This window comes from Colletotrichum karsti (assembly GCF_011947395.1).
Source record: "Colletotrichum karsti strain CkLH20 chromosome Unknown Scaffold6, whole genome shotgun sequence".
In the NCBI taxonomy this organism is placed as follows: domain Eukaryota; kingdom Fungi; phylum Ascomycota; class Sordariomycetes; order Glomerellales; family Glomerellaceae; genus Colletotrichum; species Colletotrichum karsti.
This window is the reverse complement of record NW_024065906.1, coordinates 941614-1208448: the sequence shown is the minus strand read 5'-3', so window position 1 is coordinate 1208448 and position 266835 is coordinate 941614. Positions and strand designations below refer to the sequence as shown.

The following is a 266835-nucleotide window of genomic DNA, read 5'->3' as shown; positions in this document are numbered from 1 at the left end:
CCGCGGGTCTTGAACGCGAACTTGCAGGCGGGACTCACAAATTCACGCGTCAGACCTCTCCTGTTACGACTTTGCCGAATTGCACTCTTCCCATCGCAAAATGTACGGCGATCTAGGCAACAAATTAGTACGAACGATTCAGCTCGAAACCACGATATCCAATGGGAAACTGACGCGTCTTGCAGGTACAACATGCTAAACGGACGCAAAATCTCACACATCTGCCGCCGTACCAAGCCGAGATGGTACGAGCCGTAACGCGCGAAGTCAGAGATCTCGATAAAGACGTGAACGAACTGCTGGAGCCTTTTCAGGGTTCCTTCGACCCATCCGCGGACCAGGCGACCGCGTGCACGCTACTCGTCAACCACCTCTCGATGCGCAGAAACAAGCGATGCCTTCTCGCCTACCACCGAACTCGAACAGATAAACTCGAAGAGCTGGCTTGGAAGGGAGTCGACGTACTCGACCTGTCCGGACAGCAAGTTCGTCACGCAGGATCGGCCGGCGGGGCGAATGGCAGTGCAGACGGGCCAACAAGCAGTCTCAGCCCGCAAGAGGAGGAGTACGTGAGACAGTATGGCGACCTGCTGGCCGCCTACAAGGGACAGTGGACTGATATTGACTTGACGGGGAGCTTGGAGCCGCCTCGTGACCTGTTCATCGACGTGAGGGTTCTGAAGGACGCAGGAGAGATACAAACCGAATATGGGTGAGTTTGGCTGCCTCAATCACACGGAAGTTCTGCATCTGACGCCGGGGATACAGCGCCATCAACCTGACAAAGAACAGCCAGTTCTTCGTGAGGCAGGGAGACGTTGAGCGGCTCATAGCGCAAGGTTACCTCCAAAAACTCAGCTGATGAGCGAGCTCCAGCTTGATAACGCGTTATCAACATTTGGGGAAGTCGATACTAAAAGAAATGTGTCTACGAACCTCTGCATGGGGAACATTGGGGCAGGAGGGGTACGGACGATGCAAGGTCGCCCTGCCCGGACCCTTGCACGGGCAAAAATCAAAATAGATGTACAGCGGCATGGACGCCACGCAGTGCGCCAATCGCGGCGGAATATCGCAACACGCTGCGTCAAGATGATGCGAGAAAGTCAACATCTGAGCATGCCTTGCTGGCGTCTCGCGGAATGCGCGGGGCTTGCATGCAGTTTCAAGGGGCTTGGGGGAACGGGAACGGGATTCGTGACGGAGGACCATAAAGGGTCCGGGAGGGGATTTTGGTCCTGCATCGGATCTGGATGACGGGACCACAACCAGCAAAACATGGCCCGGAGCAGAATGGGGCCAAGATCAGCGGGCGGATGGGTTCCGGATGAGTTCCGGAGCGGCCGACACAGGAAAATAGTGGCTAACACGGCAACCTTCTCGACGGCACGCGGGAGGCTCTGGTGGAGGGCGCAATGAACTGGATCCAGACCGCGGACATGGCACGTAAGAATGTCTGGGTTGCCGGGCTCTTCAATGGGCCATTGCTTTTTGTCTGCTCAGCGAGATTAGCGAATAATCGGAGAAACATGCCTCGCATGTGGCAGCAGACGCGCGCACGTTCAAAAAGCCGGAATTGCAACACCAATTGATAACGGGCGCAGGTCGCATAGCTCGGACGTGTAGTGGCTGCGCGGAGAATGGACATCAGATGTCGCGATATCGGCGAAGGATGAGCAAAAGACAAACCGATAGCGATTTTCGACAACCGACCTGCATTGAAACCTCAGACACGTCCACGACTCTACATGTCTCTTCAGCAGATTCCAAGCGGGCCGTCATCAGCGTACCGGCCATCCACTACGACCGTTGGTCGTGGAGCACAGCACGGCGCGGCACACAGGCATTTGCAGGGCACGGCAGAGCAACAGACAGGGCATGGGCTGGCCTGGTGCGCTGCATTGCATCATGCTCTGCATGAAGGCGTTGGCACACCTGGTTCGGCCTCCTGATCGTCAGCCCAGTGGAGGGCCGGAGCAGGAGACGGAAGGACGGGTAGCGATCTTGGTGGTGTCTGGTGATTGTTGGACGGGCAGCTTTGCCATGCTGCAGATATATCGGGCCATTGTCGGCGAGGATGACGACCAATTGACAGGATTTCTCCAAATGACAAACCGTTACCCCACGGGAGAAGTGAGGAGATGAAACTTTGAGCATTGCGTTGGCCCTCTTCAGACGTGAGCTTGGGCTGGAACAGGGCCGGTAAGTCGGAGAGTGAGCAGCGAGAAGGACCCGCAGGCTCCTCCACCACCTCCAGCTCCATCTGGTGTCTGTCAGCTCCAGCTTGGAGGAGTTGGAGGTGCCCGGTGCAGTGTGGCCATGGCTACGGCTTCCGAAGAGCGAAAAGGCAAATCCTGGATCCGAAGTGGGACGCCGACCACGACGTGAGGTGAGAGGTGACACTGAGTGACTGATTGTGCCCGCCGGACTGGAGCGCGAAGGCTCGTCCACGGAGACTGCCACGCAGCGGCTGTAAGTGGTTCGCCGTCCAAGCCAGAACTAGTGAACTACGTACTTCAACATGGGTAGGATGGATGGATGTAGGTACCTAAAATGTTTTGGTGATCCCGTTACGTAGTGCGACGTGAGCACGCAGCTTGGCAGCCCTGGAGAGTGGTCTGCAGCGTCTTTCTGGTCTACGGAATGTCCGCTAGAAACATCGAGGGTGTGCGCTAGCCTTCCTTTGTGTGGCCCAGGTACAGCGGCACCATGTCTCTTATGCCGTGGGCGTGGGAGGTGCGCTAGTGAGGGGCGAAGAGCCACATGCAAAATGCAAATTTGACTTGGTTCAAGGTTCGTCTAATTCTCTGCAGTGCTGCGCTGCTCTGCTGCGTGCGCGCGCCATGTTGACGACAACCTCGACCAGACCACAGACTGATGACTGTCGCTCTTCCGTCCGTCCTTTTCTCTCCTCTTCCTCCTACTCTATCTCCGTTGCGTTTCCCCTCTTCTAGGTTGTCATCTGCCACCCACACGTTTCGTCGCGCGGGTACAATTCCTTACTAACCTAGTCTTTTGTTTTAGCCTCTGGCACTTCAATTTGCAGTACATAGCACCACTCAGACCAACATCACCAAAAAAAACTAGACGGGCCATCCTTGCCTTAACTTGTAGATCCAGTCCCGCCCACAGGCCGTTCGTGTAATACACTTTCCCATCTCTTATCAGCGCCGACGCTGCCCACCCTTCTTACTCTCTCTCCATCTCTCACGCTCACCCCTTGCCCAACGAGCTCGAGCTTCCCAGTTGCCCATGATTTCCAGGTAAAACTCGCAACAACCCGCCGCCTCAACCATTGGCCTGGTCCCCCGACAACTGGCACCCTTTGAAAGGTGCTCCGGCGAACCTTCGGTGCCCTCCGCTCGCGCTCCCGCCCGCCGCCGTCAACAGCAAACCTAACCAGCTAGCCATGTCCTCCCCAAACTTTGGCTTCTCTCCGTGGAGGAGGAGAGCTTCATCCTTGAGCTCCCAGAGAACCGGCGAAAACAACTCCGAGAACCCGCTCCTCAGCCCTGGCCGAACTTCTCATCTCGCTGGCGCAGATGCCAGAAACCTGTCGTCTTCCTTGAGCTCGAGTCACCGAGAACCGATCCGTTCCTTCATCCATGGCACCGTCAGAGATCACTTAGGCAAGCAGTCAATACTCGGCGCAAGCGCCATTCCACGCACCCCAAGCTAACTGTTGGTCGGCAGCTCCCCAGGATAGCGCCCAGTATGCTCGCAGCGTGCGCGAAGATACCGCAGAGCTCGCCTCGTACCTCCTGTCGGACAAGAAGACCGGCCAGAGCCCGTCATTTCTTTCGCGTCAACGATCACAGAATTCGCAACTTGCTCGGGAGACGGCAGTTTCAGACACCGAGGAGGACGAGGCAGGAAGCGCGCATATCAACAGCTCCGACACAATTCAAGAAGTCTCTGAGCCTTCATCACCGGAGGAGGATTTGGAAGGACTACCGGAGGACGGTCCCTCAATCTTGACGAGCTTGCTGAAGAGGTCACCACCCCAATCGCACCGAGAGCCCTCACCCGACCCTCAACCCCGCCCCGAACAATCCGAACCAGACACCGTCGAATCGAAGCCGAAGCGATCGCCGTCCAGAGAAAGGCACGAACCAGAACCGCAGCCGTCAAACGGCGCCGCTGCGGAGGAACCGACCGAGCGCACGCCCCTCATACCCAGACTTTCGTCTGACAGCTATGAGACAAACGGAAGCACCAACGGTGTCGACGTGGAAGGGCAGAAGCAGATGCCCAAGAAGCAATGGTTCCGCGGTTTGAAGGATTTGACGGTTAATGTTGAGGATCACATTGTCCACGGCGTCCAGGTCGTAACAAGCCCCAAAATTTGGGACCGGAAAGTTATTTGGCAGAATGCTATCGTAGCTCCGGTGTCGTGTTTGCCTGCCGTAATAGTTGGATTGTTGCTCAATGTTCTTGATGCTTTGTCTTACGGTAAGTTTCGGTGTAAGTCAAAAGCTTTGGACGACATATCTGACAAGTCCAGGCATGATTTTGTTCCCCCTTGGCAAGCCCATTTTCGCTGGTCTTGGCTCGGCTGGAATATCCATTTTCTATGTCAGCACCATCGTCTCGCAATTGACGTTTTCCTTTGGTAGTATCTTCAAGGGTGGCGTCGGCTCAGAGCTTGTAAGCAAGATCCGACTCCAAATCAGCCGCCAAGATTTGACTAACAAGTTGTAGATCGAAGTCGTGCCCTTCTTCCATAACATGGCCCAGACGATCACTGATCACATTGGTGAAGACAAGCCTGATGCCGTGATTGCGACGACGATTGTTTCCTATGCAATCAGCTCGATGATGACAGGAACGGTTTTCTATCTTATGGGCAAGTTCAACTTCGGTTACATGGTCGGCTTCATCCCGAGGCACATCTTGATTGGCTGCATCGGAGGTGTTGGTTGGTTCCTGGTAGCCACAGGATTCGAGGTCTCAGCCCGCATGGACGGTAGCCTCGAGTACGACCTCGATACCCTGCATAAGCTGTTCCAGACCGATACAATCCCTCTGTGGGTTACACCACTGATTCTTGCCATCATCCTCTTTTACAGCCAAGCCAAAGGAGCCTCGAAATACTTCTTGCCGCTGTACATCATCTCAATTCCCATTGTCTTCTACTTCTTTGTATTTTCTTTGGATGCGCTAGAGCCCGATTCTCTGCGCGACCATGGCTGGATCTTCGAGGGGCCTCCCGCGGACGAGCCATGGTGGTACTTTTACACGTTGTACAGTAAGTTAATCTCGATGCGTCACGGTGCGCAAACTCTTACTAACGTCCATCACAGAATTCAACCTCGTCGAGTGGGACGCCGTGCTCGAGACCATTCCGGCCATGCTTGCCCTGACCTTCTTCGGCATCCTCCACGTTCCTATCAACGTCCCCGCTCTAGCTTTGCAGACTGGCGAGGACAATGCCGATCTCGACCGCGAGCTGAAGCTTCACGGCTGCTCCAACTTTATCTCGGGACTTGCTGGCAGTATTCAGAACTACCTGGTCTACGCCAACACTGTTTTCTTCATGCGGTCTGGCGGAGACAGCAGGCTTGCTGGAATCATGCTGGCAGCCTTGACTTTCGGTGTGATGATCATCGGACCCAAGATTATTGGCTTTATCCCCATTATGATGGTCGGCACTCTCATCTTCGACCTTGGCTTTGAACTTCTCCTTGAAGCTGTTTGGCTGCCGAGGAAGAAGCTCAAGCTGGCGGAATACCTGACGGTACGTCACTGTCTCACATATCAGATCAGTCGGTGCTAATTGTCTTCAGGTTATCGTGATTGTACTTGTTATGGGCATTTACGACTTTGTCATCGGTATTGGCGTGGGCATTCTGCTCGCCTTCATTTCACTCATCATTCAAACCTCGAGAGTTCCTGCCGTCCGAGCGAGCTACACGGGCGAGATTGTTGGTTCTACCGTGCGCAGGAACCCCTCGCAGCACCACTACCTTCAGGAAGTCCGTCGGCAGATCTACATTGTCAAGCTCACGGGCTTCCTCTTTTTCGGAACTGTCGTCAGCGTCGAGGAAAAGATCCGAGCGTTGATCGACGACAGGGCTTTCGCACAACGGCCCATCAAATATCTCATCCTTGATCTGTACCACGTCACAGGCTTGGATTACTCTGCTGGTGAAGCTTTCAATACCATCAGCAGACTTCTGGATAACAAGGGCATTATTCTTGTTATCAGTGGAAAGGACGCAGAGAGCGAGGTTGGTCGGAACCTGAGGCAAGTGGGACTAGGCGACGACGATATCGAAGTCACATTGCTTCCAGACCTCAACTCAGCTCTCGAAAGTTGCGAAAACGAATTATTGAAGACTCTATACGCGAGCCAGGACGAACTTCGCAGAGATAACCGCCACGCACCGACGGCAAACCTCGAAATACCGGCGAAATCAGACGGGCCGTCCTTTGATGTCGTGATCAACTCTCCGAGACGTAGCCACCTCTACGAAGCCGCCAGAAACGCGCTGGCGAACACCGAACCCCTGGGAACGACGAAATGGCAGAGCTTTAAGGAGCCTCTGCGGTTGATGTTGCAGATCTTCCAAGGGCTCAGCGAGAAGAACGAAGACTTTTGGTTCAGGGCCGTCGGGTACTTCGTCAGGAAGGAGTACCCGGCAGGCACTGTCCTCTTCACGAGAGGAGACGTCGCGAAGGGCTTTTACCTCGTCGAGAAGGGCATCCTCCGCTGCGACTACGACCTGCCACAGGGCTCTCTCACGGAGAGCATCGTGGCGGGCACGACGTGCGGCGAGCTGCCCTTCTTCTCGGAGACGGACCGCACGGCCACCGTGACGGTGGACAGAGACTGCGTCGTGTGGAGGTTGGACAAGCAGGGCTGGGAGCGGCTGCAGAAGGACCAGCCGGACGTCGCGCAGGAGCTGTTGAGGATGTCGCTGAAGCTGACGAGCGAGAGGATGACCTCTATCACGTCCTACATTCTGACCATGGCTGGATGATGGGCAATTTATCTATCTACTGGTTTGTCATTTTTCTGGAGTTCATATGGATACTAAAAAAAAGGATGTCAAAAAGGGTGGGCTTTTTTTCTATGTTTGGCGGTTCTTATCATAAGCGGGATGCTCATGTCTCTTTCGAGTAGTAGCTGAGAATACCTAGATTGGGAGGCGGAGAGTAAGTAAGTCCTCTCTGGGCGAGCGAAGTAGTTTGAATATGAGATCTGTGTGAGTCTCACTGTCCGGCTCGTCAAGTCAAACCGGTGAATCATTTGTGTCGTGATCTGGCCACGGGTCCACGCATTGGAGATATGGTAGAAGTAAAGGGTAAATTAGTTGCAGTCCGCGCATGCCCTTTTCTCTTACTGTTGTGCTGTAAAACGCCAGACAGGCGACAAAGACGACGACAGTAGCAACGACGATGACAAAGAAAGGGAATAGAGATGAGCCTGAGATACTCTATACTAAAAGGAAGACATTTGTGTTGCTGGGGGTCTCCAGGGTCTGAAGCCGATGAGCAGCTGCGGTGCTTAGACAGGCAGCGAAAGATGATGATGGCTGGTGGGATGGAAGCCACCGGGTAGGCTGCCGCAGGAGTTGTTCCACTAGAAACACTTTCCTTCGGCTTATAAGAGCACAGTACGACGGGTACGAGAACAACAGCATCATGTCGTTGCATACCAGGGAGATGAAAACCGTTGCGATGTCTAGCTGTCAAGTTCAACTGATAGGTCAGGTTGGCACGTTGACGAGTAAGATGATATACCATGTAAACGACATCTCGCTGTTTCTTTTCTGCTCTTTCTGGGAATTATACTGGGCGCAATACACCAGTAGTGGGATACGGAACAGGAGATCCTCCATGACAGCCCCCAGACGTTGCTAACGAGTATGATCGGTATAGGGTCCCCTCGATTGTAACTCCGATACGGCCAAGACGTCGCTGTCTCCGGCAGAAAAAACCGCGGTGGCTTTGTCCGGTCCCCGAGGGATGTACAAACCCCTGTCCCCTTTTAAGCAGTGATGGTAGTTTGAACTGCATTATTGGCTTTCCTGTTGCATAGTTCACAATGGCTGTGGACGAAATGTTGTGGTTCTTCAGGGTTATGCTGGGGGACGGATGGGTATTCTGCCGATTTTGACATTTCCGGGAGGGATCTAATTCTTTCAATTGCGAAGTCCTCGCCCTGTAGGTATATTATAACCTCTGGGTGTGATCTTAGCTCGGATCAAAGTCGCAGTGAACGGTGTCGTTGGCGATATATTTTGCCTTGTGGCCATAGATGAGTAAACCGTTACAACTCATAACCGACCGGCATGGTCATTCTTGTCCTTGAATCACTTAAAAGGGAAATAACCAAGCAAATGACTGAGCATTCGTTGCCTGGTAACTCTTCACAAACACCAGAGTGACTTCATCGGTCGGCAGCGCCATATGTCCGTCATAATGGCTGTCGTCTGGTGCGTCGGTTTTTTTCTCGTTTTGATTGGGTATTAACTTTTTATCAAACCAGAACATCTCATCGAGGGGCTGAGGAAACAAACAACCATAGAGTTGTGCCACTAATCTTGAACTATCTGTCTGGGGCAGCAGGGTCATCGGTATTCACGCTCTTTTCTATAGAGAACTGAATTGACGTAAACCATGCGTCCGGGGTTCCTCTGACACTTCGTTTTATAGTATAAACGCTATGTTGCTGGTTGCTTCATGCTCAAACATGTCACCTCTCTGAAAGGCGTTTCTAGAGTAGCCCGATGACACGTACAGAGCGCTCAAATACCAGCTGCTTAATGGCGCATTCTGGGGGCTGCAGGTTCATGCATTGATCCAGGGCACAACTAATTCCTCCGTCTTTCAACGCCGTCCGACATCCCGCGAGTTAACAGTGTAATGAGCAGGAGTCCGGGTCTTCGTTGGTGTCTGGACATGCACTATATACAGCTATAATGACGCCCTTATCAAAGATCTTTATGTTTCATTACGTGGTCATAACAATCTCCTCAAGGCTACCTGAAAGAAGCACCAGCAATAAGGCCTCATGCGATGGAGGTACACACGGCTTTATACGACTTTGGATGATATTGGACTTCTGCAGGGATATGCAAGGTCTGTTTTCAGCCCCCTCGCAAAATCAGTTCTGAATTCAATCTCTCTGAGAGGTTATATGAAAAGCTGCAGAGTCGTTCAACACTGTTGAAAATCTCCAACGCCAGCACCCCAGTGTTCCACGCAGGTGTTCTCGGCGCATTTTTTGTGGAATACGATCACATTACTTTATGGTAATACGTAAGGAGGTGCTTCTTTAGCTTGTAGTCCGAATCCAACTTCTATTTGACTCATCTTCACTATTCCTCAAAACCATCCAGCATCTGGCGAGTATTCTCGTCGTTGTGTAATGAATCGGCAAAGAGGTCAAATGAAAGAAGAATACCGTACCTATACACGTTCCGCAATCCTATCTGGATCTTTGCACACCTTCCTCGCGATTGGGTTTAAGTGATACTTGAGCAAGTCGTCGGAATTACCACTTTGAGGTCTGAACGAGCTTACACGAGCAATAGGCACTTCAAGACGTCTTTCACTTCTTCTATGTCAGTGAGATACGATACTTACATCACCAACGTTCGAATCACAGACTTTGTACTCCAAACTATAGTTAGAGATAATCCGAAGACTAACCATACACCATCACGCTCAAGGGGTTATGTGCTATGTCTAGGGTTCAACACTGTGGACACCGGATACACGAGAAAGAATAGAGTCAGCCGAGAGTCATTAGGCTTGGTCTTCTCGGATCAGGGGTCACATCATCTTCACTTCGCACTCGCATCAAAAGGCATCCGAGTCACAGACTCTCATATCCTCCGAAATTCGTTCGAGCGGCTTCGCATACGTGAAGACCGTTTTGCCATCTTCCGGAATCTTTCCAACACCGTCGAAGTGACCATTCTGGTCACATCTCCGTTCATATCCTTCACATAGGCGCCAGGGTTTTCCGGCCTGCCAAAGATGGTATTGCCGAGAACGGCTCCGTGTCGCTCACACCCACGACCGCAAGTGTCAAGAGACGCCACTCGTTCTCCGCCGCCGCACCTTATATTCATCGCATGCTTGTCCTTGCTCACGTATTCCCTGTCTCCTACGTATTTCTCAGAAGTTTTAACGAAGGAAGCTGCAGGCTTTCTTTGACCCGGCCGAAAGTATGAATTAGTTTCCGTCTGAGAGTCGAAGCAGCAATCTCCACATAGACACAACAAGAAATGTTCTCAAATTCTTGCTCGAAACGAATTTCGTCATCTTTCCTTTAAATCTATTATGTTCTAGTATAGCCACTTTCTGTGGGATTATCATCTATTTCTCTTATAGCCATTGTCTGGATATCTCATTGCCATCATTCATCATTCGTCGTCCGTCGTTCCATCACCGGCCAAATTCGTCTTTCTTACCAAATAGAACCGTACTAGCGATGCTATATCGACTGATCTATTCGCACAAGGTTGCTTCCAAACCGCACGCTTTCATATCCTCCAAGATCCATTCCATTGGTGTGATATACGTCACATCCGTCACGTCCCTCTCAGGATCAGAACCGGAGCCCGCCGTGACGATTCCAGCAACGCGGCCTTTGAAATCCCACACGCACGCTCCAGAGTCTCCGGTTCTGCAGAAACTCGTGGCACAAGGGGGACACGACATTGATCTATGTTCGTATCCAGTAACGCCGATCGCGAGGGAAAACAAATCTCGCGCGCCGGGATGTTTGTGTCGGATGACGGAGAAGGCCTGGTTCGCCAGACCGAAGGTCAGATCCGAGCTGTGCCCGTATTTCCCGAGTACGAGCGTAGACGGGCACTGGCATACGCCAAACGAGTCTATGGCGTCCTCCAGGTAATCGAAGTCGGGCAACTGGAATTCGGCGAGGGGTACCGGGCCCGCCAAGGTGACGATGTCGTCTTCGTCAGGTTTGGCGTCATCCCAGAATAGGGATTGCCATTTGAGGGCCTTGAACTTATGCGATTCGCTTGCGACCGAAACCTGATTCCTCAAACTGGCCAAGGGTTGTTCATGCTTGTCGCCATCGAGCCGTATCAAGGCCCAGTCGCTCTTGAAGTGCCTGCCATCTCCGATGTGACAGACGTGGCCAAAGGTCCTGGCTTCGATATCCCCGAGCGCGGTGTACGACGCCCAAAGCCGGTTTATCTCTGCCAGAGTCTCCCGTTCCCGGCGTAAGTTATTCTCCTGCGCAGTAGTGAGAACACAGCCCCCGCTGGAAGATCTTTCTTCATATTTGTCGATCCTCTCTTTGGAGGAGCTTTTGTCGCTCTCGATACGTGCCAGCATGCGGTCATAATCACCCGGTTGGACGACGGCTTGTGAAAGGCTAGGGGCCTTCTCGTTCCCGAAGAGAGAGTGCCGACACGTCAGGGCACAAATCGACGTCTCTGTCTTGTCTCCGTCCGTCATCTTGACACGGAGGTAAGGGCCTTTGGTGCCTATACTTGCTGGATTGTTGGCGGCGGAAATTGTGGTCCCCAACAGGTTGGTCAGCTGGTGTTGATACTCCCTAGACCCCCACCAGAAACGGGGAGTCCGTTGGTGACTCGGCGATTTCTGCAGACGGAACACCTCAGAAGCCCTGAGCTCGCAGGAGACATCGGTGAGTCCGTGAAGGCCTAGGACGTGCTCGCATCGAGCCGCGGCGTCGCGTGCCTGGGCCGGCGAGATGCTGCCGGGTTGGACAGAGACCATGAGGACCACCGGGAGGTCCTTGTCGTCTTCGTAGCCGCATCTGAATATGTCCACCGAGTTCCAGTCGACCGCCTCGAGGCTGCGTAGGATTTCGAACCTCAGGGAACCGATCTCGCCGGTGTTGTTCCACTTCTCGACGATCGGATGGCGACATACGGGCCTCAGAGTCTTCTTTACCGGATCGCCTTGATAGTCGTAGTACCCCATATCGTCCACGATTTTGGGGTCCCAAGGGGGATTTGGTGCTCTTGCTAAGAACGTGGGACCGGTTGGGAGTCCACGATAGTACCAGCGATCCTGATTCTGTATCATCTTCTCCCGGAGGGCTGAGAAACGAGTGTCCATGATGTCAGATTTTGGGACTGAGTATTGCCGATTTGCTAAAAGACAATTTTGCAGTATTTCTGGCTTATGATTACCATTTCAAAAGCAGCTCTTTGAAAACGCGTGGGGGTAGCTTCTTTAATAGTTCGACGTCTTGTTACCGGCTGTGGCGCATCAGTAAAAAAGCTGCGGCCAAAAGTTTAATCGCCGTGGTACTGCCAATCACATCTACCTTAGATCAAAAAACCAACTCAGACCGGAGAAATCAAGAAGGCTGTGGGTTTTTTCCAGTCATAATCTACCATCAAGGTGGTATAAGCCTTGATACCGTGAAGGACAAGTTAATGTTGCCGGATTGGGCCTGCGTCAAGTTCTATTACGTGCCCTTCGTTTTTCCCTAAGCCAGCAACGAGACGAGGAGGTTTGAATTGGTAAAGATCCATGGCAGTTCAGTATTGACTTCAAGTTCACAAGGTGGTTGGTACGACCCAGTTCGAGGAAAGAACGCTTGTGTTAGTTTATTTTCTTAGGATATCATAACTCGTGAGGCGATTCTAGGTGAGCAAGGTAGTTCAAAGTACGTAACATAGAGTAGCACGAAATATTCGCAGAGAACGTTTGCGACCAGAACATCCACGCAGCTCGGACTCTCAAATTTCGAGCCTACCCAAAGACCATCAGCCGCCTGTCGCAAGGCAATAAATATATCGCAACCTACCTAGAGAAAGCCCTCAAAAGTCAATTCCTATCAGCAGCTACCGTCCACGTACAGCCAGGGGGGAGGAAGACGACGTGCCAAGGTTTCGTTTGATGTTCGTCCCAACGCGAATCCTGCAGGCGCCCGTTGCCCTCTTTTGTTTTCGTCCCAACTCTGCTCATGATTCCAAGAATAAACCAATCCCGACGTGACAGTTGATGAAAACTTTAATCCGGTCACAGAAGATGACAACACACCGCAGAACCGCATCTTTTTCCTCACACCAAGTCTGTCGGACAACATGCGGCGTCAGCTACACATCCAAATTCAACGTCCTTGTTCCTCTCGTCGACCTTGAAATACCGCGGTATGCTGATTAAGGGAAGGTGGCCGTCCACTTAGATCTCACGCCCGGACCCAAAAAGGCCGTGTCGTTGGATTTGCCACCCACGAGGTCCCACCCAAAATTGTCATCCGGAAAGGGCGTGCGGCGTCAACCCATTAAAAACGGGAGTGGGCCCCGCGCCGCCGGACTTCCTTTCCGGATGCCCTCACTTCATCCCACCTTACCATCTTCCCAAACCTTTTCTTTTTATTGTCCCCTTTGTCTAACCCCTTTCTTCCCACCCACCTGCAAGAACGCGCATACGCCCGGAGAGATGAGCCTACGATCAATACTCGGTGGCGGCCGAGTCAAAAAGTCAAAACCTACCAAATCTCCGGCTGCATCCCCACGCAAGAACAACGGAACCAGCAGTCCGCGGACAGGCGGGGGTGCCAAGAAGAAGAAGGTCGAACCAGATTCAGACGGCGATGATGATTACTTCAACGACAGGCTCGACGATGCCGGGCTGGTCGCGGCACTGGCGACGGACATGTCTCTCCGGGATGTCGTGCAGGCCATCAGGTACACCCGCAACCACATGTTCGGCCCGGTCCCCACGGAGGCGGCGGGCATGAAGTCCACGCGCATCGCCGAGGTGCTAAACTACCGTAAAGCAATGCCGGGGCTCGTGACGGTCTCGCACCTGCACGCGCTGCTGGCCTCTCCAACGGCGGTGGAACGGGAGGTCGCAGAGTTGGAGCGCGGCGGAGCGGTTCGAAAGATCTACGTGCAACGTCGCGGAGGGCTGGGCGAGGCGCTTATCCAGAGTTCCGAGTTAGAGGAGATGATCACGCAGGCCGCGGGTGCGGGGCTTGACGATGAGACCAAGGCCGTTTTCTCGAGATATCTCAAGGAGAACCCGCAGGCGCAGACGATGCCGCGCTCTGCTTGCAATTACAAGCAGGCTGACGCCTTGGTAAGGGCCGGGTTCCTGACGGCCAGGATACACTCAGGAGACGTAAATACGCCGTTGATGAATCTTCATTTACGCCCGGAGGTGCGCGCCAGCTTGACGAGTATCGAGACGGTATCTCGCGCAGCGTCCGGCAGCTTCGACGCCGTGGGCGGGCAAGGAGCAATACATGCCGCGGGTGGTGGGGGAGGGGCGCCGCAGTTGCCCCGCGCCGACGCGTCATCTCCGGGAGCCGATTTCACACTCGCGGTCCCCGGGAATGGGTCATTCCTCAAGCTAACCGCCGCCGCGGTGGAACATCTTTCCAAGCTGCTGTCTAAATCGCAATTTAGGGAGATGCCCGTGTCTATGCTAAAGGAGCGATGGGAAGGTGGCGTGGCCCGTGACGAGGCGCGCCTGGCAAGGAGGGCCAGGGGAGAGTTCGCCGGAGTGATGCCAGGAAGGACGAAGAGATGGAAAGACTTTTACGGACTGGAATTTGACTGGGTACTGGAGGAGGCCATGGGTGCTGGTCTAGTTGAAGTCTTCGAGACACGGAGTGTTGGTAGGGGAGTCCGTTTGCTGTAGCCCCGGAGTCCGAGTGTGTCGGCGATGAGCGGGGAAGTTTAAGCTTGATACCACGAAGATCTCGAATAGGCTTCGAATCTCGAACGACCCATAGATGAATCCAGTGAAGAATTGCTGCCGGTGAAACTTCTCTGCGAAAGCTGTAGTATCGCTCAGCATGACACACCAACCATTCCGGAAAGCAGTGACCGCCTGCCGGCATGTTCATCCGAGTCCGATGTCTTCCAGAACAAATTGAAATCATGAAGACAGTTGGTGATTGAGTCAGGTATTGTTTGTCGGTGTTTCCAGAATTAGGACCGTCATATTCCTTGTCAGGACGACGTGGACGCTTAAGCAGCGGCAAATCCGTCATGATGTGAGGGCAGAATAGGGGGGGAAAGCCTGCTCCCACGGTGTTTCTCGCAGCCCTTGCTCCCTGCCTTTCGTCTGTCGCCAAGCACGGGATTGTTGTGAGGGGGCCGTACTTAAGAGCGAAGTGGCGATGCGGCTCCAGGGTAGTCTAGGTCAATCCCGGGTGTTTTCAGTTTGATCTTCCATGCTTCGCCCAGTCGCAGCGCTGTTCGTGGAGGGCACAAATTTTAGGCGAGAACGTCTCGCTTTGATGTGACTTCGAGTGTCGAGAAAGCCGAGTCATTCACAGCGATGCAAAGCCTGGAGAAGCATGAATGTCATTCACCTCTCATCTGTTCTTTCCACCGATTCGCGTAGTGCTGTCAAAATCACAGGCCTCGGCCTTGTGCGGTGGACCGTGAAGAGTTTCCTGCAGAAAGCGATACGCACCATCGTTTTCCCTTTACACGATAGTCAGCCACAGCAGAACACGAATGAATCGCACAACGCAGAAGCTGGGTCTGAGATGCTATCGAGTTATTTGGCCGTATGCACCACTGAAGCAGTGTGGAGATGGCTCCCGACAGCGCATGCTTGCCCGTCTGCAACTAGCGCTGCAGACCAGGTAGACTGCATGCTCTAAGTATGCGAGAAGTTGACAATTAAGCTGTGAGGCCCAGAGATCAGACACTTCTCGAACGAAGTGTGAAAGATAGAGGCGCAGCGACTCGACGTTAGGATCCGGGGTGGCTGAATGCTGGGAGGTTTGACGTTGGATGTAACACCAAACGCTTCTAAGTTGTAAGCTGGGGTTGACAAACAGGACTCTGCTCAGGGGCTGAATTGATGAACGACACGACTGCTGGCAACGCATACGGGCGATGACCAGAGCTTCCTGCCGTTACAAGACGACGGGCTGTGCAGCTCGCATGCCGGTTCGAAACCCCAAATGGGCAGAAAAAGCAAGAAAGCTACTGCACTGCGGAGTACGGATAGATGCAGCCCCCGTCAGAAGTGCTTCGGACACGCAGAGGTAAAATGAGCTCGGACCGCCGCCTGGCTTTTTCCAAGAGACGGCTGGATGGAATACAATTCTCCCGAGGACTTTGTATGAACAGCGGCAGCTGTCGTGCTGATAGTAATAGCAACCATGGTGAGGCACTTGCGCTACCGTTCTGCGACGTGGGATTGCGGAGTTGCAGCAACTTCAAGTGCCAGGTTCGTCGGATAACGGAATCGCAAAGGTACGGGATGGATGAGTTGCAGCTGACATCCGTTGCAATGAGACATCGACGTCCAGTGTGGTTCGGAGAGACTGTCCCGGTGTCGGTGTCGGGATCGGTCTCTCTCACCTCTCGCCCATCTTCCGTCTCGCCGACACCGTCGTCGCGCGAGCGGTTCTCTCCGATGCCATCAGGTCAGCAGAGGAGCTGCGGAGAAGAGATCTTCAGTCACCGGGCAAGCAATTGACCAATTCGAACGAGGAACCCCACGGGATTGGTGTGATGGGCCAGGCCCAGAGATTGTCAGAGCTGGATCACGTCGAGTCGTTATGGACGGACGAATGGGAAGTGGCGGGGAGTGGGCGAGGCTGCAGCTAGCGTGGTGGTCGTCACACAGACTCTGGGACGCCATTGTGTGACTTCTCCGAGCTTGGGAATTCTTGGGGACGCCAGGAAGCTTTGCCGGAGACGGTTCCTGGTGCGGTCGCGGATTTTCCCAGAGGATGATGGGTGTTATCAGAGGCGTGCCTGGCCGATTGGCGCACGGCCACGCCACACAAAAGATATCGTTGGCTGGAAGAGGTAGTGATGTGAGGGCGTCCGGAAATTACTGCGTGGTCCGTCCATATGGGGGTTACTGCCCATTCGCGGGAATCGTTTGATTGCGACCATGGCTGGCACTTTAAGTCCTTGACTTGGCCTGGCATTTGCCGCGCTCTGTCCAATTGCTGATCGAGTCATCATCGAGTAGCCCGGGCGACTGGCTTTCCTAATCGAAAATCGAGGGTCTTGTGCGGGTCCGAGAATGGAGGTTGGAACCAAGCATTCGGGCACGAGGCAGGCCGCAGCAGTTCCTGATGGAGGGACGTGACTGTGAGTACCCGTACCCGTCTTGCCTTCTGGTCGCTATCCGAACCTGGACGATGGATGGAAGACATATGGCTGGATTGTCTCTCCGTGTAGGACGACGTCAGGCAAGCTGAGGCTGCAACTGCGGATTTGGGTGACGATGAATGCTTGCTGCGCGGGACCTGCATATGCGTGTGCAGTGGTACTGTACGAGGCTAGCACATGTGCATCCTGCTGTCCTGGTGTTCTTGTCCGTGTCGTCGATGAAGTGCCGTCCGTCCCAGCCAGCGACATGCTCGCAGCTCACATGCGTCGGACCGGGAGTGAACCAGTTCGGATTTGACAGCAGGGGTCCAAGATGTTGGAGGTATTTCGAGACTTGCCGACGAAGTAGCCATCAGGAGTCAGACCACAGAGCGACGCGGGTTATCTTGCTGAACGGCAAATCAGGCCGTTAGCGCGTGGCTCCGTGGTGGCAGGTATTGAGAGAATCCAATTGTGTGCGTGGCCTTCGCGATTAAAGGGGGGTCGCGATGTGCCGAATACTTGGGATGCTGGTATTTCGCCGCCAATTAGCGTGTATCTTTGGACTAATCCAGAAAGAGCATACTCCCCTGCTGTGCCTGGATTGAAGGCTGGTCCTTGCATGGGATTTGACAGGGGTAGAGTTGAAAGTCTGGGTACCAATTTGGCGATGGGCAGGCAGGGTGGCAGGCTAGCAAGGGAAGCTTTCTGGGGTGATGATTGAGTGGTGCGCCAGCGGTCCCTTCAGCATCGCCCATCATCTGGCTAGTCATTATTGATGTTGCAGTGGTTCGTTCAGTGGATGTCTGGATCATGGATGAGAGCCCAGCACAGAGATTTCGTGACCATACCTATTTGTACGGATACGGACCGATATAATAGGCCTCCCAGACTGAGATGAAGGCGCTTCGCGTTGGTTGAGGAACTGACTTGGATAGGTAAGTTTAAAGTAAAAAGAGCCGGGGGTCAGAGAAAGTAGGGAATAATGATACACGAGCAAAGAGATGAGAAGTGTGAGCTCCCAGAGGCAAGAGGAGCAGGGGGGAATATGGATGAAAATCTTTACGGAGCACCATCCGCACCGCAGTACAGTTGTGCCTGCCAACCAAATCGTATCGCTCTTGCCCCTTTTGCGTGTTTCTGGAGACAAACATGCATCGCCTTCCGTACGGAGTACCTGCCTTCTTTCCCTCCCATCTCTTCCGATCGGAACACCTTTCCATGGTCGTCGGGCCCAGCAGGCGGCCTTTTCTCCCCATCTAGCATTCTTCGTTGTTGATGCCCGTCATTAGTTGACGCAGATACCAAGGATCGCCAGTTTATCGTTTGGTTTAAGAGCTTGAATTGCGCAATAGAGTACCTTATCCGTCAGCCGTTGTCGGCATATCCACGCATAACTTTCTGTGGGGTATCACAAGCTCCCGTCCAGAAAAAGCAAAGCGAGAGGGAAAAATAAAATAAAAACGGTACGTACCCACCTTATTGCATGCCGTCTGCTGTTACCTCCCTCTTCCAGATAGCAATAAGTCCCACGAAGGAAAGGAGCAGCACTGAGGACAAGACAGACGAGACGGAAGAGAGAGAGAGAGAGGAGGAGACTTGCTTGCATGCTGCATGCACCTTTTGCTTGTTGATTGCTCGGCTTTTCCCCCCCTCTCATGAGAGGAGAACCAACAACGCGCCGCGCCTAACACGGGAAAAAACCAAGACCCGACTACCACCAAGAGAGAAATACCCTAGGCCAGGCCTCGAACGTCCCATCTTGCTCCAGGTTCTCAACTTCCCCCGACCGATCTAATAATCGGGCAGCCACTCACTCTACCTGGGGCCTACCTTCCTTACACACGAATACCTTACTCTTCGCCTTTTGGACTCCAACAATTCATTTCCCGCTAACCTTTTCACCACTTCTGTACCGTCGACGACACTAATCGTACCGAAACACACTTCTCATCACCACATTCTCTCTCAGTTTCTCCATCTTGTCGACCAGACACTCCTTTTCATCTCGCCTCTTGTACGCACGCGCGCACGTACTCGCACACGTACAGTACAGTACAGCACGCGCTCACACTCACGCTCACGCTCACGCTTTCGCTCTCGCAAGCACTGTTTCCGGTCCCAGTCGTCGCGCGCGATATTCAGGACGGAATCACCGACTTTTTTGTGTTTTCCTTGATCGCTTTCATCGGCAACTCTTCTCACTTTGCCAAGCCAAAACACAGCCCTCCGCTCGAGACCCGGATCTTCCCATTCCACGAAGCATCGGATCGCATCATATCGTATCGCATCTCCTCCAGCCGAATCTTCGCTTCACCAAGGATCAGACTTCCCGCAATTCAATTCCCGTCCTGCCGTCCCGGCCGAATTCCATACCGTGCCCGCCTCCCAACTTTACTTTCGCAAACTTGTTTCCTGCTTCTCGAAGCCGACACTCTACGGCTCTCAGCGAATCCGCGCTCGCCTAACCCACGTCCAGCATTGCCGTCGAAACATTTCCACTGGACGAAACTGCCCCCTCCCTCCCTCCCGCGTCCAATTTTTGAGTTTCCCCAACCTGCCGCCCAATCTGAGTACCCGTCGCCATCCCAGTCCTGCGACTTTAGCTGCGCGAGGCACACGAGGCACCGTGCTCACCAGCCGGACGAAAAAGAAAACCCACGCCATACTACGCAGTACATAGACGCCGCCGCTAGCGCAAGGAATACAGCTCGACCAAAATCCCGCTACAGTCAGACCTTTGTTTTCCCTTCTGCACCTGGGCCGGCAGAAGCAACAACCTCCTTTTGGACGACAGGGAATACTCCTGTGAGGCATACGAGTTGGCTTCTTTCCAGGAATCCCCCCCAAAAGTCTCGACGTTGGCCACTCCTCCACTCCTGCATTTCCCGCCAACCACCAAACAATTCGGGAACACTATACCGCTCGACTACACCCACAACCTCGTAAGTTCAATACCGCCCACCTCCCTGCCACCTCCCGCTCCCGCCTCGTGGGATCGCCCTCGTCGCTGGTCAATCTGCATGTCATGCTTTACTCCCGTGCTCGCCGCTATGATTGTCAGGATCCCGGTGCACTGACAAGTCTCCTGCCAGCAACAGCGTCGAAATCCGATGAAAAGTTCCCACGTCACCACCCTACACACCCTCAACGCATAATAACGTTTCATACGTCCCTGGCTCTCGAGAGTTCCAACGTGCCGGGATACAAGCCATACGAAGGCCAGCCCCCCGTCGACGTTTGCGGTCTTGGGACGAATCAAACCCACGCGAACAAGTCCCTCGTTATCGACGTAATCAGCCTTCCGACGATTGCCCCCTTTCTACCCTCCGAGTTCATGGACCAACCGACTCTTTGCTTGCTCCCGACAATCTAGAAGGTGTTCTGCCCGATTTTGGGTATTCCGTTACTTTGCAGAACACCCGGTTCCGATTGATTGTTACACGTAATGGCGACGACACTTCCACGGCCAGCGAGGCCGTCAAACGGTCCGCCTACGATGGCCTTGCCTGCTCTTCCTGTCCCCAAGACTAGGAAAAGCACCGGAAACTTGCCTACACCGGCCTCCAAATCGAGCCCGACGACACCCAACCCCAAGAGCGGTCTTCGGGCTCCTTCGTCGTCCTTCCTCCCTCCCACGACCCCCGCCCCAACATCAGCACTTCCGCAACCGCGTGCGGTCTCTGCCATGAGCACCTCTTCTGTTAAGACGTTGCGCAAGACAGTGAGCATTAACTCGTTCCCCCAGCCGCCTCGAGGCGACAATCGCGTCAATAGCCTACCCCCGAGTCCACTGGGTGCTGACTCCTCGCGGAATCCATCACGCAAGTCAAAGGGCTCCACCACATCCAGCTATTCTCATTTGAGCAACGGGGCTCCGAGTCTTTTGAACAACAATGCCGAGGGGAAGTCGATATCAAGCGCGAGCGTTCGCATGTCGGACGGGCTTATCAGCATATCATCGCCACCTCAAAGCAGGAGCTCGTCCGCGCAGGACTCCTATTCAACTTCGGCGACGACGTATGATGACCCCATTGACGGAGCAGCGGCAAAGTCCTTATCTGACAACATCAGTGACAAAAGAGGTTCCAAGCTGGACGGCAAGGGTAATGTCGTAGTCAGTGTGAGAGTAAGACCGGACGCAGGCGGCAATGAAAACAACAAAACCGAGGGGGAATGGATGGTCGACGGGCGCAAGTCTCTTGTTGCTTACAGGGGAAAGGAAGGCGGTGACTACTTCTATGGTATGTTCCTTACGTATGCGCTGCGAACTCACTTCTGACGCGATGACAGATAACGTTTTCACGACACATGACGATAATAGCCGAGTCTACGACTGCATAGCAAAACGCTTGGTACGCCGTGTAATGGAAGGTTACCACGGAACAGTTTTCGCGTACGGTATGACTGGTACCGGAAAGACGTTCTCGATGCAAGGAACCGCCTCTTCACCGGGTGTTATCCCTCTAGCGATTACCGATATTTTCTCCTACATCAGGGAAACCCCGTCCCGCGAGTTTCTCCTTCGCGTCAGCTACCTTGAAATCTACAACGAAAAGATTCACGACTTACTCAGCATGTCCACTGGGCCCGGCGCTGGGGCCAACGGTGGACAAGAGGAGATTAAGTTGCGCGAAGACAGCAAACGTGGAGTCTACGCCAGCCCCTTGAAGGAAGAAATCGTGCAGAGTCCGACACAACTCTTGAGGGTGATTGCCCGCGGAGACCAAGCGCGCAGGACAGCAAGTACCCAGTTCAATGCGAGGAGTTCTCGAAGTCATGCAGTGGTGCAGATTGTGGTGGAGAGCCGAGAGCGGATACCAGGGAACCCTGGAGGCGGCGACAGCAAGCGATCCGGCATGCTACCCGGCGGTGTGCGCGTGTCAACCTTGAGCTTGATCGATCTTGCTGGATCTGAGAAGGCCGCAGAGTCCAAGGAACGAAGGACAGAAGGTTCACATATCAACAAGAGTTTGCTGACTTTGGGCACCGTCATCTCGAAGCTGTCTGAACACAAGGACAAGGACGGAAAGGCAGCCGACAAGGATGGAAAGCACTTGCCATACCGAGACAGCAAGCTGACCAGATTGTTGCAAGGGGCTCTGTCAGGCGGCTCTCTCGTGAGCATTCTATGCACCATCCAGATTGGAGCCGCCGGCAGTGCAGCCTCCTCCAACTCTCACACCTCGGAAACAATCAACACCCTGAAGTTCGCGTCACGAGCCAAGAACAACATCGTCAGTCATGCCAAGAAGGCCGAAGAAGCTCTTGGCGCGGGTGGCGACGGCGGCGCAAGAGTCCTTCTGGAACGATACCGCATGGAAATTCAGGAACTGCGGCAGCAGCTGGACACGCAGGCCAAGGAGAAGAACTCAAAGAATGCCGAAGCAGAGAAAGAAAGAGACGCCGAGGAGGAGAAGGCCCGGGAACTCGAGGCTGAACATCGGCATGAAGAGCAAATGCTCGAAATGCAACTCGCCCGCACAGCCCTCAAGGAACGGATCGATCATCTTAATCGTCTGATCTTGAGTTCCAAATCAATTGGCGTCAACGCGAGCGGCTCCTACAGCGCCTTGGGCATTCACACAAGGACTTCCATGGCGTCTGTTCGATCCTCATTGGCTACATCAAATGGCGGCAGACCCATACTCGAAAGAACGGCGTCCATGACGTCGGCATCATCGACGATCGGTCGTCGATCTAGTGGCCGATCAAGTGGAGGGCAGCGAGTGTCCAGCGGCGAGGGCGGAGGCATCACGGATGACGACAGCGTCGGCGAGTTCGGAGACGGTAGCGCTTCGTTGACGGCACAGAACCGCGCTTTGCAGGCCGATCTTGCGGACAAGACGAGGTACATCCAGACGCTTGAGAAGAGGCTCATGCAGGCACGAAGAGCCAGTTCCTCCCGGACTTCGGTCGGCTTCTCTGCCCCTAACAAGGGTATCATGGTGGGGGAGGACCATAGTGTGTCGACCGTACTGAGGGAGAAAGACGCCGAAATCGCCGAGCTGAGGGCACGACTGGACGACAAGGACCGAATGTTGGCTGCGCTACGTTCCGCAGCCCGTTCCAGAGAAGTGGCAGAAGGGACGGAAGGCCGGACATCGGCTCTGTACGAACACAGCCCACCACCAACCATCAACCCGCCTCCGGCACCGCACAACGCTTTCGCCGGCCGATCGAACTCGCTGACGAACCCTCGCAGTCGCACCAAGAGTGTTGACGAGGTGAATAAGATTCTCGACGAGATGATCCAAGACCGCGTGGAGACCGGCCACCTCGTTAAGGGCGTCAGAGGAAGTATTCGGGTTGCCAGCGAGCGCAAGCTGGAGCCCCACCCGGAGCACTCACTGCAGATGGAGCCACTGAGAAGGACGGCATCGTTTGATGACGGTACTAGGCCGGCAGCAGTGGAGGCGTGAGACTTTTCTGTTGGACAATGAGACTTCAGTTTTCTATCATGTGGTGACAAAGGGGGGTTTGGGTCAGGTTTCATACGAGAGCCTCTTGTAGGCATGGAAAGGCGTTCAGGATGGGTCGACACACGACTCTGTTTTGGTTTTCTTCTTATACCCGACAACTTTTCTTCGCCATGGTACTTGGCTGAAAAGGCATCTTATGCCTTGTTTCTCTGCTCGGAATCAGCCTTACCGGACGTCTTGTTTTATTAGCGTGGCAGAAGGAGGGGGGGACCGGTGAAGAGTTTCTTGTCACGATCAAGTCGTGCGACATTGAAGCACGCCGGGATCAGGTTATTTATTCGGGCAGAAGGCTCGCTCTGCGGGCAGCAGGAAAAGCGACGAGGTCTGTCACTGGCTTTTAATATTGGGCAGATGATTGTGATGGATCATGTACATCAGAAAGCAGGCCTGGTCAGCTAGCTAATTACGGACGAGGAGCGACGAAAAAAAGACAAGACTATGATCTATCAGATGCAGCCTCCCATTCATTGCCATTATATTGACTATGAGCCGCCGTGTGTGGATTGTCTATCTTCATCACGGCTGGCTGCCTGCAGGAAACTCGGCTTGGTTGGATTCTTCAGCTCGGGCTCGCGCATGTTGTGGTCATCACAACGGATGTGGTGTTCACCTGTTTGCGACCTGTTTGTTTGTTTGTTCCGTAAACACGACTTCCGTTTGAGGCACGCGACTCGCTTGACGAGACGCCCAATTCGTGATGTTGAGAGGATGACATGAGAGAGGGCAGCCTTCCAGAGACCCCAACGCCGAGGCCGCTCTGTGATCAGCAGCAGCCTACTCTCATGGAAAGAGAAACACCCGGCAGTGAGTCAAGCCAGTTGGTTAGTTAGCCAGTCGGTCAGCCTCACGAGCCAGATCGTACAAAAGGGGGGGCTGAAGTGGTGGGATGGCAGTTTGGCACAGATCGAAATTGGGTGGCGTCCGGGGGAAGGATTGAGAATCGCAGTCACTGGGTCCGTCACGGGAAGCTTCAGAAACAGACTTTGGGACGGTTCCCGGTACCGCGGTTTGGAACGAGGCGGCGATCTTTCTGGGTGTGCGTGGTTGGAGGGCTTGAGGAGAGAGAGGCGGGCAGTGCGCGGTGCATAGTAAGTTACATGGTAAGTGCAAAGGGGTTGAGCTTATTCTCTAGCCCCCGAAAACCGACCTAAGTGAGATGGACTAAAGTCGAGAGGAGGGTGGCATGGGAAAGGCGCGGTCCGTTCTCTGGGAGGTAGTTTAGCCCTCTAGACGCGTCGCGGCGTGGGAGGGACTTTGGGAAGTGAGGCTTAGGTTTTGTCGCAGAGTGTGATCGATGGGTGAGTGAGAGTGTGTGTGCACGGTTGCGATGACGTCCTGTCCCAAGTTAGTGACTGATCACATTTGAACCCTTTTTTCCCTCTGCCCCCCTGGGTGACATTGACTTTGGGCGCTCCCATGTGTTTGGATGATCGTGATGAATGGGAGGGAGCTTGCTGATTGTTGGTGTTGGTGTGAAAACTCGTGTTGGTGAGGGTGATTTGAGTTTGACCACCGCGAGCGCCTCGGATGGAAAAGGAGTTGGACTGTGCTCTATTTTTTTTTCTGGAATTTCTATTTCCATTTGCTCTGTTTGATGTGTCCATGTTTCGTAGACACCCTGGTGATTTTCAGATGACGCTTGGGGTTGTTCGAGGCTGAATGGAAAGAGAGGACGACGGGAATGCCTCGGTTCGTTTGCTAGGCCGATCGCCCGTGCTGTGCCCGACCGACAGGAGGCCTGCAGTTGCGGTTGACAAGTGAGGGGATCGCAATGAAATTTCCTTCGTATGACGGAGTAAATTGAGTTGGTCCCCGTTTGCAATAGCGATCTGCAGAGAATGGAGGCAGCAGAGAAAAAGTCAAAACCGTAAATGTAAGCTTGGACCTCTTTTCTCTTGTCTCTCACTCTGTGCCCCATTCCGTTTCCCGCGCATGACTCTCGCTCATCACGAGGTCGACTGCTGTATCTGGCGGAGCGGAGGTTTTGGTGGTTTTTTTTTTCTCATTTGTTTGCCTGGTTCGGACAACATGCAGGAGGCCTGTCGTTGGTCGTACGACGACCTCGTCCCACGGCGATATGTTTTTTGACGAGACTTTCTTCTTTGGCTTGCCGACTATCTCGCGCCTCTCGGAAACTCTGGAATCAGGACCGGATCCCGCGCGTGAAGTAAGGGTCAGGAGCAGATTTTCTCTTCTGTTCTTGTCAAAATTCAGATTCGGAAGCGGCCTAAATTGAGGGATCCAGAAAGGGGTCGTTGCCGGGGCCGTGATTCTCCATCTCTGCAGTCCACGTGCGGCCTTCTGAAAAGGGATTCTGTAGTGATCATGACATCGTCACTTTTTTGGCGCTTACAGGAGCTGCAGGAGGAGAGGGAGAGACAGACTCAGGGAGTGCATATCCGACAGGGGGACAGAAAGGAGGGATTTCGAGAATTCAACTGGACGAGGACGAAAGGGAAAAAGTCGGTCGGGATATTTGGATGGGTTTTGGCGGGACCACTGACGAGCCGTTTTGGTCTTGGTGATGATGACTTGACGGATGGGGCTTCTTGAGAAGGAAGTGATTCCCATCTCTGGGATGAGGTCCGGGAAGCCGCAGGTCTTGGAGATGGACGGGAGCGGTCGTGATTGGCTCGTCAGCAGGAAGTCGGCGGATCTCTTCCGAGAACCCTTGCCTCGACCGAGGCCTCTGAGTGGCTGCTTCATATTCCGCCTCTCAAGCGGCACCCCGGGGATTCTGAAACGTTCTAAATCGTGACTGGCAACGACAGGTGGTGGGGGAGAAGCATCACCCTTGCACCACCGGCTTCCTTTTTGGGCTCTTTGTCAGCGCCTGCCAGCCCTGGACCCCTGATCTTGCAGCAGATGCTCTTGACGGTTTTTTTTATTTTCCCTTGAGCTGCTGGGCTCTTGCAGGCCGTCCTCAGCGCTTGCTTTGGCGGCTTATTCTGTGGTTCAATTCCATATTTCCATGTCTGTCCACTTCTTCTGGCGTCCCGGTCACAAATGCTGCCCACAACGACGCGACAGCGGATACACCTAACAGCCAGGGCCCCTTCCCATCCCATGACTCTGGGATGAAAGGTGGTGTTCGCTTCTCTCGGTCTGGCGGGCAGTTGTTCGTCACCACCAACGGATCTGCTTGGGTATGACGATCCCGTGAGGATCTTCCCAGCTTCTTGCTTCTTCTGGCCTCAGCTATGGTCGAAATGCTACGCCAGCGAGTCACCCACTACGTAAGAGCCGTCGCTACCGCAGAGACTTGCTAGCTGACAGAAGAGAGAGGGGAGCTGAAGATGAGGGGAAACCCTGAACTGAGTTTCTATTCGGGGGTCGATCATGATGCCAAACACCGCCTTGCCCTTGAGCCTCGAAAGAAACCCGACGAGCCCGATGCGCATTGCCATTGAGGGACCACGAATACATCCCGCACTGCCACGCGGGACCTTCGGTTCCTCGTTTTGCTGGCCCGGTTGCCCATCGTCATCTGTCGAGCACTCGTTTCGCCCGCCTCGTTGGTCCAACGCTGCCCGTTGCAGTTGCACGGAGGAGGCGGCAAGTGTAAGACAATGTGTAGTCAGTCAGACTCAGCTCACAATAGACAGTGCAGCTTTGTCCTTTGTTACAAACGCAACGCCCCGACACCCCGGTTTCTCTTAGACGAGTACCATGTACGAATGGGAAAACCACATCGACAGTCCAAACCAAGCAGAAACGTGACAGCTGCTTCTCTGCTCCCACAGACAATGGCGCTACAGCCTTCGCGCGACTTGACACGAGCCCGACAGGACCAAGACAAGTCAAGACAAGAAAGACACGACACTGCTCTTCCTCCGGGAAGCTCTGACACGTCTTGTCCTCCCATCTTGCGCGCTTCCCCATCCGCCCATCCTTCGGCCCATCTTTGGCTGCTTGCCTAACCACGACCACCACCACCACAATCACCACAGGGCCACCCCCCTCACCTCGCCTCCGCTCTTCTCCCCCCGTTCCCTTCTCGTCTGTTAAATCAGGTAGGTATCAAAGTAAGAGAGGCCCGGACGAACAAGCCCTCTCGTCCGATCTCTTACCTCGCTTCGGTCCAATTGATTTTCAGTACCATACTCCCTCCTATTCTCGCTGTCACTGGCCTGGCATCGGATAGAGTTTGTTCGACAGAAAGGGGAACACCAAGGCCGAGGACTGGTTCCTCAGCTGCCGGTTGCATTGTTGCAAACAATATACCACAGACTGGACGAGACAGACGGACCGCAACACTTGAACACACACACGCATCACATGCGGCCCGGCATACGAAGCCGTCTCGTCTCGGTGAGAGCAACTCCGCCCGTCAGGTCTCCATCTCTGCATCTTGCATTTCAAAGTCTCCAATCTTCTTGTCTTGTTCGTCTCCAACCCGGCCGAAGGAGCGAACCCAACGCAGACACGAGCGCAGGGAATCTGCTGCAGCGCTGCAGCTCCCAGCTCCTCTCCTCCCACTCTTTCTCTTCCCACCTGCTCCAACAACCTCGAACCCTGGTCTTGATGATCGCCGCCAAGACCCACCATTGGTCATTTACTTCACGCAGTTGATCGCACTTTTCGTCTTCTTTCGTCGTCCCCTTGGGTCCTTTTCACTGCGTTTTCCATCAATTCTCGGACAAGGGCCCGTTGCCTTTTCCATTGCCGCTGGATCCCTTTAAGCTGCTGCAGCTGCAACCCTGAGCTACCCAAATCAATCCGGAAAAAAAAAAGTAGAGAGAAACTGGCCGAGTTGACGCAGTATTACTACCTCACTTCACCCCCACCATCCCCGGTCTTTCCAGCTTCTTTTCTCTCTCACCATCGACCGACCGCGCCACTGGCCTCGGTCTCGTGCTGTACGGATACGCAGAAGCTGCATTGCTCGTCTTCCACCGCGCTGACCACCGCATTGCCGCCTGCACTCCTCGGTTTCCCTTCTGTGCGACCATTGCTGGAACCGTTTACTATCATGAACGCTTCCTAGAAGGAAGAATACCCTCTCCGTCCATGACAACCAACTAGGCTCGACGCCCACCGACGCTCCTTAACTAAACCACGAGCAACCCGCCGAAATTCTCTTCTCGCGGCTTCAACTTCGTTCTTCAAACCGAAGCCGCCATTTTTTAAAAGATACCCATTGGTTCGACCCGTGTTAGTGGACGACCGACCAAAACGACTCTACGAACTTTCTATTTCCGGAGATACCAACAATTCATCATCACCAAAAGTTGCATATAATGCGAGCAAAGATGCCGGCCCCCTTGGACCTCAGCAAATCGAAGCTGTCGGTATCCGATCCGCGGATGAACCTCCGACGATCCGCTTCACATACCGGCACTTCAAAGTGGGAAAAGGTTCCTCTGTCCGCCACTTCGTCCCGCTTCAGCTTCAACCATCTTCTCTTCTCTTCTCCGCCACCATCGCCGAGTCTGCCGGCCCTCATCCCGCCGCCCCGGAAATCACCGATTCATCCCCGGCCCAGTCGCGTTTTGCGTTATACCTTTTGGGCGGCATTCACGGTTTTGCTGCTGTACTTTGCGACTTTCCCATTCCGAACCATCTTCGGCGGCATGCCGACGCTGAACTTGCCACATCTTACCGGCCATGACGACTTTGAGATGGTTGGGCAGGATGACTTGCCCGACTTTCCGACACCTATCGTGATTACCGACCACAGTGGAAGTTCCAAGTGGACTGTTTCGATTCCCCCGAGTTACGACTTCCCGCTGTCAGTGAAGGAGTATGGGGACATGTGCAAAAAGTGCAATGAAGTTGCTGCGCGTGTCAGAGACATGCGCCACCGGACTCAGATCCCCGATCAGAACCTGCTTGGTCATGAGGCTCCGAACGACCCATACTTCATCGATGTGTCGGAAGCTCAAAAGTCTGGTCTTCTCCCGGGCGTTGCGGACGCTTGGTCGAGCAAGGGCCAAGGCCATGACGGTGACCTGGTCGGAGAGAACAAGGACTCGCTGGTTGAGAAGCCCGTTTGTGAGAGCTCGATGACGTTCATCATGGAGACGGCGGACGCTGGCATCGGACATACCATCATGCAGCTCTGGACCTTTTACGGCCTCGCCAAGAGACAAGGCAGGGCTTTCTTCATCGACGACTCTCGCTGGGCGTACGGCAAGTACACCGACATCTTTCAGGCGCCCGCGACTCCCAACTGCCGCCCTCCCCCGCGCCACGAGATGATTCCTTGCCCGCCTCGAGCTCGCCATCTGGTCGTCACTTCTGAGACAGCAAAGGAGATGTGGGCTGGATCCCTGAGCAAGCCTCATTCCGACTTCAGGGCACAGGACGACGAGGGACTTCGGGAGCTGTTTGACCTAGCTCACGAGGGCTACCAAGCACTCTGGTATCTCAACAGGGACGACGCCACATATGTCGACAAGCGAGTCCAGGAGATCAAGACGAAGGCGCACACCGACTCCAGCTCCAACAACGGCGCCGTTGTCGGAGTCCATGTTCGCCACGGCGATTGCCATCCTCTTGAGTACCAATATCGTGGCACATACATCCCGATGGAAATCATCGCCAACGCCGCTCAGGAGGTCATCGACTCGAAGCACAACGACACCAGAGATGGCGCTGATGCCGAGATCGCCAAGCGCCAGTCCTTCATCGTTCTAGCCTCTGACGACCCGACTGTCTACGACTCTGAGGACTTCAAAGGTTCTATGCGCGCGCAGGAGCAGATCCGTCTGGCGTCCAAACAGGAGGTCCACAAGCCAACACCTGACAGGCACGTCATGCACCGCTTCGAGGACGAGGCTTTCGGCTGGGAAGGCGGATTCTTCGCCGCCATGTTCTGGAACCTTGGTCTCTCCTCCATGAGTGCCTCCAACGCAGCGACGGCCAAAAACAAGCAGCTTCCGCCTTCAGCCGAGGCGCTTCGTCTTCGAAGTTATGTGGGCCGCGCCTACATGATGGATCTCGCCGTCCTGGCCGGCTCGAGTGATGCCGTCGTTTGCACCGTCAGCGCCATGGGCTGTCGCCTACTGGCCGTCATGATGGGATGGGAGCGCGCCATCGAGTCCCATCACTGGATCAACGTCGACGGCCCCTACGGATGGACCGGTCTTTCGTTTTGATTTTGTTTATAGGAGGGCATGTATGGCTCGCTCAGCCGAGCCATGAGGACAGCATTCAACATCTACTTCATATGCATGGTTCCAGGTGTACGGCGTCAAAAGCGAAAGGCACATCGTTTTTTTCCTATTTTTCACGTTATTTCTTGATCCAACTTTTGGATGGCATTTTTGGGTTTATTTCTTTCGGGATTCATCAAAGAGATACCTCTGCAACTGCCACCGAGACGGGGCGTTGCATGCATTGAGGCTGAGAACAGAGAAACAGCCGACGGTCGTTACCTACATCTAATCATAAGTCAAACAAACAAAACAAACACAAACACCCAAACAATGAGGCGCTGCACTGATTAGGCAGACGCACTCGAGACTAGCTAGCAAGCAAAAATAAAAAAAGAAATATTGAAATAACTATGGTTTCATTGTTGCGGCGTCGAAGAGCCCTGGCACGTCGCAAGATGCGCAATGTAGCGTTTATCTGATCATGAACGTAAGCATGATGTATATGCCCTCCGCAACGAAATTGCTAATACATAACTGTGCCGTCTCGGCCGTGGGCAAGGAGGATAAGCAAGCACAATGCGTCTCCATTTTCTATTTGAATACCTGGGGTTGTCGCAGATGTTATCTTCGGGGTCGTGTTCGGGCCAAATCCGACCGCAGCTGATCTTTTCTTGGCAGGGCTCTCGGGGGCCGTGATGTTGGATGAATTCTGTGCGTGAATAGGGAAGGTGTGATCGTCCAAATCGGAGTCGCCGTCGATAGTGATCGGGAACTGTGATGTACCAGTGATCTGCTGTTCAGATCAGCAAGAATTGCAGAAGGATGGCCGGGCGATCCCTCGGTGGTGTGACGTCGCTGTCTCCGTCACCGTGATGGTAGTAGTCATCGTCGTCGTCGTTGTCTAGTTGTTGAGTATTATGGCACCACTATGTGCAAGTGACAGCAGGAAGAGCTTTCGAACGATCAAAGATCTACCCTATAGTCTAAATGGAGTCTGATGATAGGAGCATCGCCTTTGAGAACCGCCGAGCTTCTGCCTCTGGCGACCACGACATCTCTCGGAGAAGATGACAGGCGGAAGGTCTCGTTGAGAAAGAAGCGGTGCAAGGGCATCGCAGGGGTTCTTAGATAATATATACCCGGGAGAGCAGCGTGTATGAAAAGTGATCGAGGTTCTCCTCCAACCGGTAACATATGAATATCCACTCGCGGCTTAGGGGAAAAGGGGTGAGTATGCGCGAGCTGTCTTGTCAACAGCAAGGAAGAATTATTGCTGGGCGAATCGATATCCGAATACTTTCGACCACTTGGTGTTTCTCGACGGTATTAAAAGGGGTTCCGCAGTTGGCATTAGCTTAACTCTGCACTATCTCATCTTGGCCCATTCGAACCATCTGTCAAAAGCAAGTTCATTGTGAAGGGTATTTCTGGATGGTTGATTTTGCTGTTAATGTTCTTAACTACAATGATCGGATGGTCATGTTCTATTGCTACTTATTCTCGCGGTATACGTCGGAAACAGTGACCGGCTCCAGGGCCAGCGGCACCACGATGGCGTCGGGGTAGACCATCCAACGTCTGAGTACCACGCCGGACGGCAGGTTTACTGCCGAGCAATCGGCCGCCTCGGCACTCATGGAGAGCTCGGGGTGAATGTAGACTTGCGAGGGTGCTGATGAGGACGAAACGTTCATGTCTGTTTTCGGTTTGACTTCCAGAAACGAAGCTACAATCTCATCATATAGACCCGTAATTACTGCAAGCATGACAGATTTTAGGAATGCGGCTATGAGTGTGCGCATCTTGAGTTCGACAATCTCTTTCCGCAGATGTGTAACGAGAACGCCCGGGACCGAGTAACTGGGACTGGGAGTCCTGACGGTAGCATCGTACTCTTGGATAATCGCCTTGTCTTTCCCCTATGAATCCGCGCGGAGAGGATGGACTTTGACATGACTGACCAGCCAACATGAAGTCAACGACTACTTCATTCAATGCTCCGAAGATAGGCCAGGCCAAGTGAACATGAAAACATGGGAAAGACGGTTCGATGTCGTCGTCGACACGGTCTTCTACTGTGTTTCCGCTAGGAAGTATTCCTGCGCTGTGTTGACGAGGGACGAAGAAGGACGACGATTCGGAGACATGCTATGTCGAGATTCAGTGTCTGGCTGCTTGAGCAAATACAATATGTTCAATGTAACGATTCCTCAGGTTACTTGGACTCTGATGAAAGCATTCGACAATCCACTTCGAGCATGCTCTTACAGATTCTTCAAGACCAGGACCAGACGAACCATATAAATACAGGGCCCTTCACGGCACACATGGACACAGAGATGTCAATTAAGAGTATTGGGTTTTAGATGAAAACAGCCCGGTTGAGTTGCTGTTCGTAGCCACCTCGCACATTGATCTTCGTTCATAATCATCACAGCTTCTAAACATGATAAAATGAGCATAGATGGAGCAGCTCACTGTACAGAGAAAACAACAAAGCATCGTAGCTGATTGTGTATTGGTCTAAATCTGACAAGTACGTAAAAGGGACCTAAGTGTTGGCTCCTGGGATTCTGGGAACACCGAGTCACAAGGTGGCGGCTGGCCGGGTTGCCGGATCAGCCGTTTCGGCATGTCTTCTTCGACGTATCGTCGTTCTTCGCTGCCCGCGTACTATTAGCCGGGAATAAATGAGAAGCACCAGTATGAAGGACTTACACACGTCGTTTATGACGTGATCAGATCGACGGCCTCTGGTACAACAAGAACAGCGAGAGTGCGCGCATCGTCCACGTGCTTGCTGACATGGAGAACGACGATTTCAACTCTGATCCTGTCTCACAACCGCGAAAGAGTACTTTAGGAGCCTTTGAGAGAGAATCAGGGCCGAAGGCAACTTCGGTTGAATTGGTATGTATGATTGCCTTGGATTGATGTATTTGAATTGCTCTTGCTTGGACTGACTTGGCTGATCTGGAACAACTACTGGGGCTTGATGTGATTTGAACGGGGCTGATCTTGCTCAACCAGAAACTGATGCGCCGTGAACAACACACTGAGAAGTCTGTGATCAAGGTGAGCTCATCTTGCTCAGCGGTCTCCGGCCTCACACCGTTCAACTGATGAAGCCGAACTTGATCCCAGCTGTTAGACCCCTTACGCAGGAGCTCTCGAAACAGGTGATCTGCAGTTCTTTTCGATGTACCATTGATACGCCGTGATAAGAACATACGGTGACCATGTATCGCTTTCCCGTATAGCCCAGCAGGCGCTTCGCCCAGAAGTACAGGCCTTGACGGGCCAGACTTTCGGTAATTAAGACGACAATTTATCCGGGCATTCTCAAAGATGTAACTGGTAGCTATGAATGATTCCAACCATCATGAAGTTCCACTTTGAAAGACGTAGTGTTACCCTATGTGATGCAAGTCGGCATATTGACTGGTGAAGTCAGAAGGCAGGCTGGTCGACCCTCGTCCAGATACCCGCACCTCGTATTCGGGTTCCGAATGCCGCTTCAAAGTCCATTCACTCTTCATTAGTCTAGGATCGGAGACTTGCGGGTTTTGTTATCTTCGGACTCTGTTCTCTTTAGAAAGTGGACTAGCGCTGACGTTTATTGCGAGCATCAAGCGTACTCATCTATATGGAGAACTGCATGAGAGGACGCAAGGCAGTTTGAGTTGCCATATCTGCTCAACGCACTCGAAGCGGGTTTGACGTCGGCCAAGTCGGTGGATACGGTCAAGGCAGCCGATGTAACAACCGGTCAGGATCATATCGGAGATGGACAACACGAGGATGGCGGTTCACGACACGTCTTGGAGTCTCCCCTATCTGCCTCTCAAAAGAATTGCAGGAGCTCATATCAGCGGCGCTGCCGCCAGGGACGGATTCGCGGAGAGCGGGAGCAATGGCTGGCGAGGACCACAGAGCCGTCCCGTTGCGTAACATCAACCACGGTAGCACAAACTAATAAAGGTGCGCCTCCCTGACAGATATGCCATGGGCGTCGATTCTTTACCCCGCTGGTATCAGGGGAAGCAGATCCGTCAACGCGGGGCAACCAATGTCAATATCGATTTCTGACAGCCAAGGATCGATGCGGGAACCGCCTGTGTGGATGCCATTCGCTAAGAGCATCTAGACTGTCCGTCGATGGGCAACCAAGAGACGGGCGGCAGCTGAGCGGAGTAAGTGTGTACCAAAGTCGCGAGTAGATTTACCTGCGGAGTTGTGGTCGTGAAAGGAGAAGTGGTCTGCCGGACGTCTCGCGTCATGGGCAGTTCGTCGTGAGCGAGTGCTTCTTCGCAGATTGCAGCGCGACTCAAGTCCGGCTCTTCAATCGTCGGTTAGAAATAGAACGACGAATCTTAGCAGTTGAAGTAGTACGATTAGCCATCAGCAAGGACCGATTTCCATGAAGTCCCTTCGCGGCTTCTGCTGGAATGTCGATTAGCGAATGGAAGTTGTTCGGCAAGAATGGAGGGGCAGGTGTCCGGCCCTCGTCCATCGCAGAAATGGCTGGCACGCGATAGGCAAAGATGACATCGGGGACGACGACAGTATCGGCAGTTACGAAAGGATCAAACAGAAGGCTTGTAAGACCCTGCAGAGCTGAACTTCTGAAGATATCGTGAAAAACTGGAGTTCCTCTGAAAGCGCTCTGTGGATGAAGGAGGATGAGGCGCAGGTTGCTGATGGTGGTGAGGTCAGTCTAAGCAGGGGCGGCATCAGCCGGCTCGGATTCTTATTCGGGTTCCAGGTCCCAGGTTGGCAATGGAGCACATGTGAGTGGCCAGAGATGACAGCACTCTGTGGCCGTACTCCGTACCTGCCTCGGGGAGATTCGCAGATTTCCGCCAACAGGGTCGGAGAGGGCTGGGGTGACATCCAACGAATTGGAAGAATAGGGGACCAGACCTTCTTGGCAAACAACGGTGACAAAGTGCGCGCAACTGACGACAACAGCGAAACCAATTTCCTTGTGGCTTCATCGCATTGAAAATGTGGTTTCCAGAGTTCTCAAGTTGCGCATCCATCGAATCATTCCCATCACCCATTGCTGGATTAGGCAGGGAGGGTCCAGGAACACGAATACGAATGGTATGTCATTGGCCGGGAGCTGGAGCCACTCATTGGCCCATTCTGATGATCCCTGTTCCCGATTTTTTTTGACGCAACATGCAACCTCAGCAGCAGGGCACAGGAAGGGGAAAGAAAGGACGACGGGGGAAAAAAAGTCATTGCAGCGCCGTTCCTGGTAGCTCCAGTGGTCTTCCACCCTACCAGACGCTAGAGACGACTTACGGAACCCTGTGACAGACGCCCCCAAATTCGGATCTCGGTGGCCAGATGCCACAGCTTCCAGCAGAGAGAGAGGTCGTGCATGGATATGCAAGATGCTTGACCGCCTGGAGCTTTTCCATGCGTTGGCTTGCTGGTCGCACAGGTGGTTGCTCGCGCAAAAAAATGTGGAACCCGACAAAACGCGGCAGATATCTAATCTCATAATGAATAATTTAAAACCACCTTGAGCCCCCCTACTCGATGCCTCCTGCTCACATTCGCGCCACTGTTGCTCGTGTGCTACGTCCTGTCGACAAAGTTGGGATCGCGAGAAAAGACGACAACACCGCGCCCTACTGCTTCAATTGACGTCTTTGTCCTCTCCTCTTCACCTTCAGTGGCCTTTGCGTCATCCCACCCCTCGAGAATGGGTCTCGTTCAAGAGATCGCGGGACCGTTGTCCCAGCAGTTCCAGTCCATGGGCACTGGTCTGCAGGTCTTCAGCGTCTTCACCGGCGTTGTCGTCCTCTCCGTCATCCTCAATGTCCTCTCCCAGCTCCTCTTCAAGAACCGCAATGAGCCTCCTATGGTCTTCCACTGGTTCCCCTTCATCGGCAGCACCATCACTTATGGCATGGACCCCCCCGCCTTCTTCAAGACCAACCGCGAAAAGGTATGCGCTCAACTCCCATGTCGCCTGTCGCAATAAACTTCCGGAATGGGCGCCCCGATCTGACAAGCATCTTCCCTAACAGCATGGCGATATCTTCACCTTCGTCCTCCTCGGCAAGAAGACCACCGTCGCCGTCGGCCCTCAGGGCAACGACTTCATCCTTAACGGCAAGCTCAAGGATGTCAACGCCGAAGAAATCTACACCGTCCTGACCACCCCTGTCTTCGGACGCGACGTTGTCTACGACTGCCCCAATGCCAAGCTCATGGAGCAGAAGAAGGTGCGCGGACCAAGAAACTCTCCCGCCGGAAGCTTTGTTGCTGACAGTTCCCGCCCCTCCAGTTCATGAAGATCGCTCTGACCACCGAGGCCTTCCGCTCTTACGTCCCCATCATCGCCGACGAGGTCTCCAACTACTTCAAGCGCAGCCCCGACTTCAAGGCCAAGTCCGGCGTCGTCAACCTGCCTCCCAAGATGGCCGAGATCACCATCTTCACTGCTTCCCACGCGCTCCAGGGTGCTGAGATCCGCAACAAGTTCGACGAGTCCCTTGCCGCTCTGTACCACGACCTCGACATGGGCTTCACCCCCATCAACTTCACTCTTCACTGGGCTCCTCTCCCCTGGAACAAGAAGCGCGACCACGCCCAGCGCACCGTCGCTCAGATCTACATGGACACCATCAAGGAACGCCGCGATAACGGCCGCACCGACGGTCTCGACATCATGTCCCACCTGATGAACTCTACCTACAAGAACGGCATCAAGGTTCCCGACCACGAGATCGCCAACATGATGATCGCCCTCCTCATGGCCGGCCAGCACTCCTCTTCCTCCACCAGCTCCTGGATCATGCTTCGTCTCGCCCAGTACCCTCACATCATGGAGGAGCTCTACCAGGAGCAGGTCCGCGTTCTCGGTGCCGACTTGCCTCCTCTGAAGTACGAAGACCTCGCCAAGCTGCCCCTCAACCAGGCCATCATCAAGGAGACCCTTCGCATGCACGCTCCCATCCACTCCATCATGCGCGCCGTCAAGTCTCCCATGCCCGTCCCCGGAACCAAGTTCGTCATCCCCACCAGCCACACCCTCATGGCCGCACCTGGTGTCTCTGCTTCGGACCCCGCCTACTTTCCCCAGCCCGACCTTTGGGACCCCCACCGCTGGGAGTCCGACTCGCCCAACGCCCCCAGACTTACCACCAAGGACGCCGAGGAAGAGGAGAAGATCGACTACGGCTATGGGCTGGTCAGCAAGGGTGCCGCGTCGCCCTACCTGCCCTTCGGCGCCGGCCGTCACCGCTGCATCGGCGAGCAGTTCGCCAACGTGCAGCTCCAGACCATTACTGCCATGATCGTCAGAGAATTCAAGTTCCGCAACGCCGACGGCAGCGACAAGCTCATCGGCACCGACTACGCTTCGCTCTTCTCGCGGCCTCTGGAACCCGCCAACGTCTTCTGGGAGAGGCGCGAGGCGTAAGGTATCGGAGCGGAATTTGCTAGATTTTTTGGGTTTAAGGGAATGTACATTGCAAGCCATTATGACTGTATCACATGGTCGAGAGGAAAAGACATAGACATGAGAGCGCTAGAGGCGCAGGCAGTAGACTAAGACGGTCACTGTTCAATAATATTAATACAAAAGAACATTATGACATCACGACCATCCATCTCACCAAAAATATCTTGATAACGCCCATCAGTGAACTGTAATCGCGCTGATGAGCTTTTGACATGTGTCGCCAACAATTGGCAGACTCTTGGGCCAAGGACTGCCCAAAGATAGGCACTGACAAGAGGATCAGGATCGCTGCGGGGCTCGGCCGAATGGTGATGTTGACGATTTACCGCGCTGAGACTTGATCGGTCGGCCGGCATTGTTTCGTTTCAAGGTCAGTGCGGGATAGCCGGGATGGTCTGGACGACGTCTCAGGCCAGGCCAGGCCATCCCCTCTCAACCTTTGCCTCATCTCCAATCCTACCCTGCCTTAAGCTCACTCATACCAAACCGTCATTAACGCAATCGCCTTACGAACAGCCGCGTTAGCGTGGGGATTTGAGTTTATCCATTGACGTCGCATGCCAACGACGACCGGTTTCGTCGTTCATATAAACTGCGCTTTGCCGCACGGCATCAACGGCCCAGCCCGTACGGCTTTCGCATTACTCGCAGAAACGTGCCCGGGATCTCGGAAGCAGAGAACTTAAGTCGGAATGAGCGCGGAAGACGAGAACCTGGGGCCCCTTGTCCGGCTATGGGGCCTCCGGACGGAGCAGCTCCCGGCGCCGAGCGCCACAACCGCCGACTTGGCGCCGTTCCTCATCGCCGTGCTGCAGGAGGCCGTCCCCTTCATCGACGCCGTCGCGCCCAAGGACGGCACGGCGCGACCGGCCGAGTGGAAGGCCAAGGGCACCAAGTCGTACCCGGAGTCGACGGCGCAGGTCGAGCTCTACGAGCGCGTGATCCCCGCCGCGGAGCTCGAGAAGGAGGCCGCGAGGAATTCTATGTCGAACGGCGTCGCCGCGCCCGAGACGTGGGCTTGTCGGAGGAGCATCCACAAAGACAGGCCCGGCAAGGGGACGGCGGCATGGGAGGAGTTTGTGAAGTGCTTCAAGGAGGACCACGTCGAGGCGGAGAAGGCGTTTACGCCGAACATCGTGGCGGCGAGGGAGGCGCTGGCGTGGGATTGCGCCGGGGTCAGTGTTGAGGAGGGCGGTTTGGTTTGGGAGGAGTTCAAAGTGGGCGTGTTTGAGATTCAGCACAAGCTCGGGATGCCGCTCAAGAACCGCGTGTTTCCTGAGCTGATCATTTCGGCCAAGGCGAAGGATGTCGACGAGTTCATCGTGATCTCGGTCCCTATAGCAGACCTAGGGGCGGCAGAATACGGTGGACTTGTCAAGGAAAAGGGGGTTGTCGTCGGGGCGTACGTCAGTGTTGAGAGGGTGAGGAAGACACCGACGGGCGCCATCGAATGGATCATGGCGACTGCGTCGGACGCCAAGGGAGTCCTGCCTGCTTGGATCCAGGCTAAAGCGGTCATTGGGGTTGTTGCTAAGGATGTGGCACTCTTTCTGGGATGGATTGCCGAGGAACGTGAGAAGGGGACGAGTGTGGGCAAGTGGACAGCCGTCAAGGGCAACAGGAGCGACACCAACCGCAGGTCGACTGCCATGGATGACGGAGAGTCGTCTTCGCAAAGAAGGAACTCGAGGCAGGGGCTGTCATCGAGGCACGGGCAGGAGTCAGGGTCAGGAACAAATGGGGCGAGGGCAGGTACGAACGGTGCACACGTGTAAGGGGATGTTTTGATATACCAGGGCAGTTCGTGTGAATAATCTGGGGTGCTGAACGTTTGGTAATTTGCAATACGACTAAATTCAAGATGTGTTCGGGGTCATTTCGTTCTCATAAGCTTGTGATAGACAATGAATACCTATCACTGTAAAGTCATGCTGACTGCCCCAAAGAGGTATCGCGAGTTGCGCCTTCCACTTGCTCTTGCCAGATCGAACCCGGGAGGCAGGCTCAGTGCCGGTCAAGGCAACTGCACCTTCCGAGTATCGAGGATGGAAACACCCAACCCTGGTACATGACTTTCGTTGAGGAAAGAGCTTGCTTGTATGGTAATCGCCTGTCGTTACCTCGACCCCACAAACCTCTTCAATCTGCATTGAACCATCTTCATCCCACCGTCCCTCGAGGGAGCTCCTCGCTGATGCTGTCCTCAACATTCCTTCACATTCTGTGATCCGAGATCCCCTGCCTCCTGAGGACACTACAGTGTATCACATTCTCCAGAGGATCGCAGCGTTCTGTGGCCTCATCCCCGCAAAGAAGATTTCTATCTTCGTTTCTCACTACTCTCTCTCACCCTATCTTACATCGCGTCAGATTTGACCGTTGACATCCCTACGGGCCACGAATCACGTCCCTCGGTCTGTAGATTCTCTGGCAACAACGCCTCGTCATCATGGTTACGACATGTCCTACCACCGGGCAGACCTCAGGTGAACAGGTGGTTCCATGGACCTTGCCAGTATGTCATTTTGTCCCAGACTACGCATCGACCACAGATGTTCAAAGCTTGTTAACCAGTTACAGAACCACGGCAGCATACCTGAGCCTTCCGCCCCTGGCAAAGCCTCGGAGCTGACGGCCCCCTTGATGTTCTACGATCTCTACAATCAGCTGTGGAATCTGCGGCAGAAGCAGCAAGATGTCAACGAAGAGATGAACGGAAAAGAGAAGCAAAGCTTGGCCTCACAGGCCAAGTTCGACGCCGAAATCCAACGCCTCACCCAACAACTGAGCAATGACACCCGTCTACTGGGACTCAGAATCCAGCAGCTGGAGCAGTCGGCGGAACAGAGGATCAAGGTCTTGCAGGACCGGATTGACATGTATACTCAGACTGCCTTGTCGTTTGGGGCAAACATGAGCGACGTGAAAGTTTCTGAGAGCCAGCGTCAGAATGAGATGGCTTCTAGCTTGACCATGGCTCCCAAGCTGGTGAACTCGAGGCACGAAAGACATGCCAACATTGAAGGTGAGAAAGTTGCCTCCGAGGCCGCGGGAGGAAACTGACGATCTCAAGGCAACCAGTCTATGGGCAAGCGGCAAAGGGGGAACGAGCTCTCGAAGGCCCCCGAATCCGAACACTCACCACCCGGACCCTTCAAGCGTCAGAGAAAAGCTACGTCGAAGGCTGCGAAGCTTGACGAGCCAAATCGGTCGCGTGAACCTCTCAAACGTCAGAAACAACCGGCTAAGTCTGGTCAACCATCTCCCACCAACGCTCGCCAGAAGACCGTCAAAAGTCGTTTTGCCGAGTACAGAAGGCTGCAGAAAGCAGCCGAAGAGCATTACCAGCGATCGGGGTCCAAGAATTACGCGACGACTCGATCCACTCTGTACAGCTTCATAGATAGCATTTCTGACAAGGACATCTCCACGACACTACAGCAAGCACTCATCAGAGAGATGCCTGACAGTTTTCGCGAAGGAAGGTCACATCGTGCTGGACGCAATGTTGTCGCTTTCGCCAAGTTCGCCTGGGAAGATGTGCGCCGAATCGCCGACTCAATTGCACCTAACGGCGAAGGCAACTGAGGGACTAGTATGTGACGGAAATGTACCGTATTTACCGGTGATAGCAGGGTATTGGTCGTTTGTGTGAAGGAAACGGACTGCAGGAGTATCATGGTTTAGGTCACGATCCGGCGCACAATGCGCATTGCTTTACCTGTAGTAGATCGTTAGATGAAGTAATTGCAGAGTTCTCATAATAAACCAAGAGTTGTCGCAGCAAACCAACCCCTGTGAGAGGTCAGAGTCTGTGCACCACTTACCACTTGGGAGTGGAGTTGGCCATGACCGTTGTCGTTTGCACGCTAAAAGTTACCACGCGCAAGCTGCAAGGCTGCGGTACCCCCCAGAAAGATACTTTCTTCAGGTACCTTTACCTCAGGCCTGGGCTCTCTGACATATTGCCGATACCACAGTGCGCTGAACCAGTTGGAAGGAACTGGTTCGAGCGACCAAAGTCCCCAGATCTCTGCGTGTCTATCGGTGTTCGACCAGCACGCAGGTCTCCTCGAATATCAACATACCCCGTCAACTTCTTTCCTTTTACGAGTCCTCCGCTCACGAATGCGATCTACATAATAACATCCAAAGGCGACGACCAGGGCGCCTGCCACTTTGGCGCGACAGCTGCCTTCATCACCACCGACTCTCTCAAAGCCCTTTCCCGTCGACATCAGAACCAAGCACGACAGCTACAAACGACTTCTCGACTTGACTCGCGATGCCAGATATTAGCGCGCCTCCTCCGCCGGGTCGGCCGAAGCTGAAGCTCAAGGCTTCATTCAGCGAACCACCCAACGGCGCGCCCGCGACACCATCAGCCTCCACTCCGAAAATCAAGCTCAAGGCTTCACAACCACCGACACCCGCCAACCCAGAAGCACCCAGGCCGGTGAAGACGAAGGCCGGAAGGCAACCGAAACCCACAAGCAAGCTCATCGAATCGAAGAAGCGCGAGCAAGACGAGACCGAGGACGAGGGCGCAAGCAGATTGGCCAAGAAAATCAAGCTCCTCAAGACACCGACTGCGACAACGCCGGGAAACCGCCACATTGTTGTCAAAGCCAAAGGCAAACCACCATTCCATCCTCCCGGCGATGGCTACGACTCGGAGGCAAGTGACCAAGAGAAGGATCCCGTCATCGAAGAGCAGTTCGTGCTGCGTATGATGCCCGGCGAGGACTGCGAGTACGTCAGGAAATGCATAGAAGAGGGCAAGGTCGGTCTGCCGCGGAAGGATGGTGGCGCAGATATTGCTATCAAGTTTTTTGACGACGAAAGCCGGCGCGCCTTGGTTATCGTCCGCGGCCACCACTACGTCGCCGTCATGGTGGAGTTGCCGACAATCACAGAGGGAATGAAGTCCTGGGACAGGAAAACGTTCATGAAGTCAGCCGATATCTGTCACATGCTTCTTGTCTTCCAACGAGTAACGGGTGAGGAAGAGGCGAAGAAGGTGCCACTTCCCTCGATGATACAGCCCGGATTCAAGTGGCCTCACGGCCTGACACCACCCATGCACGACGCTGTCAACCAGAGATTCGCCAAGGTCATCAGTCGTTCCGAGATCGAGCTCAAGGAGAACGAGGTTAAGAAACTCCTGGCTGCCGACGCGGCAGCCATTTCTTCAAAGTACGAACTCATCGACGAAAACAAACCGTCATTCGAGGAATTCTCCGAAGACGAACAAGATGCCGAGGGCGAAGCAGACGACAGCGGCTATTTCCCGTCTGAGGGCTACGCTAACGGCGAGCTATTCGACGATCTAGAGGCTGAACTCGAGGCCGCGTTTGAGGAGGAGATGAACCAGCCGACAACTGAGGTCGGAACGCCAGCGACACAATTCGAGGCCGCCACACCGATGACGATGAACACACCGGCACCCAATGCGCAGGATAGTGGTGACGGCGAGGAGTCGGCTGTCAGTGAGGAAGATGAAGACGACGATGAGGACGACGACGACGACGATGACGATAGAGCTCGTCTGGATGAAGTCAAGGCCGTGAGGGAGGACATTACACAACTAAAGAACGAAATCAGCAAGAAGGAAGCTGAGATGGCTTCGATATCGAACAAGATTCTCAGGGGACGCGTCGAAACCCGTCTCAAGGATCTCAGGGCGGAGCTTCACCTGAAGATGACATCTATTGGGGAGGAGGAAGAGGATGAAGACCAAGAGTAACGGAGGCAAACATTGGGCACCGGGGGTACCGTGGATACGTACTTCCAGATTGCTTGACCTTGTGATGGGGCCACTTAACAAACATTCTCACGGTCATACTTTTAGACCATCATCCCCAGACGTACAAAATTTAATATCAGAGGCATGAGTGCCTTGCCAGTACTTTCCCCTTGGTTCCTCTAGACTTTTGACATTGCAGTGATGATATAGAAGCCGGCCGCGCCGACAGTAGATATTGTACAAGAGCCCCTCCATTTCATGCTCTCTATGATACAAAACCCAAACCCCAGTCCCAACGTCGCTGTTACGATGTGAACAGCCACGGTGCATACACCACCCACATCATGTTTACATGGACTTGAGGTAGTTGGTCTCCTTGATCTTGGCCTTGCGCTCCTTGCGCATCGCCTTGCGCAGGGCTTCTCTCTTCTCCAGTGCGTGGAGGTTGTGCTCGACGTCTCCGCCCTTCTCTCCGGGCAAGTTGATGGATTGCTGCGACAGCGGGACCTTGGGGGCGAGGGCCTCCACGTCGCCCGAGGCGAGAAGCTTGGCCTCGAGGACCTTCTGGCGCTTGGCGGCGATCTTGCGCTGCTTCTTGGATTTCGCTGGAGGACGCACGAGCACGTTAGCAGAGGTTCCGGCTGGTCACGCGAGGGGTACTCTCCCCGTCACTCGGGGAGACGTGGGGTATCGGGGGCAAACGTACAGAACATCTCGGCGGCGAGATCTTCCACGGACTCGGTGACTTCCTTCTTGGCCTCGAGACAGGTCCATAGCCAGTCGGGGTAGTCCTCGTCGGGGAGGGCGACGGGGTCGGATTTGCCCTTGATGTAGTTCAGGCCGTTGAAGACGGTGCCGGCGGGGCACGACGAGACGGGCTTCGCGGGGGTCTTGAGGGTCTCCTCCTTCACGTTGGACAGCTTCGGGGGAGCGGCCGGGTTGGCGGGGGGTGCTGGCGCGGCATCGGGCGCGGCGGTAGCGGCGTTTCTCGTCGGCGCGGAGAGGGAGAAGGGTCTGAGGAGGGCGCCGGCGCTGGGGGTTTGGAGGCGGGGCAGAGCCGGGGCTCGCCGCAGACATGTCCTGCAAATCATGTTGTGTGTTTTGGCGGCGACGGGACGGTGGTGGTGGCTCTCGTCGTCGGCCGAGGGTCGTGGTGTTGTAGTATGCGTGAGCTTTGAGCTCGGGGTGCGGTGGAAAAATTCTGGGGCGGGCGGGACGAGCCTCTTGCGCACTCGGCATGGGCCTCAACTGCGCGGTGCTAGCATGGAGCTTCAACCTCACTTCATCACGACGAATTGACGCCGGAGCGCAATTGATCACTCAATTAACCCATTTCTCATTCTTTTGGATTCTGCAACTGCGCACATGCTCGAGATACTCTAAGATCGACTTCAATGTCGGATAAATGCATAACCTCAAAAAGCGTTGATTGATTCATTTGTACATAGCGCGAGGGATATCCCCATCACGCGGCCAATTGACATGATAATGAAATGGCCCGACCTCCGTTTTCCTTCCCAGTTGAAAAGGGATGTCTCTATCAAAGCGACGCCGTGTCCCAATTGGACCGCTCCAAACCCATCTCCCCCAGACGCAGCTCGGTTACTGCTTGGTGATGTAGTTTTGTTGCTCGAACAGCGTGCCCTTGACCTTCTTCTCCTTCAACAGCTGCAAGTACTTTTCTGTAGCAATCCGTCAGCATTTCGACCTCTCTGACAGCCCCGTATGCGTATAAGAACGACAAGGGCACCGTATCCGTCTAGACTGACCTCTCAGATGACCGCACTTCTCAAGGTGGTTGACGCCCTCCTTCTTGTAGCACTTGCCCAATTCCTCGCCGACAAGACGCAGCATCATGGCGCCGACCCATTGCTCGCGGATGATGGCGTCCTGTGCCTGCTTGAACGCCTTGGTGTCGTCGTAGTCGACGCCGTCGAAGGTTGGCGGGACCTTGGGCTTTTGGGCCAGGAACATCTCGGACTCGGGGGTCGGCATTTTGACTGTGTGTATGTGGTTGAAGTAGGATCGTCACCGAGCGGAATGGGTTCGAATTGGTCAACGGGTCACCGGAGGTCGGAGGCGAAGGTCGCGGCGAGGAGGTCGAGCTTTTGGTGGTGATCGATATCGGGGCCGGGTTCGTCGTTGGCTGGCTGGCTGTCGGGACTGGAGGAGCAAGCTAAAGGTCAGCCAAAATCCGGCAGCCTTAATTCGCAGGCTCCAGGCCCGCAGCCTCTCCCCAGAACCGACTCGGCTGCGGCGCTCGGTACGTACCGACTGTTCATGCGGGCCTTCGCTCACCGCCCGCGACGCCCCGCTAAAAAGTTGAAATCGCAAAAAAAATTCTGTCGAACTGCCGCGCAGCAGGACCCTTCGCCCCAACCACCGGACCCTTGTGCCTTATAAGTCAAGCTACCCTCTCGGTGCATCTTTGAAATTTTTCCCTCGAGCATCCTCCCACCTCTGGAAAAGTTTTCTTTCGCACTCTTTTCCTTCCTCCCATCCTCTTGTCTTATCCTCTATACCCTTAATTCTTCCACATAACCGTCAAGATGGGCAAGACCAAGTCTACCACCAAGGGCAGCAAGGCCGCTGACCCTCTCGCCAAGGTGAAGAACGCCGGCGTCACCAAGCCCGCCGAGAGCCCCAAGGCCAAGTCCAAGGCCATCGCCAAGGACATCAAGAAGAAGAGCAAGAAGGTCGTCGAGCCCGAGTCCGAGTCTTCCGAGAGCAGCGAGTCCGAGTCCGAGTCTGAGGCTTCCAGTGACTCTTCCGACTCCGAGTCTGAGGAGGAGAAGCCCGCCAAGAAGGCCGCTCCCAAGGCCGCCGCTAAGAAGGCCGAGTCCCCCGACAGCGACTCTTCCGAGTCCGACTCTGACTCCGAGTCTGAGGAGGAGGCCCCCAAGGCCAAGACCAACGGTGCCGCTAAGACCAACGGCGCTGCCAAGAAGGACGAGTCTTCCGACAGCGAGGAGGACTCTGACGACTCCGACTCTTCTGACGAGGAGGAGGAGAAGAAGACCGAGAAGAAGGCCGAGGCCGTAAGTCATATTGTCGCGTCTTCATCCTTTCTCAACTAACAGTTCATGATAGTCTTCCGACTCCGACTCTGACTCTTCCGACTCTGACGAGGAGGAGGACTCCTCCGACTCTAAGGAAGCCTCGGAGACTGAGACCAAGGTTGAGGAGCCCTCCAAGAAGCGCAAGGCCCTCGACGACCCCGTCATCCCCGGCAAGAAGGCCCGCACCGATGTCTCTGAGCAGAGCTCCACCCTCTTCGTCGGCTCCCTCGCCTGGGCTGTCGATGACAACACCCTGTACGAGGCCTTCCAGGAGTTCGCCGACATCACCGGCGCTCGCGTCGTCTCCGACAAGAACACCGGCCGCAGCCGTGGTTTCGGCTACGTCGACTTCGCCAACCCCGAGGCCGCTGCCGCCGCCCTCGAGGCCATGCAGGGCAAGGACCTCGCTGGCCGTGCCATGAACATCGACTTCTCTGGCCAGAAGCCCGCCGGTGACGGCAACCCCGCCGCCCGCGCCTACGACCGCGCTCAGAAGCATGGAGACACCGTTAGCCCCGAGTCCGAAACTCTGTTCGTCGGTAACCTGCCCTTCGACACTGACCAGGACGCCGTCACTGCCTTCTTCAGCGAGGTCGCTGAGGTTGCCAGCGTTCGCCTGCCTACCGACCCGTAAGCCCCCACCTGCCTCCACGGTACCAAAAGACATCTACTGACATGATCAACAGTGACAGCGGTAACCTGAAGGGCTTCGGCTACGTCTCTTTCAACTCCATTGATGACGCCAAGAATGCCTTCTCTCAGCTGAACGGCCAGTACCTTGGTGAGGGCCGCAGCGGCCGTGCTGTCCGTTTGGACTACGCCGGCCAGAAGCCCAACCGTGACGGCGGTGGCCGTGGCGGTGGTCGCGGAGGTTTCGGTGGCCGCGGCGGTGGTCGTGGTGGTGGCCGTGGCGGCTTCGGTGGACGTGGTGGTGGTGGTGGCTTCGGCGGTCGCGGCGGTGGCCGTGGCGGCGGCCGCGGTGGATTCTCCTCCACCAACCGTGGAGGCCTGGGCGACTTCAAGGGCTCCAAGATCACCTTCTAAACGGTGACGCACGCTGCACAATGACGGATCATTCAGAGGGCTTATCGCGGGTTACACACACTGTGGGCTTTGTGGGCTGTCGGTTCGAGACAAGTTTCTTCCCCGAAGGGGGATTGTGGGCTTTGAGAGCAGTCTCTGCGGAGGCATGATGGACCTGAGGGCTTTTTCACTTTGACCGTGGGCTTGTGGGCGTCTCTTGTATATCAAAAGAGGCATTTGTGGGATCTGTATGCTATTGTGGGTTGACCAAGAGGGCATTTGTTGCAACAGCAACATCTTCACAGTGGGCAGACGGCTTATTATCATAAAGTTGGGAAGAATCTCTGCGTTGTCTACTCCAGGACGCGCGACGAGGGGATCAACTTTGACGATGACGACGGCTTCTGTGGGCTCTGGGGGTTGCTCTCAGCAGTCTTTACCTTTGGGTAGTCTGTTGACACGGCTGGTCAGGCGTTTTCTCTTCTTCGGTTACTCTTGAACTTGGAACGATACCATGCAATGCGACGCAGAAACGGAGTAAGTATACTTCTCTCCCGTGAATGTCATTTCAAAAAAGGCACATACTGGCCCGGAGGAATCGGCGTTTAGGAACCGGCTCTTAGTGTAAACCAAAAGTTTTGCTTTTCTCTTTCCAAAATAATACCATTTCAACTAAATTCTCTTGAGATACCAACATGCTGTGCAAGTGAAAGACGAGGTTGGTGTGGCTGGCACTGCTTAAGGTTTCATGCGACAACTGTCTTACTGCAGGGGACTGCCCGACTCCGCTCCCCATTCGACAACAACCTCGTGGCTCAGGTTCCAGCTCAACGGTGCGTCATTGGGCGGCACGAGGTGAGTTCAGCCCCCCGTGACGGCGGGTAATCTACGAATCTCCCATGCCACTAGAACACAACCGGCACAGCATGATCACTCCGCCCTCCTCAGCAAACAACGTCACGGGTGAACACCTGTTCGCCAGTAGAAGGGCTGAAAAACCCAGCTGGAAAGCGCCGCAAACCTGCTCAGCCATTCCGACAACGATAAACGACAGCAAGGACAACGAAACGGACGAGTTTGTTGGGGGTAGAGTGGAGCGGGATGGATGGCACGTCAGTGGGAGTCTGGCATGACTTCGCGGACGATTATAAGACGACAATCACGGCGTGTCTTGGGATCGTCCTTGTCGCAGGATGCAAGTGGCAGACCACTAGGAGAGCCGAACGGCGCAAATCCTCAAGCTCTTTGGCGGTGGTTTGCTTTTAGGGCGACCACTCCAGTCAAGGCCCAACGTCAAGAGCCGGTGTCGGTGTCGGTGCTACTACGTAAGGTACATACTGAACGTGCCATAGGTTGGTTCCTTGACGTGACGGCATTCGAAGTTCGTGGGCGCACCTCGCGCTTCCCACAGTGTGTCTGTCTGTCTGTCTTTCTCCACCGAGCTGCACCTGACCCCCGCTTCGATTGTCTTGGGGCCCGGCAGACGACGTACGGTGCAGTATCATCATGCCTGCAGACATGGGGCAGGTAATGCTAATGTTAGCGTCATGGACATGCGGGTATCCGCACTGTCCTTATCGGAGCTGTCTGCTGCAGGTTTGCGACGATGCCTTGGTGCTTCGAGCCTTCGCCGTCTGATGTTGATGTCGTGGTCTAAGCACCTGACACGGTGCGGTAGCCGGAATCTACAAGCGCCGGCCCAAAGCAGCAGGTAAAGTAACTCTGCACCAGATGCTTGCTGCACATGTACATCATCCTGCTCCGTTATATCCATCTGGCTCTCTCTCTCCAGCTCCGCCGTATCGCATGCCTCGATGGAGACCAGTCCCCTCCCCCTCATTCCCCCCCTACCTGCTTGCTACCTGCCACCTACTACCTGCCGCAACAAAGGCCCAGCCAGACCCAAGGCAGCGCCTCAACACCACCACCTCGGCGACCCTGCGTGCGTGTGCCTGGTAAGCCAGCCATAGTCGAAGCGGTCTACCGCATCCTTCTTCCCAACTTCAACTTTTTGTTTACCGTCCCCCATATCTTATCCCTCCGCCCTTTCGAACTATCAGAAGCCTCGCGCGAACAGACAATCTCGGACCGCGTACTAAGAAGTATCGCCAGCGTATCTTATCTTCCAAACCGCGGGGTTTCGGACGGAGGAAGCGCCCCATCCCCCACACCCGTCCAGCCACATCCCCCGGCCTCGACGATAACGACATCCCTTACGAACTACGACCACGAACAACTCTTTTGTTTCCATTCTTTGTTTAAGCGGCGTCAAAAAATAAGCGTATCATCATGGACGGACGACAACAACTGCGCGACGAGCGCGGAGGCCAGAACTCGCAGAACAGCAGGATGACGACGAACGGAGCGCGGTCCGCCGCCGTAGGACCGCACAGGAGGAACGACGGTCAGTGGCCTGCATCCCCACGACTCGATGCGACCGAGGATGGCGAGGGGCTGACGCGACGCTCTGCAGAATCATGGGTCGAGATTTCTTCGCAGCCGTCTTCGTCGTCGCTCTCGTCCATCGGAGACGAGATCGTCACCACCGGTCTCCGAGTCGGTGGGGCTATGGCCGCCCGCCGACGTCGCTTACACCATCAACCTGTTCCTCGGTCGTTCCACGTCGACCAAACCGCCATCCACGCCGGCACGAGCAGCCAGGAAGAGTATGAGGAGAGCGAGAGCGAGGAGGAACGATGTTTGACAAGTTCGACCGAGAACGTTCATCCGGCCCCGCCGGCGCCGTTCCAGCAACAGCAGTCGGCGCAGGTGGAGTCGGACGATTCCGACGACGGTGATGATATCGCTACGGCTCTGGGACGTGTCGCCGATGACCCAACTTTCAGGCCTCACCCAAATGCATTCTCCCACCCACCTTCAGGCTTGCACCGAAGCCACTCGGCGAACTCGGCTGTTCATCAACACCCGCACAGCGGCGTGCGGCCATCGCTATCACATCGGTCTCAAACGAGGGTGAACCGCGGCCCGCCAAACTTCATGTCGCCCGCATACCAAGCCGATAATGATGCTGCTCTCCGTGCCTCTCTCACAACCCTCCTATCCTGTGCTGCTGCCGCCCGCGGTCTGCCCAAGTACAAGGACGTCGAGCAGCAAGGCGCACCAGCACATCCTGGAGTCGGGCCCAGTTCTCAACCCGTGGAGCTGAGGCTGATGCCCGAGGCCGAACTCATGACGGACAGACCATCTCAACCACAAGGCGCATCGCCGGCCAAGACACCTGCTCGATCACGGACTGCCACATCGTCGACCCCATCTTCACCCAAGAGCGACGGAGTTGACAAGCACAAGAGGACTTCCTCTTCACAAACTCGCTCGTCAAGGGCAACCAAAAAGAAGAAGGTCGCCGCCGGCGAAGACGCTCTCATCAGCCCGACGCTACTGACCTGGGTCGTAAGCGCTGGCGTCGTGGTGTTGGTGTCAGTGGTTGGGTTTGGCGCTGGATACGTGATCGGCCGCGAGGTCGGACGCCAGGAAGCCCTCTCAGCAGCGGGAGTGGGCGTTAACGCCTCGACCGTAGCAGACTCCTCATCGTGCGGTAGGGAAGTTATTCGTTCTTCCGGCGGTGGTCTTCGTCGCCTCAGGTGGGGTGCGGGGGTTGGCCGAAGCGTCGTCGCTTGAATCAGGTTCGATCGTCCTCCGTCGTCTGAATCATGAGGCGTCGGATACTATTTACGTCCCTATCTCGTTCTCCCAGGTCCGGGGGAATCCGGGGTACTGGGGGAGCTGACGGGTTTTGACGGACCTGACGGGCTCCGGTTCTTTTTCTTGCTGCTTTTTGTTATTTCGGTCTCCTTCTCTTTTCGTCACAAACGGTTACGTGAACGCGGGCGAACGACGAATATAGACGACCTTCAACAATCATGGATACCTCTTCTTCCTATTTTGGGAAAAAAACGCCTGACAGACGAAAACGGGATAGGCGGGGCGTGTGTTTATGTTGCAATTCTTCATCTTCATCTGAAATGATCAACGATCGCGGGGTGGAGGACTTTAGCCAAGGGGCTGGGCGGCATGGCGTGAAAGCTTTTTTCCTCTTTTTCGTTTTCTCTCTTTCTTTTCTTTCCGTTTTATCATCATGGGTCTGGCTTTCGAAATTTTCCTATCAAGATCGCATCTGAGGGAGATCTGAGAAAAGGGCAGGGGCGTGAGGCTTGGCTTCTCGGACTCTTGGCCTCACCAGACCAACTACCTTGCTTCTGGATTTCTCTTGGCGACTATGGGCTCTTGCGACGCCGGCATACGTGAAACCAACTTTCCAATCATGTTGGTTTAGTCTAATACAATCGAAAGGGTCATGGTACGCGTGTTCGTCAGAAAATTCCCTCCCCCGTTTTTTACACTAGGACGAAGAGGAATCAAAGCATGTGAAGAAGATTTCTTACCTGATCGGACGTGTTATGCGTGTGTGTTATATGTGTGTTGCCAAGTCCAACCATCGTAACTTACATCGAGAAACTGGGAAGAAGAGCAAGGCTGGGACGAAAGAGTTGATGTTGGTTCCTGTAACAGATGCAGGCAGGGGGGTTTGGCAGGGACATACACACACATACACGTGAGTGCAAAGACAGCGAGCGAGAGGTGAGTTGCGCTCGAAACAAGACGAAGTGCGTAGGACGGATTCGCCGTGACACGTTTTAGCTGCAGCTCGAAACGAGTTGCCCTTTTTTCGAAACCCGCGCGCCGCGGCGGCGGACGGGCTTTTTTGGGCGGATTCCTCAGCCTTGGAGAACTGGTGCACGTGAGAGAGGCTGGGGCCACGACGAGGCGAGACCTCGTGCTTGGTTTTGCTTCACTTCACAGCAAGAACGGACAGATCCTTGAGAGAGAAGAAGGAGAGGATTCGAAACCTCGAGTCAACTTTCGTCTCATTCTCGGGCTGGGTAGGAAAGCCCGTCTCGACTTTCGGAGCAGAACAGAAGTGATGATGTTGCTTACAAAGAAGCGTGTTTGACGACGAGGGAGTCTCCCTACAGCGGTGTTTTCGTTCTTGAGGCCATACGTATCAACTAGTACACGGAAAGGAGCTAGTCTTTCCATACTTGGATTTCTTGAAAAAAAAAGTCAATTTCAGGTATTTTTGGTGAACCTCGAGATGCGCTACCCGCCGATCACAGATGTAAGAAATGCCAGGATTGCGTCCGAACGGTGATGATGATGATGCGATGCCTGTAGACCTGCTTCCCTTCTCTTCCACTCCTTCTTCTCCTCCCACGCCCCCCTGATCTAGATGTCGGAAGTTGACGGCCCTCCTCCGCGAAGCTTTTGCCCGTTGAACCGATTTAGGAACCATTGTCTTGACCTTGAAGAAAAAAAGTCGCCGACGCCAAGAGCCAAGAGCCAAGCGATCTGGATATCGTCTCGGCGATCGTTTCGTTACGACGACGCCCCGCGGACTTTCGGACCTCCTGGGCGAAGGAGACATCGTCATTTCGTAGAGCGGGGGTGAGTGGTTTCGCGAGGCTGTCGCTTATGCCAAAGATATCTTCTCCTTTCTGGGGTTAGGATTTGTCAGGGAGGCCAGGAGAGGATTGTCAGAGCACAAGTGCATGGGCTTGCGCTGAAGCAGGCTTGATCGAGTGTATTGGTTGTATCGTAAGTCCATTCTCTAAGAAAGTCCTCGTAGGTTCTGCAGAAGGACGGGTTCAAGCCCCCCAGATTCGTCCTCGTCCGGCCTGCCGCCTCTCCCGAAACGCCTAAGACAAGGCGCTCAAGTCGAGAGGTACACTGCTGCCTCTACCTGCCCTGTAGCGTCTGGGACCGCCGATGAACTCCCTCGGCTTCGGAAGCATGGCCTCGTCCTGGAACTTCCACCGTGAGTCTTGAACGACATGGCGTCCTCCTCCGCCGCCTACGGTATTCAGGCTGGCGGTAGTGTTAGTCCTCGAAGGAGGCGGGCTCTTCGAACCATTGGGAGCCAAAGTAAAGGCACTAGGGTCCAGCATAGATGAGCGAAGTCCAGACCCGGACCGGGCCCGTGAAGGGGGAGCGGCCGGCGGCGAGGGTGCGGCCGCGGGAGGCGAAGGCGCCGCAGACGGGGGTGGCGGGGGAGCAGCACTGGGTGATGCCTGTCCAGCTGCTCGTAGGGCAGCTTGCATTGCAAGAGGCGACGGTCCGTTTGAAGCGGGTGGAGGAGGGGGAGGCGCTGGAGAACGGGAAGGGGGTGAGGGAGCTGGTGCTCGAGGTGCGGCAGCAGCAGGGGGCGGTGGTGGCGCTGAAGGAGGTGCTGACGGTGGAGGTGCCGGGGCAGCAGATGGAGGAGGTGGAGGAGGAGCTCCAGGAGCAGGCGCACCAGGCAGCGGAGGAGGGTTGTTCGATGGCGCCGTAGAGGGCTTCCGGGATGCTGGTAGAGGTGGTGGCTTCTTCCCAATAGGAGGCGGAGGCCCCTTCATGGATGCTGACGAGCTTGGCCTGGGTACATCGCTCGGCGTCTTGCGCAAATGGGCGATAGAGGGCGGTAGTGCTGGAGCGCCTGGAGGCGGAAGAGGAGGTCTTCCCGGGGGAGCAGGGGCAGCTCCGGGAGGTGGCTTGGGCGCGGAGAAAGATGGCACCTTGGGCGCAGAAGATGACCGCATGTTATTCTCGGGATCCGACAGATACGACGAGTCGGCAGCGGCGCCCGTGTCGACCGCACCACGAGTCTTGCGCAGCTTGGGCATTCCTCCGGCAAACAGCCCAGCCAGCTGTGGTGCGGAATCCGCAACAGCCGGTGCCGGCGCATTATCCCGTCCGCTCTGGTCACTGTTGCTCCTAGCTCTGTTTCCTGGCACTGGAGGTGCGAGGCCTCCTGGGGGTTTGGGAGCACCGCCCATACCTGGTACTGGCGGTGCACCTCCAATCGGCGGTCCTCCTCCACCGCCTGATACCTTTCCAACGACAGGCGCTGATCTATCGTTCGTAACGGCTTTCTTGAGCGCTTTGCCTTTGGTGATATCGGATAGCAGGGCACCCTACAGACCACGTTAGCTAATTGCGTTCGAAGCTAGAGGGTTTGTATATCATGTGCGTACTCTGTTTGCTCCTCCACCTGATGGTCTCGACGGTAGACTACCGCCCCCTGGAGGTCCTCCTGGTGGTGGAGGAGGAGGGGGAGGGCCGCCCATACCGGGCATCGGAGGAGGCGGGGGAGGCGGAGGAGGCATATTGAAGTTGTTTCGCTGGGCTCGATCGCTCGTTTCTATCTATATCGAGATAATAATGAGGAAGTTGAGATGTGGTGGTTCGTAGATGGAGGTGTTCGATTGTCGGTGGTAGAAGCGTGGTCGTCGTGGTCGTCGTCGCCGTTGGCCGGGGTCACTCGAGGCTCATGCAGTTCGGACTCTCGTCAAATCGAATGCAACGACGGCGGAAGAGATGTCGTCGAGATACAGTGCTGTCTGACGACAGGGTGCTGTTTCAATGAAGGACAGTGAGGCTCTCGGGGTCGATCAATGCATTCCCAGGGGCGATGAGATGATGGTACTCTGGGGTAGCTTTTCAGCCGCGTGGTGTTTCGTCATCTTCGGGCAGTATCTTGGACGTCCACTCGACATGCGGCACTGTTAGGCGCTGGCAGTGCTACCGTTGCATTGGTGGTGGGCTGAGCCTGTCCGTGTGCTTTGAGGTACTTCCATTTGGCGGGAGATCACCACCAACACAGAAGTAGTGCGAAACACCATGGCTTTGGGCGTATCTGTGAGTACCTGTGGCTGGAGAAACAGGCACCTACCGTCGCCTCGCCTTACGCAAGCACTGGACGCGGCTTACAGGCAGCTACAGAGGAAACTGAAATGGAAGATAGTAAACACATATGATTCTTGCCAAGAAATTGAAACAACATTCGAGCTATCTTTACAAAATGTCTAAACTAACTAGCGCTGCAAAACATATCCGAGCCTTGGGAGAATGTAGCGGGAAACACGCATATTTCACGTATCAGCTCATCAGGCGTTGATGGTGCAGCGGCTGTGGCTGTCGCCAGTCCACGTTTCTTCAGTGACCTCCAGAGACTCCTGCCCGCTGAGCGCCAACCGCTCTCCGCTGGGAGGGGCAGCTGCTAGCCTCATTGGTGCGGCGCGCGCTGCCGAAGAGCCTCTCCCAAGCTGGCAGCGATCGTCTGTAAGGCAGGGCCAGGGTGGTCAATCAGAGCTCTTTCTATTGGCCAACATGGGGCTCTAGGTGGAAATTTTGCAACAGCTCCCAGCTCTCCCCGGGACGTCCGTCTCGTCGAAAGCTTCATTTTCCTTTGCTTCACTCTCCTGCGCTTCACATCTGCCGGGTTCTTCGTCGCCCTTCAGTACCTCTCTTTTGTCCAAGACCCCAAGAACCAAGACGACCTCTCCCGGTACATCGCCCAGTACGGCTGCTGCCTCACCCGCCCGCCGGCCATTTGCTTGATTCTCTTGGCTTCGTTTCCACGATTCCATCCTCACGGCCGACCGCCGCGCTGTTCGCCCTACTGCATCCCAGAGACACCAATTGACGACGCGGCCTCTCTAGCTCGCTCGTCTGTTTCCGCTTCATATCATCCAATCCGTCTCACCGCAGGTCCCTTCATCCTACGCGAACGCCCAGCTCCTCAGCTCCTTCTCACGAACATGATGCGGAGTGTCATCACCCGGCATGCGGCCGCTCAACCTCGAACCCTTTGTCGGTCATGCGTGACCGTATCACGCGCAGGTCAACAGACTCGATTTCTACACACCGCCAAGCCAAACGTATTTGCGATCGTTTCTCCACGATCTGCCAAGCTTCACGAAAACACCACATTGAGACGGGTTGCTGGGGAAAGTCGGCTGGCGAGCACGGTATCTACATCGGGCGACGGTCACCAGAAATCCGTGGGCACGAGGGCTTCCTCCAAGGAGCTCCCTGACCTGGGAGAACTCGTCGCTGTGGTTCAACAGAGCAAGCAGCGCTTCCTCTCGACGGACGGAATCCCCCCTACGCAGCTCGTCATCGCAGCCTTGAAAACGTGCCAAGCCGCCGCAAATGCGATTCAACCCTATCTGGCCAAGTCGGAGAATCGTCCGGCCTCGAGATTCACGGCGTCGACCTCGTCAAACCTGTTATCCCTGGACTCGAACTCGAATGCAGCTAAATCTGGTAGCACGTCGATCCCGTCAGTCTCCGTCAAGGATACAGTCGACACAATATCCGAGTCAGCATACGAAATTATCGCCCACCCCACTGTATCCATTGGTCCCCAGGTCTTGGAGATGTACGTAAACATCCAAGCTAGGCTTGGCAGGCCCGAGACACTTCCCCAAGTTTTCGAAATGTATGCGTCAAAGCCCAAACCCAAGGCAGTTGAGGGTTCAATCGCCTATATTCAGCAAAACCCAAAGAGGGCAGACAAGGCCATCGAGGCAGCTGTGGCCGAAACAGCTCTGGGGGCCGCCATCGACGCCAAGAATCTGGACGCCGCAGTTGGTATCGTCAAGGCCTGTTACTCGACACAAGCATTCTACCGGCAGAAGTTTTTGCGGAAGGCGCTTCTGCCCGTCTCGGCCGTGAGTGCGGCCCCAATTGGGGTCTACGCTCTCGCCTCCAATCTCTCGGCATTCCAGAATACAATGGAGCCCGTGACGGCCACGAAATTTGCCTTTGTCGCCATTCTGGCCTACCTAGGGTTTACTGGCACGATTGGGATGGTTGCCAAAACCACAGTCAACGATCACATGCGACGAGTCACTTGGGCGCCCGGTATCCCATTGCACCAGCGCTATATGCGCGAAGAGGAGCGCGCTGCCATGGATGATATCGCATGCGCGTGGGGTTACAAAGAGAAATGGAGGCACGGTGAGGAGGGTGGCATCGAATGGGACTCCCTAAGAGAGTATCTTGGTCTGAAGGGAATGATGCTGGACAGAGTTGAGCTGATGGAGGGAATGAGTTGAGAGGAAAATGTGTTGAGTGAGGGTTCGTTCATGAGACGTGCGGGGTGGCTTTCGCACCGACGGCGGCCTCGGGCGCCATTGGACGGGAGGATGACCAGGGAAGCTCGTCGTCGAGCTCAGGGAACCATAGGCGATTTCTGAGTGTTCGAGTCCTAACGTCGTTGCTAAGCCCCCCCTAGTCCGGAGAATAATGCGACCTCCGGCCAATCCAAGCCCACATCGGCCGTCACCAGGGTCCGCCTACAGATCGGCAATCTACGTCTTATCCCGCGCATCTTGCCAAGAGACTGCCCAGACATCGCCCAGACAGCATCGCCATCCACATGCGGATCACCACAAGCCAAGTCGACAACGCTGTCACTGTCATCTTGTTTCAAGCGCTATTCCTAGCCTTCCTCCGCTCTCGACTCAGCAGCATCAGTGCATCATTGGTGACAAGATGAGTTTGACAATGGATCCACTAGTTGCTGAGAGGCCCGTGGAGGGAAGCCGCTGGCCCTGCGGACTACAGACCGCAGACTGCAGACGGCAGTGCAGTTGAGTAGGTTGCAGTAGCGTCTTGAGCTTCTAGCACTAAACACTTCTCCCCACGTCGGTTCCATTCTGAGCCAATCTTGCAATCTACTTGACAAGCATCCAGACTTTGATCCATCTCCACCCGTCTTTCCCCAAGCCTTCTGCGCGAACACACCGGGGTGGCCCTCGGGACTTGAAGGACCACGACGACCCCTGCCAGCCATCAGATAGTGATAGCGCCTCCCTGCCGCACACGCAAGCCTGGGCAAGTCCGCCCCGTCTTTGCACAACCCTGCGCATCGGGCACTTTACAAAACGAGTCCTTCCTATAAAGAAGCAGAGCCTCTTGCATCACCACCTGTCAAAGTGTCACCAACATCAGCGCTCTGTCATCCGGAGCAACAAGACGACATCCAAAGGATATATATATACACGGTCACACCACCATCAACAACAGTTATACAATCAGCAACAAAGTTACAACAGCAACACAACCAATTACACACTCAACAACACGGAAGTTGCCAAAGATGGTTGCCAACGAGGAAGACTTCACTCCGTACGATCCTATTCGATGCGCACACTACGCCAGATTCGCCTCTCATCTCGACAGATGGCAATTCGATCTTCTCTACTGGCTGCTCTTCGTCTTCAACTTGTTCATCTTATTTCTGGCGGCATGGGGATACACTCGGTAAGTCCTCTGTGGCAAAACCGTTGCATCTCACGGTCTACTTTCAAACAGCTCACTGACCATCTGTTCAGCACGTTAGACGCTGTAGCCGACCTACCACCGACGGATTCAAAAAGAAAACAAGCCATCCGACGATGCATCTGGTTCAGCTTGGGATGCGTGTGTGTCTCATTGGTGACGGTCATCATGGAGGTGTTCACTTTGATGGCTCTGCAGTTCTGTGACGGAGAGGATCTCATGTCGCTTTACTGGTCCACTTTCACCATGATCCAAGTTGGATCTCTCATCGCCGTGTGCGGAGTCATCCTGGCTCTTGTGCACTCGCTGAGGCAGAGAAGGAACCCGTAAGTTTTCCCAACCGACATCAGATTCTTTCACATCTCACTAACACATTTGCAGGCCTTGGGCTCTCGCACTCGGCACACCCGTTTTGGTCATTGCCGGCCTGTTCCACTACTTGCACGGCTGCATCTCGAGAAGAATGAAGAAGGCTGTCAACAACAGGAAGAGGAAGATGAGCGACGCCAACACTCTCCCAATGAGCCAAGTGTACGTACACCGAATTTTCTTCACCGGGCATTTACCTCTGCCCGATGATCGCCGCCAAGATGGAACTACTTGTGCTAACGCGACGTTTAGAAACACTATTCAAGCCGAGTCCTCTGACGAAGACGAGGGTATTCAGGGAGCCGAGATTATCGGGCTCACAATGGACGGCGGCCCAATCATCCACTTCAAAGACGCCGTGCCTTACAGCATGCCTGACTCGAGCGAAATCATTGGGCGTTGCTCCAACGACAAGCCCATTGTCGTCTGCCGCCGCGATGGCTTCCAGTTGATTTACAACGGATCTGAATCCCGGGCGCCATCACCGAACCCGGCTGCCAAGCCAGGAGCCAGTGGTTGAGGCGTTGGCGGCTCCGTTGCATCCCGCGGCGGCAGGCCCCACCCTTGCTTTGGTGCGGCGAAGCCAAAGGCAAAAAAGGTCACAGTCTAGATCCCGCCAGATCGACCAGCCCCAACGGGACCCCCACGTCATACTACCAGGCACGAACGAGCAGAGTCCCTGCGAACGGAACGACAGAACACTCTACGCTACGATTTCAGCTACGCAACAACTGGAGAACTATGACTCTACAGCAACACGCCCGTTTTCCCGCCCAGCACGGCATAGCCCTCGTTCCCCACAGCTCTCTACGGACGCCTCCATCAATCTGTCTCCTATCCTCTTTGGGATTCTAAGTTCTCCCTTTCTCAGTCAACTATCCGGGAGAACCTGGTCAAACGTTTGGAGACGGGCGTGCCCTACAGAGCACCGGCGTCTTGTCCAACGACCGCTGAGGGCCACTGTGACTCTCAGCCCGGCGTGCCACGTCCACTAGTGGGAAAAGCCACTCCCACCTGACCATCGGGCGGGCGCCGGAACGACGGTCCCCAAGACCATCGGCACCTAGTGGCAACAAGCGGCCGATCATGTCGACGGCCTTGCCAACAACACCGCTTTTTGCGGACGCCGGCCGAGCGGGATGACGATGTCCGTCTTGTCCTTCGGCACCGAATCCAATTTTTTTACTCATCTACTCAAGTCATTCTTGCATATTTTGCCTTTTTTTCTCATTTTGCGGATACTCCCTCCTGTATGTGTCTTTTACTCGCCATCTTCTTGGCAATCTTTCTCCCGCCACACCCCCTTTTTTGCCTCACATTCGTGTATGTTTTGTTATGCTCTTGAATCCACATTGCATGCTTGGCGTTTTGGGAAATGCAGCGATGGACTATGGAGGGAAAAGGGAGGGGGGAAAGAGGACGGAAAAGGAGGGCCTCGGGAGCCGGGAAGGCAAGGGATCGGGCAGAGAAGGGAAAGGGAACGGGACAGGAGGGAGTGCGCGCATGTGGTGTGCTGTGCGCACCTTCTCATCCGTGCTCAGAGCCTCCCATATTGAAATCCACTATTATTTATTCTGGTTAAACCGTGCCATCCATGGCCGGCTGGGGGTGTGAGCGGGCGAAAAGAATAATAAGTTTTTTCTTTCCTCTGAAATTTTCAGTCCAAAGTGCATCAGGCCGCTACAACAGCCAAGACTTTTTTGCCCGTGTTGTTGGTCAGCAGTTTCTCGGAAAAGTCCAGCCCCTGACTCTGATCACCGTCTCTCTGGTCTCTCGGATAATACCTATGAGGCTATGTATGGGATTTTCATCAGGGATGTCATCGCTAGCGTCGGCAGTACTTTTTTGGGTGCAGGAATGTCCACGGTAAGATATCGGGACTCCGAGCGATACGAATCACCTCAGTCACATTATGCTTTTGACGGCCGTTGACGAAGAGAGCTCCCGTCTCCTTTCAGATTGTGTAAGACCAAGTCAAGCACTTGACCGTGGGAAGGGGAAAAACACCAGACTTGGATCGAAGATCAGATAAGCATCGTGCAAAAGATGGAACACCAACATTTCGGCACTTGACAAGCGACGGACGCATCACACACACACACACACATGTGATTCCTCCCGAGATTGCGCCAACGCCCTAGTGCCGTTCATCAAATGTATTTTACAAATCTACACCACGCCCAGCCACGATCACGGGAAACCGCGCCAACGGCGCAAAAGCCAATGGTTCGCGATGCCAAGTCTCGCGGGGCCGCGAGCCATCGTCATCTCAACAGAGCGCTGCGCGCGCACGGAAGGTTACTTGGGTGAGAAAGAAAAAAAAAGGTGGCTTGTTCAGGGTCCGAGACTAGGCGTCGTTGCTGCTGCTGCTCCTCATCGACTACGTGGTGATCAATCAATTCGGAGATTGAGTCTGATCGTGCTTCTGGTCGTCAATTCTTACGGATCAAGATGAGCTGGGCGAAAGGGCCGCGTGTTGCGGGCACCATGTTCTTGGCTTTCGTTTTGGTCCCGGACAGATGTTGGAAACATATTGGTGATAGGTACACGCAGGACGCATACACAGCCCGCATTCCAGCAGAGGCGGGCGGGCGGCCGTCGGTAGAGTTGGTTTGGTCTGTTGGATTGTTCCTTGTTTTACGGTTTCTTGGATTACAGCAGACACCGCGTCGCCGGGTGGGACGCCATGTCTCACATGCCTATCTAGAGGTATCTTGCGTGCTTTTCCTTTTTGTCTCTCTACGTCTGGCGATGACGAGGTCTCACTGACCCCCACCCCCCTTTGTATCTTTCCATCTGTTCTCGCTGACGATTTTCTCCCTTTTTGATACATCCGTGTGAATGCTATTCCGGGTCTGAGGTTGAAAGCAAACGAACAAGTCTGTAAGGTCATGTGCTCTAACGGCTATTGCAGACGCCCCGCCTTGCCGATTTGTAATATCTCGCCGGTGAGACGGTCGTCACTGCGCAGGACCGGCCACGACTCGCCGCCGGCCTTGGCGAGAGTCACCTCAAGCTTAGTGCCGAGGATTTTGAAGGTCGACTTTTCCGTGTCAATGGGCGCGAACAGAGGCACCTCGGCGGTGTAGCGCTTGGGCGGGGAGTCGGATGTAGGCAGATCGAGGGCGATGGACTGCGTCTTGAACTCGATCTTGGCATTGTCCTTGACAATCTTCTTGAGGAAGAAGGAGGCGATGACGGTAGACGGGGTCTGGTAGAAGTCGTTGCGAACGGTGTCGAGCTTCTCCTCACCTCCGCTGCCTGCGGAAGCACCCTTCTTCTTGCCGCTGCCGATGAACAGGTGGCGGTTCTTGGTCTTGCAGCCCTCGATCTTCATGAATTGGTCGAACTCAAGAACGCGGCGCTTGCAGCAGCTGTAGCCCTTCGAACCCTCGTGGAAGATGGGCACGCCGGGGTGGTGAACGCAGGATTCACCGTCGCGGGAGGAACCCTTACGGTAGGTTGCTGAACAGGCCTTGCGGCGGCAGGTGGTGCCATCGGGTATCTCGAGGGAGGCATCGTCGGACTCGGACTCCGGGGGTGGCGGGGGAGGAGAGGGAGCGGCCTGGGCCTGGGAGAGGGGCTTGCGCGCCGGAGCCGGGGCCGAAGTAAGCTTATCGAGGAGGGCAGCGTCGGCGGGGTCTGGCTTCTTCTGCTCGATCTTGGGGGGCAGGTCGGTTGTGGAGTGCTTTCCCGTTGTGCAGGGGGGGATCGTCATGAACTCCTCGAAAGTGAGGACGCGGGGCTTGCAGCATTTCCAGCCTGGAGTGATTTGCGATTAGCCGCGGTGTCTCGTGTGTTGCAGTCCATGTTGGAGGAGGAGGGAGGCTAAGCAAGGGATGCGAAAGCTTCAATTGGGCCAAGAGAGTGGAAAGGGGAGATCCCTATCGCACCACACGGGACAAGAACGGGAGAGATGAGGTCTCCAGTGAAATGACGAAGTGTAAAAAAAAAGGTAGGATGAAATCGGCAGTGCGGTGGTGCTTGGCGGGTAGCGAGTGAGTACCTTTCTGGCCCTCGTGGAAGATGGGAGGGCCGGGGTGGTAGACGCAGGGCTCCTCTGCATCGGTGTAGACCTTCCCGCAGCCCTGGTGGACGCACTTTTCCGCCATGGTGTCGGGTGGGATGGCTCGCTGTCGTTCTCGCGTGTTTTGGAAAGATGTTATTACAGTCGGGATATCGTGCACTTAAAAAAGCTGCGACTGGTGATGACAGAAAAGCCAAAGAAGGTGAGATCTGTCGAAAAGGCAAATTCTGAATCGACAACTGATGACGTTTGAGAATCGAAGAGAGGATGGAACGTCGGCGGCGGGTCTGCTTGTTTGTAAATTGCTCGAAAAGCGCGACCGTAAGTGGTAGAATGAGGGGTGGTCGTGGACGACGTCGTCGGTGGAGGGGTTACTATGTTCTCCAGGATTCCAGAATTTCCCAGGGGTCCTCTTTGCGATTTAGCGGCTCAAAATTATGCATGTTGGGCACAAGCTCCGTCTTATGGCGCTTCTGATTCGCTGAAGCCAGCCGGAGCCGTGGTGTCGGCATGTTCACCGCCTTCCCTAAAGAGAGCCCCTGCCCTCTTAGCTGACATAGCGAATGGGTGACAGGTTACATCCAGCTTGCTGGCCAGCTCCTTGCAAAAATTATCGGCAAGACGGCCGGGGTGGGAGTTCAGTTGGAAACACACGACCAGACAAACCAGCCCATACTTTTACCTTTGACAATCGCAGCATTCTATTGTGTACAGCAAATCAGCTGGCCGCCCAATCACTTATCGGACGTTTTTGAAACCAATCCAACGGGCGTTCCTTCGCACACCCTCGCTGCTGCCAACTCCGTCATCTCACCTCTTTGAAATCTTCATTCGCTGTACGCCCTCATCGACCCTTGTCCCTGGCCGCCAACCTTCAGCTCAACATTTCACACTTGCCTTCTTCCATACTCAGCTGACAGCGAAAACGAGGCTGTTTCACAGCTCTTCCACCGTCTTTCCCATCCCGGCAACTGGTAGTACGTATTGCATACACAAGCATTAGCGGGCAGCAAACACGTCACTTACAGAGGCAATCGCGAAATCTGCTCACGATTTGAATTTGCTGGTTCTGTCACCACACACAAACATGTTCGCTCCAACAAGACGGCTATTCCAGCAGGTCCACGCAAGCCGCATTACACTCTTCGCACGCGATGGTTGCGGGTTATGCGTCCGAGCCAAATCGGCGCTGTCCAACGTGTGGGACAGGAGGCCTTTTGACTTCAAAGAGATCGACATCACGATGCCAGAGCATAAACGATGGAAAGAATTATACGATTTCGATGTCCCGGTGGTAAGTTTGCCTTAGCTGCCAACGAGGAGGTAGAAGAACGTCCGAAGTTCCCAACCCGGCTTTGCCCATTTCTGTACGGAACTCACACCTTGTCTCTCTACCCCAGATCCATATCAGCAAAGTCGGGGCCCCTGAGGAGAGCCCAGACCCCAGAGTCGTGGGCAAGGCTGTCAAGCTCATGCACCGTTTCGATCCCGACCAGATCGAGGCCAAGATGGACCAGGTTGAGGGCAAATAAGGGAAGCTTTTCGCACGCGGCCGCAAATCTCTTGGCCAGCTTGGCTCCTGGCCGAGCCAAAACATAGCCTACCTACTACGTACATACCCCCTAATTATTCATTTCGAACCGCCGCGTCGGACGGTTCAGTATGATCCACCCTTGGCTGGCTTCGCCGCTCCGCGGGCTATGCTGAGAGACTCGGCCACTGTGTACTGCAATGCCGTATAATCCGTTGCTACACTGATCATATCGAATCCCTTGTCTCCAAAGAACTTGGACTGCTCGCCGCTCGTGCAGAAGATTCCGGCCTTCTTACCCGCCTTGTGGGTTGCCTCCAGAATACGGTCGATGGCGTCGCTCAGTTCCTTCTTGATGACGCCGTTGATTACCGGATGACCGATATTGTTTCCTGTCACCTGGTTAGATCTTCTTCCAGCTGGGCGCCCATAGTTGCTGATACTGACCAAGATCAAAGGGCCCGATGAACAACACATCAATGCCTTCGACTGCGGCAATCTCATCAACCGAGTCCAAAGCCTCCTTGGTCTCGATCTGGACCATCGTCAACAAGCTGTCGTTCGCTTGTTGCAGGTATTCCGTCATAGAGGGCGCCGGGTTGAATCGCTCCATGGCGAATGGTGAGCCGAAGCCTCGGCGTCCCCATGGCGGAAACTTGGCGGATTGAACGAGGTCCTTCGCCTCCTGGGCGTTACGGAGCAACGGGACGAGGATCTTTGGCCAGTCAGCAAGGCTCCAGAGCCATCCCAGCATGGAGTCTTACCCCGTGAGCACCACAATCCAGCGCACCTGTCTCGTGACGTCAGTGAGGTTCTCCGCGTGAGTTCGTTTTCGTTGTCTTGCTCACGCTTGACCATCCAACCCTGCATGTCCGGTATTCTCACAATGGGCGACACGCCGGCGGCGGCGATGGCGGGGACAATATCATGCATAGCCCCATCTAAGAGTCACAGTCAGCTCGGAGTCCTCCGCCAGTCCGAAGTCCACAGTCACCGTCAATGTTTCCGTGTTCGCAGTCGACCAAGACCCAGTCCACGCCGGGGCTCCGGGCGAGGGCTCGGGAGACGTTGGCACTCGGGATCATCTGCCACAATCCCAAGCTGGGACCGGCGCCCTTGTTGAAGGCTGTCCAAAGCCTGTTGGCCGTCTGCATTGCTGACATGATTATCTAGTTTGGGTGGTCCTGATAGGCGCGTGTCACAAGGTGTTCGGAGTAAATGGATCTGACAGCGGGAAGATCGTGTTGCTAAATATGTATCACGACGTACGCAGGACTGTCATCCTCAGCCCACGCCGTACGCCTTATGTCATATGCTGGTGCGGGGGTCATGACTGCGCGGAAGGAAGGCCGCGGGAAGTTGGATTGGGGCCCTTGCGGAGGTACTGGCACTACCTTACTATCGGTGTGTAATGAGGTACCGTCCTAGTGACCCGGAAGAGACATCCGCGAGCGGGCCGGACGATAGCCAGGCGGGTTCATGAACTCATGTCCCTTCGCAAATCCTTGAGACAGGCGGCGGGGTAAGGTTAGTTATGATTGGGGGTCATGGCGCGAAAACGTGGAGAAAGCTGCGCAAAGGCGGGGCAGAGGAAGTCGACCTATGGTCCGGTCACGGGTTGAATTGGCTTGTCAAATCCAAAGGAAAGCCCAGTTTCTCCGGCTTCCCTGAAATACTTCGATCATTCATCTGGAGTGACCTGAACCGATGCTATTGATCATGGCTTGCTCTTTGTTTTGTTGAACGTGAGAAAGTTAGTGTACATCTCGAAGACGCAAACCGAAGCCCTGCGCCATGTATTTCCTCAACCTACTCCATATTCGGGCATGTGTACGCCCTTTTCGCCCCGGACTTTTATCTATCTTTGCGCTGCTCATAAGCAGGTTCCATAACGTAAACGACTTACTTCGTCCGAGTCTGTAGGCGGTTCTGAGAGTGGTTTTCTTTCGAACCCGAACCTTATTGCACCAACAGTTGCCTCTTCTCCGGGCAACGCTTGTTGCAAATATGCCTGATGCTCTTACGGATGACTTATTCTCAGACGGATGCTCAACCGCCGCGGCGAAAGACATGGCCATTTGGGCAAGGCGGTGGGGCCAGGTCCTGCGTAGTTGAGCGAAGTGGCTCCTCGCCCTGGTCTCAGACTGTCCAAGATTACTAGTCTTGAAGGCAGCTGCACGAGATGTTTGTGAGTAAACCTGATCAACAGAGCTCCAGGTCATAACATACCCGAGATAATCCTCCTTGATGCTGCCAATGGCCCACATCTCGCCGACTTCGGTTCTCGTACCAATCACCTTGACGCGCACATGCGTTCCTGGCTCGATTATCGTGTCCTCGTTATTGGTGAATTGCGGCGGCGTGGCATTCGGGTCCCACTTGATCTCGGAGGGGATGAGCTACAGAGGACGCACCAAGGTTAGTCGTTGAGGAACTGCCTGGCCAGCGTGGAAGCGGCAACCTACATGAGCTGACACGAAGAGCCGCAGAGGCCCTGCCTGGGCGAAAAAGCCCTGGTGGTTGACTGAGTATACCACGGCGTCAACCTGGGTCATGTCAGAATCCGCTTCCCGACAAAGCCAGGCAGGTTTGTAGCATTTACCGTCTCGCCCTTGAAGGGTCGCCACACTACCGCGCGGTAGCCAACTGTGAACTCCGCCAACCCGCTTCCCGGGAGGATGCGACCCTCGGAAATATCGAAGGTGTCCATGATGGAGATGATATAGTAGCTGCCAGCGCAGGTTCCCTCCACGTCCTTCAGAAGCTTGCTGGTCACCAGCTCGTGCATATTGCGCCCGAAATATGAAGGGTGCAGGGTAACCCTGCGCTCCATGTTGTAAAGGAAAAACATCTTGGTATTGATCGCGGCGCGCTGGAATAGAAAGAGTCGTCCGTCGTGGGTAATGCCTCGCGCCGGTCACCGTAACTTCGTCGGGCGACACCTCAGCGGAACGTATATCTCGGTTGCGATTTGAAGGGAAACGAGAAGGTCGAATATCGGTGTCGAGTCTCGGATCGGTTAAACGTCGACCTGATTGACTCGGTGAAGAAGGAAGTTGAGGCGTAGCTTCCAAAAGCCGATCTTGTATCCAGGAGGATCTCGAAGCAGTCGGCAAGTGGGACGTCGCCGCGTGTCGCGCGTCCTGTAAAAGCAAATACGGAAACACGAAACGAGAGAGAAGTTCGTTATCGATAGGAATATGGCTATGCCACTAGACGCGCTTCAGTCGGGGTGGATGCGCCGTCGTCGTGGGACTCGACGGTTGACGGGCAAGAGGTTGCACAGGACGAGGCTGAAGAGGCCGTACGTCGAAGCATGGACGACGGGACGGGACCTGACCTTTGTGGCTCCTCGATTTTTTTCTGCCTTGTCAAGCCACTCTTCAGCCTTAGGCAGATACGTGACAGCCACAGCTTCATTTGCTCGCGCCTGCGCTAAGATGCGCACTAGCGCAAGATATCCGATTCGTTCCCAGAGGCCGGGGTAAGCGCGACGTCCGGGATGGAAGGAAAGTCTGAATTGAGTGCGAAGTCCGATTTGTGGACTGTAGAAGGCGCTTCAAGATTGGTGTAAAGTGACAGAGTGTCGTAACTGGAAGAGTCGAGAAAGGGATGCGACAAGGTGGCGCCATCAACGGCGAAAACCGCAACCCTAATAGCTGTGTCTCTTGTGATTTTTGGGCGGTGATGAGGGCTGGTTACCGAACCTAAATCTGGCTAACTAAATTCCACGCTCCTCCAGAATCCAGACTTCGCCAGATCGTTTGACGGCCGGTCGAAAGCCTCTCCAGCCCCCAAACGCGCTCACACGACAAATCCACGGCACAAGATTGGGTAAAGGGACTCGTATGTTCGGTGCATGCACATTTAGTGGTTTTTAGTGGACTCTACCCCCCGAATCTCCAGTCAGAAGCCGCAGTAGTCGCCCTTGTCATCTGCTGGAAACCCAGCGGTCCTCCCCTACGGACCCCCCGAACTGCTGCAAAAACGCGCTCCCAGCGGCCCCACGGCCTTCCACTCCTACGGCGTGTGTGGGACACATATGAACACCATTGCAACCCTGTCCGGAACACGACGGCATTCTTCATTTTCAATCCTCCTCTACGGCTCTAACATCGCCAACCCGCCATATCGCCGACCCCGTTCGACATTGAAGATCGCCGCAGACTCGTGTAGCACACAACCACTTTACCTATTCTATCCGCTTCGCGCCCCCACTGACGACCTCCTGCGGTTGACCCTCGACCCTGCACTGTAGCCTTGCTTCGGTCCTGCAGGAAACCTCGGCTTCCATCACCTGCCTCATTTTGGCTCACCTTAAGATCTCAACATCATCCAATCTTCAACGCCGCCAAGATGTCGCTCGACTTGGAAAAGCATTTGACCTTTGTAAGTGGTTTCATCCTTTGATGAAATGTCTTTTCGTAGAGTTGCTAATGTCTCTGAAGTATGGGGCATACCACCACAACACCGTCAACATCGGCATTCACATGGCATGTGTGCCGCTCATCCTATTTTCAGGATTTTGTCTCGTACGTAACCAATGGGACGTACCCTGGCCTTGACCTTCATGAGCTCAACCTTTCATCTAGGCCACCAACACAGGAACTCTCATTCCCCTTCCCGCCTGGCTTACAGTTCCCAACTTGGATCTCAACCTGGGAACCCTGGCAGCAATTACCTGGGGCGGGTTGTACGTGCTTCTTGAGCCCGTCGCCGGCACCTTGCTGGCCGCCATCTGCTTGGCCGCCACTGCAGCTGGCAATTCTTTCAGACTCGAGAACCCCGATTTGACGAACAAGGTCGCCATCGGAGTTCACGTCGTCTGCTGGATCTTCCAGTTCATCGGCCACGGCGCTTTCGAGGGCCGTGCCCCTGCTCTGCTGGACAACTTGGTCCAGGCTGTCTTTCTGGCCCCTCTGTTTGTCTGGCTGGAGTTCCTCTTCAAGCTCGGCTACCGCCAGGAGCTCAAGGGCCGTGTCGACAAGGCCGTCGAGAAGGAAATCGCCAAATTCAAGGCCGCCAAGGGCAATGGCGAAGCCAAGAATGGCAAGGCACAATAGTTAACACGCAAACCAGCAAGCTACAATCCTCACCATGGTATTGCGAAACGGAACGCACACCTTCAGAAAACACATTATAGGCGCAAGCCCAGTCCCGATCATTTGGCTCGACCTGCCAACGGGTATTCACAAAGCTAGGGTAATGAGGTCTTAAGGAGAAGCAGCGGTTGAACACAGGAATCGGCGGGGTCGGACCCGCGACATGGAAGCATCGGGGAGGCGCCATCACATCACACGGCGGAGTACTTTCATCGGATACCAATTTGAGCTTACGCGTATACAGACTGTCAGTCATTGGATCTGTATCTTGGTCGAGTTATGACACTTGCCAACGAGAGTTTTTGACGGACCTTTACGCGTTGCTTGCTTTCGGTCATCGTTCTATTTTTTGGGAAGGGAAAGGAGGCTCTATCTGCCTATGTCAGTTGCAAGAAAACGCGCGAAACGAGTACATAGTTCAAAAGGACGAAGCATTCACTCACCAACTATTGATCTCTCACTGCCTACTACCATCTACCGCCACCACTGACATCAGCCTCCTCGCTCCAGAGCGCGAGAACCTTCACAAGCAAACGAGCTAGCCTCCGAGACAAAAGAATCCGTACGAGCGTCAGATCGAGCATCAAACCGGCCAGCAGAGCTGAGCAGTCTCCTTAGACCACCAGATTTCGTGGGGGTCTCCTTGGGGGTTGATTGGCGACTTGAAGAGCCGTACGACTTGAAGTCCTTCAGGGGTCGAGGCTTTCGGCCTCTGCGGTCGGCAAGGGGTTGAGACGACAAAGCCCAAGACGAGGACGGAATCTGGGGAGTTTCGTAGGGTCTGTACGGGTTTATGCCTTTGTTGAGTCGCTTTTCCTCGTCTCGCCGCTGCTGGTCGTAGCCGTACGGGGCCATGTCGAATCCGCCGTAGCCGCCCTCCCGCTTCTCCCGGTGAGCTCGACGATCGTCGTTCATCCGACCGTCATTCGGGACGGCATCGGTTCTTGTCCCACAAGGGCCATGGTTGCTGGGCTGTGGGTGGTACGGATGCTTCGGCTGCGTTCCAAAGGGAGGTGTCGGAGAAAACCTGGTCGTCGCCTGCTGCGGGTGTGTTGCGCGATCACCAGGCGGGATGTGAGCAAGAGGCGGCTGGAAAGGCAGGACACCGTCGGTTCGCTGGTCGCGGCGGGCCTGTTGCATCGCGTATCTGTCGTCCCTATACGCGTTGACCTCGAGTTCCCTCTGTCTCTTTTGCTCCATCATGCGGTGTCGAGTACTACTCCGATGTTCGGGCGTATTCATCGCTGCATAGCGGTTGTAAACACGGCCCTTGGTCTCGCTGCCAGCCTGTGCGACCTCTTTGCAGTCCGGGCAGAAGCCATTCGAGGTGGTAGGCGGGACGTCGTTGCACCCCTTGTTGCGGCGTCCACAGAGGCAGGCCATGATTTGGTAGAAGGACGACTGGGTTTTGTGGAAGAGGGCCTTGCAGCAGGTCATTCGTACCTTGACGCGGTGGTTGCAGGCGTCGTATCTGACGATTTGGCACATTTGGTTGTCGATAATGAAGACTTTGTAGTTGTTGGCGGCTGTGATTATTTCTGAAGTGTCTTTTGGGTGGTCGATTTGATACAGGCCAGCTGATATCAGGTTGTACCGTTTGACAAGTGGGACACTGAGGCAAACGAGATCTGCCCTTTCTGGTTCTTGTCCAGCTTCCTTGCGCAGATATTTAACATCTCATTATTGAAAATCTCTTTCAAGATGAGGATTCTAGATGAAAGACAATGTGCATGAACTTTCTGACTGATTCTTGAATGGCATTGTCCTGGTTCTGGGTCAAACATCAGGATGGATGATGTTCTTTCAACAACATGTAACTACTCATTGATGCCAATTCACTCAAGTACCTTCCTGAACATTATCGGGTCTTAATTATCACAGAATTCTCATCTTCTAATTTTCAAGCTCTGGACAGATACCAGAGCAGTTATCACTGTTGTTGCAATCTTCTCTGGGTGATGTTTGTAATGTTTGTAGCAACAACTCTAAGCTTCTACGGCATCTCACATCGCTAACAATCCCAGCATATGTATCAAACAACCATTTGATTACTATGCCCCTGCCTAAAATAAACAATATGACTCATGAGTTTTACGGGTATATTGAGGAAATGAAAGAATGCCCAAGAAGGGTCAGGCATGTGACAGCTTCAGCAGAGGGAACAGAAGTATCGATGTTGTGCGGCTCATACCGGCTGTGTGTTCTTTGAGGGGCGTGAGTAATTGCTCATGTTTTATCTTTCACCTTGAGTGCCCTTTGTTCAGCTTGGATAATCAACCATTGTAATCGGTCATTGTGCTTCATATTATTAGATACCATCTGTTCAAAAGTCTAGGTGGGATAGAAAGAAAGCAATGACTAGCACTCATGAAATGTGAGCTCTCATTTTTATAGCATTTTTATAGCAGAACAAGTGACAATGGGAATATTGTTGTATCTTTCAAATCATCTGGAAATGTATTTTGTTAAACCACCACTCTTTGATCTACTAACATTTTGGGGTAGGCTAATCGGCCAACATCGCTGAAGACAGGCTTCATTATTACCACTTCCTTCTGCAAGTGGACGCAGCCGCCTTGTTGTCGAGTCTTCAGTTCTCGTAGGGGTCAGACGCCCAACTGTACGGACAGTCATCGCAATTCTGGACTTCTCCTGATTTCCCCGGGACAAAAGTTGAACTGTTGAAGACAATCAAGGCAACATAACCATTCGACAGGGTGGTATGAAGACATTTGGAAAGAAGCGTAAAATGTCCCAGTCATCCTAGTCGCACAGTTACCGAGTCTAAGAGGTAGAAGTAGTGGGAAACCGCGGGGTCTTTTGTACAGCCACATGTCGAGGAGCAGTACCCAGATTGCCATGATTCAACAGGACGCCATGATGAAAGTCTTGACGGCCGTACCACAAGACATTCGAACAGATAGGAACAGAAAATTCACAAACCCTTCTATCAAACGCATGATGATCTATTTGATCTTCCCGCGATTGAACGCCTCATACTCTTCCAAGATTCCCAAGCGAGATCTGCATGATGCACCTGTCAGATCGTCGTACGATTCTGACTCTGTCGCAGACTTAGCAGCCCACCGCATCCTCATTTCAAGTGCAGTCTCACATGGATCATCCAGCCGCCGGAATGTCGAGTCGAAGAGCATCTGGCCGCGGCAGCGCGGCGCCATCATCAAAGAAAAGGGCGATATCCTGTCTCGCATCGAGATTGCCAAACCGAAACATATGGACTACGACGAGGAGAAAATCTGCCAGATCAACACCAGATAATTCGTTTTCAACCCTGAGCTGACATCCGCCTCGGAAGGGCAACTGAGGTCAGATGGCCCCCCCTTTCGAAGTCGAGCGTCTCCTGTCGTCGTTCACAGGCCAATGACCAACTTCATCTTCGCCATCGATCACGCCAGTGCAAGGAATGAAATCTTCTCGCTGGGGAATGGCGAGGAAGGAAGGCATGGATGGTCGGTTTGCTCGAATGTCTTGCCATCAACGCCAGGAGTCATCTCGTATGAAGCCCCATCCAGAACGACGATGTAAGTCGAAGGGGTGTGACCCTCAGGATGCGAACAGGACAGACACTCCCGCAAGGCGCTTGCGGGCCCGCCCTTCTCCGCGGGCGAAGGAGCGGACCGTCACGTAGCGCAAGGCACCGTCGAGGAGGCTTGCCGTGAGCAGCGGGAAGAGGAAAGGCGGGTCCACGTGCAGCGGAAGCACGAGGAGTTTCGGAGCAAACATCTTGAGTCTAGACGCAAGGGACGGCACGGAAGAAAGTGAGCAAAGACATGGCAGCTGTAGAAGCGCCCGACCAACGCGGGATGGACCCAGGGCAGCCGTGACCAGGTGCAGCGGCGCCAATGGTGAGGGAGACGAAGCATTCCCGCATTTTGGGGGCATTCCCGGTTGTGGCTACTGCAAAAAGTAGTCTGCCTCTGTTTCTCATCATAATTCTCTCGTCGAGTGGGGGCCTGTAAACGAGGAGATCCGGAGTCGAGTCCGGGAGAGCTTTACATACTGACGCCGGTGATAATCCGGGACTGCGTTAGTTCTCATTCGCTCGCTCGGACTATTTCCATTTTGAACTTCGGCATGTGCCAAATCTTTCTCAGAGGTGCGAAGAAGAAGAATTGGCTTGGAAATTTCATGGGGATCTGACGAAGGAGGCGCCCGCTGCGTCGGTCTGGAACAACCTCTCCATCTGAATCTCACGATTTTATCACGAAGCGAATGGAAGAGCAACGGGACGTAACCTTAGGATCCAGTCGAAACATGCCGCATGTGTATGTGTGATTTGGCGGAATCTCTCTCTTAGCGTGATAATTTCATTCTTCATTGAAGGTGTTGCTGTCCCAAGTGATTAATCCGGATATGACGGTGCAGTCCTAATGCGCACATTTGATGGCGCATCTGCAACGAGCTGAAGTTGTGTCCACCTACGTATGAGTATAATGTCTCTCACCATCACCGATGGCTTCTTTGTCTTCATCGTTCCAGCATGACGTGCAACATCTTCTCACGATACCCTCTTCTTGGCCAACTTGGTGTTTTACGGGCCCGGAAACCTGGAAAATCAACATCACGATTGATGTTCTATTCTTGGCGGAAGGTCTGCACTCAGTTTCCGCGATTGAAAACCTAACCAAGTTTCTTTCTGGTCGCCGATGATCAACCCTCATCTTTGTGTTCTGGACCAACATGCGAGTTAGATCTGTCTTGCTGGTCAATAAAGCGACTGCTGCCTTGGGTCTCCAATGAAGACACGTCCGCATTACTTGTGAACTGCCCAAGTTGGTAAAGCTGCTTCAGCCTCAGAGGATCCCATTCCGGCCGCGACATCCTTAATGTCTCGCCCGTTTCATGGCGAGCTATTGCGCAAGATTCGTGTCTTCCTTGGAACCACCAGTGCGGTTGATTCGCCCAGGCTTAGACATGCGTCTAGTCCGGCCCGCGGCCGCCTCTTGCCAAGTTTGAATTCTTGAGAACGTCCGACTGACTGGGTCCAATCCTGTGATTCGACGGTTTCTAGTGAGACCTATTCCGTCCGAAAGCCGTCAGTTGTCACGTTTTCCTTCAGCTCAAGCCGCTTATGCCTGGGCGGCTTAAACTGGCAAGCGCGGGAATGCAAGCTCCCGTTAGGGAGAGCGGGAAAGGAGGTAAGTGGGGGATCAGAGGCTGGTTGGGCTGAGACATCATGCAGTTAATGTTTTCTTCACTCCATACGTAATAAGTATCCTGAGTACTCACAGCAATATTGAGCCGAGCGTGAATAAAACAACCCATCGTAGGGAATAAATTGACTAGATGTCCATGACTGGTGTAAGCATGAATAAGATGTGATGAGTCTCGCTGGGTGAGTTTGGGCGGATCTCTTACCACTGCTGGATGCCAGAAGGCTCATACCTCAATATCGTATCATAAAAAGGCGTGGTATGCAGTGCTACCGGTGATCGGCGGCGGGAGCAACGGTGAAGTCGGAATGTTCTAACTCTCATTTCGGTACACCTCCCCGCAAACGTCATGACAACTTCGGCCGAGATTGTCGGGTTGTCTTACCAAGAGGCATGAGTGATTATAGGAGATTCGCGCCTTTCCACAGAGAGTCGAGGCTGAGCGGAAGCCCTGAACGCCGTGGGAGGCATTCCTATATCCGTTCGCAGAGATGGGACGCTCCAATGAGCATCCAGGGAGACAAGATCTTACGTCCCTTCACCTGTGGATGTGTCTCGCTTTTGAGTTATCCATCAGAAACACGACGGGACGGATGGAGAAGCACGCAACCCAAGACACAACGACCATTGGTTGGACTTCGTGGAAGAAGCTGTCAAAGGCGCAGGAACTGAGACTCCCGCCCTTCCTAGACCGCCTTGGCTGGAGCCCGGCCCTTAGCCTCAGGGTCGAAGGCCCGCCGGCCGGCAACTTGACCCAAAGTTGAACGATGGTGTGAGAGACTTACACGACGTGGGTGTATGTTGTGATGTGCCTCATTGGGAAATTCGGCTGCGGCTTCAGGACCCCAACACGGTGGGCGGGTTCGTGAACGTGAAGTCCACGTTCAGACTTCTCGTCCCCTTGGCGCCACATGGTGACGGGAGGATACAGCGACGAAGACGGAAGGCAGGGCAGACGACATGTGAGGAAGGCGGGAGCAATGACGGGCTTGATAGAGAAAGAATCAAGACGCAGATGAATTATAAAAGGCTTCGTCTTCCGCCGTTCAAGTACGATATTCCTCTCATCATCACACAGCGCCTTCACTACAGGATAGTCAGCATCTTCTTCTCGATTCCCAAACCTTCCGAGCACTTCAACACCTCTTCAACCCCAAACACCTCTTCAAACCCCCAAACATCAAAATGAAGGTCTCTGCCGCTCTCACCCTCGCCCTTGCCGGTGTCTCCATTGGCAGCCCCATCGCCATCGGTCTCGAGGAGCGCGATATCGAGTCCCGTGCCCTGAGCCTGGTCCCCGTCCTCTCGCCCAGCGACGCTTCCGTTGTTCCCGTCGCGATTCCTGATATCCCCAACATTGGAGCCCCCCAGGCCTCGGGCCTTCCCTCGCTGCCTCCCCCCGCCTCCGAAATCGAGTCCGCCGCGAAGAGGATCCTCCAGAGCATCCTGGTGGTTATCGCCAACCTTCGTAAGCGGCCTGCAGCCCCTAGATTCTGGTTTCAGAGCTGACGAGTCTTACAGTCCAGGGCCTTCCCGGCAACACCCTCCCCATCCCTACTACCATCCCCGGAGTTCCGGATATCACTCCCGTCGACCCGACCCTTCCCGTCGGCAGCCTCACCCCTCAGCAGCTCCTTGTCTTGGCTGCTGCTCTTCAGAGCCAGCTTGGCAACCTCACTGCTCTCGGAAACAACGCCATCCTCTCCGGTGGACTCAACGCTGCTCAGCTGACCGCTGTTCGGGATGCGATTACCGCCGCCCAGACCCAGCTCGGCCCCATCATCGGCTCCCCTACCAGCGCTCTCGCTACTCTTGGCAGTAAGTTGGATTCCTACGCCGAACTTCGATGGCAGTCTGAACTAACATCACGGTGAAGACCTCCAAGGTAATCTGCCCGGCGGTGTCACCAACCTGCCCCAGCTTGAGGCTCTTTTTGCCGGTCTCGCGCCCGTTCTCATCCTCGTCACTTCCCTCCTCAACGCCGTCACTGGCCTCCTCCCCACCCTCGGCGGCAGCGGCCTCCCCAGTGTTGGACTTCCCGTCACTCCCACCGTCGGCCTCCCCGGTCTCACCGGCCTCCCCAGTGTTGGACTTCCCATCACTCCCACTGTAGGCGTCCCCGCTCTCACCAGCCTTCCCAGTGTTGGACTTCCCATCACTCCCACTGTAGGCGTCCCCGCTCTCACCAGCCTTCCCAGTGTTGGACTTCCCATCACTCCCACCGTAGGCGTCCCCGCTCTCACCAGCCTTCCCAGTGTTGGACTTCCCCTCACTCGCACCGTCGGACTTCCCGGCCTTCCCGGCCTTCCCGGCCTCGGCCTCTAAGCCGACAACCGTCACAGCTGGGACTCATTTCGGGCTGGCCATTCAGCAGTCGACAGCGTCGAATTTTGCACACAACCCATGAAGAGCTCCCGGCTTGGCTGATGAAGACCGGCACCCTCGTGCTCGACTTTCTCAGGCTTACACGATCACCCAACCTTCCAACATGCGGCTCTCACATGAGGAGTTTCGCAAACTTCTGAGTTGCTACATCCTGGAAAGGGTTCAGCGGTAGATCGTTCATCGATTGGGGACTTTCAAACTTGTTGCGAGCATGGTAGGAGTCCTAGCGGCTCCCCTTGGTCTCGATTTTACCTGGAATTTTCTTTTAATCATTCTTACAATGAACACCTTCACTTCTTCTTGTCCTCCTCTAGACTACGAAATCTAGACAGAAAATTAATAAACAGTCAATCCTTATTATATACCTGTTGGGTCTCGCGTGCTTTGATGGAGTCTGGCGATAATGAAGATTCCCTGGCTGTCAACGAAAGTCATTGGAATTGAGTTTAGCAAGGTCTGAGGAACGGGCCGGAGCTCGGAAAACAATGATTTCTCCCATGTTTTCCGGGTTTCCAGGCCTAACAGCCTCTAGGCTTGTCTTTTGTCGACCTTTCTGGCTTCGTCTGATCTGGGCAGTGTTGTGTAGGTTGAGGAATGAGACTGACGACGGTGGGATGAACGTCGTTCGCGACGTCTCGTTACTCCAGTGTTGTCTGATAGATGCATAGTATATCACTCTAAACAGCACTATCAAGATAAACGTAAAAGAATTAAACAGAGTGGGTCCGATCTCTTAGACGTCATTCCTCAACGACATCATCGAACCTTCCCCCACGATCGACCATCCCGTCCTTCCGCAAGCCACTTACAAGGGGGCTCCAGAGCAGGACGGCCGCGAACTCGACTAGAGACGATCGCAAACCCGCCACCGCGTCTATCTGGATCTCAGAAAGTTGGAAACGTCCGCGGTAGCGCGCCCCGCCCCAGCATCATCCATTGTCCAGAACAATCGGTCTTTCGTTCGTTGTGGTCCCATCTCCTACCATGCAGTGGTCTCTGCACATCTTTCCATCAGGAGGTCGAGGTCGTAATACGACGTCCCCCGATCCTGTCAATGTGGATGAGGGGCCTTTTGAAGACGAGGGACCCTGAATCAAGGTGGCACGCTCTCTCTCCTGGCGGCTTGCATTTGGCGCCGGCACTGGCTCCCCGCGTTCGCTGCCGGCGCTGCGCCCCTCCCAACCGGCGGTTGCATTCCCCACAGTCTGCGCGGCGGACGATCATTGCCATGCGTAGGCGGCTCACAGAACCGAACGAACGATGCGATGATCCGTCCATACGGTGATACGCACACATCTTGTTCGGTCCAATCTCCTCGCGTGCTATTCTTGCTTACTACCCTCGCCAAGCCTTCCCATCGATATCCCTTTGTCAACCCAAGGCCTGATATGCAACCACGCCAATCATCACCCCAATCGACTGAACCATCACGTGTCCACCTCATGATTCGCGAGGGTTTGCAACAAACGCTGCCGGTGTGTTTCGCCCGTGTGCTAATCCATGCCTTTGGAGCAACCCGACCCATTACCCTGCCTTCACCGTACCCTTCAGCATAGGAGGAAGGGATACGCTGCTTACCCCAATGATCGCCGGCGTTTGACTGGCTCTCCGGCCATCTCGGCCCAGGACGTGATCAGACCACCTGGGCGACCACACCGCGCGGGGTAAACAGAAAGCTAGGAGCAGGGAGAGGCACTTGCTCGCCATGCCATGCCGGACAAGCTTATACGGCCAGGGTAATGCGTCGATGAGCACTTGAGTGGTGACTCTGAGAGAAGGGGGGCGACTGACTATCAGAGAGGAAAGTGTTTTACGTACACTTGCTTGATGCAATGGAGACCCATCGGTCGGCTCCCCTTACTACTAAGTGCTAAGTGTCCTGTACCAGACTACGTGCCTGTCCGTAGTGCGTGGGCTAGCGGGCGCTACTGGAGACGTCCGACAATGATGTGATGGAGCGAGCGAGTAAAAAACGTCGTCATCGTCCTGACTGGCGCATCGACAAGCTTTCCCGCATCCCTTGTGTCAGAGGGGTGGGCGGTGGCCTCATTGGTGAAGTCATCTGCGAAGGGGGGGCGGGCGAGTCTGGAATACCCTAGACGGATACCTCTGGAACTTAGCTTCTGGCAGGTCGAGCTAAGGTGAGCTTGGGAAGAGCTGAGTTGCTTATATATGCTCTGCTTTCCGTCTTCCTCCTCTCTTGCATCAATTACACCTCATCAGAGCATCTTCATCTCGTATACAACACAAAAAACGACACCGTAACAATCACACGACCGTCAACATGGATTCCTCCAAGAGCAACAACAACGCGCCCGTCTCTCCTACCACCGGCCGCAGACGTGTACGCCTTCCCCTCATTTCCACTTCTACCGGGATGACGTAGCTAACGCAGTCCCTCACAGAGCTCTGGTTCCGGCACACTCTTCCAAGGCCTCGTTGAGCAGAAGCGTCACGATGGTACCGCGGCACGTAGGCAGTCAATGACCGATTCTAAGCCTCCACCTGGATTCATTGGTCAGATGTGGCAGAAGTAAGATCAAAGAGTTCACCGTCTTGCGGCAATGGCTAACGCTTTACAGCTGGACCCGCGGACCTAGCCCTCCGAAATAGATTACGAGACGATCATGTACGATGTGGAATGGTTTGGGCGGCGTTATGACAGGTCCACTGAGTCTGGCTGTATCCTTAAATAATGGCGTTGGCATGAGATTGTGCTCTAGCGTAGCATTACGCCCTGGTCAATAAACTGTTTTACAAACAATGAATGGTTGCATATTGTTCTCTCAAAGTGACAGCATGATGTTATCGCTCGTGTTGCTTCTAAACACTGTCAGTCCATGTGAGTGTGGACTATTTCAACTCCCTAATGATTTAGGCAAAGCTTTTACACATTTCTTGTGTTGGCACGGCGAGTTACTCAGGACATGCCATCATTGATAAACACACAGTATAAGGATTGTCCAGCACGTCAAAATAGGTTCCGTCATCAGTCCTGGCCAAGAGCCGTTCAACAAGGTGATGTATGGTGCAGATTAATCATTAAAGCTGGTCGCCTTGACCATCTATCAACTTACTCTGTGATAGTCCAAGCAGGCCAATTCTACTTTTTAGTAGTCCAGATCGGGTAGTTAACATTTGAACTGGTCGTACATGTAGGAACTTAATCAATCGGTATATATGTTGTCAAGCCTTCGTTCCAATCGAAATAGTTGACCATACATCGACGCACAGAGCGAGCATGCACTTGAGCCTGCTCTCACTCTGACCCTGTTCGGGCGTCTAGCGATGAATTACTCATCCCAGGTCATCACACCAGACATAGAATTACGAAGACCATTGTTGGGGACAAATGTCAGGCTTGAATTGCGGCTGCACAGGACCATCTGACCTAGAGAATCAAGAGGCATCTCTCTCTGCACATTAACCCCCCACCTGTAGTCCCCCATTGCCAATTTTGACCACCACACAACCCCGAAACTGAGATCAAGCATAGAGCTTTTTTCGACGGCCACAAACATGACCGTCTCTGGGAGACGCGACCAGCCCAAGCCCTCGAAGCCTCCTGGCTTCCATTCCAAACGTTGGCCCCGCGTATTCGGCACTGAGTATCCCAGTGGTGACGTTTTTTCGTGGGGCAGATCCTCCTCGGCCTAGTCCGAGATGCTGGCTCCGGAGCAAAGTAGCCTCTGCCGCGATGAGGTCGTTGGTATTGACGAGAACGACCTCGGCATATCGCTCTTACTATCGCGCTTATCTCCTTCAGAAAGGACCCCGCCTGGACGGCACATAGACAACAAGTACTCCAATATGGCTTGTCCTTGCTGCCACCGTCTGTCATTCCACGACAGCGGTTGTGTCACTTGATCTTTTCCACAGCCGTTGACTGTATGTGCGGCGGCGCCCGTCCCCCTGTCCACACATCCGGAAGGGATGGTGAGTCGGGGGCCGGTAACCCAATGTTTTCACAAATATTTGATGACACAAAATAATTTCTCGGCAGGCCTGAAGGCGCTGCACAAAACTCGATGGCGACAGGTCTGAAGGCTGTACGCAAAGTTCGATGGCGGCATTTTCCCAAAGGTCTTCCGCAAGCTGCGGCAATTTCCGAAGGGTCTTCCGCAAAAGTCGGTATCCACGGCAAGTCGACAGTAAAAATCAACTGCCATAGATATGGATCCCAAAACCAATGACCCGATCCTTGGGGTCATGGTTCCGGGCGTCGGGTACCGTCAACCCAGAGAGCAAAACGGTGACTCGACTTCCTTCACGCTCACTCGGAGCGATCCAGGACACGACGCCAGCTGGCGCCGGTGGGTTGTCCGATGGGTTGTGCTGGGGACCCACCCGCCATTCGAAAACGGGGGATCTACCACATCGGGGCCCAGGGGTCGATTCTCATCAGAACGGCATGAGAACCGAGGCCTTTTAACGTCCTGCCCAGGACAAAGCACGATTGAGGCGCCGTTTTCCGTTTCCGTGTCCTTCAGAAAGGTTAGCTCTATAGTCTTGTAGCCGGTAACTGCGCGCGACTTACTATACCACGCTGAAATTGGCACAAAGACCCAAATAGTACCACAAAGGGGGACAAACAAATCATCATCGTTCCTCATCAGAATTAGGTAGGATGTCGGATGCTCTAATTGCTGACAATATGAGATGCAGTCGTACGTTCCGGTTGCCCAGGCTTGAAAAAGGTCTCAAGTCTAGAAATCGTTACTGGAATGTGTAAGTGCCAACCCGGACAGGATGATGAGAGGCAGCCGTACCACATGTGACTCCGTAACAAGAATCATAACCGTAATGCCCGATCAAATGGGCTCAAATGCCATAGACCCTGCCGATCATTATTGCTTCCTTGCAACGCCGTGGGCCTTTTAACGTCCTGCCCAGGACACCGATGGGTAGATGCCACCAGCAGGCGTGGTTCAAGCGGCTCATGTGTGGTGACGACTTGTCCTAGAGAGCGGGCTGAGAGATACGGTGACCATGTCTGCCTACCCCATATGGTCGGTTCGAAGCAGCCGTTCGATATTATTCGAAGGATACTGCTTTGATCGAGTGAAGAACAAACAGAAGTTATCGTGTTTGGGATGTACTCGGGCTTTACCTGGGTGATCGAAATTAGTTCGAGTGCTACAACATAACATCATTGGTGCATGGGAGATCACATACCGCATGGAGGCTGAAGGGGAAAATATCCAACCTCTTCCATTCAGTGGGTAGCCAAAACAGCACCCATAATGATTTCAAGGCCGACAGCGACCTCTTGAAGGAAACGGGTGCCTAAGTTGAGGAAAGGCGAGTTTCAGGTCAAGCCAAATGGCTCGTGGATGGCTCAAGGCACCATTGTGAAGGAGATAACATGACGTTGGACGAAACGTCAGGGCCACGTGTGGATCACCCCAAGGCGGAGATGAGGGGAGAATGAGATAGCGGAGAGGAAGGTGGGCAGGTTGAGGAGTTGAGTTATTTAAGAAATCAGAGAAGGCTCGCTAGAGACGTCCCTGAGGCTGCAAAAACGTCATAGCCGAAGGAACCTGGAAGAAGTGGCTCGAAGGTCACCCTCGATGAGTGAGGAGATGTCGTGGAAACGAAAAGTGCGAGGCGACGTGCGGGCCGGCTGAGAAGGAGAAGGGTGGCCCTTTGCAATCTTTTGCTTACCTAACACAGAATACCTCAGGTAGCAAACGCGGTGGAAACGCGCGCACGGGTGCGGGTCAACAGTGATAAACTTACGTGTTTACGCACTTTACACTGTACCTCCTACATGTCTCACTCTCCTGACAAGCCAATGTTGAGCACAATAACCCAATATCAGCCCCTAATCTTAATGCGTGGCCTTTAGCTGACGAAATGCACTTACGTCACAAACAGGCATTCTCAGGACGTATCCACTGGTTTTTTCTGATACTGCTAACTATGACTGCCCCAACTCTTAATGTAACCAGACGAGACGTATATTTCATCCCTCGGTATCAACCTGCACGCAATCGCCAACCTGGATGGTTGGATGCTGAGAATGCTTCATCGCGGATATTCTGGGTGTCTCGTGGCCCATATGAGTGCCGAAATAAACTTTGCCATCGAATCTGCGAACTTTTGATAGAGTCACAAATGGCTCTTGGTGTCTCTCGCCACTTTCCTGGTCAACACAAACCATCTGACATCGTCGGCAGGACCCCATCAACTTGAAGTCAGTTTCGCCTATCGAGAGACTCGTCCACGTGTCTTCCGCCCATGCCATTTCTTCCCAATTCGGCGACGAGGTCCCAATAACAACGTTTGCCCGAAATGCGTTCGATGGCACTGCAACCCCTCCACCAGCTACAATATCGCGGTTTAGCGCGCGCAGACTGGCTGTGTTGATCAGGAGAACAGGGCTTTCATTTGACAGCAGAATTTTGCTTGTCGGTTGCTCCGAGTCCGAATCTGGCGGGGATGGTAGTTCCGGGAAAGCTCCTGGGAATAATCTTGGTGCCGATGTCCTTACTTGCTGATGCTTCTGCAACTTGGCTTTGGATTGACGCATATTGAGCCCTTGTCCACCAGCTGGAAATCGCGCCAGCACGCATGGCACGCCAAGGACGCCGCTGAAAAACTCGTTGATGAGGGAGGACTTGTAAATCTGCGGCGTGATGCTGTCACCGCAGACACGGGACGATCTTCCGCTGGAGGACGCTTTCGAGTCGAAGTGAACGGGGTCTGCGGAAAGGGGAATGCATACTTCGTCTGGCAAATGAGACGGCTTCTTGCCTCGATAGGAGACAACAAGCGTTCCGCGAACGAAATCGAGTACGGGCGTGATCAAAGCCATCTTCGAGTAGCGTTTCTGGCTAAGAGCTTGTCCTGACCCTTGGTGAACGAGACACCACTCCCTGTCCCATGCCAAACCCTCGGATTTCACCTCCCAAGACGTTCCGTGAGGCACAGAGTAGTATCCACAACTTTTGATGGGATAAACATTGATGCCCTGTACTTGGAGCCCCGTGGATGACGTGAAAGGTTTGGTCTCGACATCACAAAGTGCCGCCGCTTCTCGATAAAACTCGCCAATGAAGCCAACGAAAGAGTCGACATCAGAGACTGTGCTCATGGCGCCAAGGCTTGCCCGAATGATGCCCGTCGGTTTTCCTGCAATGATATCTTGGTCTGTTCCGCAGCGAAAGCCGGAGGAAAAGTTCTTTCGCACCTCCCACGGTTGCAAACCAAGCGCAGAGGCAATGCCACCAGGGCTGCATACTCCCCCAGTTCGAATATGCAAGTTTTTCAACGTTGCCAACTTTTCGAACTCGTATAGACTCACCCAAGCACCAGCCGAGTTGCGGATGTTAAATGAGACCATAGGCCCAAATCCTAAAGCCGCCGCTGCGTCGAGATCTAGCTGAGAGTAGATGGTGCAGACCGGTTGCCCGTTGCCATGCCGGAGAGCTTTCAGTCTCTCATATAGGCGTTTAGTCAAATATGACGTATGGGATGCTATAGAAGCCATACTTCCGAACAGCTTCGTATGAGCATCGAGAGCGGCATCAAGCGCGATGATGCTGTGGAATGGTAACGTGCCGTCCTCAAGCCTTTCGTGTAAGAACATGGTCTTAGGCGAATGCCACCGCTCTTTTCCGCAGACAACCGTGTCAACAGTGCCGCCACCAAAATAACGCCTTTGGTTGAATACCGGTTCGGCTTGTTTTCTAACGATTAAGGCTCCGAGGTCCGGAAATCCGAAAATCTTATAAAGGCTGAGTACAGTAAAATCGGGCGCGGACTTCACATCGCCGAGATCGAGGGGGGATGTTGCAACTAGTGAGGCGGCATCCAGAAGAGTATATAAACGCCCGTGGGAAGGCGGGGCGGAATCTCGTAACAAGGCTGGCCACGTCAAAGGGTACCGGCGACCATCCATGTGAGACTGAGCGGTGTATGCAAACAATGTGTCTGATGATGATGTCTTATGGCTGATGAATGGTGTCTGTCCAGACAGCCAGTGTTGAATATGGGAGTCATCAAGACAGTCGCTGTGGCGGGCCTCTTCACGGACACCTATTATGCTGGTATGGCACGCTTCGTGGTAGGCGAAGAGAAACCCTTCCGGTAATGCTCGAAAGGCTTCAGCAACAAGCTTGATACCAGCTGTGGCGTTGGCCACAAACACCAGATCAAATTCCGCAGGGTCAGCGTTGAAGAAGTTGAGAAGACGGAGGCGAATGTCCTCAATTCGGCCTGTTGTGTACTGAGAAGGCGAGGATGCCGAATGCGGATTGCCGAATAAATTTGACATCATGTCGGCGGAAAACTTCTCGATAAGAGTTTTTGGATACAAAGTTGAGCCGGCATGGTCCAGATATATCGAGTCTAAGTGAAGCGTCAATAGTTGAGCCTCGATGCCATTGGCGGAGACTACCTTTCAACATGGGGTACTCTGAGTCCCGAAAAACCTCCACACGGGAGTTATATCCTTGCATTTCTACATCGGACATGATGGAGTTGAATCAGCCAATGAATAATGCTTGCAACCAGGACACCGGAAAACTGAAGTTGATCTTAAGAACAAAGGTGTTTCGATGACAGAAGAGTGGCCAAGAATGTCGAAAACACCGGTTGCCCCGTGTGTTAGAAAAGCGCCGGATCAGGTGAGACAAAGCGATAGCCCAAGACCGTGCGTCTGGGATGCAGAAAAAGACCGAGGATATCGGACCCTGAGTGTCATTGCGGAAGAAAATCAAGAAAATTGCGGAAGAAAGGGATGTGGTTTTGACGCTATCATTGGGAGGCGGCCTCGCCCGCCATTCATGCTGAAATCGCCGGTCACCTCCGCTGCTGTGTCGCGGCATGCCACAGCATCGCGGGGAAGCATAGTGGAGCTGGGGTTGATAAGGTGAGGGCAGTGGAGGACCGTGGCAGCACTGACAGCAGAATGGCTCGTGTGCCCTTCTGTCTTAGGTAAGCGGAAGGACCCGAGCACAGACCAAGAAGGAAAGGGGGTGCGCGCGTACGCACGGACCATGGGCTGCAGTCGTCGCAGCTGTTTAATTGAAAACCGCGACAAAACGCGCAGTCGCGACTCTGGGTCGCGTTTCCCGGCCATCGTGCTGACCCCGGCGCCTACCATATTTCTTCCTTGCAGTCCCACCTCAAGTCCACACCTCATCTTCTCCTGCCTCTATGTTCGTCAAACTCTCGAGAGCACTTTCCCAACTTGAAATTTGCAACTTGTCAGTCACGGTTGCCATTCGGATTGCTTCTTTCCTGTAATATACATAATGTCTCGGTCTTCACTACTCGGCAAGCGGACAAGGTCCGTCAAAGATCAAGGTAAGCTCGACGGGGACCTGCCAATGGTATGAACGCTCTTGCTGACTGCTCATGTAGAAGATGCTCAGCTTCCTGCCAAGCGTACCAGAAGACAGACACGAGCTTTGCGAGAGAATGACGAGAACGACGACCCAGAAGCGACTGCCGCGTCCGAGAGTGACTCTCAACTCGACGAAAACTATGTTGAGCCTCTCGCGAAGACACTGAAGCGCTCTCGATCCCAGACACTCACAAAGACGACCCCAATCACGCCACAAACCCCCAGACACCGAGATGTCTTTGCGAACTCGCCCTCTACTCCTCGACAAGTTGTCAAATCTGCTGGCAAGCTGTTCCAGCGCATGACACCGCATACTCCCCTTTCTCCCGGCTCCCTTCAAACCGTCTATCACTCTGCGCGCCAGCTCTTCGCACGTGGAGCGGATCCCGGCCAACTCGTAGGACGAGAACAAGAGCGTGAGCAGCTAGCTCAGTTTGTCCAACAATGCTCGTCTTCCAGCCCCAGCGGTTGCCTTTATGTCAGTGGGCCACCTGGAACCGGCAAGAGTGCGATGGTCAAGGAAGTTACGGAGCAATTGATGGAAGCGACCGTCGTGCGACAGGCAACCATCAACTGCATGAGCATCAAGTCGTCCAAGGACCTCTACAACACCTTGCTCGACCTTTTGGGGCACGAAAGTGATCTTTCGGAGGGATCGGCAATGGAGGCGCTGCAGAAAATGTTCGTCACGAAGAAGAAGGATTCTCCCGTCTACCTCGTCGTCTTGGACGAGATTGACCACATCTTGACTATGGGCTTGGAGAGTCTGTACCGCCTGTTCGAGTGGTCTCTGCAACAGCCTTCCAGACTCGTCTTGATCGGCATCGCGAACGCGCTCGATCTCACAGACCGATTTCTGCCACGCCTCAAGTCCAAAAACCTCAAGCCGGCCCTGCTTCCCTTCCACCCATACTCGGCGGCTCAGATCAAGAGCATCATCACCACGCGCCTAATGTCCCTGCTTCCAAAGGACAGCAAGCAGACGTCAACTCCCTTCATCCACCCTGCAGCCATTGAACTATGTTCTAAGAAGGTGGCGAACCAAACGGGAGATTTGCGCAAGGCCTTCGAAATTTGCAGACGTGCGCTCGACATGATCGAGTCAGAAACAAGACAGCAACACGAGAACGAGGCGAGAGAGAAGGTTTTGCAGATGACACCATCGCGGAAACCCCTGGGCGAGAACTCCAACATGGCCGCCTCTGGCGGGTCAAGAAGTGTATCGCATGTTGCTGCAGCTTCTCTGAAGGCGTTGACGGCAGAGACGGCGCCTCGGGCAGCCATTGGACACCTGAACAAGGTCACGGCGGCGGCTTTCAGCAACGGCACCAACCAGAGGCTCAAGGCCCTGAACCTTCAACAAAAGGCTGCACTCTGCTCATTGGTCGCTCTTGAGAGACGCAACCGATCGGCCAAGATGGTAAACGGCTTGGCAACCCCAACCAAGGCGCAGACTCTCGCACCTACGGTCAAAAGTTTGTGTGAGACTTACACCATTCTCTGCACCAGAGACGCTGTTCTGCACCCGCTGTCAAGCTCAGAGTTTCGCGAAGTCATCGGAAGTTTGGAGACGTTGGGCCTGATCAACCCGGTCGACGGAAAGACGGGAGGGTTGGTGGCGACGCAGACACCCAGCAAGCGAGGTCGCAAGGCGGCTATGCCCACGGGCGAGGACAAAAGGGTGGCCAGCTGTGTCGGCGAGAAAGAGATGGAGAACATTGCCGAGGGTGTGGGAGCTGCTATCTTGACGAGCATTCTCAGCGGCGAGGCGTTGGATTAATTATTGTATTATGGGATACCAGAAGGAGTTCTTTTGGGGAGTATTTTGCATGGCATCGGAGTCCGGAAAAGCATTGCACGTGGCGTTTAAGGGGATATGATGCGGATGGATAGACAAAGCATCGGATGTCAGCAATTGTTGTCTGAATATTGACGTATAGATGGTTGGAGGACGCGAGGGGTTGGCAGAGCAGGTGTGGAGGACAGACAGCAGCATGGTAGATGCTCGCATGCCAGTACATGAGTGGTGTGAGGAGGCATTAGAACGAGACATTAATAGCATGATACCAGACGGTTAAAACGAAACATGGAATGTGGAGAGAAGAGCAGCGCAGAGCAGACAATACCAATACCGCCCGAGTCGCGACGATGCGCGGCGCACGCTCAGATGTGAGAAGTGCAGTGAGACAATGAGGCGAAACGGAGAGGCTGCGGCTGGACGGACCGGCATCAGCACGGGATTTGATTGTACATGGTAGTTCCTCAGATGGCAACGTGTTCCCGGGTCGGAGAATTGGGTGTTTCTCCTGTGCCTCCCCAGTGCCAGCCAAGACTCGAGTGTAGTAGGTTCCAGGTAGCAACCAGATCGGGTACGATCCGCTGCCGCCCGCCACCACGGTGTAACGACACGAGACTTTCTTACTTGTCGTGCCTCTTGTTCAATCGTCAATACCTTATCTTGCCTTTGGGCTCGGCTTGGCGTACCTTACCACCTTTAAGGTCGACTGGGCATCCACGGAGAACGTGGCTCAGACTACCTACCCTTACCTTCTTACCTTCCTGCCGGGTTCAAGTCCAGACGTCAACCCTATATTTCTAACTTGCGTTCTCGTTAAGAGAGACAGACACGGGCCAGGAGCTAGGACAGAGAGGCATTTACCTACACTCGTTGCCGCCGACTCTGAAGACGCCGACTGCCAGACGAGCGTGCAAGCCAGACGCATCGGGTACCCGCCCCTATTTTTAACGATAGATGCTACTGGTTCGAAAGAGCGCCGAATGCCTGCTTCTTGTTGATGACTGTCTCAAAGAGGAAGCAACTAGCAACGCACTTTGCCCAACTCGATGGGACTATTGAGGATTGATTGGTTGCTTGAAATCGAGTACTCACTGTTCTGTTGGAAGAGATTCTCGGGCATCGGCATCTGATGGCTCAGAATATCGTGCTGGTTGTATCCGTGCCGGCACGGCAAGGCAAGACAAGCAATGGAAGCGGCAAAGGGCACGGGGCACAGGGCACAAGCCAGCTCAGACGGCAAAGCTCCGGACTGGCGTCAACATGAGTGGCATGTCACGTCTTTTCCCTGCCGCTTACGATTTCGAGTCGAGGTTCACAGTCCCGTCCCCGAGGCCACACAGCAGTTCCCTTAGTCAGGCAATGCCGCAATAGCAGCCCCGGTGGTGAGGCGAGCCGCACAAGACAAGGAATGCACCCTACGATTGGGGCTGAGCTGAACCATCCCGTCCCAGGGGGTACGTATCTGGTGTTTCTCCCTCTTTCCTGTCACCCCGTCCACTTCCACTTCCACGTCCACGTCCACGTCCGCGTCCGCGTCCCACGTCGATGTCGAGTCGTCGATACCCGTCCTCCCCCCTGGCCCTTTCATCACCCATTCTTTGATGCCGTCCTTCCGCATTAGAATGGGGCCTTTTCGGTGTTAGTGACGGCCGACTGCAAAGTTGTTGGTCGAGTCTCGACGCCGGTGCTTCCACTGTCACATTCTTTCGATTCGGCTTTTCCAAAAGACCCCGGACAACTCAAGGAACCTAGGGAAGTGGTCTCAGAGTCCGTCCGTCTATCCGTCCATCCACCCACTTATTCCACCCTCCCAGATCCCTCTTGGGGTTAGATGGGACGGTCTCTCATACGCGGTTGCAACTCGCCAGTATCCGTAATCGAGTACTTCCACGGTACTGTACCGTACATTGACTGAAAGAAATGCCCCAAACCAGCTAAAAACGAGGCCCGCGCAACGCAATATACATCCGGCGCATCAGATGCACAGTAATACGTACAACACACTACGTGGCCCCGACCACCCCCCTCTCTCTCACTCCGGATCGTCTCTCTTCATCCAAATTGCCCATAGCACACTGCCCCGTGCCTCAGGCTAGGTAATCGTTCTTCTACTGAACCCCCCGGCACACCCACGGGCAATCTGAGACTGTGAACCCTCGAGATTTCCAGAAAAAGCGAAGCTTTCTTGGCAAGGCTCCCTCTTCGCTCTTGGCATATGCAACCAAGAAATCCATTGCCAGCATCTCTCTCAGATCCCAGCCTGCTAGTATACCTGGTATTCCATCATCAAATCAATTCCCCTCCCAGTCGCTTCAGTCGCCCTGTCCCATCGCGAGCACAGCACAGGTCCCTGACCGTGACCGTGACCGTGACCGTCCCGACATACCGAGACCTCGTGGACCCGGTCGAGCCGCCGCCGCCGCCGCCTGTGTCCAATACGCACGCTGTCGCTGTCGCTGTCGCGCTTCTGACCTTGAAGTGTCTTGCGGATACGGATACTCCAGAGTAAGCCAGGCGCTCTCGCAAGCCGTGCCGTATCACTGAGCTGTCTCGCCCTCTCTTCCACCACCCACCCCCCACGCCCGAGGCTACAGCCTACGGCCAAGCATATCCAACTGCTGCGAGCCACTAGGCGCTGCTTTGCGAATCCCCTCGTTGCATGTTGACGTCGAGGGTGCAATCGTCGTCGCCTCTGCTGCGCCTCCTCCCCCATCTCCGTTCATCGCCCGCCTTCCGACTCCGACTCCAACTCCGCCTTCTCCTCCACGTCCTACGGATACCCGTCCTCCACCACTACCGACATCACCACAACCGCCATCCCCATCACCGAATCCGACAACGAACCATCCACGACACCGCCAAAGGCCCGGCCCGCAAGTCGCTGCATACATGGGCGCATATTCGCATTCCAACGGCTCCGTCGAAGAAACAACCTCGTCCGCACGCTCGTTTTTTTCTCGCTTCGCCCTGCCGATCCGCTCGCGTACGCGTAACCTCGCCGACTTCCACGTCCGCCCCGACGACCCCCACCGCCAGTACTCGGCTGGCGACCATGTCCGCGGCGCCGTAGTCTTGACGGTCGTCAAGCCCGTCCGCATCACTCACCTCACCGTCACGTTACACGGCTATGTTCGCGTTCACAAGGGGCCGGCCGTCAGCGAGCCGCCCGTCGCGAACCCCGCCTTGTCCGGACGGACGTCGGCACAATACCATGGAAATGGCTACGCCTCGCTCTTCCAGGACGAGCAGGTTCTCAGCGGCGAGGGGAGGTTGGAGGCTTCGAAATATGAATTCAACTTTGATTTAGTTTTCCCTGAAAAGGGTTTGCCAAGTAGTATTGATGTATGGACCCTACCCTTTGGCCGCGTTGAAACGCATTGCTGACGCGCCATCACCAGTTTGAACGAGGCACGATTTCCTACATGATTACAGCGACACTTACGCGACCGACGTCAATATCTCCCACGACCTCTTGCGATCGAAAAATCCAGTTGGTGGAAAAAGTAGACATTGGACCCCTCGCGCCGCCGCGTCCGCGGACGATCTACCTCGAGCCGATATCTAAAAAGTCTAAACGAAAGAAAACGAGCGGCGAAAAGAACTCTCTGGCGGTGGACACGATTGATTATGGCAATGGCTCCGACATGGAACAGCGCGAAGCCATCACACCCGATCCGGCAGCCTCGAACGACGAGTCCACGCACGATCCACTTGAGCAACCGCGAAGTCCTACACACACTGATATACAGAGCGAAGTCAGCGGCGACAGTACTATCAGCTCCAGCACGGGCATCAGCCTGACGCGGGCCGAACCTCGTTTGGGCAGCACGTCCTTGACCAATTCCAAGATGCAGGCCGTGGACGAGAAGACGATTACGGCTACAATTGAAATGTTGAGGGGCGGCGCTTTGCCCGGAGACACGGTTTCTGTCAAGGTGTCCGTTCAACACATCAAGCGAATAAAGAGCATGCACGGTGTCATCGTTACCATGTATCGCCAGGGCAGGGTCGACACAGCGCCGCCAGCCTCCATGTTCGCCGACATAATGACGAAAGAAGAGACACGCAAGCTTGCAAAGGAGGATTACTACCCGCGGTCGCGTACGGGCCTAGGTGGCCTTTCTCTAAGTTCAACTTCTTCGCTAAGCGTCTTTCGGAAGGATCTGTCGCAGTCGGTGGCCCCTCTAATTATCGACCCGGTAACATTAGAGACAACAGTAACAGCTTCGGTCAAGGTCCCCGAAGACGTTTTCCCGACAATCAAGGGTGTGCCAGGGGAGATGGTGAGCTTCAAGTACCAGGTTGAGGTTCTGGTCGATCTGGGTGGAAGGCTCGCGAGCCAGCTTCAGGGCGGTGGTCAATCAAGAGTGGCGCAATTTGCGCCTGGATCTGGCGCTCCAGACAGCAACACTGGGCTGAGTGCCTGGGGTGGCAACGTCATAGACACCGACCGGCTGCGACGCGAAAAGGGTGTGATTTCCGTGGTGTTCGAGGTTATTCTGGGGACAACAGACAGTACGCGTTTGCGAGGGCGCAGCAACACGGTGCGAACGTACCAGCTGCACGAGGAATCACTCAGCAGAGAAGATGTCTCGAGTCCTTGGCCTGTCGACGACATCTACGCTGAGGACGGCGAGGGTAACTGGCCATTGGGGACCCCTCAGAGCACCGGCGCTTTGGGTCGACGACCAACAATCACTATCCAGCCGACAAGTCCGCCAGACGAGGAGGTACAGGCGCCAGCCTACATCCCTCCTCCAGAAGTCACAGACGAGGCCAGATTGACCGATAAGGAGCGAGCACGACGTCAAGAAGAACGGCTTCTGCCTAGTCAGCCGCCTCAGTCTGCGGAAGCTGGCCCGTCTGGGCCATCAGCGCCGCCGGGCCCCAACATATACGATGCGGACGATGAGCCCTCGCCAGAACCGCCGACGCCTCAGGATCAGCACCGCGAGGAAGACCAACCTTCGGCACCGACACTGAATGACCTGTCCACGGCACGTGAAGCGCGAACGGAGGATAAACAGGAACTCGAGCGGCAACGGCTACTGAACGAGGCCAGCTCGCCGCCAGAATTCCCAGACGACTACGATGCCGGGCCAAGCGCGTCAGCGCCTCCGGCGGATGCGGCCGAAGCACCATCAGCGCCAGCACTCACGGACGAAGACGAGTACGGCGAGCAATACAGCTACAGGACAGAAGGCGGTGCTGGACAGCCCAGTCACGCGTCGGGCTCGGAACCCTTGCCGAGGTACGAGCGATGACATATCGGGCGACGGAGAGTAGGCACGAAGGCATGAAAGCATTGGTTGAATAGTGTATAATATGTGTGTGTGAGTGTGTTGAGCATTGTGCGACATCTACAAAGTACTATAGAGACACAAACGTGTGATACGATTGAGAGCGAAAATACAGCAAGCAAGATGATATTGTTCAAAAAAATTCGATATGGACCTTTGAGCACAGGATATGGGATGGCACGCTTGGCATTACGTTGCCATCAACATCACGCCTAGGGGACATCGTGGAAACGGGCCAAGTAAACGCGGTGCGATGACAATCTTGCACCCGCCCTTCCCGGCCGCCATCATTCTTGGCACGACCCCGATCGTCTGGCACCGCTGGGAACGGCGACGGCCCCCCTCCCATCCCCACCGCTAGCCGCGAACCATCTCAAACTCCCGATTTTTGCGATCGAAGGAAATCGAAGATGGTGGGAGGAAGGGGGGAAGGGAGGTTTGGGTTCACGGGATGCTCCACTCCTCGAAAATGCTTGTTCAAAAGGCTTGACAAGACGATCAAACGGCCGCCCGCTTCCTCGACACCACGGATGCCGAGAGATCCCGCGGAACAGGCAGGGTCCAATGAATTTGTTTTCACGGGTTAGTTTCTCAGACCCCTTCAACCCGAAAGATCCTTTTTTAAAAATGAATGGGAATTTGCACCGACTGATGAACTTGCCAACTCATTTCCCGACGTTTAGAGGCCAGAACGGATCTAAAGCTAAGCCACCGCGCAGCAGCTGGACCAACAACCGTCTTAGCGATACCTTGAGGCGAGGGCACTCAAATCATCAGCGCGGATTACGTCTCTGGTGGCTCTGACGACGGGATTGGTTCCCTTTCGCTGAGATGTTGCCCCTTCGGCCTCCCTGGGACAAAAGGCGGCGGGCCAGGGGTCTGTTTAAGGATGGAATGGAAACAATGATGTCGCCAGCAGGAGGAGGAGGACACGACGGGTGGACGGGAGAGTTTGGGCCCAACGTCGAGACAGCCGTCGCCGCAAAGCTTGGCACGCCTTGGCCCGGCCCTGCTCCCCCGTTTACTTTTTCTGGTTCAAGCATTTGGCTAGCCCTGCCATGCGTCCATCACCTCACCCTACCAGAGGTGCTACTGATCTACTTCCTTCTTAATGCCGACGGGAGAGAACTTGTCAGAGGAGGGAGAGGAGAACCCTTATTGCGTCCGGGTGGCGTGCAGACGGGCAGAGAAGGCCGTGTGTCGTTCGAGGCAGGTGATTCTGTCAGATGAGAGTGAAAGGAGGGCAGGCAGGCACACCGTCTAGTTCCCCGGAAACGCGGCAAATTCGATGCTTTTTCCTAGGGTCTGCTTGTGGCTGAGGGAGGTCTGGTCTGGTTTCTCTGAGGCGGTTCACTGGTGGAGGAGACGCGACGATGCTGGAGTCAGAGTGGGTGGTGGATCTGTCTCTCTCGTTCTCGGGAATGTATCAGTACCTCACATTCGAGATGGGCCACCGTCAGCGGATTGCAGGGCCCCAGGTAATCGCCGAGTTTAGTGGGGGGGTCCCGCGCGTCGCGCCTTGTCTCGATTGCTTGGAACTGAAGAATCGTTGTCGACTCCAGGGGAGGATCACGTTCGGGCCGTCGTGTGTCACTTTGGCAAGCCGCTATTACTACGTACATGTCTCACAAAACACCCACGACGTGATGATGTAAAATAGGGGGTGAATCGGGCGTGTGACTTCTTTGATTTGAGTTGGCGATTTTTTTTGGTTGGGACTTTTCGAGGCCACCGGACCTACACGTGGGCGGCAGTCTGGGAGAGTAGAGATCTGGCGAGACATGACGGCGCGGGATGACTGGCGGCCGTCCTAGCCCCCAAAAAAAGCCTACAAGCAAAGGTAGGTGGCTCGCTCTGACGGAATGACCATCGTGATTCCGAGATCAATGCCAGCCAGCGCCCCCGCGGCATATCCCGATGGAATCTACCGCAGTACGCATGGCCCGTTCGGAATCCGGGGGATGATGATGAGATCGTGGGCCAAGAACACCAAGGAGAAAACAAAAAGGCTTGAGCACTCTCGGCTCAGAGAAACGGATTCCGAGTGGACACGGGGGCGGAAAGGACGAGACCCAACTTTGACGTTTGTTTCTTCGCTTCGACGAACTGCGGTGCGCAGTTCGGGCGCAGGCCCAGAAGGCAATAAATTGATAGGACGACGAAAGACTGGCTGGTGACTGGCTGGTTACCTACCCAGCATAGTAGTCGGTCGACGCATCATCACCGCCACCAACATCACCCACCGTATGCGACGCTTCTCAAGCCAACTACGGTAAGGATAGTGTGGCTGCGCAAGTCGCTGCTGCTGCTGCTGACTCCTCACCAACTCGCCAGCATGATGGGTACGGACATACCGCCAGCTCCAGCTCCATTCGGGATTATTCGCGGGTCGCGCACTCTAGTACAAACCGCAGCAGCTACGTGCAATCTATCGCCTCATTAAACATTTGATCGGGAACTCCATGCCGATGTATCCCCGCCCTCCGTCATCGGTCACTTTCCTACGGGAGGCACCGCGTGGAATACCAGTACTACTAGACGCAGTAGCTCAACGAGCCAAATCGTATGCTAACTACGGCATATGATCGAGGCCAAGCCAAGGGTACATGCGGGAACCTACCCGGGGATGCGGAATTCAAAGAGAAAACTGAAGAAGACGGAGTGAAGAAACACACAAGAAAAAAAAAAAGCTTAGGTAGGTAGGTAGGTCTGCTACTTCGGCCCCGCTACGCCTTCGCTCTCCCCGAGAGCCACTCACAGCGGCGCCGCGCTGGGCGTGGGTAAGGGTACAGCGCGGGCGGTCTTGGGTCCCCTCGGAGAGCAGGGGTGCACAGCTTTCCACTGCCTTCTTTTCCAGCCTGGCACTGGCAGGCCCGAAGTACCTGGCACCCCAAGACCTGTCACTTGGGCCACCTGGGGGCCTTTTTATCGACACACGTTCGCCCACTCTTTTTTCCTCTGTTCTCCAAGTCTCAGCATTCCATCCTTTCTTAATCTCATACATCACCCACCATACCAAGCGTTAAAAGCTTTTACTTGAAGTTCTTATATTCTTTTTGAGTCAATCGCATTCTTGTCTCTAGCGAAGAAAAACCACATCGTTCAAGTCCCAAAAAGTTCAACAAGATAAAGATGGCCAGCAACGACTACTACAACCAGCAGCACGGCGGCGGCTACGGTCCCGGCGGCGGATACCCCCAGCAACCCCAACCTGTAAGCTCCCTCACACCCGTCCATGACCTCAGCCGAGAATCGCGATGCCGTCCAGCGCAAATGCGCCGAATGCGCGCCCGCGCTGGCGAGATTCGCTGTCACACCAGGGGACATTCCGACTAACACGAAATCAACAGGCATACGGCCCTCCCCAAGGCTACCAGCAGCAGGGCGGATACTACCCCCAAGGCGGCCAGCCCCCGATGCAGTACCAGCAGCAGCCCCCTCAACAGGCGCCCAGAAAGCAGGGCGGCGGAAACTGCCTGACGGCCTGTCTCGCCGCGCTATGCTGTTGTTGCGTCATCGACGAGACGTGTGAATGTTGTGCAGAATGGTAAGGACCACCCACACACAAAGTTCGTCTATCAGCGAGCAGTCATACTAATAATTCCGATCAGTTGCGAATGCTGCTTCGATATCTGTTAAAGAAGAAAAGACACGAATGAGAAATGAGGGGGCGGGGGGAAACGGACGCCAAAACACCTGACGTTCGACGCTGTCCGGAAAGCGGGGACCGAACGAAATCAAACTGTAATGCGCCCGCGACGCTTCAAAACGCAAGCACCGGCATGCTTTGGCAAACGAGCGAACCGACGATTTCCCACGGCTATCACGGCGCACAGAAATTGAAGCCTCCTTGAGTCTGAGAGGACGAAGTTATCATGAGATGGGACGGAAGGACGAATGATGGGTGGGGTGGTCGGACGGAACGGCGGGTAAACAAGGCTTTATTTCACGATGGGTTTATGCCAACCCTCGGTTCTTTTCTTTCCTACTATCACGAGGCGTTTTGGGTATAACGAGGCTTTTGCCGAGGCGCAATTACTTTTTGCGTAATTTGATATTTGCAGTATTTTTGACTACAAGACATAAGTACCTGTGTGAAGAAGCGTTGTGAAGGTGGAAATGACCTCATAACGCCGTTGAGGTGACGATCGATGTATTAGAGGCACGTCTAAAAGACGCGCCTTCTTGGCAAATGCTTTCCTGCGGCTCTGCACCAATATTTCTCCTGATGCAGCAACATGAATAACTTCAACTTCGAGTTTTACATATTCACATAACACCACTAAAAAAATTGAAAGAGAAGTATCGCGATTCGACCAATTTTTGTATTCCCACCAAACGCTTTGAGCCCTCTGTAACTTCACAATGTAAACAGTTTAGGGATTCAAAGCAAAACTAATCGCTGGCCGTCATAAAGACTTTTCTATCTGTTGTCGTCAAACCCTTCTTAGTTGTCCAACTGGACGTAGTTGGCAGGGAATAGACCCTGCTTTCCGCCATAGCTGCCGAACCACCAGTCCTCGTCGGGGAATTCGAGGTCCGTGATGGTAGCGTTCTCGGGGAATGAGAGCTCTGGCCAGATAGTCAGCATATGTTTTCTTGGGTATTCTGAGCAGGGGTCTTACCGTTATCCTCAGCGGCCTCGTAGTCGAATTGGGCCGTGGCTGTCCGGCCACCACCGGCCGCCGGCGCCGGCTCCGGTTCCGCTTGAGCCGGCGCGGGAGGGGGTGCAGCTCGCGCCGCGGGTGCTGGCTCGGGCTCGGGCTCGTCGTCGACAAGCTCTACGTAGTTGCTGGGGAAGAGTCCGCTCTCGCCGCGAGAGTTGGTGCCCATCCACCAGTCCTCGTCAACCATCTCGATGTTGGTGACATACTCGCCCTCTACAAGCTCGAGCTCGTTGTCCTCGGCCTTCTCGTAATCGTATTGAATCAAAGCACGGTGGCCGCCGCTTTGTGCTTGACCTGCGGCAACCTGCTCCTGGCCAAACTCCTGCTGGGCAACAGCTGCCGCGGCGCCACGACCGAGGTCTTGCGTCTCTTCCTGAAGATCTTCCTCTCTCGGGAGCTCCTGCTCGATCTGCTGCGTGGGAATAGGCCTGGGGGGGTCTCTCTCGACAGGCGCTTCGAACTCCACCTCTTCTCCACGGGCCACGGGTTGAGCGACGCGAATTGGCGAGTCGGGCTCCTCCTCCTCTTCCTCCTCCGGTGCAGGCCGAGGGGGCATACCGGGAAGAGCAAATCCGCCGGCGGGAGGGGGACGGCTGTCGGCTGACGGGGGAGGAGGGGCTTCCTCCTCTTCCTCGTCGTCGCGAGAAGCGTAAGCGGCAGCGGCGGCACCAGCTCCAGCAACACCAGCAGCACCGACAGCGATGGGAGCTGCACCCTTGAAGCGGTCACGAAGAGCACCGACACCGCCGCTGGGAGAAGTGGGCGCTTCGCGTTCCTCGCCGGTGTTTTCTTGGCTGATCTTGCCAGGGATGCCACGGCCGTACTCGCCAGTCTGAACGGTAGCCCAGGACTTGCCAGCGTAGCCACTCTTCCACTCTCCGCTCTTTTGCACGCCGATGGGGGAGGTGACCGGGGGCGACACGACGTTCGAAACCGAGCCTCCTTGCTTGCCCTTCTTCTCAGCCCACAACTGGGCAGGAGTCTTGCCGCCCTGGTCGGCGAACGTTCGGCTGGCAGCACCGACGGGAGCAGCAGCTGGAGCGGCGGGCGCACCGAATCCAAGACCACCAGGGGCGGGGGCCTTGGTGCCGGTGAAGGTTGATCCACCGAACTTGTTAGCGACCTTGGGTTTGGGGAGAGATGTCAGGCGTTCTGACTGAGGCTGGTTGAAGGCAGCACTGCGCTCGGCCAAAGACCTGGGGCGTTCGTCCTGTTCCGCGGCGGGTTCCGGCTCAGAAGGCTTTTGTGCCTTGGCACGAATGGCCGCGATATCAACCTTGCCAATAGGTTCATACGCACCCTTCACCGGGGCCGGCCTGTCATCGTTCTTCTCCTTCGCGGCCGCACGGATAGCAGCAATATCCACCTTACCAATTGGTTGATACCCGCCCTTCACAACATCGGCTTGGTCTTGTTGAGAGTTGTTTCCGTTGAAGCCGCTGGCCGGCTCTTGTCGTTGCTTCGTGAGCTCCGCCATGTTAACCTTGGTAGGCTTGTATGCAGGCGCGACCTTCTCCAGCTGAGACCTGGTCACCGGCGGGGCGTCAGCACCCCAGCCATCCTCGTCAACGTTCGCGGGCTTGCGGTTTCGGGCGGCCACGATTGGGTTGACGGATCCGACCGATGATGTGGTGGGAGTGAAGACGGGCTTGGAAGCAACTGGCGGTGGGGCGGGGGAAGCCGTGGAGCCGCCTGCTGAGTACTTGGCACCGGAGGCATCGGCAATCTTGCGCATGACGCTCTCGGGCTCGAGATCGCTGTCTGAACGAGCGGTGATCTGGACGTGGTAGCCGTGGAGGATCTTGGAAACGGCAGCAGTGTGCGTGGTGAAGTAGCCCTTGGTCCGCTCGGGGACACCGCCTCCACACCACGCAATCAGGGCGTTCTTGGGGAGACCAGAATTAGGGTCCTTGACCTTGACAAAGGCGAATTGGATGCGACCCTCGTTAAAGTCTTCGATCAGATCCGAGAGCTCGCCATCTGTTGCGCAAAAAGAACACCTGTCAGCCTATGTCCCGCCAAGCGACGTCGGAAGCTCGGGAGGGGGTCGGAAACCTACCTCCAGTACTTTGGACCTTGAGAACGCTCTCCTTAGCCCCAGTATCTTGGAAAGCGTTGGCCAGAGGAGCTTGAACCGAGAACAGAGCCCATTGAGCATATGTCGGTGAGCTCGAGCTCGGGGGCGGGCCGTTGATGACTCCCTGGTAGCTACTCTTGATCGAGGGTCCGTTTGTGGACAGGTTGAGTGACGCCATTGCGAGTTTGGGCTGCGAGCTTAACCAGCGGCGGTTTGGGTCGAGGACGTCGAGAACTGGGTGAAATTGGGGGGAAATGAACAAAAAGGAGGGGAGACGGAAGATGGCAGGTTGTAAAGATGTCCGTCGGAAAGTCGCCTGTGTCTTACGGGCAAGAAGCTGACGTAGCAAACCAACCGCCTGTATTGCAGAGTCGTGGACAGCCGAAGGTTGGAGAGGCGCAGCACAGGTGGAACTAGAACTTGGAGGTGAAGCACGGTCCCACTGACTTCAATACGCGGGCAACGAGTTACGCAGTTGTTCGACTTGCCAAGTGTCGAAGCGGGGCAGGAAACACGCCTGAGAGAGGCTGACAACCCGTAGGGCAGCTTTAGGCAGAGGGGTACAGTGGGTTCAGGTACGAACACAGGCGGAGAGGCACAGCATCTTAGGTACGAATACAGGTAGAACTGCCCACGTTGAGTATCCGCTTGCCAACGAGCTTCTTGCCGTTCTCGCTCTCCCGAGGACGACCCCTCAGTTATGCAACTAAGTAGCATGAAGTGCCCGCAAGTCTGTTGAAGTTAGTCAGCATCTCAGCTAGGTCATATCTTCTTCTTACTAGATCTTTTGATGGCTTATTGAGATATTTCCACCCAATGAGATTCCTGCCGTTGTCGCTCTCTATGTGAGCCTCTGCTGTGCTGAAGTTAAATTCCACTTAGTATGCAATTATACACCATAAATCTTGCGCCAAATGACGCAACAGCATAGTTACCTCAATACAAGCATGTTTTCACCCGTGTAAGCCGTCTTTTACCGGCGGAAATTCGCATATCCATCAGAATTCGCAACCACCCAAAAATCTCGCTCACGAATTGCCCCTCCAAATACCCCTCCACGTATCGGAGACCCGTGGTTTATCAGCCGTTGGCTCATCCATTTCGTGATCCCGCGCCCAGCCGAACCTCTTCCGTACTTCGGAAACCATTTCTCACTCTCAACCTCCCCCACGCGACCCATCCCGCGACCTCCCCATCCCGATTGCGCTCCTCGAAAGCCCGACTCCAGCAGACCCCCTACAGATTCGCGATCCACGGAAACCCCCGAAAAAGAAAAGCAACAATGTCGACGATCACCGAGATCACCAGTCTCCCCGACTGGGAGAAGCACATCGCCTCCACGCCGCCCTCCACCCTCCACATCATCTCCTTCCACGCCCCCTGGGCCGCCCCCTGCGCGCAGATGGCCACCGTCCTCTCGACCCTCGCCTCAGAATACCCCGTCACCAGCCCGCCAGAGACCTCCTGGGTGTCCGTCAACGCCGAGGAGCTCAGCGAGATCAGCGAGACCTACAACGTCACCGCCGTGCCCTTCCTCGTCCTCCTGCGCAACGGCCAGGTCCTCGAGACCGTCAGCGGCAGCAGCGCCGTCAAAGTGCGCAACGCGATCGAGACACACGCCAAGAAGCCCTCCGCCGGCGCCGGCGGCGCGGCGGCCGTCAACGGCAACACCGGTGTCGAGAATGGGCCCAGCGCGATGCAGGTCGACGAGGCTGTGGACCCGGCCAAGGCCAAGGAGGAGCTGTTCAAGAGGCTGGCAGACCTCGTCAAGGCGGCGCCGGTGATGCTCTTCATGAAGGGCACGCCGAGCTCGCCCCAGTGCGGCTTCTCCAGGCAGCTCGTCGCGATCCTGCGTGAGCACTCCGTCAAGTACGGCTTCTTCAACATCCTGGCGGACGACGAGGTACGACAGGGACTGAAGGAGTTCGCGGACTGGCCTACCTACCCCCAGCTTTGGATGGACGGTGAGCTGGTCGGCGGGTTGGATATTGTAAGTGCACTGCGGCTTGCTCGTCATAATGCGCAAAAGCTTACATCTCAATTACAGGTCAAGGAAGAGATTGCCAACAGCCCCGACTTCTTGGGCCCTTACAGCATCAAGAGTAACGAGACTGCCGCATAGATGGACGAGGATACATCAGTTTATGCAAACAAGCAGCACTCATCACAGCATTCCGGCGTTATCCATGGACTCGTTGGTTGTCAACATACCCAGTTACACTCGCGTTGCGCCCTCGTTGGTTCTATTGCCACCGATTGCTTAGTCTCCCCTTCAAGCGCCGTCCAGCTTTTGGTAACCCTATCAAATGCGACTATCATGAACGACAACAGTCCTCAGTCGCCTCTCCAGTGTCAGTAAGTCTGTCTTGTTGCAGGCAAAAAAGCACAGGCCAAGAGATGCATTTCACTTGCCAGTTATTCATGATTATGGATGTTGGAAGGGAGTAGATGCTCGGTGATTCTGGACGGCAGGGCACAAGAATGGCACCATGATGAGAGATAAAAATCAGGGAAGTTTCCACCTGAGCAATGCGGATTAGTTACGAGTATAATGAAAATTTATTGAAGCTATCTGTGTTCGCATGGGAGTGACCCTGCAACGCTGTCCACAACGCTTTCGCTGAGCGGTCAATTCGGGTCGTTGTCCAAATCGTCATCCCCGTAGCTCCAAGGAGCCAACGAGGTCAATATAGGCCGTCTATATCGTCGTCACCGTCATTCGAAGGAGGCAACGAGTCCTGAACACCTGTGGTAGAACCCGGAGCCTTACTCAAGCTGTCATCACTATTGAGGCCCGGGTCCTCTTCGACGTCCAAGTCCCCTTCGGCGTCCAAGTCTCCTTCGGCGCCCGGGTTCCCTTCGATGTCCAAGTCCCCTTCGGCGTCCAGGTCCTCATCGGAGTCCAGGTCCTCATCGGAGTCCAGGTCCTCATCGGAGTCATCGTACCCTCCCGCTTCCGCTTCGCGTTTGAGAGTTTGCACCGTTTGCAGGCCGTACTACCGCCAGTGTTCCAGGACTGGCTCCAGAAGACTGATGTCTCGAGTCGCATCGTGTATGAGAAATCCAACGTTGGGCCACGGAGCCTTTGGTCTGTTGTCCTTAGTACCATATACATTACTACCAGCGGCACGTCATTAGTTTGCATTTTCCCGTAGCAGTGCGAGGGAAGGCGAATCGAGACCTACCTTGAAAGATAGTGCAACACTCGAGGGTATAGGGCCTCTCGAACGACCTCCATTTCCATGGTTTTGATGAACGCAACGATCACCAATTCGTCGGTCCGATTCCCCTTCTTCTTCTTCTTTTGTACCCGGCAAACAGTCAGGTGAAGCAGGTTGTTGCCCTCAGTTAGAGTTGGGTTGATCAGGCGTGTAATGGCCTGTTTTGGCGTTTCTCCCCATCGAGGCGCGGGAAGAAGGAATTTGTCGCAGAATTCGTGCTTGGGTTTATGATTACGGGCGTCGTCCATTGTGTAACCTTGAATCCCCCATGGTCGGCCATTCCTCGCCTCTGTCTTTCGGAACTTTGTCATGCGGGAATTGCTGAAGCTAGCACCGTATCCCGTGTAAATGACAGGGAAAAGGTCCGGATTCATGTTGGGTAATTCGGAGGCGGAATAAACTGCGGAGGGCGATGACGGCAGAACTGGTGGCGAGGCCATGGTGGGGAATATTGATGGAGGGGACGATTATGGATGATACTGAGCGGGAGTACGATGATGGAGGATACTGATCTGGAGTATGATGATGAAAAGATGTTAGAGAGATCAGGCTTTACGAATGGGAAGAAGTTTGCAGGCGTCGTACACACGGGGTTCGACAATGTCGATTCAGGGTTCAAGAACAATCTGTGAGGACGGAAAGAGCGCTGCCCATCACAGGACAGCAGGTCCCGTCAACAGCATGGCATGGAAAGACCTGCCGTCATCCCTGCAACGAACGTATCTAAAGAGAAGGTGAAGACTCAAAGACGGAAGTCTCAATCTTAGATATCATGTCGGCGTTGGACCTGCTCTTGTCGACCACAAAGGAAAAAAAAACGCGCGGAATGACATGCATGATCACCCTTCCAGCTATAGAAGCAGAAGAAACGAGCAATCTTTCGACTTAGGACCGATATTTGACGCTGTTTTGTCCTGCAGCAAGGCCTACCTTGAGAAACAACCGAAAGATAGCGGGAAACATGCACAAACAAATAGGCGTCATGATATAGTTTGGCAGCCGGAATCATCGTTGCTGATGCCAATAGATGACTTCGTCACTTGCCCTTTTGGATGTCATGTTCACGGAAAGATGTCCTCGACGCAAAACAAGACCCTCGAAATGTTGCAGTAGTGGTTCAATTTCCATGTTTTCCGGGCCTTCATTGCCAAGAAGCCCTTGATTCGTACACAACGAGTAATACGACCTCTCTGACCAGTCCCAATACGCTATTTCTAATTGCTTCTCGCTGTAAAGACACCATAAGCTTATACGAAACCCCAAACTCCATCATGTCCGTGTCGTCCATCGTGACCTAGGTCCCTCAGTGCGGCTTCTCCTCGATCGAGAGTATCACGAAACACCTGATCTTGAGCTTATTATGCTGCAGGTGCAGAGCCTTGAGCGGAAGTTGGTGGTTCATTGCCAGTACTGAGTCGATGAAAGGTCTTAATAAGGTCCGGAGAACCAGTCAAGGATGAATGCGAAGATTCTCCCATTTGACCGTTGGGTTCCTGAACACGACCTATAAGTTGCGGATCAGACAATTGACGGAAATTTGTGTGCTCTTGAAGTGCAGTAGTTTGTTGATCAATCTCATCAGTCGATTTGGGCAACTGAGCTTCTTGGGTGGCAACTGGGGAATCCTGAGCGGAAGAGCCAGTTTCCTGAGAAGTAGCCTGCTGTTGATCCGCAGATTGTTGAAGGAATGCCTGCATAGCATCTGCTGCCTGGCGGTTTTCTTTCAACGGGAGCTTGGGGAATCTCCGGGCAAAGAATTGTTGTATGGATGCCCGATGATCTGGTAGCTGACCATTAGGTCCCAACGGTAAATAGAAGAATCGTCGAGAAGGTTTCTGTTCAAGAGCTGTGAATCAATTTTGGATTCATAACAGACGACGTGGCCTCGGAGTTGGTTGACAAATACCTGCTGGTCATGCTCCTGAACAAGAGTTGCATCCGGCTGAGATGGAGTATCGTTCACCAAACTAGAATGCTGGGGCGATTCGGGGAAGGCGAAGACGACATCCTCCGCGTCGGTGAGATCCTAGCACATGTAAACACCGATAGCAGTCTGTCCGGCACTGAGGTATTCCGAAATAACAATTAGCAGAGTGCTTCTCTTTGTCTTGTCTTGCTTTCCAGAGGAGAGGAGGTGTAGGATGGGAAACAGGAAAAGCAATGTAGATTACTGTGAAAAATGACGACGAAAAGCACGCACCTTTCCAAGATTTCAAGTATACGAGGATACACCTGACGTCGAAGGGTTTTGATACGTAAATGGGCGACATCCGACTTGCCATCTCTGTATAAATCGTCGTCGCTGGGAGGTCGTACCTTGATATGGACAATGGTATCAACTTTGAGAGGATCAGCGAACCGGGAGTTTGTGGCATTTGTCCGGATTAGCCTGGCCTATTGGCACATCTTGACTTTTGTCGCCCACTTTAACGGGACGTGGCGGACGACTACCCCCTTGATCACCTCGCCCATAGTCTGAGATTGATTCCACGGGAGCGGGGCATCCCAGAGATGCGGGAGAAACTGGGCACCACTTGTCATTCCGTAGTCGGGATGGTCAAGAAGCGCCATGTCGTCGGTGAAACACCAGGTCGCAGTAGGTTGGTAGGATGGACTGAATCCGCCCCCGTATTCGGTAGCGCGAATATTGAGTTGATTTTCCGCATCATTATAAGTGTACGGGATTGTCCTGAACATCTTGACGCGTGCGTCGAACCAAGAAATCGGGGACGACACGATTGATTTGCTCTCCGAATTGAGGATATTTGGTATAAAACCGATACTGGTTTGAATGAAGTTGTATGCAGAGAGGATGACGGAGAAGATGGCACTGGAAAATATGTTTTCTCAACTTGTAACGGATCCCACACGCCATATAGAGACCAAAACCGTTGCGTACTTGCCTCCAATGCTTTGGAAGATGCTAATTTGGTGCTGTTGCTTCCAAAGCGAGAAAGACCTCAAGAAACAAGAAGCTACGCCCCGGCAAGACCTCACGAATGGAAGGAGAAGGGGGAATGAGAAGGGACTGTCACGGCAAAGAAAGAAGCAGTATATGGGATTCCATGCTCTTTTAACTTAGGAACCTAAACCTGCCAATCTTACTCGTCTCACTCGAGAAGCCGCATCTCCTTTTCTGTCCTTCCTCGTCACCGGTAGAGGCAGCAGGGGCCTGAAGATCCGAAAACCAAATAGACACCAACCTTCGTAGCTCCAGCACTATTCACAAATGAAAAGTCAGCAAACTTCGTGGTTCAGGAAGTCACCAGTTATTCAACAACTTACCTGGCAAGTACTTCAAGAACAGCCGGGTACAAGACCGATCGAAGCCACTTGATCTCGGTGTAGGGTTCAACGGTCTCCGTCCGGTGCACGGCGACATAGACCACCTCGTCTCCCGGATCTCCTCGGGCGCCGACGTCGATCATCTGAAAGCCCGTGACCACGCTCCACTTGATCTTCCGCTCGTCGATCTTCTCCATGATCATGTCGCCGAGCGTCTTCTGCCCGGGGATGATAGCTTTGTCCCAGATGTCGGCGAGCGCACGGCTGACAGGGGCGGCACGGAAGTTGTGGCAATCTATGACCACGTCTTCATACTTGCTGGCGCTGGGTGTCTTCGGCTCGTAGGTTGCGGCGTTGAAGCCTGCCCCGTAGGTGGTGTACCTGATACTGATGGACGGTGTTACTTGAGCCATGCTTGAATGATTATGATGCTTTTGAGAAGAGGGTGAACTTCACCTTCTGTGGCGTGTGATGCTTGAAGGATTCCCGACGGCCAAGGTGGATTAGTAGGTTCGCTATACAGGTGCTTTTTGACCGCTTAAGTTTTTGAGGTGCGTATGAGTTGGGAAGGCACAGTCTGTAGTTCAGCATAATAGGCAGAAGGCAGCCAGTGAGTACCTGCGTTATCAGCACATCAGCAAACAAGTCACCACCGAGGCTTGCATCACACGTAGACATGGAGAAGTTAGCTGGCATTATGGGAGATTGATTTGATGATTATGGGAAGGAGCTTTGCTCATTGAGGCAGCCCGAGTCACTCCACAGAGATAAACGGGTGTCCAAATGGAGACAGCTAGAGACAAGAACAATAACGGCAGACAATAAGCCCGGTAATCTGGGGTTGGAGGGTTTTGAGTTACTAAGACGACGAAGTCATCAGAGCTTGAAATTGAAGCACGATGCTGGCCCGCTGTTGAATACCCTTTTTAATACATTTTACTTCGTGTTGCTAACCATTTGGGGCCAGTATCTTACAATTATGGACAAGGAAAACCCCTAGTATGTGCCGTTTCTCGCCTTGCTCCTCCATCCCATTATCATGTTATCGTTCCTCTCCTTTGGTCGCCTAGAGGCTAAATGCGATGGTCAAAGCCGCAGCAGTGCCGATGAGAGCTGCGAAGTAACCGTTGTGTGTCTCCCTACTTCCTCCAGATGTTGTGAGGACCGAGGCAGGGGTCGTTGCGAAGACCAAGCCAGTTGTCGGGGCAGCGACGCCAGCCTGAGCCTGAATGTTGCTGGCGAGAACCATAGAAGTCATCAGCGAAGATGGGAGCGAGACTATGGCACCAAGACGAGGAACCGTCGTTGGTTCGGCGGGCTCATTCAGCTGTGGGACAGCAGTTGGCTGGATGTTCGAACCAGAAGACTGGGAGGCTCCTGTCGAAGAAGCTCCCGCGGTGCCTCCAGCCCGGTTGGCTTCAGTGCTGCTTGCTGATGCCGAAGTCTTTTCACCAGTTTTCGTGTCAGCACCGCTGCTCGTGGCAGGAGTTTGCTCCGGCGCGGCCGGGCTGGAGGGCTTCGCTACGGATGATTGAGGCGCACCAGACTGGACTGGATTGAGAGGCGGCGTAATCGCTGGCGGAGAGACTCCAGTGGGCAAAGCTGCGGACGTCTCCGCCGGAGGAGCGGCTTCCGGAGCTTTCGAAGCGCCAGCATCGGCCGAAGGAGTGGCCGCCGGGGGAGCGGCTTCTGGGGTTGTCGGAGCACCGGCATCGGCTGAGGGAGTGGCTTCGATCGGGACGGGAACAACAGCAGCGGGCTCGGTGACGGGAACTGCTGGCAATTCGGCTGGAGTGCTGGTGTTCGCCGGAGCAACAAGAACTGGTGGTTGAGTAGCAGCAGGCGCCTCGGCAGGGGCGGTGGTGTTCCCGGGAACAAGAACGGCCGGCTGAGTGGCGGACACGGCTGGCGCTTCGGCGGGCGTGCTGGTGTTCTTGGGTGGGATGAGAACTGGAGGAAGAGATACGGTGGGAACGGCTGTGGGCACGATGGAGACGCGGCTTTCTTCAGCAGGGGCGGTCTGAGCAGGAGCCTCCTTGCTAGCGGGAGCGGTTTGGTTGTTGATAGGAGCAGGCGACTTGGTTGAGGGATCAATAGTCGAATAAATGGGTGAAGGCGCAGCCTGTGTACCATTGTTGGCAGGCTGAGTAGCAGGCGGTTTCTCCGGCGCAGCAGATGTCGCAGGAGCGGACGGAGCAGGATTGCCCGCACCAGGGTCGATAGTCGAGTAGATGGGCGAAGGCGCAGCCTGGGTCCCGTTGTTGGCGGGCTGAGTAACTGGTGGTTGCTCCGGAGCAGCTGAGGTCGCGGGTGCTGAGGGGGCAGGATTGCCTGCTCCGGGATCGATAGTTGAGAAAATGGGTGACGGTTCCGCCTGAGTGCCGTTACCAGCACGCTCGCCGGTGGCAGGCTGCTCCGGCGCAGCGGAAGCGGTTGGGGCAGCAGTGGCATCAGCATTGTCACCACCACCATTGCCCTTTCCCCCTCTGCCCTTACCCTTGCCTTTGCGCCGGCCGCCGGTAGCAGGAGTGGTTTCCGCAGGAGCAGTCTCGGCGGGGGCAGATTCGGCAGGAGTGGCGTCAGCAGCAGTCGTCGCGGGAATTGTGCCGTTGGCGGGAGCAGCCTTGGCAGGTACGGCTTCAACGACGAGCCCGGCAGGAGTGGCATCGGGAGGCAGAGGGCCAGAGTAGATCGTCTTCGGAGGAGCCGGCGGCTTGGTGAGAACCTGGACTTCGGCGCCGACATACGTCTGAACGACGGGCTGCTCGGTGAGTTGGTTGATCTTGAATGCTTGGGACATGACGGTAGTCTGAGCGGAATCGGTGATGACCATCATGAAACTGTCAAAGGCCGCGATGGAGGCGTCAGGCGCCCAGTACAATCGGCCGACATTCTGGATTTGCTCTGCCAAAGCCGTTAGTAAAATCCCTCCCATGATCCGTTGCGACGGCCGTACCTCCAATCCTCTCCGCGACAACTGAACCATCCGTCACGCCATTGGGTACCAGATCGATGTTGATAGGTCCCTGTAAGCCCGCCGTCTGCCATTCAATCTGGAACTTTTCGCCAATGTTGAAATAATCTCCTGCCAAGGGCTTCGTGAACTGGGCTTCGGCGAAAGCTATGCTTAGCAGCAGAGCCAAGGACTTCGTGTAACGCATCTCGTCGGATATTTTTAGTCGATAGAAAAGTCGTACCGGGTTGGCTAGTCGTCAAAGGGCTCCGAGAAGAAGAATTAGAAGAGAAAAAAACGGCCTACTAGGGCTCGGGTATCGTGGTCGAAACGGAAACGAACGTAACGAAGGGATTGCTTAAGAAAAGCTGGCCTGCAGACGGTGTCTAGAGAAGCGAAAACATCAACCAACGATCAAAAAAGATCGTCAGTTAGAAAAGAAGACGAACAAGTAATGAATGAGAAGTGAACAAGGATGGATGGAAAAACCAGACGAAAGGGAGCAAGAAGAGCCTTCACAAGAGGCTCGAACTCTGGGTCGGTGGCTTTGATATGGATCTCGCGTGTAAGTCGACGCTACCACCCCAGACAGGGGGTTGACGGAGAGAGCCCCCGAACGTCATCTCAAGCCTCAAGGTTAAGAGCCAAAAGGCTCGGCAGGGGTGCTGGGGGCGTCTCATCGGCCGACACACGCTACTCTGTACGAGTCTTCGGAGCGGCGGACGAAGTCGCACGATAGGCTGGGTGAATGGGTCGGGGGGCCTCGATGTGATGGGGGCATTGAGTGCATTGAGAAACATTTCTCTCCGAAGGTGGGCCTAGCCACCCGGAGGCACCCAAGGCGGCGATGGAGGATTGCGAAACCACGGCACCATTCATCGCGATGGGGCGGGTCGTGGGAGTGGTGCGGAGGGAGGGGAATCTCATAAGACGCGAAGCCTGGTTTCGCGATCCCGGCCTGCTGCATCGCTTGGCCGCGATCCAGCTCGGCGCGTCGTCACTAGCCGCTTGTGTAGTGGGAGAAGCCGCACTGCGCAACGTTGCGGCCCGAGATCTCCTCCACGTCTGATTTTCTTTACGAGAAGCACTGCTTGCTCGTAGCTTCTTGATTCTCATCGTAGACTCGCATTTAAGCTTGAGGTCTTGCAGGGGAATGCAGGCAAACTCGTGCAGTCCGTTTCTTCGTCCAATGCTCGTTTGATGACCAGACGGGATTCGAGAAAGTCTCGATGCGTCAAGGAGGTTGAAGTCGGGATGACAGGGGCTAGTGCAAAGCGGCGGCTGAGACGTCGTCCTTGAGCAGATCAAACTTAAACCTCCCGGCCGGAACCAGGTGGACGAGTGGAGCCACGTTAAGGGACTGCACTGGTGACCCAGCCAACTCGCTAACATTGCGCACTGACCATTCCCCTGTCAACGCAAGCCGAGTGTTCTGGGGATGAACCTCCCTGTATCACCATTTTCTCCGTGTTTGACGTTCCAGTGTCATCGACTGTGAACTCGATGGCGTTGATCGTCCTCAGCCATAACATGGTAGGCAGTCGCTCTAGGCCACACTGACAGCTCAGCCAAATCCTTACGTGGCAGTAGTCCCATCCCTCTGTGATTTGAATAAGCAGCCTAATACCCACCGAGTTGAGATGCCTGGGAGCTTGTGGAATTGCAATCAACGCAAGGCGTATTTAAGCTTATGAAATTAAATTGCTTGCTGGGCATCTTGCTATGCTAACCTTATGTGGTTGGGTTCAGACGGAAATCTGTGTCGCGGTGGATCGACTTGGGAAACGCACCCCAGGAACTTGTACCCCTGACCTTAAGTGACCCTTAGCGACTGTCGTCTTCGGCATTCTCGCATTGCCACCACCAGTATTCCTCTCGTCTGCAGTTGAAGCGTACCTTCTTCGACAATATCATATAGGTAATCCATACACCAAGCCACGAGGATCCGTCATCATGGTTATTTGTAAACAGACTCAAGTGAAGTGCCTCTAGGCAGCAAAACTCATATCATTCTCCAGTCGCCTATTCGTGTTATCCCGTACAAACCCCCAGCCTTCACCGTAAAAACCCAGCAAGGATCAGCTCTGAGAGAGCCTCTCTGTCCTAACAACTCGTCGTCTTACATTTACATAGTTCTATGCCGACCAATCAAACCAATTGTCTGGGTGCCCCTAAGCTCCCTCCGATTGGTTTCCGGGCGTATTTGTGTTAGAAATGCCGTGGAAAGCGTCACCAAACGCAGAATCGTCCATCTCCGCGTTCATGTCCAATCCGTCACCCAAGGATGCTCCGTAGCTAGCCATTGCGTCACCGGCAGAGTCAAGGTCAGGCAGAGAGCTGAAGCCACCGGGAGTTTCTCCTGCAGGTGTTCCAGCAGCAGAGGGGGCCTTGGGAGTCGGCTTGGGAGCCTCGGCCTCAGCCATGGTGTTGTTGGCAGCCGCAGCAGCTGGGTCAGGTGACACGCCCCCCTTGGGCACGACCACCCAATCACCGCTGCCCGTTCCCTGGTCAGGTGCGGTGGGAGCGTCCTTTGGCGGTTCAGTGTTGCCCATCGTGACATCCTCTCCGGCGCCTGAGGCAGCCTGGGCTTCAGGCTCCTCAGGAATCGTCGGTGGAACCGGTGCCGGCGAAGCCGTGTTCGCGTTGGCGGGGGTGCCGGCTGTCGAGTTGAGCGCGGACATGTGAGTCTGCGGTGTGGGAAAGTTGTTTACAGGTGTTGAAGTAGCAGAGAAACCGGTGTGCATCTGATCAAGAAGACCCGCGGCGGTACCGCCCATGTCGATGTCAGAATCGCCAACCATGACGCCACTATGTTGGGAACCAGCCTGAGATGGTCTCCGCGATGCATCACCGCTTGGCTCAGCGCCAGTTGCAGCGGCCGGAGGGGAGACTACAGGTGCTGGTATAGGTGTCGGTTCTTTCACAGGCTCCGGTGCTGGCTCCTGAAAGCCTCCATCCTGTATGCGATGAACGTTGTGAAGGACCTCAATATGGCGGCCAAGGTTTGCCTCAACCTGAGCCACGATATCGTCCACCTTCTTGTTGTGCTTTTGCGGCCACGCGCCTGCGTTATCGTCCGAATCTGTGGAATGGCCTTCAAGACGCCAAAGCTCAGGACCCCGCTCCTGAATGGAGTTCTTGACTTCTTTCTCGGCATCGACGTATACAGAGCTGGCCTTGAGGCTGGCAAGATTCTTGGCGTGCTCTGCCTTCATCTTTTCCATCTCTGCCTTGGTCGATTCCAGATGCTCCTGCACTCTCTTCCTGAACTCGTCCGCGAGACCAGGCTCGAGGCGACCAATGTACGGCTTCTGAGGTACTTCAGTGAGCGCATTAGCACCTTGAGCAGTAAAGATGCCGTCGGTAAGAGACGCAAGTTCTCCTCTGAGTCCGAGTCCAAGATCGGGAGGCGCAATCTGGGCCAAGCCGTATGGAGAGGACACGATTTCTTCCATCCACTCGTGGTTCTGCTGGTAACGCGCAAAAGAGATGTCTCTCGGGGTGAGATGATCAAAAAGATCCTTCTCCAGCTCCTCATCATCGTGCATGGCCTCAGCGTGAGCCATTGCTTGCTGTTGTGCTTGCGCCTGAGCCTGGGCTTGAGCTTGAGCCTGTGTCTGGCGACCCCGACGACCCTGGGGGCCGGCCGGGGGATAGGCCATTTGTTGAGGAACGCGCCTTGACTGGGCCGGAGGGTTGTACATCTGAGGTCGCCCACCGTTGCGCGGAAACTGGATGTTCGGCCAACTGGCGCGATCAGAAAGCATGAAGTCCTTGCGAGCAATCTGGCCGCACTTCTGGAGATGGTTGCGGGTAGCCATAATGTGCTGCGTATCTTGAGAAACGGGAATCAGATTGACTGGGACGCGGTCAGGAGGGTCCGACGGGCCGTAGTGGACAATCCAGAGGCTGATGTCCGGCTGCGGCGCGTTCATCACGCCGGTCTGTGAAGGCACAAGACGGAATCTTCGTCGAGCGTGCATGGCGACTTGCTCGCCGGGGATGAAACCCGATTTGATGTAGTGAATCTCGAGAGACTGTCTCTTTTGTCAGCTGGGGGGGCATGACTGGCAGAACTACATGATGCATACCAGTCCATTGCCAACATCCTGGCGGTGGTATTGTTCAGGGCCCCAGACCATGCCATCGCTGGCAAAGTTTGTTCCTAGCCTCTTAAGAGGTTGCCATGTGAGGTAGATCTGGCCGTCGCGGGGTCGGTCGAGGTAAGTCCAGAAGAATGGGGCCTTGTCTTTCGCAACTTGAGGAGCAGCCATTAGCCATTTGGTGACTTGGGCTAGGTCGACGCGTGCCTGGTCGGCATAATGATTGGCAGAGATCAGGTGGGCATGATTGAGCTTCAGAATCGTCAGCGAAATGATCATATGCAATGCAAGTTGGTGCGACAAAGCCTACCAACTCCTGCTCAATTCCGTCACTCGGGTCCTGAGCCATGGTTTACGATCGCGGTCGCGGTATGCGGCCTATTTGGCGAGCACTAGGACGCGGTGTTGACTGGCGAAGAACAGTGCGGCTTTCCGTTTTTGCGACCTCGATTTCGAAAGCAATGTGCGCGGATTGACGTCGATGGATGGATGCGCGCGGGCGGGAGAAGGCTGAGGTTGATGTTTGAATTGGCTTGAAGGTCATTTCGCGTCCCCAAATTTCTCGCGACGAGGCTGAGGTGCCTGAGGAGATCCTTGTCACTCTAAAGCCAATAAAAATGACCAGGAACTGGGTCCGTGCGCGGCTGCTTATCGCCTATCGGCTTTTCTCAGCTCACAATCAGTGGTACGTATCTGAGGAATTCGTTCCCAGCTTTCCCAACTTCTTAGGTGTGACTTGAAGCAATCGAGCTGAGACAGAGTACATTTTCCAGTCTGGGCAGCTCTGGACGTTGCTTGTTTATAGATTCAAGTTACTCAAGTTTGTACAGAAAATCGCATACCCAAGCATTATTATCACGGTAACAAACAATGTGAGCAATCAAGTGGGAGGAATCATTTCATTTCATTTCATTTCGCCTGGCACGATTATACCAGGTATCATAGTGTGCCGTTTCCTATATTCTACTCGTAACCCATCCAAAATTCTTTTAAGCGTTGTAAGTAGAGGCAGAGACGTTGCCTCCGCGACCAGTCCAGTTAACGTGAATGTACTCGCCGGCAGGGTAGCGCTTGGTGGCGCTCTCGGGCTTGACGAGGAAGGTGTGGGCACTGAGAGAATCAAAGTCAGTTTCATTGATCATGTTTTGGGGAGAGATACGGTCGAACATACCCGAAGTAGTCACGCTGAGCCTGGAGGAGGTTGGCAGGGAGGTCCTTGGTGCGGTAGCCGTCGAACCAGGACAGGGCAGTAGAGAAGGCGGGAGTCGGGATACCAAGGAGGGCGGCCTTGGCGACGACGTCTCTCCAGCCGGGCTGGGCGTTGTGGATGGCGTCCTTGAAGAAGTTGTCGAAGAGAAGGTTCTCAAGGTCGGGGTTGTTGCGGTAGGCGTTGGTGATGTCCTTGAGGAAGACGGAGCGGATAATGCAGCCACCACGCCACATGAGGGCAATGGAGGGCTTGTTGAGCTTCCAGCCGTACTCCTTAGCGGCCTCCTGCATGAGCATGAAGCCCTGGGCGTAGGAGACGATCTTGGAGGCGTACAGAGCCTGCTCGAGGTCGTCGATGAACTGCTTCTTGTCGCCCTCAAACTTGTTGGAGCGGCCGACGTACTGAAGGATGCTGGAAGCCTTGGTACGCTCCTCCTTGAGGGCAGACAAGCTGCGGGCAAGGACGGACTCGGCGATCAGGGTGACGGGGATACCGAGGTCCAGGGAGTTGACGGCAGTCCACTTGCCGGTACCCTTCTGGCCGGCCTTGTCGAGGATCTTCTCGACGAGGGGAGTGCCATCGTCCTCGTCGTTGTAGTAGAGAATGTCACGGGTGATCTCGATCAGGAAAGAGTCCAAGACGCCCTTGTTCCACTCGGTGAAGATGTCACCAATCTCCTTGGGGGAGAGACCGAGACCGCGCTTGAGGATGTCGTAGGCCTGCAACTCGTGTCAATTGTGTCTCTCCATGTCATGGTCAGTGAGATAGGCCTACCTCGCAGATGAGCTGCATGTCACCGTACTCGATACCGTTGTGGACCATCTTGACGTAGTGACCAGCGCCCTCGTCACCGACCCAGTCGCAGCAAGCCTCGCCGTCGCTCTTGGCGGCAATGCTCTGGAAGATGTCCTTGATGTAAGGCCAGGCCTCCTCGTTACCACCGGGCATCAGAGAGGGGCCGTAACGGGCACCCTCCTCACCACCGGAGACACCGGAGCCAACAAAGCGGATGCCCTTGGTCTCGCAGTACTTGGTACGGCGGTTGGAGTCGGGGAAGTGAGAGTTACCACCATCGATGATGATGTCACCCTTCTCGAGAAGGGGCAGAAGGGTCTCAATGTAGTCATCGACAGCCTTGCCAGCCTGGACGAGAAGCATAACACGGCGGGGGCTCTTGAGCTTGCTGACAAACTCCTCGATGTTCTGAGCGCTGGAAGGGAGTCAGTTGACTGTCGTTGATTTGGTGTGCGGATTCCCAGGACGCGGAAACCGGTGCTTGTATCAAGTGGCGGTTGTTGGAGGATATCGATGATGAAAGGTGTACATCGAGACGGAGGGATATAACTCACCCCACGATGGACTTGCCCTTGGCCTCGTTGGCCAAGAAGCGGTCGACCTTCGCGACGGTACGGTTGAAAGCGCAGACGGTGAAACCGTGCTATATCAAAAGTTAGCAACCTTGACAGAGTCTTCAGCTTGGACCGAAATATTCTTACATCAGCAGCGTTCATGATCAGGTTCTGGCCTTGACTTGAAGTCAGTATCGTTTATACAGTGATGCTCTCAATGTTCTTACCCATAACGGCCAGGCCGATGAGGCCGAGGTCAGCGCTGTAATGCGGTTAGCTGGTTGTTCACATCCGGAGTTTGAGCATTCGGGCGCGAAATAAAGCGGGGCGGGACCTCGGAGCTGGCACAACGCCTGCCACGATGTTGGCAAGACGAGCGCTGGTTGTATGAGCATGAGGTTGTTGCGAGAGGAAGCTGATAGTAGCTCATGGCTAACGTCCATTGGCACCTCCCGTGAACCCGCCCGACCTCCGGACATGACGACCGAGACACGAGCACGCGCGAATTGGCACAGCATGGTCGTGTCGTCGTGTCGTGAGCACCGGAGGCCGGAGGCGGGGTGGTGGGGTAAAGCGAGGGTGAGGGGGATGAAGCAAATGACGATACTTACACTGGTCCAGACATGATGGCGGGTGGTCGATGAGATGTATAGGGTTGTTTTTGGTAGGAGAGAGGTTCAGACGCGCGATTCCACGAAGATTGCGGGAGCGTCGAGTTATTTATCTCAAGGGGAATGTGTCAAGAAGGACAAGAAGCTGGAGCTTTCGTCAACCCGGACGAAGTTTGTAGGGGGAGGGTCGACGGAGGGGTAGGAGGGGGGTGGTTTGCATTGTGGCAGGGGCCCCCCCATGACAAGCTGCACACTCCCACCTCGTAGCTTCAAAGTACTCACTCGCCGCAAGAGGCCCGGGGCGTACATGGTGCGGTACCTTGTGCTTCATCGCCGCCATCGCTGCAGTGGAAAACGCCCATGCTGACTTTCAACTTTTTCGAGGGCAGAAAGGCCAAAGACCGGGAAGAAAAGCGGGACGTGTCGGCCTCTCGACCATCGGCAGGGCTGCTTTGACTGAGAGCCCGGCTGGAGCGATTGGCTTTGTTGGCGGAGCTTACTCATGGGATGGAGGTACCGTCCAAGTATCTTTCATATTTCCCACTCGCTCTTCCATTGCTTCCGTCTGCAGACAACAGACAGAGAAAGAAGAGGGACGGCATCGTCACCACCAGTCAAGTTGCTCCATCGAGCCTGGTTTGCGGGCTCCAATTGGTCGGTTTGTCTTGGAGGGGCAGTTATGACGATGTCCTCTGCTACCTCATCTTTCTCGCTCCTGTCAGCATACCCAATTCCCGCGTCTGGCCCAAACATGAAATATCCCTCCCTCTCTGTTGCTTGTGAGGGAAACGCATTTGCAAAAGAATTATTACACTGACAAACAAAACGAGTAGCACCAAGCATCCGCTTGTTTCCGACTACGCCGTAGGCCTAAGCAGGTACCAACTTTGACCTGTTGCTTTGCTCTTCCGCGCGCTGCGACGCCGGTGTACACAGCTACCGCATTGTGGCCGTCAGCCGGCCCGCGCGGCGGATGGCGGCCCAGCAACGACCATCATGCCTGCTCCACGCCGGTGGTGTTTTAGTCAAGACTCAAGCAGAGGCGCGCCAGCCTGACGAAAGACGAAAGGCGAAAGACGGTCCTGACTCCTGCAAAAAGGGCGCTTCTGGATCCGTCCTGTTGTGGTCCGATTCGGCGATAGGCACCCTTTCCCATTGGTCGCCGCCGGTTTCTGCCTCACACTCTGCGTGTTCCAGGGAGATGTGCGACTCCGGTATTCAAACTTGATGCGTCAGACCCTGCCTCTGCCTGACGTTTCGCAGCCCACGGCCGCGGAGGAATCGCTCTGTGCTCGGTCTAACTTCACGCGGGGGGCACCTGCTAATCTGGCCCCGTCCACGTCCACGTCCACGATACCTTATTTGCTCAGCGTCGTGATAGACTGGCTGCATATAATATCACCCTCCCAACGGAACTCCGGTATTCGCTCGCTCATTCGCTTCGCCCGCTCATGGACCGTTCGTCGACAGGCCGAGATGCGAGAGACGAGACGACTTCGAATTGTCCCTCCCTCGAGCAGCAGCCTGCCGCCCTGCACGAACCAGCATGCGCCTCATGCCCCGGACTGCTGTAGAGGAAATTCCGTTTCTTCAGGGGAAAAAAGAAAAAAAAAGAAAACACCCCATCCCGTGCTCCGGGCCGTTCCAGCAAAGCATAGCAAAGAACAGCTTCCAGAAACTCCGGACATGGACCCTTGAAAAAGGCAGCGTCGCGTCGTCGTCTTCAGCCATAATGCGAGGTCTCGGCGTGATGCCGTGTGGCCGCGGAGGGAAGGCCGCAGAATCGCAGCCTTACACACCACCACTGATACTCAACCGCTTATCCTCTCCTCGCTTGAGGATGAGGAAAAACGTCGAGGCAGCGATGCCGCTCCCGCATGCGCATGCGCCTCGCATCTGTCATCCCTGGACGTTACTATCCCTGGAAGGACTGGACGACGACAGCGGGCCTCGCCCAGCATACGCGACAAATCATGATGCGCTTCAATGGTGTGCAGACTCCAGAACAAGTCGGTCCCAACCAAACCGAAGCTGGCCGTGAAAAATGCCCCTCCATTTCCTCCAGTTGGACTGCTTGGCCGAAGCAGCAAATTCAATCTATTGGGTTCGTTGGGGGCCCCACGCAAGTTTGCTTGCTCAGCCGGAGGGACAGAAAATATCGCACCTCCTCCATCTCCCAAGGTACCTCAAGGTGTGGATGGATGCAAATCGACGGTAAATCCGTTCCATGGGCATGCCACCATGTTTGTTTGGCGACATTGCTCACAAATCTGGGCCGTATGAACAAAGGAATGGAAACGAGGGGCAATTCCAGTTCCAGGTGGGGGTTAAACACCTAACACCGCGCCGCCGTCTTCGGGCCTTGGATCGGTCGCACTTGCACGGGTCGGAGTCCTCGGTTGACAACTCCGCTGTAGCTCCGCTGGGAACCCACGCGCATTATTGATTGGCATGGACCTGGCCGCGAAAAGTCCCAGCGGCTTCGAATGGGACTCTCCGGGGGGCCATGATGTCAATTCGCGGAATGCAGAATAATTGCACTAACAATTATCCGCCATGTCCGTCCGATATCTGGTCGACGGATAAAATGCGTCTGATGCAGGAACAGGAGGGTAAGCAATTTGAGCCGGCGAACAAAACCCAGCCGAGCGGATCGATACCACCACATGGGAGAACGCTGAAATGGCTCAAGACGGAAATTCCGGCGTGTTTTCCGCTTGAGACTCTTGCGAGGTGCTGCTTGGCGGAAAGACTGTACGAAGGTGACCTCGGCATTCGCGGTCGGGTTATGTAAGCCCGTGGTTGACGGCAGTTGGGACCCACCTCCGAACGTTCTCCATCTTTTACGAAGCAAGCCACAGCTAAGCACGTGACTACCTTCCAGCCCAGTTTCATGTGGATCCATGGATACGTGCAGCTCTCCTCCAGCCACAGCCGAGTCCTGGCCAAGGCTGCAACACCATAGTCACATTTTGCCAGACATCACCAACATCAACATCTTCTGATTTGCGACAACCCCGACAACCAACGTCGACCGCAGCAAAGCATTTAAGAAGGGGATTTCTTTGAGCAGGAACACAATCAGGCTCAGAGGTACGTTAATCAAAAACACTGCCACGCAAACTCGCGCCTTGGCGAAAAACAAGTCCAAAATCCGCAGTCATTCATCATGGCCTACCCGCCCCCTCCAGGTATCTCCAGCGGATCCTCCAGCAACACATCTCATCCATCCCTGCCCGCGCGGCCTCCTCCCTCAAAGTCATCCGGTGGCTTCAAACCCGCCTTCAAGCCTGCCTTCGGAGCGGCAGCAGCACCCGCCGCATCTTCCTACTCGAGCGCACCGAGCTACGCCAGCGCACCCGCCGCCAACTATGGCCCTTCGTACCCGTCCTACTCTCAACATGCCTCGCCCGCCGTAGGCGGCCAGGGACCCTACCAGGCACCTCCTTCATATCACCAATATCCGCAAGCCGGCGCCGCCACCGGCTACGGCCAGCCGAGCTACTCCGCCGCCCCTTCGACCGCGTCCTACTCCGCCGCGCCGCAGATCCGCAACCCCTTCCCCATCCCCGGCGCCGCGGGCCCCGACTACGACCCGGACATGGCGATGCAAATAGCCCAGTGGCAGAGCGCCTACAACTCTAAGGATGTCTCGTCGGCAGCCGCGTCGGCCACCGGATCCGGCGCAGCGGGCCGCGGTACGCCCAGCACCGCAGGACCCTCCGACATCTCCGACCCCGCCGCGGCGGCAGCGGCCGCGAACGCGCCCCCGGAGCGCAAGAAGACCGTCGTCCGCGAGGGCGGCGGCAAGAAGTGGACGGACGACACGCTCGCCGAGTGGGACCCGAGCCACCTGCGCCTCTTCGTCGGCAACCTCGCGGGCGAAGTCACCGACGACTCCCTCCTCAAGGCCTTCTCGCGGTGGAAATCCGTCCAGAAGGCCCGCGTCATCCGCGACAAGCGCACCGCAAAGTCCAAGGGCTACGGCTTCGTGGCCTTCAGCGACGCCGACGACTTCTTCCAGGCGGCCAAGGAGATGAACGGAAAGTACATCCAGAGCCACCCCGTCGTCGTCCGCAAGGCCAACACGGAGATCAAGATCACCAACGTCAAGGATAAGGACCACCACAACAACCGTAACAAGAAGAACAAGAAGCACTCGGGCCACGGCGGCGGCGGCAACAAGCACGAGAACGGCGGCGGATACGAGCCCAGCCTCGGCCCCGTGCATCATCACGGCGTCACCAAGCCAGGCCAGAAGACCAAGAACGGTCTGAAGCTTCTTGGTTGAACTCGGAGTACTCTGATTTCGATCTTGCGAGACATTCTTAGTCGGTCCAGGAGGAAATGCTGACGGCGCGCATTAGACATTTTTGCATGGAAGAGGCGTTGGGAGTTGGAGGCACGAAGCATACCCCGTGTGCAGCACACTACTGTACACAACAAGAAAATCAAGATTACAAAAGCAGAACATTATACAAAAACCAAATTCTTACACAAGATCAAATTATTCATCAAGAACAAGCTTCTCTTCAAGATTAAGTTTCTCTACAAGACCAAGTCTCTCTACAAAATCAAGTCTCTCTACAAGACCAAGTCATTCTACAAGATCAAATCATTCTATCAAACCAAACAAATCCAAACCATTCTATAAGATCAAGTCATCACTACTGATACCAAATCCTGAATCAACAAGCTTAGTCATAATACCATCAGACGCGTGATCACGAGTGTAGATGAGGCCTTTCATGTCACTTACACAATCACAGTCAACATCGCAGGTCCAAGTACGTATGTGATCGTCAAGCTTTATGCTCATTGTAGTTTCTCTGCGTGTCTAACCTCTGAAGGGAAATATACACTCAAGATGGGGATTCAAACCCAGCCAGTCTGGTATCTCAAACCCCCCATTTTCCCTTCTTTCTATTCTCGCCAGTATGGTATATCCACCTCGGTATGCAAGTTTCTCTTCCTCTGTCTCTGGCCTTCCCAAACCCGGGCCTAGATACCGTGACCAGTTACAACAGACAGTTCAAAAAATCTCGGAAGAACCTTAGCTTCATCCGGATGTGTCTGCAAAAACTCCTTGCCTTTCCACGTTCTGCCAGCCGGCCAGATGTGTGTACGTCAAATATACAGCTTTGATTTTTCTCGGTCCCCCAAAATGCACAACAAAAGAGAAGAAGAAAACCACGCGCGTCTAGTTATCGCGGTGGGCTTGCGCCGTCCTCGACTCTTGCGCCGTGTGACCCGGGTTCGGCATGATGTCGCCGTCGGCGGTGACAAGGTTGTCCTCGTAGTCGGTGCTGTTCCGCAGAAGACCCGTCTCCTCGCCGCCCTCATCGTTGTCGCTGCCGCTGGAGCCGGAGGAGTCGGAGGCCTCCATGTGGTCGCGCTGGACCTCCTTCTGGGCGTCCTCGCGCATCTTTGTGATCTTGATGTAGTTGTAGGCGACGATGGCGCCGATGGTGGTGATGAGACCGACGAAGTTGACGGGGGTCAGGCGGTCGTGGAAAACGATGGCCGAGGCGGAGATGGTGACGACTTCTTTGAAGATGCCGGCGATGGAGAGCGTTACGACCGAGGTACGCTGCAGCAGAGCGAACTCGGAAGCGGTCATCAGGAAGGCAATGCAACCGGGGAAGAGGAGGAATAAAGGGGTCATAAACGCGCCCCATTCGTTCACCAGGAGCTCGAGACCCTTGAAAAGAGCCGGGAAGCCCTCGAGAGGAATAGCGATGACGATCAGTGTGAGGAACATGACCGGTGCCAAGAAGAAGATGCTGGAGAAGGGATTTGAGGTCGCCGGGTTGCGGAGCAGAAGGATCTGGGTCAGACCCCAGCGGAAACCGGAGAAGAACGCGGCAGAAATCACGAGGATGAAGCCGGGAAGGTTGAACTCGACTTCTCCCGAAACCATGAGAACCACACCGGCAGTCATGGTCGCGATAATGGCAACGAGACGCCATGTCGGCTTCTCGAGTCTAAACAAAAAGGCAAAGATCAAGACAAACGCTAGGGAAGATGATTTGCACATGGCTATGGCATGATTAGCAACTGGGATACGCCTCGATGTTTGACAGTCAAACACTTACTGTAGAATGTGAGAGTAATAAACTTGAGGGAAGTGTTGCCGAGCCCGATATCGAGACCCGTCGCGGCACCGCATGGGCCAATGCGCGTCAGATAGAACATCTTGGTCATCAGCGGCCGTTCCGGCTCAGACTCGTGCCTCGAGCGACCCAGATCGGAGTGGCGCTGCGCATGAGACGGGCGCAGGGAGGGTATTAAGAATAGTACTAATGACGCCAGAGCGAATTGCACCAACATGTGGCACGCCGTCGTAAACATTGGGAACGAAAAGTTGAGGTGGTCCTTGTCGAACATCCATTTGTTGTACTGCGGGTGTCGACGGTCAGCTTACAATGACGATGAAGGGAAAGGTAGGGGAAGTTTGCTTACCAGGGAAATGCTGAGGGAGAAAATGTACCACAGCAAGATTAACACGATATTGACCAACGATGTTTTTACCACGTTTTGATCGGCCTCCTTTTTCTCCTCCTCGGTAATGCCTCCTCCTCGCACGATTCTCTGATCCAACCGCGTGTTGTTCCTCCTCTTCTTCTTCTTTCTCCTCTTGTCCTTGTTCGTCAGACCCGTCTCCTCGTCATCATGAAGATCTTCGTCGGAGAAGCTGTCGTCGTCGACATCTTTTGAGCCAGACGGTGTGTTGTCGAGGTCCTCTTCCGAGATCTTGGGTTCTTCAAGCAGATTTCCCCCTGAGCTCCGTGAAGGAACCCGGCTGTGATTGCTAGCACCGGCGCTCTGCATCAGACTGCTCCGGCGCCGGCGGTGACCGGCCCCTTTCAATGGTTCCATCTCGAATTCGTCTTGATCGGCAACGGCGACGACGGCTGGAGATTGATGTTGGCGAGAAGGAGATGGGTTAAGTGAGGAGGAGTAGGAGGAGCCCAGGCGCGGAGAAGCGTGGGCGGGATCGGCAGCGACGAGGTCTCGTGGCCGGGGGTCATCCGCGGTAGTCGATGTGGTCGCGTGTCCAGGAGAGGGTGCGGTAGGCGGTGGTAATAGTAAGGGCGAGGGGCTCAGGAGGCGGCGGTTCTGATGGTTGGTTTGGTGAGTAGGGAGGGCGTCGTCGTGGTCAATGGGGTCGGGGGAGGATGATATGGCACTGGGAGCAGAAGAAGGAGTAGGGTCGGGAGGCAGCACATGCACAAGGGAGGATGATTCTGAGGAGGAGGTGGACATGATTAAATCTGGATTCCACCGAACGGTTCACGGCTGGGGCTGGAAAGCATTTGCCATTTGGTACAGACAGCGGAGAGTAAAGGATGGGCCGGGACGATTGCATCTGGGCGCAGTCATTTGCTGTACGGGCTGGGCTGGCAAGCTGGCTGGGCTAGGCTGGGCTTGGGAGTGCTTTGGTGCTTTGATTTGGTGGCAGGCTAGGCCTTCCCTCCTGTATCGCCGTGGGGCCCAAGACCGGGACGAGATGGTCACGGTGCGGATCATTTCTGGAGTCAAGTGTCGCGCCCACACCGGCCGGTTTTAGTGGGCCGGGGTACACAGAGAATGGTACCTTGGAGAGGGGTTACTGAGGTCCACGGGTGCTTCAGTGGTTTTTCTTCCCACTGATGTCTTTGCGGCCAGCGGTGTCTCTCCCCTTTGCACGGCGCGCCGTGCATTCTTACCGCCAGTTACGGACCAATCACGAATTCGCATGGAATAAGTTCCCCAAGATGAAATGTGGGGCTAATCTTGGCGCGCCTCGGTGTGGAGTCGGCTCGTGGTCTCCTGCTGCAGGACTGGACGGCGGTCAGGGTCGCCTTTCAGGGATGTCCTTCCACATGGCTCCCTGTGACATGCCAGCTCACAGCGATGGGCATCACTGATTTCCCGTTATCCCAAGGAGGGAGGCGAATCCGATGAGAAATGCAAGCGGTACGGATGCCTTACTTCAGTACCTTACACCACAGATAATGCGCTGATGGATGATGCAGGCACACGCACCGCGACTTCAGGTACCGTCCCGCGGGCCTTCCGGGTCCTCTTCCTCCACTCTTGGAGTCTTTTCAGCTCCAGTGCCCGGTTTCCAGCTCAAAGATCCCCTCAGTTCTCTGTTAGTGCATTCCATCCATCTGCAGGAGCATCTGCCATCTAGCATCCCACCTCGGGAGAGCTGGTGATCATGGGCCACCCGTGGATCGTTGGAAGCCCGAGGGAAGGAAACATTGGGTCTTCCTGACGTGCCAGCTTGGCTAACAGATCCAGTCGTCTTGTCATTGACAAATTGATACCTAACAGTAACCAACAACGCATGAAGAAGCGAAAAATCATAACAATACGCGGTCTACTTTGAGTCATCGTCGAGGCTCCATATTGCTCTCTCTTTTTTTTTTTTTCACAACTCAATGGAACTAAGCTTATGCTTACCCGCTTCCCGAAGTCTGTCCTTTCCGCAGCCTTTAAGATTTAAGATTGCCTGACAACGTGTTGCTTTTAGGCGAAGTGAGCTACAATATGCCCAAATCAACAGACTGAGGCTGAGGCATTCGACCTGCCAGCTAATACCCCCTACCCAGCATCAGCAGCATAACAACAGCCGGCTGGGAGGGTCGTCTGAACAATTAACACCAAAGTGTCCTCCCGAGTTTCACACACACCGTTCGTCCTAGTCCGGCACTTGGTCGAAATGCGACCTTGATTTAAGCTTGGTCCAGCCGTCTCTCACACATTCGGAGTCACAGGTTCTTCGGCTGCTGGCCCACTGCTGCCGGCTGCCTTGCTCATGAACCTTCTCATCAGCTAAGTTGTAACTCAGCATGGCACAATACCCAGTGCCACTCACAGATCGCAGCTCCAGGCCTTCTTTGTCGGTTAGGTTCGTGGCCATGTGGTCGCTCGTCAAACCGGCAGGGGTTGAAAGTGCTCGGGTGACCAATTGCCCATCTCAATCCACCCACACTCGCTCTCACAATTCTTCCTCTTCGAATCACACGACCAACCTCACTTTGTCTTGCGAGCCGGGTTCTCGGGCGGTGCCGCGACCCGCTGCTCCCGAGCTCAGCGTCCGAAATCTGTTTGAATTTTTGACATGTTTGGCAAAAGCTAAAACCCGGCTTGGTTGCTGAGTTAATGGTGCTGAATAACAATAACAAGATCTACCTGCTACCACTCTAAACAACCGTTGCATTGTTTTCGTTTCTGGGCCCCGTTTCTTCCGGGTCCATTAACACGCTGTGATATCAGCCATCCAACAGCTTCTGCTTCGGGTTGTTTCGTTTACCTTTTCAGATAGACGAGGCTGTTTCTCAGGTTCGACGATCCCATCTTCTCACCTTCACAGGTCTAGACCGAGCTTCTGGTTCACACAGACAGCGGGGGGCTGGGAACGCTCGAGTCCGGGTGGCTTCATATTGGAAGTATTGACAGACAGTTTCTCGCATGGACATTGACGAAAAAGGCCCCGCCAACCTCCCCCAAAATTCGTTTGAAGAACTCTCAACCTCCAAGACCGTTGAGATTGTTTTCTGTCTCACACAAACCCACCCTCCTTGGAATTTTTCTGGTTCACCTGAGGCTGCTAAGTGAGACAGACGACCTCATCTCTGCGGTCACCCGCCACACGCCGTTTCTCTCCCGCCTCCCGCGTCTTCCGCCAAGGTAGCACACCAGCCCCGGAGGTCTCGAATACGGGGAGGAGCTCGGGGCAGCTCTCGCACGCAAAAGGGATGAGGATGTCCGACCATGATGTCAGCAGCCGTCATTCAGCCCTAAAGCGTAATAGGCATGTAATTTGGATTCCCGGTCCATCCTGCGACTCAGGCGAGCGAGACGGCGGTGGAGGCCTCGAGCGGAGGAGAGCTTCCACCAGGAAGAAGAAGAGCAATTGACGGACGGGGAGCAGAAGATGCTGGCTCTCTGGGGTCGGCTCGACTTTACAGTCCTGTCTTAGTCCGGGCAGGGTAGCTGTGTGCCTGGCCCAGCTCGGGTTGCAGATCTGACAGCTCTCCCGTCGATAGAGCTCCCCCAAGTGGGTATTTAGCAGCTTCTCGACGCGCCCATGACCGGGTCTACAGCGTCATCGTTCGACATCACAGGAATCTCTCGTTTTCTGCGCCTGTCTTTTCCTGGAGAAGTCAATTGACCAGCGCTGTTTGATTGCTTGACGGCTAGTGCAACTATTTTGCTCACTGAAGGATTCTCAGAATATGCAGGTCCCAAATCAAAGCGCAGGTGCCATTCGCTCATAGTTCGATCATAATCTGCGTGCGTGTTAGTGGATGTTCCCCTCGAGCACCATCGTGACAAAGCCGACCATTAGGATTGGTCTCTAATCGGACTCTTCAACATCAGCCACACCGCAGCTGCAGATCGCAAACGCTTCCAGTCCCTCTTCGAAAGCCGGAGTTTACCCTTTCCTCGGCCCCGAAGCTTGACCTACCTGATCACTTCCTACGCTACTGCAGCTTGGTGTCGCATGTGTATCAACGAACGCCGAGACATGAGAGTCGCAGCCTCAATCATCACCGGTTTCCATATCAGCTATTATTTGCTTTTTCCACGAAAATTGCCAAGTTTCTAGATTCTTGTCCTCGTAAGCCCTCCTGCGCCATCCCGAAGCCCCGGCATCCGACGTCATGGCTCAACAGTGCCCGACGAGACACTCTACCGGCAGCCATGCCGGCTACCTGCCGATCGAAGACTATGGTATGATCGGAAACATGCATACTTGTGCTCTCGTTGGAATGAATGGTTCGGTGGACTTTATGTGCTGGTATGAGAACATCTTCAGTTTTGCTCCTGCTGCTTGGCGTGTCACTTACACGGTAGTCCGTTGTTCGTTGAGAGTGACCAACACGATGCGATGATGTTTGTTGCATCAGTTGAAGTTGCAATCAACAACAAACTTGACATGCTGGTGCTCAAGTGAGCTTACATGCCGGCTAGTCGTAGGCCGAGGCTTCCGGGTCTCGTTCTGAGGAGTTCTCGCTGCTATTCCGATATCAAATGTTCAACGTCTAACGAGCTCTAGGCCGGACTTTGATTCTCCAAGCGTATTCTGTCGGCTTCTTGATCAGGGTAAAGGAGGTTTCTTCAGCATCTGCCCTCCTTCATCCAAGCAATGCACCACCAAGTGAGAATGCCCCTTCTGAAATGCGTAGCAGAGGAACTCTAATTGTCATCAAGGCAGCAGTATCTACCGTCATCCAACATCTTGCAGACCCGGTACATACACGACGATGGCGTCGTCGATCTGGTGGACTTCTTCCCTCGGCCCAAGACCGCCACTATCTTGTCCAAGACCAACCGCCAAAGTGCCTTCCGCGAAACCACTAAGATACAGGAGGAACTCAAGAAATGGCTCGTCCGCAGAGTCGAATGTATCCGCGGTCGCTTGGAGATGGGTTAGAACCTCAGCTCACAAACACTCTGCATCATCCGCTCACAAAACCCCCAGACATTGAAATCTTCCCGGCCTTCCAATACGCAACCGAATCGCACGTCACCACGATCCTCCAGGAAACACTCACATCCAACAGCCCAAGCAAAGCCGTGACCTTCCACAGTGAGCACTACAAGCTCCAACTCGACGTCACCGTCGACGCCGAGTCCGAGTCCGATGCCGCGCCCTCAATCACCTTTAGAAAAGAGAAACGCGATAGTATGCCTGGCGAGGGCGTCGTCGCGCACATCGAGATCCAGGAGGGCCAGGCCATATCCCTCGTCCTCCGCAACGACATCCCGAAACACGTCACCACGGACATCACCACCGCGGTCCTCGACGGCCAGCAGCACGACACGCAGTCTTTCTGGTACAACTGGATCTCCAGGAGCAAGTACAAGGGCCGCTGGCGCGAGGTCGTCAACCGCAGCCTGATGATCCTCAAGATGTTGACCTACGAGCCGACGGGCGCCATCGTGGCCGCGCCTACGTTTTCGGTGCCCGAGGACATCGGCGGCGTCCGGTGAGTTGCTCTCATCAACGATTTGCCCTATCCTTCATATGTGTGATCCGTCCGTCTTACTGATGGTTGACAGCAACTGGGACTACCGATTCTCCTGGGTCCGCGACTCGAGCTTCACCATCTACATCCTGCTTCGCCTGGGATTCTCTGCTGAGGCGGACGCCTACATGGACTTCATCAGCGAGCGCTTCATCAAGTCCCGAGGACCCGATGGCGAGCTTCCCATTATGTTCACCATTCGCGGCGAAACCGACATCCCAGAGACGGAACTCTCCCATCTGGAAGGGTACAGGGGAAGCAAACCCGTCCGAATCGGCAACGGGGCCGCCTTCCACCAGCAGTTCGACATTTACGGAGAGCTCATGGACGCCATATACTTGTACAATAAGTACGGGAAGCCGATCAGCTGGGATCAGTGGTGTTCAGTCAGGGAGATGCTCGGTGAGCGACCGTTTCCTGGTGCGGTGGGAGTGGTAGTAGCAAGCTAACACGAGCCTGGCAGACTTCGTGCTCACGCTCACAGACAGTAAGACGACCTCCCAAAACGCGCCTGACCTCGTTCACTGACGAGACAACAGAACCAGACATGTCCATCTGGGAAGTCCGCAATAACAAGCAACACTTCACGTACTCCAAGGTGATGCTCTGGGTCGCCTTCGACCGCGGTCTCCGCCTGGCCGACAAGCGCAACTTCCCCTGCCCCAACCGCAGTAAATGGCTCGAGGCCCGCGACAACCTCATGGAAGAGATCATGGACAAAGGTAGGGAACGTCACACTCCTCGCCGCTATCTGAGCAGCATGCTGAAGTGCTGTCGTGATCAGGTTACAACAAGGACATGAAGTGTTTCGTCCAGAGCTACGAAAACAACACCATGCTCGACTCCTCGATCCTCATCGCGCCCCTTGTCTTCTTCATCGCCCCAAACGACCCGCGTTTCCTGAACACAATGGACCGCATTCTCCTGCCCCCCGAAAAGGGCGGACTAACGAGCACCGGCCTCGTTTACCGCTACGACACGGAGCTCTCAGAGGACGGTGAGTCCTTTCCCTCCTTTCCAGATATCGTACCAGAAGAGAGAGAGCTATGCGCAGCTGACTGACACACCACCACCCACAGGCGTCGGGGGAAGAGAGGGCGCATTCAGCATGTGCACCTTCTGGCTCGTGGAGGCCATGACGCGCGCCTCCGTCTACGAGCCCCGGTACCTCGCCCGCGCCGTCAACCTCTTCGAGAACATGCTCGGTTTTTCCAACCACCTGTCCATGTTCTCCGAGGAGATCGCCCGCAGCGGCGAGCAGCTCGGCAACACGCCCCAGGCCTTCAGCCACCTGGCCATGATCAGCGCGGCCTTCAACCTCGACCGCGTCACCGAGTTCACGCGGTCGTGAGCTGGAGGCCCCCCAACTGGTGTGTCACTGCTAGGGTGCAGGTCTTGACACTAGGTAGAGAAGTACTCAGAGTTGGGGGAACACAGGAAGGTTCGGCAGGCGGAAAAATCGTGATAGATTAGATGTCGTTTCCCTACTTGTTTAAGACTGCGTTCATATCTTCATGATTGGGCGCTGAAGGAAAGACTGCATGTAATTTGCCTCAAGTAAGTCGCGAGAGACCTCAAGTAGAATCATGAAGTGTGATGAATTAGCACAACCTTCTATGCGTAACTTCGCCCGGGCTCATAGCCCAGTCCAGACGTGACTGTATAATACGCTCTCCCCAACTCGTCGATATCTCATGCCGGCCCCCTTAAAGACGATGCTTTTTGTGTGATGTAGTCTCTCTCCCATCCAAAAAAAAAAATAGTGTAATCACATCCCTTCCAGGGAAAAACGCCGCGCTATGCCCTTTGTAATCACGCCCTCTTCCTCGCCTTCTTCTTATGTCTCGGCGGCGCAGTCGGGGCAGTCGTTTTGACTTCGCCGCTGGCCTCAAGCTCCCATTCTTCCGGGCGGCTCCGTTTGAGTTTGCGACGCAAGGCTGCCTCCTATGACAAATCCATACTGTCGCGGTCGTCTCCCAGCCTGTCTCCCACAGAACTCAGCCCCGAGCTCGGCGGTCTCGACTCCTCCTTGATGTTCGGGGATGTTGCGGACAGGGCGTTCGTCGGTGATGGCCCGCACATCTTGGCCCGCCAAGTATGGATCGACGGCAAGTCGCCGCCCTCGACCTGGACCTCGCCCACATCGTTACCCTTGCCGATGATCGTGCCGTGGTACTTGGAGTCCTCGCCCGTTTTGCTGTGTTTCTTCTTCAAGACTGTGTGTCTGTTAGCCCCGCGCCTTCGTCGAGCACCGCGCCAACATCGCCTCGGGAAAACGAACCGTTAAGGTAATCCCCAAGCTCAAGCTCCCCATCGCCGACCGCCGCCTCGCGAATAGTCTTATTCCTCGGCCCGGAAAACCATTTGATAAACTCCTCCACACCCCTCACATCCTCGGAGCATTCCCTCTCGCGCGGCCTCTCCACCACGACCCCAGCATTCGCCATCGCAAGATCGCCGTTCTCAGCCGGCGCGGCTCCGGCCCCGTCCATTACATCGTCGAATATCTCCCCCAGTATAGAGCCTCTCCCCTCGGCGCTGACATCGTCCGGCGGTACGGCGCCGAGCTCCTGCAGTGCCATGCGGACGTCCACGATGCCCGGCGCATCGCCCTCCGGGTTGTTATCCGCGGCGTGGCGTGCCGTCGCCTGGCATAGCGCTAACATGTATTTGGCCGCCAGTTCTGTCAGGGAGTCGAGTACGACGGGACGCGCTGCGTGGTAGCCTGTTGCGCGCAGGATCTGGAGAACCGCGGGGCGGAGGAGGGCGTGAAAGAGGAGCGGCGGGGGCGTCATATTGTGTTGTGTATGTCTGAGTGTTTTCGAAAGTCGGGAAAGTCGGGTTTCTTAGGTTCGAGGAGAGTTTCTGGATTTTTGTGTCGTCGGGTAAGGAAGTAAGGCTCCAGAGGAAATCGCGGGTGCTGTGGCACGGCGAGTAGGCGCGATTCCGTCTGTCACCATCGATTCTGTAGGCTATTGAAGGAGCTTCGCATGATGCTGTGACGTGTGTATTCGAGTCGCCGAGTGGTGTAGACGATTTTGCTAGAATGCTGAATCTGGTTTCTCCCGGCAATCTTCTGCAATCGAAGTATTCGTTCGTTGGGCCGTGAAAACCAACTGGGTGAGTGTCGCGAAATTTCAGCCTCGATGGGAAGCAGGAGCTCGGACCACGCAGCACAACGCGGGAAGGAGCTCCAGTGAGCACAGCAGCGGAAGCTACGACTGAGTCAACAGTGTGAATACTGTATTTACACAGGATTGAATGTATCCGTACAGAGTAGTTCTTGGTTACTAACCCTTTGCACCGGGACTGACCGATCACGTGGAGACTGCTCCGTGGGGTCGAATTTTTAATGGGTCTTGAGATTGAATTTAACGAACGACCCAACCGATGATGAATCACCTCAGTCGGGTCAAACCGACCAAGCCCTGATCTGTGTCGCCTCGGCCAACATGACCTCCCGCTAAGCCTTGGTTCCATCCTCGATATATAATAACCTGGAAGGGAAGCATAATGATGATGGGTTGACTTTCACTTTGGTTATTCTGTTCGGCATATTAGCTTGTGAAAAAACTTTATTTTATTCATATATCGAGTTATTAGTTGAAGTTCACTTTGTTACATAGATGTAGAGGGTAGGTATTGTGTCGCTGGGGGTGACTAATCAGAATACATGATTGGCTGGCTGACCTTTCTTCCGGCAACGGTTAGTGGAACCCGATCTTTCCCATCTATCTACTGTCTATCCTTCCGTCACATCCTCGGCTATCGCTGTTCTTCGTCCTCGCCGCTCGAAACTCCTGAATCTTCACCCACGAACTTGACGACACAGTCCTGCTGATACTCGACGGCAGTGTTTATAAGTTTATAGTCAAAATGGCCTCCTCAATGGCGCTGAGGAGACTTGCCGCCAGACCTGCTGTAAGCAACTTCCCTTGCCCGTGACAGCCCCGTCCAAGACATTCTCAGTCGACCTCGAGATGCAGCTCAGCTAACGACAACCAGTTCTCGCAGGCGCGCGCATTCTCCACCACCAGATCCGTCGCCCGGGTCTTCGCGAACCAGCCTCTCCGTGCGAAGGAGGCTTCTCCCTACGTTAGCAGCAAATACCCCGTCATTGACCACGAGTACGATGCCCTCGTCGTCGGCGCCGGTGGTGCTGGTCTCCGTGCCGCCTTCGGTCTCGCCGAGGCTGGCTTCAACACTGCTTGTATCTCCAAGCTTTTCCCTACGAGATCTCACACCGTCGCCGCCCAGGGTGGTATCAACGCCGCCTTGGGTAACATGCACGAGGACGACTGGAGATGGCATATGTACGATACCGTCAAGGGCTCAGATTGGCTCGGTGACCAGGATGCTATTCACTACATGACCCGCGAGGCTCCCGCCTCAATTGTCGAGCTCGAGAACTACGGCTGCCCCTTCTCCAGAACCGAGGATGGCAAGATGTGAGTTGGCTCTCCAATTCGAGTACTTGGCGCCCCGTGCTGATGACGTTATCGACAGTTACCAGCGTGCTTTTGGTGGTCAGTCCCAGAAGTTCGGTAAGGGAGGTCAGGCATACCGATGCTGCGCCGCCGAGGACCGTACCGGCCACGCCCTTCTGCACACCCTCTACGGCCAGTCTCTCCGCCACAACACAAACTACTTCATCGAGTACTTCGCCCTCGACCTGATCATGCAGGATGGCGAGTGCCGCGGTGTCCTCGCCTACAACCAAGAGGACGGCACCCTGCACCGCTTCCTCGCAAACCACACCGTTCTGGCTACCGGTGGTTACGGCCGCGCCTACTTCTCCTGCACCTCCGCCCACACTTGCACCGGTGACGGTATGGCCATGGTCGCCCGTGCCGGTCTCCCCAACCAGGATCTCGAATTCGTCCAGTTCCACCCTACCGGTATCTACGGCGCAGGCTGCCTGATCACTGAGGGTGCTCGTGGTGAGGGTGGTTACCTTCTGAACTCCGAGGGTGAGCGTTTCATGGAGCGTTACGCCCCCACCGCCAAGGATCTTGCTTCTCGTGACGTCGTTTCCCGTTCCATGACCATGGAGATTCGCGAGGGTCGCGGTGTTGGTGAGGAGAAGGACCACATCTTCCTCCAGCTTAGCCACTTGCCCGCCGACGTTCTCCACGAGCGCCTGCCCGGTATCTCCGAGACCGCCGGTATTTTCGCTGGTGTCGACGTCCGCACCCAGCCCATTCCCGTCCTGCCCACCGTCCACTACAACATGGGTGGTATCCCCACGAAGTACACTGGTGAGGTTATCACCGTGGACGAGAACGGCAAGGACAAGGTCGTTCCCGGTCTTTTCGCGTGTGGTGAGGCCGCCTGTGTCTCCGTCCACGGTGCTAACCGTCTCGGTGCCAACTCTCTCCTCGACTTGGTTGTCTTCGGCCGTGCCGTCTCCCACACCATCCGTGACAACTTCACCCCCGGCACCAAGCTCAAGCCCATTGAGGCTGACGCTGGTGCTGATCACATTGAGGTTCTTGACAAGGTTCGCACGTCGGAGGGCCCCAGAACCACCGCCGATGTCCGCCTTGCCATGCAGAAGGCTATGCAGACTGAGGTCTCCGTTTTCAGGACACAGGAGTCCCTGGACGAGGGTGTTCGCAAGATGATTGAAATTGACGCCCAGTTCCCCGAGGTTGGTATTAAGGACCGTAGCATGATCTGGAACTCCGATCTTGTTGAGACTCTGGAGCTCCGCAACCTCCTGACTTGCGCGTAAGTAGACTCGTTCCCTGGACGATATCATTCGATGCTAATCTGCTTATAGCACTCAAACCGCCACCTCCGCCGCTGCCCGTAAGGAGTCTCGTGGTGCCCATGCTCGCGAGGACTTCCCCGACCGTGACGACAAGGAGTGGATGAAGCACACTCTCTCCTTCCAGAAGCAGCCCCACGGCAAGGTCGAGCTCAGCTACCGCAACGTCATCGCCAACACCCTGGACGAGAACGAGTGCAAGGCCGTTCCTCCTTTCAAGCGTGTGTACTAAACAATCGAAGTGTTACGATAGACGGGGTGTCGGGTGTTTTTGGGGATCCACGTGTAAACCGGAAATGTCAAGACAGTGTGAGAAGCTACAGCGGAGGAGGACGCAGGAGACGAAGCAGACGAGGAGGCAAATTATAATACCACGACACAGATCTTGTTAATGATCGTGGGTTAAGTCGCGGGTGGGATGCGCTACCTGCCCTTTGGGATACTTGAAGGCTGTTTGGGTTTGGCGCATACACTACAGGCTCGGGCTTTGGCTCTGGAGTTTAAAAAACGTGTAAAGTAGGAGGAGAAATTCATTTTGTTCAAAGACTACATGATTGTTCGTTTTCACCGTCTTGGACTGACATTGTCTACAGCTGTACGTGTCGATCACATCCTACGTTGCCTTCCCCTGACCAATGTCATGTTCTTCCGTGTGGAAGTGAAATTATTGATAACATTGAGAGTGAGGTTGGACTTTTGAACTATTATCTGCAGCCAAAACTCAATGTACGCCACATTAATCAATCAATGGGAAAACACGTCTCCAATAAGGCACTGACGGAGCAGATGACCAGTCGCGGTAGTCCTACTTCTGCCTCACAGCCAAATCCTCGGACTCGCCAGTGCCCGTGTATTTGTTGATCCAACCCAGCACTTCTCTGTGCCACACCAAAGAGTTTTCCGGCTTCAATACCCACTAACAAATGATTAGCGTACAGACAAAGCTGTGGGTGGATCTTGCATTGCACTTACGTGGTTCTCGTCAGGGAACATGACCAATTTGCTTGGTACGTTACGGGCCTGTAAGACGTTGAACATCGCCAGGCCCTCGGAGATGGGCAGTCTGTAGTCCAGCTCATTGTGGATAACCAACATGGGGGTCGACCACTGATCAAGATGGTGGGCGGGATCCCACTTCTCGTAACCTTCCCTGTTCTCCCAGAGGGTGCCCCCAAAGTCATGCAGAGGGAAGAAAAGCTCTTCCGTGGACCACTGGTTCAGTGTCGAGAATACGCCATCGTGGCACACCAAAGCCTTGAACTTTCGTCCGAGCTCGTGTCCCTGAATCCAGTCTTTGGAGAGTCAGCACAGTCACTTGCGAAGCAGCTCTCATCAACTTACTGATCATGTAGCCTCCGTAGGAAGCACCCAGAGCAACGGCATTCTTGGAATCGATGTACGAGATGCTCTTCTCAATATGGTCGAAGCACTTGACCAGGTCAACGTAGGGCCGGCCACCCCACTCGTTTTGGATGTTATCGGTATGTTGCTGTCCGTAGCCAGTGCTTCCGGTCGGGTTGGGCATGACCGCAACATAGCCCTGCTCGGCGAAGATGGCGGGGTTCCACCTCGTGCTCCAGCTGTCCATCCATGCGGCTTGAGGTCCTCCGTGGATAAGGAACGCAAGCGGGTACTTCTTGCTTGGGTCAAAGTTCGAAGGCTTGACCACTAGAGCATGAACATCGTAGCCCTCCGCTCCCTTGTACCAGAACTCGTCACACTGAGATTTGCTCAAGCCGAACGACTTTCCGTGCTTTGAGCTCGAGGAAACAAGATCGGACTTCTTGCTGACCGGGTCCAGTACCGAGTAGGCCGAGTTCTCAACCCTGGAAGACGTGCTGATAAAGAGCCTTTCACCATCATCTCCCAATAACTTCGCCTCCAGAACAGAGCCGTCCTCGTAAATCGCCGCAGGCAGATCCTTGGCCTGGTGTGGTGTAGCGGGCAACTTCCAGAGTTTCGCGCGGCCGTGCTCTTCTGCAGATACAAACAGCTCCGAATCGTCCTTGCTCCAAGTGATCCACTCAGGTCGTGCATCCCACCCGCCGACGCCGTCTTCCGTCTCGTAAAACTCTTGCACACTTGACAAGTCAAAGACGTCGGGAACGAGCAACAGTCTCGGCTTGTCCGTCTCGTATTGATCGCTCTTCATTCTCGTGAAAGCAACCTTTTTGCCATCTCTGGAAAACACCGGCGAGGCGGAGTAACCACGCAGCTTGCTTGTCTTGACGACTTGGGGTACGGGAGGTTTCTCCTCGGTGAAAGTCTTCAAGGGAATGAAGTACAGGTCCGTCTTGGTGTAGATTGCAGGAGAGATTTCCGGGTCGCGCGCCACAAAGACCAAGCCGTTCTTGCTGATATCAAAGTCTCCCGCGCCACCGAATGGGGGAACAGGTGACTGAAGCTTCGTGTCCTTAAGGGCATTGACCAACCCGGGACCGTCCAGCTTGTAAGACTGGCCGTCCTTTTTCAAGAGACCGTACCAAATGGAGTTCACGTTCTCGTTGCCCCAAGTATCCCAATGCCTAACAAACAAGCTCGAGTAGATCTTGCCGGTGGATAATTGCTTCTTCTCGGCTGCTGGGTTGTACATGGCCCCAGAGGGCGTGGTAAGCGCACACAGAGCAATGGCAACGTCATCGTCCGACAGCCGCTTCGCCTTGAGACTAGAGAGGCTTCCTTCGAAGTGGCGGATCTCTTTGACACTGTATTGGAACTGTAAGCGGGGACGTAAGACTTCGGGTGTACAAAGCACCTACACAGATGGCTCGGTGACATCTCCGAGTACCAGGCTTGTGGTTCCCTTATCGCCACTTTTGAGGAGAATGATCTCCTTGTCTGAAATCCATGTCGCATCGTTATAGGATTGGTCTTCGTACAGGAGGGTAGAGTGACCGCTCTCGACATCGAGAACGCGAGTCTGAGCCGTCTTGCTGTGGGATTCGAACGAGTACGTCGAGACCTAGTCGAGTCAATTCATGTTCGGAAGCTTTCTTTAACAGCATCCAATGGTTAAATTCAAGACAAAGGTGCCTTGAAGCATGCGCAAGCTCGGGAACTCACGGTGTACAAGACTTTGGTGCCCGCCGGGTTCGGGATACCAGGGGACCTGCGCGGGGCAGAGAGGAGGACCTCAGGCGTGAACTTGGAAGCTTGTATCGTCATCATGGGGGATAGTTTCAATGATTGTATTACGAAGAAGGCTTAACAGAGAGCTAGCTGAAGAGAGAGCTCAAGGTGCGGGCTCAGGTGTAGATGTATGGGATCTCCCTCAGCTATGGCGTGTGTGACGACTCGACCGGGGGATTGACCTGCTGGCATGGAGCTCAGTCGAGGAGCCCCGCACTAGCTACGAACCAGGCTAGCCACGGCTGTTAGAGAGCCGACAAGGTTCTCAGTCCCCTGCTCAAGCGCTGCATTGGTTCAGGCGCACCCCTCAAACCCATTAACCCCCTCACTGCAGACCATCCCATCGGCTCCGAAACGACTTGGCGCTGGAAACATGAGATATCAAGAGCTGCAGCATCATGATGCAAGAGAATGTGTCGTCGATTGCGATTGAACTATCAGGGTTTTCTGCAGTTGAATCCTTCTGAAAGTTTCAACACCATTAGCGCGAGAAGTTCTAAAAGCCAAGAACATCTACAACCGAAGAGGTATTTCATGGTGTCCCGAGGCCATCCAACTCCAGCCAATCGTTTCGAGCCGTCATCCGAGAAAGGCAGTTCAAAACTGCCTCTTCACTGCCCGAAGGATGGCTCAATGCCCAGAAACATCGACAAGCCGAGTCATGGCCGGACTCACGGCCCAGTTGCAGTACCCGACAGGCTCAAAGACACAGAAGTTGGTCTCCACAAGGAACTTTTGCCGCTTCTCGACGCAAAAGTGCCCGTCATTGGCGCGAAGTCTCGGCGCGAGTATTCATTTTTGGATAGCATCAAGCCGTAACGTGCAGTTTATAAGAGATTGCCACATGTTCACAATCGACAGGGCTCCCATAACTTGAAGAATAACACATCAAATAGTTTTAGGGTATCATAATCCGTAACTCCTTGGTTGTCGTGATGCTCGTGAGCAGCCATGTTCGATCCTTTGGCTTCAGGTGCGATATCGACCTGAGCACAAGTCGATTAACAGCCCCTGCAAAGGATATCTCCCAGAAGAAAGGCCCAATCGCCTGACGACGCCGTCATCAACGCTTGCGCGAGGTCTCGTCATCTCCGAAGTGTTCCCTCGCAAGTCGAGCAGTGTCATAGCAGATAGCAGAGGCACGATAGTCGCACTCAGGCGAATATCAGCACCTCAGCCTCCTCACTTTCGTCCAGAACCAAAGTTGATCCGCTTCTTGTTGGGCGCTTGCGAATCGTGGTCGCTATCCTCCTCATTCTTCTTGTTCTTCTTGCCCGACTTGGACGCAGTCGCGGACGTCGGCGTGGCGTGGTTCGACCCAGATCCGTCCTTGAACGAGGTGGACATGGGCGTCGGCGCATGCGAAGCAGGCGTAGATCCCGGCGTCGTGGCCTCCTGTGTTCCGTCGTCAGTCCAGCGTTCCTCTCACAGCGTCATCGAGAATGCAGAACATACACTACCAGGACGATATGAAATCGAAGACCTCGAAAACACCCTGTTCTGCTCCGTGGCGCCAGCTTTGCGACGCTGGGCCGCTGCACCCGTGCCTTTGATGTAGTTGTCGAATCCCGCAATGATATTGCCGTTGGGTGTGCTCTCGAGATATGTCGTCTCCTTCTGCTCAATATCCGATTCTATCGTCGCCAGCCGTCGCGCAATCGCTGCTCTCTTGTCCAGCATAGTCCGCAGCAGCGCCTGCTCTTCTCGATACTTGGCCATCGTCGGAGCCGGCTGCTGCGCCCCGGAGCCGGCGTTCGGCTGGTTTTCGCCCATCTTGTTGTGGCCGTAATATCGGGTTGGTAAGTGCGGTTCAGAAGCTGTCGGCGCGTAGATGGTATCGATGGTGCGCCGTCGAGTAGAGATGACGTGTTGAACTGGTCGCGATTGAAGATTGATGCTCTTGTCGCGTCGGAGCTTCCAGCAGCGGCTAAAGAACCGACTGGCGCAGCAAGCACCGTTGTAGGCCGCAGCCTATTGGCTGGATCGGCTTGGCAGTTGGCTACTGGGCACGTGCTTACCTAACCGAGAAGAACAAGAACCATCCCAATGAATTGTGGTGGCTTTGCTGCGCAGGGAAGGGGCTTTGAGCAGGACTGCCACAATCCATGGATCCTTCCATCGAAAAAAGCGTTCAACGGGTCTCACTCAGCAGCCGGGCATCGCCATCTTCAACTTGTAGCAATTGCCTTGTTCTTGCAATCGCAATCCTTATTATCCCCGCCGCCTCTTTGTCATGCTCCTGCCAAAATAAACATTATTCCCCAGCCGACGCAACCCAAATTAGAGTGAGAGAAAGCGTTTGCAGCGCCTCCCAGCCAAGGGCCCCGGTCCTAAGGCTGGAGAAGCCGAGGAGGAGGGCCGCCCTGACGAGGTCGCATGAACGACAGTCGGATCATCATCTGCGAGCGCTGTCTATCTGCAACATCGCATCCCGCCCGTCCACGCCCGTCCAAATCACGGGCCTTTGCCAGGTCATGCCCCTGACTCAAAGGAGAACCAAAGACAGGATGACAGCCCGTCACCGAGGAGAGGGGGAAAATTAAGAAAAATAAAATAAGCCAGTCCGTTGTTTCAATATGGCCAGACCACCACGGCAACCTGCTTTTCCTCCCGTATAATCCCCGCGGCTCTGGATAGTTCAAACGCAAAAAAAATGCAGATGACAGGCGGGAGGCAACTAACTGCCCCTTCTTGCCTCTCCAACCGGCCTCTGGCATGCATCGATTCGTTCCTGGTCTCCCTCCCGGGAGCCACGGCACCGTCTACAAGTCTCCGAGCCGGGGTGGTTTCCAGAGTTGCAGAGAGAGCTTGTCAGCCGCAAGCGCTCAGCCAATCGCCGGCCTGCAGCTGCATCTTTTTGACAAGAGGCAACTGCCATCCGCAGAGGCTTGGCCCCTGTTTCGTTTCACCACGTCCATCGTCGCCCAGTCCTCGTCGACGATCTGTGGTTTAACAGGTCAAGTTTCTTTCCTCCGGGGGTTTCCCATCCATCCACCCCCTTCCCCTCCCCTATTTTTTCCCTCGCGCTTCTCCAATGAGGCAAATGGAATGGAATGACTGTCACTTTTCGTCCCAAAGGAGGTTCCGCCGGCGTTGCAAGGTCCCTCCATGGTGGGGAAATTTAAGGTGGTGGTGGTGGTGCAAAGTGCAATTCTGCAAGACGGCAAGCGCCCAGCGCAAGAAAGAAACGACAGGAGGCTTCATCAACTGAATATACGGATCAAAGGCACTGGCTCCTGCGTCTGCTCCGGAGACATGCGCGCATGACCCCTACCTTCCAGCCTTGCCAGTACCACCAGTCAAATCCATATCCCCTTACCTTAGTTCCGTAAGACTGCGGATCGATGCTGTGCTCAGGGGTGTGGCTGGTCAATACTAAAAAGCACCACCTCCAATCCTGGGGTAAAAAAAGACACAAACCACCTCGACTTCGCCTTTCTCACCTTCTTTTTGCTTGGCTTCTTCGTCTGACTGTGTCACTCACTTGAGCCACCCTTTCATTCGTTTCTTTCTGTTTGCGCTTCTTGATCCTCGAACGACAAACCCGCTCCTCGGCCTTGATCGTCTGCTTCGTTCATCTCGTACAAAAAGCCGTTCGTTTCTCACCCCTCCGTATTACGATCTACGTCACGATCGTCCGAAATCAACTTTATATCACCCTCACGTCCTACACACACATAAACACTTCTCAAGCCCACCACCCCTCTCATCCCAACCTCTCGACAAGAAGGACAAATCCAACAAGATTTAAAAATCCTCCAAGATGGTCCGCGCAACCTTCCTCTCCCTCACCCTCCTCGCCGGCCTGGCCCTCGCCTCGCCCGTCGCAGTCCGCAACAACAACGCGACCGCAATCATCCTCGCCGCGGCCCCCAAATCGGCCTCGTGCGCCGGCGTGACCGACAGCCCCGAAGAGTGCGGCACCGCCGCGCAGGCCGCCCAGTTCCTCCCGGCCGCCTTCCAAAAGTACGGCATCTACAGCCCCGGCGAGATGGCCGCCATCCTCTCCCTCATGGCCTTCGAGACCGGCGACTTCCGCTACAACCGCAACCACTTCCCCGGCCGCCCCGGCCAGGGCACCCGCAACATGCAGATGGCCAAGTACAACCTGCTGTACGCCCTCTCCGTCCCGGAGCTCGAGCCCAAGGCCAAGGAGATCGCCGGCGACGTCGCCGACGGCAACGACCTGCCCGACGACAAGAAGAACCAGATCCTCGACCTCGTCATGCCCGACGAGTACACCTGGGGCTCCGCCGCTTGGTTCGTCACGACGCAGTGCGAGCAGAGCGTTCGCGACGAGCTGGCCGAGGGCACTGTCAAGGGCTTCACCATGTACACGACTGAATGTATCGGTACGTCGTCCACCGAGGACCGTGTCGAAAAATGGTCTCAGGCCAAGGCCGCCTTTGGCTTGCCTTAGATACGTGGCGGGTCTTCGTATCCATTCTTCTTCTTTTAAGAACCTTCCTGTACATACACTTATTTCGCATAATCGGATCGGAGTCATGAGGGAATGAATGATATCTCACTTAGTTCAATGAAGCAACTTCTTTACGCATTCTGAATTGTGATTGAAACGACTGCAGTGCGATGCTCGTACGCGATGTTGAATGAAAAGTGACGCAAAATATGTACAGCTCGAGGTGAGGCTTCGGGGGTATACATGATGTCGTAACATCCGGCCCCACCGCCAAGCAAGAATCGAAAGCCCATCCCGTTCCTCCCATATCCGTGTCAAGCCCAGTTCCTCCCATAGGTACACGTCGATTCCTGGAGTAAGTACCGACACCGAAAAAAGTATGTACGAAAACTTATGCACAAGGAAAAAATGAAGTCGTCGAGGAATGTCGAGTCTGTTTCACATCGATGAAGTTGTTGTTTGCGGTTCACGTTTGTTGTTCACGCTGATGTTGATATTGGTGTTCACGTTGATGCTGCGGTGTTCTCACGTTGTTGTTGACGATTTTGTTGGTCCCAGCGTCATTGGCATGTCGTCGACATTCGTTGCCGCCGTCGCTGTTGGCTGAGCCTTATGATGGCTGGGACAAAAGGCAGGATGAAGTCATGTTATTAAAACGTCCTATCATGTCTAAGTTATAATCAGTACTCTCAAAGGCGACCGTCGCGGTAGCCGATGACGGAGGAGGGCTGCTGCGACGGGCACGAGGAGGAGGAGGGGGAGGACGTGGCTTGCCTATGCCAGAACAGACACCCGTTCCCATGACCCGCTCGGCCGGGACGAACACGAGCGGCTCCCCGCTCCCGCTCTCGGCCTGAAGCACGCCGCTGGAGTCCGTCACGAACGGGCGGCACTGGGTGACCTCCATGATCAGCTTGCAGGGGCGGAATCCCGTCTCCGCCTGTCCCAGGGCTACCCGGAAGGTGCTGTTGCCGCCGACGTTGGCGTACGCGCTCACGACTTGGTAGTCGTCGAACCCCTTGCGCATGGCGATGACGTGGGAATCCTGGTAGATGGGCAGCGCCTTGTAGAACAGGTATCCGCCGTCTTGCGAAGACATGGCCGAGCGGAGAGCGAATATCCTCTTGATCCATTGGTATTGCACCGTCTGGGTGTTGTAGCCCGAGAGCCACATCGCCTCGCGGTTAAAGGGAGTGTCGCCGCCCTTGTATCCCTGCTCCAGCCCCTGGTAGATGATGGGAATGCCGTCCATCAGAAGTGAGAAGGTCAGCGCGTTCTTGAGCAGGGCCAAGTCGGGGGTTTCGCTGAGGAAGCGCTTCTGGTCGTGGTTCTCGATGAAGCTGCCGTAGAGCGTAAGGTCGCGTGCTTCCGTGCCAAGCTTCCGGATCCCGGCTGCCAAGTTGGAAATGCTTCCCGTCGTTGACTGAAAAGCTTGCGTGATCCAGTAGTACGCAGGATAGTTGACCAGCCCGGACATGACATCCTGGTACGGCGCTACGTAGACGGGATCCCCGTGGAAGACTTCGCCCATGGAGAAAACACCAGCGGCAGCTTCGAAAGGAGTCCAGAACGACGGTTCGACGTGCTTGGCGCTGTCCAGCCGGAGACCATCGAACTTGTACTTGGCGACCGCGCTCCGAATCCAGTCGTTCCAGACCTGGCGGATGCTAGGGTCCTCGGTACGTAGGTCCGGCAGGGGCACGGCATCGCTACCTTGCCAGCATCTTTCGACGGAGGTTTGGTTGTCGTAGTTGATCCAGCAAGGGGGCAGATGGTACGCGGAAGCATTGCTGAAGGGGCGGAAGGTGGAGTAGTCAACCGAATTGGGGTTTCCGATCCAGGCCATGTGGTTTGTGACGACGTCGACCATGAGGTACATGCCGCGGGAATGGAGAGCATCCGACAGAGCAATGAGGTCCTCAGGTGTGCCAAATGACGGATTGACTTGGTAGATGTCCTTGGCCCAATAGCCATGATACGATTCGCTGTCGAGAGGTCAATTCTGCTCTCCACATGTCTGTGTCTTCTCTTACACATGCACATCGCATGGTATAAGTCGGACTGAGCTTCAAAGACTTACCCGTCAGCGGATTTGCCGTCGATGTTCTTGACAAATGGCGAAATCCACACTGCCGTCGCACCGAGACCTTGGATGTAGTCCAAACGCTGGATGATACCCCTCCACGTACCCCCGCAATACGTCTGCTCCCGATCAACACACGGATATGTCGTCGAGCCGTCAGTCCTGGCAAACCGGTCCGTGACAATCTGGTATATCGTCTGAGACCGCCATTGCGCGGGCGTCAAGGCCGATACACCAGCTGTCAGGGCCGCCGCCAAGACCGATGCTGAGAGGAGCTTCATATTGACTGACTCTGGCGCCTAGAGAGTGACTGATATTTTTGAAAAGAATGTACAAAAGAGTGACTTCAAACCGGAAAAAGAAAGCAAAAAAAACAGAACAACAAGAAAAGAGTGTGTTCAGAAACGTCGTCTCGTAAAACAGATCGTAGGTATCGTGACGTCGTACAGCGTTGGTTTATATATGCTTTCCCGCCTCGCTCATGTCGGAGCAGCCCGCGAGTCGAATAGACTTTGACGCGTTTAGTCGTTTGAATGTAGATTAAGGAGCTGATCCTGCTATACTCCCGTCGGCGTTCCTGCGGTGGACAGCACAAGGATCCCCAGGGCGCGCAGATAGTCTGCTGGGCTGACTAGTCTGCGTTTTGCTGGCAACACCGGGGCCTTAAGGCGCGGCGATGGAAGTATATGAGATGAGGTTGTGATCTTTTGGGCAAGGCGGAGTCCCAAGACGGAAATTTTCGACGTACAGCTACCAGGTCGAGTCGAGGGAGTTGAACAAGGTTTGATTTGGACGGGGGTGGGCTCTCCGCAACTTCAACTCATCTGGAACTTGTACTTTAATAAATATCGGTTGTTGGAAGAACAAGCGCAAGCGCGCCTTTTGTCTCCAGGTTTTGCTTCTCCTTTTTTCTTTGGGTACTGATAACTGCGCCGCCTTCTTTCGTTGACCTTCTAAATCAAGGTTCAGAGGGCAAGACCCCCCCCCATCACTCGTGTTTTTTTTTTCTTCAGCAGAAGGAGGGTCGTATTAACTGGGGTCGAGCTGGGTCGATCGGCCCTATCGGCGGGGGTGTCCCATCTCTCACCGCCCCCGGGAGGCCGAGAAGGGGGCACCGCCAGTTCGGTGATGTCAAGCACGTGTTTGCTTCCAGGTCATGGAGAGCCGCTTAGCTGAAAGGAGCGGAAGAGAGCAAACGCAGCATGAAGCAAACCAAGCAATCGCGTGGGATGGGTGTGGAAAGCTTGCATTTGCCAAGTCGTGGGATGCCGAGATCACACCAAAACTTTGATCTAAAAGGCGGAGTGCCTGGCGGAGTTGGAGATATTTCTTTCCCTCCCACATAGGAACCCAATTTGCGCCCTAAAAACGTGTCGAATCTTGCTCGCCTTGCCCACCTTAGCGGCATGACTCGGCACGCCGTGTGGGCATGTGCTGCGCGGAATTCTTGTCCGTCCGGCCCCCCTCACTATCAAGACGACACGCGCAAGCCGAGATCATCCCCGCATCATCTCTTCAATGACGGGGGTGTTACCTCAACTCACTCGCAGCTGTCGCTGTCAGGGCCGTCTAGTCGCCGACCACCTACCCACCACCACGGCTCAGGGGACGGACCGATTGATGCACATTACGGCCGGCATCGACGCCGAATGGCACTCCGGAGGTTACCATCTCCATGCCGCATTCGAACTGTCATCCCGTCCTCTCGGCCAACCACAGCCACGTGGTTCGTCCGATGCGACCTCAGAGCAGACCTTCTTCCATCGCCAATCCTTTCGATCCTGTAGGCGACATCGGGCCGTTGGGTCACGTTCTGTCAAAGCTGCAGGTGATTGAGAGCTTAAAAGAGAGCAGGGTATTTATTCCAACGTGTCAAGAAAGACCAACGGCCTTTTGTCTTCCTCTCAAGCCATTTCCAATGCGGAGTCTCCGTCGTCTTCCTATAGCCGACCAAATGGCCAATCACTCCGAGTTTCCCAACCCTGTCTATCATCTCGTCGTCACATTACACCTAGATTCTAACCGCACGTGTCGTCAAAATCGACCTATTCAACCGGCCATATTGGTGTTTCCAGCGCCGTTGCCGTACGGCATGCCGGAGCCGTCCGTTTCGGGAGATGACTGTCCCGGGTAAATTTGCTGAAAGCCAACATCACCTCCCCAATTTGCGTTCTGCGTGATCGACTCGAAGGCGTTCTAGACATCGTTAGTTGCCGGGGAGAACAGCGTGCACAAAAGTTGAACATACCCAGTCAAAGTTGGCGGGGAAATCTCCTCCAGCTTCAAGATTTGTGAACATTGAGAGCGGAGATCCCACGCCATTCATGCCGAAGTCGACTCCGCCATAGTTTGGCGTCATTCCTGTACCCGACATTGGCAGTGATACACCAAAGTCCATTCCGCCAAACGTGCTCTGGCCCTGCATGCTGCTCTCTATAGCAGCTGCCGTGTTAGGCGTCATGCCTCCGGATAGCATGCCGAGCGTCATAGCAGCATTGTGCTCAGTCTGCATCTCGGGACTGCTGTCGAAACTCGAAAACTGCTCACTCTTGAAAGTGTCAGGACCTCCGGGGCTGGGGCTCTTGATCTTCTCCAGCATGATGTCAAGAACCTTTGTGGCCTTGTAGGCCTCAATGGAAGTGTCGGAAAGGCCCTTCCAAATTTCTTTGGTTGTCTCAAGATTGCTGAGCATTTCAACCCTCTGTTCCGGCGTCCAGAACATTGCTGACTCTGAAGACCTCCGCTCGTTGCTCGTTTCCGCCACGCGATCAAAGTGCAGGTCAAGAGCAACCAACATTGCAGACAGAAGAAAATCCTTGGTGGCAATCGAGTTGACAAACCACCGCAGAGACCGAAGCCTGCCGTTAGCCCTGGACTCCCGGTCTAGAGTCACCAGGTGCCGCAATGTTTCCAAAGCGGCCTCCACAGCGGTTCTACGAGAGTAGGCGTACCGCGGATTCTGTCTAGCCCGAGGAACATACTTCTTATGCAGGAGGCAGATGATCTTCAGGTAGAGGATGTTGATGTTGAACCTCGCAATGATGAGCGTTACCGGATCATGTGAGTTTTCCAAAGATGCGACCTTGAGATGCGGCGGCAGTTCTTGGTTGATCTCGCGGAGCCGGGCGTCAAAACGCAGAATCTCGTCATACGGCACCTGTCTACCCACCCGGTTGGTGGCCTGCAGAATGTCACCCATCTCTATGCAGAGCTTCGACTTGGCGATCATGTACGCGATCGGAGTGGGCTCTGTCTTCGGCCGTGACGGCGGCAAAATCTTCGTATCGGGCCCAAACTCTTCGTCGAAGATATTGTTGGGCAGTTGAGTATCACAGTCGTGCCCGTAAATCATTGACGGCAGTGATACTTGATGTGAGAAGACCGTATCGGCCATTCTCACCAGCGCCCACGTTCGCCGCCTCATTTCCTGTTCAGGTGTCAGCGAATGGATACCCACGCAATCAAGACGTTTGCTTGCTTACAGCTTGAAATGGTGTCAATGAGGGGAACCACTTTGCATCGCGGTGGTACCCCATCCGGAAAGCAACTCTCGTGAGCAACGACACGATCAGCCAGATCCCCAGATCGGCGTCCCACCGTGCTGAGTATTCCCCAAAGACGTAGAGGAGCATTGTCTCTACGGTGTATTCGACCGGTTTCGTATAATCGGCCGCGATCAAGCACTGCACCGTGCGCAGGCGGTATTCGGACGCTAGATCTAGAGTTCTCCCTTTCCACTCTGGAGGCTCGTCTCCGACCTTGTGGTAGCTGAGCATGGCCAAACACAGGATCGAGTAGAGAAGGCCCAGCCACATGATGGGTGTTTTGGACGGATCTTGCCAATGCGCTCTGAGTTGCTGCTGGAACGTTGGCGAGTGAATGATGTTGACCGCGTTATCCATGGAGTTGAAGTATCGCGAACAAAGAGTGAGCACGGCCGATTTTGGCGGTAGCTCTGCCCGTAACTCAATCTCGGAAGCTGGCGCAGCCCCCAGTAAAAATGTCGGTCCTTCTCTGGCGCTCGCCGGTTTTGACATCATAACCTTCTCGTAGCTCTTTTCGAATTCCTTCTTGTGCGTGACGAAGTAGGACTTCACTTCCGAGATATCCGCCAGAATCGTATGCCAGTGTTCTTGCCCAATGTACATGGACTTGCCCTTATCCGAGTCGACCTTCAACACGCCCAAAGATGTCGCCAGTTCGCCATCCGGATCACTGTCGTCGCCGTCGTCGTCGTCTCGCATTTCTTCTTCGTCGTGATCGATCTTCGCGGAGGCGGGTGTGCTGTCGGTAGTCGATTTGCTGTTGGAGGTGCCAGTCGCGGCTGCTGCTGCTGCTGCTGCGGTGGCAGGATCAATACTCGCGCCCCCATGCATCAAAGACAATACTAGGCCTTCTAAGCGGTCAATACGGTTCTGCATGTCATCCGGGCTTGAAGCGCCTTGACTTTGGTTCTTCTTGCGTGTAGTAGGAGTGGCGTAGGAACATGAAGCCGTATCGGCGCCCTCACGCTTCACGCAATTACTGCATGGATGACTCCTATCACACTTCCTTCGAAAGGTCAGTATTTGCACAATCCAAGTTAAGGTGGTGATAAATCTCACAATCTACCGCACAGGTTAGCAAAGGTCAATATGGGGACTCAACACGCGGACAGCTTACTTCCTAGTCCTACAAGGGTAGCAGCTGAGAGGTACCCTATTCCTCTTCCTCACGACTCGAAACTGCTCCTCAGGAGAGCGACCCGATCCTGAGGAGGGCGTCGTCGACGGGGGTGTAGGAGTCATGATGATAATACAGTCCGCGAATCAGTAAATCGCGTCGGCGCGACTGGGTGACGATGTCCACGGATGGAAGGTTGTGTTCTCGGACTAAAAAGTGTCGTCCAAATAACACACGTAGATACGGCGCAATGCCTCGGAGGGGATAATGCCAGCTGCCGAGGTCTTATACAATAGGTCTGACGAAAGGCCCGACTAGGTTGCCGTCAGACTGTCGACAGGAGGGTACCAAGATAGCCACTGAAACTTTGACAACAGCCAGACCGTTGGCAGCAGCCTAGACCTGTAGGAGTGGAGGAGGTCGGGTCGTGCAGATGCCGTGGGCTTCGACGGGGGACCGGCCGAAGTGAGAGGCGCATACAACAAGAGCCTTGGACAGTCAGACTCCACTTCCCAAACGTCTATGGGAGGACCACGGGGCCTCCGATCGTGATTGGCAGCTGTCGATTTGCCTCGAGTTTGCGGTCGCCTATTGAACGTTTGCCCCCAGATATGAGCAAGTATGGCGCAGCCTTGCTACTATTCTGCTTCTAGAACAAGTTGCTGACTGTGTATCGACTCGGAAGATGTGGTATGTAAGACTGCGCAAAGGGTCGCCACGGGCTCTGGCAGATACGGTAAGATACGCTCCAGTCCACGTACCAGGAGAAGCAGAGAAGGGTGGCCGGGTGTTTTCCGCGATGCGCAAGGGGGTACGGAGGAGAGTCTGTAGACTCCTGTTGGGCCTGACAAGAGCGGGCGCAGCAAAAGGCAGAGAGCAGAGACGATTCCCCGCAGGTTCCCGCAGAAGTCTGTGGCAAGTATCGGAACGGAGTAGCGCAGCGCAGCGCAGTCAGCGCGGGAAGTGTATAGAGGAGGTCGAGGTCTCGCAATGTTACGATGAGCTTGGAAACCAGCGTCAGCTTTTGGTGAATTGGGTAATGGCAGGATCGCATTGGTCAGCGGCCAAGTGCGCCCAAGCAAGTCGCAACTCACCGCTGGTGCTGTTGATGGTACTTCTGCCCTTTGCCTAAGGTATGCTAGACTAGGTGACTAGGCGCGAAGGAAGTTATTGGAAGGGCGACCAAGCCACGGGTGGACAAATGCCGTCGGAGGCGCTGTAAGAAAACCTGCAGCAAAGGGCGCAAGATACTTGTCGAGGTCGACGGCGATTGCGAAGGCGAAGGCGAGTGCGTGGGCGCGGAGGAGAGCGGAGGAGAGGCAAAACCTGGAGGTGGAGGGGAAGAAGTGAAGTTGCGTATCGCTCCGCCGACAAAAAGATTCGATAAAATCATCGGTTACAAGCATCAGCGAGCATCTGATCAGCCATGACTGGCAGGGGTTGGTTCACTGCGCGGGAGGGCACGTAGGGTACGTAAGTGTAAGGGGGGGGTTCTCTTTGGGCCCCGCCACCGTTCCTAACATTCTCACCCGTCCCGAAAGGCAGGTCAAGGTGCTGATCTGACGTCCAACACGGCGAGCGTCTGACGCATTTTACACGACAACGCTGGTGCCTGCGGTTCCCGTACCACCTCACCTACCTTGGGAACGGTAAGGTATTGGATGGGAAGTGTAGATGAGGTGCTAAAATGCGACGCTGGTGGGGGTTGACGGCTCTACGTCCCAGGCTCCGAGCCTGCAGACGGTCGCCGGCGTATGTGTACACGGGCAGCGTGCCGCCCCATGCCCTGTAGTGTCCGGGACTTCCCAGCTGTGCCCCCCTCGCTCGCCGGCAACTCAAACGACAGCGACTTGGACAGGAACCCTGAATTTCTGGCGGAGTCTGGACCTGCGACGGAGTTAACGGAGACAAGAGTGGATCCAGAATCAGCAACATCAGGCGCAATATCACGATCAGTTCTTCTTGACGTTGGCCGTGTCAGAGGTTCAGAAGGTATAAGAGTCATGGGATATCGGACGAGCCCACGCTGTCGATAGGATGGAAGTTGACGGAACACAGAGGTGTGCCGCAGTCTGCGTGTGCTGGGTCCAGATGTCCTGCTGTGTGGCCGTCATGTTTCCGCCGGTGTAATATCGCTTCTGATCCTTCGACTTACACGCGAACCAAAGACCCTTTCCTACCTACTTACAAGGTACCGCTCGCCCTACATACCGTACCAGGAAATCTGGAAGATACTACAACCCGTGCCTTGTCAATGCTGCAAAAAGCAACATTAACGCTGAAATGCATCCCAATTTGCGAATATTAATCATGCTATCTGCCCCTTCAGGACAAAAACCGGCGGTAGAGGAACAAAAAGTGATGACGAAAGCGGGGTGGCTTGGAGGGTTCGAAGTCAAACAACCACGACCTGGAATGTGAAAGGACGACTGATCCCCGCAAGGCTCCGTCCGGTAAGAGCGCCGGGCGGCCGGTGCGTCGTCCCAGGTGCACCCGCCGGAATTCCCTGCCCCACTTGATGAATAATTATCCTGACCTACAATCACCTTCCTGTGCTACAACATTCTTCTCTCTCTTTCTTGGCCGTCCAATCTGCAACAGGCATCGGACATGACGGCGTCAAACATCATGTTGGTTGCTGACAGGCAAAATATCGCCTTCAATTGTTACACAAGTAACGGGCGCGCTTATTACTGACAAGACAACCAACTCCTCCTCTGCCGATCAACTCGGTAGCCCCGTCAGGCCAATTATCGCTTCCCACCGTCGACAAGGGTGCCATACTTATGCACTTCTTTCGGCCGCTCTCCGTATGACTCACCTGTGGATGATACGCCAGCTGGGCCAAAGTATCATCACATTTGCAGTCTGGGATCTTCAGACGAGTTGACTCTGCAATACCGCCGAAGACACCTCGTATGCCGACGGAAGCCTCTCTTCACAGCATTTGTAAGCAGCGACCCTCATCGTCAACACGATCAAGGATGGAACGAAAACACCATCGTCGTCCCATCACCGTACTTGTATACGGTACCACACCCAAATCATCGCCACTCTGGGGCGTGTGCCACGGGGAAACACTCCCGCCTCCTCCACCCGTTGAACGGGTCTTTCCGACATGGATTCTCGCAATCTTCTGGTTGGCCAAAGAGTAACCAGTCACCGAAGCGCACGCTGAAGTTTATTCAGACCTCTGCAACCTGTGCCTTGCAAGGCCGAAGACGATCTCTCAAGCTCCGTTGCGGATGGTGTTTGATCCTCCGGCTGGCCAACCAACTTCTGGGCAAGCTAGTCCCTATGAGACCGCGCTATCAGCACCAAGTCCAGCGAGTGCTTCCCCTTTGGTAAGCACTAAGCTCGTAAAATGCTCGGCCCATGCCGAATCGACAGAGCCAGTTCCCCGGGTTTCGTTTGGCCGCATGTCACACGCAGCCCCGTCGAGCCCTCGCGTGGAAAACAACTCTCGGCAGTCTTCAAATAGAAGCCCTCATCCGACGGGACGACGGGTTTGCGCTCAACCTTCGGAGAAATCCCGTCTCTGTGCGCCCGCAAGGCCGCAATTCAAAAGTTCCCCTAAGCCAGCGGCCGTACCAACTGTATGGTGCCTGAGCACTTGCAAGAGGCTGCTTGCCCAACGTCTCTCATGGCTTTTGAAGCCACCGCAAACGCCCTATGCGTGTCACTGCCGACGTGAGGCTTCAGAGAAGTCAAAAAGCATCTCGATCCACGGAGCACGTTCTCCAGACTTAGCTCATCTCAGACGCACAGGTACCGTTCTCGTTCGAACGTCGCGGCAGTTATCGATTCGTTATAATCAGATGCCCGTTTTTCCCCTGTCAGATGCCGGACGCATGGTGTGAACAGGAGCTTTGCGGATTGGGTACCATCTTCGATCCTCAAGTCTGGTCTCGATGAAAATCTTTCTACGAGTTCTTTCTTCAAGAGTCCCAAGACCAGAGGCGTTTACAACGCCTGGGTTGTTTGTCCCAAGCGTAGGTGACATGTCCGAATGCGAATCCTCCAAGCCTCTGCGCTCTTGGCAGCACTCACTTTCATACTACGTAGGTGCTCCTTCGATTTTCTCTGTCAGTGCACGAAACAAACCAACGAATCACTGCTGTCCCTCATTCTGAAGCTCGTGATCCCGGGGCATTATTTGGAATAATGCTACATGTCCTCTCCGTCAGGAGAAGGAGTGTCTAACATCACGGGCTCTTACCACATCTTTCCACCCTGCGTGTATCTCACCTGCTCCTCCGATCCATGGCTTTGGCTACGACGGTTGGAAGTTCGATCATCTCAGCAAGGACAATAACGATGTTGAGAGTTCTGGTGAGTATTCTTCAAGTCGATTCCAACTTGGAAGTATCTCGCAAAACACCAAAATATGCCAGCGTGGGTTGCCATAGTAGTATCCCCATCTTCTCTACTGTTCTACTGCCATTCTTATCGTTATGATTGGTACTACCATATCCATGAGCCGTATTAAGTGGTTCCTAGGTTCTTGAATGGCTTTCTCTCGTAGACTTTATTTCAAGTGTTTTCATTACTATCAAATATTCATATCTCATACTACATATCGAGGTCCTGAGACGATTCAAATATGAAATCTAGGACAAGAGACTAATCAACGCATCCAGCCACCCGGAGTCAAGAAACGCCTCTAGAACCCAAAAAAGTGAAGATATCAAACAGCCTACCAATCATGCCAGGTTATTCCTGATGTTAGCATACTGGCTGCCCGGGTAACTCAACAAATTCTGCGTCGAGTCGAGCGATCCCATACGCTTCGCAACGGCCCCGACGATACTGTCGTCTCCCTTCTTGTCGCCAGCAGCTTCCCAGAATATGAAGCCGCCCAGGCCCTGGCCCTTCATGTAATCGGTCTTGACGTTGGCGCTCTGCACGTTATCGTACGAAACCAGCTCTCGCGATTTCGAGTCGTAGCTGTACAGCGCAACGGCGGCCTTGTCGAAGATCTCCGTGGCGCCGGGACGCGGGAGTTCCTTGTAGTGCCACACGCCTGGCTCGATGGACCCCTCGCCGACGCCATCGAACGGCAGTCCGATGCCGTCGGTGTTGCGGAATGCGCGCCCGTACAGCGGCATTCCAAGCACGATCTTGTCCGCCCGGATGCCCTGCGTGAGGTAGTACTTGAGCGCGGCCTCGGCGCTGAACTTGGTCACCTGCGGCGCGTCGGGCCGGGCGAACAGGTTCGCCTGGTGGCCCGCCGTCTTGTCCCACGACCCGGAGAAGTCGTATGTCATCACGTGCCACGCGTCGACGTAGGGATCCATACCCTTGAGATCCATCTGCTGATAGCGCGAAGGACCCGCGGGGGACGCGACCGTAAGGACGAAGTGGTAGCCGGGGGCGTTGGCCGCGGCGTACCGGTCAAGCTCCTCGCGGCAGGCCTTGAGCAGGGCGACGAAGTCGGCGGCCTCTTGCTGGGACTCGGGGTACTCCCAGTCGATGTCGAGACCGTCGAAGCCCCAGTCGGCCATGAGCTTGACGGCGGTGGAGGCGAAGCGCTGGCGGCCCGCCGCGGTGGCGGCTACGGGGGCGAACTTGGACGACCAGGTCCAGCCGCCGATGGAGAGGACGGCCTTCATGTTGCGGTGCTGTTTCTTGAGGGCGTAGATTTGCTTGACACAGCCGTTTGCGTTGCCTTGGGCCTGCGAGTCGCCGGGGTAGGCTTTCTCGGTGTCTGCGAACGGATCGGAGGAGATTCTGCGTCTGTTAGGTCTCGGTGATGAGGTGCAGTGGGCAAGGTCAACTTACACCGAGCCGTCTGGTTTTATATCCGCAAACGAGTAAAGCAGATGCGTTACTTTATCACCGGGTATGTCTGCCGGTTGGTTGTTGGCTTTGTATATGCCCCTGAAATTGGTAAGCTTAAGTAAAAGGCCGAACAAGTGTTCGCACGTACCAGTTCGTAAAGTACAAAACAGTTCTGTAGCCAGACGCTGGAGGTGTCCCCCCTCCGCTGCTTGGAGACGGAACTGTCCAGCCAGCATTTGGAGCTAGAGATGAAGATGCCGGACTTGGCGCCTTCGAGGATACTGTGTACGGGTTAGAAGGGACTGTTGGCGGATTTGAGGCATTTCCGCCTCTCTGCGTTGTTCTGGTGGCCATGGTAGTCTTTGTAACTGTTGTAGAGACAGTCACAGTGTCTGAGGAGGCACACCCGACCTGTGGTGAGGGCGAGTTCATCATGGGCACAGCGCCCACGACGGTGAGGATGAGAGGGAGGAGGAGGCGTTTTGCGACCATGTTGTCTGATTAGTGCTCGAATTGGCTTGTTGTGATGAGACAAGAAAGAAGAAAGGAAGGAGGGAGCAAACTAGGGAGATGATATATGCTCCTTCTAAGGCAACTCCGATGCCTATTGAGATTGGCAATGCACGAGCGGAGATGCTTCACCTTGAGGAATGTGTACGGCGGATGGCACAGTTCGCCAACCACCACAACCAAGCAGCGGCCACCAGAGGAATGAGATAGAATGCATGAAGGTTCTTCCATGACGAACTGTAAAATGTTGTTCAACAAGATTGCACGTCAGGGTACGCAAAGCGTCGATGATTCCAGGTAAGCCAATCCGGAACATCGATTGAGGTTATGGAGACGCAAGTTCCAGTAACAAGCCGGAGTCACTTTATTCTAGAGCTACCATCTTGCAATTTTGAAAGATTTGTGCGGAGATAATGCGTTCTACAAAGTCCAATTAATATCTCTCGAGAGTTAGAAATTGAGACGGGCAAACATCGACACTCAGCAGTCTGCAATCAAGGTGTAGAGCTCAGATTGCCGAAAGAGCAACTTCGTCTCTACATCTCCGAATCCGTTGTATGCTATCCAGCGTACAAACTCTTGGGGTTCTTTGGGACAGCATTCCGCAAGGTGGTCGCACTTGTGTGAGTCTGCCGTGAGGTTGAAGTTGAGAAAGTTGCATTCTCCGAACGTTCAATGTTCCAAGGTAATGGTTACTGCGCCCCGCTTTTCCAGGCACCTTACTGGGACACCCTGAAGAATGAACCCTGCCACAGTGCCACAGCGGGAGGGCCCGCCACTATCCCAACTCGCTCCACCACTGACAGCTGCCATCCTGTCCCATCCCAACAATCTCACCACTTTTGGACGTGATTCAGGTCAGCTCATTTTGTTCGAGAGCGGGTTGATCATGAGATTGCTGAAGTTACCAAGTCTCTGAAATAGGATTATTGATGGCGCAGCTAATGATGCACAAATCGAGGCGCTGTACCTTACATCTGGATGGGCGAGAGCATACTCGCGCCACTTCCTGGCACAATGTCTCGGTTAGCATCGCCAGCCGTTAATTAACGACGACTGCTTCAAATCGGCTAAGGACCGTAATCGATCAGAACTACCCAAACAATCGTTCGAATCCGTAATGGATAGTTGCCTCCCCTTCCCAAACAAATCCCAAATTCGGAACCTCAACTCTGGACGCAAGACAGGACTCACAACAGGTCGTGAAACGTATCTCCAGCTACCTATCTAGATCCTGGATGTTCTAACATTGTCTTGCTTATTCGGCTCTTCTTTTGAAGCGATACTGACAGCAGGTCTAGAACATGTCAGCTCGTGCCATGTGAACAGATGAGATCATGAAATAGACCTACACAGCTTCATTCAAACTTTTGCCCTCAAGTCCTAGTGTCTTACTCCCTGACGTTGCCGTTTCCCTCTCCCCTTCATCCGCAGTCTTCCTCTCGAATCCCATCATGGCCGTAGGCATCAGCGCAAAAGCCCCCAGCAAACCAACAAATGCAAGCCACGCCTTGCCATCAGTCTCCCAAATCCAGTCGCCATAGCCCTCCTCGTACAGTAGGAAGCCGAGCAGCGCCTCGGACGTAATCATGAAGAATGCCGCCAGCCCACCGATGGCCAGCCTGAACCACGCAACGCGCGGTATCTCATAGGAAACGACGACGTAGCGCGCCCATATTATACCGACAAGTGCCTGCAGAGGTACGAGCATGAGCTCCGTCTCTGGAGTAGAGAGGTGCTGCCTGGAGACGGGCAGCAGGTGTTCCTCGTATTTGCAGACAACCCAAGAGAGGAGAGTGCCGGTCGCGAAGGTAAGAAGGAAGTAGGCCCAGGCGATGCGAACGATGAAGAAGGCGAGAGCGACGTCCCAGAGGATCTCGATCACTGAGTCTGTCGTCTCGAAGAGGTAGTGTCCCGTCATCTTGATTCGAAAATGATCTGAAAGTAATAGTAGTTGGTAATAGTGGATTTTATTTCGCCGAAGCATTTTACTGTGTTCTCTCGGGGGCCTGACTTTGTGCCCATTATATGTAGACATTCTCTGCTCACGCGACTAATTTTCAAGGTTCTTGTGATATGACTGAGTTGAAGACAGCCAGATGTGTGGGGTGATCGTGGAGTGATGTCCGGGGAACCGCGGGATGATGCACCCCAAATGCACAACTACCTTGCACGCGCCAATGCCGAGGGGGCTCATATGGTATGAACGCGCCAGCTCGTCAATTCCTGCGCGGCTCGGATTTGTAGGTGCGACAATCATCGCTGATCGCGGGTGATGGGGGATGAAGTGTATTTTGGGGGGTATCGTCTCTCCGTATAAATGGGGGCAGTCCTCTTGCGTTCCTCCTTCTAAACTAATAAACCAAAGGGGATAGTTCGTCGGTCTCTTATTAAATACCGGTCTTCTCCAGCTTCTTGGCCAGTTCGTCCACCTCCTTGTCCTTGAGCTGGACGGTGGGCTCCTCTTGAGCCTCCTCGGCCTCCTTGACAAGGATCTCGGCTCTCTTCTCGGGCTCGAGCTCCTCTTCTTCCTCGGACTCCTCCTCTTCCTCGTCGGAGTCTTCTCCCTCGAGGTCGCTGAGGCTGTCGAGACCCCAAGCATCCTCGTCGATCACATCGCCGCCGTCCTTCTCCTTACGTGCCTCGAGGAGCTCGCGGATCGCAACAACAGACGGGTCTTCCTCCTCGAACTTGTTGCCGTTGAGCTCAACCTTCTTCAGCGCAGGCAGGGATTCCGCGGCAGCACTAGCGATGCTGGTGAGAGCCTTGGGCGTGATATCGTTGAATTGCAGGCGGAGGATCTCGAGCTTGCCCTGCTTGCCCTTACCAAGAGCCTTGGCAACGAGAACAGTGCCCTTGGGAGTGAGGTAGGCATCGTTCAGACCGAGCTCCTGCAGGTGCGACCAGGTGGGGAGCACGCTGGCAACGGCCTTGGCACCAGACATGGTGAAGGTGTTGTCCTGGAGATCAAGAACGCGCAGCTCAGTTGCGTGATTCAGGCCCTGGCTGATGAGGTGGCTGATACCCTCCTGGCGAATGCCGTTCTGGACCATCTTGATCTCCTTGATCTTGTTGTGGAGGCTGAAGGCCTTGGCCCAGGCCTGCATACTGCCGTTCTCCAGACGGTTGCGGCCGCAAATAACGGTCTCAAGGTCTGGGACCTCCTTTCCTTCTTTTCTGGCCGCCTCCTTCTTCGCGTGCAGCTCAGAAAGCGCATCCGCGACCAGAATACCAGCGTGGGGGCCGAGACCGTTGTTGTTCAGGTAAAGGTGCTGGAGGGGCACGTGAGCTGCCAGGAAAGCGACGACGGGAGCTTGGGTGTTGATGCCGAAGGCATTGTCGTTGAGGTTGATCGTGTTGAGCTTGGGGAGGTTCAAAATGGAGGTGAGGAGGGAGGAGAGCGCCTCGGGAATTTCGCTCAGGAGGCGGCCGGTAAAGATGTCGGAAAGGTCAGCGGACTGTCACCGTATAAGTTAGCATGAGCGCATGTAATCTAACAAATGTTCGGAAAACCAACCTGAAGGTTCTTCTTGGTGGCTAAGACCTCCCCAAGAAGCTTGCAAGCGCCGACTCCCAGAGTGTTTCCCAGAAACTTGACCTCCTCCACGTCAGTCGAGCGCAAGTCGGCGATATGGGGCTCGAGGTCGGCCGCGGTGTCGAGCTTGAGAGCCTTTCCCTCGAGGGAGAACACCTTGCGCGTAGTCGCCATGATTATTTCGATTCAAAGAGAAATGTTTTGGTTTGCTGGGAGCAAGGTGGCAGGTGTTGCGCAAAATGAGTGCCTGGCTGCGTTGTGATGGTGGGGGAGGGGCATAAACAAAATAACTGAGGATTTCGAGACCCCAAGATGCAGGGGTTCTGCCTGGGTTGCGTGGGTGCCTGGCTGCTTGACACTGGCAAGGGGAACCAGTGCCAGCTGGCGCCAAGCTGGTAGAAATGCCCCGGAAATTCGCAGTCGACTGGACCCACCGGACAAGCTCCCGCGAGCCACGGTCGTCGCGATCCAGGCGCAAACATCATTTGAGTTGTCAGGAGCGTTGTATTACCTGGCGTTGTTTCCCACTTAATCAATTCCTTTTGCATACTGCTCCCATCGCGGATCGGGCAGCTTCTCCATCTCCTGCAGAACATATTCATCAAATCCACGATTACAATTCGACCCTCTCGTCAAGAAATCAATCCCACTGGCGTCGAATACAATCTGATACCGTTTTCTCCATCCTTCAAAAGATCTTTCCATCATCAAATTGCCCATCATGGTCCGCGACTCAACACCACCCGAGTCGCCTTTGTCCTCGATGGATAACAGTGATGCTTCCGAAAACGAAGCCCACGACTACGAAGACGAATCGCTTCTCCGACCATCGAAGCGACAGAGGCTCGGAGCCACGTCGACGACCTCTCCTGCACCCGCCGCAGTCCACGAACCCCATGAGCCCGAACCCGAGGCAGACCCCCTGGAGGGCTTGTCGGATGTTTCATCAGACACGTCTGGTGATATCCCCAGTTCCCCCATCAACGCCAGACTCGACGAAGAGGACTTTCAAGAGCAGGTGACCGTGTGTGCCTGGGAAGGTTGCGATGCCGGAGACCTTGGCAATATGGACAGACTGGTAGAGCACATCCACAACGACCACATCGAGAGTCGTCAGAAGAAGTACACATGCGAGTGGAACGGCTGCAATAGAAAGAGCATGGCTCACGCAAGCGGCTACGCGTTGAAAGCACATATGCGTTCCCATACCAGGGAGAAGCCCTTCTACTGCTACCTCCCAGGTCAGTTCCTCTCCTTCACCCTTCTACGTACATTCACTAATTGAATGCAGAATGCGACCGTTCATTCACAAGATCCGATGCCTTGGCGAAACACATGCGAACCGTTCACGAGACAGAGGCGCTGCGGCCCTCCGATCCTGTCCCTAAGTCGATGCAGTCAGGTCCTACGGGCAAAGGCAAACTCAAGATCATCATCAAGACCCCTCAATCGCATGCTGCCGGCCATGACGACTCCATCGACGATGGTGCGGAGGACGACGAGCTCTCGGCCGACCTCTTTACACCTCTGACCGAAGAGCAGGGGTTCACCCAAGAAGAGCTTAACATGCCTCTTGAGAAGCTCTACCGACTTTGTAGGTTCCAAGTCAAGTGGGCTCAGGAAGATTCGGCCAAACTCCTAGAAGAAGTCAAGTATTGGGAGAAAGTGTACAAGGAGCAATGGCAGGAGAAGGAAGTCCTCCTATCCCAGGTCGTCCAAAGCGAGGTTGACTGGCACAAGCGCAAAGCAGCTGTACTTTCTGGCGCTGCAGACGTGCAACTGTCGGGTGTGATTGAGAGCCAAGAGGGCAAAGCAGAAGGCGATGAGACGCAGTCACTAGCGAATGGAGCCAACAGCACTGAAGTTGAGGTAGCTGGTTAGGTTCGGGCGTCTTCACGAACGCCCAGTATTTCCTATGCTTCCGACTAGAATGAGGACAGGGGACATTTCATAGGGGTCCCTTTGGGCTTGGGTGAAGCCAAAGTTCCCTGCATTTATTGCGGCAAAGAGTACTCATATTACTATCTTTTGGCAACGCACGCGCAAGCCTGCAAAGCTCTACGAGGTGTGATGAGGAGAAAGAAGACCAGAAACGACATAATCATACGGACGGAGGGGCTCATTAACATTGGGATTCGGCATTGCCCAAGACGACCAACCAGAAGAGATTGTATGTTGAACAGGCAGAAGAAAGCTACACAGAAACGCCTGCTTGGGTTATTTCAAATCGCAAAGGAGCAAAATATCGCACGGAGATTGGCACGAGGCCAGGAAGTTCCCTGGTATCTGAATACATCATCGGGCGAGCGGGGTTAGGACTGGATGGCAGAGGCGTTCGGCGTGATGTATATTAGACAAACAGTTTATCATTAGTGTCCTTGAACAAGTAGCAGTCTACTCTCTAAAACTACAGTAGTGCTTCGCCTCTAGCCCAGGTGACGAAGATGCGGAGGGACGACGGTAGAGACGACGATGATAGCGGTGAAGGTTGACACAACAAGGAGGTAATAAGGTAGATAGGCTTGTCGCTTCGTGGCTATTTGACTCTAGGATTTAATTTCCCAGATTTCAGGCCACCTAATCTTCAGCCTCTTGGATACTCAAGCCATCCTTTTGGTATGACTGCTTTCATGGTATGTTTCCTAGTCGACCGAACTGAGTACCCATAAGCCAAAACCTCCAAATCTATGTACCGCAAGCAACAGTCTCATCGAGTGTCAGACCTCACCGTTCTACATTCCCTTCTTCTTGGTGCGGTAGGACTCGGTGTTCTTGAAGGGGAACGAGCTCGTGTCCTTGTCGAAGCCGTGCTTCTTGCTGCGGCGCGACTTGTCACCGGCGAACATCAGGCACCACAGCCCGAACACCGCGAACACGGTGCTGCCCAGGCATCCCAGGACGAAGGCCGTCTGGTCCGACCTGAGCCACCTGCTGTAGCAGTAAAAGGCAGCCGAGGCGTGGTGGAGCGATGTCAGGACCAGGGCCGCATTGGCATAGGGAGATACCGTCCCTTGCGGTGCTGTGTGCGTCTAAGTACGTTGCGTCGTATCAGAGGGAGAACGGATTCTTACTTTGGTCCTCGGAGGTGAGCGGTACCGCCCCGGAGAGGGTCACGACCAAAAGGCCGAGAGTGAGGAGGGCGAAGCCCAAGGAGCGGGCAAAATAGTCCTCCAGAGCTGAGAGACCAGTCAGTTCCTGAATACCGAGAGACGAAGGCGAAGAGCTCACTGGTCGCGGCGACCTGGTAGTCATCTGGACGTAGCAGGTTTCCGATGAACCTCGGCCACACAATCAGCGGTATGGCCTGGATGGACAGCCATCCCAGGTTTCCGAAGCTATAAGATGAGACCGCCTGTTGCAGAGCATCTGTCTTTAGTGGGAGCTTCGCCTCGAGAGGGTGGGAGAATGGTTTCTTACGTCCATTGCTGAGATCTTGTGACCGCTATGTCGGATTGGGTTCTTCGTTCAGGAAAGACAGTTCGAATTGGTCAAAACCACGGACTCTTTTGAACCTCGAAGAATACCAAGATGCTTGTAGAAGCTGTCGTACGTGGATGAACTCAGTTACATAAAATCGCGGCCAGCGACGTCATTGGGCCCCGGCCCGGCGAAGCGCGCGTTCCCCTGCCGTCTCCCAGCTGGGTGAATGGGGCGAACACGCACTCCGACTGGGCTCCCTGTCATCGGGTCGCGCGCGCTGCACCGCCTGGAAAAAGCAGCCCCCTGTGGCCCCCCTGTACGATTTTGTCAGCCCGGCCGATGCCGCGGGGGGTCGCTCCACTTACTTTTCTTCGCTCCCCCCAATCCGCCACCTGCCGATTTCGCATGCCGGACTGACATCCAGTCTCCTTCGAAGCCCCTCTACGAGCCCAGTGGTGGGGGACGTATTTGCAATCACATCCTGTCCCAATTTCACTCAATCTTTTTTTTGCTAATCAGTCTGGCCGATTTTCGCATCTCCGGATTCGCGGAGAGGAAAACGAATATATACTTCGCAGATAGCACGGGTCTCCAGTCTTTTGCATTAGCAAGCAAATGACAAAAAGGCGGCCTGGTACCTCTTTCGCCTCCTCATCTACATCGACATCTTTGCGCCGTCTCTGACTTACTCGAGCGCTCTGCGTCACACTTTACAACAACGAAAGGTCTCTCTTTGCGATACGCCAATCTCGACCAATACTGCAACCAACCTAGTTCCTTTCGGCCCAACAACCACTCACAATGAGTGCGATCCTCTCGGCAGACGACCTGAACGACTTCATCAGTCCCGGCGTCGCCTGCATCAAACCCATCGAAACCCTCCCCTCTGCCCCGCCCCCGCCCTCGCAAGATGCCTCCCTCGAGACCGAAGTCATCCTCGACGGCCAACCGGGCTCCGCCGCCGCCGCCGCCGCCAACGCGCCGCCCGCCGAGATATCCCTGACCGACTGCCTCGCCTGCTCCGGCTGCGTCACCTCCGCCGAGGCCGTGCTGGTGAGCATGCAGTCGCACACCGAGGTCCTCAACACGCTCGACTTCGGCCCCTCGCTGCGCATCGTCGGGCCCGACGAGAGCGGCCAGTTCCGCGTCGACGGCCTCGAGGACGAGAGCCGCAGGCTCTTCGTCGCGAGCGTCTCGCCCCAGACGAGGGCCAGCCTGGCCGCGGCCGCGGGCAACGGCACGACGGAGAAGGAGGCCGGACACATGCTGGAGAGACTGCTCAGCGGGCCGGAAGGGCTCGCGGGCGGGGGCAAGTGCGGGAACGGGTTCACATGGGTCGTCGACACCAACGTCGCGCGCGAGGCCTGTCTGGTCATGGGCGCGGACGAGGTGCTAGGCGCTGAGAATGCGCCGGCGTCTTCCGCGACGAAGCCGATCCTTACTGCTTCGTGCCCCGGCTGGGTTTGCTACGCCGAGAAGACGCATCCCTACGTCCTGCCGCACCTGTCACGAGTGAAGTCTCCTCAGGCGTTGATGGGCACGCTGCTGAAGACGACTTTGAGCAGGAAGTTGGGGATCCCCCCAAGCAGAATTTGGCATCTCGCAGTCATGCCGTGTTTCGACAAGAAGTTGGAGGCCAGTCGCGAGGAACTCACAGACGCGGTATGGGCAGGAGACGGAACGCCAGGTCGCGGGGTCCGCGACGTCGACTGTGTTATCACAAGTAAGGAGGTGCTGATGCTCGCGGAATCAAGAGGCTTCAATTTCTTCGACCTCCCCCGGAGTAACCCTAACCTCCAGCGCGCAGTTTTCCCTGACGCGCGATTGGATAAATTCCTCTTCCCCCGCCGCGCCTCCCATCGCTCGCCCCAAGCCGCCGGCTCCTCTGGCGGAAACCTCTACTTTACTCTCCAAACGGTGGCATCCAAACACCCCAACTCTCAGATCCAAACAGTCCGTGGACGTAACGCTGATGTCGTCGAATACATTGTCGCATCCTCCACAGGAGACCCGATATTCAAAGCGGCAAGATTCTATGGTTTCCGCAATATTCAAAACCTGGTGCGCAAGCTGAAGCCCGCGCGGCCGTCTCGCATGCCCGGTGGCAAGGCCTTCGGCGCCGCGAGACGGCCTACGGGCAAGTCTGCCGGCCTCGAGTATGCCTACGTCGAGGTGATGGCCTGCCCCGGCGGCTGTACCAACGGCGGTGGTCAGATCAAGGTTGACGACCCAATCATGGTCGAGCGCAAGGGCTTCACGACGAAGCCTGGTCCGCCCGAGCAAAAAGATTTCCTTGCTGAAGTTGACGAGGCGTATTTCTCAGCCGAGGACTCTGACGGCGAGGAAGTCGTTTCCCAGAATGGCGACACTCGCGAGGATGTTGTTGACGGAATTTCGCCTTCTTATATTCGAGATACCCTGGCGCATTGGGCGAGCATAACTGGCATAGACTTGGGTAGACTGGCACTCACGACGTATCGCGAGGTAATTAGCGATGTCGGCAAGGACAAGACGAGCGAGACGGAGCGCGTCGTTCAGCTGGCGGGAAAGATTGGCGGAGGTTGGTAGCCGTCCTGTCGATAGAGTAGTAATTCAACCTTCCTTGGTGCCTCGTTTGGCAAAGCCAAAACCACCTCTCCCACTCCCATCTGGTCCACGTGGTGCTCGAATAGCCTGTTTCGGTTGATTGTCGTCCCTGGGAGTCGATTGTCCAGACTGCTGGCCAGAATCGCCGCCGCGTCTTTGCAGGGAGACACCACCGCCTCTCGGCGAGTAGCTGGGATCGAAGAGCTCTCGGCCGCTGTCGGACCGACCCACGTCATGCCTACTGCCGGGCCGTCTGCTGTCCTCCTGCCTGCTCGAATTGCCTCTGTGGGCCCCTCCTCGCCCTCGTCCCCTGCCGCGTTGGTTTCCTCTGCCGCCATCGCCAGACCCTCTAGGCGGCGTGACAGCCCCCGGGCTCGAGGCGCCAGACGAGGGGTTCGACTCCCCAAAAAGCCTAGCGCGGGCCTCCTCGTACCTGCGCTGCTTCTCCTCGAATTCGCGCTGCTGCCTGGCTCTGTTCTCCTCCGGTGTGAGCTGCGGCTTCTTCTCGGGCTTGTCGTCTGCGTCGTCGTCGGCGAGGGACAGCTGAGAGACTCCGGTGACGGGGTCGCGGCGGGCGATCATCTGGGGCGCAGGCTTGCGGCTAAGTACTTTGACCTGGGGCTTGAAACCGGAGGCCAGTGGGACGGCGGGTTGCGAGTCGAGGAAGTTCATGGGCGCCGGAGCGTCACTGTTGGGCAGCCGTGGTCAGTCAAGCTGCTAGTGAAGGAGGCACTCCGGATGCTTTGCAGAGTCCTGGATGGAGAGGCGGACTCACGCTTCTTCCCACAACTTGCGATTCGACTCGGCGTGCCGCGCAAGACGCTCTGCCTTACTCAGTGGTGCCTGAGGGTTGGGCTGCTGGGGCTGGGAGTCGAGCTTGTCGGCTTGCGCCTCCCAATCCTCGTCGTCCCATGCATCGGGAACAGGATCCTTCTTGCCCATCTTGGGAGTCGTGGGCCGTTGCAGGTTGCGTGTAAGAGCCCGTCGGGTTGATGCAAGCTGCCTGTCGAGCCTGCAAGGTGTCCAGGGAGTGATGCGAGGAGGAGAGGGGAGGAGCGAAGCGTTCGGTGACCGTACGGAGGCTGGCGGGTACCGGTAGCTATGGTGGCAGCATTGGAATATTCCGAAAAGCAATGCGGGAGATAATAAACATTCAGATCTGACGTTGATGGAAAAAGGTGGGATGAAGTTGACGACCTCGTCCTTGGCTCCGTTCCCTGAACCGTTCAGGTTCGGGGCTCTTTTTTGGTAGGTTTTATTTTGGCTTTCCCGCGGAGGGGCTGAACTCGGTCGGTACCTCCCGCTTGCAGTAATGGCCGCACAAAACCACGTACCGGCCAAGTCCCTCCTTCCGGGCACTTGTGTGGAGGGGCAGCGCAAGGGTGGGTGTCAGCAGGCGCTACATCGGATCTTGGAAACACCCTTGGAATGGTGGGGTTGCCCGGCCCGCGTGTGTGTGTGACGGGGTCGGACGTGGACAGAACAGGACGACGTCCCCATCCCCTTTGACATCTGCAAGTCAGTCAACTGCGTAAGCAGGGCGGATACTTGGACTCTTCGACTTTGGAAAGAAGGAAATAATCATTCTCTCCTGGTATCACCCAACACGATTCTTCGTCTATTCGGTTTTTGTCTCGGCTTACAAACCCTCATAACCTTGTTAACCCCCCGGCCTGGGCATACATTCCTCTTGGCGCATAATTAACGATTGCCAAATCGGGCCCTGCAGCAAGCCAACGGCATCAGTAAGCACCCAGCTCCAAGCAGCGCCCATGCTTCACAATCCTCTAATATTCACCAGGACTTGGACACACTGAGGATAACAAGAAACGATGGCGCAATCTGCCCAACTTCAGACACCTGGGCCCGAGGCGGGAGGTAGCGCCGGCGACGAGAAGGCGGCCAACTGGAACACCAAGAAGTTCCGGGAGGAGTACGAATCCTTCAAGGCCAAACTCGTCGATCAGCGCTTCGATCCGAGTAAGATCATCGCCGACGCTGCAGAAGGATGTGAGGACCGGACGGAGCTAACGTGGCCCAGAGCACTATCCAGACCCGCTGGGCCCCAGGAAGACTTCTGACGTTCGCAATAACCCAAAGAGTTCGAATCCGGAGTTTGAGAGGAAGATTGATCAGATCATCGCCGAGTACAAGGCATGATGCCGTCTCTGGCGGGCTGTGTAAGAGAGGGTTCTGGGTCGTCTAAAGAGGAGGTTGAGAGGGTGATGTACGAGTCTTGAGTTTGCTAGGGACGACAAGGTCGACCAGAAATTGCAAATCATCTTATTCGTTTGAACGTTCGGCTTCATTCAATATCTCCTTCGACTTCTTGGTCAGATGGCCCCATATTAACCGGGCATATATGTTATTCATTTTACAGCGCTCATTCCAAGAGAAATTCATAGGACGTGGACTGACGCTGCGGATATAATGGGAAGACCCCAACGCTGGTATGTCATCGTCAATGTACGCGACCTCTGCCCTCCGACGTGCTGAGTTGACCACAGACTACAGCTGCGCACTCATTGAGAACGTATGATGAGGGTTGGTTTGAGGGGTTCAGTCTCTGAGACGAGAAAAGAAGCCATTCTGGAGTCCTAAAACCGGGATGTCGAGAGATGCCCAAGTTGTTCATCTATGGCCTGGGCTTCTAAGGGTATGTTCAACCCACACTTGCAGAGATAGAGACGATGAAAGACCCCCAACAATGGCGACATCTTTCAAAGCAGATTCAAACTTCCTTCCAAAGGACCTTTCTTCCAGAAACACAATCAATAGCATCGTCACATTAGAGTGTTCAACATACAACAACACCTTTGTCACAGCCCCCTTTATCCATCCCACCTCTGCCCTCACAACTAATCTCCCAAAAAAAACCTCACATCAACACCCCTCTCTCATCCGAACCCAGAAAGACCTGCCTCACCTGATCATACTCGACAGTGAATTAATGAGGTCTGCCTCAGTCCACAAGGGCACCTCACAAACAGTCCAGGCTCAGTCCCGTCAACCATCGTCAAGAACCTCACAACCACCTCACACACACCAGACGAAAAACGCACCCGCGGGGATGGCTCCGCTCTGATTCACATCCGTACCTCCTTGATCTGCTATATACGACTTTGTAAATCCCCATTTGCTTCTTTCCTCTTCCAATACTCGACATCACCAAACCTTTTTCACATTGACAAAAAAACAAGAAACAAACACAAACATCTTCGAATACAACATCATCATCACAAGAGCAACGATGGCTTCGAAAAGTACCTCGCAGACCTCCAAGACGGATGGCTCTACCGAGGCGGCTGACCCGGTACTCGCCCTCTCGGCCCCGACCCCGGCCCCGTCTCCCCTGAACCCGTCCTTCCAGAAGCAAGGTACCTCGCCTCCTACGACATCCTCCAAGCTCATCCGACACAAAACTAACAAACGCGCAAAAGGCCACCAGTCCCTCGCCGCCCGCCGCGCCCACCGCCCCGAGGCCATCACCATCCCTCCCGCCTCCCCCTCGCCCTCCGAGCTCTCGACGATCAAGCTCGAAGACCTCGCGAGCCTCTCCCGCGCCTCCTCCGAGCTCCCGCTCCGGGCCCAGGGACCCAACACGAAGTCGCCCCGCGTGCTCATGAACACCAACACCTTCCGCTGGGTCAAGATGAAGGACGGCGTCTGGGTCAAGGTGAAGCGCTACCGCTTCATCATCATCCGCAAGTGAGCACGGCGCCGGTCCGGTTTCGAGTACGATTTTTGCTCTCCTCTTTTTGCGCGGAGTTTGGAAAGGCGTCGGCCCCGTCGGCTATCGTGGAATTGCGTCGTTCGATCAGCATGGGTGTTGGAACTCTTCTTCGGTATTTTGGCATTGGGATTGCAGAGCATTACCTGGTTGTATTAAAATCGCGGAGAAAGACGGAAAAGCATGTGATACCTTTGGAGGTCATTTGGCGGCGTTGCGTATAGAGTGGCATCTCGAAGCACAAGGAGTCTAGCATAGCACTTGTTCTTATAAAGACCTGTTTCTCTGCCGAGCAATAGTAATCTTTCTTGTTCTCTGCGTCATCGAGAAGCAAATCAGCCGCGCGAGCAACTCTACAAACGACGCAATCCTTGATATTCAGCTCGAGTTGCGTGATTGCGGGACATCAGGCCGTCAGAAGCAGCCAAATTCTGGTCCATTGCCGGGGATTCTTAAAACTCATTGTTTAGTAGTCGATCTCCCATTCGTTCCGCACATTCACCTGGTTCGGAGGGAAGCACGAGTCGTAGATAGTTTACGCGTATGTACAAAAGACCAGAAGCCTTGAATGGCACACAGTCACACCGATATAAGTCCATGATATTAAATCAACGTCGATAGCGGTGCCGACATATGGCCGAAATTTGGCAAGCTCGGGATTGGACCCCGGGTGCCAAGTCGTCCGTTTCCGGCAAGTTGAGCTACTCGTCGTTGGGAGCTTGCACATGGCAAGCCTGGAGCTACCCCTCATCGGCAGGATGCGGGTGGATTGACACCGGTATTGCATCAAAGGTGCATAGCCAAGGTAGCAGCGCGACGGTTTGTTGGAGATTAACTCCAAGCTTCAACGGGTCCTTTCGAGGCGTGGCTGCTGAACTCTCCTGCGAAGGTTAGAAAGCTAGAGCCCATCAAATCGACTGCCTATTCTCGGTCAAGAGCGTGCATTCTTCATGTGAAGAGGGCAGCTCGAAATGCACGAAGGGTCGTACGAACAAACAAGCGAAGGTTCGTCGGCATGTTGTTTCCGGGGGGGTTGAGGAGGGGTGGCAGCTGAGAGGAACTGGGTTCGAAGATTGGATAACAACCTTCTTTCTTGTCAAAGGAGCATTTGCGGGATTGGCGAGGTGCAGATCCGGCGGGTCGGGTCGAGGATTCTTCGGACGAGGATTGCTCGGGGTTGGGGTTGCGAAACGTTGACCAGAGACGCGCACTCTCGCACGAAGATGGGCGGACCGAAGAGAGTTTGGACGCCTGCAACAGAATCACGTACTGGTGACTCACTGCTGAGCGCTCTTGTTGGGGATGCGAATGTCAGCCATGCGCATGGGGGAGAAAGCCTCCAGCCTAGGGTATCGACAATCATTGGATGCCCAGTAGGAAGTAAATCAGATGCCGCGTGAGCGCGTCGCGAAACTTGATTGATGTCCTTGTCCTCGATGTTGCTAATAACCGCAACCTTGGTCGAGTGTGGTCCTGTTTGCAAGTTAGCTGCCAGACAGCTCAGCAAGTTGACCAGCTGCTGTATGCGCAATGGGCCTAATGACTCGTTGACGCAAAACCGCCATGTCTCGAACGCTGGGCAACGTCGGGTCGGATGGGAGCAGGATTGTTAGCTCGATGGGAGGACGAAGGACATGGAGAGACCGGTTGACGTAGTGGATTCCACCAGTTACGTAGCGGCGGGACAGTTGCTCCACCGCAGATGAACGGCGGGGTGATTGTCGGTTGTCGTTGGACTTGCGTCCATCTTGCACAATGCGTGGGGAAAAGTGCGGAGTCTGGAATCTTTGGGAATTGACGACGTTTCCAGGATGACTTGTGGTGGTCGTGTCATGGAACGTACAGACTTGGTTGACAGGGCTCTCCAAGTAAGCGTGAGGTTGCGACGACTGGACCGGTACCGATACCTCGACGAGAAAGGGGGCGACAAGCAGACCGGAAGGCACTCGCAAGTTTGTCATTTGACGTTGCAATATGTCCAAATTGCAAGCCGCTGCTGAGCCACCTCTCAACGTTGATTCGTGTGCCCTAGGGGCAAAATCTCTATGTCAGAAGACATTGTAAGCGCTTGTTTCCGGCCGGTCTTGCATCTGTTGAAGACGCGTTGTACTTGGTTGGACTTTCGTATATCTCGATCCGACGTAAACCCCTTCTCCTTAAGGAAGGAGACTTATTAGTCAAGTCATTTTTCTCTCCAGTTCTTACCTCAGCTGTCCAGTATTGGTATGGCAAAGCCGGTCCTTTGGTAGCCTGTAAAAAGCATGGAGTAGTATTGTAGGGCAGACCGGGCATACCAGTCGGCCGAGTAGGAGCACAACTGCCAGATCTCGGAAGGTGATAGGACACACTCCGCAGCCAATGTCGCAGTTCTGCGCTCTCCAGAAGCAAGCAACAGGGGAAGACAGACCGGGTTTAGATATGCGAGGGCTAAACAGGGCCAATTGTGTCTGATAATTGATCAGCTGAATATGCGTGCAGCTCGTACGGACTGGGTGTAAGCTGTGAAAATATTGTCCATTGCATCGCCCTAGAGGCAGCAAAGACAGGGGGCGCAGAAGATTGGTGGGGGCCGTCCCGAGACATTCGAATGCGAAGGAGACCTCAACGGTGATTTCCATGGCATCCATGGATATTCACAAGCAGAGCCCAGGTAGGAGAAGCCGGAAATAGGATTTGACGGCCGCTGACTGACTGGGCTGGCCGGAGCAAAACAACAGAGCCCCTTTTGGGCTCAGCAATACGATTCGAGCTTTGCTGCAGGCGAGCCGACGGAAAAGCAAAACAATTGCGACGACATGCTGGATGCTGCGACCTTATTAGGCGGTGCACAGCATCATAGCATTGCTCAGTCTTAGCCAATGCCTCGTTCCGAATTGATGTTGGTTTGCAGTTTGGTGGCCGGTTCGAGTCATCCTCCTTGTCAATCGAATCGTCGCCTCAACCCACCCCCGCGGTTCGCTCGCCCATGTCAACGAACCCTGAAGTATCCGTAGAAGGTGTGTCCCGCTGGCGCTGGCGGGGTCGGCATTCCGAGAGGATCCTCTGGACGGCGGTCTCGGAGGGCAGCCAACGCCGTGACCTGGCCCCCACCCGCGTGAGCCGAGCGTTTCGGTAAGAATAGGTTTTCGCAGACATCGTGTTGGGCTGCTGTCTGGCGTAACACAAGCACAAGCTGAAAGAGGTTTGATGGCGCATGCTCGCTCAGGTCCGGGCTGCATATCAAATATTGAGCGGTCGGTTGCGGCTTAAAGCTCGCTCAAACAAGGCGGTGGACATTCCTTCGACGGCGTCTTCGGTCCGTTCTAGAAAGTCATCTGGAACACTGTGGCCCTGTATCCGTAAGGTAATCAAGCAAGCCTAGCCGAACTGAGGGGCGGCGGACGAACAGAGCTGGAACATTTCGACTGACCCAGGCGAGATACATCAGCTTGGCGAAGACACAGAGTTAGAGAGTTAGAGGGTAAGATACCTGGTAGGAACGGCGCATCAGAAAGGTACATGGGTACCTAACCATGTGTCATGGCTGCTTGGGCGCGAGAAGAGGATCAGAAGAGGAGACGAGGGCGGGGGATGAAGTAAAAAGAGGAGCCGGTTCGATGTGTGCGTCTATGTGGACTCAGACTGAGCATGAGCAGACTGAGGGCAAACGCGGGTGAAAAGCCCGGCTTCGGGGGAGGGAGAAATTGCAATGATTACCTCTGCCGTTAGTGGACGGGATGGGATGCAGTTGTCGACAGGAGTATTGTCGATACCTCAAAGAGGCCAGAACAGCCCAGACCTGACCATCGACTTACAGTTGATTTGTGGAACAGAATCCGGGTCAATGTCCAGCAACATTTGCGAAAAACAAATAAAGAAGGGATGCAGGGCAGGGCAAACGACGGGAGGTACCCGACCCCAGGTATTCAGGCCAGCCAAGGCAACTTTCGTAGAGGCACGGGCGGCTCCCCGGTGGAAGACTTTGAGGTTCTTTCCTTCCGGGCCAAGTTTTTGTGTCGAAAGAGGTATCAAGCTTGTACCATCGTCACTGCCTCCTACCTCCTACCTTACCACAGTACTACCTATTTTCCCACGGCAGGTGCCTTTTGTATCTTTGGCCGCCGGCCGCTCCTTCCATGTTCCCGTGGTTCAGGCATCTGGTAAGACTGGACACTGGACCGCGACTTGTACATCACAGGGCATCCAGCATCGTCAACCTGAGGCTGGACATCCGAAAATATCCCAGTTCCATTTCTTTTAAAGCTCTGCCCATGGCACTGACCGCAGCTGCACCACATGCTAAGGTAATTGGTGTCGTGTCGTCAGGCATCTCGAACCTCGCAAGTCGATATTCTACCTATGGTTCCATTTTACCGAGCGAACCGTCGTCCTGCCTTACCTAAGGGCTGTACGAATACCTAGGTATGCTACCTATCCATGGATGTTTGTGTCTCTCACATTCACCAACTCACTCAGGTCCACTCCGCCTCTCACCTCATCTTTTTCGCCTCGCCTATCAGCTTTATTACACGCTTGATATCGCCTACCTGACCTTCCTCCAAACGGCATCCTACCTGACCAACCTCCCCTCTCCATCTCTTTCCATACGTCGTCGACCTTACGGATTGACCTGAGGTACCTGTTACCTTTATTGGTATCAACCAACCAACTCCACTCCCAACGTCTTGGTCGGGTCTTCTCCGTACGAACCCTCCGCCCAAAGTGCCACTTCACGATCCGCTCGCCGGGAAAGCGTCTTCTGACTGGACGGTCACATCGCCGACTCCCTGGCATATTCGGGCCTTGGGCCAGTCCACGTCCACGTCCATCGCCTTCTACCGCGTTGCGTTGTCGCCTTCGCCCCACTGCCACACACGACCTACGACCTGTCCAGCTGCCCTGTCCAGCGGTTCAGCACCTCACCTCAGTCACCTCAGACAAACTATTACAAGGCCCTGGTCCAGCGAAGCAGCCAGTCTCGAGCAGCCAACAAGCAAAAACCGCCAGCAACACAGCAGGCCTCACCTGGACTCACTCGCGATTTCCCCTCTTCCCTCCACCCGCCCGCATCCACTCTCTCACGCACACACCACCCACGAAGCACACAAGACTCGAGAGTCTCCTCACCGTCCAAAGCAGGCAGTGGGCAGAGTCGACGCTGCGGTGCCTTCACTCCATTCCCACTTCTCGACTTCTCACCCCGACGAGAGAAAAAAAAAGTCTCCAATTCCAACTCCAAAAAATCACCCAACTTCCCGCCCACCACACCGCACCTGCTGCTGCGACTTCTTTCTCACTCAACCTCGAACACCACCACCACCACCACCGCTGCGATTGCCACCACCACCACCACCACACCTCGCCTTCGCCTGCCTTTGCCTGCGTCCGCGGCTGCCACAAGGGACACACGCCTGCTGCGCAACCATCGTGTCGACCAATCCGTCGGCACCGCTGCGATATATCGGCCTGTTTTGACGCCCATCACGGATCTGGGCCTCTGCCTCGACTAGGCCTCCTCTTTCCATCTCCATCCCAACGTACCGTCTTTTAACAGCCAGCTGCCCACCATGTCTGGCTCCGAGGGCGCACATGCAAACACGAGCACCGGTGGCTTCGACTTGTTGAAGCGGGCGACCCAGGCAATGATGATGTCAGGCCCAACCCCCAAGTGAGTGCACTTCCATAGGTTCTCTTATGCATCCCGTCCCTTCCTGCCTTGCCTTACCTTGCCTTGCCTTGCCTTTCATACCCACCTCACCGATTGATTGATTGATACGGGTTCGCTACCTGCGTCTCACCTGAGCTTTGCCCATCCTCTGCACCATTCTCTTTGTTCTGTTCAAGTCTCTGTCCCTCCCTGCCGCTGCTGCGTTGCACACAACATTCCTCTCATGTCACCTTCTTTCTGTTCTGAAAATTTATCCACCCCCCTGGCCAGTGGCCTGCGCTGCGTCAACGCCGGCTTAGTCAAAGCTCTTAGGGACGCTACCTTGAGGCAGTTTGCCTACCAGGTGCCTCAGTTGGCCTGAGTTGCTTGATATCGGGCCTTGGCCCGTAGGGTACTTCCTGATTGGCCCTACCCCAGTTTGTGTAACTGCTTTCCAAAGCTGGAGAAGCTGGAGTTCAAGATGTTCTTCTTCTTCTTCAAGTTACCTCATGGCATTGTTCGGCTGCAATATGTCATCGAGGCCTCACAAGCCCCTCGTGACAACGCGGCTGCTGTGCCTGGCCTGAAGCCGGAGTCGGACCCGGGCCTAGATCTGGACCCTGGACAATAAGCCTCCCCTCTCAAAGGTTGTCCCCTCCTTGCGGCTTGTCTTCGCGGCACACACACACATGCTACCTCGAAGCGTGGCGATGGAGGGGTGGTCGGTGGTCGGCCAACGACGAGCTTCTCGGGAACAAGTACCACGCACGGGTTGCTCCCGCTCTTGATGCTTGTTGAGGCATTGGAGGACTCGAGTTCCCTCATCTGGCTAGTGTCGGTTGCATCAGACTGCCGTCAACGGCCCTTTCAGTCTACCGCTGCTTCTGCTGGATGACCCCCAGACGATCCCGGACGGACGGCCGTCCGAGGCTGCAAGCAAACTGAGCCCGGCCGGCGCCTTTACGCCTCTACGCCTTTTTGCTGATTCTGCATCTGCTCCTTGCTCCTTGCTCCTGGCTCCTGCACCCCCCGCGCCCGTTCTGATGGCGCCGGACAATCTTACCTGACGGCCTGGGGGCGTCCTAGTCCGCAGCTGGTCATCCCGCGAAGGCCATTGTCGTGTGTGATATACGACGCATCCAGGTCGCCGAACCACCAAATTCAGTCTCTTGCACATGCAAATCGCTGCATTACCCCTCGTCCCATCGCTTCCCCTGCCCGCTTACCTACCTCACCTCACCTCTACCATTGTACATGCCTTTCAACTTACCTGAGGCACGGTACATTTACCCCATCCCACGCTTACCTGAACCCCTCGTTCGGCCGCCAGTGCGGCGACGAGACTAAGAATTGCAAATAGAGGAGCCGGTGCCAGTGCTTGCTTGGAATGCCTTATCAAAGTTGAGGCCTGACTCGCATGTCTAATGCCCAGCGGCAGCGGCAGCGGCAGCAGCCAGCGGTAGCAGCACCTAACAGCACCGGGCTGCCTATTACCCAGGTAGCACCGGTTCCTCTACAGTTGCCAGTCAGCATCCAATTCCTTCCAGCCTCTACCCCTTTGGTCCCGAGTCTCTTGAGGACCTTTCTCCCCCTCTTCCCCTCCAACCGCCTGCCCCGCCATCTACCTTGACTGTTCACGAAAAGAAGCCCGCCAGGGTGTATTCGGAGACAAAACCCACTCTGCCCATTTTCCCATTCGACGCATGTCTCTTTGAGCCATTTGCATCATCCCCCTCGAATTGCACTACCGGCTAGCTATTGCGACGGCATCCTTGCTTCCACCCAGCCAAAGAGGACGAAAAATTTCCCCGTTCTTTTCCGTCAGTGGAATGGCCATAACCCTCTCCTAACTCCGCCTCCATCGCTTTTGAGTCACTCACTCGAAGCCGTCTTTCAATCTCACCAGATTGGTTATGGGCTTGGCAGCCGTCATGAGCTAGCTGCGTACTCCTCCAGTTCGCCTCCGCTCTTCGCACCGTCGCTCAGCGTGTTTACCCCCCTTCTTATCGTGTTATCCGCCGTTATCTTCACTTCGCGCTCTTACCGACGCCAATAATGATGAACCTCACCGTTGACCACCGAAGCAGGGCTGCCGCCGCGTCTGACGACGATGGAGCGGATCAAATCGGCTTTGACACGCCCCGCTCCGGCGTGGCAACTCCTCAGCCCGACCTACATGACAAACGCTTGCCGGGCATCATGAGCTACTTCGGCCAGGTTCGTACAGATTCTATTCACAATTCTGTATCTGCCCCCGTCGCGTCGGATTCTTTGCGAGGGCCATCTGTTTCTGGTCCCTCAAACGAACAAGTCGAGAAGCAAGGGACGACCTCTCAGGTCAGCTCAGTGGTTGCCATGCCCTGTGGCGAATCTGAACCAATGTCCCCATCACTTCCCTGCCCCGAGCCGCGAGCACCATCACAACGTACTGCATCCAAGGTACTGCCGGGAACACACCACTACCCGACGCCGCCGATATCACGACGGTCGTCGATGGGGCGTCCCACGAGAAGTCTGTCATTGTTGCACGGAGACGGACGGTCCGCTGCATCCTCATCTGCGCGACCGTTGCTCCAAAAACGCTCATCAGACTTCCCGACGACAAAGTGCCGCAGTCTCACCCTCATGTCTCAACCCTCAAGCATGGTCACTACTTCAGTCGTCCACGCTCATCACATCTCAAACCCCAGTCTTCCCCCGCCCACTACACCAATGTCTCGTACACATTCCCAGATTGGTTCAGCACAGGAAACCACTCTCCTTGACAACTCTTCCTCACTTGATCAGCTCAGGAGGCTAACACAAGTCGCGGGCATCAAGAGTGGTCCACCAACCCCCACCCGAGCCCTTTCAGCAGCCCAGCCTTCTGAGGAGAGGTCAGGCTCCAAACGAAGCAGTAATGAGACGGTGCCTCCCAGTGGCACACAGACGCCGAGGGGCACCACTGGCGCGCAAGTACCTGCCGCCAAGGGCAAGCTCACGATCAAGATCGTGGAGGCGAAGGGCCTGAGGCGCGCCAGGGACCCTTACGTCGTTGCCGTCTTCCAAAGAAGCGAGCTTATCTCGGGAGGCCCGCGTTCCGTGGAGGAGGAGGAAGAAAACGTGAACCTGCCGCCGCCGTCCATGGGGGGCATTCCGATCCAGAGGCAAGGAAGCGACTCAGGACGGCCGGCCATGTCTATTCCGATGCGCAGCCGCCAAAGCAGCAACACCAGCATCTCAGACTACAACACCTTCCGCAACAAGTCGAAACTGTTCTTCACTCGTCCGAAGTGGGATGCCGAGGCAGAGTTGTAAGTTGAGACTGCATTCCAGCCCAGTGACATGAGACTAATTTGTACAGCGACGTTGTCGATTCCAACATGCTGGTGGATATTTCCGTCTACGACCACAGCGCGAATGGCGAGGAGTTCCTTGGCCACGCCGATTTCCAGGCCAACAAGGACCCCAGCAACCCAGTCCGCGGCTGGTTTGCGCTCCGAGGCCACGCCGACACCATGGCTGAGAACACGCCTACCGGAGAAGTCTACGTCGAGGCCGTCTACCAGCGCACTGAGAGGAAGCATTTCGGCCCCGAGGACTTCCAGATCTTGAAGCTCATCGGAAAAGGAACGTTTGGGCAGGTCTACCAAGTCAGGAAGAAGGACACGGAACGGATTTACGCCATGAAGGTCCTCTCCAAGAAGGTCATCGTTCAGAAGAAGGAGGTAGCTCACACCGTTGGTGAGAGGAATATCCTGGTCCGAACAGCCATGTCGGATTCGCCCTTCATCGTGGGTCTCAAGTTCTCCTTCCAAACGCCATCAGACCTCTACCTGGTCACCGATTACATGTCCGGCGGAGAACTCTTCTGGCACCTGCAGAAGGAAGGCAGGTTCGATGAGCGAAGAGCCAAGTTCTATATCGCGGAACTTATCTTGGCCATCCAGCACTTGCACAACAACGATATCGTCTACCGAGACCTGAAGCCAGAGAACATCCTCCTCGACGCAAACGGCCACATCGCCCTCTGCGATTTCGGCCTGTCCAAGGCCAACCTTACCAAGAACGACACAACCAACACTTTCTGTGGAACGACGGAATACCTCGCCCCCGAGGTACTTCTCGACGAGTCAGGATACACCAAAATGGTCGACTTCTGGTCCTTGGGTGTTCTCGTCTTTGAGATGTGCTGTGGATGGAGTCCCTTCTATGCGGAGGATACCCAGCAGATGTACAAGAACATTGCATTTGGCAAAGTCCGTTTCCCTAGAGACACCCTGTCGCAAGAGGGCCGCAACTTCGTCAAGGGCCTGCTGAACAGGAACCCAAAGCACCGCCTGGGCGCAACAGATGATGCTGAGGAGTTGAAGCGTCACCCATTCTTTGGCGACATTGACTGGGAGCTCCTTGCGAAGAAGCTCATCACTCCTCCTTTCAAGCCCAAGTTGACATCTGCCACGGATGTGTCCTACTTTGACCCGGAGTTTACCAATGCGCTGGATAACAACGGCTCACTGAACGAACGGGCCGCGGCCCTTTCCAAGGGCTTTGCCACATCCACACCCCTTTCACCATCAGTGCAAGCCAACTTCCAAGGCTTCACCTTTGTTGATGAGAGTGCTCTTGACGATCACATGAGGGATAAGAACCGATATGATGATGAGGAGATGCATGACTCTCACCACCAAGACGAGGACTGGGACGATTTAGAAGAAATGAACCAAAGAGGCAACCGGATGAGCGGCATAGTGCGCACAACCACCAACGATGAGCAAATGGTTGGAGGTGGCCATTTTGACGTTTAAGGGTTCTGCTATTGGATCAGCCTTTCCGTCTTTCAGTTCTATTTTGAGGACAAGAAAAAGTTCATTCCAGCCTGTTTCCTTTCACAACCAAACACACGGTCGTCTTTACGAAGTCAAAAAACGAACATTCATGGATTCAGTGCATAAGGGCGGTCAACCTTGCATGTGATAATTACGGGTGTACTCGGTATAACGGCGTTTTGGGCTGAGCGATGAAGTTGGGGGTCCTGCCTGATTGGTCTTCAGAATGCTGCTTTTTTTTCCAAGCCGATCGAAGCACCTACAGAATACGCTTTTTGATGAGAGTCTGGATACCGATGGGTGGCTGCTGACATTGGTGACAATGTTCCCCAATCGCCCATTCTCATGATGTCCGTCTCGCTCTTCTTGCATGTTCCAGGCCAGCACAGGACTTTCCTTTGGTGCGGAGAGAAAACGAGTTGTTTCTCGTGATGGGGTGGGTGGATTAGCATTTGGGTTCCCTCGTCAGAATGACCTCGGTGATTATTTTGGGGAGGTCGTTCTTTTCGAATCGAGTTGGCTCTGCATTGAATCCGAGGCCTCACTGTTTCTGGTGATTTTTTTTGGTCGAGCCCAAGGGAGAGGTCGAGTCGTCTCAAGAGAACAGAGGAAGAAAGAGAAAACAAAGAGACAGAGAGGAAGAGAGGAAGAGAGAGAGAGAGAATGGGAACGAAACTGAAGCAATGTTGTCTGTAATAAACTAATTAGCTAAAGACACATCGTTCCCCCCCTTTTACACCTTTTGCCTGAATATCTCCCGAGACGTGTGTTCATGTGGTTCGTTTACGGCGACAGTCAGGAAGGGAAGCAAGGGGGTTGGTTGAAAGACAGCGGACGTGGTCGATTGGATGGATCGTGTACACGCCAGTTGATACTGGATCGTGGAGATGGATGACTCTAGCACACGAGTTCGCATGAATATGCCCAGCTGTTCGTCGAGAGTGGGGCCCGTAGCATGAGTCTGTCTGTAGGGACTTGTTTGTTGTTGTTTTGAAGTGGGTTGGTTGGTTAGTTAGCTGGGTTTGGTTGCTGGGATCGACCGCATTGACGACCCAACTTCGATATGACTCTTGAGGACGGGATTCAGTTATGCAAATGATTCTCAGGGTCTTTGGGCGTCCCTCTACGATGGTCTTTTCGTAACCTGTTTACTTCGAGGTGTTCTGGAGTTTTCTGGTAGACAGAAGGGTGATCTTCCGGAATGTTCCGGGTCCACATATCTGGACCGCCCGTCGGTGTCCGATCTGGTGACGGTAGTTTGGATAGATGTTGCGGCGTTGTCGATATTGCGGCTTGGAGCAAGCTGCAAGTTGAGGTCGAAGATGTAATGTAGACAGCGAAGAATATCCGGATGCTGACGAAGTATGCCAGTATGAATCCCTTCATTGTGCAGGCGCTTTGTGAGTTCTATAGCACACACACGACGTCCCAGGCGAGAGGACGAGCAATAACACCAAAGAATGAAGCATGCGGATAGCATTTCCTAGCCACTGAGGTTCAGTCGGACAATATACACGGGATTACCACCTCCCAGCACACCATTTCCCCTCGGAAATTTTTCACTGCTTCCCCTTCTTCCTACCACCACTTCTCCCCTACCCTTTCGTTCGGCAGATGACAAGGAAAAGCGCTTTTTCCTCTTGTCGTTAGAGTCGACGAGGAATTCTCGGACGATCGGTCGACGTCGTTTTATTTCGATGCAAAATTTTGTCGGTCGACGGGGGTTTTATAAAAATGCGTTTAGTGGTGAGCCTCCTCCTCGTCCTCCTCGATCATGAGCCAGTCGCGCTGGGCGGGCTGGCCGCCGGCGGCGACGGCGGAGGCGTCCTGGCCCTCGACCTCGACGGCCATGCTCTCGTACTCCTTCAGGCTGGCGGCGAGGTCGGCCTCCTCGGGGGACTTGGGGGTGGCGGGGATGGAGAAGGTCTGGACCTGGCCCTGGGCGTCAGAGTCCTTGACGGGGGCGGGCTTGTAGGCCTTGAGCTCCTTGAGGTAGAGCTCCTGGACGAAGTCGGCTGTATCGGGCAATCGGGGTTAGCGACGGTATCTCCAGCTGTGTTGATCGACGGCGAGCGTGCGTGCGGGGGAAGGGGCGACGAGGGGGCTATGAAGTGATGAAATAGTCGTAGCGATTATCGATGATCGGATTGGGAGCATGGGGATAGAACGTGTTCGATGTCGTTGAGGTCTGGGTTGATGATGGGCCGATATCGTCACTCGCAGCTTCGGAGCTTTGCCTCCCTTGGCCGCGCCGGCAAGCCGGACCAAAGCCAACCTCCCCACCACGCATCGGCCAACAACCATTGACAACAACGACGACGACGGGAATCGAATCTTGTAGGAGAAAAGGATGGTTACGAACCTCTTCGCGAGACCGTGGGGACGATGAATCCCCTCATCTGGACGGCGCTGGGCCTCGCCAGCCGAGTGACAGCCGAGACGGCGCGCTATTACCCTCACACGTCAGCTTTTTTTTCCTGTCGGTTTGCCTTGGTCTTCCCGACCGACCGACCGCGCGAACCACCACCCAACACCAACCCGCATCATCAAGACTGGGAAAATCAAAGGGTCGGAACTCACAGTAGCTCTGGACAATTGGACGAGCATCTTGAATGTGGGTTGTGGCTGGCTCAATTGGGGAGGAGGAGAACGAGAACCGCGCGGGGGGGGAAGGGGGATGAGGAACGGTAGAGGTGGTTGAGGGTTTTGTACGGATGGGACTGTAAAAAGCTGGAGAGTGAACGAGCCAGCGAGCAAGACCAACCAGACCCAGGCCCAGCAGCAGAGGAGCCGGTTGGACGACGCAGTGATCACCGCTGCGGACGTGTGTGCCTCAGGCCACTTTTTTCTCTAGGTTCCATTGTCGGCTGGTTTTCTTTTTTTCTTAGGCGCCTGGCTCCACCTCGGGGAAACGAGGAGCAGAATTGGTTGGCGGTGGGCTGGAGATGGCAGTCACGTGATGCATTCTTTTCCCACCGCCGAACTACCTTTAGCGCCCAGCTAATAGCGGTCTACGCTGCGGCAGGCTTGTTGGTTCTCTGCTGCAAGAGCGGTTTCGTCAGTCCACCGACATCATGGTCTCCCCACGGGGCCTCCCTAGCGACACCAAACGTTCGGATCTGCTTGGCCGTAGCTCCTTGCGATCTGGCTAGCTGGGTAGGAGAGCTCTCATCTTGGGTTCTGTATGACCTCACACCTCACAGACATCGGACTTGTCGTCACCATCCATCCCATCGTCTTCGTCTGGTCTTCGATCGAGGACGTGTCACTGACACCACCGTCGTCCGTCCAACTTCTGTTGTCGTCTGGCTCTCACTTGGTCACAAATAACGTCTCTTGAATGGGGGTGAAAGCGAACGATCAAGTGATCATGAATTCATAGCCTCGTCGTCATCGAGGCAATAACGACGAGGCAATAGCACTACATAACGCCAACCAACTCCTTTACACAAGACAGATGCCGCCATCTACCTAGATGCGGTGCCGAATGCCAATAGCCATTATCGGGGAGACACAAGCGTGTCTTGTAGCCAAACACGTGTAAGAGACACATCCATCTCTATACCTCCGGTTCCAAAGTTGCTGTTGCTGTCGCTGTCGGGTTTCCGCTCATCGTCACCCGCTCTATTTCTTTTGACGGTAGGGAATGCGCTGCTGAGACTCTGAAGACTCGTGGCTGTGTTCCTGCTTCATGCGTGGTGTCCTGCGCGTCTCGCCCCAGACGGCAGCTCCGAGCCACATGACGCCCAGAACGGCCGCGACCACGGAGTATGCGATAACGTATCGGGTCGGTGTGCTCGCCAGCTGGAGACCGAGACCGCCGTTGATGATGCCGAGGATCATCAGGGCACGGCCGTACCAGATGTGAACGTGGCTGATGGCACCGCGGGTTTGGAATTTCTTGTAGTAAGCGTGGTGCGCGTATCCGAGGAAAGGCTGGATGGCCAGAAGGGCAACGACGACAGTACCAAGCAGAGTATGGGTTTGCGCGAACAGCTACGGTCACTCGTATCAGCTTACGGTTCTGGTCAAGGGCCGTGGGATGATGGATGGGCGTCCCAGTGATGGGCGGGGACCAGTGCCCAGTTTACAAAAGAAAAAGCAACTCACATAACCGTTGTCGCGGGCGTAGGCGTAGCCAGTGCCGAAGCCTACCCACATCAGAGCAAACGCAACGGACTGCCAGAGAGCGTGGGCCATCCACTTGCCAACCAGGGGCATGAGGATGGCTCCGAGAGGGTACAAGGCAATAAAGACGATCGACATTATAACGCCGTGGGCGAGAAGAATGGCAGACTTGCCGCCACCACCGTTAAATACAACGCCACTGCCTCCGCTGGTAGAACCGCCGCCACTGCCATTCCCTCCGGTCGCCGCTCCAGTGAACGGGTTGCTGTCGGTAGAAACAGTCGCCTTGGTCAGGTCGAGGTTGAAGTTGGTATGGTCGTCGTGCTGCTGAATGCTCTGGCTGTTGCTGGCAGAGTTGATGGCGCTTCCGGACTTCCAGGCCGCGATCCAGGAGGTGGTGGCCGAGTTCAGGGACATGGAACCACCGCTCCAGGAAGCGCAGTTGGTGCAGAGAACGTTGGCGACCATCTTGCCATCCACAATGCCAGAGCCACCGAGGAGGGAAAGGTTGGCGCCGTTCTGGGAGACGGTCGGCATGTTGTGGCCGCGGGCGGTACGGGGGCTGATGGTCACGTTGCCGGCGCCGTCGGTGTACATGATGAACATGTTGGAGTTGGACATGCTGGAGCCGGTACCGAGGGCAACCCATTGGTAGCTAGTCGGGGCGGACATCTGGAAGTAGAGGTTGCCGGAGCCAGAGCTAGCCGACGCCTGCGGAACGGCGACGCGGAAGCAAACATCGTTGGGGCAGGCCTGGACAGGCTCAGCGGAGCCAGTCGCCGCATCTGGTGATGTTAGTCAAGATGTCCTGGAGAGCTCAGTATTGCGCTGGGACGTACAGAGAGCCGCCGCCAAGGCTGATGCTGTGAAGGCCTTCATGGTGACCGGTGACTTCCTCGGCAATGTGGTTTAGAGTAGAGCTGCGCTGGTGTATGTTAGCGGTGAAGAACGAAGCACGACCGCCGTCTCCAGGCAAAAACGGCGAGGCGTCGTGGGTGGTTAAGCAAATCGGATGTTGGGGTGATGTCGGGGTATAGCGTACGTCTTTGTATGTTTGTATGTAAGGAGGCTCCGGGTCTGTCGTTTGGGTTGTACGGCAGCTTGATGCAATTCGGGACGAGATGGGGGGTGGGAGCTCCGGGTTCTTATGAAGAAATGTCGGGTGCGCGACGGCAGCTCAGCGCCGTGGCACATTAGCGAAGATAGGATGTGTGGTGCGGTACTAGGTTCAAAGCGTCGGATCGTTGGAAGAGGGATGTAGCGGAGTAATTCGCGGTAAGGTGGCTTTGCCCTTTGGGTCGTTGTCTTGGTATTCTGCCAACCGTTTTGCTGTGATTTGCGTTTGTTGGATGGGCACTTGCTTCTTGCTTCCCTCCACATCGTCACCCCCGAGAGGAATTCTTGGCGTGGGAGACTGGGTAACGTCTCGTCTCCCATACACTAGCACAAAGTCATCTCGTTTTCTCTGGCTTCTCGTGTCGATTCCGGGACTCGGGCCCTGGTCCCTGAATGAACTTGGCTCATGCCCATCCTGCTCTTTTCTCTACCCACCATACCATTCGCCGCCTCATACAGTACAACATCTTGGCTTGGGGGAGTGCGGACAGCGGGCCAACTCTCTTCTTCTGTCTCTCTGACACTTCAGCCACGCAGGGGACGATCCCTGGCGCACCTGTAACCAGCGCATGAGATACTTGGGCTTGTGGCAGGCTCTATCGGATTGCTGAGTAGTGTAAGTCGGAAGCTAGTGCCCGCAGCCATCTGTGTGATTAGTTTCCACAACGTACCTTGGTCGAAGTGGTCGTAGAAAGACAGCTCCCATACGTAGGCCGGCATACCTAAGCTACCTTAGGTAGACACAGCCACCCGGCGCAGAAGTTGTCATAGGCTCAGATGCCACGGTGATCTGCTAATATTGCATAACAGGGTTGCAATGTAAGGTCGAAAAAAACAGAGATGGGGAGATAGGGACCCGCGTCGACGGACCCGGTCGGTACAACACGTTCCCCCGGGCCAGCGAAGGCTAAAAAATGGGCGGGGAGACTAATCAGGCACCTGGTGCCCCTGGTCGTCATTTTGGCTCCTTGCAGAGTGTCTTGGATCTGGTCTGCTACCCTCTTCTAGCGTGTCAGACGGAATCGGGTGAAATGTGATTGGGTGACAAGCTGCCCAAGCCCCCGGGTGCTAGAGGAAACAGGACCCCCGGCCTGGTCGAGGTCCAGCCCGCGCTCTGGGATTGGGCTACGGGCTTGGCTGGGCCTGGCTGCGGCATCATTTATTGCTGTTGAACGATGATATCTCTCAGCATCGCGAACTGTCGAAGAGACTGGAGATATGAGATGCATGATTCCTGTTCGTCTGCCCACGTCGGGAGGCAGAAACGCACATGAGACTGAAGAGATGCCGTTTCGAGAAGGAGGAATGGAGTGTAAGAGCACAGGCTGGGACCATCCTGGGAAAGTACGGCAAAGTTCTACGCAGATGGGACTAGTCAGTTAGCATCGTGTTTCTACAGTATAGCATATTGCCGTTGCCTGCTTTTTCTCGGCTATGGGCAATGACTGATTCCCAAGTGGCCTGAACTCTATTAACGAGATGAAGACACAACAGAAGAGTAATACTGAAGTACCTTACAGCAGTCACCGTGGTGAGGTGTGGAACCCAAGTTCAACGAGAGAAACTGGAAACGAAACGGCGAGTTGATGGACATCGATACCCTGCATATGCGCGTACGTGGTTTGCTGAACACCGATGCTATGTGACGCTCGTGCGAGAAATGCCAATGCCAGTGCCAAAAGTCAAGGCGAACAGGCCAATGAACTGGCGGGCTGGGCATTGCAACTCAGCCTCCCGGATGTAAAAAGGAACCGTTGCGGGCGGTCTGGGGGTCTCTGCTGCCGTAAGCCTTGGTCAGAAACATTCTGGATCTGTTTTGGCAGATGTCGGATAGGCCTGTAATTAGTGCAAGTCGATGAGAAGATGCGTACGCAAGCATTCCACAAGAAATGCTTGGCTTGGAGTTTGAAAGAGTGAGATTGACCAACGACGGTAAGCCAAACTTGTGCCTGTGGAACGGAGTACCGATCAGCTATGATTAGCGCATTTTGGCAACCTCCGGGCCACTAAGGATAATTGGAACACTGGAGGCAATTGCCGTTACCGAGCAAGTGCTTCACACACTCACACACTCACTCGGGTCTCTCTCTCTATTGGATGAGGTACACCTACCTGTGCCTTACCTCACTTGCTCGGTGCACCACCACGAACAACGCACCAAGCAGGAGCTGGAGGAAGAGCGCATGAGGCACAGGTCTCACGGGCAAGCACCTGCATACACAGCTGTGATGTACACGGACGCTGCTGCCCACATGCCGAACGGGATGCCAACATGCGGTTCGTAGGGCCGTCGTCGTTGTTTCCTTACTTATCCGTACCTAGGTACTCGATTAAGGTAGGTACGAATACATTCAAGGCAAGCGGAAAGGATATTACAGAGCCTAACACTAAATCCCGGCGATTCAGATTCAGAAACACCCGCTCAATAGAGCTTCAAGCATCTCATCCACTTACACAAACAGACGCCCATGCTGAACGCCCTCAGGTATCACTGAGAATGGAATGCAACATTAATTACTCGCTTTGAAGCAGTGCAATTTTCTCTAAAGGCACTGCCAAGTGCACTTCATACTGTTATCCTGCCCCTGCTGGCAACGGTGACGAGGCATGTTGTCGCCAAGGAGGGCTTATCTTACGGCAGCCGCAGGCTTCGGCATTGCTTCAGCCCCTGCTACACTGCTGCATCTCAGCCCAAAATTCACCGCTTACTATCATCAACCGTATTGGCTGAGGGTATCGTCGCCAAAGTCAATTCTATTTTCATTCCGAGAGGCCTCATTCACGACCCCTGTCAGACTGGAGTGGAGGGGACCAAGGGCTCTCACTCTCAACAGGGCATCACTATCGCCGGTCAACGCTTCGACCGCTCACCGAGGAATGCAACCATCTCAACACCAAACCCACGTGTGATTTCTTGGACACTACAGAGAACATCCGACCTTCTCGACGAGTACGTGCACACCCCATCCGGCCAATATTGCAGATGCCGTCGATCAACCGTCCAACAACGAGCGACCCGTCCACCCGTGCCGATTTGTCGAACCCGCCGACTAACAGAGCACCAGCGGGACAAGCGCGGATCAGCACCAACGCAGGCCGCGCAATGCTTCTCGCCCTCCAGCCTTCCCATTCCTCATTCTAGACCCCGTTCCATCTCAAGCAAGGATGCTCAGAGATAGCAAGCTCATTACCCAAATCGGAAGCACTCGACCTGATCCCGGCTACCCGCGCGCTTTTGACGCCATGTCAAAAACATGAAACCCTCTTACTGCATGTCGCATGGAACTGGCGCACGAGGACGCAGCTTTCTGTCTATTCGTCTGACGTTGCGCAGTCACTTGCCGGTTCCCCTTCGTTCTTGGCCAATGTCATGACGCATATTGATCCGAATTATGCGTCACTCAGCGGGATAACTGACTGTGTTTCCTCATCGCACAATCACGGCACGGCCCAAGACTCGCACAGTCGGGTAACACGGAATCATCACAAATCGACAGAGGATAGAATGGAGGGAAGAATGGCATAGCTTCATCTCGCAGATCTAGGGACAATCGCCGGCTGGCTTTCGTGTCAAAGCTGCAAGCCCAAGCTCTGCCGAAGGGCCGCACAAGTTCAGGATCACCAAGCATCACCCGGCAAGGCGCAAACGACACTAAAACGCTGTACTAGTAGCAACAGCCTCCAGTACATACTACGTACTGAGCTTCACCGACGCCAAAGTATGAAAGCAGCATCGATATTGCGTCACGGTATGTGGCTCAGGGTTGTTCCCCACGTTCACTTCATGGCGCCAAGCATTCCCTCCAACGACTGCATGCCAGCGTCAAATGTCCCACGCCCCATCCCGGCCCTAAGGCAACAGAGGACTCCAATGTTGGATCGTAAACGACAGGTTCTGGAAAGCTGGCTGCGCATCACCTCCAACGGGCCATGCATCTCGATACCCTACCAAGCCAGCGACACTGCTGCCCGTCGCCGCAACTTTCCTCCTAGAAACCATCCCAAGCTTCTAAACTCAAAATTTGCTACTACTTCGGGACAGCTGATGCTCGTAGTACGTCAGATGATGCTGGGCAACAGTCTATTCCAGACACTGAAAGTCGCCAATCGAGGCAATCCGTCACGATTGGCAAAAGTTACCGAGAATCGTCCACCAGCCGAGACGTCGTCCTGTCACCGCGCCGTCAACCAAAACTCTGATTTGGTCCCGACGATCCATTATGCCTAGTCGGCCATCAACCCTTCGCTTCGAATCTCGATGTCTCAATCCGTCCACGGCGGCCGGAGTGGGGCCGTGTGCGGGGTCCTCGCCGGGAGATTGCATGTGCCCGGGGATACTGAGTCGTTTAGCGAGTCGGGCGAATAGCTCCATTGCAACGCTAGATTCTGGGCAAAGGCGCAACAGTCGTTCCGCCCCGAACATGAGTTACCCCGGGCGCGGGTCCACTTCCAACCGCCGCCGTTGTTGATGTTCAACTAGTCTCTGCCCAAGTCACAGTCGGGGGAGGCTGAGCATTCTGACACTTGACGTTTAAGCTTCAACTCGACGCCAACAAAGGCCCTCAGGAAGTGGGACTTCGTCAATCCTGAACCCTGGGCCGGAAACCGGGTTGTGAGGACACAGGCACGCAGGGCGCCGCCAAATAGGCGCGCCCGGGGTCCGCAATTCCCGTCGCTCCGCAAATTCTTGTCCCAACTCCATGTTGTTTTCATATTAGGGAAACGCACCGCCACAGGGAGAGTTCAACGCCGATCACGAGTACTACTACTTGGCACTTTGTCGACTACGTCTATCGCTGTCAGGATGGTAATTACAACTCGAATCGTTGGTCAGCCGGATCCAAAAAGCCCTTCTTCAGGCCTGGGGTCAATGACCACACCCTAACTACCCTGAGCTGAGCACCGTCTGGCGAGTACGACGTCCAAAAGAAGATGACGCCAAGGTCACGTAATCTTCTAGACTTTCTCCCATCGGCAATAAGCGGGATGCGGAGTATAGAAAAAACGACATTTACCGGGCCGTCTCTGACTCGAGGCACGTCGCCTCGCAAGGCTGGAGAGATTACGATCAACTCGAGTCTGCAGGGCGGCGGTTCTGCACCGCGAAATTCCTTCCCTCCCGTCCGAAGTTGGCAGCACACACCGCGCAATGGGGCCGTATCCCACCAAAAAGGGGCATGATCTGGCATCGTCTGCTTCCGGGCATCAAGCGCGCAAGGCATGAAGGGTTTTGGTTTTTTCAACCTAACATCCAACAACGCAGGAAAGAGGTGAGGAAAAGTCTGAAAATCCTTCGTCATGCACGCGGACGGACAAAATCCCCGGCCAAAAACGTGCTCGACCTTCGCCGGTCAGCAATCCGAACTTAGCAGGAACACAAAGCACCCGAGCGACCCGGAGCACCGAAAGATCCTTCCATGAGGACGGAATTTGTGCTTTTCTGCAAAAGTCGGGTGAGCTCCTTCAGGATCCCGTCGTACCTGCCTCTCTCCCGCATGAACCGCTCCGGAGAGGATGGTATCACGTCAGGCCTCGTGGGATAATTCTAACGTGTTTAATGGTGCTTGAAGGAGTACTGACGCTGCAGCCATTTTCGTTGGATGCACAGAGTTGCGCAGTCCACCCAGGGATAACCTCACTCGGCAGATCGGCTCATCCTGTGCGGACTCGACTTCAGATGTAGACAGACAGTCCTCCTGGGATAAGGGTTCTGGAACTCACGGATCGCGACTGCGAAAGCCAAGAACAGCCAGCACAAACAACGGACGAATCCAAACCTTGCGCATGAAAGGTCTCCTTTCGCCAAGAAGGGAACTCAAAAACTCGTATATTCCATGACGATGCGTAACCGAAAGAATAAACAGAACAGGATATTAGCCAAGCAACAGTCTAATCGTTGCTGAGGAAAGAAGACATCGATTCTCGATGCCCGGGCCCCGTCTCTGTACAGCCGAATCGAACGGCAGACGAACTCGGGCCTCGTGACCAAACCAAACTGTTCGCTTCAATAACTCCTTGACGACTGGCCGAACGTCTCGTCAGTCTCAGTCATGTTCCTAACTTTTCCCATCCTAATCACTGCGCGCAATATGTTCTTTCGCACCATTTGCTCCAGCGCCGTACGCTCCATGTCTGCATGTCTATCGTCTAGACCTCTGTGGTGAATCTAAATGCGTGACTCTCAAGCAAGCTGCTCGAAGCGACAAAGCTGAAGCCGCCGAAGGGGTCGTCCTCCTTGCCTGACAGAGAACTCCAGTGGTCCTTGGCCGTCACCACAGGGCTCAGGGACAAGTCGGTGAACTCAGGCGCAAAGTTCTCGGCCAGCTCGGGGTCGGTGATGAACGGCTGGATGGGGGGCTCGACCTCCCTGGCAGCCAGCTTCTTCCAGTCGATCTTGCGGAAGAAGCGATGCCCCTTCATGGTCTGCAGATCCTTGGGCATGTTGGCCCCGAGACGCTTCTTGGGGTCCTTCTTGAGAAGGCGCGTCAACAGGTCCTTCGAGTCAGGACTGAGGAAGTACGGCATGACGAGCTTCTGCTTGACAATGTTCTGCTGGATCTTAGCGTGGTTGCCGCCACGGAAGGGCGGGTTGCCCGTCATCAGATCGAATCCAAGCGCGCCAAACGACCACCAGTCGACAGCCTTTCCATACTTCTGGCCCTGAATGACCTCAGGAGCCATGTATTCAACAGTACCCAGCATCGAGTTGCAGTGGTCCTCGGAAGTGTCGACCGCGACCTTGGACAGCCCGAAGTCGGTGAGCAGCAGATGACCCTCGGCATCCAACAGGCAGTTCTCCGGCTTCAAGTCGCGGTAGACAACACCCAAAGTGCTGTGCAAGTGGGAAATGGCGAGCAGCATCTCGGCCATGTAGAAGGCTGCGACGGGCTCGGCGAACATCTTCTCGGTGTTAAGATGGGTAAAGAGTTCACCGCCCTGTCCGTACTCGAGGATCAAGTAGAGCTTCTCATGGTCCTGGAAGGCGTAGTAGAGCTTGACGACAAAGGGGTGTCTGTTGACCGACTCGAGGATCTGGCGCTCCGTCTTGGTCTGCTCGATGAGCTTCTTGTGGACGGTCAGGGAAGCCTTCTTGAACTGCTTCTGGGCGAAGAGTCGGCCGGTGGAGTTCTGCTTGACCAACAGCACGGTGCCGTAGGTTCCCTTGCCCAAGCAGCGCAGCGACTCAAAGTCGTTGGCCGACATCTTGCGCTGAGGAGAGTTGCCCCCGACAGGGATGATGTTTCCACCGGTTCGCTCACGAACGCTCTCGTCGACGTAGTCGTGGGTGAGGTTGATCTCGTAGCTCGTCGACCCGGCCTCGGAGCGTTCGCTACCTGCCTCACTCGGGGTGCCGTCGTGGCTGGTGGTGCGGCTCATGGCGGCGCTGCGGATGCCCAGCCCGCTCGAGATGCCGGTCTCGCCAGAGCCGTTGCGGCTGGTCATGACGGTGCTCATGGTGCTCGTGCGGGACGAGGTGTCGAGGCTGAGAGGCTCCATCTGCAGGCGGAGCTTCGCGATGCCGGAGACGGCAGGCGAAGAGGCTCCGCGCATGACGGGGCTGCAGTTGGCGCTCACGACGTCGTCGATGCGGGCGGGGCGACCGGCTCGCTTCGTCGACTTGACGGAGAGGGGCGGGGTCGGGGTCGGGGTGGGAGCAGCGCCATGGTCGGAGTCCTCGTCGCCGGAGGTGACGGGGGTGTTTTGGAAGCCGCGCACCGTGTTCAGTGCGGGCGCCGCCTTGGCAATCATGGCTCTGGTGGGTTTGTGAGGGTTTTATGGAGGTCGCTCCTTGTAGTAGTGAATTGTGCCCGTAAACGAGGGGCGCGCGTGGGCTTTCCGCTCGCGCCCGAAAGTTGCGATGTGCTTCACTTTCGTAGGTTGTTTAAATAGGGAGCACAAGCAGGGTGCCTCGTCGTCGCTCAGGGTCAGCGCGCGGCTCGGACTCGTAGTTTCGCTCTCGTTTCTTGTGGCTCGGGTGGCGCATCTGGTGCTTGAAGAATGAGCAGGAGTTGTCGTAGGCTTCTTTTTTACTATGCATTGGGTGTCGGTCGGTTTGATCGGTAAGGTGAATAATGGGGGTGTTGTTGTCTTCACCAAAATGGTGGTGTTGTTCAGAGGAAAAGGGAAAGGAGGAAAGTTGGAAACAGGGCCAGGCGGGATAAATTCAAGAAAATTCAGCCCGCGCCTGCCCGCCCTGCCCGCCCACTTACCCTTGCGCTTCTTTCCTTATGGGGGCCCGGGGAACAGGCCACCACCGCAGACAAAGTACCTTGGACGAGCGGGAACCAACCAACCAGCGCGGCAGACCATGTCAGCCGGCGACTCCTTCCTTCACATGAGAGTGGGCGCACACTGCCTTCCACTTCAAGTTGGGTGGGCGGAAGCCAAAAATTTGGGCATTACGGATACCCGCGCTGGGTCTCATTTTCCGGATCGTCTGATTGGGCAGGCGCAGGGGCTGTTGCACTCGCCTTGCACCTCAGCCCGACATTTCTGGGTTTTCAGAACTGCATAATTCACTGAGATGAGTCCCTCGCTGCCTTGCCTTATTACAGAACTAAAACTTCAAGGTAGAAGAACGATGCTTTCTATTTCCACTTGTCTTCGGACCTCAGGTACCTACCTACCTGCCTTCCCTTTCCGTGTCGCAGCCCGGGTAGCAGCGGGGATCGGCGTGTGACCCTGTCATTACCGAAAGCGGTTTGCGGCGTCACGGAGCAGGAAAGTCCCATTCTGTGAATTGCTGCATAATGTTACAGCAAGTCCCACCAGCGCCGTGGTCTCTTTCCCGGCGAGTGCTCTGATCTCAAAAAAAGACACCGAGGTTGCTCAAATTTCGACGGAGGAGGGAGGCTGGCAAAGGATCCTTCGTGGATTCTTTTCGCCTTGCCCCCAAGTTTAAGGGGCAGGACAATAGACAGGATGACGTCCCACGGATTTTCGCCGGCATTTGTGGGGTGCCCCGTGCCTGGGTGGTCTGACTACGCTTATTTCGCCTGTTGTCTAACAGGTATTTGTACACAATGGCGCAGGGCGGCCGCTAATTGATTCTCCTCTAAATCTGCTATTTTTATGCCTCTCTCCCTGCCCGATTCCGCGGTGAGAAGATGCCCTTTATCCTTCGCTTAGGCGAACGAGGGAAAACATCAGTCAATAACAAGGCACTCGATCGGAATGCTGGCAGGAACGCAACGCTGCCGGAACAAAGAGAAACTCATCAGACGAGACGTCGGCGCCGAGAAAGAAATGATTCTGAGGCATGTCTCGGCCAGAACGACGCCGCCAGAAACACGGAATGCGGAATGCAGAATGCAGAATGCGACGCTGAACCCAAGACGGTGCCTTACGTCGGGCTGGGCTAAAAGAAGGTCCGGACTGCGGCCAATGCGTGCCTCAAATGGCAGTCGATATGATATGGCTGAGACATTCGTTCCGATTCAGCACTGAGTATGTTATTTCATTTTTTCTACTCGCATCTACAGCTCCTACACCGATGCAACTACCCGTAAGTTTGGGTTGTTGTCGCCAAACAAACACATGTTCGTCGCAGCAGCCCGCGAGCACGCAAACTTCTCCACTGGTTCCCACTGAATAAGGTGCTGTGATTTCCCGCTTGCCCCAACCCTGTTGAAACCTGGACGACGAACCGCTCTCGCAACCTAACGTCACGCACGGGTGATTAAATAAGCCAGCAAACTACAACTCACGATCTGTCACGCCAAACACACCGCCAATGTTTTCTGTTAATCCTGACCACCGGCGTCAGGCCCGCCCACCTCAGTTCGCCTCCACATTCGTCCTGTAATGGGTCTCAAGACTGAACCTCGCAAACGGGCTCCTCTGCCTCAAGCGCTTGCTGTACCGGAAGAAGATCCACGGTGTCACGCAGAACGCCCCAGCCAGCCCCGCGAGGATCGTGCCCGCCACGTTGGCGTTCAGCCCGGCGTACATCTCGTGGGCCACGAGCGGCATCAACCCCGACGCGACGGCCCGCACCAGGGCCAGCCCCGAGAAGGCCGACGCCGAGTACAGCAGGTACGAGTCCGCGAGGTATCCGCTCAGCGTGTGGCTCGTCTCGTTGGCCGCGAACCCCACGAGGACGAGCGAGGCCGTTGGTATCATCCAGTGCACGCCTCCCACCAGCGGCGGGATGGTCCACGCGAACCATGCCAGACCGATGGCCTGCGCGGGTGCCGCGAAGGCGAAGCCCATGATCTTGTCCTCGCTTCAGGATGCCGTCAGCGTGTGTCCAACGCAGGGAAAGGGGTAACTTCTCACGGCTGAACGGGGATCTGCTTCCGTTGGCAGTCCCGGACGACCTTCATGTCCCAGAGACGAGGTAAGAAAGTAAACAGTACTCCAACAGCAATGGCGAGGAACGGCAGCGAAGCCTGCGTCTTGGTGAATCCAAGCGAGAGGTAGACTATCGTGAGAGACTCGGTGAACAGGTATATCATGCCCCAGGACGAGGCAGAGATGAGCGCGACCATGATCACCAGGGGCTCCGTGACGAGGATTTTCCCAGGCCTGACCACGCTAATCCGGACCAGGGCCCTCCAGTCAGGGGCCTCGTCGGGATTGTGCCAGCTCAGATCATGAATCACCGTCTCCTTCCCGATGCGCCGAATAGTCCGCCCGAGCAGGAGGCTAGGTCTGCTCTCCTTGACACCGAAGAGGGCGACAAACAACACCCCGGTGGTGACGGCCGCGCTGTTGAACACCCAACGCCAGCCGACCGCCTCCGAGATGTAGGCCGCGTACACGGGTCCGATGCACAAGCCGATGACAGCCCCCGCGTTCCAGAGGACGATGACCCAGACCCGGCGCTTGGTGTTGAACATGTCTTCCACGCTGCCTGCTATGACCACTGACGGCACGGCAGACGCCAGGCCTGCGACGAAGCGGCCGACGTAGACCGCGGTTGGGGAATGCGATACGCCCGTCAGGAGGCTGAACAGACAGAAGGCCGCGCAGGATACCAGGTAGGGGAGACGACGACCGTAGAGCTCCGAGAAGGGTGGGATGATGAAGCCCGCGACAGCTTGTCCAAGTTGGTACCTTGATATGCGTCAGTGTTTGTGTAAGCTGGTATATGGCTTGAGCTCACATTAGAGTAAAACCAACGAGAGACGTCTGTCGACTAAGCCCATATTCTGGCCCGGCTTCTGTTGCAGCCACTGCCTGAGTAAGAAGGTCAGCATCACTTCGTTCGATCAGAAATTTGGGTATCAAAATGCTCTCAATACGACATCTCCCGGTGACAATTATGATGTATTTTGCCTGAGAACAAGCCGCTACACCTCTCGTGTCCTGCCGATTTGCGGGCCGCTTCGGCGGATATGAGAGCGAACATCAATTTCTACCTAGGGCTACTCACTCCCGTTGTGCTTATGACAGTGCTAATCGGTGTCAGCCCACATCTAGCAGTGGCACCGAATCGTGAGAGATTGATCTTACGTGTAAAACTCGAAAAAGATGATAATGACGGTATCGAACGTCTTCCTCGCCGTGGACCAGTTCCGAGGGTGCTTCTTGCAGCTGCGTTGCCAGTTGATGAGGCCGTCGGGTTGTCGTTCCACGCCATAACGGGCGAGAATGGTTGCTTCATCCGTTTCCTGGACCACATAAGCATCCTTCTCAGCGACCAGCTCATCTGAGCTGTATGTCTTGATGGTAGTCATTTTGAATGAGCGGCAATGAGCCTGGGATGGCCGCTCTTGCAAGGAAAACTACGGATGATAATGATGAGTGACCACTATGTAAAGAGATGGAGTAGAGAAAGGCTCTACACCATCCTAGACCAACAGGCCAGACGACTTATAAAGGCATATCTTTCACCGCCTGTCACCAATATTACAGCTTCAACGAACACACTTTACCCCAGATAGGCATCTCGCTCGCAGGACCAAGAACAAACGCCTTCAGCTCGCTTAGAACCCCGACTCCCAAGATCCGAACAGATCTCGCAAAAGCAATGTCATTGTGACAACCCTCACCTCACGATTCCCAAGGGCTCGTTTTTCTTTTCCGCTTCGGAGGGCATCCTCTTCAAAAAAGGATGACATGCTGCAGGTGAGACCTTTGACGGTTACATCTGCCATAAGCGCTTGGGGTGATGCCGCCAGTGCAGACGTCCAATCGGGGCCTCTCCCCTGACCTGCTGTCACGGTGTGCGATGGGCAGGGCTGGGTTCGAGTCCGAGCTGGTGAACCACGGCGAGTACCCTCAAGCGAGTTGGTTTGCAGTCAGGCTTGACCCTTTTTGAGAGGTCGCCGTCTGCCTGGAGGATTATTCAGCTCGTATGCTTAGGAACTTGACGGGTCAAATGTGTGTTGCCGTTGTCGGGAGTCCGCCTGGAGGATCTGATGGCGGTGGCGTGGTGAGGATATCGAGTGAACGTGACAACCTTTTCGATGAGTTCAGCTACCAGTCTTAACCCTCCGAGGAAGTCGGAAGATCTGAGTTCAATGCATTTATTTAAACCAAGTCTCAACTTGAGACGAAACCTTCTGCAGGTGTGTACTTGATCGACAGCGGCTGTCTTACTCGAACAAAGTAGCACGGATCGTCAGGCGAAGTCTTGCCAGAACGAGCAGCAATGCCAGGAATTGAGGACTGTCCTGTTCTTTGGGGTTCGCCCCGGCAGACCGGCGCAGCATTTGATTTCAGGAGTAAGTCCCCCGACAACGCGCAGACTCGTGGCCTCTCACACCCCGCGCAGGCGATGTGATCACGACTCCTTCCAAAGGCATGCTCCAAGCCATCGCCCAGACGACGCTGCACGACGATGTCTTTGGCGAAGACTCCACGACGAGAAATTTCGAGCTCGAAATGGCCAAGATCTGCGCCCACGAGGACGCTGCCTTCGTCCTCTCGGGGACCATGGCGAACCAGCTCGCCCTCCGCTCGCTGCTCCACCAGCCGCCGCACGCCGTCCTCGTCGACGCCAGCGCCCACATCATCCACTGGGAGGCGGGCGGCGTCGCGCACCTGTCGGGCGCCATGGTCCAGGGCATCCGGCCCGCGAACGGCCTCTACCTCACCCTCGAGGACGTCGAGAAGCACGCGGTCCTGACGGATGACGTGCACAAGTGCCCCACGCGGGTCATCAGCGTAGAGAACACCAGCTCGGGTGTGATCGTCCCGTTGGAGGAGTTGAGGAGAGTGAAGAGTTGGGCTTTGGCGCGCGGTGTGGCTGTTCACATGGACGGGGCGCGGTTGTGGGAGGCGGTCTCGGCTGGGGCGGGCAGCCTGGAGGAATTTGGCAAGTGTTGCGATGTACTGACGTTGGACTTCAGCAAGAACTTGGGCGCCCCCATGGGTGCTATGGTTCTCGGGCCCTCTGAGCTGATCCGACGACTGCGACGTATCCGAAAGAGTATGGGTGGTGGGATGAGGCAAGCTGGCGTTCTCGCGGCTGCGGCGCGACAGGCCGTCGTTGAGAACTTTGGACTTGCTACTAGGGACTCTAAAGGAGTCTTGGAGGGCAGTCGTGTTATGGCAAGAAGGGTTGGGAGAATGTGGACGGTGAGAGGAGGAAGGCTGCTGAAGCCCGTCGAGACGAACATGGTCTGGCTAGACCTCAAAGGATGCGGCGTAGGAGCCGGTGAGTGGAACGAATTGGGCAGGCAGCATGGAATTAGACTTGACGGGAAGAGGATTGTGCTGCACTATCAGATTGACGAGGCCGCTGTTGATCACCTGGGCGATGTGATGGACTCTGTGTTTGGTGTAGTTAGCAAGGAAGGAGTTGAGCTCGCGGCTCCGAAGGCTCGGCTTTGAGCAGGCAGAATCCAGATACTTCCTTCCTCTGCAAACAAGATCCCACTAGTCGATCAGGACGCCCGACTTTTCCAACCACAAACTGCATGTTAGAAGCCATGGCTCGGCTGACGCGTCGGCTGGGTGGAGAAGATTTCTATGTTTTGTTTTACTTGCTAAATCGCTGATGATGTATCGTCTATGCGCTTGACTCGGGCTTGCTTTCCTCTGTCGATTCCGCCGCCGGCTTGGCTTCCTCCGCGGGTGCGGCAGCTGGCGCCTCAGCAGCAGCAGCCGGGGTCTCCGCCGCAGCGCCGACCTCAGACGCCGATGCGCTCTTGACGTCCTCGCCCTTCAGGCCTCCAACGACTCTCAGTCCCTCGGCTCCCCTTGCCAAGTCATCCAACTCGCGCTTCCGTGACAGGCGCTTCTGCACCTGGGGGACGAGTGCTGCCATGTCGACGAGCTCACCGTCCTTTTGAGGGTGGCCCTCGGGCAGACCCAGCTCCTTGATCCTGACAACTCCCTTCTGGACCTCATCGTCTCCGAGAATGATGGCGAACGGTGTCGCGTTGGACTCGGCGGCCTTGAACTGGGGAGGCAGCTTAGGCTTGACCTTGTAGAGGAACTCGGCCTTGATGCCGGCATCCCACAGCTTGGAGCAGACCTCGAGACGTTCCTTGATCAGACCAGCCTTTGAACCCAACGACATGACGAACACGTCAACGGTACTTTGAGGGGCTTCGCTCTCGGCCTGCATTCTAGCCTTGGTGATGCTGAAAATTCTCTCGATTCCGAAAGAGACCTAACGTTATTAGTAACTGAACAATGCATGCTTCTGAGAGAGAGGGTACGTACACCAACGCAAGGAATCTGTGTCTTGCCAGAGAACATGCCGACGAGGTTGTCGTATCTGTGTATCCGTTAGTCACCTTCCAAACGCTGCCGAAAGCTGTGCTGCTTACCGTCCTCCAGCCGCGACACTTCCAACGCCAACGCTCGGGTCATCTGAGCGGTCATCGTCGTCCTTGTCCTTGCTCTTGCTCTTCTTCTTGGACTTCACTGTTGTGTCGTCCGCACCGGGGGTAGCAGCAGGGGCAGATCCTTCCGTAACAACCTCGTAGATGAGGCCAGTGTAGTAGTCGAGGCCACGAGCGAGCGACAGGTCGAAGGAAACTCTGTCGAGCGTGCCAAAGGCCTCGAGGTAGTTGAAAAGGAGCTCCAAGTCGGCCATACCAGCCTTCATGGAGGCATTGGCGGCTAGCTTGTCATCCCGCTGCAGTTTGCGAAGCAGATCCTGCTTGCCCTTCTGAATTACCCACTCGCCGATTCTGTCGGCAACCTCTCCGTCCAGTCCCTTCTCCTCGGTCATCTCCTTGCGCACTTCCTCCCAAGGCAGCTTGTCGAGCTTGTCGACGGCAGAAGATATCGTCCTGATCTTGTCAGCGGGGACGCCGCAGACCTCGAAGATACCGTCGAGGATCTTGCGGTGGTTGAGCTTGATGGTGTAGTTTCCGTTCCAGCCAAGGCCCTCGAAGACCTCGACGATGATGCGGAGGATCTCGGCGTCGGGGAGCATGGAGTCGTAGGTGCCGGCAATATCGAAATCGCACTGGTAGAACTCGCGCATGCGACCCTTGTTCATGGCGGGCTGATCACTGTAGTGGGGGTCAGTTTGCCGTTGATAGTGCGTGGTGTATGCGAGGTGTATCGTACCGACGGTAGACCTTTGAGATGTGGTAGCGCTTGACGCTCTGGATGTCCTTGTTCATGGCGAGCCATCGCGCAAAGGGGACGGTCAAGTCGTATCGCAGAGATGTAATCTCACCACCCTGATCGGCCAGGTCGTAGATGAGCTTCGAGTCTTCGCCGTACTATCAAGGAGATGTTGGTCAGCATCGTGATTCGGCCGGGGTCCCGAAGGAGTGGATCGCGGGGTTGGTGGGATGCCCCTCCATTATCATGGATGGACGCAAACATCGTACCTTGCCTGAGAGAATCTCCTTCAATTCGAAAACCGGGGTATCAAGCTCCATGCCACCGTGCTTCTGGAAAACACTCTTCAATTGCGAGAAGATCTTCTCGCGAATGATCATGTCCTTGCCGAACCCTTGAGTCAAAACAACACATTAGTCCGGGTCGTACGATTCGCGGCGCAAAGGCGACAGGGCATTGACTGACAGTCCTTGGTGCCCTTGGGGGTCTTGAGCTCGAACTTGGTCTTGGCCATGGTGGGCAACTCGTCGTCGGATTGGCGAAAAGGCTTCGACGAAGAAAAGGCGCGACGACAGGGTCTGCTCGTAGGCAAAAGAGGGGTTGAAATTGGGCTTTGAGAAAGAAAAGTCAGTCGGCGGACCGGTCTGGCAGACCTCGAGAAAATTTGCAGCTGGATATTCATTCACCTGGCTTTTCTCGGGCTTTGCGCAAAAGGGGAACCGACTTAAAGGGGAACCGACTTAAAGGAAAAGCGGCCCTAGGATCGTGGTGGTGACTCAATCGCAAGTTCTGGAGGGGCCGAATGACTTGCGACGAGTTTTGGGGGGGTTTGTGAGGTCAAAAACGCTGCAAGGCTGCTATTCGACTGGGATGTGCCCACTTGTGGGTTGTCCAATGGGGTTCTCCTGCGAGTGATACAGATCCCTGCTCATTCGATAAGGCTAGCCGCTGCAATTTTTCGGGTGATAAGGATCTATTATCATCATGACCAAGGATTTCCATACTATCTCTCAGATTAATCTATGCGCAGTAAAATATGTCACTGTTTGGAGACGATATCCCAATTGGCTTCTCTGGGGCAGTTCCTAGGTAGAACCGTCTCAAACCGATTATCCAACGGTTTGTGCTAAAGGTTTAGACTTCAATTCTGCTGATCTGCCTTTGCATGCGTTAGGCTACGGTCCCAGCATCGGATTCATTCCGCCAGTCCCGGGTCTTTGGCGGGATGAGACAAATCTGTGGTCCGATCTGACAAGGAACACCGTGCCGTAAGACGGGGAACCGGATGCACCAGGCGGGGCCGGTATTTCGGCCCCGCAACGGCTCGAACCACTGTGCACGGCCCCATCAACCAACCTTTTTAACACGACGTCATCTTTGCTCCAAGCTCAATTGCTCTCCATCCATGTAGAAGCTGGTTTCCAAGCGGAGTGTTCAGCGCGTCTGTCATATTTCTATGAAAGCTGATTCCTGTGGGCGAATGTTTCCCAACAGCCACTATCGCGGGCCAGAAGCACATGTGGCTGTTTGGGCGTCATGCCGTTCATCCTTCAGTTGAGAAGAACACCCGCTCTTCAACATGATTCATACACGGCTCGGATGACCGAGCACGCCTGGAATCTACGTATCCAATAGCCGAATCCCGTGCCTAGACTTCTTCGTTTAGTCGTTTATTCGTCGATATCGTCGTCTTCGTTATTCCATTACTGCGTCGATGTTAGCGACAACATTCATAGATTGGAGAAAGCTGGGCAAATACGTACGAGCATGCTGAGCTCCAATCCACCATATACTCTCGCCTTGAGAGTCACTTCAACGTCGAGATTCAATCCCAAGTGTACCGCGAAACTACGATTCTCTCGAACCCTCCCCCCAGCATCCTCCGATTTTGGATAGCTACGTCGCAATGGCGGTGTTTTACGCTGCCTCCGCTTGCCTCGGCTGATGTTTTGGCTGATTTTCCTGAAGGGAAGCTCTTTATCAGACTCAGTCTCTGAGCTTGATAGGTCCGTCGGCTCATCCGGTACGTCTGGAACGTCCATATTGGGAGGGGGCGATGGCATTTCGTAATCCATAGAGAGATCAATGCCGGAGTCTCGGTTGCGATCATAATCCTTTGGCACTGCTTCTGCAGCTGCTTGGAGAGTGCTGTTTTCCTCTTCATGCCCTCCCATGTCGATGAAAGAAGTCTGCTCAATAGGCAGGGAGTCGTCAAACGGCATCGGACACCATACAAATCGCGGGTCGGCAAATTGCTCGACGAAGCTGTACATCTCTTTCGGCAGCCACACGACACTATTCCTCGACGTCATCTTCGTTGTGTTTAGCGAATGTGTGTAAGCGAATGTAAGTGAATTTAGAAAAGAAATTAGTTGATTCTAGGAAAGCGAAAGACTCGAAAACATGACAACAATGATGTTGGAAAAGCCAGCGAGCGGTAGAAAGGTCCTCCATCAAGGACGAAGCCCTCCGGGCTCGAGGAGGTCATCTCCATTTTATCGAACCTGCAGAACATCGAAAAGTCTTGGCGCAAAGCAGGATTGAGGCTCACTCCGGGCATGTTCAATGAAATCATGTATGGGGTCGGGTTGCACTGGCGACTGGTTGGCTCCGCGACTCCGTGTTATGAGCAGGACTTGGCCAGGCCCTGACCGAGATCTGCAGGCCGATCGTTGTGGGGCCCACGGGCCTGAAGCCGGATTTGGGTCCCCCCTCCTGAGTGAGGATTACGGAGTTGCAGCCTGCACGCCACCGACGTACCACTGTTTTCTTGGTCTTGGTTTATTTTGTGGCCCATCGCAATTGGCTGCCCAAAGGGCTTTGAATGTCTGTCATTTTTAGAACATTCTCAGGGTCCTTCTGCGTGGCCCACCTCGAGGGCGTTACCGCCATCGATGTGGACGATGATCGTGACCCCTGAGATGCAGAGTTGGTTTGGAGACTGCAACCCCCCGGTCACTTCCCAGAGATTCTTGTCACGAAGGTTTTCTTGACTGTCGTCTCGCAATGTAGAACTGCTCTGGACATCAAGACGAGTATGATCGGTCAGGAGGCAGCGCCGCTTCGTCTGAGTGTCCTACAGTCGCCAAAGGAAACAACCCCAAGCAATGCCAGAAGTGTCCGTAGATAAAACAGTTCAAGCGGCATCTTCGGTTGTTATTGTGTCTTTGGTAACATGAACCAACTCCGAACCCCCTTCTGCATCAACAAATCGGACCCCTAGACCTCTCGCATGGGCAACAATCTTAGCATCGCCAGTCGCCTCTCTCAGCAAAGCCCTCGATTCCATGTTGAGGCCATGGGCCAAAGTCGCGAGTGAGCTTCCCCGCCATGCCGGCAACCCAAGAACATGCGTCTCCCATATGGATAAAAGGCAAAAAATACAGCCTCCTACCAATGCTGTCAGGGGCAGCGTCAAAAACGACCAATTAACTCTGATTCGAATAACCCATTCTCTTCCTGTCCCTAGGTAGGGCTCGGTCTGCAGTGATCTATTGCGCATCCATTTGGTGAGGCTAGCGGCCACATTGTCAAAAGTTCTTGTGATGTTCTTTGACAACCCAAGGCTAGATATAAAAGGTGGCTGCGTCCCCTCTTTCAGGAAGAAAGAATCCGGATAGACGAGTTGTGTAGGTGGTGAAAACACGTTGTGGAACCAACGAGTTAGGGATCCAATGGTGTTGTAACTAATGTTGAACCTCAAGTCATTGTCGATATTGATCCCGGTTGTCGAGAAGTATTCGTCCTTTGATATCAGAAGCTGGAGGTTGGTACGTTTGAAGGCACCCTGGAACAAGGTATAGTTGTGATACTCGTTCTATGTCCCGATCGATGTTTGGTAAGCTCTTTGCTACTGTTTCATTCATGACGAATGAATCGAGGTTACGAGTTGTGAAAGAACCAAGGACACTCTCTTTCAACGTACTCTGTTCCACTGTGGTTTCATATATATTGGTACAGAAATACAAAGCGCACTCCTCGGCAGTGACCTCACTGTGTTCCCAGACTTGTGTTCTGTTGCGGTACTGCTCATTTGTCTGAAGCATGGAAAGTGAAATGATCAAGGTTTTCGTATTTCGGAATGAGAGGGTTTCGCCCGGATCTAATGTCGATCGCGCGGTCAAGAAAGCACTAGTCTTTCCGGAGGGAGATTGAACCTGGTTGTGTGGTTCGGAGCAGAGACCATTGAAGTTTGATATGCTCAAGTTGCGTTCTGTGATAGAGTAACTGGTATAGTGACCCGTTCCATTCAGCGACAGGACGGAGTGGTTGTCGTGGGGTATTGTGATAACGGTGGCGTTTGTCAGATCTGCGACGCCACTGGTCTTCTTTATAGCGTTCGAGATGTCGTTGCAAGCGCTGCAAACCGCCAATGATGCAAAAGGATTCCATGTGCAGTTTCCGGTAGAACATGTAAACGCCGGCTTTAACATATCAGCCGTATTGAGGTCGGAGAAGCCTTCCCAAACAGCTGCAAGAGCGCCAAAGTCGTATTCAAACCTCATTGGCAAGACAACCACATGTTCATAGGGTCCCGGCATTGAAAGAAAAGCGATACCGCTGCCGTCAATAGTTTTGACGGATCCAGAATCCAGTCGCACGGTCTTTCCGATAGTGGCCGTACTCTCTGCGCCAGAAAACTCGACTTCTTCCCCTGAGAAAGTGATGACGGCCTGCAAAAATGGTTCGAATCCCACAAGAATGACGGCTGAAAGCGCACCCAGTGCAGTCCAGTGGCTAGTAAATACGTCAGTATGTAATTAAAGACCTAGTTTTAGTGAGGATTACCGAAGCCTGGTCCACCACAGCAAACGAAGGCTTCCCCATGGCCCGCGACTAGCTTCTTCAAACCGGTCGAAAACCACCATATTGTCCTCCCTTCGTCGATACCAGTTCCACTTTCCCTGGCTAATGCGGGAACTAATAGCGAATGCAAGACTTGCTCGGGAAGCAGCGCCTAGAATGGAGATCACTGCGTTGAAGGACAATGGTAGTTGCCAAGCTGATAGGGGTTGGTTTTCGAAGACTGGTAGTAGGACGAGAATTGCAACAAGAGAGGAGATGCTGAGAACCACCGCAAGTATCTCCAAGTTCCATTGGTAATGACTGGAACTGATAAGGTTCTTGCTTCTGTTTCCTCCCCAGCCATCTTTCTCCGCTGCCGATCCCTTGCACTCGCTTGCGGACACCGCCGTCGACGACGCATCGCTGATCAGGCTTTGGCGTGCATCGATATTTTGGTCTTCATCGATAGTGTTTTGGAGCCCCCGAGGATTTGATTCTTCGTGAGACGAAGCTGCAAATAAAGAGTTTGGCTCTGGGGAGAGCAAGGATTCATGGGGTTCGTGAGCCGACTCGAAAGGCGCCATTGAGGCATGATGAGAAGGATCGTGCACAACTGGTATGTTTTTGAATTCTTGGCCCTGATAAAGACAAGGAGAGAATCATCAGAAACGGCCGAAGCGTAACTTGGAAATAGCCCGGTGTTTGATCGTGATGTTTTCTAACAGCAGTCCAACCAGTCCAACGGATAGATAAAACAATGGAGAACCTAAACATATAAGTCGGCGAGGCCCTCAGAAAGTAAAGCCCCCCGTCAGCAACTACATAGAAATCTTGCACAAAAATCAGCCTAATCGTGTAACTACGCACTGCAGAACCACAGCATCTTACCTCATCAGTACATCCAGCCTCACTCAGGTGATACTTGCAACGCGTGTTTTCTTGTGTATGGTCATAGTAGAAGCGTAGATGCGGTTTGACTTTCACAGCCTTACCTATACGAGTTGTGGCTTGCGTTGCCTACGCAATGGATGTAGCCATTTCAGCTCGATGCAGTACTACAGATACAAACCAAAAGATTCAAGCATTGCCATGCGTTGGTGACACAAAATCGGGATTTGATTAATTAGAGACTTCGTCAGACTATCAGCAGCTCAAACGCACAACAGATTTGTGTGCCTTCGCATACCGTAAGATAGGCAAACCGTGGGGTTAATTACATTAGTATGGCTTCAAGCCATAGTCTCCTAGTGATGCCTTGGATATCCGAGGGCATCGTAAGGAGTAACTTCCGCTTCGACCGCACCTTCCTTGTGATCCCCCGAGCTGCCAGCTTCTGCGTCCGGCGGCAGCCCAGGGCTCGGAAGGACCATGGTACTCGGGAACACGAACGTTCTCCCGACGGCATCGGGTGCCCCAGCCCCCATATTCGAGCCCAACTCGAGTCCGCGGCCCCTACTCTTCTTCTTCGTGCGAGACCTCTTCCATAGCAGCGTGAGTCCTCCGACAAGCACCGCCGCCAGCGGCAGCCCGACGCCGAGACCCACCCCGAGGCCGACAATCGAGGACCCCTGGCCCCCGCCGTCGCTCCCGATGCCACCGCCCATCCCGCCGGCGCCGTTGGTTGCCGTGGCAGCGCTTCCCGTGACAGTCTCAGCGGAAACCAGGATGATCGAAGTGGCCAGACTTGTCGGTATCGATCCTGATGATGTGGTCGCGGTGGTGGTATTCGCCGCGCAGGTGTAGTCGAGCTTGAGAGACTTGCCGTCCGAGCAGGTGTTCTGTACCGAGACCGTGACGTTGGCTTGTTGGTCTGCAGGGCACTTCGTCATGCAGCACTCGACGCTCGACAGGAGTTCAGAGCCGGTACAGACGCAGTTGTTTTTGCACGAGTTGTTCACGTCCTCCATGAACTGGGAGAAGCAACGGACCTGTGTGGTGCTGCTGTTAGCGAGACGTTTTCCGGATCATCAAGACGAATAGCAAAACATACGTGACATGGCGTGGCATCTGCCGAAGCCGTTGGGGAAGGATCCTGTGAGAACCCCTGCCCTGCAAGGGCCGACAGCAACAAGATCGGGAGGAGCATCATGACAGCGACTACAATGGGTCAGGAAACGACAAACACACATCAAACGACGCAGGCGGGTAAGGGATCCTTGGGGTGTTTATACACGAGAAATGAGAGGACCGCGCCTCTGGTTTGGAGCTAGCCACAGGGGCTGAAAGAAGCTTGGGAGACAAGCTTTGACCGCGGTCTTTCACGACACGACCGGTCGACGCCACGGCCCGGCTCAAAGAAGACCGAGTGCTGGTGATACCTCTAGACATCTATTCTTCTATAATAAATGCAATTGAAACCACGGCTCCAGCCGTGACGGTAGCCTCAGCCTCCTCTAAGCACCGGTGCACTTTGAATACACTTGGTAGAAACATGGGGAAGAGGCATGCTTGCACCTTGCCCCTACCAGTGTCTACGAAGTGTACTGGCACTAAGAAGACACTGCCGTCCCGCCCGTAGTCGCGTACCTCGTACGAACGTTGGCTGGTCTCAGCCGAAGGCGAGGTCTTCATCGCATACATCATATTTACATGTATAATACAACTGAAGTGGTGATGTGACGACCAATTAAGCATGGTCGTCTTTGATACCCCAACTACCGACAAGCGCCATCGCCTTATCGTCGCCTTTGGCAAGACGATCGTCCTGCAGCGTATCCGCTAGGCACTGCCACGGGTCGCGGCTGCCACCCCACTTCAGGAGCTTCTCCTTAAGACGCTCGCCGTTGGCCCGGTCCAGAGCCTTGCCGTCCGCGCCTGCGGAGAAGACGACTCTCCAGACGCGTTCGGCTAGTACGCGGTCGAAGACGTAGCTGTAGTAAGTGCTCCCATAGCCGTGGAGGTGGCCGAAGAAGCCCTGCCAGCAAGTGCCGGGTGGATCGGGGCCACCCTGGGCGTACTGCTTCTGCAGATCATGGAAGACCTTTGTGGAGTTGAAAGAGCGGTCGGCAACTTCCGGTCCATGGTAGGACTGGTCGAGCAGAGAGAGGAGGATCTGGTTCTCGGTATCAATGCCCTCGAAGCGCTTCGCCAGACGGATTCTTTCAGCTACCATCTTGTACGGCAAAGGCTCGTCAGTCTTCCAGTGGCGGGCAAATAGACCTAGCACCGACGGATCCGCGGCGAAGTGCTCCATCAAGGTTGACGGAAGCTCGGCGAAGTCGGTAGCACACCGCGTGCCGGCAACGTTCTGAAGCTTAGTGCGGGCCAGGATGGAGTGAATAGCATGGCCCATTTCGTGGAAAAGTGTCTCTACCTGGTAGTAGGACAGTAGCGCCGGCGCTGAGCTGTTCGCGTCATGTTTGGGGAAGTCGCACACCAAGGCAATGGTAGGCAATTGCATCAGAACCCCGTTCTCCTGCAAGCTCTCCATGCCATCGTTGGCAGCCTGCTCGGGTCTTTCGAACTTGGGCAGGTCAGACGAGCTGTTGTGCAAGTCCTCGGCCGCCTCCTGAATCTCGTAGGGGGCGATTGCCCGCGAACATCGCACCGTGAAGTGGGCAGGGTTGGGAGACTTGTCCTCTCTGAAAAACAAGTCGCAGTACAGAACAGCGATCAGGTCGCCAGTGTCAGTCACAACATCCAATCGACGAACGTCCTCGTGCCAGGTCTCGCCCGGCTGGGACTCTCTAGGTTGGAACGAGATACCGTAGAGGCGAGTGAACAGCCTCGACATGCCCTGCATGACGGTTCCGATAGAGAAGAAGGAAGGGAGATGGTCAGGGTGGCGGACGGGAAGTCTCATCTCAGCCCGCACGCCATCCATAAGGAAATCCTTGTCCCAGGGGTAGACCTGCGTAGCAGTGCTGTCTAGACGAGTCTGCTTCAGCTTCAGCAGATCCGCCATCTCTTCCTGAACCATGGGAGTGTTGTTCTTTTGCAGCGCATGAAGAAACTGCGACACGGCGCTGGGAGACTTTGCCATCATCCTGTCTTTCAAGGCGAGGTGGCCGTAGCTTGAGAAGCCGGCGAGATTCGCCAGTTCAGAGCGAAGCTTGAGCATGGACTCAAGCATCTGAACGGTCTGCTTCGAAGCGGTGCGCATTGCGGCAAAAACTTCCTTCCGCGTGTTCTCGTCCTTGACGCTTCTGAGCGCGGCCTGCGCTTCAGGTCCGGTGGTGGGGAGGCGCAACTTGCCCCTCATTGTGAGCGCCCGAGCGATCCCGGGATACAGCCCGTAGAAGCTCGACGACGGCAGCACGACTTCCCTCTTGGCGGGGGCCATGTTGGATACGAACGCAGAACCGACCTCGCTAATCTGCTGCGAGAGGTCGACAAATCGATCTCGCTCTTGCTGGGGCAGGTCGACGGCCGATTTGGTAAAGTCCAACTTCAGAATCTCCGCCACCGTGCGTTCCTCTTCCGACCAAGCAGCAACGACATCAGGATTTTCCATAGCCTTGATGAGCTGGTCACTCAACCCAGTCATGGTGTTGAGCTGGTTCATATACTGATATACCATGGACCAGGCCCCTGCAGCTGCTTGCTGAAACCTCGGGTCTGGGTGCGTCATTCTGACAAAGTCTGAAAGATCGAGAACTCTGCAGAGGAGATCGCTTAAGCGGTCCAGATCCTTAACGATGCTCTGGTACTCAGAAACACTCGAGGCATGTAGGACTCGGCGGACGATCTTTTGCGCCTTGTCCAAACTTCGGCGGGCAAAGACGTAGAAGCCATTCGGGCTGGTGAGGTATCGGTTCTTGAATAGGCCAACGCTAGGACCAGCCGCCTTGAATGCTTTCGCAACTCTGGAGGGCGAGTCGAAGAGCTCGCGCAGAATCGCATCGTCGGTGTTTCTACCCGGAGGTGCGTGGTCGGCCGGGATGCTCGAGGATGCTGCGGCAGCTATCCACCGGCGCTGTTGGCCGCGGGAAGCTTGTCGGACGCATTGCGTGCAGACCCAGAGGCCGCGACTTGGTGTTTTGAACATTATGAAAAAGTGTTCTGGGTCGCAAACATGTCTGCCGGCCAAGACAGGATTCCAGAAGTACGAAAGCAAGGAAATGGAGTTGGAAGGCTCGGATCTCTACCCGGGACTGGGAAAATGTTGGATAGGGATAATTATCGACGGCACGATTAGTTGCGTAACCGGTACCTCCAATGGACCGGGCTCTTTTTTGTGCAAGGGTACACTTGCGTCTGTGAGCTGCATAATCGAATTCCCGAGCTCCGGAAATAGCCGCAGCGTGGGCCTCGACGCTCTTCTCTACATCATACCAAATAATTCTCGCGAGACCAACATCAAACTCCCTCAATCGACCAATTGAGTGGACCATGGCTGCTAGAGTGTTGCTACAACGGGTAGGTCGACTAAATGCACCACTTCTTGTTTGATTTCAGAACTGACGTGCATGCGATAGCGCGCCGCGCCGTTGGCAGCGACCGTCCTGATGGGAGGATTCGCCCTGGCTCCCCGAACCGTCTACGCTGAAGCTCCTGAGACCAGCCAGGTATGTCCGGGATCGACGCATTCATCGACGGACTTTCCATGCTGACATTACCGCAGTCTAAGAAGCCGATCTACGACGAGCCGGAACCCATCCCAACGAGCGGAACCCTTCCCCCGATCCCCCGGACCGAGCAGCCCCCTCCGACCGAGGAACCCTCGAAGCCCCGAGGCCCTACGCCCACTGAGCGTCTCGCCGTCCAGATCGGAAAGGCGCGCCTGGGTCTGTACCAGTACGCTGTCGGCGCTGAGGATGCCGTCAACCGGACGATGGACCGCGCCTTCAACCTCGAGCAATCTTTCACCGGCACCATTGCATCTCTTGCTCCCCCTCGCGAGAGCGGCGAGACTCTGATGCCGGGAGCCATCTACGTGCTTGTCGCCGCCATGGCTGGAAGCATCATCACCCGCAACCGCAGCATCATTCTCCGCGCTACCGCCCCTCTTGCTCTTGGTATCACTGCCGGCTGGACGGTCCTGCCCATCACCATGGGCAACGTCTCCAACCTGGCCTGGAAGTACGAGCAGCGCTTCCCCGTTATTGCCCAGGGCCACATCAAGCTCCGCGAGAGCATTGAGAACAGCTGGAGGGCGACCAAGATCCACAGCCAGATCGGTGTACGATATGTTGATGAGAAGGTCACGGATGCCCGTGAGACCGTCGAGGACTGGGTGAAGAAGGGCAAATAAAAGTAAGGTTGGGACTGTATCATAGAAGCAGAGGCGAGCAGAGTCGCAGCTGACGGTTCCTTTGTAATTCAAACAATTAAAAATCTTGAAGTCATGTTTTTGAGCTATTGAGTTTGATATTTGTACTATTTGTGAGGCGAGTATAAAAAGGTCTATTTGTCCCCCGAAATTTCGTGGCCAGCCTGCCGAAGGGATATCGTTTCGCTATGCTTTATTCAAACCTCCCCAAACGCCTATGATGCAATCCACCCCATTATGGGAGCCTCTCATGTTTGAAGGGGCACGGCAGCCTGCGGCTTCTTCGCCGGAGATAGGTTGGCCCCTACGCCTCTCTCAGACTTCTTCCGAGATGCCTGGTTAGAACGGCTTTCCCCCAACTTGCCGCCCGCTGCCATGGCGCTCGGGTTGGCCTTCTTACCAGCTTTTCCAGTCATCTCCGGGTCGATGCCCTTGTCCAAATCTGTTTGCTGGGCAAGCTCCATCAAGTCGTCCAAGCCCATGGCCCGACATATTTGGGTGTAGGTCTTGCACTGGTTCATCTTCTGGTACATTCCGCTTTTGCCAGGGACGATCTGACAAAGGAGGTATTTCGTGTTGCCGAACTTGTTGGCAACCTCGAGAGCGTACTTGATGTATGTGGCGGCAACCTCCTCCCAGCTCGCGATGCCTCCGTCTGCCGCTGATCGGAAACAGCTGGAGTTTGCCTCTGCGGCAGTCGCAATCATGGCACCGTCGACTCCGTACTCTTTGATGAGGTCTACCGCCTGGTCTCGGCTCTCGACGTCGCCGTTCATGATGCAGGCGACTCCTGCCTCGTGGCACACTTCGGCGACCATGCGGAGTTGCTCGCGGATCGCGCGCTCTCTGGGTCGCATGGGAGTGGTACGGCAGTGTATTGTCAGGCCGGTGATTCCAGTGGCGCAAAGCCTGCGGACGAGAGCCTCTGTTTCCTCAGGGGTAGATAGAAGACGGATCTTGACACTAATCCCGATCTCGTATTCAGGCATGATGTTCGCCACAAGAGCCTCGAGAATCGCGCAAAGCTTATCCGGAGTTTTGAGCAGAGCCGCGCCCATTCCACCGCTAATGCTGAAGGGCTTAGGGCAGCCGGCGTTGACATCAATGCCGGAGACGTCCGCTGCCACCAGTTTCGCCGCCTGTACCGCGAGCTCCGGGTCGGCTGTTCCGATCTGGAAGATCAGCTTGCCCGCCTCTTTCTCGGGGTGCGTGCTGAAGACAACAGCTTCTGGGATCGTCTTTGGCGGGTTTTTCTGGCCGAAGGAGGGGATTTTGGTCCAGTCGATAGTGTTCGTGACGGGGTTTACTCGGCGTGTCGTGCCAATCATGGCTTTGTCGACGGTTTCGGGGCCTAGGAAATCGTCAATAGGCACTCATTCTTTCAGAGTGTTCGCGACTCACCCCAGACCAAATCCGCGCCATAGTGCAACGCCAGGAGGCGAGAGGGGAGTTCGCCGGAGCGGACCATGGGCGCAAGAACGAGCTTGCCCCTGTAGTCGACCCCGCGGCGGGGGATAGGGACTTTCTTGATTTCGGAACCCATGGTCTTGACTAAGTTGCGAAGGGACATGACAAGAAAAGAAGACAACGCTACATAGCTTGCGACAAAAGAGAAATGAGTCTTCGGTGTGAGTCTCTCGAGCGGCGATGCCTTGACGGGTTAGTAACGGAGAAAAGTATCCCAAGGCATCTTATCGATAAGCGTTTATCGGAGATAGACCCACTCTTTATTTTCTTCGTTCACCTTCCTTTATTGACACCTAGCTCAATTTTGACGACCCTGATAGACATCTCACGGGGAGTGCGGTCGCCCGGATCACCTCGATTGACTCGTCTTCTGTAATGTAGGTTCTCGGGATGTAGGTTATCGGCACAGCTGCTTGTCTCGTAGTCTTTTCGGCAAGACACATCGTCAAGCGGATGGTATTCGGTTGAACATGGAAACTGCAGGTGATTACGGGTATGGGGAAGAGCTGCTATTAGACCTGGAAATACAGCTGCAAGGTTCGCTTTTCTTTTGAACCACTGATTACAGTTGATACTTTGTGTGACCACAGGGTCCGGTATGCTTCGTCTTAGTCGACTACTACAACTTCAATTGTGACGAGTGACGCTAATCTTCCGTTGCACTTTAAGTTCAGATATAGCTGTCCTTTCTCTCTCAATGACGAATGGATAGTTGTTCAGGTTGGAAGCAATAGTGAGGTCACCGCAGTGGATCGCTTCATCCGCATCTTGCTTGTCGTAGAGTTGACGCGCAGGCGTGTCAGAAAGACAACATAACAGGTCTGCCGCAGTTCGTCCCGTGTCCGTGTCATTCGTCTTCATCTTCCTTGCTCAGTATGACACTAAAGTAATCTTCGACAGTTCAAAAGTCAAGTTGGCTTCAAGATAGACTATCGGCTCTACAGATCTGACTGCCAGTCCGGCATACTCGACATCCATGATATGGAATTCATGGATGTACACAATGCTTGCAGTGGAGGGGCAATGAGGGGCAATTGGCAGGGGTTCGACAACTGAGCGCCTGAGGCTGGTAAGAATTTTTCGGCCAGGTTGCTGTCGCGACAGAGAGTCTGCAACCAAAAGGTTCTCCCGGTTTCTCCCTCGCCCCGTACCTATCAACAGCTTTCTGCAGCTGCCCCGATTACCGCTGTACCTTCGACCATTGAAGCCCCGAGGTGAGAGCTCCAGAGACCCTCACGGCTGAAGACCTGAGCCGGCTTCGCCTTAGCGCTTCGGGCAATTCTTCTCCCATTGCCATTGAACCTCGGATGAGATCATTCACTGACTCTGTAGTTGTTGAACGCGCCTCTGTAACAACTAAGCTCAAACACCGCTAGTTCCCTCTCACGTTTCCATCTTCTCCCCGTCCATCCTTTATCTTCCTGCCAACTTGTATACATGCCGCTCTCACGAGGCATTAAGCTGCAGCCAACGCTCTCCAAGACACGTCTCTTCCCACTGAAGGCTCCAGGTGGTCGCGTATTACCGTCCGCCCGACCCAGCGCCCGTTCCACCTTCTCACCTCCGTCCCCGATTCAGGCCCTTTCCCGGGCCAATCACTCAGCAACCCTGGCGGCACGCACCAAGCTAACAGCCGGGTCTGCTACCCCTCCCCCTCCATCCCTCCTTGCATCATCCGCCAACCGCAGCACCACCGCAGCCGGTATTAAATCCAAAATTCCCTCCCAGCGCACCGCTCAGATTGCCCGCCACTTCTCTTCCATCTCCAAAGACTCTGACCCGAGCCTTCACCACCAAGAGAACGCAATGGCTTCCCAATACTCCGTCCGCAAGGTCGGTGCTCCCAACACCCTCGAGCACCGCGTCTACATCGAGAAGGATGGCGTTCCCGTCTCCCCCTTCCACGATATCCCCCTGTACGCCAACGCCGAGCAGACCATCCTGAACATGGTCGTCGAGATCCCCCGCTGGACCAACGCCAAGCTTGAGGTATGACTGAACTCCAATGCCTCGCCCGATGGCCGTCGTCTCGATCGGCATTGCTGCGAAGACTCGCAATGCCGACATGGACTCGAGTCGCCAGACGCAAAACGCAATGGACAAGTGGCGCTGACCGACATTTCCCATCCAGATCTCCAAGGAGGAGCTCCTCAACCCCATCAAGCAGGACATCAAGAAGGGCAAGCTTCGCTACGTCCGCAACTGCTTCCCCCACAAGGGCTACCTCTGGAACTACGGTGCCTTCCCCCAGACCTGGGAGGACCCCAACACCGTCCACCCCGAGACCAAGGCCAAGGGCGACAACGACCCGCTCGACGTTTGCGAGATCGGTGAGCTTGTCGGCTACCCCGGCCAGATCAAGCAGGTCAAGGTCCTCGGTGTCATGGCCCTTCTCGACGAGGAGGAGACCGACTGGAAGGTTATCGTTATCGACGTTAACGACCCCTTGGCTCCTAAGCTGAACGACGTCGAGGACGTCGAGCGCCACCTGCCCGGCCTTCTCCGTGCCACCAACGAGTGGTTCCGCATCTACAAGATCCCCGACGGAAAGCCCGAGAACCAGTTCGCCTTCACCGGCGAGTGCAAGAACAAGAGGTTGGTTTCACAGTGCGGCACGTCAATTCGTGAATGACAGCTAACATGCTTCGTAGCTACGCCATGGACGTCGTCCGTGAGTGCGGTGAGGCTTGGGAGAGACTCATCACCGGCAAGGTCCAGGCCGGCTCCGTCTCCACGTAAGTTATCATCAAAACCACTGGTGAAGCTAGAAACTAACACCGTCTGCAGCGCCAACGTTACCGTCCAGCACTCTCCCGCCCGTACTTCCCCTGACCAGCTCCCCCCTCTGCCCCAGCACCAGGAGCTCCCCGCCGAGAAGATCGACGCCTCCATCGACAAGTGGTTCTTCATCAGCGGTGCCTCCGCATAAGTACGCTCCGCTTCATGCTGATTTGGTACGAGCGATTGTCTGCTCAACTCAACCGTTATCGCTTGGCTAGTGAATGCAGTTGAAAGAAAGTCGAAGACCAACGGCCCAGGGCGGCATAAACTTAGAAATACCAAAAAGTAAAAGTTCCACAATACGGCAGTTAATCATTCACTGTGACACTTAAGACGAGCTGGGACTCGGGCTGGCGTCTTCTTCTGCGCGGACAGCATAGACCAGTTCCAACGTCTATAATCACCATCTGATGTCTTCGTACATGCTCTTCGTACATGCCATGCTACGCTTTTGAGCCGCCAATTCCACTTCACTCGAGATTTCCCTGGGAATATCGGTTCATACCCGTACCTTAAACGCCGTACCGTACATGCAAATGCCATAATAATACACCCAAGTTCGTCGCATCGCATTTCCTCCCGCTCTTAGTCGGTCAAGTCGGCCTGCTTCTGCAGACCGCGAGAGTGTCGATCGACCTCCTCGATGAGGTTCTTGATGCCCATCCGTTCGCAATCGAGGTTCATCTCCTTGCCATCCTCTGTTCCAACAGTCAGTAACAAGATCGACGGTTCCGAGTTCGGGGTGGCCGGGCGGGAGAGAAGCAAGGACGTACTGAACTTGACGAGAAGCGAAGGGGGCTCCGTGGAAGTCCTGGGCAGCAGAGTCGTGTTGATGGTCATGCCGCTGGACCGGGCCGCGGGCGGGATGAAGGACAGGAAGAGCCGCGCCGACTTGGCCGCCGGGGAGAAGGGGTTGAACTTCGTCTTGATCTCGGTCATGAATTTGGTAATCATATTGGGCTATTTTGGTCCAAGAACGGGCGGCAAGTTAGAGGGGTCGATATTTCGGGAATGGCGAGGAATTGGACGGGATTTGCTATGGCCTGCGGTTCGCAAAATGGTTCAACGTGAAGCTGTCACCAAAATTTCGCGTGGCGCGGGGAGTGGGAGCTTGGACGTTGGTTGGTGTGGCTTGCCGTCTTCGGTTTATAGAGATACCCGTATAGTGGGGTTCAAGGGGAACATAGCGCGGGATTCCACACATTTCGTCACTTGGAAAGAGGCCAGCATTACCTCCTATCCAGGTACTCTTACACGCCACGTTTACCCGTCACAAAGTCGAAAACCTCTGCATCGCAAACCGCCACGAGCCGCGGACACGACGCCGAGCAGAAAAGATGTCGTTCGAGGGTCTGCAGGAGCGCCTCACGGCCCTGCAAGAGACCACGTCCCAGCTCAAGGAGCTCATCGACCGGTTACAGAACCTCAAATTCCAGCCCGGCTCGGTGCCGCTAGGAGCGGACGAGGACAGCACCGTCAGCGCGGAGCTGAGCTCCGAGATCAGCCAGATCCTGAGGGAAGAGGAGGAGGAGCTGGAGCTCTTGGGGGAGGAGGTCGAGGATCTCAGGGCGGGACGGCCGGGGAACGAGGCCGAGCACACGAAGACGAGGCTCAAGGATGGGCTGGATAGGTTGAGGCAGGAGCTTAAGAGGTGAGCGGGCACAAACGACAGTTACAATTACATTGTCACGGTTCGGTTGCTAATTCAATTGCACACAGCTCCCGAATCACGTTCCGCAAGGCACAGCTCACGGCGAAGCGCAACCTTTCGCAAGCGCAGCGCCTCGAGCGCGAACTGCTCCTGCAGTCGTACTCGCAACCCGTATCCGAAGTGTCCTCCCCGTCGCTCGGCGCGCAGAAGGCGCCTCTGCCCGAGGTGATCCGGCACCGACAAGTCCGCCAGACGCGCGACGACTACAACACGAGCTCCCTGACGGAGGAGGACAAGCAGACGGTCGGGGCGAGCAGCAACGTGACGACGGCGCTGCGCGAGACTCACCAGCGGATACAGGAGGAGCTGGCGAAGAGCGAGTTCGCGCACCAGGCGCTCGAGGAGTCGTCGCAGGCGCTGAAGCAGCTGAACGAGTCGTACGGCTCGCTGGACACGATGCTCACGAGCTCGAGGGATCTGCTAGGCACGCTTCTGCGGTCGCAGAAGAGCGATACGTGGTATCTCCAGACGGCACTTTACATGTTGATGGCAACGGGCGCGTGGCTGTTGTTCCGGAGGTTGTTGTACGGACCCCTTTGGTGGTTGGTCTGGTTGCCGCTGCGACTGATGTTCAACATCAGCATCGGTAGCGGCCGCGCCGTAGTCAGGTACGCAGGCTCCGAAGGACAGGCGTCGGAGTCGGCGGTCGTTGGCGGCCAGGGAAAGATTGACGTCGAGGGTCTACCGGATGAGTCGCTGCCTACTGCGGACGTGCGCGAGCCGCAACGATCGGCGGGCGTCGGTGGAGATCCCGACTCTTTGGTAGAGAAGGTGGGTAAGATTGTGGAGGAGATGCCGGCAGAGATCGGCGAGGAAACGACGACAGACGATGGTGATGCCGCCGACGAGAGTACGGAGGCTGTGGTTGACCCGGTGCCCATTGATGATCTGAAGCAAGGGGTGCAGGAAGATGTCAGACAAAGAGATGAGCTATAGAGTGTAAAGCACTGCATCGTCTGGTCGAAACGCCCGACGGTCTCAGTAGAAAAAGAAACATCGTCACATGGCCAACTGCCTGATCTTCATGTCCCGTCGTGTTTTCAGCCAAGCGGTCGTAGCTCTGGTGACTATGGCGTAGATCTTGTGGCAAGCCATTGCACGCCCGGCGCGTCTAGTGTTCTTTGTTAATCGACGTAAATCGAACGCATTCCGGCCGTTCGTGGAGGAATTCGATGTACAAACGGCGTTCCATCAATCTGACCTGAGCTTCTCCTGACTCGTCCCATGTGATCCCGCCGAGCTTATTCTAACATCCGACAAGCGCACCGTTGGGATACCTCAGAGAGCCGGCGACGCTCCAGCCAATGAGGACTTCTGGAGTCAGCGCAGGGGTTGCTCATTTCGCGGCTCCATTCGCATTGAAGCCCAGTGCAAGGGAGGAAAAGGAGGAGATAGAAGCGTTTAGCGTCCGGACGGATGAAGGACGGCATGACGTGGTGAAATTTCCGGTCCATGACAGGCGACTGGGAGCCAATGGTCTATGCGGCAGGTGTACAGAGTAATTATGTTGGTGATCTTGTTACCAAATCGCCATGGTCGCACGAATACCCGCACTGTTTGGAGGAATGCTCACACGACACTACACAAACGACTTTCTTTTTCGTTCCAGTCTGTTTCGATCGCACCGGGCAGAAGAACTGAAGTGGGAGCACTGCATCGCCACGCGGAGGCCTGACGGCGCTTCCTTCTAGGCGGGTCGTGGCTCGTACGGGCCTGCCGGCACGGCATTGGTGTCTTGGAGGTGGTGCTATATCCGCAGACTGTAGATCTTAGATCGGGAACTGAGTGGTGTGGTTGATGGGCATCTCGTATTCATGCACTTCGTACGAAATCCTACGAGGCGAAGCGAACACGCATTTTGGGCCGGCAGATTGAGCATTTTTCTTCCGCCGCTGCTGACGACGGCTCTTGAGCGGTGTTGTACAAATGGCTCTGGGTATCATTCCGAGTCCATGCCAGGCTGCCGGTCTTGTGTAAGTCATTATTGTGTTTGACCGACAACGGGTGACGGCATATGACGATGATCGGCTGTCGGTCGGGAGTAGAGTAGGCAAATGAAACCACCGGGTACTCGAAGGTTTGAAAGGATTGTCATGTTGTCCCTGTTGGAAGCCGTCACTAGTTGTCGTTCGAAACGAATCTAGGTCGTAAGGGGCCTTGAGGAGTATTCCCAGTGGGCTGCTGGAACATCCCCCCAGATGTAGTTGTCGATCCGCCATCGAAGCTTGGAGAAAGAGTTGGCGGCGGATAGGATTCGTTAGGGCTCCCTCGCAATTAGTCATCATTTAATATTGTTAGAGCTGGTTTCGGTGCACGGCTGCATTGATTCCTCCAAGCCCTTCCGAAATTTGGACCAGTCGGGCATCGCTGGCCGCTGCTAACCTTCACGAAACTGACGCCGTCAAAAGCTGGATTCGCTAGCCAGGCACCACCTCAGGCTACTGCAGCGGTGGCATCGAGTGCGGCCCTCCAGTATCCAGCGCTTTGTCTTGTCAACAGGTAGACAGTGGTCGTCCGGGGGCCTGAAACGACGTGGAAAAAAGGTGGTCTCGACCAATGGCACCGTGCCATTTGCCATAGGTAATCCCTGCATTGTCCGAGAAGACGCGCCTGGTTCGTGTCACCGGAACGAAAGTTCGTCCTGTTCTTCTTTCCGGGCGGCTGCGGCTGTCAACCTAACTTCGTCTGATACTTTGCCTCTGCAGATATCGAAGTCAATTGACTGCCAGAGTGGTCTGGCGCTGGCAATACCGGCATACCTAGTGTCAAGCCCCCCTCGTAAGAAAAAGTGTGTGCAAACAAACAGATGGAGCCGTGGCAAAGTTCGACAGAGGCCTCGACAACATCGAGAGTGGAATACGAACAGACCACCAGACCAACGACCCTCCACTCTGATGTAATCCAAATGGAGAAGAAACAGGGGACGGGCGAATGGCGATTGGGAAGCGGGGAGAGCGAGGGGGTCGCCAAAAGGACGGGAAAAGTGCAATTTTAAAATTGGATGAAGTTGGCCGAAATGATCCACTTCAGCAGGCATTCTCACGAGTCACAGGGGACCAGCACCTTCTTTTCGAGCAGGGACCTCTGTGGCAGGTGGCTTGCCAATGGTTCCTACCTTACCAGTGTTAAGGTGACGGGAGGTACCTTTACTCTAACCTTAGCTGAGGAGATACTTTCAACAAGCATCAGATCAGGCGCTCTCCTTGAGTGAATCCGTAAGGTACCTAGTCGCGTATCCGTAGTGTCCAGGGGCAGGTCCCAATCTTTCCCCAGACGCGGCGCGATCCAATTCGATCGTCGCTTTTTCTCCCCTTTCCTCGCTTGTGTTTGGTTCTGGCATCTCTATCCACAACAACAGGGACTGGGCAACCGGCTCAAGTCGAGTCACAAGCCGCTCTGTTTCTGTTTGACTGAGAAAGAGAGAGAGGCTTTTTCGTTGCCCCGTCTCGTCTGGGTAGGTTGGCTTCTACTGCCGTCTGCCGGCGCCTCGAAGAATCTTTCTAGGTCCCCGCCGCGCCTCTGAACGCACACCTCGACGCTCTGAATCCACCCCAGATGCCGCCCTTGCGTGTGCCCTCGGACACGAACAATGCCAGCAGCCATATCCGTAGCTGAACGGTGGGTGTGAAGGAGAACGCCCCATCCCAAGGCTAATCATAGCATGGGGCGGACCTTGGCTTTCCAGGTTGTCATCCCCCAAGCAGGAAAAGCTCCTGGTCGTTCCGTCCTGCGAGATTGGTTTGGGTTTTTCTCTCAAGAGTCAACGCGCAGGGCAGGGTACACCATTATAAACCCGCCTCCAGACCATCCACATCTCTCCTGGTCCCCTTCTCTCCCTTCTCCCTCTTCAGCCTCTGCTCTACATACATTCGTTGCTCGACGCCTGTTCCAATCACTCTCGTTGTGTGTCCGACTACCAACTACACCTATTCTTAATACACCAGTGTAATACACCAACTCCCGCCAACATGCGTTTCACCTCCATCATCATGGCCGGCGTCCTCGCCGTCGCCGCCAGCGCCCAGTCCTCCGGTGCCGCTACCACCACTGTCAGCTCCAGCGTTCCCGAGAACTCTGCCCAGGCTGCCATCACCAAGTGCCTGGCTGCTTGCCCGGCCACCGACGTTAACTGCCAGTCCAAGTGCATTTCTGTAAGTTACCCATGGATTCTGGACCTGGGGACACCAGACATTAACGCATGTTTCTCCCACAGGTCCCTAGCCCCAACGCGGATCAGGTCAACCAGACCACCGACTGCGTCGCTAAGTGCGACCAGGGTGACGGCTCCGCCGCCGCCACCGAGAAGTTCCGTGTCTGCCGCGACGACTGCATCTCCAAGTACTACTACACCAGCGGTGGCACCCCCGCCGCCACCGGTGGCTCTGGCTCCGGCTCCGGTTCCTCTCGCTCCGGCGCCGCCGCCACTGCCACTGGCTCCGAGGCTGCTGCTACCGCTTCCGGCGACTCCACCGCTACTGGCTCCGGCACTGCTACTGGCACCAACTCCGCATCCTCCGGAACTTCTACCCCTAACGCCGCCCCTGCCCTTGTTGGCTCTGCTTCATTCGGTGTCGTCGGCCTCATTGCCGCCGCCCTTCTGTAAATGGGGCTTGCTTCTTTTGTTTATTGCATTTGAGGTTGGAAAAAGGAGGATGATAAGGGATATCTGAGAAGATGATGGGTATATACCACTTGGAGGATTTATGCTGTATATGCAGTCAATAATGAATAAGGCAGACCATAGCGATCATGTAATGTATCGGCGGGTTAGAAATGGCCCGCTCCAATCAATCACTCATCATACTCTGGTCCAATACTTGTGGCTGTGCTGGCAGATGTTTGAACCGCATATGCTCGAGTGATGGGATTCTGCAAATGGCACATAAATGTCCCGCGGTCGAACTGCCGAACATGGACACCCCAGCCCATATTCCGCCATCGAAGCGGAGCATGGCTTCTGCCTTCGTCAGATGAGGGCAAGGTGATACTCGATTCGACTTAATCCTCTGTATGATTCTACGTCTACTTTCTAGTAGGCACCGTGACTGGAATGTCGCTGAGCCAGGGGACGCCCAGCTGTTTCATCTCAACGGCCAACTGGAACAGATAGTCCAAGCTAACCACCAAGGTTAGCAAATCGTCATTTTCATGAGACAAGGACGGGAATATGTCATCGACATCAGCCGACTCACCTTTCACACTGGGTCTTGGCTTTATGGACATTGTCGCCCCAGACATAAACACCATGCCTCCGTACGAGCACGGCGTACGTGTCGGGGTACTTGTCCATGGCCTCCTCGAGGAACTCGGTCAGGTCCTCCTCGTGCGCCGTATTCTCGATGACGGGGATGCGCAGGGTGTCGTGGTAGCCGAGGTTGCCCTGCTTCTGGAAGCCCCTGCCGAAGCCCTTGATCTGCTCGATGTTGTTGATCTCGAACAGCTTGTCGTTGCCGGGGCCGCGGCCCTCGAGGATCAGCGTGACGAGGACGGCCCAGTGGGAGTGCGTGTGGATGCAGCAGCCGGCGCCGCGGCGGGTGAAGGCGGCGAGGAAGAGCGGGGTGCACTGGGAGGGCTTGTAGGAGGGCGGCGAGCGCAGGTAGACGCGGTTCTTGAGGGAGGCTTCCTGCGCGGCGAGGGAGAGGACGTAGATGTCCTGGGCCTTCATGAGCTCCTTCTGGACGCCTGACGGGGCGATGTAGACGAGGTCCCTGGGAGGGGTGTAAGTTTGTGGTCATGTTTGTGAGAGGCGGCTTTGTCTGCAAGTCTTGTTCGAATTGTGTCTTTTATGAAAGAGAACAAACAGCAAACGCATGGTCTGCAAACAATAGAATATGTTTCATTGTAAAATGAGACATCTCACTGAAGGTCATGATGATACCAGAGGAAACGTATTTACCCATCGCGAATAGAAGCGCCACCACCGGTGCCGGTAACCCAGCCGAGATGCCAGAACTTGGCGCAGAGCGAGGGAATGAGGTTCGCGGGATGTTCGGGGTTGTTAGAGGTGACGAGCTGGTCGGGGTTCTCAATGTCACTTGCGGAAGCCATGGTGGGCTATTTCTGAGCTGCGTTCCGGGCGGGATCGCGGGGTAACGGCGCGCAGGTACGTGGGCTGGCGGCTGTGGCTCCTGAACTGGTGCGCCGAGGGCGGGAAAATTGAGGAAATTGGAGGAAAAGAAAGCACTGAGACAGTCTCCTTTGTTGCAGAAGTTTTCGGGTTTCAGAAACCGGGTTGTCGCTGTTTTCTCACTCGTCACACTGAGATATCGCAAGTCGCTCAGATAGGTACGGAAATTTTCTACCAGCCACAGCACATGCGAATGAGGCTCAATTGGCCAGTGACACCTCGCGCATTCCCCACATGGCAAAAGCACGCAAGGCACGGAACGCTCCTCTCTCTGCGTCTAACAACCTACCCTACCTTGCCTTAAGTGCGCGAGAGCGAACCCGCAACTCGCGATTGGTTGGTTGAATTGAGTTGGTTGTCTGAATGGGGCCATCTCCCCAATTGGAGCGCAAAGTGCCCTGTAATTAGTAGTGTAGGTAAATCTGCAGATTGGAATGCCGCGGATGGCGGATGACAGATGGCAGATGGCGGATATGCGGATGGCCTATCGGTCGCTCGAGCACTCGCACTAGGAAGCTAATGTGACTGACCGGTGAAGAATCGGCAACTAACCCCGTCAGATGAGGCTGAATTGGCTCAGGGCGGTCGATTGAGAAGAGGACACCTTACCATTTCCAACGGGCAGTAAGAATGAGATGAGCCGCCATGTTGCTATTTACGGATGGTTATATGACAGAGGGGATTGCCGGCTTGGTGAGATTGGCGGTAATTACTTGTGATGGAGGGAATGACTCTTTGTGATATTAAATCACCCAACCCGCCTACCCAAAACGGTACGACGACCAGCCGCTGGGACGCTGAAACTTTTCCGAGATCGCATGGCCGGCCGGTGTCAGGCATGAGCCGAGGCTGCCGTCTACCATATTTCGTTGTTCATGCCTCTCAAACTCCCCCCTACAGTTCCGATTATACTGGAGGTATATTCAATGCATTAGCCCAAGACACTCGGGAGTATCCGCCACGCTGCTGGCTTTCGGATCGTGTTCCTGCTGCAGATATACACCTAGATAACGCTGAAAGGTAGATAAATTATGTATCATGTAATGATATCCCATGCTCCCAGCAGACTGGATCAGCCAGAGCTAGAGCTCGGTTTCGAGTTCCATACAAGGATGAGGCTTCAAGCAGAGGAGGTTTGGAAGCTCATCGAAGCACCGTGAATCTCCCCTCCTTCCCTTCACTGTCAGCACCTGTGGATCCCCTTTGACCAAGGGCCCCATCACAGCTTGCGTCCCCGCACTTTGTCCAGCCAGTCAGCCACAGGCAAAGAGCCCACTGTGAAAGGAACCCAAAGCGCTGTGAGGCATCACATTGGTGCGCTGGTGCGGTGAGGATTGTAGGTGAAGGGCTACCCCGACGACCCCTGGAATTGTGTGTTGAGGCGCTGCACGGCAACTCTGGTCCCTGAGCACTCTAGACCGAGGAAGGTAGGTCTTCCCCAATTTTCTTTCAGTTCGTTGCTTTACCACCCGAGAGGTGATAGCTCCCTACCTGGCCTTTTCTGGGTGCAGCTGCTTGCCGTGTGTGTGGTGGTACCTTACCTCACCTCTAAGGTGCAGCCAAAAAAAAAGGACACGTTGAGCAGAACCCGCCCACGCGCTTGTACCTCCTCCAGCGCTCCTGCCTCACGGACTGATAAATCCATCTCCCTTCCTCGCCCCATTCCTTCTTCCGAAACTTATTTTCCTCTCCTTGGGAAATTCCTCACAAGACAATTCCTCCTCCTCCATCACCTGCGCGCTGGGAGCAATCGTCTTTGTCATTCAATTGGCAATTCTTCCCTCTCTACCTGCCTAAGCTACCAAGCTTGAGGTCATCTTCTCATCTCTCTCACTCTCACCTGGTCTACCCGATTTCTTGCAGTCTGCAAGTTTGACATTCGCCCAACATGAAGATTACCGCTGCTGTTGCCGCGGCCCTGCTGGCTGGCAGCGCCTACGCCGACGATGCCCAGAAGGTTTTGAGCGACGACAAGTCCTCTACTGCCGCTGAGTCTGCTTCCACCATCGCTCCTACTATGCCCACCTTCACTGTAAGCTCTCCTCCTACTCAAGTCCTTTCTTTGTTGCGAGATTGGGCCCCCTCATTGACTGTGCTGGCTTCTGGCCTGGACGCACGAGCTCAATGCACGCGGAAACACCTGGCATGCCTGGGGAAGCTTCTCCGCACCTGACTCTTTACTCTTTTTATCGCACGTGGCAGCTTGCTGACAATGGTTTCTTACAGCCTACGACTCTCAAGGCCCCTTTCCTTGAGCAGTTCACCGACGACTGGGAGTCCAGATGGTCCCCTTCCCACGCCAAGAAGGACAGCAAGGACGAAGAGGAATGGGCCTACGTTGGCGAGTGGGCTGTCGAGGAGCCCAAGATCTACAAGGGCATGGAGGGCGACAAGGGTCTTGTTGTCAAGAACCCCGCTGCTCACCACGCCATCTCGGCCAAGTTCCCCAAGAAGATTGACAACAAGGGCAAGACTCTTGTTGTCCAGTACGAGGTCAAGCTCCAGAGTAAGTTTCCTGGCTTCGCCGCCGCCTCAATTGGCGTTGCAATAGGATGCTAACAATCTCCTTCCAGATGGACTTGAGTGCGGTGGTGCTTACCTGAAGCTCCTCCGGGAGAACAAGGCTCTTCACTCCGAGGAGTTCTCCAACGCCACTCCCTACGTGATCATGTTCGGTCCCGACAAGTGCGGCCACACCAACAAGGTTCACTTCATCTTCAACCACAAGAACCCCAAGACCGGCGAGTACGAGGAGAAGCACCTCACCTCTCCCCCCACCGCTCGCATCGTCAAGACCACCGAGCTCTACACCCTCATCGTCCACCCCAACAACACCTACATTATCCAGCAGAACGGCGAGCAGGTCAAGACCGGCTCCCTCCTCGAGGACTTCTCCCCCGCTGTCAACCCCGCCAAGGAGATTGACGACCCCAAGGACACCAAGCCCGAGGACTGGGTTGACGAGGCCCGTATCGCCGACCCCGAGGCCAAGAAGCCCGAGGACTGGGATGAGGACGCCCCCTTCGAGATTGTCGACGAGGAGGCTACCAAGCCCGAGGACTGGCTCGAGGAGGAGCCCCTCACTATTCCCGACCCTGAGGCTCAGAAGCCCGAGGACTGGGATGACGAGGAGGATGGTGACTGGGTCGCCCCTACTGTCCCCAACCCCAAGTGCTCTGAGGCCTCTGGCTGTGGTCCCTGGAAGAAGCCCATGAAGAAGAACCCCGACTACAAGGGCAAGTGGACCGCTCCCTACATCGACAACCCCGCCTACAAGGGCGTCTGGGCTCCCCGCAAGATCAAGAACCCCGACTACTACGAGGACAAGACCCCGGCCAACTTCGAGCCCATGGGAGCTGTAAGTTTCACTCAACACGATTTGACTGAATACCACATGCTAACAATACTTTCAATAGATCGGCTTCGAGATCTGGACCATGCAGAATGACATTCTCTTCGACAACATCTACATCGGTCACTCTGTTGAGGACGCCGCCAAGCTTGCCGAGGAGTCCTTCAAGGAGAAGCACCCTCTTGAGCAGCTCGCCGAGCTTGCTGACAAGCCCAAGGAGGCCGAGAAGCCCAAGTCCCCCAACGACTTGAAGTTCCTCGACGACCCCGTCCACTTCATCAAGGAGAAGGTCGACCTCTTCATCACCATCGCTCAGAAGGACCCCATCCAGGCCATCAAGTTCGTCCCTGAGGTCGCTGGCGGTATCGGCGCTCTCCTCGTCACCCTCCTTGCCGTCGTTGTCGGTCTTGCCAGCTCTGGCGGCGCTCCCCCCGCCGCTAAGAAGGCTGCCTCTGACGCTGCCGACAAGGCCAAGGACGCCAAGGACAAGGCCACCAAGGCTGTCGCTTCCGGCGCTGACACCGTCAAGGAGGCTACCAAGCGCAACACCAGGAGCTCTTCGTAGATTGGAGCCGTTGGAGATGAAGATGTGAATTAGCTCGCTTTCTCTTTATATGCTCGGCGGAAAACAGGCCAAGGGATTTGTCTGAAGCAAAACACCCGGCTACAATCAGGAACGAAGAGGAAAACGGATCTGGCTTTTTTCAGTTAACCTCCCTCACTATATGTCTGTTTTTGGTCATCGAGGGACCGGAGAAGCATGGCGTAGGTGTATACTAGGCAAGCAAATCAAAAAAAGGATTGACCAATATTTTTGATGTTGACTCGTTCTGTTGACTCATTCTGTGATGCAACAATGCCGCGGCGAGACTGGATCATCATATATAGCATCGCTGCCTCAAGTCGGTATCACGTCGGAGGCCCACCCGTCCTTCTCCGCTTAACTACGGGCCAGCTGATAGGTAAACCGAATCGCGCCGTTTACGCCCTTTACGCCTAATATTTTCCCGCTGCACTGCGCCCACCTGACGCCCGTGGCTTCTTGCACGGATCCCCTCGGTATAAGGCGGCATTGGGGCCGGCTTCGGCAGGGGGAGCTTGGGGAACTCGGCAGGGATTTGGTGGTAGCGTTATCTTACCCCACCCCAACCTTTCCCCACACTCTTGGAGCTCGCCGTGTTCCCTTGGACCTTATAAGGGACTACGATGTCGCTCGACTCCGGCTCCCGCTTGCGTGGCTGATCATTGGTTCTTAGTGTACGGACGAACAGACTGCATAGTGTAGCACCATCTGTTTCTAGTTTGTCGATTGTGTCTTCAAAGGCCTCCCTTCTTTCACCCTCCCTCTTCATCCCCCCTCTCCTCTTCACAATGCGTCGAGCCATTTCTCGAAGCATCACAACCGGCGCCAGCCGCACCTCTGGAGCTTCTCTCGCCCGCTCTTCTCTCCTCTCGTCAGCAGTCATGTCTTCTTCCTCCAGAATGCCCGCCGTCGCGGCGAGGAGGATACACGCCACCGCGCAGCACCTCAATGCCGCCCTCGCCTCGACGGCCGAGTCCTACCCCAAGACTCACGAGAAGATCGCGAAGCCCGAAGATACCCCCTACTTCCTGGACAACCAGTTCGTCAGCTCCAGCGCGACCGACTTCATCGACCTCCATGACCCGGCCACCAACAACCTCGTCACCCGCGTGCCGCAGATGACCACCGAGGAGCTCCAGTCCGCGGTTGCGTCCGCCGAGAAGGCCTTCCCCAAGTGGCGCGCCATGAGCGTGCTCGCTCGCCAGCAGATCATGTTCAAGTTTGTTGCCCTGATCCGCGAGAACTGGGACCGTCTGGCCGCCAGCATCACCCTCGAGCAGGGCAAGACGTTCGCCGACGCCAGGGGCGATGTCCTTCGCGGCCTGCAGGTCGCCGAGGCCGCCTGTGGTGCTCCTGAGCTCCTCAAGGGCGAGGTGTTGGAGGTCGCCAAGGATATGGAGACGAGAAGCTACCGCGAGCCACTGGGCGTCGTGGCTGCCATCTGCCCCTTCAGTGAGTCCCCGAGGTGTCAGTCGTTGATGAGAGTGAAGCTGACTGTTTAGACTTCCCCGCCATGATTCCCCTCTGGTGTATCCCCATCGCTACCGTCACCGGCAACACCCTCATTCTGAAGCCCTCCGAGCGCGACCCCGGTGCCGCAATGATTCTTGCCGAGCTAGTCCAGAAGGCCGGCTTCCCTGAGGGCGTGGTCAACGTTGTTCACGGCGCTCACAAGACGGTCGACTTCATCCTTGAGGATCCCGCCATTAAGGCCGTCAGCTTCGTCGGCGGAAACAAGGCCGGCGAGTACATCTTCAACAAGGGCTCCGCCCACGGCAAGCGCGTGCAAGCCAACTTGGGCGCCAAGAACCACGCCGCTGTCCTGCCCGACTGCAACAAGAACCACTTTCTCAACAGCGTCGTCGGCGCTGCCTTCGGTGCCGCCGGCCAACGATGCATGGCCTTGAGCACTCTCGTCATGGTTGGCGAGACCAAGGAGTGGCTTCCCGAGCTGGCCGAGATGGCCAAGAAGCTCAAGGTTGACGGTGGCTTCGAGGAGGGTGCCGACCTCGGCCCCGTCATCTCCCCGCAGAGCAAGGAGCGCATCGAGAGCCTGATCAAGAGCGCCGAGGAGGAGGGTGCTACTATCCTGCTCGACGGCCGCGGCTACAAGCCCGCCAAGTACCCCAATGGCAACTGGGTCGCCCCTACGATCATCTCTAACGTCACTCCCGACATGAAGTGCTACCGCGAGGAGATCTTCGGACCCGTTCTCGTCTGCCTCAACGTCGACACCCTCCAGGATGCCATCGAGCTCATCAACAAGAACGAGTACGGCAACGGCACCGCCATCTTCACCCGCTCTGGTGCCACCGGCGAGACCTTCCGCCGCAATATCGAGGCCGGCCAGATCGGCATTAACGTGCCCATCCCCGTCCCCCTGCCCATGTTCTCCTTCACCGGTAACAAGAAGTCCATTGCCGGCGGCGGCGCCAACACCTTCTACGGCAAGCCCGGCATCAACTTCTACACTCAGCAGAAGACCGTCACTGCCCTGTGGCAGAGCGCCGACGCCGTTGCGCAAAAGGCCGATGTGTCCATGCCCACCCAGTCGTAGGCGTTATCTCGTGGGGTCTGATAACCGGCCCGGTCCCGCTCAGGTAGATGGTTTGCCGGCCTGCGGGACCGGACCCGCTCTATGTGGGACGTTGGTCGGATAGGAAGCCGACAACGGCTGAGGCGACGATAATGTTAGGCAAGTGAAGCCGGTGATGTTGGGCGGTCTCATGGCTGGACCGAAAACGGAAGGTCAGGACGGTAAAATGGAAGATGCATAAGCAATCTGCGCGCATGATATATGAGTTGAAGATTTATTGAGATTTTTGCAGAGTAGCCAAAATGAAGCTTTTTTTTTCAATGAATATTTGACTGTCTGCAGAATGGGTGAATGTCTTTTTAGATGGTGGATGAACTCAATTGAGGAGCAGATTTGAGGCCACTCGACTCAACCCACTTCGGGCTGCCAACAGCTGTCTTAGTAATAGCCTCCCTCCATATCCCATATTCGCATAGGTATGTAGGTGGTAGACCTGCCGTCTCAAGCGGTGCGGGCATGCCAATTAACCTCGTGCATGACTTCATCGACGACGACCTCCACCTCGATTCTAAGTCAATGTTGAAAATGAAACTCACTCGAATGGGCCGCCCCCTCAATTGAGCCTTCTCTTTGACCAGATGAGAACAGAGCCAGGGCTTCAAGCGTAAGTGCGAATCGGATCAAGACTCAGACTCGACTTGCGCCCAATCTCGTCGAGACGTCCGACTTACACCAATCGACGCACGACGAGAGGCCTTCAAGAAGCAACATGTTCCAACTAACAGACCTGCCCGACACTCTCTTTCTAGACATCATATCCCATCTCAGCCCCCGTGAAATCATCCTCCACCGCCTCGTCTCCCGTGCATCCCACGCAGCGCTCACCAGGACCGACTTCTCCCGGACGCTCCTCCACATCTTCTTTCCCAGGTCGCTCGAATGTCGCGAGCTCAAGTCTCAAATAGCAGCCGAGAACCAAAAGCAGTCGTCGTCCGGGGCCTGCAACGGGTCACCCGAGGCGGACTGGCCGTCCATCTTCGCCTCCGTGTCCCGCCGCTACCACAACCTCTCTGCCGGATCATATCACATCCTCGAAACGATCCCGATACTGAAAGACGCGAAACTCATGTACCCGTTCACGCCCTGGAACCGCCACCTCCAGCGCGACGAGATGTCGATGCCCCTACAACTCCCGGATCGGAGTTGGACCTACGACGACGGAATCTTGGTCTACCCTCGCCCGTCTTCCAACCCCGTACCCTCCATCTTCAAAGCTCTGGACCTCTTCTCAGGCTTGGAAACGACAATCCCCTTCGCCTGCACCTTCAAAATTGTCCGCCGCCTCCGCCTCTGCCACTCCGTCCTCATCATCGAATGGGCGGAGGCGGAGGGCTCACACCCCCTGAACGACCTCGACATAGCCCACCGGCACTTCGCGACCGCCTTCACAGTTCACAGGACCTCCTCCCCGCTCATCTCAACCTCATCGTCGCCGCCCGAGGTGACATTTCGCTCGGAGTGGAAGATCCACTACCTAGGCCTCCCCCTGACCCCCTCCGACCGCCTCGTCTCAACCCACAACGCAACGCACTACGCCCTCTACGCGCACCAGCCGACCCGGTCCCCCTGGGGCGAGGACACGCCCCTCGAGCGCCTCGTCGTCTGGTCCCTCGGGCGCCCCTCGAGCTACAGACCCAGCCTCGACCCCTCCTCGTCCCGGAAGCCCGACCCGGACCCGGGACCCGCCGTCATCCTGCGCCTGACGAACGGGGACCTGGACCACTGGCACGTCCGACAACGGGACACGCCGCGCCTGATGAGTATCGCCCTCGACGCGGGGCACGTCTTTCTGCAGGAGGAGGACCACTTGTGGACCGGCGGGCCGCAGTCCTCCGAGACGCCCCCGGCGCGGCACAGCGTGCGGAGCACCGGGATCCCGCTGTCCCGGTGCGGGCCGCGGTGGGTCGACGAGTGCGGTGCCGAAGGCGACGCCGAGCGCTCCTTCTGTCCCGCGCGGGGCGCTTCCGATGCCTCGCCCGGCAGGGCGCCTTGTTGGCGGCACGAGGAGTTCCCCTATCTCACCGTGGCGCAGGTCGTCGACGCGGCGGCCGGGACGAGAGTGTGCGGGAGGCGGTGTTTCGCGATGGAGACGGTCAGCGCGAGCGGGGCGGGCGGCGGGGACGGCCGAGGCGAGGTGCAGTTCCCGGACGACATGTGGAGGGCCGTCATGTCGGGGGCGGCGCTGGCGGGCGATGAACGATGGGTAATCGGGGAGGACGGTGCGGGGGACGTGAGCGTGGTTCGATTCTGATAGGGCTGGCGTGAGAAGGTCGTCCGATGAGGAAACGGGTAGATGGTTTTGGGCAGATGCTTCGCCGCAAAGAGGATAGCAGGCTGCGGGCACCGGTTCCTTCGGGGGAAGGATGCGAAATGTGCCTGCTAAGGCGGCACCTTGAGAGGACGAGTCCCCTTCAGGCCGAGCGGCAAGGTTCATGTGGTGCTTCCTTGACCTGTCATGGTGGATTTATGGGGAAGCCGGGGGATGACAGCTCACTGCGGAACCCAAGCCATGGTGCCATGTTCTCACGATAATGGCCTCAGTCGGGCGTGGCTCACGGAGAGCTGACGAAAGATCTGCAATGAAGATTCCATCTATTGACATGTGTCTGCCTGCTATGGTAATCCAACCTCAAAAAGAACCTTGAGCGGTGATAAAAAAAAATGACAAAGTAGGAAAACCAAGCCTGCTTTGCAGCATGTTGCTTACTATTCCATCTCCCCTGAGCTCCTGAAAATGCCGAGATAACAACCGCACCGCCGCCGCACTCCCCAACACCTGCTGGACAAGTTGGAAGAGAGAGAAAGTGATGATTTCATGCCTGCGTTTCTTTTTCTAGGTGCTTGATTTCTTTCCAAGCACCTTGATTATGTGTGTCGTGATGTGATGTGAGATGTGTATGATACAGAAACGCTCAAATGGTCGCCCCTGGGAACAGACTAGATATTAAAGGTCTGACATGTCTAAGTAGCCATGGGGGTCGCGGTCGGGGTGGGAGATGAGCCGTTGGGCAGCTGGAGGAAGCCGTCGTAGTACGCATCCAGCCAGCGGGCAGCCTCCTCGCCGGCGTCATCCATGCTCGAGTCCCACCTACCGACGGAGCCAACATAGCCGTCGGGTCGTACGTTCACGATGGAGACCTCACCGGGGCCGAGACTGCCGAGCCACTTGTTGGTGCAGAGCTGGCCGCGTGTGTCCTGCTCTGGGATGTCGTCCAGATAGAACGTCCATCGGCTGTCCTGCAGGAGAGCCGGCAGGTCTGAAATCTCCACATCGGTCTTCGGCATGGTCGCTGTGACTTTGTTAGTGGGGCTGCGGGCTCCTGTCTCGGTTTCAAACTTACTAATCAAGGCAAATGTGAAGAGATGGCTGACGGCCGTGTACCGCTCAGGTCGGTAGTAGATATCTTCAGGAGAGGGTAGTCTAGGTTGCGCGGCATAGGAAGCGCTGGCAGAAGCAGAGAGCTTGCTGATGAACGAGTTGGCCGATGCAATTGACTGGCAGAAGGTCTCCAAGAAGGGGCTTGACGCCTGGATATCCCACATCAAGAGGTAGATGCGGAATTGGCCAAGCATGGGAATGTCAAGCTGGATATCAACGGGGTTAGAGTCGATATACCGGGTCACCTTGGCCGGGGGAAGCAAGCAACCCGGCCTGGCGTCTCCCATGACAAGACCCTGGGGGTCGGGCCTATTAAGGAGGCTCTCGGCGTACTCGGCACCGATACCAGAGATGAAACGGACGTTCGTCTTGAAGTTCTCTGCCAGTGCAACGGCATCACCACCAGCAATCTGGTTGGCATGCTCGTAGTCAAAGTTAACGAGGTCCACAGCGATTTTTCTTCGCTCTTCCTCGTAGCTCTCAAGCAGCGCTTGCTTGGCCAGTCCGCGGATGGACAGGTTGAGCTTCCAAGCCAAGTTCCAAGAGTCGTGCATAGAGGTGTTCATACCCTGAGCAGACTTTGGGGAGTGCGTGTGACTGGCGTCTCCAGCAAGGAATGCTCTGACGTGGTTATCGCAGAACCGGCTGGCCACTCTCTGACCAATCTGGTAGCGACCAAACCACTCAATGTACTTCCAGTCGACCTCGAACGGAGCCATAATCTTCTTCGCACGAGCCATGACAAACTCCTGGCCAAGCTCTCGCTTGTCCGCCTTTGGGTTTGCCTTCAACTCGATGTAGAAGCGAGTCATGTTCCTCTCCCTGGGAATGATCAGAATAGAGCCATACTCCTGCGAGTAGACTAGCGTCTTGGACCAGATATCCGGGAAGTCGGTGATCAGCTCGCCGTCGAGAACACCCCAGATGGCGGGCTGGGACAAACCAATTGCCCGCGCATCCGGGATGCTCTTGCGGACCTTCGAGTGTGCTCCGTCACCTATGCCTTATTAGTCGACTGCGCACACCGCAATTGCTTAAAGACTCACATCCGACCAAGTACTGCGTCAAGATCGTCCTCCGATCTTGAGTGACGTTCGTACGGCAGTTGATCTGGAGGGGTCCAGCCTTGTTTTCCGGCACGCTGTAGGACTCGAACGCCGTGTTTCTTCGCACCTCAACTCCACGCTTCTTCAGGTCATCGATAAAGAGACCCTCGACCATGCCCTGGTGCACCAAGAGAATGTAGGGATCCAAGACGTCAATAACGGGAGGGTAGTGAACCTCGCGGCCGAGTCTGTGGAGAGGCTCGTCGGCGGTGCTTCGCCAGAAGGAAATATCGTAAACGCGAACGCCTCGTAGCAGCAAAGGGTCAGCCAGGCGCATTTGGCGGAAGGTCTCGATCGTCTTGGGCTGGAGTCCGTCTGCTCTGCAAGGGTGTTAGCGGGCTGGCGGCATGCGCGAGGACGCTGGGCGTTCTACCTTCCAACAGGCGTCTGATCGGCTCTGTCGTCAATTACCTCGACTTTGATACCGAAACGACTGAGGTTGGCAGCCAACATGAGACCTGCAGGACCAGCACCAACAATGCACACCTGGGACTCTATGGGAGGCTCGGGCAAGCTTCTCAGAAGAGTAAGGGTGTCTACGGTGGCGTCCAAGGCGTTAAGACGGCCGGCGGCGGTGCCAGCGTTGCCGTTTTGGTCGTCCATTGAGCCGTCCGAGTTGAGTATACCGGGAGCCATAATTCGTACAGTGATATCACAGTCTCAACACCTCAGTAGGCAGGCGGGGTCGGCCGTTCGTACGTAGCGAGTGTTGTCGAAAGGGGCCTGGTTTACTGGAGGGCTAACTATGCAAGGACGACCCAATGGAATGGTGTTTGGTGCTCTTCGGGATTGTTCAGACAGGCCGCGCTCGCACGGCAGAGGTCGGAGGCTGGAGGGAACGTGGGGTCTCGTTGTGCTATGCGCGGTTGAAGTAGGCAGGATACACCACACTGGCGCAAACACACAGCACACACACTAAGCGGGCGTGGAGCTCGAGCTCGAGGCGAGGACGGAAACAGAGGTACGGCTCCAGCCGTTGAGTGGTGCAGTGGTGTTCTCGTCCGAGGTTTGTGTGCGACAAGAAAAATGTTGGGTCCGGAGGTGGTATTCGAGATATAACAGTATGGGATAGGGTCGCCGAATATGCAGCCAGACCAGGGCAGATCAGGACCGGGGACCAGAACAGTGGGTGCAGCAGAACCAGCAGTAAACCACACAGACGAAGCAGACCGAGGGACAAGGGCTTGGACGAACGGTGAAGGAGAGAAGAGGACAAGAAAAAAAACACAAAAAGGCACTCAGAAAAAAAAAGAGGGGGCGCAAGGAACCGGACAAGCTTGCGACTGCAGACAGATAGCTGGATGGTTCGACAGAATTGGAGATTGCCTCGCGGATGCTTCAAACGATTTTGGAAAATGGCATGACATGAGCTCTGAAGCGCGGCGGATGGAGTGAGAATGGGCTGATTTTGCGGATTATCTAAGTGTGGCAGGCATGCCTGTCCACACTTTAAACGGCTTTTGATTGGACGAGCCCCTCCGAACGGGATGCCAGTGTCCAACCCATCAGACGCTAATCCCGTTCGGGAATGCTTCAGAACGTGGCAGGTGCGTTCGACTTCGATGCTTTCCGCCTGCTGCCGCTATGTACCTTACTACGTACAAATGTCCACGGGTAGGTATTGTGTACACGGCGGGGTGGAAGCCACGACCGTTGATGAGGCCACTTTTAGCTTCGTTTTGAACAACACTCCGCGGTCATTCTAGTGGGAGAAACCACAGACATCAACATCGTCTTCTTTTTTCTCTTGAATGGACTCCCTGCGTCTGCTCGTCCCCTCTAACAATACCACCACCACCACCTCCGTCTTGGTTCCGCCTGGGTACCTTAGCCCTCAAGTGCTCAAGTGGGCCACGATTAAGTTCCTTCATTGAGAGGGGAAGACTACCTTCCTTACCTTACATTGATCCATCACAATGGACCCTCAACACCAACCTCACACGAACGACAGGCCACACTATGCCAACTTGGTGCAGCTACAGCGCGGTGGCATCTGTCATGTTCTCAAACGGCCGCCTGATCCCGACATTTTGCCCAGTTGAACCCCATAAGTTTCCTTCTACTTCGATCCCACCATCCACTCTTCTTGTCCTTCCTCGGGGCTAGGTCCGGCCGAGACGGAGGTTGGAAACGCACAAACGTGGAATCCCCCGATGCCGGGCAAGACAATGGACCGCATCGTATGCAAACGCACATCTTTTACTGCGTATGGGAACCTCCTGGTCCAACAACGTCGCAACACAGCATCTGACATGTCACTGTCAACGTCCCCTGGCGGGGCAACATCGCAGTTTCTTTTTTCAACCTCTGACACCGGCTTTCCGCAACTTCCAGAGCCCCTTCCATCCTTCCACTTCCAACCTTCCAACACCTTCGGCATCCCCCTCCCACACCGCTGCTGCATACCTATCCAACTCTGACTATCACTCCAATCCTATCACATCACCCTCACCTATCATAAGAGAAGTCAGCCCGATATACCATTCTTCGCGTGAGTTATGCGGCACAGCAAGCAAAATCGCACGACAAGATGTGCTGCTGAACCTATGAGATCTTGTTTTCGGATTGCCGTAACCTGTGCCTCATCCTGGCGGATTTACCCTCGCCTTGCCGTCGGCCAGTCTGTCTTGGCATGATTTCCTCGTGCGCTTATGCAGAAAACGCAACACCATGGATGCTCTCCAGATTTCCGATCTGACCCCACCCCAAGGCCACGACCGAGGATACCGCCAACCTGGTCGTCCCCAGGCTCGGTTCTGAAAGGTATTAGTCAGAAGCCACTTGTTCTTTGTTTCGCTACTTCTCTTACACTAGATGCCGAGGGGTTCGTGACGAGATTAGCTGCGTATCCTTCCAAGTTTCTTCTTGATCAACGTGGGGCCTCGCGCCAGAAGCCCTGCTTCTGAACCGCAGTTCGTCGATGCTTCCTCCCAAGTCGCAGATTGAGAAGATGCTGGCCACAAAGCACTGGGGCCAAACAAAAACCGGCTCGCCTATGAATGCAGCTATCCCGAGGCCGCGGCTCGCTTGATGAGATGGTGCAGCCGTAAGCTACGTCCCCGGCGGTTGCTGGGTCGTTCAGGAGAACGGCAACTTTTGCCGTCCTTCTGATTGAGCACCTCATGGTTGAACGAGATGATCGACGGCGTCAAGATGGGCCTTGAAACGTGGATGGGCCTGTTGCCATATGCTAGGGCAGACTAAAAACTTGGAATATGCGGAATCCCGGCCTTAACCAACGCGAATCCTGCTTTTTGTCTGGACATTGGAGTCGCGCAGGTATAGGACATTCACAAATGGTTCGATCCTGAGCGCAAGGGGCGTCGTTCTGAAAAGACTCAATCGCCCTGTGTAAGGCGACCAGAGACAGTGGACCACTAACAAGAGCGAGTCGCCTAGCCGACTTCCTCTTGACTAAATAGAAGGCAGCTGAGCCTGCCTGGGAAGAACACATATGACCGAATGACACATGTCTGCCGTATCAGTTGAGTTCACGGCAAAAATCTCGGCCACGTGCGTCAGGGTTGTTCAGTGTCTCAAAAGACTCATGTTTATCATCTTCTCGTAAAGTTACACCGGCATAATCATGTCCGCGGACATGCCTGCGTCTTCAAGAACTCAACCTTGACCTCTTCCGCGCCACCAAGCACAAGATCGAAGCTCGTACTCCATCCACTCGTCGCGAGCTGCGTCTGCGCCGCGAAAACAACATACTCTCCCCTCTCATCGCCCGTCGCCGCAAGATCAACAGTCTCAACCTCGAGCTTACGCACAATGACCCCCTGCCGCCGCACAAGATGCACAACATCCATGGCGACCGGATCCGAAGACCGGTCCTTGCGCACGGCAGCCGTGACGGTGAAGGTGCGCTCGTTGTTCACACTGGTCCGGTTCACGCAGGACTCCGACTCCAAGTACAGCAGGGCGTCGTTCACAGGATACCCGCTGCCGCCATTCTCGTAAACCGTCGTTGCGTTATTTGAGGGTGTCGTGAGGTGGATGTTGAACTTGCTGACGCCGCGCGCAGCGTCCACGGGGGTTGAGAATTGATACCAGACGAAGGTCTCTCCGTGAAGACCTGTAGATGTGCCTCCATCGTCCAGTGCTGTAGATACCACAGTGCTGCCGCTACCATCCCGGTCGGAATAAACCAAACTGACGACCAGGTCGTCGGTGCTGCGGCCGGTGCCCTCGGTTGTCTGGACGCGCACCCAGCCGCTGAGCGCAATGTTTCCGTCGTCGCTCAGCGCCATGCTGATGTACGGCTTGATGTCGACCGGCTCAATGGGATCCGTGAGTGTCACACTCGACGGCACGGTATCAATCATACGCGTGAAGACATCAGCGCAAGCTGCTCTAAACCCGCTGCCTCCCAGCTCCGTGATGGTCTTGTTCCCATCCGACGCAAAGATCCGCTTATCCGAGTTGATTGTCGCGTTGCTGTTGACCACGAGGGGATTCGTCGTCGTCCCGTCGAGGTACTCCGTCGCGATCTTGTTGTCGAATGCGTCAAACGTGCCGTCGAAATGCGTAACCGTGTCAGGGGTGCGCTCCATGTTCACGATGTCCGGATTGTTCACGCTATGCACGCCCCCGAGAGTATGGCCGCACGCAACCAACTCAATCATCTCCGTCTGGCTGAACCCTGCCCCCGCGAACCTGCTCATCGTCGTGTTCAGGGGCGTATGCGGCTCCGGCACGCCCGCGGGGCCGGCCTCCTGCGCGTCGATACGACCCGCGCGGAACGGCATCTTTACCCCGCCACAGCCGGCGTTGGCTACGACGACGCTCATCGCCAGCAGGTCGGAGGCGGACGCGCGGGCGGAGTAGAGGTTGGCAAAGAAGCTGAACGTGTTGTTGAAGGCGACGCCGCCGTTCTCGGAGCGGTGCACCTCGAACCAGATGGAGCCGTCCAGGCCGCCCTGGCCCGCAGCCGCGTCGGTTGTGGCGACGTCGTGGAAGGCCGTCCGTATCCATTCCGCGGCAAACTGGCGGCCATTGATGTTACCTCCAAAGGAGCAGGGCGTCACGCCTGGTTCTCACAATTAGAGATGGCAGTTCGTGATGGATCTGACAAGACTTACCGTCGACGAAACCTCGGCTGCGGTAGCCCGTCTGAAGGGAGAGAATGTCCTCGATCTCGTCATACTGAGAGGGCCAGACGTATGCGGCACCCGCGATGTATGCCCACGCAACGGCGCTTGCGGCGATGATTCTACCTTTCATGGCGACTGTGGCAGATCGAGGATGATCCCGCCAGAGAGAAGAAGATTAGAGCGAACGAGGGGAGGGAGGGTAGTAGTAGCATTCTGCCAGATAGACGCGCGACGGCACCAACCGCACTTTTAATAAGTTTTAATACGCATCATCGCATTGGATCCTTTTCGAGTCGGCGGGTTGCTTTATTGACTCCATAGCGGGGATTTTTTCTTTGCAGCAATGAGGAAAAGCCCCAGGTCGCCAAGCAAGCAGCATCGGGTCCCTGGCCCAATGCAGCAGCTCAGGCCGCTGTCGTGGATCGTGACGGCGGCTCAGAGGCGGTCGATGCAGTTTGCAATCTCAGTTGCGTCTTCTTTCCTGCATTGGCCCCTGAAGTCCCTGCAGGAGAGAGAAAAGCACGAGTTTGCTGGCTTGTGATCTCGGCCGAGTGAGTCCTGTCGCTACTGGTCTCCGATGATGGAGGTTGTCTGGGCAAGGTTCAGTATGGTTGAGGAACTGTCAATGACGACAAAACCTAGGTAGGGGAGGATCCCGCACGGAAGGGCCGCAACGGGTAATTATCAGATGGAAAAAGTTATCTGATGGAGCAGGGGTTGATATTGACATCTCCGCCAGATGGGTCGGAGCCGCGAGTCGAGCTGCTGGCGCCCCATAATAACCGCCCCTGGGCCTTCAAGACGTTCCGCGATTTATTCCTCCATCACACATTACACCCATACATGCTTGCTTTCGACAATCCAGCCCACGCACGAGCTTTCGGCGCTCACTACCTGAAAAACACTCGAGATCAAGTTGATAGACTCTTCAAGGGTAAATGAGGAAAAGCTGAAGATGAGGGCGATGATCGCCGGATCCCTGGTTCAACAGCACCCAGAGCAGATGAACGGGAACTGGCACTCTAGGACGCGGAGAATACTCGCGTGGACACTTTGGAAATCGTTTTACAGAGGATGACTAAAGTTGACCAGGACGAAGAGAAGAATCGGAAAACCGTCCTGAAAACTTTTGGTGCCAATCTTAGTGGAATGAAGACTGCGGCGTAAGGCGCAACAACGCAAGACTGGCAAACCAAGATGCAAGAACAGGAAGCACGCGAGCCTGCAACAGCAACTCAGCACACGAGCCGGCTGGGAAGTCATACAGAGTCAGAACACGGAACTCAAAGCTCAGCTAGATGTAGCGGCGGCAGCAACGGTCGAGTCTGCGGGCGCAGAGAGCGAGAAGAACCGTCTGGACACGAGCTGCATCGAGACCCAGATGACCGTCAAAAACGTATTGCGACAATCAATGCCCAGTCTCTTGCCACCACAACCATGATCGACGAGTTTCGGGACTCGCCGAGGGAGATCCTGTGAGGTAGGGGGGAGGTGGAACTGGCCAGAAATATCCAACCTGGGTGGAATGCGATGGTTGTCGACGCCCCTCAAGACCTTGAACATTCTCGACCGATACAAGTCGTACTCTGACGCCGCCGGCATCATGAAGGAGGCTGTCTTAACCGACGAGAATCACGAGAATCTACTGAAGTTCGCCGCCGACGTGGAGCCCGACAAGGTCTACTGTATCTTCCAGGTGGCCGACTTCTCGTACACAGACACCAACGAAGTAATCGGGAGGAGCCAGCCCTACAGCCTCTGTCCGGCTGAGGGCAGCAAGTGCCATAGTGACCAATTGTGCGTCGGGGATGGCGTGAATTTCATGGTCCTCCGACTTCCACCGAAGTAGCAAAAGGAGAAGTGAGTGACAACTATCTCGTGAGGGCAGTGCTTTGACGATATCAACAACTTCGACACCAGAAACCGTCACATACGACCATACCCATTGGAGAACTCGGGATCCCGTCCGCTCTCCCTTAGATAAGCCAATGAGGGCAGGCTCATCTAGAAGAGCAGGATCCCTGCTGACTCAGCATGCAAAACGGTGGCCCAGCTGCGCCCCGCCCTTACGCTGCCATACCGTCCTCCATTTGTAACTACTTCTATCCGCCCATCCACCCCAATAAAATTGGCCTTCTCTTACGCCCCCACCATCTTCCTTCCTAGCTTGCCTTACTGTCACCTCTGGTGTTGCCTGCCCCCTATGTAGGCTATCAGAATGGACACATGAGCCTCTCGTATTATTATTCTGCTGTGTACATAAGATGATTACACGGACCCCGTTGTCACACCCTTGTGACTTTTTGCAGGTGTGGGCCACAGGTGGTGAATTGAGCTCCCTGGGTGGGGCCTCCCTCCTCCACAACGTTCCATCAACCCACCTTCACCACAACTTTCTCTCCCTATAAACCTCACCCATTCAATGTTCAGGCTTTGAACATCTAGCGATCTGGACGACAAAGACACCTGTTATCCGCGAGTGCACCAATTCAAATGAACATTGGCCATTAGCTGATAAAGCCGTGCCCCCCCAAAACCGACTTCAATCGTGCATCCAACCCAATCATGGTGCCAAACCAAGTTAATGATGAAGGCGACACCTTCCACAACGCTCTTGCCTTTGCATACCGTCTTGCGCTTGGCCAATTCACCACAGCGGATCAAGAAAATCCTTCTTTCCACTTGTCGCCAGAATCATATGAAGCTCTCCTTCACCACTTGCAGAGCGAACCGTCGCCTTGCCTTGACGTTGGTGGCGAACTTGGACTCGGACTCAATCGAAACAGACTCGACACTCGGACTCGCGCTGCCATTTCCTTCTTGGATTCCGACTGTGATCAAGCCGCTCGCCATTCCTTCCGCAGCAACCTCGACAAGCTCCGAATCGAATACGATGCCGAAGATGGCCTTTTGACCTTCAAGATGCCCGAAACACGCGTCCATACCGACTTTGCTGCATCAATCTGTCACAGGATTACCGTTGCGGCCGAGCCTCTCATCGAGGACTTCCGATCCAGGGGCACCCCCGATATCGAGTTGAAGGGCAAGTCGAAATCGCGATCCAAGAAGGTTCCTGACATTGCCTGGGGTCGCTCCCCCCTTGAGACGAATCCTCCCATTGTCGCCGAGGTTGCCTACTCCCACCCCAATGGATCCAAGGACCTCGAAATCCTTAAGAAGATCTGCCAGGGATATCTAGAGGGCACGCGCGGTCGTCGCAAAATCCGGACTGTCCTCGGTTTCAAGATCTACTACCCTACCAACCCAACCAGCAATTTCGAGGCTATCCTGGAACATCTCGACGAGTGCTTCGCTGGCGTCTAGGTGACGCAGCCAGACGGCTCTGCGAAGATTTTAATGGACTGGAAACCGTTTAGCGCCGATGCGAGCTTGTCGCTCTACGTATCCGACATGGTCAGGGATGCGTCGGACATTCCTCACGGACAGGTTCGCCAGTGGTGAGAAAATTCCCGTCCCCCATCTTTCTAACTCAGCCGCCCTGGCCAGAGGTCGGCTGTGATTACCAATCTTCCCAGTGGAGCTGTGCTAACGAGCTCTTTCCAGTTTCGACTCCCATGAACACTCCCACGACGATCTCGCGAACATCCACATTCCATTTAGCGAGCTTCGAGACATGCTTAGAGTCGCCGTCGCCATCGCCATCCAGGACCGCGATATCCCGCACGACAGCGATGAGTCGGAGGAGGAGACAGAGATGGCAGACGGAGACATCCAGCACCGCAATATTCCGCACGATAACCAAGAGTCGGACGAGGAGACAGAGATGGCAGACGGAGATAGTGCCCGCGTGCGGATGTGACACTCAGAAGTTTGCTCGAAAACACGAGGGGGCGTATCTTGGGGAAATAGAGCAACATCGCAAGGACGGGGTGGAACGGACGAGTCGGTCAAGATGGCGGATTACACGTATCGAAGAGATCTCGGCCCGAACAAAACAAAGGCTATCGGCGGAGGAGATTTGCGGTCTGGTGTGTATCTTTCCAGGTCTGGCATGTCTCACAGGCTGGCCTACCACGAGGTTGCTGGGAGGCAAATCACGCCATAAGCTAGATGCATGCTCCAAGAGGGGAATCTAACAAGTGCTTAATGCAATTATCTTCACGTTTCGGTGACTTGTCATGGCTAGACAACATGTGTCTGCGTAGAACCACTGCAACACGGGAAAAGTGATTCGGTTGACCGACCTCCGTCGTTCATCATGGACCGTTTCGTGTCAGAATACGCGTAGTTCCGCAGCGCACACGTTCCGTACGCCATATCCAGCCCGTTCAAACTGACAGCTTCCTGCGCATTTCTTTACCAAGTACACCGGAAGCAGGTTAGTAAGGCAACTGGATGAAGCCTGAGGGGCACATGTTGAGCGGGGTATCCAGGATTCCAACCTGGGAAGCGCTAAGGCATAAAGTTGATGTTGTCTGACGGCATGCGGAAATTCTATTCGCACGCCCTAGGGTACTTTAAGTTATAGAGCGTCTAACGGGCTAATAGCCAATTTATCATCCAAAACGGTATATCTTCGGCCACATAATGTTCCGCATTGTCCGTTTTTAGGAACGGTGCCCACTACTTTAGGTTGGCGAAGCCATTACGAAGTAAGCTGGTCCGGCTCCATCTAGACGATTCCAGTGAGGGCCGGATTAGTAGTTGGGTCGGTGACGACCAGCGAATACCTGGTGTTGTATGTTTTTGTCGATTTCTTTTTGTACCTCGCTGTTCTGTAGCGACACGGAGTGGCAGGGGGTTTCAGGAACAAGCCCGACAAAAAGGTAAATCTTTATGCATGACAATACTAGCAGGAGGAACGGGTAAAAGCAAAACATTTCTAAATTCCAGTCATCTATCCTAAGTAATACTATCCAGCCACCTTTACAAACCCCAACTATTACTAATAACCCTATGTGTGACAACGACACCCACCCGGGTAAAACCGACTGTCGTCGTCGATCCGGCCCCATGTGCGAGTCCGGTGCTAGAAATTCGCTGTCGAACGAAGCATCTAACTTTCCTGGTTTGCCACCTGCAGGGCGAGTGCGGCGAATGTGACGACCAGCCGCTCGGCGTCCGTCAGCTACGCTGCTTTCCACATCTTGTAGACGACCTTGTGCCTGAGCATTACGGAGTCCGGTTTGCTTGATAGCTGACAAGAGCATCGCAATTAGCATGTGTATGGAGATGAGGTTCCTTGAAGTCTCGTAAGGGTTGAGCTGGAAGGCCAGGTCGTTGAGACTTATTCATCTTCATTACTCGCCAACTCTATTGTGCTACCTACAGAGATTAAGTCGTTAAATTTAACGTGATATTAAGCCATCCATCACTTCCCCTCACGCTGCCTTCGAGACGAGCTTCTTCTCGAACCAAACTGAGAAAGATACCATCTTCGCGTCGACAAATCTCTGCGCGAAGTCCGCAACACAGATCACAACAGGGAAGAAACAAATGGTGGGCAGGAAGACGCCCCAACCATACTGAGCGTTCGTCCCAGAGCCTGTCAAGGGCATGAAGAAGGCGATGAGAGGCCACCCGTACAGCCAGAGCAACGAGCCGTGAACGAGGTATATAGCGTAAGAGATGCGTCCGAGATATTGTGTAAACCGATTTGTAAAGAGACGCTGTAGAATAGGGGTGCGGTCGACCGCGAAGACGAGGATGACGGCGCCGAGCGGTATCCAGAACTTATCCGCCTGGGGAAACTGGGATGGCGCCATGGCAGCGAGGGTTTTGTAGCCTGGGGTGATGGCTGCGTCATTGGTCAAATGAGGGCAGGATAACAGCCATAGAGCGCCGAAAAAGCTGACGATGCCAATGAACGCCTTAAGAACGGGGAATGCTGGCCCAGATGTCCTGAACACTGCGGACTGAAAGCGAGTGAAGCTATCACGACGCCATGGGAGGGATTGGCTGAGCCGAGTAAGTGTCGGCGAAGATGAGATTGCGTACTGGAATCGTGTGAAGCTATCGCGGCGCCATGGTTTCGACCAGAGGGGCAAATTCTCCATGTCCCCATCTTCGTACGAGGTCTCTTGTGATACCGACTGGAGGTGAAAATGAACGTCGGCGCAGAGTAGTCCAGCCAGAAAGAGGAAGAATTCCCACCGGGCGAGATAGAGGGCGTACCCAGCGATGAATACATGGAAAAATAGTCTGGCGCGGGAACTAAGCCTCGAGAAGGCGATATGGGCCATGAAGATCACCAGAGAGCAGTCGAATTCGATGGGAATGGTCCACAGAACTGGGTCGTAGATGTAGTTGTCTCCTCTGTGGAGGTTTCTGGACAAAGGATCCGCGAATCCGATGGTGCTCATAAGCCAGTGTCGGAGCTGGTCAGAAAGAGTCTCTCCCTTTGGCGGCCTCAGAGAGGGTGTGCCCGATGCAGTTTTTCCTTTATTCTCGAACCAGCCATTGTATACCATCAGAGCGATGAGGAACGTTGTGATGATTGGCGGGCCGAATATACGAATGAAGCGGCGAAAGGCAGCCGATGCTGCGGCAATGGCGAAATCAGCCTGACGCTTCTGGTGAAGGAGCTTCAGGGGCTTATAGCTGAGGGCGAAGCCAGAGATGACGAAGAAGACGCAGACTGCCCAATATCCGGACACAAACAGGCGGACGATCGGGAGTTGAACGAAGAGAGGCTGTGCGTCTGACCCATAGCCCTTGTGTATTCTCATTGAGAAAGTGAGCAAGGACCAGTGATGGCAGACGACGAGGAAGGCAGCCACGCCTCGAAGTCCATCTGTTCAAGTTAGTCATGTTCGTATTCAAAGGAGGGCAGATCTTACCGAGCCATGCTGTTTGGTGAAGGCGCCTTGGAGGCTCATTGAGTTTCGAAGGATGCCAAAAGCTCGGGATTATTGCCAAGATGATGGCTCTGGGATACCGGATCCATGGAGGGAGTCTTCGGGGAGGAATCGCAATGGGTTGATGCGTTTCATTGCTTAAAGGGTCTTCCTCCCCAAGACAGATCTCTTCCTCAACATCCAAGGGATCCTTCTCCTTCTCTGCATCTCTGTAGTCGAAAGTCTCGACGGGGACCTCGTCAACTGTAACCGGAACATGTCGTGGGCCATGCTCAGTTTGAGACTCCAACGTCCCAGGCTCGTAAGATGCCGTCATATTCGCAAGGTTTTCGTTGTGGAACCGGCGCGCTTGGGGAGATCTCGAACGAGTGAGAGTTGAACCCGGGGGCTGCGCAGGTTGTCTGAGGGTGGATGCCAGGGTGAGGGTGGCTCTACATATATCTTCTGAGGCTTGACTGATCGGTACTTCTAGGTGTCGATGAGGTAACTTTTGCCATCCTGTTCCCGCATACATTGTCAATGACATGCTGCCCTCCGGAAAAGACGGTCGACATCAGCCCTTTCATCGCTTCACGTGGAGCAAGTCTCCACCGCTGTCTGTTTTCGAAGAATTCACGCAATGGTGCAAGTCTAGATTCCTCTCAGGCAGATAATGATGATAGCCCACTTGAATCTGCTTGGCACTCAGGAGAGGAGATGAGTGGCGTTACTGTGAAGAGCAATGTGACGGCCTGACTGGCCGCAATCCGTCGTTGATATCTCATTCCTTACGAATCGGGATGGTTTGTATAACCAGAATCCGTCCACGATGAACATCGGCCCGAGCTTACAGACATCCGAGCCGGCCTTTCAGTAAACCTGCGGACGGTTGCGGTCGAGCATGTCACCGAACTTCGAGATCTCGCTTGTTCATGACCCTGTGCTTACGTCCGAACCCTTCCGCATTCTGCACGGTGTCTCACAAATCAGGATTTCAACGGCCGAGGTTGGCTGCGAGCGGCCTCCCGTTGTACAATGCTGGGGTTCGAGAGGAGCCGCAATGGGGTCCAGATCGCCGGTGTAACCGTGACTAGACCCATACCAGCACTTATCCAGAAGCGGCCGGAAATCAACATGACGATGTAGAGGCAGCCCCCATGTACTTCTAACTGCAGCTTGTGCAGGAAGCGGAACCATTCCTCGGAACATAGACTCCTCGAAACATGGACTCGTTCTCCTCGTGTTGTTAGATATCCAAAGCTAGACTGCCACCAGCATGGATATTCATGGAGCAACTTCTTGCCAAGTAGATAACATGACATGGTTTCTGCTGCCTTTACACGTAGTTTTACGGTGCGGCTGACTATTTCAGATAGCATGGTCGAACTGGAAAAAGAGTTATGAAGGGAGAGCGAGGAAGAAACAGGTAGAGGGGCATCCAAACTGAATAGAAATCCGTACGTGTACACGTTTTCATGGCATGTGCTGCGTTAGCGAGTCGTGTCTCACTCAGCACGATCGGGCGAAAAGACAAGCGGATTATGGCTGCCAACATTTTTAGTGATATTTTTTTTCGTGCTTTTCGACGAGACTGATTTGCAAGTTTAGGTTGACGGGTTATTATTATAATTTGTCCCTGGAATTTGCTGCAAGACTTTCACTATCGAAGCAAGGAGCAGAGCCAATCATTTTACAAGAAGCAGTATTCATCTCATCTCCAGATCTAACCTCAACACAACAGACGCGTTGGACAGATGCAAGGCTCAATAACCAGTAAAAAGTGAACAAAACGTAAAAAGGAAGCGGCCAGAAAGCCGCAAAAATCAAAATTGATAACTGTGAGATTCGAACTCACGCCTCTTGCGAGACCAGAATGCTATCCTCTGAGAGGACCAAGTTTACACTTGAGTCTGGCGCCTTAGACCGCTCGGCCAAGTTACCTTGTGTTACAAAATCTATCACAATTAGTAACTAGGTACCTCTGCCCCACCTACGCCTCTAATCGCTCGGCACACCTCGCTCGGCGTGAACCACTAACCGTGGAGATTCATGAGATGCGCAAATCTTTCTGCTAGATTTCTCGGGAACGTTTTCGTGGCTGTCTGGATAGCGCGGATCTCTGCACATGTTCATTCCCGCGCCGCTTTTCCCCAGTTGGCAATTCACCGATGTCTCAGATCGCGATCGATGGCTCTCCGAGGTCTTAGGCAAATGCGGTAGAGGCGTTTTTGAGCCCTCGATATGAAATTCAGATGTACCGAGCACCGTTTTCGGAACGGAAACGTCGGAATTATTGGTTGGTGATGCGATATCTCGTCATGATGTGTTGTGGGCGAGGAATACAACTACATCATACCCACCCACACTGGTCAAATCGGCATCCTGTTGTTATTCCTTGCTATCATCGTCGTGGCTACCATCGTCTTCCGTCATTGTCTTTGTGGTCCTCGTCTGACTATAATGTCTTCTCCGCACGTCTTGGATCCAGGTGCGTAGTATACACAAGATGAAAAAGCAGATTCTCTAGACCAGCCTCTCCAGAGTTGAAATCAACCGACATAAATATTCACATTCCAAACTCGATGTAACAATAACTTTAAATTAGTGACAGTTCTTTTACTCGTGTATGTTAGTCAATCTCCCTTCATTTTGACACAGACGACCAGTCGATTCCTTCCAGTCAAGCGGGTGACAAGAAAGAGGCACATCCTGACCCCGATCTTGCCCAGAATACCTGCCATAACCCGGATCGACGTCCCCGGGAGAAGTCGCTTTGCCGAGACTTTCGGCGCGTCAACTTGGGTGTGACGATTCTTCTGTTGCTCGCCTGCCAGTTTTACCATCTTCACATGTTCGTTCGATACCGTTACGCCAGGCAACCTGAAGTGAAGGCGGACTTTCATGTTCACCGCCTCCGCTGGCTACTTCAAGATGCAGTCCTACACCAGTTCTTCTGCTGCGTTGATGGGTTCCATTATCAGGCAGTCCGCGGCTCGTAAGTCGCGGAGCTTCGCTTTTGCTGTTCTTTACATATCCGGCCACTGACCAAATTTTTGTACTGAGCTATTGACTACTTTCCAACAAGGAAGTAAGTCCCCTTTGCTTACTGTTCAGCGCAAGCAATCCCCAATCCATATCCTGTTTCACACGCTCATCCAGCATTGGTTGAACTGGTGCTCGGCTCTGAAAGAGCTTTACGGCGGTTTACCATCGCGTATTCCACGGTTCTTTAACACAGTACTAGCACTTCAGCCCGTTCTATCTCTCAATGAATGCTCATTCAGTATATCGTCGAAGGTGGTGGCTCTTGTTTCTTACGCCACTCATATTCCAAGATGCAGTTCTGGGGCGATAATGCTGCAATAATGTCTTCCGATATCCGACATCTACAGACGGTCCACATCGTCGTTAAACAAGCACATCACCACCATACTAACAGCAGCCTTTACACCAGATTCTTCTATAAGCCACTACGTTCTCGCCACGCACCTAGCCCTAGCGGTACAAGCTTCTTGATATCAACGGGATATATCTCACCTTGGAACCAACCCTCAACCACTAGGCCTACCTCGGTCTTCTCCATCAAGTACAGACGCTATAATATCGCATAGTCAGGACAATCGAAAGGAAAACTTGGCATGCCTATCAGCACGGACGCTCGTGGACAACAGTAGACGGTATCGACTGCGCTCGAAGCTTGTTCTGACAAGTAAACAAACTTCTGGCCCTGGGCGCGTTTCGTCTTTCGACCGGTATATCACAGCAATTCATAAGCCCAGACCATCGGAGAACGCGTTGTCTACGGCCTCACATCTCATAACGCAAGATTCTATCACGAGCCTACCGACGCCAGCTGAAGTACTAGACGACGCAGCCGTATAAACGCACAGTGCAAGGCCATGTAGCCATGGACTGCGGCCATCGACATGTTCCTGAGATCACGGGAGACTTTCACACGCTAAACAGCGAAAACCCTCGACCAACATCGGCGGCATCCTGAAACCAAGTGGCTTCTAGGAGGTATCACACAACGCATCTTGCAGCTCAAGTTGATTTCGGGACACCAACGGCTTGCCTTCCGGCGCCACAACCAACCCAAAACGAGGATTACCTTTTCAAAGAACAGAGTTCGCCCCAGAGCTAGTTGAAATGGAACAGATCTGAACAACATCGGCGCGATCCAAACCTAGGCGTTGTCTTCCGGCGTCAATCACGGAAAAAGAAATGGTTTCCTTCGGCAGGGTCTCAATCGCCGCGAGTCATCCTCCAACCACCCGACTAAAAATGCGCCGCGCCGGCTTAGAGCGGAGAAGAGTCTTCGACCACATAACATGAGAAACTCTCCGGAGGTCCAATCCGCTCTTCCGGCCGCCAACGCTTTGCCGGTAGTCAAATTGGCTAGAGCATACCAGGGACAAGTGGCACTCTCGCTCGCAACATACACCGCCAGCAGCAGCTAGCTGGACGACGCCGGTCTCCCGGGGAAGCGCGCTCGCGCATCCTTCGCAACTCGGAGGCCATATTGCGGGTGATTCCAGCCGCGGCATTACAAATTCCAGACTCAGCCGGCCACGCCCGCCCGCGCCCACAAAGCCCACAACGGACGAGACCAGAGAAGCGGGGAGGCGAAGTCGTCGTCGAAGCAAACTCGTCGACAATGGCGTGGCGTCGAGCACGTGCCCTTCGCGACCAAGCCGGATAGATTGACAGCAACGTCAACTCCAGTAATTCTTCCCGCGAACAGACGAGCAGCGGGCGATCCGCCGTCTGGGCCCTTTCGAGGATCCCCTGGCTTGTCAACGTCGTGACAGTGCCATCCGGCGTTGTGACACGGACGCTCTGTCGAGTCAAGCCAGGCGGCGGCGACAGCGACTCTGCGCGGATCCCCGAGCGCGCCCGCCTGACAAGTCTGCAACCCCTCTTTGTAGATTGACTCTTGATTGACTTTTGGGAGGTCAAAGCAGCTGCAAGACATTCTTAGCGAGAAAAGCAACGATGGGCAGACGAAAACTCTGTCATGGACGAACCCGTATTCAGGCGCAACGGCCGCAAAAGGAAGTGGTCGGGCAGCTGTGGGACGCCGCCGTGCCGGACGGAGGGTGGTGGTGTGTGTCCCCCTCTCGGCGACCGAAGCCCGGAGAAGCAAAGGTCGCTGCACGTGAGAATACCGTTCGGACGTGGTGTGATGCCCCAATGACCCTCATGGCGGGACTTCTCCCATACGCCAAGGGCTCTTCTTAGGTTGATCAACTAATAATCCAGCAGCGAGACCGTCATGGGCAGTGGCTAACCGGCAGAAAGGCAGACCGCACTGTTGAACCTGGTGATCGACGGGAGCAGTCGGTGAACGCGTCGGCAGTCGAATTTCGATATTCAGAGGCTAGAACCTGTGCTAGGATAGGTTTAACCGACGGTGTTGTTTTGTGTTCCGGGGTTGATAGCGTGTAACACAAGGCTAATCCGCATGAACACGCCCCGTCGAGGGTGACAGAGCCCCATCTGGATCTTCAATTAGAGGCCGAAGATCGCAATTTCGACCCAGGAATATGCCATCAGAGGCAGCCGCTAGCAGCCCAATCAACCCCAACTTCCTCCAGTGAAGCAAGCAGAGATATCGTCAACATGGTCGGGTTCAGGGTCTTTGGGGGCCTTTCTGAAGATAGAATTTCGGGCAATTAAGTCATCGACGAGGTCATCGTTACTGGGTCCGATGGGGGGTCTTGGTGGATGCGATTTTCACGCGACAGCAGCCAGACAGCCAAAGTCTTGTGACGTTGACCGGGTGTACCTCGCTCGCTGCTCGTCTCTCCAGCGTCCCCGCCGGTCCCTGATTATCATGAGCTTGTGGCGACGACGCGCATCGAAGGTCGCTCCTGCGAAGCGGTATTTGTCGACATGTGGTGGACATCAGATCAGGTAGGTACACAGCGCTCATGTTTGCTGCAAGGCAGAGACAGTCCACGGTCCCGCCCAAGCCCCGGTTCCAGACAGCGACGAATCCCGGCTTCCGGAGAGACAGCCGGTTTGCTGAAAGGTGACCAGCCCACAGCTAGTCCTTGAGGGAACGTCCACTGAGTTGACCTGTCAGTTGTTCGTTCTCAGCGAATCTCTGAACAAAGATTCAGTGTGAATCCACTCTCCCACGCACTCAGACACTCAGAGACGTTTCGCTCCTCGACCGTCGATGGCGACCATCAACAGGTCTACACATTGCTCTGCTGCACGCTGCATGCAAACCACAGCGTACCACTGCAATGCAGGTTTGAGAAGTGTGACCGACGCACCCCTTGGCCATCCATCACTCGGCATGGTGTAGATCAAGGTTTTCAAGTTTGTTTCTTCGCACAACAGACATCATGAACCGAGATCCAGCAATGGCAATTGGGTCGCAAATTCTTTCTAGCGCGGGCTAACGGAGAGGCGTTCGCTGACACGTGCGATTGGTGTCTTCGAGCTGCAGTTTTCCATCATTTGCCGTGCTGCCAAGTATGGGGTTGTCCGCCGGGGCCATTCAGGTAGCTCTATCGATCAAGGACTCGTATTGTTGTCGGACGTCTTCCTGAATCCTGCATCGGTAGGCCATAACCTGTGCAAAAGTTGATTTCCTTCTTGCTAGTACGAGGTCTTGCTCTATTGACCGCGGGGCCACTAGCACACGCTAGCTTTGGCAGACGGTTTCCGCCATCTTGCGGCCACGACAGGTCGGCTTCCAGTCCGTTTCCAGGTCCAACTTTTGTCATATGAGTCGGTCATCTCCAGCGCTTCGTCAGTCGTCCGGCTGACAAAGACCGAAGTGGAATTTTTGGAACGCCCAATTTCCCGTTCCCCACGCCAATCACTTCTAGAAGGTTGACGAACGCCGGTAGTTAGAGACATGGAAATGACATTATCTCCCATTCGCATACCCATGGAAGTGGAAGCAATCCTGCCTCAGATATTGGGGCCTATCGCGCTTGGCAACGAACCACTGGCAAACCAGCGGCGGGACGAGCGGGAGGCCTTTCGGGACCCTAGCAGAGTCGGCACCCACGTTGTTATCTGGACCATCGTCAATGGGTCGTGCCGATGGCGGGCTCCGGCTTGTGAGATTCGTGAGCACTCTAATAGGGCCCTAAGGCGGTCTGACACCTCCACCGCACCCGGGTTGCGATATGGTAACAGTACGATGGGGTCGACGAGGGCAAGAATGGCGTCTGCCGAGATTGGGACGCGGTTTGGACGTGGTTCGATCGACAGTAACTGTTTTCGTACCGAAAAGAAGCGATGTTTCTCTGGGCGAGATGCTCCCGAGGATGAGGCTTTCGAAACGCCCTCGAACGAGTACCGTCGAAGAACGTCGGCTTCATTGCCGTATTTTGTTGATATAGGTCTGTTCGACGATATCAGCCAGAGTACTCATGTCTCGGACAGTCTGATACATCATCAGGTGACGAAGCCACTCCTTCTAGAACAATGGAAAGGTGCAGCCGCGGATCCATGGGGCCGTTGCTTCATGCTGACCCCTCCATCTGCCTCACGTTTCCCAATGTTTCCAAAAGTCCGCACGCGTCATGATAACGACGGTGCCCTAAACAGGCAAGTCGCTCATCCCCAAGACTATGCGCATGCGGGATGCTTCGAGATGGAACCCAGGTGTCGGAGCGTGCGGGCCCTGAAACCTTCTCGAAGGTCATGAAGGCCCACGAACTAAGGACCGCGGGATTGCCCATTGGTCGCTGCGGAGCAAGCCCTTGCTCGACCGGTCTGACGGGGTCACCCCTGATAATGGATGCTGGACCCCCACTGAGAAGCCTCAGAATGACAGCTCCCAAATACTGACCTCAGAAGTGTATGGGCTCTCTGGCACATCGCGACAAGCGTTGAACAACCAGCATACCTGTGCTGTCTGTAACGCCACGTGCCCACGGAAAGAGAGAAGAGGGAGCGGTTTGCTTATGCTTGCTCGGGCTGCCCAGCGTCTTGATCTGCAACGCCTGTTCGATGAACATTTCGGCGAACCAGACTTCCCTGTCAATATTTTGCATCAGCGTCCGACATGGAGCTCCTCGGACGAGCAACCAACAGCAGCTGATATGAACCTCGCTAAAGGCTTTTGGTAACGGTTCATGTTTGCTTTTTGCCATTGCGAAGAGCCCATAGCAACTGCCTTGTCGGAGACTGGGGGGATTGGTTCATTCCGGAGGATTTTTCCCACGCCAAGTCGAGTCCCATGCAGCATGTTGTCCGCAACCGGACCGTTAATCCCAGCATTACCAGAAGTTGTATAATGGTTGGCGATGGCGGGAAATCTGGTCATCGAACTCTTGGACTGGATGGTCGGGGCTGCTCGGGACAGGCTAAAAGACGGCCCCAGGCTCCAGAGCGTCTCGGGCCCGTTGGAGGTCCCTTTGGTGATCTTCTAGACTCCTGCCCGGTTGCGGCGAAGACCCTTGTGGCCGAGCAAGAGACATATGGTGTGGTCGCTTTACTTAAATTTCAGGCAAGCATTGCTGGATTTGCCCAAAATCCGGGGCAGCAAGGTCGGAATAAGGTCCGTTTTTGGGCCTGGTCGCCGTTGGCTGTCTCGGTGGCATTGACTTGGACCGGGACCCCACGGCTACCTACCCGGGCCGTCCAAAGTACCATGCCCACTTACCAGGTTCCCAAGTCTTGGATAGTGACTCGAAGAAGGGGACTTCCCAGACGTGAAGAGGGAAGGCCACGGGTACAATTGAGAACTTCATGAGCATCAAACAACGGATCGCTGGGGTCATCCCGATAAACCAGCAAGTAGATCTGCTGAGCTGTCGTCCTTGAAGGTCGATATTGCGCCATCCATGGCATTTCAATGGCTCTCTGTGGAGTGAATCCGTTCTTAGGAAGCGGCCTGCGGAGATTTCCAGCAGATGGCCGGCGATGGTCGACTGGTGATCTACCATAAACTATTAGCTGATATTTGACGTGGGTTGATGAGCCGTTGGCGGTCGAGGTCGCCATGTTTGCTTCCACCCGCAACCCGCACGGCTGTTCAAGTTCTCCAGACCGCTTGCTCGAAGCCTGGGGTGGATGTTGAAAATTTTGCACTTGGATATCCGCATCCACCGGGAGTCGGGGATGCTGGATGAAGCACCCTGTTTTGGCTTAAGGTGATCCGGCGCGTTGGATCGTGTTGCTGTTTGCTCTGTCTGTCCCATTTCCCAGGTACGGCCCAACCACTCCAACGGTGGCGAGAGGATTCGTGAGCCAGGCACTTGGCTCTTGCCCGTAAAATCCGCTGAGATAGCACCCGGTCGGCCAACCTGGGACCCCGGCTTCTTGACAGGCCCGGGCTGCAACTCTGTGCAGGCCCAGAAGAGGTCGGCCAGCATGTGGTCGGACCCCGGCCCCATCAACTTCAGTCGAACTCGAGCCAGAAAAGTCACTAGCGGGCAATCGTTCTCCATGCCATCCCATGTCGACTGCATGAGTCGGCTTCTTATTCGATAGACCATCCGCCGCTTTTCTTCGTAGGGCTCTAGGTGAATCCCAAGCGTTGTGCTGCCGGTTCCGCGAAGTCTAGGATGCTGTTCGAACCCCACTGACACCCTTGGTTCGACCGAGAATACCATGCTCTGGTACTCATTACGACGGATTGCGGGCTTCTGATACCGGTCGATAGTTGATTACAGTTTGACACCGTCCTTCTGGGCCAGTCCACCAGAAAGATGCACGGCGTGGGTTGATGAGCAGTACCGAATTCCCAGTGGCTCAAGCCCGCTAGCCCACGCTGCTGACAACGTCAGTCGGCATGCACCCCGAAGCATAGAGTATGTCCCGGTCTCGCAAACTCCGTGGGTTGGCGGGCTTCAGATAGAAACGCTGATGTGGTCAAGAAAGCGCCGCGCACGTGTAACCGAAATCGCAGATGGGACGAAAGGCGTTGGTGAACGAGACGAAAAAGCAGTTGGGGCTTGTGGGAATCCCGCCGTACCTGCATGTGGTGGTGCAACTGTTCGTCTGTTCCTGCATATGTACGAGGATACATTGAACCTACTGCAGTGCTGATGAACGGTGATGGAGCGTACAGTATGCAAGGCACGCCGAGTTGCAGGTGACCGGAACCCAGAGCAGCAGGTACCCAACTGCCAAAGGTACATCTGGGCCACTCAACGTTGCCCTCTGCCCTCTGCCTGCTGGAGTGAAGCTCCAGCTCCAGAAGAGAGCACCAGTCGGATGGAAGGCCTGACGTGGATGCGTGGCCGCATGAATGGAGGCAAATTATCGATTGGCTGGCCGGCAGGGGTTCAAGACCTGGGATCCCATGGCACAAACTGGCCTCCAGCTTCAGGGACCACCGGTTGATAGTCGGTGGGTGATCAGCGTGGCCCAGACGAATCATGATAAGCAACCGTATTAGGAAGCCTTGAGCCGGTGGTGCACGCAGGTTATGCAACGTAATGCTCAGCACAGCCCGCATTTACACCGACATCCAACGGGAGATGTGCTGAGAGCGTATAGCGTCTCCGCTGTGAGGAGGCTGGGCCACATGCGTGGGCACAGCGCAGGACGACCCGGACGATAGTGACAAGATGATAAGGCCAGAGTCGAGTCGAGTCGGTCGTCGATGGTGCAAGCCGTGGGATTGAGCCGGTTTGTGCCCGCTTTGTGCTGCGGCGGCGCAGGTGTTTGACCCATTGTGCGTGCGTCCTCCGTCCATCAGCCAGTCACAGCTGGATGGAGTAAACACTGGGACTAATGCACAATCGATGCCAGAGTGACTCTGGCGTAATTTTATGCAGGAAGCTAACGTCTCAACTAGAGGACTTAGTTGACGGAGAGCCGTTCAATATGGTCTGGGGCAGTCTGAAGCTGAAGAGCAGAAGGGTTGATGAAAGAAGCCGCCGCCAAAGCTGTCAGTAGGGCTCTGCCGGCAACGAATGGTGCAATTGGCAACTGTAATTGCGGTTGACAAACTTCGACTCGGCCAGAAACTGTGGAGTTCCGGCTGAGCTGGTTTTTGGGTAGACGGACTTGAGACGAACTTGACCGTTCAACCGTCTAGTGAAAAGTCGCAACTGAAGCCATCGCCGTTGGTTTTCTGGCCAGACCAATGGGATGCCGTCCTTGACTCTAACCCAGCAGATGTGGCGATTTGAGTCCTTGGCTCCGTCTCAGGGCGTCGGGGCGTCGACTGGCCTGATTGCTAGCCTCGCCGTCTCGGTCAGAATTGGTAAGAGGGAACAAGAAGGAAAACGTTAGCCGTCCAAACATTCGGGATGTGCGGGGAGGAACAAAGAATACGACGCGGGTACCTGGCGGGACGGGCGCGTGGTTGCACGTGAAGCGATTGTTGATGGGCAGAAACGTTGTCAAAGAAGGTAGCTGATAGACCACCGTTGCAGGCGACGGCAATGTTTCAGCTGTTGCTCAGGACCTGAAGCGGCGCAACGCCCGAACGACCGATCATTTCTGAAGGAGTCATGCGGAGCTGGGGTTGAGAATGAACAACTAACCGACTTGGGAAGCTGTTTGTCTGCGTTGATGATTGTTGGTTTCGCGTTGGTGCATTGTATGTTGGTTGGTGGTGTTGGTGTTGGCGTTGGAGTTGGCGTTGGTGCTGGGTGTTGGTGCTGATAGGATGCCAACCCAGGTAGGTAGTTCGATACTGCCCTCGGCCGGGGTCCATGATGAATCAGTCCCTAGGTTCGAAGACACTGCTCGCTTTGGGGAACTGGAGGGTTCCCTAAGCCGGTTACGATCGGCTGCCTCTGCTATTGCGAAGAGGCTCCCAGAAGAGCTGCAATCTGGACGAGGCGGGCATGGATTTGACTGTGCTCTGTCGAGGGTTGGCTTGATAGGTGGTATGCAACGGGCAGTTGAACAGCGATCATGGATTGTCTCTGGTGCCAGATGTCATCGGTGCGGCGCAGAGTTCGGTCAGCTTAGTATGGCTCTCAGGGCGCTGTCCTTGCGAACATGATCTTCATCGTGTCGGTTAGCACGATCAAATGTTACGTCCCGACAGACGGCAGACACATAGTAGTATGCCGACTTACTCAGGTAGTGGTAGTCCGTGGTGTTAGTGTCAGTGTCGTCACAGTGTGCCAAGGGCAGTATCGATAAGGCAGCCGACGACGTTGGTGCGACCAGGATCGAGGGGTGACAAGTGATGCGGAGGATTTCTTGGTGGCTGTTTGGCGGTGGTGCGTATCCGACTTATCGTGAGGGTGTGTTGAAGCAGAGGCGGGGTGATACCGGGGAGTGGGAGCGCGAATGAGGGGTAGCCGAGCCCATGAACCGTGTGCCTTACGACGCTTGGTGCATCTTTGGGGCGTTCCTTGCATTGCGTTTCCTGTAAGGTACGCCGTCGCTGTCACCGTCACGTACTAGGTAGGTAAGCCGTAGTGTACGTGATGGTTCTTCCTTTTTTGCAAAAATTTGTTTGTTGTGTGATGGTGGGTAGTCGACGGGAAGGGAATTCCTCTGGGGCAGGTGCCTTATTCGGGGACAAGTGCGTACGTAAGGCAAGCACCAGGAGTTGATGCGATGCATGTTCGTTCGATGAGGGCGGCTACCTTATCCATCAGTGTTTGGGTGTGTGTGTCTTTGCGTTGAGAAGTACGGACAGCAGCTTGCACTTTTTGGATGGCATCATCACCCGCTCGACTGGGGATTACTACGGGACTCAGAGACGGTTGCGTCATGTTGGAAGGGAAAGCCCTTGACAGCAGTGCTTTTCTATCGGGTCTGGACTTTCAATTTTTTCTATTGAGACTAGGTTGCGGGAAGGAACGGGCGAGACGGGGACTCGGGAGCACCTTGCCTTTGACGCAGGTTTTACTTTCCAGGTTCTTTTTCTTTATTCTCTTGCTTTTTCCCGCCAGCCACTGCAACGGCAAGCCAACGGCATCCAACGGCAGCAGCAACCCTGCCTTCCGTTGACTCTGTCTCGCTCGATTCGGCAACTACCAAGTCGCTATCAGGTTTGCAGGGACTTCCTTTTCCAATCTGACCTGCAGCCTTAGACTTCTTCTTCTTCGGCTGAACTCACTCCCATATCACTGTCTTAGCATCCATCCTTCTACCCGACTGAAGTATGGACCGACACTGAGTACATCAACCAATCAACCAACCTCATCTTCTGTTCCCAGATGCTGCATACACCCGTCCCATATCGGACGGCGTTCCTGGCGGCGTCCCTGCCGTTCCTGTTCCTGTTCCTGACGGCATGCACGGAAAGACTCTGCACTGCCTCGATTAAAATGCCTGCTGGCTGCATGGACCGCCTCGCGACGCGGTGGCAATAAACTCTTTTCAATTTGACGCAACTCGGACCCGGGGAGAGGGGGGGAAAAAACATCGGATGTCATTTTCTGCCCACTGACTTTGGTGGTCTGCTTCACCATCATTTCGGGACCTGCCCTGTTCCCGCCATGATCATCAGCCGCGGGCCGCGGGCCACTCTCGAGGCTTGACTAGCTTCAGCCATCATCACTCCAGACGCCTGCCTTCTGTGCGCGCTCTCTCAATTGATGGACCGAAAGCCCAGACGGCCTCCCGCCAACCCGCACCGCGTCGTCTGCCAGACGTGTCAGGGTTGATGCTTGGTTGTCAACATGCTCTGCGACCAACCAGCCGGCCATTCCAGATTCTTGTCAGATCAGATCAACCCTCGTCGACCAAGAACCGCACCCGACTCGACTTGGCGGGGTCGTTCGTGTCGGGTGACGCAGTCAGCATTCAACGACCTTCCTGCCGGATTTCGATCCACATGCTCACAAAGTGGAATGCAAATGGCCTTCAAACGAAAAAAAAAACGCGCCCCGTCGACTCGTTCGTCAACCCAAACAGAACACCGCGATATGGGGTCCACGCGCGCGGCCAGCGAAATCCGAGAAACGACACCGAGAGAGCCGTGCTAGCGGCGGCTGCGTCATGCCTGGCCAGCGCGATGTCATGAAAGCCATAGACTAGAGTTCAAAGCGCGACGCGGGGTCGCTGACTGGTGCCTACGACCGTGTGATGGACGGCGGAAGTGACCATTCGGATGCCAAGTCGCCCTCCATCGACGCCCAATGGTGGGATGGCACTTCATGGCAAACGTCGCGATGGCCTGAAAGTCTCGACGTTGGGGGCGGCAGACGGAGGCGCCTCGGGCTCTGTTGAAGGCCTGGCAGCCGTTCTCAATGGCCCGGCATTAACCCCATCACACATCCTTTGTGTGTTTCGAGTTTCTGTACAACCGCCCACAAAACGAACCAGTCGGGCATCCAGCCTGCATCACCATCTGTATGTGGGTTGGTGATGGCGATGGTGATGGCGCATCGCATTGGATACAACCCCAATATGCATCGACATTATTCGAGCACATGCACATGCTCGCCGCCTCCAAGGAATTAGTTGTGCCCTGGCACCGGAGCCATTGGAGCACTGGACCGCCGGCTTGTGGCCCCTCGCATACCTATGGCATCCCACACATGGAATTCACAAGGGCTTATCCGTACACAACCAGGCTTGATTGCTATTGGGAGAGACAACAAGGCGCATAACGGGGGCATGTGGGTGTGCGGCCTCCCAGAGCCAATTTTCACAATTTATCCAACACTCTCGGACGAATTAACCGTCGACTGCTGCGGCTTTTTATTCTTAGCACAGAAAGTCGGGTCTTAAGGTCTTCACTAATTATGTGCCTGGCCCTGACGACATCGGATGGGCGAGCCACACACGGCTTCTCCAGAGTCGAGGTTTCCAAGTCCGCTGTCTCCTCACCTTGATGGCAACTCACAAGCTTCGTTCGTCTCTGCGTTGCGGCTCTGGCATGAATTTGACCCGCTGGCCAACCCTGGCCGTCATCGTCAATGCTGCTTGAGCAGTCCATCCCGTCATCTGGCGCCATGTGCTCCGCGTTTCGACCGCCGAGAACCAGCTTTGCTTGCTTGTCTGGAGCATCAAACGCGCACAGCTCTGTTCAGCTCAACTCAGCCGCTCCGAAGCATGAAGATGGGTTACGAATGCGCCCACGAGCCCACGACGTCGAAACCCGCCGGGCTGGGGCTTGAAGAGCAGCCGCCGTGACCACGGCGACGAGCGGCAGATGGCGGCTGGCTGGCGACGAGAACAAGGCAGACCCTTCTCGTTGCCGCTGATACTGCTCGTTGCTATCATGATTTGCCGCTGTTACGACTTTCCAGCTAGACTCGTGATCAGCGACCAGCGGCGCGACGCCGCCGCCCAAAGAATCGTTGGTTTGGTACCTTGCATCCGCGCCTCCGTCGCGTCGCGGGTGTGCCAGTACAGCAAGCGATACGACTGGTGTGCAGCACTGCAGCACGAGTTTGTGTCTGCATGTGTGACGGTCGATAGAGAACAAGTCCAGCGAATGGCGGTGCCTGAACCGGCGGTCGGACACGCGCCGGACGGCGAGTACGAAAGGAAGAAACCATTTGTGCAAGTTGTGTGGACGTCGGCTAATCCATCGACACCCACTATCCACTTGTGCCTTGATCTACCTGTCCTATCAACAAGCACACAACCCTCGGGTTTATGCAGCTCTCTGAGTTACCTCGACGCTCTCACTGATCAGCGAAGACTTTCGGGCCTGTCTCATCTCGTATGGCACATTGTATGGATACTTGGTGGTGGCCCGTGAAAAACTTCCCACTCTGTGCCTGGCTAAATTATTGTACCCATCCCCAAGGAGTACTTTCTGCCTCGCAGCGCGCAACGACAACCGGACAGAGTGCGGATACCACCACAAAAGCCTTGATCTATTCATATTGAGGAAACGTCACCGTCGCTGGGTACGACGGTCTCATGCACACAAAAAGCGACGATATGCAATAGTTATGTATAGTGTTGCTCCGTGCCCAGGCCCGGGTCAGGGACACAACGCCCGCTCGCGGCCGCCGTCAACGCCTTCTGCTCGCGTTGGTTCCGTTGCTGTAGCTGTTGAGGAGCAGCATGGCGGCCGGTAAGGATTCTCCAGCTCAGCTCCGAAGGTTGGTTGATGGAGCTGACCGAGAGACGGGTGCCGCGATACGGGACTGGGACTGGGATTGGGATTGCTCTTTCTGCAGAAGAAATGGCTTTCGCCTCTAAAACGCAATGGTCTACCGGTGTCAAGAGCGGCGTGGTCATGCAAGGTGTCGTATGTGTGCGTCTGCTCCTAGTCAGCCAGACAAGCAAAGTAGTCTATTCCGTACGAGACGGTACGGGAATCCTTCCAGACATGGTCATGGGCGGCGGCGTGGAAGGGCCTCCAACCCGCAGCAGCAGCAGCACCAGCAGCAGAAGCAGCATTGAGAAGTTGAGCAGCTGGAGGGGACGTGTGGTCGTGGACGTCAGGCACAGAGTGCAGACGGAGGAGAATGGCTTGGCACGCACAGGGACCAGCAAGCTGTCAGGTACCCTTCAGACTGCGGTACTTCCGGGACGAGTGATGAACAGTCCCGCTCGTCTCGTCTCGTCCGTCCTCCCACTCCCACTGTCCACTGCCCACTGCCCACTGCCCACTGCCCAAAAGTTGCCCGTCCAGATTTAGAATTGGCCTGATGGCTGCGCCATCCTCCTCGTCCCAGCCCACCACCCACACGCTTGCGCAGTCAGTCTGTACTTCTAACTTCGCACGCGCACACACCACTTACCACATACCACATATCTTAATTGACGGTACGCAGTAGTCCCAGAGCCCACTCGTCTGATGTTTCCGCTTGCCTCGAGAACCAGACAGACATGCAGAGAGTGAACCCGAACCTGAACCTGAGAGAGACGTACAGCAGGGATATGGTCTTGTCGTCGTCTCGTCCGCTGGTGTCCCTGTTCCTGATCCGTCGTGACCGTCGCCGTCGCCGTCGTCTATCCATCCATCATCGGTGGTGCTGGCTGTCAATCACTCGACTGGTCTTCGTCTTGGGTACGGTCGAGAGGGTGTGTGTGGGTGGCATGTCCCCCTACCCCTGGTCTCCCCTCCATACCCACCCGCTAGGTACGGAAACCCATCCAGCGACCGAGAGATACGTACCGGTCCGACGAGGGATTCGGTACGTAGCGTCGTAGCTTGGATTCAGTCGTCCACCCCGGTCATCCGTCTACGTACCCTTATCCACAAATACGTACCGGACCTGGCCAGCTTGTGGGTGAGACATGCCTGCGTGGAGGAGAGGGGAGACGAGGGACGTGGACGAGACGAGGATCCGTCGACTCTACACTAGCAACACTAGGATATGGACATGGTGCACTAGGGTCTGCTTGGTCTGGCTCTGGTACTCGGTGTCCCGTACCATCGGCCTATCGATGACTTTTATCTTGGGGCCAGTCGGTTGATCTTGGACTCTTTTCTACTTATCCCCCTTCATCACCCACGCTCATTTAAGACCTGCTATTCCATGATCGACACGACTGTCGCCTACGGTACGCTGTGAACTTTTCTTCTTATGACCTCTCGGTTCTTCCTTCTTTTGTGACTCGATATTTGGGAAACACTTCGACCTGCTCGAACCATCCCGTCCTTCCTTTAAGACAAACCAACCGTCCTCGAAGCCCGTAATACACCCTCAAAGCACAGTCACTCTATCACGACTCTCAAACGCCAACCGGTCACTTCGAGACGACAGACAGAAACAACTCAGGACGAGTTACATGTACAACTAAGACAACAACAACAACCCACTTTCACTCATCGAGTCAACCAACACCCAGACGGTCATTGTCCATCGAACAACCCGTCGTCCTATCCTTCAGATACAGGAAAACCGAACACACCATCCGTCATTAGGCCAACTGCCCACGATACAACTTCGAAAGAACTCGATTGTATAACAACCACACACACAAACACAAACAATACGATTAATCAGTAAAGACGGATTCGAATCCCGACAACTAACATCACAGCTCTACAAGACAACCCTGTCTGGTGCGTTTCTGGAGAAGCAACAACGACTTTTGGTAGAGCAGGGACTGATAAGAACGACCAGACGCATCAAAATGGACGCAAACATGATGGCAGCCCAAGCAATGGGACAAGCTCCCTTCCTTTACTACCGACCCGAACACAAGCCCGATGCTTCAAGGCACCGCGGCCACTTCACCCAGCAACCCACCATGCAGCAGCAGATGGCCATGTACCCCATGGTCCCGACGCTCCCCTCGACGCCCATCTACTCCAGACCTACCTCTTCTTGCTCACAGCCCATGGGTCCCACGCTGTACAGCAACGGACCCGCGACCATGACACCTGTGGCATCTCCCCAGCCCATGAGCAACAAGCCCGCCATCATGCTCGAGACGGAAATCTGCGACGCGGACGGCATGTACTACCCTTCAACGCCGCCTCTGTCCACCTCGGGCAGCGCCATCAGCAGTCCCCTCAACAGCTGCGAGCTTCTCCAGACCCCGATGAACCCCATGTTCTCCGGACTGGACGGCATTGATGGCCTGGAGAGCTTCAAGGAGACTTTGGAAGTGCCCGAGAACCTCGCTGTGGACTGGTCCAGCTGCGGATCGCCCCCGATGACGCCTGGTAAGTGATCGATCGTGTTTCCCGTTGGTGTTTGCTGCGCTGCGCTGCAATCGTATCCATCATTTCCACCCATGCTTCTATTGCGCTCGGCAAGGAAGGCGCTCCGGTCCCAGCGGCCTGGGTGTTGGTGGTGTTGGTGGTGGTGGTTGTAGCTTGCGGCGGGGCACTTCACCTGGGAGCAAATGGAACTCAGGCCGTTTTTTGGAGACTAACCTCAATTTGGCAGTCTACCTGCAAAACCAGATCCCCTCGCTTAACACCAACACTAGCGACCTCCTTTCCACAGCATCTTGCCCTTCGCTCTCACCCTCACCCTCACCGTATGCCAGGTCCGTCGCATCTGAACAGGATCTTGATTTCTGTGACCCGCGCAACCTGACCGTCGCTGCCGCCCCCAACACCTCCAACCCGACTTTGGCCCCCGAGTACTCGGCTTTCACTCTCGGTGACGAGCTCAGGGGTGAGGCCTCTAACAAGACCCCTACCTCCGCCCCTTCATCGCAGACCTTCGACTTCAACCCTGCCATTCCTCACGGTCTTCCCGCCTTCGAGGACTTGTCTGACTTGGAGTCTGAGGACGACTTTGTCAACGGCCTGGTCAACCTCGGCGACGCCTCCTCCACCGAGGTCCGCCGCCCTCGCGCCTGCACCGGCTCAAGTGTCGTCTCACTCGGCCACGCCAGCTTCATCGGCGGCGAGGAGGACTTCACCTTCGACGAGGCCGAGGCTTCAGCCGCCTGCTTCCCCAGCCCTTCCGCCTCCTGCTCCGACGCCGACTGCCACCAGGACAAGCGCCGCAGGTTCGCCAAGGAGTCCACCCCTGTCATGACATCCACCGCCGGATCCTCTCAGGCTGCCAGCAGCGAGAAGCAGTCCAACACCGCCGCCGCTTCGGACGCCAACAGCTCTTCCGACTCTGAGACGCCCTCTGCCCCTCTCCCCGCCCCCGTCAACCGCCGTGGCCGCAAGCAGTCTCTCACTGAGGACCCCTCCAAGACGTTCGTGTGCGAGCTCTGCAACCGCCGCTTCCGCCGCCAGGAGCACCTGAAGCGCCACTACCGCTCTCTCCACACCCAGGACAAGCCCTTCGAGTGCAACGAGTGTGGCAAGAAGTTCTCCCGCAGCGACAACTTGTCCCAGCACGCCAGAACACACGGCAGTGGAGCCATCATCATGGAGCTCGATGAGTCGGTTCACGCGTTCGACCACGGCATGATGGGCCACCACGAAGACTACCAGCACCTCGGCAAGGTCCTCTTTCAAGTCGCCGCCGAGATCCCCGGCAGCGCCAGCGAATTGTCTTCGGAAGAGGACAACGGCAAGAAGAAGAGGAAGCGCTCCGACTAAAGGGTCAGAGAGTGATTGATTTCTTTTCGCATTCAAGCGGTTTCACAATCGACGGCGACCCATAACCGCTTCGATTATGCCCGACACGACTATGATGACAACTTCTTTTTCCAGACCTACCCCGCTATTGTTTACGCGGAACGGTCACTTAGGGTCACACGGGGGACCTTCCACAGGGGGCCTATCACGAACCACCAGCAGATAGACCGCCTCGGGAAGGGCCACATGCGAAAAGCGCAAGCGGTTTGGGCATTCCGCCAACAGCACCTGCCTCCTCTGTATCAATATTTCCGACGCGGGGCTTGCTTGAGCCTCATCCGGGGTCTCGGCAAGGTCCCCGCCGTCGAAGGGATGTGTTGTTTCCAAGGGCTGCATGATGATCACCAAAAAGTTCAAGAACGTAAGGGCAGAGCGATTCGGATTCAGGGCAAACGGCGTGTATGGCGGACACTTTGTTTCACAACCAGATACAGCAAAGCAGCATGATTGTTTTTTGTTTGATTTTTTTTGAGAGATATGCTACGGCAAAAGCAAGGGAGGGCAACATCAGAAGGTGGGAGAGACGAGAACCAAGCTCGTTCTTTTTTGGCAGCGGCCCAAGCGTACTTTTCTCTACGCTCGTTGTAATCTCTCCAG

At 55.0% G+C, this 266835-nt stretch overlaps 78 protein-coding genes across 78 annotated transcripts; 42 read left to right on the top strand and 36 right to left on the bottom strand.

Annotated features, from left to right (window-relative positions):
• Positions 1–242: 242 nt before the first annotated feature.
• Positions 243–862, top strand: CkaCkLH20_02793 (DNA replication complex gins protein psf1; the record flags this gene model as incomplete). The annotated part of the gene is made up of 2 exons (XM_038885512.1): positions 243–712; positions 769–862. The coding sequence occupies 2 exons, from the start codon at positions 243–245 to the stop codon at positions 860–862; spliced, it is 564 nt and encodes a 187-aa protein (XP_038749443.1).
• Positions 863–3295: 2433 nt separating this feature from the next.
• On the top strand, positions 3296–6983 carry CkaCkLH20_02792 (sulfate transporter family protein; the record flags this gene model as incomplete). The annotated part of the gene is made up of 6 exons (XM_038885511.1): positions 3296–3593; positions 3694–4452; positions 4505–4647; positions 4702–5248; positions 5304–5737; positions 5787–6983. 6 exons carry the CDS (start codon positions 3296–3298, stop codon positions 6981–6983), a joined length of 3378 nt encoding a protein of 1125 aa, XP_038749442.1.
• A 3481-nt stretch (positions 6984–10464) lies between these two features.
• On the bottom strand, positions 10465–12075 carry CkaCkLH20_02791 (uncharacterized protein; the record flags this gene model as incomplete). The annotated part of the gene is made up of 1 exon (XM_038885510.1): positions 10465–12075. One exon carries the CDS (start codon positions 12073–12075, stop codon positions 10465–10467), a length of 1611 nt encoding a protein of 536 aa, XP_038749441.1.
• A 1335-nt stretch (positions 12076–13410) lies between these two features.
• On the top strand, positions 13411–14616 carry CkaCkLH20_02790 (uncharacterized protein; the record flags this gene model as incomplete). The annotated part of the gene is made up of 1 exon (XM_038885509.1): positions 13411–14616. The coding sequence occupies one exon, from the start codon at positions 13411–13413 to the stop codon at positions 14614–14616; it is 1206 nt and encodes a 401-aa protein (XP_038749440.1).
• A 5877-nt stretch (positions 14617–20493) lies between these two features.
• On the top strand, positions 20494–23467 carry CkaCkLH20_02789 (kinesin family protein; the record flags this gene model as incomplete). The annotated part of the gene is made up of 2 exons (XM_038885508.1): positions 20494–21289; positions 21339–23467. 2 exons carry the CDS (start codon positions 20494–20496, stop codon positions 23465–23467), a joined length of 2925 nt encoding a protein of 974 aa, XP_038749439.1.
• Positions 23468–28767: 5300 nt separating this feature from the next.
• On the top strand, positions 28768–30627 carry CkaCkLH20_02788 (uncharacterized protein; the record flags this gene model as incomplete). Its single annotated transcript, XM_038885507.1, has 1 exon — positions 28768–30627. One exon carries the CDS (start codon positions 28768–28770, stop codon positions 30625–30627), a length of 1860 nt encoding a protein of 619 aa, XP_038749438.1.
• Positions 30628–32117: 1490 nt separating this feature from the next.
• On the bottom strand, positions 32118–32321 carry CkaCkLH20_02787 (uncharacterized protein; the record flags this gene model as incomplete). Its single annotated transcript, XM_038885506.1, has 1 exon — positions 32118–32321. One exon carries the CDS (start codon positions 32319–32321, stop codon positions 32118–32120), a length of 204 nt encoding a protein of 67 aa, XP_038749437.1.
• A 4022-nt stretch (positions 32322–36343) lies between these two features.
• On the top strand, positions 36344–38068 carry CkaCkLH20_02786 (cytochrome p450 51b; the record flags this gene model as incomplete). Its single annotated transcript, XM_038885505.1, has 3 exons — positions 36344–36589; positions 36672–36869; positions 36932–38068. The coding sequence occupies 3 exons, from the start codon at positions 36344–36346 to the stop codon at positions 38066–38068; spliced, it is 1581 nt and encodes a 526-aa protein (XP_038749436.1).
• A 734-nt stretch (positions 38069–38802) lies between these two features.
• On the top strand, positions 38803–39885 carry CkaCkLH20_02785 (uncharacterized protein; the record flags this gene model as incomplete). Its single annotated transcript, XM_038885504.1, has 1 exon — positions 38803–39885. The coding sequence occupies one exon, from the start codon at positions 38803–38805 to the stop codon at positions 39883–39885; it is 1083 nt and encodes a 360-aa protein (XP_038749435.1).
• A 674-nt stretch (positions 39886–40559) lies between these two features.
• On the top strand, positions 40560–41698 carry CkaCkLH20_02784 (uncharacterized protein; the record flags this gene model as incomplete). Its single annotated transcript, XM_038885503.1, has 3 exons — positions 40560–40625; positions 40691–41135; positions 41184–41698. The coding sequence occupies 3 exons, from the start codon at positions 40560–40562 to the stop codon at positions 41696–41698; spliced, it is 1026 nt and encodes a 341-aa protein (XP_038749434.1).
• Positions 41699–42395: 697 nt separating this feature from the next.
• Positions 42396–43856, top strand: CkaCkLH20_02783 (uncharacterized protein; the record flags this gene model as incomplete). The annotated part of the gene is made up of 1 exon (XM_038885502.1): positions 42396–43856. One exon carries the CDS (start codon positions 42396–42398, stop codon positions 43854–43856), a length of 1461 nt encoding a protein of 486 aa, XP_038749433.1.
• A 348-nt stretch (positions 43857–44204) lies between these two features.
• Positions 44205–44947, bottom strand: CkaCkLH20_02782 (uncharacterized protein; the record flags this gene model as incomplete). Its single annotated transcript, XM_038885501.1, has 2 exons — positions 44205–44461; positions 44563–44947. 2 exons carry the CDS (start codon positions 44945–44947, stop codon positions 44205–44207), a joined length of 642 nt encoding a protein of 213 aa, XP_038749432.1.
• Positions 44948–45458: 511 nt separating this feature from the next.
• On the bottom strand, positions 45459–45851 carry CkaCkLH20_02781 (NADH-ubiquinone oxidoreductase 12 kDa subunit; the record flags this gene model as incomplete). Its single annotated transcript, XM_038885500.1, has 2 exons — positions 45459–45538; positions 45626–45851. 2 exons carry the CDS (start codon positions 45849–45851, stop codon positions 45459–45461), a joined length of 306 nt encoding a protein of 101 aa, XP_038749431.1.
• Positions 45852–46405: 554 nt separating this feature from the next.
• CkaCkLH20_02780 (RNA recognition domain-containing protein) lies at positions 46406–47959 on the top strand (the record flags this gene model as incomplete). Its single annotated transcript, XM_038885499.1, has 3 exons — positions 46406–46894; positions 46947–47545; positions 47602–47959. 3 exons carry the CDS (start codon positions 46406–46408, stop codon positions 47957–47959), a joined length of 1446 nt encoding a protein of 481 aa, XP_038749430.1.
• A 2268-nt stretch (positions 47960–50227) lies between these two features.
• CkaCkLH20_02779 (uncharacterized protein) lies at positions 50228–51577 on the top strand (the record flags this gene model as incomplete). The annotated part of the gene is made up of 1 exon (XM_038885498.1): positions 50228–51577. One exon carries the CDS (start codon positions 50228–50230, stop codon positions 51575–51577), a length of 1350 nt encoding a protein of 449 aa, XP_038749429.1.
• A 2310-nt stretch (positions 51578–53887) lies between these two features.
• On the bottom strand, positions 53888–55098 carry CkaCkLH20_02778 (uncharacterized protein; the record flags this gene model as incomplete). Its single annotated transcript, XM_038885497.1, has 3 exons — positions 53888–54448; positions 54508–54906; positions 54967–55098. 3 exons carry the CDS (start codon positions 55096–55098, stop codon positions 53888–53890), a joined length of 1092 nt encoding a protein of 363 aa, XP_038749428.1.
• A 1605-nt stretch (positions 55099–56703) lies between these two features.
• CkaCkLH20_02777 (uncharacterized protein) lies at positions 56704–57834 on the top strand (the record flags this gene model as incomplete). The annotated part of the gene is made up of 1 exon (XM_038885496.1): positions 56704–57834. The coding sequence occupies one exon, from the start codon at positions 56704–56706 to the stop codon at positions 57832–57834; it is 1131 nt and encodes a 376-aa protein (XP_038749427.1).
• Positions 57835–58880: 1046 nt separating this feature from the next.
• Positions 58881–59951, top strand: CkaCkLH20_02776 (uncharacterized protein; the record flags this gene model as incomplete). Its single annotated transcript, XM_038885495.1, has 4 exons — positions 58881–59044; positions 59116–59388; positions 59444–59593; positions 59684–59951. 4 exons carry the CDS (start codon positions 58881–58883, stop codon positions 59949–59951), a joined length of 855 nt encoding a protein of 284 aa, XP_038749426.1.
• Positions 59952–62336: 2385 nt separating this feature from the next.
• CkaCkLH20_02775 (CORD and CS domain-containing protein) lies at positions 62337–63543 on the bottom strand (the record flags this gene model as incomplete). The annotated part of the gene is made up of 2 exons (XM_038885494.1): positions 62337–63193; positions 63438–63543. The coding sequence occupies 2 exons, from the start codon at positions 63541–63543 to the stop codon at positions 62337–62339; spliced, it is 963 nt and encodes a 320-aa protein (XP_038749425.1).
• Positions 63544–64545: 1002 nt separating this feature from the next.
• CkaCkLH20_02774 (glutaredoxin-like domain-containing protein) lies at positions 64546–64990 on the top strand (the record flags this gene model as incomplete). The annotated part of the gene is made up of 2 exons (XM_038885493.1): positions 64546–64752; positions 64859–64990. The coding sequence occupies 2 exons, from the start codon at positions 64546–64548 to the stop codon at positions 64988–64990; spliced, it is 339 nt and encodes a 112-aa protein (XP_038749424.1).
• A 125-nt stretch (positions 64991–65115) lies between these two features.
• Positions 65116–67840, bottom strand: CkaCkLH20_02773 (aldolase citrate lyase family protein; the record flags this gene model as incomplete). The annotated part of the gene is made up of 8 exons (XM_038885492.1): positions 65116–65381; positions 65437–65704; positions 65754–65779; positions 65838–65930; positions 65984–66126; positions 67219–67388; positions 67455–67535; positions 67592–67840. 8 exons carry the CDS (start codon positions 67838–67840, stop codon positions 65116–65118), a joined length of 1296 nt encoding a protein of 431 aa, XP_038749423.1.
• A 1505-nt stretch (positions 67841–69345) lies between these two features.
• On the top strand, positions 69346–70052 carry CkaCkLH20_02772 (uncharacterized protein; the record flags this gene model as incomplete). The annotated part of the gene is made up of 3 exons (XM_038885491.1): positions 69346–69378; positions 69438–69521; positions 69582–70052. The coding sequence occupies 3 exons, from the start codon at positions 69346–69348 to the stop codon at positions 70050–70052; spliced, it is 588 nt and encodes a 195-aa protein (XP_038749422.1).
• Positions 70053–70583: 531 nt separating this feature from the next.
• Positions 70584–71579, bottom strand: CkaCkLH20_02771 (uncharacterized protein; the record flags this gene model as incomplete). The annotated part of the gene is made up of 1 exon (XM_038885490.1): positions 70584–71579. One exon carries the CDS (start codon positions 71577–71579, stop codon positions 70584–70586), a length of 996 nt encoding a protein of 331 aa, XP_038749421.1.
• A 1344-nt stretch (positions 71580–72923) lies between these two features.
• Positions 72924–73370, top strand: CkaCkLH20_02770 (uncharacterized protein; the record flags this gene model as incomplete). Its single annotated transcript, XM_038885489.1, has 1 exon — positions 72924–73370. The coding sequence occupies one exon, from the start codon at positions 72924–72926 to the stop codon at positions 73368–73370; it is 447 nt and encodes a 148-aa protein (XP_038749420.1).
• A 3080-nt stretch (positions 73371–76450) lies between these two features.
• Positions 76451–77590, top strand: CkaCkLH20_02769 (uncharacterized protein; the record flags this gene model as incomplete). Its single annotated transcript, XM_038885488.1, has 3 exons — positions 76451–76733; positions 76787–77083; positions 77142–77590. 3 exons carry the CDS (start codon positions 76451–76453, stop codon positions 77588–77590), a joined length of 1029 nt encoding a protein of 342 aa, XP_038749419.1.
• A 2344-nt stretch (positions 77591–79934) lies between these two features.
• Positions 79935–80263, top strand: CkaCkLH20_02768 (uncharacterized protein; the record flags this gene model as incomplete). Its single annotated transcript, XM_038885487.1, has 3 exons — positions 79935–79994; positions 80056–80183; positions 80233–80263. 3 exons carry the CDS (start codon positions 79935–79937, stop codon positions 80261–80263), a joined length of 219 nt encoding a protein of 72 aa, XP_038749418.1.
• Positions 80264–86910: 6647 nt separating this feature from the next.
• On the top strand, positions 86911–88782 carry CkaCkLH20_02767 (cell division control protein; the record flags this gene model as incomplete). Its single annotated transcript, XM_038885486.1, has 2 exons — positions 86911–86962; positions 87020–88782. 2 exons carry the CDS (start codon positions 86911–86913, stop codon positions 88780–88782), a joined length of 1815 nt encoding a protein of 604 aa, XP_038749417.1.
• A 2907-nt stretch (positions 88783–91689) lies between these two features.
• On the top strand, positions 91690–94064 carry CkaCkLH20_02766 (PalF protein; the record flags this gene model as incomplete). The annotated part of the gene is made up of 2 exons (XM_038885485.1): positions 91690–92142; positions 92199–94064. 2 exons carry the CDS (start codon positions 91690–91692, stop codon positions 94062–94064), a joined length of 2319 nt encoding a protein of 772 aa, XP_038749416.1.
• Positions 94065–97232: 3168 nt separating this feature from the next.
• On the top strand, positions 97233–97651 carry CkaCkLH20_02765 (uncharacterized protein; the record flags this gene model as incomplete). Its single annotated transcript, XM_038885484.1, has 2 exons — positions 97233–97313; positions 97451–97651. The coding sequence occupies 2 exons, from the start codon at positions 97233–97235 to the stop codon at positions 97649–97651; spliced, it is 282 nt and encodes a 93-aa protein (XP_038749415.1).
• An 896-nt stretch (positions 97652–98547) lies between these two features.
• On the bottom strand, positions 98548–101022 carry CkaCkLH20_02764 (uncharacterized protein; the record flags this gene model as incomplete). Its single annotated transcript, XM_038885483.1, has 3 exons — positions 98548–98672; positions 98726–100747; positions 100827–101022. The coding sequence occupies 3 exons, from the start codon at positions 101020–101022 to the stop codon at positions 98548–98550; spliced, it is 2343 nt and encodes a 780-aa protein (XP_038749414.1).
• A 1104-nt stretch (positions 101023–102126) lies between these two features.
• On the top strand, positions 102127–102966 carry CkaCkLH20_02763 (monothiol glutaredoxin-4; the record flags this gene model as incomplete). The annotated part of the gene is made up of 2 exons (XM_038885482.1): positions 102127–102834; positions 102892–102966. 2 exons carry the CDS (start codon positions 102127–102129, stop codon positions 102964–102966), a joined length of 783 nt encoding a protein of 260 aa, XP_038749413.1.
• Positions 102967–103528: 562 nt separating this feature from the next.
• Positions 103529–107763, bottom strand: CkaCkLH20_02762 (uncharacterized protein; the record flags this gene model as incomplete). The annotated part of the gene is made up of 4 exons (XM_038885481.1): positions 103529–103803; positions 105938–106091; positions 107269–107284; positions 107351–107763. 4 exons carry the CDS (start codon positions 107761–107763, stop codon positions 103529–103531), a joined length of 858 nt encoding a protein of 285 aa, XP_038749412.1.
• A 653-nt stretch (positions 107764–108416) lies between these two features.
• Positions 108417–110511, bottom strand: CkaCkLH20_02761 (uncharacterized protein; the record flags this gene model as incomplete). Its single annotated transcript, XM_038885480.1, has 2 exons — positions 108417–110254; positions 110307–110511. 2 exons carry the CDS (start codon positions 110509–110511, stop codon positions 108417–108419), a joined length of 2043 nt encoding a protein of 680 aa, XP_038749411.1.
• A 1963-nt stretch (positions 110512–112474) lies between these two features.
• Positions 112475–114755, bottom strand: CkaCkLH20_02760 (uncharacterized protein; the record flags this gene model as incomplete). Its single annotated transcript, XM_038885479.1, has 3 exons — positions 112475–114340; positions 114395–114658; positions 114717–114755. The coding sequence occupies 3 exons, from the start codon at positions 114753–114755 to the stop codon at positions 112475–112477; spliced, it is 2169 nt and encodes a 722-aa protein (XP_038749410.1).
• Positions 114756–115395: 640 nt separating this feature from the next.
• Positions 115396–117483, bottom strand: CkaCkLH20_02759 (6-phosphogluconate dehydrogenase; the record flags this gene model as incomplete). Its single annotated transcript, XM_038885478.1, has 7 exons — positions 115396–115516; positions 115578–116335; positions 116391–116826; positions 116966–117054; positions 117113–117141; positions 117193–117227; positions 117326–117483. 7 exons carry the CDS (start codon positions 117481–117483, stop codon positions 115396–115398), a joined length of 1626 nt encoding a protein of 541 aa, XP_038749409.1.
• A 3262-nt stretch (positions 117484–120745) lies between these two features.
• On the top strand, positions 120746–121867 carry CkaCkLH20_02758 (uncharacterized protein; the record flags this gene model as incomplete). Its single annotated transcript, XM_038885477.1, has 1 exon — positions 120746–121867. One exon carries the CDS (start codon positions 120746–120748, stop codon positions 121865–121867), a length of 1122 nt encoding a protein of 373 aa, XP_038749408.1.
• Positions 121868–122776: 909 nt separating this feature from the next.
• CkaCkLH20_02757 (triose-phosphate transporter) lies at positions 122777–124842 on the bottom strand (the record flags this gene model as incomplete). The annotated part of the gene is made up of 3 exons (XM_038885476.1): positions 122777–123615; positions 123672–123975; positions 124039–124842. 3 exons carry the CDS (start codon positions 124840–124842, stop codon positions 122777–122779), a joined length of 1947 nt encoding a protein of 648 aa, XP_038749407.1.
• A 3392-nt stretch (positions 124843–128234) lies between these two features.
• Positions 128235–130953, top strand: CkaCkLH20_02756 (glycosyl hydrolase family 15; the record flags this gene model as incomplete). The annotated part of the gene is made up of 9 exons (XM_038885475.1): positions 128235–128304; positions 128630–128676; positions 128789–129002; positions 129056–129563; positions 129637–130004; positions 130066–130089; positions 130142–130324; positions 130387–130599; positions 130682–130953. 9 exons carry the CDS (start codon positions 128235–128237, stop codon positions 130951–130953), a joined length of 1899 nt encoding a protein of 632 aa, XP_038749406.1.
• Positions 130954–131546: 593 nt separating this feature from the next.
• CkaCkLH20_02755 (bromodomain associated protein) lies at positions 131547–132397 on the bottom strand (the record flags this gene model as incomplete). The annotated part of the gene is made up of 2 exons (XM_038885474.1): positions 131547–131818; positions 131884–132397. The coding sequence occupies 2 exons, from the start codon at positions 132395–132397 to the stop codon at positions 131547–131549; spliced, it is 786 nt and encodes a 261-aa protein (XP_038749405.1).
• A 1081-nt stretch (positions 132398–133478) lies between these two features.
• CkaCkLH20_02754 (uncharacterized protein) lies at positions 133479–135604 on the top strand (the record flags this gene model as incomplete). Its single annotated transcript, XM_038885473.1, has 4 exons — positions 133479–133523; positions 133608–134050; positions 134109–135332; positions 135385–135604. The coding sequence occupies 4 exons, from the start codon at positions 133479–133481 to the stop codon at positions 135602–135604; spliced, it is 1932 nt and encodes a 643-aa protein (XP_038749404.1).
• A 573-nt stretch (positions 135605–136177) lies between these two features.
• CkaCkLH20_02753 (prolyl oligopeptidase) lies at positions 136178–138540 on the bottom strand (the record flags this gene model as incomplete). Its single annotated transcript, XM_038885472.1, has 5 exons — positions 136178–136288; positions 136345–136664; positions 136714–138077; positions 138132–138334; positions 138436–138540. 5 exons carry the CDS (start codon positions 138538–138540, stop codon positions 136178–136180), a joined length of 2103 nt encoding a protein of 700 aa, XP_038749403.1.
• Positions 138541–139683: 1143 nt separating this feature from the next.
• Positions 139684–140274, bottom strand: CkaCkLH20_02752 (histone acetyltransferase subunit NuA4; the record flags this gene model as incomplete). The annotated part of the gene is made up of 2 exons (XM_038885471.1): positions 139684–139896; positions 139957–140274. The coding sequence occupies 2 exons, from the start codon at positions 140272–140274 to the stop codon at positions 139684–139686; spliced, it is 531 nt and encodes a 176-aa protein (XP_038749402.1).
• Positions 140275–142264: 1990 nt separating this feature from the next.
• CkaCkLH20_02751 (uncharacterized protein) lies at positions 142265–142921 on the top strand (the record flags this gene model as incomplete). Its single annotated transcript, XM_038885470.1, has 1 exon — positions 142265–142921. The coding sequence occupies one exon, from the start codon at positions 142265–142267 to the stop codon at positions 142919–142921; it is 657 nt and encodes a 218-aa protein (XP_038749401.1).
• A 689-nt stretch (positions 142922–143610) lies between these two features.
• On the bottom strand, positions 143611–145285 carry CkaCkLH20_02750 (alpha amylase; the record flags this gene model as incomplete). Its single annotated transcript, XM_038885469.1, has 3 exons — positions 143611–143695; positions 143746–144906; positions 145002–145285. The coding sequence occupies 3 exons, from the start codon at positions 145283–145285 to the stop codon at positions 143611–143613; spliced, it is 1530 nt and encodes a 509-aa protein (XP_038749400.1).
• Positions 145286–147053: 1768 nt separating this feature from the next.
• Positions 147054–155939, bottom strand: CkaCkLH20_02749 (uncharacterized protein; the record flags this gene model as incomplete). Its single annotated transcript, XM_038885468.1, has 6 exons — positions 147054–147200; positions 147253–148431; positions 148487–149555; positions 154422–155396; positions 155448–155546; positions 155596–155939. 6 exons carry the CDS (start codon positions 155937–155939, stop codon positions 147054–147056), a joined length of 3813 nt encoding a protein of 1270 aa, XP_038749399.1.
• Positions 155940–157184: 1245 nt separating this feature from the next.
• On the bottom strand, positions 157185–157878 carry CkaCkLH20_02748 (uncharacterized protein; the record flags this gene model as incomplete). Its single annotated transcript, XM_038885467.1, has 2 exons — positions 157185–157254; positions 157310–157878. The coding sequence occupies 2 exons, from the start codon at positions 157876–157878 to the stop codon at positions 157185–157187; spliced, it is 639 nt and encodes a 212-aa protein (XP_038749398.1).
• Positions 157879–158347: 469 nt separating this feature from the next.
• CkaCkLH20_02747 (ran gtpase activating protein 1) lies at positions 158348–159666 on the bottom strand (the record flags this gene model as incomplete). Its single annotated transcript, XM_038885466.1, has 2 exons — positions 158348–159415; positions 159475–159666. The coding sequence occupies 2 exons, from the start codon at positions 159664–159666 to the stop codon at positions 158348–158350; spliced, it is 1260 nt and encodes a 419-aa protein (XP_038749397.1).
• A 547-nt stretch (positions 159667–160213) lies between these two features.
• Positions 160214–161373, top strand: CkaCkLH20_02746 (uncharacterized protein; the record flags this gene model as incomplete). Its single annotated transcript, XM_038885465.1, has 2 exons — positions 160214–160733; positions 160784–161373. 2 exons carry the CDS (start codon positions 160214–160216, stop codon positions 161371–161373), a joined length of 1110 nt encoding a protein of 369 aa, XP_038749396.1.
• Positions 161374–162224: 851 nt separating this feature from the next.
• On the bottom strand, positions 162225–162787 carry CkaCkLH20_02745 (uncharacterized protein; the record flags this gene model as incomplete). The annotated part of the gene is made up of 3 exons (XM_038885464.1): positions 162225–162511; positions 162564–162668; positions 162721–162787. The coding sequence occupies 3 exons, from the start codon at positions 162785–162787 to the stop codon at positions 162225–162227; spliced, it is 459 nt and encodes a 152-aa protein (XP_038749395.1).
• A 926-nt stretch (positions 162788–163713) lies between these two features.
• On the top strand, positions 163714–165480 carry CkaCkLH20_02744 (iron only hydrogenase large subunit domain-containing protein; the record flags this gene model as incomplete). The annotated part of the gene is made up of 1 exon (XM_038885463.1): positions 163714–165480. One exon carries the CDS (start codon positions 163714–163716, stop codon positions 165478–165480), a length of 1767 nt encoding a protein of 588 aa, XP_038749394.1.
• A 24-nt stretch (positions 165481–165504) lies between these two features.
• CkaCkLH20_02743 (uncharacterized protein) lies at positions 165505–166440 on the bottom strand (the record flags this gene model as incomplete). The annotated part of the gene is made up of 2 exons (XM_038885462.1): positions 165505–166186; positions 166274–166440. The coding sequence occupies 2 exons, from the start codon at positions 166438–166440 to the stop codon at positions 165505–165507; spliced, it is 849 nt and encodes a 282-aa protein (XP_038749393.1).
• An 890-nt stretch (positions 166441–167330) lies between these two features.
• On the top strand, positions 167331–167658 carry CkaCkLH20_02742 (uncharacterized protein; the record flags this gene model as incomplete). The annotated part of the gene is made up of 2 exons (XM_038885461.1): positions 167331–167478; positions 167540–167658. The coding sequence occupies 2 exons, from the start codon at positions 167331–167333 to the stop codon at positions 167656–167658; spliced, it is 267 nt and encodes an 88-aa protein (XP_038749392.1).
• Positions 167659–168748: 1090 nt separating this feature from the next.
• Positions 168749–169210, top strand: CkaCkLH20_02741 (uncharacterized protein; the record flags this gene model as incomplete). Its single annotated transcript, XM_038885460.1, has 1 exon — positions 168749–169210. One exon carries the CDS (start codon positions 168749–168751, stop codon positions 169208–169210), a length of 462 nt encoding a protein of 153 aa, XP_038749391.1.
• A 7699-nt stretch (positions 169211–176909) lies between these two features.
• Positions 176910–179641, top strand: CkaCkLH20_02740 (uncharacterized protein; the record flags this gene model as incomplete). Its single annotated transcript, XM_038885459.1, has 3 exons — positions 176910–177071; positions 177642–178147; positions 178198–179641. 3 exons carry the CDS (start codon positions 176910–176912, stop codon positions 179639–179641), a joined length of 2112 nt encoding a protein of 703 aa, XP_038749390.1.
• Positions 179642–181402: 1761 nt separating this feature from the next.
• CkaCkLH20_02739 (mitochondrial f1f0 atp synthase subunit) lies at positions 181403–182269 on the bottom strand (the record flags this gene model as incomplete). Its single annotated transcript, XM_038885458.1, has 3 exons — positions 181403–181677; positions 182025–182109; positions 182171–182269. The coding sequence occupies 3 exons, from the start codon at positions 182267–182269 to the stop codon at positions 181403–181405; spliced, it is 459 nt and encodes a 152-aa protein (XP_038749389.1).
• Positions 182270–183286: 1017 nt separating this feature from the next.
• On the bottom strand, positions 183287–184669 carry CkaCkLH20_02738 (uncharacterized protein; the record flags this gene model as incomplete). Its single annotated transcript, XM_038885457.1, has 3 exons — positions 183287–183658; positions 183773–184575; positions 184630–184669. 3 exons carry the CDS (start codon positions 184667–184669, stop codon positions 183287–183289), a joined length of 1215 nt encoding a protein of 404 aa, XP_038749388.1.
• Positions 184670–191053: 6384 nt separating this feature from the next.
• On the bottom strand, positions 191054–192655 carry CkaCkLH20_02737 (serine threonine-protein kinase psk1; the record flags this gene model as incomplete). Its single annotated transcript, XM_038885456.1, has 1 exon — positions 191054–192655. The coding sequence occupies one exon, from the start codon at positions 192653–192655 to the stop codon at positions 191054–191056; it is 1602 nt and encodes a 533-aa protein (XP_038749387.1).
• A 2028-nt stretch (positions 192656–194683) lies between these two features.
• Positions 194684–196587, bottom strand: CkaCkLH20_02736 (MFS multidrug transporter; the record flags this gene model as incomplete). Its single annotated transcript, XM_038885455.1, has 5 exons — positions 194684–195131; positions 195185–195964; positions 196014–196087; positions 196284–196305; positions 196364–196587. The coding sequence occupies 5 exons, from the start codon at positions 196585–196587 to the stop codon at positions 194684–194686; spliced, it is 1548 nt and encodes a 515-aa protein (XP_038749386.1).
• A 917-nt stretch (positions 196588–197504) lies between these two features.
• On the top strand, positions 197505–198688 carry CkaCkLH20_02735 (beta-eliminating lyase; the record flags this gene model as incomplete). Its single annotated transcript, XM_038885454.1, has 2 exons — positions 197505–197577; positions 197628–198688. The coding sequence occupies 2 exons, from the start codon at positions 197505–197507 to the stop codon at positions 198686–198688; spliced, it is 1134 nt and encodes a 377-aa protein (XP_038749385.1).
• Positions 198689–198866: 178 nt separating this feature from the next.
• On the bottom strand, positions 198867–200897 carry CkaCkLH20_02734 (histidyl-trna synthetase; the record flags this gene model as incomplete). Its single annotated transcript, XM_038885453.1, has 6 exons — positions 198867–199472; positions 199526–199580; positions 199633–200325; positions 200384–200541; positions 200653–200777; positions 200849–200897. The coding sequence occupies 6 exons, from the start codon at positions 200895–200897 to the stop codon at positions 198867–198869; spliced, it is 1686 nt and encodes a 561-aa protein (XP_038749384.1).
• Positions 200898–206412: 5515 nt separating this feature from the next.
• CkaCkLH20_02733 (uncharacterized protein) lies at positions 206413–207257 on the bottom strand (the record flags this gene model as incomplete). Its single annotated transcript, XM_038885452.1, has 2 exons — positions 206413–207096; positions 207159–207257. 2 exons carry the CDS (start codon positions 207255–207257, stop codon positions 206413–206415), a joined length of 783 nt encoding a protein of 260 aa, XP_038749383.1.
• Positions 207258–207794: 537 nt separating this feature from the next.
• On the bottom strand, positions 207795–210155 carry CkaCkLH20_02732 (peptidase family M3; the record flags this gene model as incomplete). The annotated part of the gene is made up of 1 exon (XM_038885451.1): positions 207795–210155. One exon carries the CDS (start codon positions 210153–210155, stop codon positions 207795–207797), a length of 2361 nt encoding a protein of 786 aa, XP_038749382.1.
• Positions 210156–210499: 344 nt separating this feature from the next.
• Positions 210500–211361, top strand: CkaCkLH20_02731 (uncharacterized protein; the record flags this gene model as incomplete). The annotated part of the gene is made up of 3 exons (XM_038885450.1): positions 210500–210526; positions 210586–210675; positions 210732–211361. 3 exons carry the CDS (start codon positions 210500–210502, stop codon positions 211359–211361), a joined length of 747 nt encoding a protein of 248 aa, XP_038749381.1.
• Positions 211362–211627: 266 nt separating this feature from the next.
• On the bottom strand, positions 211628–212922 carry CkaCkLH20_02730 (dihydrouridine synthase; the record flags this gene model as incomplete). Its single annotated transcript, XM_038885449.1, has 2 exons — positions 211628–212730; positions 212781–212922. 2 exons carry the CDS (start codon positions 212920–212922, stop codon positions 211628–211630), a joined length of 1245 nt encoding a protein of 414 aa, XP_038749380.1.
• A 1730-nt stretch (positions 212923–214652) lies between these two features.
• Positions 214653–215775, top strand: CkaCkLH20_02729 (inorganic pyrophosphatase; the record flags this gene model as incomplete). Its single annotated transcript, XM_038885448.1, has 4 exons — positions 214653–214835; positions 214978–215441; positions 215498–215581; positions 215634–215775. The coding sequence occupies 4 exons, from the start codon at positions 214653–214655 to the stop codon at positions 215773–215775; spliced, it is 873 nt and encodes a 290-aa protein (XP_038749379.1).
• Positions 215776–216212: 437 nt separating this feature from the next.
• On the bottom strand, positions 216213–216581 carry CkaCkLH20_02728 (putative 39S ribosomal protein L53/MRP-L53; the record flags this gene model as incomplete). Its single annotated transcript, XM_038885447.1, has 2 exons — positions 216213–216325; positions 216401–216581. 2 exons carry the CDS (start codon positions 216579–216581, stop codon positions 216213–216215), a joined length of 294 nt encoding a protein of 97 aa, XP_038749378.1.
• A 383-nt stretch (positions 216582–216964) lies between these two features.
• CkaCkLH20_02727 (uncharacterized protein) lies at positions 216965–218274 on the top strand (the record flags this gene model as incomplete). Its single annotated transcript, XM_038885446.1, has 2 exons — positions 216965–217278; positions 217347–218274. 2 exons carry the CDS (start codon positions 216965–216967, stop codon positions 218272–218274), a joined length of 1242 nt encoding a protein of 413 aa, XP_038749377.1.
• A 3032-nt stretch (positions 218275–221306) lies between these two features.
• CkaCkLH20_02726 (uncharacterized protein) lies at positions 221307–221941 on the top strand (the record flags this gene model as incomplete). The annotated part of the gene is made up of 2 exons (XM_038885445.1): positions 221307–221489; positions 221552–221941. The coding sequence occupies 2 exons, from the start codon at positions 221307–221309 to the stop codon at positions 221939–221941; spliced, it is 573 nt and encodes a 190-aa protein (XP_038749376.1).
• Positions 221942–222360: 419 nt separating this feature from the next.
• Positions 222361–223386, bottom strand: CkaCkLH20_02725 (apaf1-interacting protein; the record flags this gene model as incomplete). Its single annotated transcript, XM_038885444.1, has 3 exons — positions 222361–222454; positions 222531–223046; positions 223235–223386. 3 exons carry the CDS (start codon positions 223384–223386, stop codon positions 222361–222363), a joined length of 762 nt encoding a protein of 253 aa, XP_038749375.1.
• A 1967-nt stretch (positions 223387–225353) lies between these two features.
• On the top strand, positions 225354–227382 carry CkaCkLH20_02724 (uncharacterized protein; the record flags this gene model as incomplete). Its single annotated transcript, XM_038885443.1, has 4 exons — positions 225354–225497; positions 225692–225971; positions 226039–226823; positions 226882–227382. 4 exons carry the CDS (start codon positions 225354–225356, stop codon positions 227380–227382), a joined length of 1710 nt encoding a protein of 569 aa, XP_038749374.1.
• Positions 227383–228188: 806 nt separating this feature from the next.
• CkaCkLH20_02723 (methylmalonate-semialdehyde dehydrogenase) lies at positions 228189–229957 on the top strand (the record flags this gene model as incomplete). The annotated part of the gene is made up of 2 exons (XM_038885442.1): positions 228189–228852; positions 228903–229957. 2 exons carry the CDS (start codon positions 228189–228191, stop codon positions 229955–229957), a joined length of 1719 nt encoding a protein of 572 aa, XP_038749373.1.
• Positions 229958–230705: 748 nt separating this feature from the next.
• CkaCkLH20_02722 (uncharacterized protein) lies at positions 230706–232247 on the top strand (the record flags this gene model as incomplete). Its single annotated transcript, XM_038885441.1, has 1 exon — positions 230706–232247. The coding sequence occupies one exon, from the start codon at positions 230706–230708 to the stop codon at positions 232245–232247; it is 1542 nt and encodes a 513-aa protein (XP_038749372.1).
• A 710-nt stretch (positions 232248–232957) lies between these two features.
• On the bottom strand, positions 232958–235084 carry CkaCkLH20_02721 (FAD binding domain-containing protein; the record flags this gene model as incomplete). The annotated part of the gene is made up of 4 exons (XM_038885440.1): positions 232958–233286; positions 233338–234372; positions 234422–234801; positions 234855–235084. The coding sequence occupies 4 exons, from the start codon at positions 235082–235084 to the stop codon at positions 232958–232960; spliced, it is 1974 nt and encodes a 657-aa protein (XP_038749371.1).
• A 2981-nt stretch (positions 235085–238065) lies between these two features.
• Positions 238066–239707, bottom strand: CkaCkLH20_02720 (WSC domain-containing protein; the record flags this gene model as incomplete). Its single annotated transcript, XM_038885439.1, has 2 exons — positions 238066–239513; positions 239566–239707. 2 exons carry the CDS (start codon positions 239705–239707, stop codon positions 238066–238068), a joined length of 1590 nt encoding a protein of 529 aa, XP_038749370.1.
• A 1425-nt stretch (positions 239708–241132) lies between these two features.
• On the top strand, positions 241133–242901 carry CkaCkLH20_02719 (uncharacterized protein; the record flags this gene model as incomplete). Its single annotated transcript, XM_038885438.1, has 2 exons — positions 241133–241374; positions 242442–242901. The coding sequence occupies 2 exons, from the start codon at positions 241133–241135 to the stop codon at positions 242899–242901; spliced, it is 702 nt and encodes a 233-aa protein (XP_038749369.1).
• A 33-nt stretch (positions 242902–242934) lies between these two features.
• Positions 242935–243397, top strand: CkaCkLH20_02718 (uncharacterized protein; the record flags this gene model as incomplete). The annotated part of the gene is made up of 2 exons (XM_038885437.1): positions 242935–243035; positions 243142–243397. The coding sequence occupies 2 exons, from the start codon at positions 242935–242937 to the stop codon at positions 243395–243397; spliced, it is 357 nt and encodes a 118-aa protein (XP_038749368.1).
• Positions 243398–244919: 1522 nt separating this feature from the next.
• Positions 244920–246711, bottom strand: CkaCkLH20_02717 (hard surface induced protein; the record flags this gene model as incomplete). Its single annotated transcript, XM_038885436.1, has 2 exons — positions 244920–246331; positions 246558–246711. 2 exons carry the CDS (start codon positions 246709–246711, stop codon positions 244920–244922), a joined length of 1566 nt encoding a protein of 521 aa, XP_038749367.1.
• A 17606-nt stretch (positions 246712–264317) lies between these two features.
• On the top strand, positions 264318–266199 carry CkaCkLH20_02716 (uncharacterized protein; the record flags this gene model as incomplete). Its single annotated transcript, XM_038885435.1, has 2 exons — positions 264318–264852; positions 265079–266199. 2 exons carry the CDS (start codon positions 264318–264320, stop codon positions 266197–266199), a joined length of 1656 nt encoding a protein of 551 aa, XP_038749366.1.
• Between the last annotated feature and the right edge of the window lie 636 nt (positions 266200–266835).